The sequence below is a fragment of the Schistocerca serialis genome, chromosome 6 (assembly GCF_023864345.2).
Source record: "Schistocerca serialis cubense isolate TAMUIC-IGC-003099 chromosome 6, iqSchSeri2.2, whole genome shotgun sequence".
Classification (NCBI taxonomy): domain Eukaryota; kingdom Metazoa; phylum Arthropoda; class Insecta; order Orthoptera; family Acrididae; genus Schistocerca; species Schistocerca serialis.
The window spans coordinates 652,985,679-653,274,036 of NC_064643.1; the positions used below are offsets into that span (position 1 = coordinate 652,985,679).

General features: G+C 41.1%; 3 protein-coding genes across 7 annotated transcripts in view; 2 read left to right on the plus strand and 1 right to left on the minus strand.

Moving 5' to 3' along the window:
• The first annotated feature begins 1,117 nt into the window (after positions 1-1,117).
• On the plus strand, positions 1,118-142,781 carry LOC126484409 (G1/S-specific cyclin-E). 5 transcript variants are annotated; one of them, XM_050107911.1, is made up of 11 exons: positions 1,118-1,253; positions 105,692-105,763; positions 108,735-108,795; positions 108,877-108,927; positions 110,221-110,342; positions 112,354-112,555; positions 112,690-112,801; positions 123,417-123,547; positions 124,651-124,930; positions 141,251-141,420; positions 141,554-142,781. In XM_050107911.1, the coding sequence occupies exons 2-11, from the start codon at positions 105,759-105,761 to the stop codon at positions 141,680-141,682; spliced, it is 1,263 nt and encodes a 420-aa protein (XP_049963868.1). In that variant the 5' UTR covers positions 1,118-1,253; positions 105,692-105,758; the 3' UTR covers positions 141,683-142,781. The 5 variants fall into 5 exon arrangements, with proteins under 5 accessions (XP_049963868.1, XP_049963869.1, XP_049963871.1 ...); XM_050107912.1 differs by lacking the exon at positions 1,118-1,253 and adding an exon at positions 98,954-99,010; XM_050107910.1 differs by lacking the exon at positions 1,118-1,253 and adding an exon at positions 99,019-99,191.
• Positions 142,782-188,358: 45,577 nt separating this feature from the next.
• On the minus strand, positions 188,359-229,795 carry LOC126484006 (unconventional prefoldin RPB5 interactor-like protein). Its single transcript, XM_050107325.1, has 6 exons — positions 229,545-229,795; positions 217,975-218,224; positions 198,572-198,721; positions 198,307-198,454; positions 188,659-189,262; positions 188,359-188,563 (listed from the first exon to the last, which is right to left on the minus strand). Exons 1-6 carry the CDS (start codon positions 229,626-229,628, stop codon positions 188,450-188,452), a joined length of 1,350 nt encoding a protein of 449 aa, XP_049963282.1. The 5' UTR covers positions 229,629-229,795; the 3' UTR covers positions 188,359-188,449.
• Positions 229,796-229,919: 124 nt separating this feature from the next.
• Positions 229,920-288,358, plus strand: part of LOC126484007 (uncharacterized) — an 88,916-nt gene continuing 30,477 nt past the window's right edge. Inside the window, exons 1-2 of the mRNA XM_050107326.1 lie at positions 229,920-230,288; positions 275,237-275,365. Of these exons, the coding sequence (XP_049963283.1) occupies positions 230,172-230,288; positions 275,237-275,365 (246 nt within the window). The 5' untranslated portion in view covers positions 229,920-230,171. The remainder of the gene's footprint in view (positions 230,289-275,236; positions 275,366-288,358) is intronic.

Sequence of the window (288,358 nt, forward strand, 5' to 3'; positions counted from 1 at the left end):
AAGTAAAAGGTAAGCGTAGAAAAAGTTTCGGAATTTTTCGAGTAGACCTCGGATACAGAGAATTAGAGCGGTACTATCGCACTTCCCTGGGCCACTCCTGATAATACCCCTATGTCTGGTGAACACTCGACGTCCAAGACAATGTACTAGATTCTATTGAAATGGAAAAGAAGTCCCATGCTTCTTTACAGAGCGTAGGGGAACGATGCGGGAGACCCACACCGCTTTACTAGGCAACGTCCTAGTGGAGGTGGTTTGCCATTGCCTTCCTCCGACCGTAATGGGGATGAATGATGATGATGAAGACGACACAACAACACCCAGTCATCTCGAGGCAGGAAAAATCCCTGACCCCGCCGGGGATGGAACCCAGGACCCCGTGCTCGGGAAGTGAGAACGCTACCGCGGGACCACGAGCAGCGGACGCTAGGTTCTGTTCCAGGTACTTAAAAATCCTCGAGCCACTCATATAGCGCAGACTCTATTCCGTATACTGGGGGCTTTGTTAACAGTCTGCAGTGCTGCATTACGGCAAAACGCTTTATGGAATCTGCCTGTTGTCCTTCATCCATAATTTGCACGGTATCGTCCAAAAGGACAAAAGCTTTTCAGTCGAAGGAAGTTTATTACATTCGAACTTCTAATATGCCTAAGAATTCTGCATAAAATCGACATTAACCGAATTGGGTGGAAAAAAATTAGTGCAATAGTATAGAACTAGAGGGTCTTTGTTTCACCGTTCTGTCTTTAATGATGTACTGCATGCTTTGTGAGATACATGTGACGCTAAATCGGTGTACAGCCTAGATGGCTTTTCCTGTGCTTTACTGTGCCATCTATGCAGTACTTCCTTCGAATGGAAGCAAGGAAGAAAGGCTGCAGCATAGACGATTCGTCTAGTCAAACTTACCCTTTGAGTTCCGGCTTATCGTTGCAGATATTCACTCTGTTGTGAGGTCCTTCTCGTGTGTGCACAGTCGCTAGGAGAGGAGGCCTTAGCGGTTTTCTTGTCGCGGACCCCTGCGATAAGAACCGAGCGCTGATATTCGAGCGGACGAGCTGGCAGACGACGGGCTATAAGTTCCTGCTGCGTTCTCGCTACACTGTTACAGCAGCGCTTCAGCGCTAAGCTGGCGCCTCATGAAAACACTCCACTATGTGCTGTACCTGAGATCATACGGGGACGCAGCATACTCCTCGTTTCATAGGATGTTCTCCTTGCGACTGGAAAGCATCTCCAGTGCATCATCCAGGTATGTAGCCAAAGCGCTTGTTTTGTCCTGAGGCGTTTGCGTCAATGAATCATCTGACGGCGGTCGAGAGCGACAATTCGAGATATTCCAGCAATTTCACACTTTCCAGTTTGGTCTCTGTGTAAATGTTCAACTAGAAGTGAAGAAAACGTGAAGAACCGTAATGAAACTCTCGTGACAAATAAGAAAGTCTGCTAGACTGCATCCCCCGCTCTTCGTAGCCGTCGCCTCCTCTATTGGGCTATCTGATCCCAAATGCCTAACGCTTTCACTGTCACTGCTGTTTCCTCCTATTACTTCCGAACACCACGCCCAGAGGTTCTCCCACAGGGTGTGTGGGAATAGCGCGACTGGGGGAATAGATTATGTGGGGATGATATGATAAAACTGGTCTGAAATACCGAGTCTGTAATTTATTGAAATAATCAGCAACCAGACGACAAAAAAAAAAAAATTATTTCCTTGCCCGGTTTCAGGCATTTAGTGCTCTTCTTCAGAAGGATACACAGGAAAGTATACCACAAATAAGTAGAAGTTGGATAAGAATATTAAAATTTAGGAACGAAAAGTTTAAAAATTCTAAACATTTAAAGATAAAAAATTGTATATACTTATACACATCACATCATTTGCGAGTGTCATAAATAAGATGCATGCAATATACTGCTGTGGTCCTAAAAAATACAAGAACCACATGTAATACAATAATGAATCCCTTAATGCAAATAGAGCTCGTAAATGCTTACATGTAGTTCATAGTGCCTGTACAAAAATGGTATAAGGAAGCCAAAGTACAAGTGCAGACATCGTGGACTCCGAGTGGGAGTAAAAGTACGACAAAATAATCAAACAAAACCTTACACAACCATAGTCGTCATAAAGCATAAACGAAAATGTAAGGGCGCATAAGCAACATAATAAGTAATACATTAAAACCTAATGATAAATAATGATGTCTGCATTTGTTGTTTGGCTTCCATTTTTGTTCAGACACTATACACCACACGTAATCATTTACGAGCTCTTTTTGTATTAATGGATTCATTACTGTATTTCATGCAGTACTTGTATTTTTTAAGGACCGCAGCAATACACAGCACGTTTCTTATTTTTGACACTCGCAAATAATGCTATAGTTACAAGTGTGTACCATTTTTGTTCTAAATTTAAAAAATTAAGTATTTCGTTCCTATTAAGTATTTCGTTCCTAAGTTTTAATATTGTTGGCTACCTTCTACTTATTTGTGGCATATATTTCTGTACAGCCTTCTGAAGAAGGGCACTAATTGCCTGAAACCGGTTAAGGAAATAAAATTTCTTTTGTGCAACTGGTTGTTGATTATTTCAATGAATACAACTACAGTTGTGGAAGATGGATAAAATACTGAACCGGTAGTGTAACGAACATTTAGTGACAAATGAAAACTTGTGCCAGACTCCATTCACTTCATTAAAATTAATTTAATTCAACCTTAAATTGTATCTGTCGATCTTTGTCCTCTCTCTTCATTGCGTTTTCTGTTTGCGTAATTCATTTGAACAGTATAACATATGTCATAAATTCTGTAGGTCTACTGATCTAGGTATCTAGAGAAGTGGCACGTTGGTGATACACAGGATTCGCAGTGGGGTGGTCTACTACGGTTCAAATCTTCGTCCGGCCATTAGGATTAAAGTTTACCGTAATTTCCCCAAATTATTTTAGAGCGATGTCGGGACTGCTCTTTTCTTATCGTTCATCAGTCCGAGCGTAAGCTCCGTCTCAAGTTACCTGGTCGTCGAAGAGACGTTAGATTTTAATCTTCCTTTCCGAACGTTGTCGTGGAGTGTTTACGATATTACATTCACATTCAGGATCTCGTGGAGTTTAAATCCACGTAGAAGTACAGAGTTTTTTCTTTTCTTGTAGCCTTCCTAATTGCCTACCTTCCTATTAAGCTCCTATGACCTGCTCGCTGACGAGACGTTAAACCGTAATTTCCTATTTCCTTTCGAAATCCAGTCCAGAACTTCAGATGCTGCGAGATATGCAGTCTGGACCTAAGTCATAATTACGAAATTAAGTGTTTTAAGAAAATAATTATTGTACCGTTTCATACAAACATTTTCCGCTCTCGGCTCCAAGGTTTTTATGTACAATACTTCTGTATTCCGCAAAACACTTTCAAACATTTTCTGGAGGTCGTGAAATGTTAAGTCATAATTACGAAATTAAGTGTTTTAAGAAAATAATTATTGTACCGTTTCATACAAACATTTTCCGCTCTCGGCTCCAAGGTTTTTATGTACAATACTTCTGTATTCCGCAAAACACTTTCAAACATTTTCTGGAGGTCGTGAAATGTTTGGTAAAGAAACATTGGAATTACTGTCCTGTTGCACAGAACAATATAGAGGAGAAAGTGCAAATATGGGCTACTTATTTTGTTTCTGACTCAGAGACACTTTCTTTCGGAAAAATTCCAGCTTTTTGATTTTCATTAACAACTATAACAAGTTTACTAAAAGATACGAGATAATTAATATCAGTTATTTATATTTGAAAAAGAAGTTTCGCAAAAGACTCGCAAAATAGCATTAAAAGAATGATGTGCAAATGTGGACCCTCCCCAAAAGTCACAAAAATCTTTTTAAATGTGTTAATAAAACTGAATAAGGCGATAAAAACGGTATACTAATTTACAGAGAGCATCTTGCATATAAATATTTTTTAATGAACGTCAAATCAAAAATTATTTACAGAAACTTCAAACGTAAACTGCTCTTTCAGCCCCGGTGCATTGTTTAGTGTTCTCACATACTTAACCTGCATTTCTCCGCATCTTGAGAGAATTTTTCATCACTAAACATACAAGTTGCATGCCTCGTGTCTGGTGTGCCCACATCGTTGGTATCCAGGTCATTATTACTGGCTACACGAAGAGGGTCGTGGGAGACTGATGAAGAATCTTATCTTTCCGTGCGTTGAATTTTTCTTTTTCTGAAGGCCTTTGATTTTCCCAATCCTGCCCTTAGCGGGCCTCCAACCACGGGAAGACTCATCTGTCAGTTGAGGCCTCTATTTGAATGCGCTTTTGTCAAGCGGCTTGTTCAACTTACGGCGTTACCGTGATGATGCTTTGGATCCTCAAGTGTTTCTCTTCTTAATATTAGGGACAGCAGAAACGTCGAACGGAGAAACTGCATCTCAAGTCCCCAGGGAATACTGCGCTGTTTAAATAGTGGCCCATATTTACACCAGCCCCACCTAAGCAAGATGACTACCATCACATGTAACATAACGAAGTCCGTGACTGAAACCGTGTTTCTAAAAGTACCTTAGGATTCTAATTTCCTGGTGCCGCAATGTAATTACTTTAAATGAACACTAAGGAAATTGCAAGAAGACGATTTCACATACCCGCCAAAGGTTAGCAGTCGAGAACGAACACCATTTCGCATTATAACCGAAACTGCATCCACACTACTTGAAAGAAAGATGCCAACTGCTCGCTGCTGTATTCAGTCTACAAGCGGCACAGTCCTAGAGTCCTAGACGTCGGTCACCGCCGTCTCCCAGCAGCCCTGGGGACGGCTGTCCCACATGTACAGCTGTGTCCGTTTGTGCACCCCTCTCTCTAATTGTTGATAGCTGTGTCCGTTTGTGCACCCCTCTCTCTAATTGTTGATATGTATATACAGTGTGGTCCATTGATACTGACCGGGCCAAATATCTCATGAAATAAGCGTCAAACGAAAAAATTACAAAGAACGAAACTTGTCTAGCTTGAAGGGGGAAACCAGATGGCGCTATGGTTGGCCCGCTAGATGGCGCTGCCATAGGTCAAACGGATATCAACTGCGTGTTTTTTTTTTAATAGGGATCCACATTTTTATTACATATTCGTGTAGTACATAACGAAATATGAATGTTTTAGTTGGGCAACTTTTTTCGCTTTGTGATAGATGGCGTTGTAATAGTCATCTATATGTCGCTCACAATTTTAGACGAACAGTTGGTAACAGTTAGCTTTTTTAAATTAAAATACAAAACGTAGGTACGTTTGAACATTTTATTTCAGTTGTTCCAATGTGATACATGTATCTTTGTATACTTATCATTTCTGAGAGCGCATTCTGTTACAGCGTGATTACCTGTAAATACCATTAATGCAATAAATGCTCAAAATGAAGTACGTCAACCTCAATGCATTTGGCAATACGTGTAACGACATTCCTCTCAACAGCGAGTAGTTCGCCTTCCGTAATGTTCGCACATGCATTGACAATGCGCTGACGCAGGCTGTCAGGCGTTGTCGGTGGATCACGATAGCTAATATCCTTCAAATTTCCCCACAGAAAGATATCCAGGGACGCCATATCCGATGAACGTGCGGGCCATTATATGGTGCTTCGACGACCAATCCACCTGTCCTGAAAGATGCAATTCAGTACAGCTTCAATCCCACGCGAGCCATGTGCTGAACATCCATCATGTTGGAAGTACATCGCATTCTGTAATGCAGTGAAAAATCTTGTAGTAACATCGGTAGAACAATACGTAGGAAATCAGCATACATGGCACCATTTAGATTGCCATCGATAAAATGGGGGCCAATTATCCTTCCTCCCATAATGCCGCACCATACATTAACCAGCTAAGGTCGCTGATGTTCCACTTGTCGCAGCCATCGTGGATTTTCCGTCGCTGCTGTTGGTGAATGACGCTTCGTTGCTAAATAGAACGCGTGAAAAAAACATCGTCCCGTAATTTCTCTTGTACCCAGTGGCAGAACAGTACGCCATTCAAAGTCGTCGCCATGCAATTCCTGGTGCATAGAAATATGGTACGGGTGCAATCGATATTGATGTAGCATTCTCAACACCGACGTTTTTGAGATTCCCGATTCTCGCGCATTTTGTCTGTTACTGATGTGCGCATTAGCCGCGACAGCAGCTAAAACACCTACTTGGGCATCATCATTTGTTGCAGGTCGTGGTTGACGTTTCACGTGTGGCTGAACCCTTCCTGTTTCCTTAAATAACGTAACTATCCGGCGAACGGTCCGGACACTGGATGATGTCGTCCAGGATACCGAGCAGCATACATAGCACATGCCCGTTGCGCATTTTGATCACAATAGCCATACATCAACAAGATATCGACCTTTTCCGCAATTGGTAAACGGTCTATTTTGACACGGGTAATGTATCACGAAGCAAATACCGCCCGCACTGGCGGAATGTTACGTGATACCACGTACTTATATAGACGTTTGTGACTATTACAGCGACATCTATCACAAAGCGAAAAAAGTGGTCCAACTAAAACATTCATATTTCTTTACGTACTACACGAATCTGTAATAAAAAATGGGAGTTCCTATTTAGAAAAAACGCAGATGATATCCGTTTGACCTACGGCAGCGCCATCTAGCGGGCCAACCATAGCGCCATCTGGTTTCCCCCTTCAAGCTAGACGAGTTTCGTTCTTTGTAGTTTTTACGTTTGATGCTTATTTCGTGAGATATTTTTCCCGGTCACTATCAATGGACCACCCTATGAAAATTGATTGACTCTGACAACCTTTACATGGTAGTTCGTATGTAACTAACAATCATTAGCAGCAGTTTCATGTAAGGAAAAACTGAAGTCTGTTTGTTGTGCTAAATTTTTGCAGCGTTAACGACGGATATCAGTAAGCTCTACCGTTGTTATTTATTGTTATTATATTACTATCGAAGCCGGCAATGCTTCGCAATTGCTAAATACGTATGGGAATTAGATATGCGTCCTAATCTCCTTCTCGCCTTATAACATTTCTAAATGTTCGGATAATAAGTTGCCGTCTCTTTACCTAAGTATAGATGATGAATGCAGCTGGCCGCTATCTCTGTGTAATGTCTTGTCTGTATAGACGTGTATCTGTTGCCTTTAAGATCACTTCACCTTCACACATAAATCTATACAGTAAAGTAAGGCCCTCCCAGTTCTTGGCTGATCCGTGATAAGACAGGCGGAAAATTAGACTAATGGAGGATTATTAGTATTATCTCTATTTTCATTCGCTCTCTCTCTTTCTCTCCTTTATCTATGTACAGTTTTTAATATAATATTTCATTACGTGAAATCAGTCAAATAGGATCTTTGGTGGAGTCCTTCGTCTTGGTAATCAGCGGCTGGCTTGCTGTAAGACATCTTTACATTTATTATTACTGTTAAACACTGCAGTCAGTCGGGATAATCAATCGTTTGGACAATTTGTTCCTTTTACGAAAGATTGCGAATTCCGGATGTGTACGAAGCCTTTTTGGACGATTTAACACAGACTCAGTGATTGCAGGCTCTCTTCGACACAGCTGAAACTTCCCCACTAATTACAGGGCCAACGTGATCATCAAATGATTCAGAAAAAACTCATTCGTTCATTCACTCCAGAACAAAAAAGTCACAAACCTTATTTATGGAGGAAATCGTGTATTAAATCCGTCTCCATTACATGTCCAGATCTCCGGTGATTCCATGCCTTAATTATTTTCCGTTTACAGTCTCTTTCTCTTCAAACAAACCGCTAGCGGCACAAATGTTAATTGGCTCGCTTTAGCGAGAAGAAAAGCAGAATATCTATCTTTCAGAAACACGTCAATCCCTCAACAGATACTCCAGAAGCTGTCCTAGTTACCACTCTTAACAACCATGGAGAATGTATATATGCATCTCTGTTATTTCAAAGAATAAACGCACTAGAAAATACTTTGGCGTCGTCGAGCTGTCGCCGCATATATTACGAGAAAATCAGATCAGATAACTTTTCCAAAGTGAATGAATGTGGATGGTTTGATTGAAAATGATTAATTGGTGCGTGGTAGAGGGTATTTTCTGTGGGGACATTACAGCTTCTCTGTCTACCCATCTCCGCGTCCTCCTTCTCTATGTCCATCTCGTCATCCTACCCCTCTCTCTGTCCATCACCCCCCTCCTTCCCTCTCACATTCCATCACGTCCTTCCCTCTTCTCCCTCTCTCCATCTCGCCCTTCCCCATATCTACGTCCACACCATCTTCATCCATCTCCTCTCCCCCCCCCCCCCTCTTTCTCTCTCTCTCTCTCTCTCTCTCGCCGGCCTGTGGGCCGTGCGGTTCTAGGCGCTACAGTCTTGAACTGCGAGACCGCTACGGTCGCAGGTTCGAATCCTGCCTCGGCCATGGATGTGTGTGTGTCCTTAGGTTAGTTAGGTTTAAGTAGTTCTAAGTTCTAGGGGACTGATGACCTCAGATGTTAAGTGCCATAGTGCTCAGAGCCATTTGAACCCCCCTCTCTCTGAAATTGGCCCTTGTCTATAGTCATTGCGAACGAAACCTTGATTGCTAATCTAAGTCGCATGGAATGAATGCTTAAATCGGTTGCAGGGTATGAGAGAGAGCTCTCCACCTGCTGGATCTGTGAGGATAGTGGCTTCAGTGATATTTTCCGCATAGTTTTAATCTGCGAAGGCGTAGGATTATAAACTTTCGGAGGATCCAGATTCCATAGTAACAGCATTTTAATTAAATCTCGGTAATCCATAAACACAACGTTTCTGTATTCTGTTAAAACCGAATACCAGGAGGAAAACAAAACACCACATTCTTGAATGTACAATTTTTGTTTAAAATTATGTATAAGGAAAACGAATAGATACAAGGGAGAAACGATTTGTCTAATGGTTTAAACGGCCTGCTGTCATGGTGAAAACTGCGGAAATGAAAACGAAAACGCTCATTTTCACAGCACAGCATTTTGTTTCTCTCAGTTGGTTTTAACAGAAATCTAATACATTTTTGCTCAAAAATGTATGGTCTGTGTCAGTCTGATTGTTTTTAGAGTATCGTGTAAAAACTTGAAGTAAATCGATCAAAAACTTTTCAAGAGTTAGGGTACGTCAGCCCGAGCGTTTATTAGAGCATTGTGTATGTACTTGAAGTAAAGCAGGTAGGAACATTTTCGAGATTTTGACTAACAATGTTTCCCTATTATATATACATTATATACGTCCAACTGACGGCGCTTTAGTAGGTATGTAAAACACGCGTGTATTTGAATGCAATATTGTGTCAAAATTTCAACGCAATCGGTGAAGAGCTTTGAAGATTTAAGATTTTCAAGAAACAAACGTTTGAATTCTTATTTATAGACCGTAAGATTACGATCCGTATATTAACAAGTAAGAACTGGCGGGTAATAATTATAATCTGTTCTTGTTAAATGTTAGCCTTCCTTACGGTGACCTCTCGTCGACAAATGGGGCACGAGGACGTAGGCTAGCTTTGGCTGCAGACTTCCGCATTGCTTTCGTGAATGAGGACACACAAAGGAAAGCGAATCAAGATCTCAGGACCCATTTCAGCGACTGTTTAATATTCCGTTCCATATACCAATTCTGATATGCTTATCTTATTGATACATGTAACATACATGTAAGATTTAGCAATGATTCGTATCAACACATTAAACATCTATAGGATAGAAGGATTTGTCAGCAAACAAAACCAGTTCAGTTCTTTTAAATAAATTTTGTATTTATCACATATCCGTTTATCTTCAAAAGTGACACGATATCAGGAATAAATGATAACAGTTCGTAGCAAGTTCAACAATACATTCGTGCCAGTTTTGCTAGGATTTTCGTGTACCACAAAACACTGCTTACAAAGACTTAATGGGTTTTATATTTGACATCAGGAATCTCAACGATTAGTAAGCGTATGGGTTTCATTTTTTTCGTTGTTGAGAGGGGGAGGGAGAGGCAGAAACCCAATTAGTAATTTAATTTAATTAAATAAGTGTCGCCTCTCGTGACAGGTGTCTGTAAAAGAGGCACAATGGAATTTGAATTAGGTGCGCACTTTCTTTCTCCAGATCACAGCCTCTTTCGCTCAAATGAATCTGGCGCGTTAAGATCTCGACCTATCATTAAGTTTCCATCTCCTCAGACAGATCCCAGAGAACTGGGACTGGGACAGGAAAGGTCTCACGTGGAAATATCTGGCAGAGGATTTCAATTTGCGATAACCTGCCGTACAACAAAGGGAAACTTTCTGAAAACCTTATGCGGAATTGGGGGACTGGAGCGATTTTTATCTAATAAAAGGGGTGTGGGTAGCTTAAAGTTTTAACAGAGTGGTTTGTTGCACGATTGAGAGTATGAAGTTGGTGATATGGTCGACATGTACCGAACTGCTCTTGCGAGTGGCTGTTGTTGAGGTTCGTACATGACAACTCCATCCGCACTGAAGCGCACTGCAAGAGAACTAGTCACGTGCCACATGTAAGAGAAAGAAATGTTCAGTACGAAAGTGACTGGATAAATTAAACTTAATCATGAAAGACAACCATTATGTTTCTTCAGGTACTATCATAGGAACATTTGGTAGACTATTCCTCAAGTGAACAAATAGAAGTAGTGTTTGTCTGACAACAGCAGATGCGAGGTGGAGCATTCTGCTTGCTCTGGAGATTCCTGTTTGTGTCTTTCCATTCCTTGCGAGAAGTGCCGCGTGTAGATGCGATTCGGAATCCAGCCTGTGACCACCGGAAGACAGCGCCACAGGTTGGCCAGTAAACCACGCTCACAGAATGAACAACTGTACTACGTTATTTTTTATTTTCTTCGTGAATCCGCCAGATTCCGCGGGCCCATGCGAACCATAGTTACTTACTTGATTATGAAATCACGAATAGTTTACAGAAAGCTAATTATAAAATTCATAAAGAGCAAAATTAAAGAATTAATGAAACAGAAAAGAAGTGTGAGAAAGTATATGAATAAATAACACATTACAGGGAAAAATTCTTATCTGCTACGACGAACTACTTAAGAGAATAGGAGTGTGCCACAATGAAACATTTTAGCTTCGATTTGAATAGTTGTGGTTTAACAATCACTTTTTAAGTTCTTCTGGAAGGCTATTCAAAGTTAAACCTGCTGAAGAGTTCCCACTTTTCTTATAATGCTTAAGTAAGTGTTATCCAAGTGCGAATGGTATTTCCGTCTCGTGTTTACAATAAACGATTCAATTTGTTCCGAAACTATTAATATTTGAAAGAAGAGTAATGAGGAACATATGGGGACCAGTTTTAGATAACGGTGAATGGAGGAGGAGGAAAAACGATGAAATCTACCTTCTGATGCGACAACCAACTATCCTACAGAAGATAAAGAGCAAAAGAATACAATGGGTGGGCCATGTAGCCCGTATGCCAGATGGAAGACAGGCGAAGATAGCACTGGAGGGGAAGCCAAACACCAAACGCCCCATTGGACGACCAAGAGAGCGCTGGATGGACGACCTGGCGAAGGACCTAGCAGCCCTGGGAACTGAAGACACCTGGAAGAACCGGGCAAAAAACAGGAAGGAATGGAGGCAGTTTGTGGAAGCAGCAAGTGGTCTGCAGGGCCTGTGATCACTGGATATCTATCTATTTGTTCTGAATGACTTAAATTTATCGATTTATGTTGGAGAACGATTTGTCTGGAACACAATGGCTAGTTCCGATTTTTGTATATTTCTACTGATTTCCACCCACATTATGACAGAAATGTTTCGGAATGCCATTTTGATTTGTTGCCATGCAGTTTGATAACTAGGATTCATTTAAACGGTCAGAGTGTAGTGACATAATTTGAGTTATATCTGCTTGCAAGTTGTGAAAGAAGTCATAAGACAGAAAGGAGTTACCATTTTGTCCGCGAATTATAAATTTTGAGAAAGCTTTTGGCTCAATTTCAACGAAGTCAGTACTGACAGCCCACGGGAGACAAGGCACTGATTCAACCTATGTTCATACACCAAAAAATACTTACGTTAATGTTACAGCTTCCATTATGAAACAGGACACAGACAGGGAACAATCGTGCCGCCAAAACTATTCTCGTTAGTCCTCAAGGAGGATCTGTGACCTTAAACTGCGAAACGGAGAAAGAAAACGTGTTAATGAAACATGCTTGTATCACCCTTGTTTTGCTATTCACTTTGTTTGCTTAACCCTAGAGCAGATAAACTCGGACAACGACTTAAGAGTTAATAGAGCAAGACTGAGAAGAGTCCTGAAAATCTATTATAATAAGACTAAAATAATGTATCTGAACTTATCAGAAAAGAAAATAGCACAAATTAAGAAGTTAGAGAACCAGGAGGATGAGTTTTTACATTTAGGGCAACTGAAAAAGGTGAGTGGATGGGTAGGAAACGAAATAAACGGAAGAGTAAAAATGACTTTGAGTAGTTTCGGTAAAACAAATAGGATTTTCAGATTTAAGGTACCAATGTGTATGAAAAAGAAAGGATATAACCGTTAAGTATTACCAGTTTTGAATTATGTGAGACAGGGGTTTAGGATCTGAAAAATATTGGAAAACGGGGTAACTTAGATAGCTATGAAGCGATTCTTGTTAAGAGCGACAGTAAAGAAAACGTGTGGTTCATAGAACAGTTTGGAGTGAAAGGCGTAATTTTGACAGTAATGAGATTCATGTACCCAGGACAGTGTGCGTTGGATGGACCGAGGATGTGTTTTGCTGGGTTCCAACAAATAATACAAGACAGAGGCGACGTCCTAAAGGGAGATGGGAAGGTGGCATAAGAAAACACGCAAGAGCGACATGAACTACGTGTAGCTGATTACTGTACTGCATGGAAAAGTCTAGCGGAAGGGCGTTCAAATGGTTCCAATGGCTCTGAGCACTATGGGACTCGACTTCTGAGGTCATCAGTCCCCTAGAACTTAGAACTACTTAAACCTAACTAACCTAAGGACACACACACATCGATGCGCGAGGCAGGATTCGAACCAGCGACCGTAGCGGTCTCGCGGTTCCAGACTGTAGCGCCTAGAACCGCACGGCCACTCCGGCCGGCAGCGGAAGAGCGTGAAAGGGTTAATGACGATTATTTATTTGTGTCAGGCGAGATCATTCATGCAGCGGACGATGGCAGCGCACCCGGCAGCAATTCGCGTATCGCCCGAACATCCAGAATTCTGTGGTAACGGCGCAGGCGGGCGAGGGAGGACCAAGGAGCCGCGGCGGCTGTGTAGCGGGCGAAGGGAAAGTTGCTTGTCCGGTTTGTCCCGTACCCGGGTCCCTCTGCCCCTACCTGCTTAGGATTCTGCACTGCAGCCAAATGATGCCCGCCTCCCATCTATTTCTGCTACAGACAAACACCAAGCTTGTGTATATCGACCGGAGTAGTCTCGGCTACAATTGTTTGCTGAAACAATTTCCGTGTAAAAATTCTGATTTTAAAAGTTTCTGGCAGATTAAAACTGAGTGGCGATCTGGGATTCGAACCCGGATTCGTGGTACCAATGTGTGCGAGTCCAGCTTTGCTACCAAGTTTCAAAACAGTTTGCACTCCGCTACAGGGTGAGAGACTCATTCTGAAAAATTCTGATATACGGTCTGATTATAACTACAGTTAAACTTTCAAAACGCTGTAGAAATAACACCAGTGGACAGAATGACGTCAAAGTGCAACGGAATATTATCGGAGGAGGGGGAAAACGTATGGCAGAAAAAAATAATTAGTTACAAAATGTAGCAATAGATAGCGTTGTAAGCGTCATAATTTAATAGTTGTCGACTACAAATGACAAATGAATCACACAACAATGCCTAATAGAGATGGGCAAACTGTTTCGAAACAAATGAAACAGTACAATATAACGTTTCTATACGCTGTTTCGAAACAGTGAAACAGTTTGTGTTTTGTAATCTAATAAACCTACGCATTTTATCATCTTGAATGTCTACTGTTTAAGTATGTCCATATAAACACAAATGAGGTGCAAGAGGGCTAATCATATCGCAGAAAGCATGAAACTATCACTTAGGCGTCTTGGCAGTTTCGCATTCCCTGCAGCAAATACGCTGCTTTCGTGTCGTGTGACTTTCATACTTTTCAATTTGTTGAGGACAGCCATAGCTTAAGACAGAAGAACCACCACGAACGGAACTGGAGGTGGGAGCAAACTGCAGAAACAACGGATATGCTACTGGGATTCCCACATTCTGTTAGTATGGGTAAAATACCCATCCTGTTAATTTCCATTCACACAAAGGGGATCATTGTGGATAATAGGCAGAGTCACTATAGACTCACAAATAACGCCAAATAATTCGAATAAACAACAAAATATAACAGAAAAAAATTTTGTCTTTCAAGGTGTTTCGAACCGTTACTATAAATTCACCATGCTTCCCAGCCCTTCCCGTTCACCATTACACTATTTTTTTTTTTAAATCTCATTTTGTTCGTATTCGTCATTTTGTTCGATATAGTTCGTTGCGTTTGGTCGGGGCGGACGTCACAAGACATCCGTTCAAATTGATCGTTGGTTCCTTGACTCAGTTTTTTTTTTATTACAGAGAGCACGCAGCCCTCTGACCGAACACGCTGAGCTACCGTGCCGGCTATCAGTGATAGGTCAAACAGATTGCTTGCAATTATACCTACATCAAATTTGTGTAGATGTCTAATAACTGTCACTCTACGCCTTTTTTTTTATTCGAAAGGTTGTAGGCTTACTTGCGTTTCATAATATGATTACTGTACATGAACCGGAGAAGCGTATGTTATAAAAAAGTGTAATTTAACTGAATGATTTTCACATATTTATTATTTGGAATGTGAGTAGTATGCGTTGTTTTATTGTTTGGTTAGTGTTTATAAAGCAGATGTTACGCCATTTCGTAATAGGACAGTCAGCTAGAAACGAAGCTTTATTTTCGGATATCTTAAGCTTCATGCTATTGCTTGTCAAAAAGATTTCGACACTCTTGAAAGTGTTTCATGAAGTGTTATGTTGTGTTTCAGTACCTGTGCCGAGCCCGAATCTCGTCCGACACAAAGCGGAATGAAACATCACTGTTTCGATACAATTAATCCGTTCCAAGCACAGGTGGACTGAAACAGCCTTATTTTGAAACAACGATACAGTTTCTATGTCTGGCTCGAGATCGAATCTGGTCCGGTTATCCGAGACAGGGGCGGAATGAAACACCACTGTTTCGAAACAGTGAACCACAGCCGTTCCGAAACACTGAAACAGTTCCACGTATCGATACATTCTATCGAAACATAGAAACAGTGGCCAAGTCTAATGCCTAAGGTGTACGTTTGACGTTAAACAAATTGTACTACACAGTGTGCGTGGGTGTACAGTTGCGATACTGTTAGTTACGTAAGCCCATCCACCACGACAAGGTCATATGATACCGGATGGGAAAATCGGTGAGACCGAAAAACGCATAAAATCCATCTCTCACGACGATTTTTTACTCTTCTGAGGCCAAAAACCACATAAAAGCATAAGTCACATCCGATTTTAATGGTCCTGAGGCCAAAAACCGCATAAAAAGCGTCAATCAAAATCAAATCGGATTACTAATTTCCGTCTGACTGGCCCAAAACATGTTCAGTATGCTGATCACCGTTTTCTGCAACAAGTTGAAATCGAGAAACAGCATGTTCCACAACTGATCGAGGTCTTTCTGGGATCATGTTCAGAATGTGTTGCGCAATTAGTGCCTTCAATACAGCTAAGTTTGCAATCGGAACACTGAATACAACATCTTTCAGATATAGTCCAGTGAAACTGTCAGAGAAAAAGCGTGTACCTTGCAAAAGGTGGGGTAGAAGATTTTATTTTTTTAACTCGTTCATATTGTTGGAAAGGTTAGAAAACCAAGTTTTGCCAAAAAAAATTCTCTTGGGAAAACTTTCTGCAGTCAAAAAACTTCGAAAATTTCGGACTTTTTTCAGTTTTTTCAAAATATCTCAGTTCAATTTGCTCCTATCGCTTTGACGTCTACTTTCTTATTTAAAGAGCACAAAATTCTCTACAAATTTGATTCTTACCATTTTTTTCTACTCCCAGTATCTAAGGCGCTACAGCGCGTCAAAAAATACCAATTTTTCAAATTTCGAGCAAAGAATAGTTGGTGACAATTTCCACGATGTAAAGTTCCGTATAAAAGATAAAGTTGTGACTCTCCTTTCTGCGTTCAATTCTGTAAAAGCTGGGAGCACTAAAATTACTCCTGTTGATCCTTTAACTCTTTTCCAAAGGATTTGTTTAATGAAACAAAGTGAAGAAGAGTTAAAAAGCCTTTATGAAATATGAACTTGCTCCTTACCCAATGTCCCTATTCTCAGAAAAAGGCATGTGAAAAGGAACAAAATCTTCATTCTACAATGCCTTCGTTCCACTGGAAGATGTGAAGTCAGGTGGACCGAGTAAATTTTTTGTCATTGATGGAGGGTACCTTATCCACAAAGTGACTTGGACTCGAAATGTTTGCTTCAAGTCAATAGCCCAAAGCTATGTTTCTTACCTGCAAAGTCATTTTGGATCTCAATTTGCTATTGTATTTTATGGGTATCCATGTGGTGGAGACAAATGTAGCACAAAGTGTGCTGAGAGGATTCGTAGGTCCAAACAACATTCTTCGGTTGACGTTGTGGTTGAATCAGAGATGGTGAACCAAGTCCCTCAGGACAAGTTCTTGTACAACGAACGAAACAAGATGCGTTTGATCACACTTCTTAAAATGGAATTTCTGGAGTGTAGCATTGAAGTGCACCAGGTACAAGAAGATGCTGACGTTATAATTTTAACATCTGCCATTTCAAGAACCAAAGATTTTGGAAGTGTCATTGTAGGAGAAGATGTTGACCTGCTTGTGCTCATGACCGGTTTGGGGCAAGGCATTGAAAACTTATTTTTATTAAAGCCAGGAAGAGGAAATACAGAAGACAAGTGGTTTTCCTCTGTATCTTACAAGTTTGACAGTGAATATATTCTGTTCACTTACGCCTTTAGCGGATGTGATACATCTGATTTTTTTGGTCAAGGAAAAATTAAGTGCTGCAGTATTGTTGCGAAAAATGAACACCTAACCTCAGCACTTTGCACGTTCAATAAACCACATGCTACCCGTGAAGAAATAATAACTGCAGGAGAACAGGTTACTATCGCATTGTATAGTGGAGGTGTCAGCAGTTCCCACACACCAGACCATTTGCGGTACCAGCTATTCGCCAAGTCTGCCACAAAAAGCAAACTGAATCTTGCACAGTTGCCACCTACACAAGATGCTGCACAACATCATTCGTTGCGGACTTACCAACAAGTCCAAAGTTGGATGGGAAACTGGGAACCTCCTGAGAAATGGGGCTGGAATCACAGTGACCACGGTCCAATACCCGTTACAATGAGCCAAGATCCAGCACCTGAAGCACTTCTTCACATTGTTTCATGCTCATGCAAGCTGAACTGTGGCGGAGCGTGCTCCTGCAGAAAAGTGGGTTTGAAATGTTCTTCAATTTGCAAGAAATGTATTGGGGTCAACTGTGAAAACGTGCCAAAATTTTTATATGAAGACAGTGAAGAAGATGTTATGGAGAATCTACATCTACTACATCTACATTGATACTCCGCAAGCCACCCAACGGTGTGTGGCGGAGGGCACTTTACGTGCCACTGTCATTACCTCCCTTTCCTGTTCCAGTCGCGTATGGTTGGCGGGAAGAACGACTGTCTAAAAGCCTCCGTGCGCGCTCTAATCTCTCTAATTTTACATTCGTGATCTCCTCGGGAAGTATAAGTAGGGGGAAGCAATATATTCGATACCTCATCCAGAAACGCACCCTCTCGAAACCTGGCGAGCAAGCTACACCGCGATGCAGAGCGCCTCTCTTGCAGAGTCTGCCACTTGAGTTTATTAAACATCTCCGTAACGCTATCACGGTTACCAAATAACCCAGTGACGAAACGCGCCGCTCTTCTTTGGATCTTCTCTATCTCCTCCGTCAACCCGACCTGGTACGGATCCCACACTGATGAGCAATACTCAAGTATAGGTCGAACGAGTGTTTTGTAAGCCACCTCCTTTGTTGATGGACTACATTTTCTAAGCACTCTCCCAATGAATCTCAACCTGGTACCCGCCTTACCAACAATTAGTTTTATATGATCATTCCACTTCAAATCGTTCCGTACGCATACTCCCAGATATTTTACAGAAGTAACTGCTACCAGTGTTTGTTCCGCTATCATATAATCATACAATAAAGGATCCTTCTTTCTGTTGAGGAAACCGCTGACGAAACCAACGAACTTGCTGAGGCTGACTCGCTGTTTAAAGAAGAGGTCAATCTGGGATCAACTGTATGTACAGACCCTGAATCCGTAACTCAAGGTATTTCTGGTGACACTGAGGAACCTGGCCCATCAAAACGTTCGAAGTGATGCTCATATCTGTCTCAAGTGCACTTAAGTGCAATATAACAAATATTACACACCCAGAACTGTCAACATTTTTTAGTAACTGACAATGCATTTTAATTGTAATAAAGCTACTTATTTTTAATGTCAGCTGTGTGGCTTTTATACACAAGAACAATTACCTACCTAATTAGGTTGCCTATTGCAGCTAATAATAGTCCAGTTTCCTGACACAATTTATTTTGTGTGCGTGTGTACGTGTGTGTGTGTGTGTGTGTGTGTGTGTGTGTGTGTGTGTGTGTGTGGTGTGTGTTTATGTCTCTTAATGATGTATTTTTATATTTATAGTTTTACAAATACCAGGGCTGAGGTGGCCCATAGTGAACTTCAGGTAGTGATGTAAGAATCATAATAGTTGGGTGCCCAGCAATCCTCATGTTGCATACAGACAAATTGGATACCTGAAAGTGAGGTGGTAAATTCCAACTTATAACATGATGTATAATGTATTTATACTACACAAACAGAAACTGAAAAAATAGTGTTCAAAAATAAGGTATCTTGCCACTATGCTCAAAATTTGAAAAATTGGTATTTTTTGAGGCGCTGTAGCGCCTTAGATATTGGGAGTAGAAAAAAATGGCAAGAATCAAATTTGTAGAGAATTTTGTGCTCTTTAAAAAAGAAAATAGACGTTAAAGCGATAGGAACAAATGAAACTGAGATATTTTGGAAAAACTGAAAAACATCCGAAATTTTCGAAGTTTTTTGACTGCAGAAAGTTTTCCCAAGCGAAATTTTGTTGGCAAAACTCGGTTTTCTAATCTTTCCAACCATATGAATGAGTTGAAAAAATAAACTCTTCTACCCCACCTTTTGCAAGGTATATCTACTATTTGACCGGACTAATAGCCCCACAGCCCCACAGCCAGAAGTCACACGGGTTAAGATCAGGTGATCGGGACGGCCAGGCTGTAGGTAAATGGCGGCTGATAATTCTAGCATTTCCGAAATGGCGCTTCAGCACCTGCTTCATTGGATTTGCAATGTGCAGAGGTGCGCCATCTTGCATAGAAATGTTCCCATCCACACATCCACGTTGTTGGAGAGCTGGAATGACGTGGTTGCTCAAAAGACACTCACTCATAGCGCTTACCAGTGACGGTACAGGTAACAGGACCGGAAGCACCTGTCTCTTCGAAAAAATATTGCACTATGATAAATGATGCCGTAAACCCGCGCCACACAGTGAGCTTTTCAGGATGAGGTAGTACTGGATTTGCGAGAGGATTTTCCGTTGCCCATATTCGACAATTCTGTGTATTGACATATGCTGTCAGATGGAAGTGGACTTCGTCTGTCCACAAAATCTTCCACGGCCAATCATTGTCCACTTCCACGCGAGCAAGAAATTCTAAAGCAAAAGTCTCTCTTGCTGGCAGGTCAACAGGAAGCAAGTCATGCACATGGCTAATTTTGAATAGATATCAAATGAGGATATTTCGTAGGATTTTACGCACCGTGCTCGCACGTATGTCCAATGTCTGAGCAATTCTCCGTGCACTACACGTTTGCACACCACCACTCGTCTCCTGCACTGCTGTGGCCACTGCTTCCACTGACGTTGAATCAATTCGTTTCCTGCCTCTACCAGGTTGCACACCAAAAGAACCCGTCTTTTCGAATTTCCGAATCATTTTCTCCAGACCCACGGCAGTCATCGGACCAACGCCTTTTTTCAAAGCCTTCAGTGTCCGGAACTTCTGCAGAGTGACGTGTGCACAGTCATCATTCTTGTAATACAACTTTACAGAGCGCGATCCTGTATTGAGACAGTCATGGCGAACGTCGCAGACGCGAAAGGAGGAAAAGCCGTGTACCCGGCGCGTTTATACCAACTTCAATGGGTTGTGCGCATGACGGGTGTTTTCATTTGCGTATTCTGACACATACAGCGCCATCTGTTGATCAATTTTCACACTATTTTTTCTTCTGCCATACGTTTTCGCCCTTCTCCGATAATATGCCGTTGAAATTTGACGTCATTCTGAGCAGTGGTGTTATTTCTACAGCGTTTTGAAAGTTTAACTTTAATTACAATCACCCGGTATATCGACCTTAGTTGTTTCGGGTACAACTGTTTGTTGAAACAATTCCGGTACAAAAAATCTGATTTGAAAACTTTCTGGCAGATTAAAATTGTGTGGCGATTTGGGATTCGAACCCGGGTTCGTGCTGGAGCCCCAGACCACTTCACGGTTCTGATCTGCCAGGAATTTTCAAAGCAGTGCGCACATCGCTACAGAGTGACAGATTCAGTCTGAAAAATTCTGATATTGCTAGTGGAATGATGGTAGCGGGAGCTCTTGGAGCAAGAAACTGGATCAAATGAGAAAGAATATTTAATTATAAAAAAACAGTAGAAGAGTTATGCAGTGTAGAAAGTGCAATAAGGAATAGAATTCTCTTGAATTAAACGCCACTGTCAAATAACTGACAATGAATAGACTGTTCAGCTGACAACAGAAGCAATTGAATCGATTACCTCTCAATATGAAGTTTCCATACGAACAATTTTATGGCACAACTGAACTGGAGTCACTGAATGAAATTAATAAATCGAGGGGGGTGTAATCAGTGAAGGTCCAGTGACATAAAATGATTTCGTTGAAAATCGTTTGGAAATGTTGAACGCGCTACGCAATGAATATGTCTAGAATACAGCGTGACAAATGCAAATTAGTTCCAGATTTCACTCCAACTAACTCCAGTTTACACTCATGTTCAGAGAAAACAGAACACCTTGAACGACTAGAGGCAGGATGGTCATATTCACAGGACATGTACATTAGTACGTTGTGCAGAAAATATTTGGATTTCAGTCACCTCAGTTCAGCATGTGTCCTATTACCTAGTACGCACAGGGTCGGCCACGGCCCCTGAGAACTTGTTCTATGCATGATGGCATCGTTGCGTATAAGGCGCGAATGGTGTCCTGAGGTAGAACCACCCATGCTGCATTCACCTGGTTCCAAAGCTCATCTGTGTTGGGTGGCACTGGGTCACAGCGCTGCACCTGTCGTTTTACCACATCCCACACATTTTCAATTGCCGACAAGTCTGGTGATCTAGCAGGCCAGTGCAAAAGGCTGACATCCTGTGACAACAGGAAGACACGTGTTCGCGCAACAATATGTGGTCGCGCAGTGTCTTTCTGAAAAATTGCGACTGGGATGTTGTTCAGAAAGGGTATGGCTACGGGTCGCAGGAGGTCATTCACGTAGGTCACGCTGGTGACAGCGTTCTGTTCACGCACCAGTTGTGATTTATGGTTGTACCCAATAGCAGCCCACACTATAAGACCTTGACTTGGCCCTGTATGTCTTGTGCGAATGCAATCACTCTTATGTCGCTCCCACTGTCTGCGGCGTACCAAAACGCGACCATCATTTTCTAACAAACAGAACCTACATCCGTCCGAAAACACTGTTTGATGGCATTCCTGTTCCCAGCGATGGCGCCGGCCGCTGTGGCGGAGCGGTTCTAGGCGCTTCAGTCCGGAGCCGCGCTGCTGCTACGATCGCAGGTTCGAATCCTGCCTCGAGCATGGATGTGTGTGATGTTCTTATGTTAGTTAGGTTTAAGCAGTTCTAAGCTCTAGGCGACTGATGACCTCAGAAGTTAAGTCCCATAGTGCTCAGAGCCATTTCAACCATTTTAACACAGCGATGGCATTCCATACACCATTGCCGTCTAGCATATATTTTTGCACATTCTTCAAAGGTAGACGGAGAAGTGGACAATGCTCTTGTAACCCTGCCCTAACAGCGACGCACTGTCATTCCTGATAGTGTACGATGTGTTACACTGTTCCGTCTCAGGCGCTGCAGTCAGGGACTGTGAAGCTGGTCCCGGCGGAGGTTCGAGTCCTCCCTCGGGCATGGGTGTGTGTGTTTGTCCTTAGGATAATTTAGGTTAAGTAGTGCGTAAGCTAAGGGACTGATGACCTTAGGAGTTAAGTCCCGTAAGATTTCACACACATGTTACACTGTTCCACTGCTGCGCCAGAGCCGAGGAGGACGCAGATCTGCCCTGCAATGCCATTCAGATGAAGTGTAGGTCTTCTCGATGGGTGGTCTGGGTGGTGCGACGTAAGCCATCTCGTCCTGTTCTATGGCCTTCTGTGAACCATTCTGTACACACCCGTTGCACTGCCACAACACTTCGTCCCACACGAGCAGCAATTTCACGGAAGGATGCGTGACATTTTCGCCTGCCAATAATGCACCCTCTTTCAAACTCATTGATTCCACGGTACAGTTCGCGCATACGCTTGCGAGGCATCCTGCACGTCTGCGCAAGTCGCACTGGTCCATTAACTTTGGTTTATAGCGGCAATGAGAGCTGCAGGCACGCTTTACCGGTAGGTGGTGTTGTGCCGCTATATCGATGTTGATCCTGAATCCGCGGGCCGACATAGTTCAAATGCTAATCATTTCTGTAGAACATACTAATGTCCATGTCCTGTGAAGAGGAACGGTCGTCCAAGGGTTTCGGTTTTTTTTCTGTATATCCCAACATTAGTGGAAGCCATACTCATCCACAAAATCTGATCTCCCACCCTACCTACGCCGTGGGAGAAGCTCTGACTGCGCCGGCCGAGGTGGCCGAGCGGTTCTAGGTGCTACAGTCTGGCACCGCGCGACCGCTACGGTCGCAGGTTCGAATCCTGCCTCGGGCATGGGTGAGTGTGATCTCCTTAGGTTAGGTTTAAGTAGTTAAGTCCCATAGTGCTCAGAGCCATTTCAACCATTTGAAGCTCTCACTGCAGTGTTCGGATAACATAGGAGGATACGTCAGCAAAAATTAAAGTCTGAGTGAGACCTGAAGGCATACATGGTTAAGGCTACTGGTCACGATCAGCAGGGGGCCAGGTTCTAATCCCAGTCTGGCACCAATTTTTCACTGTCACGACATTTTCAGTACAATTTTACAGTTGCCTTACTTCGGGAATTATACAGGAAGGTCCATTGATCGTGACCAGGGCAAGTACCTCACGAAATAAGCGTCAAACGGAAAAGCTACAAAGAACGAAACTTGTCTAGCTTGAAGGGGGAAACCGGATGGCGCTATGGGTGGCCCGCTAGATGGCGCTGCCATAGGTCAAACGGATATCAAATGCGTTTTTTTCTATATAGGAACCCCATTTTATTACATATTCGTGTAGTACGTAAAGAAATATGAATGTTTTAGTTGGACCACTTCTTTCGCTTTGTGATACATGGCGCTGTAATAGTCACAAACATACGGATCACAATTTTAGACGAACAGTTGGTAACCCGTAGGTTTTTTAAATTAAAATACAGAACGTAGGTACGTTTGAACATTTTATTTCGGTTGTTCCAATGTGATACATGTAACTTTGTGAACTTCTCGTTTCTGAGAACGCATGCTGTTTCAGCGTGATTACCTGTAAATACCACATTAATGCAATAAATGTTCACCGAGCGCAGTGGTTAGACACTGGACTCCCATTCGGGAGGACGACGGTTCAATCCCGCGTCCGGCCATCTTGATTTAGGTTTTCCGTGATTTCCCTAAATCGCTCCAGGCAAATGCCGGGATGGTTCCTTTCAAAGGGCACGGCCGATTTCCTTCCCCGTCCTTCCCTAATCCGATGAGACCGATGACCCCGCTGTCTGGTCTCCTTCCTCGAAACAACCAACCAACCAATAAATGTTCAAAATGATGTCCGTCAACCTCAATGCCTTTGCAAATACGTGTAACGACATTCCTCGCAACAGCGAGTAGTTCGCCTTCCGTAGTGTTCGCACATGCATTGACAATGCGCTGACGCATGTTGTCAGGCGTTGTCGGTGGATCACGATAGCAAATATCCTTCAACTTTCCCCACAAAAAGAAATCCGGGGACGTCAGATCCGGCCAACGTGCGGGCCGTGTAAATGTGCTTCGACGACCAATCCACCTGTCATGACATATACTATTCAATACCGCTTCAACCGCACGCGAGCTATGTGCCGGACATCCATTGTGTTGGAAGTACATCGCCATTCTGTCATGCAGTGAAACATCTTGTATTAACATCGGTAGAACATTACGTAGGAAATCAGCATACATTGCAACATTTAGATTGCCATCGATAAAATGGGGGCCAATTATCCTTCCTCCCATAATGCCGCACCATACATTAACCCGCCAAGGTCGCTTATGTTCCACTTGTCGCAGCCATCGTGGATTTTCCGTTGCCCAATAGTGCATATTATGCCGGTTTACGTTACCGCGGTTGGTGAATGACGCTTCGTCGCTAAATAGAACGCGTGCAAAAAATTTATCATCGTCCCGTAATTTCTCTTGTGCCCAGTGGCAGAACTGTACCGACGTTCAAAGTCGTCGCCACGCAATTCCTGGTGCATAGAAATATGGAACGGGTGCAATCGATGTTGATGTAGCAATCTCAACACCGACGTTTTTGAGATTCCCGATTCTCGCGCAATTTGCCTGCTACTAATGTGCAGATTAGCCTCGACAGCAGCTAAAACACCTACTTGGGCATCATCATTTGTTGCAGGTCGTGGTTGACATTTCACATGTGGCTGAACACTTCCTGTTTCCTTAAATAACGTAACTATCCGGCAAACGCTCCGGACACTTGGATGACGTCGTCCAGTATACCGAGCAGCATACATAGCACACACCCGTTTGGCATTTTGATCACAATAGCCATACATCAACAAGATATCGACCTTTTCCGCAATTGGTAAACGGTCTATTTTGACACGGGTAATGTATCACGAAGCAAATACCGTCCGCACTGGCGGAATGTTACGTGATACCACGTACTTATACGTTTGTGACTATTACAGCGCCATCTATCACAAAGTGAAAAAAATGGCCCAACTTATTCATTCATATTTCTTTACGTACTACACGAATATATAATAAAAAATGGGGGTTCCTACTAAAAAAAACGCAGTTGATATCCGTTTGACCTTTGGTAGCGCCATTTAGCGGGCCATCCATAGCGCCATCTGGTTTTCCCCTTCAAGCTAGACAAGTTTCGCTCTTTGTAGTTTTTTCGTTTGACTCTTCTTTCGTGAGACATTTGGCCCGGTCACTATCAATGAACCACCCTGTATATCCCTACATTAGGGGAAGCAATAGTCATCCACAAAATCTGAGCTCCCAGTGATGCTAATCCTACCTACGCCGTGGGAGAAGCTCCGATTGCAGTGTTCAGATAACATAGGAGGATACATCAGTGAATATAAAAGTCTGAGTGAGGTCTGAAGGCATACATGGTTAAGGCAGGGAGTAAGGCACCAATTTCTCACTGTCACGACATTTTCAGTACAATTTTACAGTTGCCTTACTTCGGGGATTACGTATGAACAAGAGATCTGCCCCAGCTTCGCACGGGTAGCATCACTTACGTACGGCCAGACGACTTGTCTGGCATAGTGTTAGTAAATTATGCAGGGTGAACATTAATAATACCGACAAACTGCAGGGACGGAGTCCTGCCTGGAATTGGAGGAAAAAAGGCCATATGAAAATGTGTCCGGAAATGGACGGCGTGCGTGCAACGACAGCAAATCGTCCCAGAGCACAGTAAGGAGCTGCATGGCATCCACGTCACAACAGATGCCGAAAGTGGCCCCAGTGGAACTGCAGGTGACAGGGACAGTGGCAGCTGTCATGCAGCATACAAATAATCGTACTTTGGCTTACACCACGTTGGCGGCCACTTGCCTGGAGCTTGTACTTGGATTCGGCTCAATATCCTGTAGAAGCCGGTCCCCCACATCTGGCGTACGCACAGTCAGCCACTTCCCTGCGCATTCGTCTGTCTGGAAGGACCCATGATCACACAAACGCCCAAAAAGGGCTTGAAATGTTGTGCGATGTAGTTGGTGTCTGTTAGGACACCTGTTTTGGTACAGCCGCGTTGCCTCTCGACCGTTTCCATCTACTTGGCCGTACACATACACCATCCCGGCTTGTTCCCGACTTGAATACCGGACCGTTCCGCTGCTTACAGTACGCTGTGTCAATCACACAGCCTGCAGCACACAAGGGACACACGACACGTGGTCAGAGGAACTTCCATTCGTCAGCCCTATTTACCGTGGTACGTGTTTCTGGACACGTCTTCCTACGACCCTTTTTCCCCCACTTCCAGTCATGAGTCCGTCCTTGCAGTTTGTCGTTTTCATTTATGTTCACCCTGTAAACACAAACCCTCATTCTACATCTACATCTACATCCATACTCCGCAAGCCACCTGACGGTGTGTGGCGGAGGGTACCTTGAGTACCTCTACCGGTTCTCCCTTCTATTCCAGTCTCGTATTGCTCGTGGAAAGAAGGATTGACGGTATGCCTCTGTGTGGGCTCTAATCTCTCTGATTTTATCCGCATGGTCTCTTCGCGAGATATACGTAGGAGGGAGCAATATATTGCTTGACTCCTCGGTGAAGGTTTGTTCTCGAAACTTCAACAAAAGCCCGTACCGAACTACTGAGCGTCTCTCTTGCAGAGTCTTCCACTGGAGTTTATCTATCATCTCCGTAACGCTTTCGCGATTACTAAATGATCCTGTAACGAAGCGCGCTGCTCTCCGTTGGATCTTCTCTATCTCTTCTATCAACCCTGTCTGGTACGGATCCCACACTGCTGAGTAGTATTCAAGCAGTGGGCGAACAAGCGTACTGTAACCTACTTCCTTTGTTTTCGGATTGCATTTCCTTAGGATTCTTCCAATGAATCTCAGTCTGGCATCTGCTTTACCGACGATCAACTTTATATTATCATTCCATTTTAAATCACTCCTAATGCGTACACCCAGATAATTTATGGAATTAACTGCTTCCCATTGCTGACCTGCTATATTGTAGCTAAATGATAAAGGATCTTTCTTTCTATGTATTCGTAGCACATTACACTTGTCTACATTGAGATTCAATTGGCATTCCCTGCACCATGCGTCAATTCGATGCAGATCCTCCTGCATTTCAGCACAATTTGCCATTGTTACAACCTCTCGATATACCACAGCATCATCCGCAAAAAGCCTCAGTGAACTTCCGATGTCATCCACAAGGTCATTTATGTATATTGTGAATAGCAAAGGTCCTACGACACTCCCCTGCGGCACACCTGAAATAACTCTTACTTCTGAAGACTTCTCTCCATTGAGAATGACATGCTGCGTTCTGTTATCTAGGAACTCTTCAATCCAATCACACAATTGGTCTGATAGTTCATATGCTCTTACTTTGTTCATTAAATGACTGTGGGGAACTATATCGAACGCCTTGCGGAAGTCAAGAAACACGGCATCTACCTGGGAATCCGTGTCTATGGCCCTCTGAGTCTCGTGGACGAATAGCGCGAGCTGGGTTTCACACGATCGTCTTTTTCGAAACCCATGCTGATTCCTACAGAGTAGATTTCTAGTTTCCAGAAAAATCATTATACTCGAACTCCTACTGGGCTTCCTCGTGAAGCATTCTGTTTGTGACAACCGTGTCAAAATCCCTTCAGTAATTTCTGAGAAGTAGCCTTCACATACAGACAGAAAGAGCCGCGTAGGGTTTATCTTATGTACAGATGGCAAGAAGAATAGGCCATGTCAAAAGTCAATAGGAAAAGACATTAGGTGCACGTGTAAGTTACAGTCCCAGCTAACTCCTGGTTTAAAGGCTGTCGCCTATCGAGGGGAACCATAACTACGTTTTGCAGAATAAGATTTGGTCAAGGCTGTTTCTCTCTCAAGCCTGTATAGACTTAGCATATAGGAAACGCCATTCTGTGATAATGTGCCGATCGAGGATATACGTCAGCGTTCTCATGTAGCAAACATAAAGCTGCTAGGAGACGTTCTTGCGACAACTGAGAGTATTACACGTTCAGTTGCCCCAAAGCGTCGATTTAATATTCAACCAGGGCAATTCCAAAGTTTTAACAGCATTTACTGGGCACCCATCAATAGTTGTGTTTATGTATAGTTTCAAATCCTTGTGTGACGTAGTCAGGAAAAATTAAAATGTATTATTTAAATATGTGTTACCATTTGCTTCGAATTTTAGTTGGCCTGTTGAGTAAAGTTTAATCGTAATGTAAATCTTAAAACATATTACGTAATCGTTGGAAACAGGAGAAATTTGCACAAGGAAGTAAAGTTCCAAGAGAGAAAAAAAAATACTTTTTCAGGTGTGGCAATGAAGTTGTAATTCTGTCAAAGACGGCAAAAGATCTGGAAAAGCAGTTGAACGAAATTGATAATGTCTTGAAAAGAGCTTAGAAGGTGAACATGGAGTAAAACGGGGGTAATCGATTGTAGTCGGAATAAGTTAGCTGAGTGTAGCAGGATTAGATCGGGAAGAAGAGTAGGAGAGTTGTGTTACTCTTGCAACGAAGTAACTGACGCCGATAGAAGAGGATCTAAAATGCAGGCTTAGAATAGCAAGAAAAGGTTTTCTGAAAACGAGAGTTTCTTTGAAAGTACGACTGTCAGCCTGGAGTGTCGCTTTATATGAAGTGAAACAAGTACGACAATAAACTGTACATACAAAAGAGTGAGCTTTCGAAAAGTAGTTTTATAAAAGAACTGTAAAGATTATGAGGGTACACCACATAGCTAATGAAGGGATGCTGAATCGAATAGGGGAGAAAATGAATTAATGGCACAATTGACTAAAAGAACAGATGAGTTGATAGGACATATCCTGAGGCGTGAAGTAACAGTTACTTTGTTAATGGAGAGAAGTGTGGAGGACAAAGATTTTTTGGGGTAGACCAAGTCTTGAATGCAAGAAGCAGGTTCAAAGTGACGTATGTTGCCATTACTATGCAGAGTTTAAAAGTATTGTGCAGGGCAGACTAGAATAAAGAAATGCATCAAAATTGTCTGTGGACTGAAGACCACAACGGCAATAGGATGACTGCAAGGTAATCTAATTAATAAAAAAAATGTAAAGTCATAAATTTAAATATATATATATAAAATGATCGTATGGCATTGTTGGCCGGGAGGACCCATGCGGGGAAGTTCGGCCGCCGTATCGCACGTCCTTTTTAGTTGACGCCACTTCGGCGACTTGCAAGTCAGTGATGATGAAATGATGATGAACACACAACACCCAGTCATCACGAGGTAGAGAAAATCCCTGACCCGCCGGGAATCGAACCCGGGAACCCGTGCGCAGGAAGCGAGAACGCTACCGCAAGACATGCGCTAGGCGCCATGAATTTTTGCGTCCAGACGCTTCGATATGAAACTGTTCCTTCTCTCTGAGCTGTGGAAATTAACTAATCTCGCCGTCACAATAAAGCTCTTCCTAATTTGAGTTTCCGCACCATATCCTGCTCAGGCTGTGAGTACTGTTAGCAGTTCCTTAATTGTGACTGAATGGAAATGCATAGACGTTTGAAAAGCTCCACAGTAACCGTTCACACAGGCTTATGTGCATGCGAGCGTCCTACGGCCCTTACCTCTTCCCACATTTAACCCTCCACCTCTTCTATCCTTCCAGACGCCATCCTTTAAACGTCTGTTTTTCATGACAAAGCCCTTTTCTAACATTTTGGTAGTCGTCGTCTTTTTCTTTCTCTGTTGAAACATGCGTTATTTCACTCTCATCAGGAGGCACAACAGCTGAAGGCTGTGATCCACAGGGAGAATCTTAAGGAAAGAAGTGGCTTACGAAACACTTGTTCGAGCGATTCTCAAGTACTGATCATCAGTCTGGGACCATTACCAATTCGGACTATAAGAAGCGGTAGAGCAGACCCGACGAAAAGTAAGGTGTTTCTTCACGGGATCATTTAGAGCTCGCGAGAGTGTAGATTGTTTGCGGATGATGCTGTCATTTACCGTCTTCTAAAGCCATCAGATGATCAAAACGAATTACAAAATGATTTAGATAAGATATCTGTATGGTGCGAAAAGTGGCAATTGACCCTAAATAAGGAGAAGTGTGAAGTTATTCACATGAGTACTAAAAGAAATCAGCTAAATTTCGATTACGCGATAAGTCACACAAATCTGAAGGCTGTAAATTCAACTAAATACTTAGGCATTACAATTACAAATAACCTAAACTGGAACGATCACATAGATAATATTGCGGGTAGAGCAAATCAAAGTCTGCAATTTATTGGCAGAACACTAAGAAGGTGCAACAGGTCTACTAAAGAGACTGCTTACACCACGCTTGTCCGCTCTATTCTGGAGTATTGCTGTGCGGTGTGGGATCCGCATCAGGTGGGACTGACGGATGATATCGAAAAGGTACAAAGAAGGGCAGCTCGTTTTGTATTATCTCGAAATAGGGGAGATAGTGTCACAGACATGATACGTAAATTGGAGTGGCAATCATTAAAACAAAGGCGTTTTTCGTTGCGACGGGATCTTCTCATGAAATTTCAATCACCAGTTTTTTCCTCCGATTGCGAAACATTCTGTTGGCACCCGCCTACACAGGAAGAAATGATCATCACGATAAAATAAGAGAAATCAGGGATTGCACGGAAAATTTAAGTGCTCGTTTTTCCCGTGTGCCGTTCGAGAGTGGAACGGTAGAGAGACAGCGTGAAGGTGGTTCATTGAACCCTCTGCCAGGCACTTTATTGTGAATAGCACAGTAATCACGTAGACGTAGATGTAGATGAGTTTGAAGAGTCGGACAAATATCACTTTCTTCCAAATACGTCTCACTAGATAAGACGAGAAATAAGATAAATTTTGGCTGGTAAGGAGATTCAGTTGTAGCTGTTTTCCCTCCTCCCCATCCTCAAACACAGCAAGATGGTTTGCAGGGGGGGGGGGGGGAGGAGAGGGGGAGAGAGGAGGGTTAGAAATAGTATTTACTCTCCTCCATGCGCCGTGGGGAGACATGCGAATTCCATATGTAGAGAAGATGGACAAAAACACGGAAACACGACAGACACAACACGTAGCTATGTTTAACACGGCGTAGGAAAACCTTTGGCATTCAAAACATCTTCCAGTCGCCTCAGAATGGATAAATACAGGCCCTCTACGGTTTTCAAAGGAATCTGATACTGTTCTTCCTGCAAAATGGTGGCAACGATGATGGAGGTGGATTGCGATCACGCACCCCTCTCTCCAAAGTAGACCACACAACCTCAATAGTTTTATCTGGAGACTTTGGTAGCCATGGGGGATGCGACATGTCATTCTCGTGCTCACAAATCCAGTCCTGGGCGATGCAAGCTGTGTGACTGGGGGGCCTGTCGTGTTAGAACACAGCATTACCGTTCGGGAACAAACATTCTATCATGGGATGGACCTGATCAGCCAAAATTATCACTTAATATTTGGCAGTAATGCGAATTTGCAGGGTAACCATGGGGCCCATACAGTACCACGGTACGACAGCCCAAATCATCACCGAACAGCTGCCATATTTCACTCTTGGGACGTGAACTCGCCCAGAAGTTGGAAACAGTGTGAGAAAGGTTCATTCGATCAAATAGCTTCCTTCCATTACTCCTTAGTCTAGATTTTATGGCTTAGGCACCACGCTCTTCTGTTACGGGATTTTGCATCAGTGATAAGTGATTTGGAATTCCAGCATGAACTGCATTACCCTCTTTCTGGAACCCCCTTCTTCTTGTTTTCGTGTTGAGAGGATTCGCGAATGCGACATTCAATTCTGCAATGACTTTTGCAGTTGCTGTTCCCTTGTTTTTCGTTACAATCCTCTTCAATGACCGTTCGTCACGTTCACTCAACGCATATTTTCGTCCGCGTTGTGGCTTGTCGGATGATGTTTTTCCGGTTTCCCTGTATGTGGTATAAATCTTCGATACGGTGCCTCTTGAAATACGTTAGGCTCTGGCTCCTTTGATTACGGAAGCACCCACCACATGAAACGGCTCCCTGTTTCCGAGCGGTCTAAGGCGCTGCAGTCACGGACTGTGCGGCTGTTCCCGGCGGAGGTTCGAGTCCTCCCTTGGGCATGGGTGTGTGTGTTTGTCCTTAGGATAATTTAGGTTAAGTAGTGTGTAAGCTTAGGGACTGATGACCATAGCAGTTAAGTCCCATAAGATTTCACACACATTTGAACATTTTTTTGGCTCCCTGTGTGCCTAAATGAATAAACGAACGTAATATTTGTTTCTTCCACTCGACTTCACTGGGTTCTCAGGGTACAGTGTGTATTGCTATAGCATACATTATTCGCTAACTAGGTAGTTAAACGCACAGTTCTGCAGTCAGTCAGTTTCCGTTTAAAGTGTTGTCTCGAAAAGTTCTTGCATTCACACTAAATAACTTGCATAGGCTTGTTTCGTAATTATTTACCAATGTTTATGTCAGTGGTCAGAGAAATTATTCCCTTGCAGTCGCTGCGAGTCAGTTCTCAAGAATGCATGATACGCATCTGAATTTTCGTTGCGAATTATTATTCAGAACAAAAACTTAATGATTTGAAACTGTCTTTATCTTTTGCTTTAGTTCTTTTAGCACTGTATTTTGTTGAATTAATTCAATTTTGTAATTAAGCGCTTATTTGGGCAGAGACACTGCCTTCAAAGATTAAGTTTTCAAATTACTCAGAACACGAAAACACCACGAAATACTTTTCTGCAACATATTTGCACGAACTTCACTTCCAGTGATGTAAATTGCTCACACGAGCACGTGCATTTGACAAACGGCAGTACTAGCAATCGTACCAGTAACCGTAGTAGTAATAGTAGTCGAACACAATAACGTTAATAACGGTAGAAGCTTAACAATACGCTAACATAGGTTTATATGGTCCTCCAAAGAGTTTTATATTCAATATTCGGTTACTTTGAGCTTTATCATTTTTGTTAGTTAAGTTATTACTAAAATATTACTAAAGTCGCCCAAAAATTTAAAATAATTATAAAGAAAATGTACGTAAAAACTACACAGTAGCCCCCAATCACATAAAGTGTGGTTACACATGACCACCATCGATGTTCAGACTCACTCAGCTGTGCCATAATGCACTCACAACACAGAACGCTGTTCCGTCCACGAGTGACACCTGCAACGTATTGGGGGCATTACACAGGTGTCATTCGTGGTCAGACACAACAATGCAACCTGTAGGCTTGTCTAGCATCTGCATTTATGTTCAAGCATGCCGTTCTCGCGGTCTTTCCCTATTGGGCGTTGGGACTTGTGCACTCACACTGCCAAACTTACCTAGCACCTTGTGTAGAGGAAGTGGTTATCATTTACATTTTAAGATGTAACTCGAGTTCTGGTGAACATGAATTAGTGAATGATGCACTAAACAATACTTCGGAGTGACCTGCTCTTCAGACCAACGTTGTGAACTGCAACATATTCTCACTTTTTGTTTCTTATTTAGGATTTAAGATAACAGTGGGAAATTGAAACAACTTAGAGGTGCGCTCTAAATTTGCGCTAGTCGTATAAACATTTAGATATTAAAGAAAAAATTCAGTAAAATTAACGAAAAACAATGAATTTACAAAAAACCTGAAAAATAATATGAGATATTTTTATTTTTAAATCGCTGTGGTTTGTCAAAAAATGTGGTCACGTAATGTAAACTATTCTATTCTCTTGTCTAAAGTCATAAAAATAATTTGTAATCAGTTCCTACACAAGCACTGTATGCTCACAGATCACGCATGATGCACACAACCCACATCTCTCTTTGCACGTCACCAAAAAACTTTGCTTCACAAAAAATGTGCTGTGCTTCGTCAGTGTTTGGCTTTTTTTCCCAAAAAGGGAAGCCTATATCATTCGTCATCAATGAGTGGCGAAACAGATTCATCTATCTCTGACTCATTTGAACTATCTTCTTGTTTTTTCGTCTATTTCCATTTGTATTTTTTTCTCAATCTTAACTTTTTCTTGGGTTCGATTTCAAGTTCTTATTCAAACTTTATATTTCGCGAGGTTCGTTTCGTAGGATTAATAGACAGTTTTTTTTTCAGGAGGACTCTTTTCAACATTGTTTTGTAAGGAGTGCCAGTCATCAGGACGGATCGAACGCCTTTACGCCCTATGTTGCATTTTATTTTGTTTGTTTAGAAACGGTAGCAACGATGTAAGGCTTAACAGCCGATGAAGTAGACTTGTTTGGCAAAGGTTAATGAATTAAAGGAGTTGATACGTTAGATATTCCCAGCATAGGACTATGCGAAGTGGACGGATTATCTTGAGAAAGTTTTCCCCATCCCTATCTCTGGATACACGAATCGCCTTTGTCACTATCTGTTTCATTAAATTACTTCCTCTTTCACTGCGGGATATACCGGGTGTACATAAATTCCGGGAACACTTTCAATTATTTATTGCACAAGAACTAAACATTGTACAGATGTCATACATATTGCATTTTGAAGAGGAACTCTGAAAGTTTTTTTTTTTTTTTTTTTTACAAACATTCGATATGCGAACCATGAGTGACCCGGCAAATGTCAATACGGTAATCGAATTCTTGCCACACCCGTCCCAGCATGGCATCGTCGACTGTGGCAGTCGCTACCCGTATTGTCTCCCGGAGCTCTGCTGCATCACGTGGTAGAGACGGTACATACACCAGATCTTTAATGTGTCCGCACAGAAGAATGTCACACGGAGTGAGATCTGGTGATCGTGGAGGCCATTTCATGAAACACCTGTCCCCTTCTGTAGCATGCCAATGTTTGCGACTAGTGCTGAATATCGGCAAATTACCACACCTGTCCCCTTCTGTAGCATGCCAATGTTTGCGACTAGTGCTGAATATCGGCAAATTACCACACCTGTCCCCTTCTGTAGCATGCCAATGTTTGCGACTAGTGCTGAATATCGGCAAATTACCAAACTACTCTGTGGAAGTATACATGAAAAAAAACTTTCAGGGTTTGTCTTCTAAATGACATACGTATGATATATGTACAATGTTTGGTTCTTGTGCAATAAATAATTGAAAGTGTTTCCCGACTTTTTGTACACCCTGTATTTCGGCTTTGTTCTCTGCACTCTAGCACGAAAACGGCACAGGATAGACATATTGACAAAATGGTTCAAAATGTGGCACAAGCCCAAACGTAGACCATACGCAATAGCCTGAATTTAGACCATTAACACAAAGTAACTTTTAGGTTAGTTACAAAATAACTAAAAATATTAAAGATTTAAACTAAAGATATTCTAAAAACTAAGATTACTCTTAACACGAATTACTATAGAGAAGACTATTCGCAAACACAGAGACTTAAGAAAAACTATGAATGAATATCTGCAAAAGTTTTAAGATATTCGAAATTGAGTTTGTATCGATTGCAATCGCAAGCGACAATGAACTGTCGTAGTGGATTTACAGAATAACTGGCGGAACCTGAAGTGCTGTTTTACAGTGTTTCCGCTGGGATGCAACACCTCCCACTACGAAATGGCTAGTTAGCCCAAATTTAGGCCCTATCCGAAATCTGGACCACTTCCTCTAATATCCTAAGTGAAATAACTACAGATGACCTGAAACGGGTTAATCTAGCGAGGTGGCGCACTGGTAAGGCATTCGTCTCCCCTTCGAAAGGTCATCAGTTCAAATATCCTTTTGATCATCCAGCTTTAGGCTTTTTGTCGTATCCCTAAATCGATTAAACGCCAATGCTCGGATGATACCATTGAAAATGACATTGCCGCACGGGGTTAGCCGAGCGGTCTCAGGCGCTGCAGTCATGGACTGTGCGGCTGGTCCCGGCGGAGGTTCGAGTCCTCCCTCGGGCATAGGTGTGTGTATTTGTCCTTAGGATAATTTAGGTTAAGTTGTGTGTAAGCTTAGGGACTGATGACCTTGGCAGTTAAGTCCCATAAGATTTCACACACATTTTTTTTTTAAATGGCATTTCCGATTTCCTTCCATATTTCTTCGCCCATTCCGAGTTTGCGCTTTGTTCCTTATGATCTCGTCGACAGCTCCATCCTTCGGTCTTCAAAAGGTACACTATTATTGGAACGTCGAATGAAATACGATGCGAGATTTATAAGAATTTAATTTATTCAGGTGAAAGTTAGCTAAGTGTTAATAAGTACATGCGCCACTGAGTCATTTATGCCTTTTTATTTTCTGAATGTTATTTGTGAATTAACGACCAAGGAAACCCGGCGTTGTCCAGGATTTATTTATATACGTGTCTCCACACAGCGTTTGGTCTTGTGTTCAACGTTTATGACCCCATATTTCCTGACCTATGTGTCGTACAAAGATATAATTTTGTGAGTACACTCAGTGTCGTATGTGGATACTGTCTGCAAAATTTCTTGCGAATGGAGTCAGTAGCAACGAAGTAATAAATTTAAACGTCATGCATGATGCAGCAGTTTTTCACTCATCTCAGTAATAAGACTAAAAACAGCCGACCAGTTGCAATGGATAAAGTAATCTTTACCTAGGTTTCGACAGATTTAAACCTGTCTTCTTCAGAAGGCGGCAGTATTACATTAATATGGAATGATGTATCATTGTCGTTTTTATGAGCTCTGCTACATCCATGTACTAATTTTTATTTACATGACAAACCCTATTTTCAGGGCTATATTTTATTTTGGACTAATGGATCTATGCAGATATTTGTAAAAACGACAATGATACATCATTCCATATTAAAGTAATACTGCCGCCTTCTGAAGAAGACAGGTTTAAATCTGTCGAAACCTAGGTAAAGATTACTTTATCCATTGCAACTGGTCGGCTGTTTTTAGTCTTATTACGTGGAACCGTTGCTGTTGCGCAGCTATGTTTAAAATACTCATCTCAGTGTTTATGACGTCATATCTCCAGAACTATGTGTCGTACAATGATGTGATGTTGTAGGAACATTCAGCGGCGTATGTGGATACTGTACGCGAAATTTATTGCGAGTAGGTAGCAAAGGAATAATAAATTTTACTGCCATGCGTGACGTGGCAGTCACTCAGGCATCTCATTGTTTATAACGTCATATCTTCTGAACAATGTGTCTTCAAATGATAGCGTCGTGCAACATGCGGTGCTTTTACTGCAGGAACAGTGGAAAAGTAGTAAGCGATGAACTTTTTACCTTTCGTCATTTTGTAGGGGTTGTCAGTCAGAAAAAAATTCATAAAGGTTTGAGATAATGTGTAAAATTTGTTGCAAGACGCGAAGTGCTCTCATTCTTGAATAGTGGATGATTAAAGTCTCTGAATTCAGCTTTTCCACTCGCACCCCAACCCCTTTGATAGGTAGATGGTTCTAACCCCCTCAGCGATTGTTGCCTGACAATAAAGTATGTGTGTACCAAGTTTGATTGATATCGGTCCAGTGGTTTAGGAGGAGATGTGGAACACATAAAAACAAACATGCATTTTTGTAATGCGTGCGGATTTATCAGAAGTGCGTAATTGTAAGAACGCCACTAGAGGGCCTACCAGAGAGAAACTACCAGTTTTACCACATGCTCAAATGTCGTCTCTTTGTGCTGGAACACGTTGTTTACTGAGTTAGGTTGTGGATGGAAAGTACATCATCACAGCGGTCCTTTTCTGCAGACTAATCACTTGTGTCAACAGACGAGAGCGCTGCTAAACCAGCGAAATGCGTCCCTTGTCAATGGGGAAAATCCCAACATTAGGAGTAGAGAATGAAAACCAGACAGCCTCCCTAATGTCCTGTCGGCGGGATCTATGAGGTTAACTGGTGAACTGGGCCGTTAGGCCTTAGGCCGGCTCCCTGGAAACCTGGCTGGGAAATCCTGACAAACAACACAACTATTCGCACCACGTGAATGCAGTATTTCTTGATTTCAGAAAAGCATTTGGCACGGCGCCACACAAACATTTATTAAGAGAGCTACGTTGATGCAAGGAATAAAACAAAATCTGTAACTAGGTTCTGGATGCAACATGTTATGTTGAAAGATGATTCATCGGCAAATGTAGCAGTAACTTTAGACGGGTCCCAGAGAAGTGTACTGTTCATGGTGTATATTAATAACGTTGCAAACAATGTTAACAGTAACCTCGGACTTTTCGCAGGTGATGCTTTTATTATAACGTCTGATAAAAGAACTGCACAAATGTTGTCAGGTTTTTATAACATTTTAATGTGGTGCATAGATTGCCTACTTCCTTTAAATTTTCAGATATTTAGAACTACACACATCACAAAAATTAAAAAAAAAAAAAAAACAACTTAGTATGCTATGGCTGATTGAGCTGACTGATTCGAATCAGTGATGAGTTGACTGATTCGAATCAGTCAACTCATCACAAATACCTGTTATAACATGTTGTATGTACTGGGTTGGTGCATAAGTTCGTAGCTTCTTGCCATAAGTTTAATAAACACAAAAGATTCACATAACAGAGACTTTAGTCATGAATAATATATTCTCCTTCACTATTTACTACAGTGTGCCAACGCTGGGGTAAATTACCCATTCCGCGATTGTAGAAATCCCGTGGTTTTGAGGCGATGAACTCGTCGAGCCAAGTTCGGAGCGCATTTTCATCCGGAACGAAAGTTCATTGAAGGTTGCTCGATAGAGAACGAAAAAAGTGGAAATTTGAGGGCGCAAGATCAGGTGAATAAGGTGGGGGAGGAATGAATTCGCAACTCAAGTCCTGTATAGCGTTTTTTGTCAGTCTAGCAGAATGCGGGCGCGTGTTATCGTGTAGTAGTATCAGTGGTCGTTGTTCTTGGACTGTGTCTGCAAGACGTCTCAGTTGTTGACAGCAAATGTCAGCAGTGATCGTTACACCTCGGGGAAGCACTTCATAGTACATCACATCGTCACTATTCTACCAGATGCACGCAGGTCTTCGTAAGGGAAGTTGCAGCTCTGTTTGGGCTCAGGCATTCCTTTCTCTCCATTTCGTTAGCATAAAGACACCATTTCTCGACACCAGTAACGATTCTGGATAGAAATGGTCGGTGTCATTCACGAGCCAATTGATGACGAGCAAACAGAGCTGCACATATGGTCACCAGCTGATATTTGTGATTTTGACTTAGAGGATACAGCATCAATACATCCGAGTTTTGAATCTGCCCCACTGGGTGCAAATTTCGCACGCTGGTGGAAGGATCACAGTTCATCACATTTGCCAGTGCTCGAGTACACCGACGTCGATCGTTGTTGATTAAGGCGTTTAAACGATCTTCATCAAACCCCGAAAATCTCTCTGAACGTGGAGAGTCGCTAATAACAAAGCGACACTCCTTAAAATGAGGAAACTATTTTTTTGCCGTGCTCTGTCCAGTGGCATAATCCTCACGCACGGCGCAAATGCTTCAGGCTGCCTCCACTCCTGTCACCCCTCTATTGAAATCAAACACAAGAATATCTCGGAAATGTACCGATTTCTCCACTTGGCACGCCATTTTCTGGCAGCCACAGCCCTACTCACTATCTCCAAATGACAAAATGACAATAGTTAAACTCAGATAGCAACAATGAACTACAGGTAAAAACGATAATAGATAAATACGCCCGTAGCAGCCAGAATACCAATTATGCAAAATAAAAACGCTACGAACTTACGCACCAGCCTAATAAGAGAAATGGAATATTCGCGTAGGTTCACTCATAGATGGAACAGGTGGCAGAATTCGGTTCAGTGGCAGGATACTGGGAAAATGTAATCAGTCTATAAAGGAGACTGCTTACCCATCATTTGTAAGTCCCATTTTAGAATATTACTCAGACGTGTGGGACTAACACGAGAAAGGAGTAACGTGGGGTATCGAAAGAATGCAAGGAAGGGCGGCACGAATGCTCACAGATTTATTTCACTCACGGTATAGCGTCACTGCGCTTTTGGAAAACTTGAATTTGCAGATACTTGAAGATGTATGCCAACTGCCCGGCAGCAGCCTACTTACAATGTTTCAAGAACGAGTATCACTCGAAGAATCTAGAAATATACTTCATCCTGCTACGTATCGCTTGTGTACGAACCGCGGAAACAAGAACAGACTAATCACAGCACCCATGGGATATTTAAGCAGTCATTCTTCCCGCGCTCCATGTGTGATGGGAACGGAAAGAAAAAAAATGGCTCTGAGCACTATGGGACTCAACTGCTGTGATCATAAGTCCCCTAGAACTTAGAACTACTTAAACCTAACTAACCTAAGGACAGCACACAACACCCAGCCATCACGAGGCAGAGAAAATCCCTGACCCCGCCGGGAATCGAACCCGGGAACCCGGGCGTGGGAAGCGAGAACGCTACCGCACGACCACGAGATGCGGGCGGAACGGAAAGAAACCCTAATATATGATGCAATTCTGAAAACCATTTGCCATTCACTTGACAGTGATTTGCAGAGTATGTTTGTAGGTGCAAAACAAGAAGTTTGTTTGATTGATTTTCGGATTAATCACACCTATGTCTTCCCAACTTCATGAAAACTGCCGATAACTGCACCTGACACATTTGGAGAATGTACGTCTGTTCGAATACGTTTAACAACAGCTATCAACACATCAGAAAATACGGTCAACTCAACAGCGACGAAAAGACTGGAAAAGTTCAATATTAATCCCCATTACAAAAAAAGGGATTTCGAAAGATTGTTCGAATCATGGCACAATCGCACTTATCTCACATGTCATGCTTAAAATTTTACAAAATAGGATTCGCCAGTATATAGGCCGAGAGCTATGCGAACAACAAGCTGTATTTCGTAAATGAAGAGGGGCCAGAGGTCAAACTGCGAACATACGATGAATTATGGAGGTGGCAAGAGAATTCCAGAAAGATATCTATCTCTTCTTTACTCACTGCGTCTGTGGTCCAAATAGAACCGCATTTTTCGGATAACTTGGGTGATTTTAACAGCCACCAAGAACAATGGAAATACCAAGACTGTGGTTCTAGTGGTGGTATCTTGCGTAAAATGGGCTGAAGATGAAGATCGTAAGATCGCTGTACTTTCAGATCTGCGGCATGAAGGCGTGAATATAATCCTGATCTATGCTTTAACTCAAGTCGGCCTCTGCGACTTTCCTTTCCTCACAACCAGCACTGTCCTGTTATTATAGACAGGTAGCCGAATTCCACTTGTGTCGTTTATACCTCGCCCTAGGTGGAATTTCAAAAAGGCAAACTGGCAGAAGTTCTCTAGAGATCTTGACAAATGCCGACGTTGGAGAGCACAAATCAGCAAAAACTATGGTAGATTTCTCGAAGCAGTTACAAGCACCACTAAGAAGCGCATTCCCAGGGGATACCGAAGGGAATATATGCCAGGATGGTCCGAAAACAGCGAAAGTTACCATAGTTCCTTGAGTTGGGTGATCAACAAGCGGCAGACAAGCTTCTCCACAGCCTTGATGCTGCGAGACAACAGAAATTGCTGGAAACGGTGGAAAGTCTGAACTTTTAGACATCAAGCCGTCAGACATGGACTTTGCTAAGAAAATTAGGAAGCAGAACACCTACTCAACGGCAAAAACCAAACATCTAGCCAAATTTAAAAGAACGCAAAATCCCCAAGATTGGCAAAGTTTTATAGAAGTTCGAAATATGGCTCGTACTTCAATGCGAGATGCTTTCAATAATTTCCACAATGAAATTCAGTCTCAAAATCTGGCAGAAAACCCTAAGAGATTCTGGTCATACATGAAGCACACCAGTGGCAAGACACAATCAATACCTTCACTGCGCGATAACAATGGTGAAGTCACTGATTATAGTGCCACTAAAGCAGAGTCATTAAACACGGTTTTCCGAAACTTCTTCATCAAAGAAGACGAAGAAAATATTCCTGAATTCCAATCAAGAACAACTGCCAAGATGAGAAACATTGAAGCCGATATCCTCGGTGTCGCAAAGCAGCTTAAATCACTTAATAAAGGCAAGGCCTCCGGTCCAGATTGTATACCAGTCAGGTTCCTCTCAGAGTATGCTGATAAAATAGCTCCATATTTAGCAATTATATACAACCACTCGTTCACAGAAACATCTGTACCTAAAGACTGGAAAATTACTGAAGTCACACCAATTCCCAAAAAAGGGAAGTAGGAGTAATCCGCTGAATTACAGGCCTACATCACTAAAGTCGATTTGCAGTAGTGTTTTGGAACATATACTGTATTCGAACATTATGAAGTACCCTGAAGAAAACGATTTACTGATACATAGTCAGCACGGATTCAGAAAATATCGTTCTTTCGAAGCACAACTAGCTCTTTATATTCATGAAGTAATACGTGTTATCGACAGGAGAAGTCAAACTGATTCCATATTTTTAGATTTCCAGAAGGCTCTCGACACCGTTCCTCACAAGCGTCTTCTAACCAAACAGCGTGCCTACGGAGTATCGCCTCTGTTGTGCGACTGGATTTGTGATTTCCTGTGAGAAAGGTCACAGTTCGTAGTAATAGACGGAAAGTCATCGAGTAAAACAGAAGTAATATCCGGCGTTCCCGAAGGAAGTGTTATGGGTCCTCTATTGTTCCTGATCTATATTAACGACATAGGAGTCAATCTGAGTAGCCGTCTTAGATTGTTTGCAGATGATGCTGTCTTTGTAAAGTCATCAGATGATCAAAACGACTTGCAAAATGATTTAAATAAGATATCTGTACGGTGCGAAAAGTGGCAATTGACCCTGAATAAGGAAAAATGTGAAATTATTCACATGAGTACTAAAAGAAATCAGCTAAATTTCGATTACGCGATAAGTCACACAAATCTGAAGGCTGTAATTTCAAATAAATACTCAGGGACTACAATTACACATAACCTAAATTGGAATGATCACATAGATAATATTGTGGGTAGAGCAAACCAATGACTGCGATTCATTGGCAGAACGCTTAGAAGGTGCAACAGGTCTACTAAAGAGACTGCATATATCACGCTTGTCCGCCCTGTTCTGGAGTATTGCTGTGCGGTGTGGGATCCGCATCAGGTGGGACTGACGGATGACATCGAAAAAGTACGAGGAAGGACAGTTAGTTTCGTATTATCGCGAAATAGGGGAGATAGTGTCACAGGCATGATACGTGAATTGGAGTGGCAATCATTAAAACAAAGGCGTTTTTCGTTGCGACGGGATCTTCTCAGAAATCACCAGTTTTCTCCTCCGATTGCGTAAACATTCTGTTGACACCCACCTACATAGGGAGAAAAGATCATCACGATAAAATAAGAGAAATCAGGGCTCGCACAGAAAAATTTAAGTGCTCGTTTTTCCCGCGTGCCGTTCGAGAGTGGAACGGCAGACAGACAGCTTGAAGGTGGTTCATTGAACGCTCTGCCAGGCACTTTATTGTGAATAGCAGAGTAATCACGTAGATGTAGATGTAGATGAAATACCTTAACCTCCCACTTAGTAGCAAAATCCAGAAAACCAAGAGACAAAGCACACACGGTAGAAATAAAACGTGAACTCAGAAATATGTGGAATCAGGCGACGGAGACTTAACATGCTCGCCCTTTCACACTTGAAGAAATCGGATCAGCGCTCAAGAATTTCACGCCGGGGAAAGCACCAAGATTTGACGACATCAACCCCGAATTCCTAATAAACAAAGCTCTGGCTGGTCAGGCTCTTCACCGACATCATCCGAATTGCTAATCTATCCAGAGAGTTCAACCGAACAAAGGGAATAGACATCCTAAAACCAGGGAAAGCAGCAAGCTTACCTGAGAGCTACAGCACTATTGTATTATTATCAGTAACATACAAGTTGTTACTTGAAAGGCTCATCTACAACAGAATTTCTCCGGAAATATTTGATGTAACACCAACCGAACAGGCAGGTTACAGACCAAAATGAAGCTATGTTGACTAAGTTCTCTCGCTTAAAACTTATATTGAAGCGGGATTTCAAAGAAAGCTTAAAACCTCTGCTGCTTTCATTGATTTATCAGCCGCCTACGACACTGCCTGGCGAGAAGGCATGACCTATAGATTACTTCGTGTGATCCGGTGCAAACCAAGAGCTCGTTTGCTGACTGACGTGCTCAGTGAAAGGACATTTCAGTTATCATGGGGTCCAACGAAAGCTCACCACGAAAACTCACGGCTGCCACAAGGATCGGTACTTGCATCACTCCTATTCCGCCTACATATCGCATACATTCCAGAGACGAGGTCTAAAAAGCACGGGTACGCTGGTGACTGGGTACTTGCAACCAGATGTGGCTCATTTGAAGAATCAGAGGAGGTCTTTACAGCTACCTGGAGAAGTTGGGACAGGTACTTCTGAAAATGGCACCTTCAACCAAACGCCAGCAAAACAGCTTTACATACATAATATTTGTAATACGCTGTTCTGCACAATCAACGCTTTTTACCTTGGGTACATTTCCACAGAGGATTGTGAAATAAGGCAGTATCGAAAGAAAGGAAACAAAGTGTGTTAGAAACGCAGTAGGTAAATGCACTGAGAGAGATTTGGAAGTACGGGAGTTACCCAAAGTAATGAACGATCGGTCGTGAAATGGAAACTACAGTGACAATCCGATGAAGCTTTGTAGAGATGTGTTGGACAGTGTCTCTAGTACGTCCGTAGATAGCGTCAGGTCGTTCTTCTCAGTTCAGAGCGCACAGTGAACGACGCATTAAGATGACTAGAAAATAGTGTCTCCCGCCAAGTATGGGAGGTTTCGCCTGATTTCATGCAACTCTGCATAACGTAAATGTCATGCAATTCCTTCGTCATGGCAGTTCTCGCCCGTACACTGCAGGAGTAATGAGGACGCTGCTGCAGCGGTATTGACACGAAGTATTTGATCACTCATCATAGAGCCCCAACCTGGCTCCCTCTGATTTTCATTTCTGCTCAAATGAAGGCAATATTTGGCACAGAGAACGAATGGCAATCCAGCGTAGAAAATTGTCGAAAAGCACAGGAGCTTGCCTTGTATGATGAGGGTAACGGAAAATCGGTACAAGGCTACCAAATATGTCTAAGTCGGAGCAGCGACTATGTGCAGAATTAGCTGGAAGGTGTAACTAACTGTTGCAAATACACTGAAGCGCCAAAGAAACTGGTATAGGCATGCGTATTCAAATACAGAGATACGTAAACAGGTAGAATACGGCGCTGCGGTCGGCAACGCTTATGCAAGACGAAACATGTCTGGTGCACTTGTTAGGTCGTGACAGAAGTGCAACCCTTCCGTAAATTGCTGCAGATATCAGTGCTGGGCCACCAACAAGTGTCAGTGTGCGAACCATTCAACGAAACATCATCGATATGGGCCTTCGGAGCTGAAGGCTCACCCATGTACCCTTGATGACTGCCAACACAAAGGTTTATGCCTCGCCTGGGTCCGTCAACACCGACATTGGACTGTTGATGACTGGAAACATGTTGCCTGGTCGAACGGGCCTCGTTTCAAATTGTACCGAGCAGATGGACGCGTACGGGTATGGAGACAACCTTATGAATCCATGGACCCTGCATGCCAGCAGGGGATTGTTCAAGCTGGTGGAGGCTCTCTGTAATGGGGCGTGTGCAGTAGGAGTGATATAGACTCTGGCAGGTGACACATATGTGAGCATCCTGTCTGATCACCTGCAGTCATCCATGTCCATTGTGCACTCCGACCTACTTGGGCAATTTCAGCAGGACAATGCGACACCCCACACGTCCGGAATTGCTACAGAGTGGCTCCAGGAACACTCTTCTGAGTTTAAACACTTCCGCCGGCCACCAAACTCCCCAGGTATGAACATTATTGAGCATATCCGGAATGCCTTGCAACGTGCTGTTCAGAAGAGGTCTCCACCCCCTCGTACTCTTACGGGTTTATGGACAGCCCTGCAGGATTCATGGTGTCAGTTCAGACATTAGTCGAGTGCATGCCACGCCGTGTTGCGGCACTTCTGCGTGCTCGCGGGGACATTGCACGATATCTACTTATCTACATATATACTCCGCTAGCCACCAAGTGGTGTGTGGCGGAGGGCACAATTTGAACCAAAGTCATATTCCCCCCCTCATGTTCCATTCGCGGACCGCGCGAGGAAAAAACGACTGTCTGAACGCCTCAGTACGAGCTCTAATTTCCCTTATCTCTGAATGGTGATCATTGCGCGATTTGAAAGTTGGTAGTAATAATTGTTGTGGACTGGCAAGACAGCCAATCCACAGTGACGGGTAACCGAAAGGCACGCGCTTATACTCACGCAGGCTGGCGTGAGGTCTGAAACAGGATACGTAATGAATGAATGCTATAAAGAAAAGTACGTAGCTGCTGGAGTACTTAACTTTAATCCACAATTGGTGAACATTGGTCTTGTTGATACAGTATATGCGTCATTAGATACATAGCAAAGAATAAATGGCGCCTTGCTAGGTCGTAGCAATTGACTTAGCTGAAGGCTAGGCTAACTATCGTCTCGGCAATTGAGAGCGTAATTGTCAGTCATCCATCTCTGGAAAAGTCGGCTGTACAACTGGGGCGAGCAGACCTGCCGTGTGGTGGCGCTCGGTCTGCGATCACTGGCAGTGGCGACACGCGGGTCCGACGTATACTACCGGACCGCGGCCGATTTAAAAGGCTACCATCTAGCAAGTGTGGTGTCTGGCGGTGACGCCACAATAATATATGCTCTACATCCACGGTGAAGATCGGATTTCGGAATTTAGGGAGTAGCGCCTTCCGTTTAGCGCGCCCTCTATCTGCAAGTGTGTCCCAAAAAATCAAATCGCTCTGAGCACTATGGGACTTAACGTCTGAGGTCATTAGTCCCCTAGAACTTAGAACTACATAAACCTAACTAACCTAAGGACATCACACACAGCCATGCCCGGGGCAGGATTCGAACCTGCGACCGTATCGGTCGCACAGTTCCAGACTGAAGTACCTAGAGCCGCTCGGCCACAGCGACCGGCAAATGTGTCCCACTTCAAACTTTTTATGAGATTTGTAACGCTCTCGCGGTGGCTAAATATACCAGTCACGAATCTTGCCGCTCTTCTTTGGACCTTCTCAATCTCTTGAATCAGACCCCTGGTAAGGGTCCCATACAGACGAACAATACTCCAAGATTGGACGAACTAACGTATTGTAGGCTATTTCCTTTGTTGAAAGACTGCATCGCTTCAGGATTGTACCAGTAAACCGCAATCTAAAGTTCGCCTAACCCGTTACTTGTGTAATCTGACCATTCCATTTGAGATCATTTCGAATAGTTACACCCAGATACTTGAGGGATGTTACCACTTCCAAAGACCGGGCATTTATTTTGTACTCGTACATTAATGGGGATTTTCGCCTTGTTACACGCAGTAGGTTACGCTTACTAATATTGAGAGATAACTGCCGGTCATTACACCACGTACTTATTTTCTCCAAATTCTCATTGATTTGTTCACAATTTTCCTGTAGACTAAAGCATCATCGGCAAACAGTCTAATGCCGCTGTCAATACCATCAACCAGATCGTTTATGTAAATGGTAAAAAGCAGCGGACCTATTACGCTGCCCTGGGGCACACCTGAAGTTACGCTTGTTTCTGCTGAGGGCACCCCGAATACTGCTCCCTGTCTGTTAGAAAACTTTCTATCCAACCGCGTATGTCAAAGGATAGACCGTAAGCGCGCACTTTTTGGAGCAAGCGACAGTGCGGAACTGAGTCAAACGCCTTTCGAAAGTCGAGAAATATGGCATCAACCTGGGAGCCGGTATCTAGAGTCTGTTGTATATCATGCACAAAGAGGGCCAGCTGTGTCTAGCATGACCGCTGTTTCCTAAAACCGTGCTGATTTCTGTAGATGAGCTTCTCAGAGTCTAGAAAGGTGATTATGTCGGAACAAAATATGTTCCATGATTCTACAAGAAATCGATATCAGTGAAATTGGCCGGTAATTATGTGCATCCGGTTTTCTACTCTTTTTATAGATTGCTATGACCTGGGCCTTCTTCCAGTCCCGTGGATACACTAAACAATATGTCAGCCATCCTTGCGTTTGTTCGATAGTTGAGAAGAGGAATGGTGCTGCAGTCCTCAACCGTAAACGAGTTTTTGAAAGTTAGGTTTAGAATTTCGGCCTTCAGTTTATCATCATCAGTTATATTACCCGTACTGTCAGCAAGAGAAGGTATTGAATTATTTGTAGCGTTCATAGATTTTACGTACGACCAAAATTTTTTGGGGTTATTTTTATAATCTGCAGATAAAATATTGCTTTCAAATTCGTTAAAAGAATCTCTCATTGTCCTTCTGACAGCTGCTTTCATTTTGCATAATTTCTGTTTGTCAGCGGGGCTGTGACTACGTTTAAAACGACTGTGCATAATTCTCTGCTTTCTCAGCTACTTCTTAATATGTTTGATGTACCAACGTGGATCCTTTCCCTCCCCTCCATTTTTGCTAGGCACATATTTCTCTAGCACATGGTGGCCTATTTAGATTCCGACCAAAGATGATCAATATCTTTGTGTCCCGTGGTGTTTCAGTTTCTTTGGCTCTTCAGTGTAAAACAGTTTTGATTTTCAGCGTGGTTTCCATTTCGCGACCGATCGTTGCTTACTGTTCGTATAGCCCTCGTACAAAGCAGGCAGGACTGAGTTTTTCGGCAATTTATCCAGACGCTGGTGCCATCTCAGTTTGTCATCCATTGGGATGCCTAGAAGTTTCACACATGGAATTTCATTTACGATTGTTCTGAGCTTAAGACAGTCTATTCTATCATCAACAGGGGAAAGGCTCACAGAGTAGACGCGCCCTTGCTCGGTTATCTGTAACGGGATCTGTCGCAGCTCAGCATCCCTCTCCAGTGTGAAGAAGGGTCTTACAACACGTAGAGTCGCAGTGAGTCAGGCCTTTAACACGCTGCCTGCGACGACCGTTAAATGTCCGTACATGTCACGCTAATGACCTGAGAAGTCCGCACCACCACCAACACGTGGGGGGTAGCTGCAGCGAGCATGCCTGCGGAGGCTGTGGGAGAATTTTGAAAACGAAGTTTCAACTGGTGACTGGTGCTTTATCATTTGCTCTGATCACTGATCACTCACTTGGCTGCAGTGTGCTCGTGTGCCCTTGCGACCGGCGATTGAAAAACTAAGGAACTTTTATTTTCTTTAAATTGTAATTTTTCTGTAATCCAGTATTTAGTATTTCCAAGAATACGCCGTACAGCAGAAGAGCTGGCTATATGGCACGCAGACGAATATTACGTTGTTGTACACCTACTGCCAGAAAACTGCCGTTCCCTATGACCCAAGCAGAGGAGGAAAGCGAGTGGTTACCTAATCGTGATTACCTTATCCAGACTCGTGTACCAATTAATTTACTATGCTGTGATTGAGTCCTGGATGCATTCAGCTACTGTGAAAAGGGGGCTTCCTTAGGCCTCATTTTCTGTTACTGAAGCAGAAACTACAGTAATTGACAGAGTCGGTTTTGGGGAAGTTATGACTACTGTCTCTATAACAATGTATTGTACCTAACAAATTAGAATGTTGTCTCTGTTTACCTTAAGTACACTTGATACACTACCCCACCGTAGCTCCGTATAGGAACATTTGGAACGAAGTTAATTATACGCTATTATATATGGATCTCGTTGACCAACCATGATTCTACTGCTTGCTACGAGACAAAATCTTGGCGAAATTAAAACAATTACTTTCACAATCGGTGGACCATCTTGGCAGTATAAATACTGCGATTCCCCAAGGGCGCCTGCCTAAATGTTGACTGTTTACGTGAGTTTCTGTAAGCTATATTCACATAGTACTTGTATGTTTATAGTGATTAAGTTAAACACACCCAAACACAACATAACATATCCAAAAAATATTGTTCAGGATAATACGAGGGGGAGGGGGTTGGTAAGTTTGTAAAAAAGCAAGAAAATATGTACACTTCGTAAACAACTCACCTTACTTCTCGACATCGCGTCCTTAGAGTGATATATGTCTGGTCCAGCAATCCTCCTGCTTTTTCATCCCATCGGAAAAATAGGTTCTGCCAAACTCTGCAAAATATGCTTTCAGTGCAGCTGCCATTTCATTTGATGAAAATTTCTTCCTAGCAAGGCAAAGTTTCAAGTTAGGGAACAGGAAAAAGTCCCTTAGGCTAAATCTGGTGAATTGGATAGATGAAGAACCAATTCAATGCCCAGTTCATAGGCTTTTGCCATTGTTATCGCCGATGTGTGAGATGGTGCGTTATCCTGGTGAAATAGCACCTTTCTGCGTGTCAACCTCGGTCATTTTTCAGCCAATGGAAGTTTCAAACGACCCAACAATGAAGCATAATAAAGTCCAGTTATGGTACTGCCTTTTTCCAAGTAATCTATTAGCAGGGGCAGTGAAAAGGGGGATGGCGTCATAGGGGCTATACCCCCCCCCTCCCCAATGGAGCATAATATTACACTTCAGAAATCAGAGAATATATTACTCAACAGATTCATTCATTTTTTTATAATTATGTAGTAATATAGGTTGCAATGTATTTCAAACACATTTTAACAAAATGATAAGAGCAGCAAATAGCTTACTATCTAAACCAATAAATATCATTTAACTTAAAATGGGTGTGTTATTATTTATTAATACACATTTTTTACCCTGAACTTCAAAACAGTTACCAGAAACTACTTCAAGTAAACCAAATTTTACCAGTTTGTCGGTGGGGGACCCCAAACTCCCCTTTTTTAAAGCGATATTCCATTCCCCCAAACTCCCCTTCCCCCCGACTTCTAGAATCGCCCCTGTCTATGAGGATTATTCCTTGGGAATCCCAAAAAAGGTGACCATCACCTTACAACTTACAAAATGGTCTGTCTTCTTCGGTGCATTTTCAACAGTCTTTGTCCGTTGTTTTGACCGAAATATTGACTCTGATGGGTAACGATGGAGCCAGGTTTCATCAACAATCACAAATCCGTGCTGAAAGTAATTGCCAGACATTATACTGAAATATTGTGCCGAATGCACTTTTGGTCGACTGTAAGCAATTGCGGCACTCATCTCGCACACAGTTTCTTCATACCCAACTCTCTGTGCAGGACATTGAACAGTCGCTCAGTTGAGATGCCTACAGTGTCAGCAACCTCACGACATTTTATTCGACGATCTTGCATTACCATATCATCGATTTTGTCAACTGGACGGCCCGAGCGCGCTTCGTCTTTGGTGCTTGTCCGACCACATTTAAATTCCTTAGTAAAAAAAATAAAAAATAAAAAAAAAATCTTCAACGATGATGCAGACTTCGCGTGAAATTCATCCAATCCCGTTTTGACACGTGCGGCGCTTCAACCCTTCAAATGAGAGCAGCACGAAACTCGGTTTTCTCCATTTTCAATCGCCGTCCACACACTGCCGACTTAAGACGGCTGCCAACAATGAAATGTACGCCGTACACTGTTGAAATTCTTTGTACGATTCTTGGAATAATGAAGCTTACCAACCACGAAGGCACAATAAAAATGTTCCGCTCTTTCATGGAAATTTACCCGACTTATCAAACCACCCTCGCATGTATCAAGGAACAATTACTGTAACATTTTTAAACTTTCTATTACTGTCTGTAAAAAGACTTTAATTCATTAATAAGGAGTGATATATTTGTATGACTACGATGTGCCCCTTTCTATGTGAGATACATTGATTCACGATAAGCTGGGGTAATTTCTATTCCGAATTTTGTACTTATTAAAGGTGTTCTGATTTTCAAATGCTGTCTTGTTTGTAACGACTAACTTTATAAGAATGTAAATGTGTTGCGAAGTTGCTGTCACTACGCCTAGTTGTTTTAATAAATGTCTACATGTTAATGATCCGTAGGATGCCTAGCTTTACTAGCGGCCCGTCCCGAGCGGCCGACTTGTCTGGAGTAGCGGTAATACATTATGTACATAATCATTCCTCGTGAATTAGTCTGTCAGTGAAAACTGTATCGAAGTCCCTACAGTAGTTCCTGAGATCATCTCTCACATACAGCCAGCCGGAGTGGCCGAGCGGTTCTAGGCGCTACAGTCTGGAACCGCGAGACCGCTACATCTACATCTACATCTATACTCCGCGAGCCACCTTACGGTGTGTGGCGGAGGGTACTTATTGTACCATTATCTGATCCCTCCTTCCCTGTTCCATTCACGAATTGTGCGTGGGAAGAACGACTGCTTGTAAGTCTCCGTATTTGCTCTAATTTCTCGGATCTTTTCGTTGTGATCATTACGCGAGATATATGTGGGCGGTAGTAATATGTTGCCCATCTCTTCCCGGAATGTGCTCTCTCGTAATTTCGATAATAAACCTCTCCGTATTGCGTAACGCCTTTCTTGAAGTGTCCGCCACTGGAGCTTGTTCAGCATCTCCGTAACGCTCTCGCGCTGACTAAATGTCCCCATGACGAATCGCGCTGCTTTTCGCTGGATCATGTCTATCTCTTCTATTAATCCAACCTGGTAAGGGTCCCATACTGATGAGCAATACTCAAGAATCGGACGAACAAGCGTTTTGTAAGCTACTTCTTTCGTCGATGAGTCACATTTTCTTAGAATTCTTCCTATGAATCTCAACCTGGCGCCTGCTTTTCCCACTATTTGTTTTATGTGATCATTCCACTTCAGATCGCTCCGGATAGTAACTCCTAAGTATTTTACGGTCGTTACCGCTTCCAATGATTTACCACCTACGGCATAATCGTACTGGAATGGATTTCTGCCCCTATGTATGCGCATTATATTACATTTATCTACGTTTAGGGAAAGCTGCCAGCTGTCGCACCATGCATTAATCCTCTGCAGGTCCTCCTGGAGTACGTACGAGTCTTCTGATGTTGCTACTTTCTTGTAGACAACCGTGTCATCTGCAAATAGCCTCACGGAGCTACCGATGTTGTCAACTAAGTCATTTATGTATATTGTAAACAATAAAGGTCCTATCACGCTTCCCTGCGGTACTCCCGAAATTACCTCTACATCTGCAGATTTTGAACCGTTAAGAATGACATGTTGTGTTCTTTCTTCTAGGAAATCCTGAATCCAATCACAAACCTGGTCCGATATTCCGTAAGCTCGTATTTTTTTCACTAAACGTAAGTGCGGAACCGTATCAAATGCCTTCCTGAAGTCCAGGAATACGGCATCAATCTGCTCGCCAGTGTCTACGGCACTGTGAATTTCTTGGGCAAATAGGGCGAGCTGAGTTTCACATGATCTCTGTTTGCGGAATCCATGTTGGTTATGATGAAGGAGATTTGTATTATCTAAGAACGTCATAATACGAGAACACAAAACATGTTCCATTATTCTACAACAGATTGACGTAAGCGAAATAGGCCTATAATTATTCGCATCTGATTTATGACCCTTCTTGAAAATGGGAACGACCTGCGCTTTCTTCCAGTCGCTAGGTACTTTACGTTCTTCCAGCGATCTACGATAAATTGCTGATAGAAAGGGGGCAAGTTCTTTAGCATAATCACTGTAGAATCTTAAGGGTATCTCGTCTGGTCCGGATGCTTTTCCGCTACTAAGTGATAGCAGTTGTTTTTCAATTCCGATATCGTTTATTTCAATATTTTCCATTTTGGCGTCCGTGCGACGGCTGAAGTCAGGGACCGTGTTACGATTTTCCGCAGTGAAACAGTTTCGGAACACTGAATTCAGTATTTCTGCCTTTCTTCGGTCGTCCTCTGTTTCGGTGCCATCGTGGTCAACGAGTGACTGAATAGGGGATTTAGATCCGCTTACCGATTTTACATATGACCAAAACTTTTTAGGGTTCTTGTTTAGATTGTTTGCCAATGTTTTATGTTCGAATTCGTTGAATGCTTCTCTCATTGCTCTCTTTACGCTCTTTTTCGCTTCGTTCAGCTTTTCCTTATCAGCTATAATTCGACTACTCTTAAACCTATGATGAAGCTTTCTTTGTTTCCGTAGTACCTTTCGTACATGATTGTTATACCACGGTGGATCTTTCCCCTCGCTTTGGACCTTAGTCGGTACGAACTTATCTAAGGCGTACGGTCGCAGGTTCGATTCCTGCCTCGGGCTTGGATGTGTGTGATGTCCTAAGGTTAGTTAGGTTTAAGTAGTTCTAAGTTCTAGGGGACTGATGACCTCAGAAGTTAAGTCCCATAGTGCTCAGAACCATTTGAACCAACCCTCACATACAGACAGAAAAACGCGACGTTGGACTTTTAATTTACTCAACAAAGTTCAGTCAATTTGCATGAAATATTTGCAGTAGACTCAGTATGGAAGAAAACGACAGGTATGGATTCTTGTAATAATAATTTCGTGTGAGTCAGTGACCTGCGCAAATCTTTCAATTAGGTGCCACTTCGGCAACTTGCGTGTCCTTAACCTACCCCCGTTATACGACCGGTGAAAGGGGAACTCGCACCGTAAGGCGGGTTCCGAAACACGTGTTGTTTCTCTTCATCGAAAGGTGAGTCCGATCGGGACGTGACACTCCGAAGCTTCGATTTCCAAGCACATGCTTTGCTACAAGTCTACGTTTTATTCTTTTTCTTACGTTCTATCTCTCTGCTTCTTTGTCATTTCTCTTCATCTGTTATGTACGCCTGTTGCATGTGAGACCCTCACAAATACTATCGATACAAACTTCACTCTGGTTTTTTTTTTTTCGATACAATATATATCTGAGCTACCGTGCAGCCTGTCCACCAGACTCGACGAAGATAATGATCAAGTTTTGCTGCCCTCTGGATTTGGCGGCAGCTGTTTGCTTACTTTACTGCTTCTCACGCCAGATATCGCCTCCTTTGTAGCTGACCAGCTCACTGCTACGATATGTCGCATCAAACGCCTATTAAATATGGAACACGTAACGATACGTCTATTATACATTGATAGTTACTTAAAATGGCTCTGAGCACTATGGGACTCAACTTCTGAGGTCATTAGTCCTCTAGAACTTAGAACTAGTTAAACCTAACTAACCTAAGGACACCACACACATCCATGCCCGAGGCAGGATTCGAACCTGCGACCGTAGCGGTCTCGCGGTGCCAGACTGCAGCGCCTAGAACCGCACGGCCACTTCAGCCGGCGATAGTTACTTAGCTATAATATAGACATAAACCTTCCTGGAGAATATCATATCTGTTAATGAAAACCGCATCAAAATCCCCACATTAATTGCTGAGATTAGCCGTGAACGTACAGACAGAAACAGAGGCGGATGACTTTAACACTTTGGAGACGGAGTCGAGTCTCCCAAGCACGATGTTTTCATTTGTTAATTCTTTACTACTCGCTCTGTTAGCGCCGAGTTGTGCAGGCAGTATCCACATATACCACCGAACGCACCTGCAAAACTATATCATTGTACGACGCATAGTTCATGAGATATGGGTGAGACTCGGGCCCGACCCGAAAGTGTTAATTTTATATGTGTAGGCGTCCAATGAATACCTTTGTGTGAACGCAGAATTTCTGCGGAATAATATTCCGCATAACGTTCATGAATGAGACTATTCAAAGCAAACTGTGTATCCACAGAAATGACAGCAAGTCCCAAGAGTTAATAACAGATTGCAAGCTTCACGAGCATAACAAGGGAAAAGTTACCACAGCACAACAGGCTTACAAAAAGTGTCACATGCTTGACGTCACGTGGAAAGAATCTTACCAGCCGGTGGTGCAGAGGGATGTCAGCCACGCGTAAGAAATAACATTGTAAACCGTAAATATTATTCAAAGCAAGAGTAAGAGGGGGATGAGGGTGACTATCTGAAAAGGAAGGGACACATTACGTCATGAAGAGTCTATAGCAAGTCCAGGACACGAATTTACAACAGATGCCTCCCTCCATCCACTCGGCTTCTTGAAAAAGGGTGCATAACTAGAGCCAAAGAGATAACAAGAGTCTTTGAACACTATGCCAAGTCAGAGACTGGCGAGGGCGAAGGATAAATTGATTAAAACTTGGGTGCAGGCGCTCCGAAGAGAGAGGGAAGAGAGTCATGGCAGTTAGCGTCGACAGAAGCAGAGGACAGCTAGAACAGGGAGGTTCTAGTAGAAGTGGAAAGATAGCAGTATTGGCAGAAAGAGCCGAAGTTACTAGTCGAGCAGGGCTGTGCGGAGTTGTCTGCAGTAGTTCGGGACAGTAGATGGATTTCTAGCTGGGTAGCTGAGGACTCGTGCTAGTTGTGTCGTAGGTGCAGACACGATTAGTACTGACAGGTTCTTTGACTAGACGAAACGGTGCTCTGTGTAAAGACTTGGTCTTTCGTGGATACAACTCATTTAGAACAGATGTATACTACGTTGAGTGTGTTCTCTGAATGAAGTCGTAAGTTGTAAAATACTCAGTGTTCGTCATTCAGCACTAATTCCAATCCTTACCTATCGTAATAAGGAAATTTTAAGAACATAGTGAGGTCAAAACTGTCTCGCTAAGGCCAACCGACTATCCCCCATTCTCCCCGATCCCTGTCGCCTAATCCCAAGCATCACTCACGTTTGGGACGAGACAAAATCTGGACATTTTAATCATCAAAATGAGCAACGACAAGCAGAGCTTAAGTTGCTGAACGTAAGCGTGTACATTTTAGCTCTAACGCTGTTACTTCAACATCGGAGTCTTCCGTGGCATTAGCCACTCTGCCTTTATCGAAATGACGCCGCTTGAATACCGAGAAGGTTTTATTCTGCATGTTCCTTTCTCGTGCGAAGCAGCAAGGAGTTGAAACTATTTAAACACATTACTTCAAATGAAATAAAACTCGATGCAGACATCAGTTTTTGATGCGCAACAAGAATTCTGACATTTAGATTTCGGGCACCGGCTCCGTGGACTTTATAACGGTGGCGTTTCCGGTCCTTTTGTTGGTGCTGTGGCACTTCCAAGCAACCAGTTTTGCACAGTGGTATTTCCGACCAGATCTTCCCCCACTGTTGTGGCTTCCTTTTACGGTAGGAAGAGCCACGGCTAAAATATTTGTGGTCAGAAACACCACACTGACGTCACGGATCACAAAGTACACTGTCGGAAAGCCCACGACGTTGTGGTACCTGTGGACAACTTAGCGGTGTTAAAGTAGATCTGATATATTTGACAATTTACAGGTGTGGTAGCACAGTGGCTTTCGGCATTAGAGGATGTGTGGAGAATCCTCCGCCACACACCGTAAGATGGCTTGCAGACTGCAAATGTTTAGATTAGATACACTGCTCTTTGCAGTGCATTTCACATTTATAAATTAATGAATTTTTATAAAAATATATTTGACTGTAGCAGACCCTCCAGGCTCCTCTTAAAACGTACTTTGTTAGTAGGTAACTGTTTATGATTTCTGGCAAGCTGTTGAAAACAATTGTTCTTGAGAAATACACACCTTTCTGGACCAAAGTGATTGACCCTAAGTCTGCACCTAGATTGTTTTTGATCCTGGCTTGAGCCCTTTGACTGAGCTGTTGGTTCGAAAGACTGCTATATTTCTTACCACAAAATTAGTTACGAAAAAAAGTACTGAGAAACGATAGTTGCTATTCTGAGTTCTTCTAAAAGTCTTGTGCATGACAAATAATTCGTGTTATATAGATTAGACCAGGAAAACCTTAACCTAGCTTAATTTGTTATCGAAACTCGTTCAGACCTGAATTTTTTCTGCACGAAAGAAAATTTTTATTTATATTATAATGCTCTTATGTGATTCTTTAATGATCCTAGTTGCAAGATTTATACAGAAATGAGTACCTGTTTTCAGAATATACTTTTTACAAGTGGCTTCTTTTTAAAGATTAAAATAACCAATTTTGAACCATTTGCTGTTGAAATAAATACACTGATCATTCAGTGATTAATAAGCAAAGTAACAACTATAATATTGAGCTATACAGTGGAATGTAACTAACCAACGGCTTCCGTGTATTCTGGCGGTCACAAGATGCTGCGCATTGCTACATTGACTACTCGATATTTTTATAATGATGTCCAACTGTTGGCAGCACTTGTGCATGATGAAAAGGTTGAACATTCAGAAATGTGTACGAGGTTTCTACTGGAGAAAAATATTTCTGTTGCAGCTAAGACATAGTGAACATTAATATACACGATTGTAGCCCGTACATCTGAAACGGTTAATATACCGTCTGACGTTACGGAATGTATACCTTACGGAATCGTCTTCTAAACGTCCCCCAAAGCCGAAGTATACGCGTGGCAGCACGCCTTTTACACTCCCTGCAGCGAGTAAATTCTGTATTAAATCTTCCTGAGAGTCGTACAGCAGAATTTAGGGTTGCGTATCACAATCGCTAAAAACGGAGCCCTTGTAGGATCACTTTGTTGGTTGTCTCCCTATCTGTATGTTAAGACGCCTTTTTCCAGGAACGGGAAGAGGTATCAAGCTGAAATTTACGAGTATATCAAATACTAAGGTGTAAATACTTGGCGATGTAATAATTTAAGCTTCAGATTCAGTGCAGTCAAAAGATACAGCCGCATAACGTCACATATTTTCGTACTCGCAAGCTAACTCGTCAAAACCTACAGATGAACTGGGTATTTTGCATGCTGGGCTTGGTGGTCTAGCGGTGAAGCACGTTGCCGGATAGAATCTTGGTCAAACCATGGATTATCCAGTCTTCGTTCTAACCTGGCCTTCACCTCTTAAAGATGTGAGGAGTCGCCGGAAACAACACGTGGCTCGGATTCCACGTTAAACCGTAGCTCTCTTTTGCCAGGTTGGGTGAGTCAGGTTAGGGACATGCTAGTCGCAGAAACTGTGTCAAATAAAAAGACTTGCATCAGGCCATTGAACCACATGAAATTATATTATTATCTACGAGTATATGTTCGTACGGAACTCTCAGAGTGCGAGTCTGTTTTTTTTATATATATATATTTACTTACGTATGTACACGCATAACTTTCCTGTTGAACCTGTTACAATACAATATTGGCAAAGAATTGAGAGAGTAAAACGAGGAACATGGCCGCCGGGTGTGTGGAGTGGAGCGCAGCATTCCGGTGGCGGGAAGACTGGGACTGATGGTAGGGGAGAGTAGGGTGTTTTCGCGCGCGTCCAACCAGCCGTGCGGCTCTGTGCGCGCCAAAGCTGCTATGTAACGGCGTGGCGCGCGGAAAGCAGCAGGAGACACTGCCGTGCCCTGGCCGCGTCGACGCCTTTTGGCGGGCTCTGGTCTGCTGGCGCCGTACATCGGTCGTCGATTCCTGAGAGACTGAGCAATACTTTCACACCGTTCTAGGGACTATACGCGTCCTCAAGGGGGGTGCAGGATTCCCACATAGTCAGCTAAACGGAAATATAATAATGGAATTTAAGCTACATTCCCGCGTTTGCAGAAAACAATAATGAATTAAATGCAAGAATGCACACCTTTAATTTATTATTGAACTAGCTTAGCGCCCGCTGTTTCGCTCGCGAAAATCTATGCCTGCATAGATTTTTTGTTTTTTGTTTTTATTTAATCGAATCTTTGTGTTGTTCACAAATTGCAGCACCTTCTAAACTTTTAATATAAGCATGGCCTTTTCCGAATGTACTTCTGACCGAAACACGATTACGATAGCTGGATTTCAAAGTTTTTTTTTTTTTTTTTAAATCATGCCTTTATGCGTTCTTGGGAGATATTTCCATATAAACTTTTATCCTCTAACAAACATTTCTTTAGCTCTAACCGAGAAGTGAAATACCTGTGTCATAGATTTAGTTTAAAATTAATTTTTAATGATACGTAATATTTTCTTAAAAATTTTCATCTCCTATTTCATCCCCTTGGCGGTTGAATTTCCATAAACACTGAAACACAGATTTTTTAAAAACATTTTTAACTGAGAAGTCAAATACCAGTTTTCGTAGATGTAGCTTCAAAAATGCTTTAGTGGTTCTTTTTTTCAGAAATACTTCCCACCTACTATTTTGCCCCCTTAGTTGTTGAATTTCCAAAAAATGCTCACTGAAGAAAACAAATATCAGTTTTCTTAGTTCTAGCTAAAAAATTGTGTTAATAGCGACGTACTTTCAAAAAGCTTTTCACTCCCTTAGGAGTGGAATTTCGGACGATACATTCTTAAGCCATGTATAAGATCTACAGCCTCTCAAAATTTCAAGTTTCTATCCCTGGCGGTTTGGGCTGTGCCGTAATGAGCCAGTGAGTGATGATGATGATGATGATATTTGGTTTGTGGAGCGCTCAACCGCATGGTTACCAGCGCCGGTATAAAGTCCCAATCTTTTCACTGTCCAGTCTCGCAACTTTCCCGAATGATGATGAAATGATGGCGGCAACATAAACACACAGTCAGTGAGTGAGTCAGTCTGTCGGGACATCTCGTTTTACATATATATATACAGATAAGACTGAACAGTTGAATGGTATGGTCTTTTGTTGATACACTTGTTATGCTGTACCTCAGCCGTTGCTGCTGTTTTTGTTATTGTGGTTGATGGTGGTGGTGGTGGTGGTAGTAGTAGTAGTCGTTGTTTTTGTTGTCATGCTCTTCAGTCCGAAGAATGGTTTCATGCATCTCTCCAGGCTAGTCTATCCTCTACAAGCCTTTCGTTTGTTTATTAGTGCTGCAACCCACCTGAACATCCATTTGACCGTGCTTATAAACTTCCCCCCCCTCCCCCCTTCCCCCCCTCCACACACAAACGCACTTTCCTTCATTAACAAACTGACAATTCTTTGATGCGCCAGGAAGTGTCCTAGCAACTGATCCCTTCTTTTTCAGCAAATTGTGCTGTAAATTTTTTTCTCTAACTAGATTCAGTATCTCTTCAGAAATAATCCAATCTATCCAACTAATTTTCAGAATTCTTCTGTAGTACCATATTTCAGAAGCTTCATTTCCTTTCTTCTTCATTTTTCTGACTAGTATTGTATTTGTTTGGCCTCTAGCTGGCCGACTCTGTAGCCAATGGCATTGTTATTTAAAGCACAGTCGATATTCATTTGTTGCTTTAACAGTAAAGTTTCGATACATCTCACTACTTCTTAATTACATATACGAGTATACAAATATAACACGGCAATACAAACTTCGTTTTTCTTAGCATGAGAATGTTAATAATTTGCAATCAAGTTTCACTCGAACATGTTTTATGGGGTTGATCATTGGAAATAAGTAACTAATCGGGCAATCCATCAACACTATAAACAAGTGACCATTTATGAAATTACTGCAGATGACTTCTTCTTGTTCTTGTATCAAATTGCTGGTATACACCCCTGAAATCAAACAAGTATTGCCGGCTGGAGTGGCTGAACGGTTCTAGGCGCTACAGTCAGGAACCGCGCAACCGCTGCGGTCGCAGGTTCGAATCCTGCCTCGGGCATGGATGTGTGTGATGTCCTTAGGTTAGTTAGGTTTAAGTAGTTCTAAGTTATAGGGGACTGATGACCTCAGAAGTTAAGTCCCATAGTGCTCAGAGCCATTTGAACCAAACAAGTATTGAGGGTAATGTGAATCGTTGTCTTCACTTAGAATTTAGGGTTGAATGTTTGTCTCTTGAAAGTATCTTGCAGTACTTACATAGATTCTTTGCTGTCGGGTTAAGCTGGTGGCACTGGTGGCTAGTGTAATTCCCAGTCCGACGACTGCCCTAAATCGATTCATCTGCTGATGCGTAGTGGGAACAGATGAATAACGTGATTTGGATCTCCCGGTTCTCACATGTGTTCTTCGCGATATGGAGAGATTAGAACACTGATTCTGTAGATCAAAGTTTCAACCTCTCCGTACTTCTGAAATCACAACTCAGAACTGCCTGATTTAAATCACCTATTACTTGGCTGTTTCAGCAGGCCAAGGCAATCGTCAAACTGGGAATTCTATTCTCTTCCTTTCTGAACTTTTATCGTCCACTTTTCACCTTCGTACAAGGTAATCTTCAGAAAACACATCTTAACAGTTGCAGCAGTACTTAATAACAAATTCCTCCTCTTCAGAAACGTTTTTCTTGCTATTGTCAGTTTGCATTTTATGTCCTCGACCAGCGTCAGTTTCTTGCCGCTCAAGTAACAAAACTCTCCAACTGCTCTTAACATACAGGCTACTCCTCTGATGTGTGTTTGCAGAAAAACAACGTGGGAATTATGGCTCAGCCTTGATGCAAACTCTTTGTTGGTTATCCCCGAACAACTTTCAGCGGAAGTTCGCCATCATTACATTGACATAAAAAAAATAGGTTCAAATGGCTCTGAGCACTATGGGACTTTACATCTTTGGTCATCAGTCCCCTAGAACTTATAACTACTTAAACCTAACTAACCTAAGGACAGCACACATCACCCAGTCATCACGAGGCAGAGAATTACATTGACATTCCCTACGTTAATAACGTGGGTTTACTGATGTCCTGTGTAATGTCCTTAGGTTAGTTAGGTTTAAGTAGTTCTAAGTTCTAGGGGACCGATGACCTCAGAAGTTAAGTCCCATAGTGCTCAGAGCCATTCGACACTTTCAAACGCCTCAAATACATCCACAAAAATTACAATATAACGTATGTCACAATTTTTGTGAGTTTATATGAGGTGCTTGAAGCTGACCCACGGTCCAACTTAGCTAACAGCAAAGACACTAAATAGATAACAGCCTGCTTGTACCACGTTTTCGATCTTTCTAGAAACCCATAGTGATTTGATAACATCTGTCTGTGGCGCAGAGACGGATGACAGTGCCATCTGCGAAGATCCTACCGATAGTATTTTCCTATAGTAGGCGGCAGTTGCCATTACCCAGTCTCACGCTGCGTATGCCTTGCCAGTGTCATCACATTCTGACCCGTTTCCCACATCTGTGCGGAGCACCATATGGCTATTAATACAAGCACTAATGTAGGTATTAAAATCCATGGAGAAGAAATAAAAACTTTGGGTTCGCCGATGACATCCTAATTCTGTCAGAGACAGCAAAGGACTTGGAAGAACAGTTGAACGGAATGGACAGTGTTTTGAAAGGAGGGTATAAGATGAACATCAACAAAAGCAAAACGAGGATCATGGAATGTAGTCGAATTAAGTCGGGTGATGCTGAGGGAATTAGATTAGGAAATGAGACACTTAAAGTAGTAAAGGAATATTGCTATTTGGGGAGCAAAATAACTGATGGTGGTCGAAGTAGAGAGGATATAAAATGTAGACTGGCAATGGCAAGAAAAACGTTTCTGAAGAAGAAAAATTTGTTAACATCGAGTATATATTTAAATGTCAGGAAGTCGTTTCTGAAAGTATTTGTATGGAGTGTAGCCATGTATGAAAGTGAAACATGGACGATAAATAGTTTGGACAAGAAGAGAATAGAAGCTTTCGAAATGTGGTGCTACAGAAGAATGCTGAAGATTAGATGGGTAGATCACATAACTAATGAGGAAATATTGAATAGAATTGGAGAGAAGAGAAATTTGTTGCGCAACTTGACTAGAAGAAGGGATCGGTTGGTAGGACATGTTCTGAGGCATCAAGGGATCACCAATTTAGCATTGGAGGGCAGCGTGAAGGATAAAAATCGTAGAGGGCGACCAAGAGATGAATACACTAAGCAGATTCAGAAGGATGTAGTTGCAGTAGGTACTTGGAGATGAACAGACTTGCACAGGATAGAGTAGCATGGAGAGCTGCATTAAACCAGTCTCTGGACTGAAGACCACAACAACAATGTAATTTTTATGTAATTTTGGTAACTGGGGCATGTATTTTGTTATTTCTTGACGTTTAAAACCGCCTGTAACTTTTATTGTTGTTTTACCATTCTGTCCCTTTTTAATGTTCTATGGGGCAAAATGAGCTAGTCGCAAAATGATTGAAGTGTTTCTCTATAAAAACAAATCTGACAGAGAATTGCGTCGATAAATCACACTAGCATTCTCGTTCACAAATCTGCAAATCGTAGAATGATGTTTAGGGGTATTTGAACTAAATGTAGCACAGAGGAGGATGGGATGCCTGGGACGTCTCTTTCGCAAAAATTTCAAGATTTTACAGTTCGCCAGCCGGTGTGGCCGAGCCGTTCTAGGCGCTACAGTCTGAAACCGCGCGACCGCTATGGTCGCAGGTTCGAATCCTGCCTCGGACATGGATGTGTGTGATGTCCTTAGGTTAGTTAGGTTTAAGTAGTTCTAAGTTCTAGGGGACTGATGACCTCAGAAGTTAAGTTCCATAGTGCTCAGAGCCATTTGAGCCATTTTTACAGTTCGTAGAACATCTAGCAGAAGTATGCAGGTAGACAATCAAGAGAGCAAGAAGTTAAAGGAGCTGTCGAAGGAACCAGTACTTCAGATTTTCTTTCCAATAGTTCTTCGAAAAAGGATTTTCGCTAGTTGGTAACAGCGAGTGTGACAACGACGCTGCACTCCGTTTGCAACACTTCCCCCCTACTACCGGTTACGGCGACCGCAGGGGAGCATGGTGCCCGTCTAACGTCCATGACGCCAGCAGGGACGCGGTGCCGTTATGTAAAGTCCGTAGCGGTGTGTGAGTCCCCCGTTGGAGATTCTCTTGAACCTTTCTGACCGATGTGGAGCAATCGATACGCTACGCTCAAGAAAGAAGTCTAAATACACTCCTGGAAATTGAAATAAGAACACCGTGAATTCATTGACCCAGGAAGGGGAAACTTTATTGACACATTCCTGGGGTCAGATACATCACATGATCACACTGACAGAACCACAGGCACATAGACACAGGCAACAGAGCATGCACAATGTCGGCACTAGTACAGTGTATATCCACCTTTCGCAGCAATGCAGGCTGCTATTCTCCCATGGAGACGATCGTAGAGATGCTGGATGTAGTCCTGTGGAACGGCTTGCCATGCCATTTCCACCTGGCGCCTCAGTTGGACCAGCGTTTGTGCTGGACGTGCAGACCGCGTGAGACGACGCTTCATCCAGTCCCAAACATGCTCAATGGGGGACAGATCCGGAGATCTTGCTGGCCAGGGTAGTTGACTTACACCTTCTAGAGCACGTTGGGTGGCACGGGATACATGCGGACGTGCATTGTCCTGTTGGAACAGCAAGTTCCCTTGCCGGTCTAGGAATGGTAGAACGATGGGTTCGACGACGGTTTGGATGTACCGTGCACTATTCAGTGTCCCCTCGACGATCACCAGTGGTGTACGGCCAGTGTAGGAGATCGCTCCCCACACCATGATGCCGGGTGTTGGCCCTGTGTGCCTCGGTCGTATGCAGTCCTGATTGTGGCGCTCACCTGCACGGCGCCAGACACACATACGACCATCATTGGCACCAAGGCAGAAGCGACTCTCATCGCTGAAGACGACACGTCTCCATTCGTCCCTTCATTCACGCCTGTCGCGACACCAGTGGAGGCGGGCTGCACGATGTTGGGGCGTGAGCGGCAGACGGCCTAACGGTGTGCGGGACCGTAGCCCAGCTTCATGGAGACGGTTGCGAATGGTCCTCGCCGATACCCCAGGAGCAACAGTGTCCCTAATTTGCTGGGAAGTGGCGGTGCGGTCCCCTACGGCACTGCGTAGGATCCTACGGTTTTGGCGTGCATCCGTGCGTCGCTGCGGTCCGGTCCCAGGTCGACGGGCACGTGCACCTTCCGCCGACCACTGGCGACAACATCGATGTACTGTGGAGACCTCACGCCCCACGTGTTGAGCAATTCGGCGGTACGTCCACCCGGCCTCCCGCATGCCCACTATACGCCCTCGCTCAAAGTCCGTCAGCTGCACATACGGTTCACGTCCACGCTGTCGCGGCATGCTACTAGTGTTAAAGACTGCGATGGAGCTCCGTATGCCACGGCAAACTGGCTGACACTGACGGTGGCGGTGCACAAATGCTGCGCAGCTAGCGCCATTCGACGGCCAACACCGCGGTTCCTGGTGTGTCCGCTGTGCCGTGCGTGTGATCATTGCTTGTACAGCCCTCTCGCAGTGTCCGGAGCAAGTATGGTGGGTCTGACACACCGGTGTCAATGTGTTCTTTTTTCCATTTCCAGGAGTGTATTATCACTTCGTCACTGAATCGCATGGAGTGCTTTATCGTTTTTGCCTAACGCACGCAGTTAGTCTCATAGGGAATATCTTCCTACGAGCCGTTGAAGACCGAGGTTTTTTGAGTTTTCATAGACATTCGTTCATTCGCAATCGTATTCGCTAAGTCCCTTCATGGAGGAGAGGCTTCAGGAATGTGGAACGAGCTATACATGAACAGGCCGAAGGAGCCATGGCAAGCTACTTCTTTAAGGTAGTCAACAACAAATTTGACTAAGCCCAGTCACACAAAAATGGCGAGGAATGGATGTATGGCTGGGACGTTGCGCTGTATCGCGCCAACCTCCGTATTAACAAATGAAGCAACTGACGCAGAGATGGCATGGCGGGAACGCGTCGCTTCGAGTTTCGCCCCACGTCCGTTTGTCGACACGAGTTGCGCACGAAAGGGACGCGTGGCAGAGGCGTCCAAGTTGTGCTCAGCTGTTTTCATTAATTTGAAGTCACCCAGTGTGCCAAAAAAAAATTGTACGGAATGACTTCCCAACCCAACCTCTGTATAGAGTTTTTTGTCAGTCTAGCATTATGCGGGCGGGCGTTATCATCACTTCACGGGATGTTCTTGCTCGTTATTATTGGATTGCGTCTGCAAGACGTCTCAGTTGTTAACAATAAATATCAGCAGTGATGATTACACCCCGGGGAAGCAATTCGTAGTACACTACATCGTCGCTGTTCCACCAGATGCATAACATTATCTTTTGTGGATGCGCGCAGATGCTTGTAAGGGGCGTTACTGCTTTGTTGGGCTCAACCACTCCTTTTTTTCGTTATTTAGCATAAAGACACCATTTCTCGTTACCAGTAACGACATGGGATAGGAATGGTCGGTGTTGTTCACGAGCCAATTGATGACGAGCAAGGAAAGATGCACATTCGGCCACCCGCTGATATTTGTGATTTTGGTTTAGAGCATGCAGTAGTCACACACCCGATTGTTGAACCCGTCCTCATTTCATGCAAATGTCACACGATGGTGTAGTGATCACAGTTGATCACATTTGCCAGTTCTCGAGTACACGGACTTCGATCATTGTGGATTAAACGATCTTCATCAAACCGGGAAGGCCTTCCTGAACGTGGAGAGTCACTAATGTCAAAACGATCCTCCTTAAACCGAGATAACCTTTTTCTTACAGTGCTCTGTCCAGTGGCATTATCCCCATACAGGGCGCAAATGTTTCGGCTGCTTGTGCTGCTATTACTGCTCTTTAGAATTCGGACAGAAGGTTATGTCGGAGATGTTTCAGTTTCTCCACTTGGTACTCCATTTTCTAGCATCCACAGCTCCACTCACTACCTATAAATGGCAAAATGACAATATCTAAACTGAAATAGCAACAGTAAACTACAAGTACAAAAATGAGAATCGATAAATAAACCCATAGCAGCCAGAATACCTATATGCAAAACAAAAACGGTGGGAGGTAACGCACCAACCTAATATATGCTTGCCATTTTATGCTTACATATTTGGGCTTTCTTGACGCAGACAGTGTGTATGAGGTATAACGCCATTTGCATATTCTGTAACAGTTACTACACAATTACTTATGTTATCTTCGAAAAAATTACACTACTTTTTTTTCTTTTCCTATGTGAACAATGTTAAGTTGGTGCAGTCACAACGCTGTGCTGCTGAAACACACTGGTTTTTCTGTTTACTCATTAAAGAAATAGAAACCTTATTTTTAGAAAGTGCAACATAGATTAAAATACATAATGTTTACCGCAGTTCAAATCTGCACAAGCACCATCAGAAGATACTATAAATGTAATACCATTCGTGTTGCAATTACGCTAATCATGTACAGTCAGCATTACATTTTTTGTCTTCAATCAGTGGGTTCTGCCAGATAGACGTGCAGATCCACTATTACTGATAGAAATACAATTTTTCAGGTGGGATATTCTGTCATATATCAAGTAAGGTGTTCTTATTAGCACTTTTTACTGGCAGAATTTTATCACACAAGACGGAGAAAACTGTAATGTTACGTAGCGGAGGATTTCTTTTCCCAGCACCTCTCGGCTTCTTTACAATGCTTTGAAAAATCCATCGTTATGGCTGTTATGACTTTTCTTTCCCCTTATTGTAGTAGGGTTGTCGGACGAAATGTGTGCCAGACACACTCAGTTATTTTGAATGAGCCTCTGTGTAATCTGTGGGCTAGGTCGCTGAGGTCCCTGAAATCCTCTGGTTCCATCTTGCACACAAGGAATCTACTGTCCTTGGCATTGGCAATGACTGGAATCGATTTTCCTGGGTGAAAGGATATTTTGTTGCTCCCTATAAGGGCAAAATATCTATCGCATGGTAGGAACCTATGCCCTGTAACGAGGCATTTCTGGTCTACAGCAGTAAAATAATCACGGATGATCAGATTTTGGAAAAGTATCGTAAATGTTTTGAACAGCTCTCACAAAATCAGCCATTTTTAGGCTTACGTTCATATGGAAATCATATGAGAAATAGGAATTGGGATCAAAACATTCCAGTTTCGTTGCTTTTCTCTGAATGCTTTCCTTCACTTTGTCTAACGCAACAGACATCTACATGTACATGGATATTCGGCAGATCACACGTAAGTGCGTGGCAGAGAGTTGGTCGAACCACCTTCACAATACATCTCTATTGTTTCACTCTGGAACAGCGCGCGGAAATAATGTTTCCGTCCGAGCTCTGATTTCCCTTCTTTATTGAGATGATCGTTTCTCCTATGTAGGTCGGCGCATTCGGAGGAGAAAGTTGGTGAATGACATTTCGTGACAAGATTCCGTCGCAACGAAAAACAGAGGACGGACAAGCGTAGTGTAGGCAGTCTCCTTAGTAGGTCTGTTACATTTTCTAAGTGTCCTGGCAATACAACGCAGTCTTTGGTTTGCTTTCCCCGCAACATTTTGTATGTGTTCTTCCCAATTTACGTTGTTCGTAATTGTAATTCCTAGGTATTTAGTTGAATTGACGGCCTTTAGATTTGACTGATTTATCGTGTAACCGAAGTTCAACGGATTCCTTTTGACACTCGTGCGGATTGCCTCACACTTTTCATTATTTAATGTCAATTGCCAAAATACAGATATCGTTTCTAAATGGTTTTGCAAGATGTACTTTTGAGATATTCTGCAAAAATGCTGGAAACTTTCGGGATACATTTTTTCAGTTCTTTTTATTATACGTCAAATGTGCCCCATTTCATCCTTTTCTTCAACCCTTCGCTGCTCAACATTTTACGAGTTACAAAAAAAAAAATGGTTCAAATGGCTCTGAGCACTACGGGACTTAACTTCTGAGGTTATCAGTCCCGTAGAACTTAGAACTACTGAAACCTAACTAACCCAAGGACATCACACACATCCATGCCCGAGGCAGGATTCGAACCGGCGACCGTAGCGGTCGCGCGGTTCCAGACTGCAGCGCCTAGAACCGCTCGGCCACCACGGCCAGCTACGAGTTACAAAAGATGCAGTTTATCGATATCTTCGTCTGACGAAGACGGTGTATTCAGATACATTCGTAACACGACGGTCGAACTGCTAACGTCCCGTCCGTGCCACGACCCTGACTCGCCGCCGCCAGGCGTCCGTGCCACGCCGTTCCTGTGTCAACTGGGCCTACGAGAAACCCTGTCCGCCTGCTTAGTTAGGGAGCACATTTTCAAAGTTCAGTTCGATTCCTTAACCTAATCTTCGCCCAAAGGTGGCCTAAACCTCATTAAGGTACACAAAAAATGTGTCACCCTGCTCCTAAATCGCATCAGGAAGGAGTTTCGTACCCGGAGGACCAGTATCATCACAAAACTCATTCAGCGGTGGAAGCCTCATAGCCGTGACCCACCCGTTAATATCGCCGGCATTCCACTTTCTTACCGACATGTGCGACTGTACTACATGGAAATGAGCTACATTCGACACAACATCGTCGATAACGGAAGCCTGACGAACAGGAAGCTTTATGACCTTCTCATGACAACAAACCACAGGAATCGTCTCGAAAAAAAACATCCACATACACATTGGAGTATAGTATGGCGAAATGTGCACAGCGACATGTTACCATCACGCGTCATAGCCGACTGGTATCTAACAGTCAACGATAAAGTAGCAACGAATGAAAAGCTACATAAAATAGGCCTTCATCCAACGCCCAACTGTGACGCATGCGGAAGAGTCGATACGCTTATTCATAGGTTCACGTGCGGACATGCAGAAGAAATTACAACATTTCTTCGTCAACGATTGTCGGTGATTGACCGTACGACGCCCAGTGGTGTAGACCTTTTAGAGATCATTCAGCCACAAAAACTGAGATATCCCCGAGCAAAAACAACGCGGATCATGGGCCACACAGCATCGTTTATTATGCAGAATAGGCATGCTACTTTCCTAGACTATTATTCTTACATAGAAATTGAACACTTTAAAATGAGCCAACATTGTGACTAGAGGAGGATATTTGGAAATATGCTGAAAATAATAATTAACGGTTAAATGCTTCAAATACAATATTTCGGATAGCAAAGGTTGCCAGTGATCTGTACGTATGAATCCTATTTGCTTCCTGGGACTTAAGTTCTTGTCGGAATTTTAAGATACTATCCAGACGGTCACCAATGCAGAAGGCATTTTTTCTTTCCCATTTTCGTTTTAACATTTTCCTTCTCTCGCAGAGCAGCGGAGCAACTTTCCTTCAACAATGAAGTGATAGTCTTTTGTGTACCATAAAATTTTCTGTTTACTACTTGGCAAAAAAAAAGAAAAAAAAAGCTGGGTGGTAACGTGCTTGCCTCCCATGCAAACGGTCCCGGGTTCGATTCCCGGCCGGCTTGGAGATTTTCTCCGCTCGTGGACTGGGTGTTGTCATCGTTTCATCCTCATTTAGGCGCGCAAGTCGCCTAATGTGGCGTCGAATGAAATAAGACTTGCACCTGGCGACCGAACTTCCCCGAATGGGGCCTCCCGGCCGACGATGCCATACGCTCATTTCCATTTTACGAGAAACCCTGAAGGAGAAACATCAGCCCGAAAAAATAACAGACTATGCCACGAAGCTCTTTACCAGAGTGGATCACTTAAAGGACGAGACACCCCCAGCTCCGATTAATAGGAACCATTCAACCCCGGCGCTGGCATAAGTACGAAGTGCCATTGGCCTTGGTCCGCTGGCACACGCCTTAACTTTGTTCTCAAATGGTTCAAATGGTTCTAAGCATTATGGGACTTAACATCTGTGGTCATCAGTCCCCTAGACTTAGAACTACTTAAACCTCACTAACCTAAGGACATCACACACAGCGATGGCCGAGGCAGAATTCGAACCTGCGACCGTAGCAGCAACGCGGTTCCGAACTGAAGCGCCTAGAACCGCTCGGCGACAACGGCCGGCTAACTTTGTGCACCAGTCATCGAAAAGCTGCGAGTGCCACTGCTCGTGGAACGAATTAAAGAAAGGTCCCTACAATACTCAATACCCACATCGCAAGAAAAATGTTACCTAACTAGAGGAACGAAGTAGCCAATGAGCTCCCAGTTACCTCACGAATAGATAATAAATTGTTAAATAAAGAGAGATAAAATGTGTGTACCTTTCACCCTCCAAGAATAAACTCCCAAAGGGAGTCACTCTTGTGGCCCCACTACCCGCAAAGAGAGAAAGAAAGAAGAAAAGGAACTAGGAAGATGGCGAGCCCTGGAGGAAGAGAGGCTCGCGGTGGTACCATGTGAAATTTTTCCGCGGAGATGTGAGCGACGCGCGGGCCGCCGTGTGCGGTCGGTATAGAGGACGTCGATATCACAGGTTAAATGCTTCGTCTGCAGTACTTTTCTTTAAGTGTATGAAAGATAGACTTTAAGAATAGAGAAAGAGACAAAATTGAAGTATTCGAGATGTGGGTTTGTAGGAGAATAGAGAAAATAGTATGGGTGGATAAAGTGGAGAACAGTGAAGTTCCCGAATCGGTAAAGGGACAAAGAACTCGCCTAAACCTAGTCAACAAAACGAAGACGGGCTGGGTGGGATACACTACTGGCCATTAAAATTGCTACACCACGAAGATGTGCTACAGACGCGAAATTTAACCGACAGGAAGAAGATGCTGTGATGTGCAAATGATTCTGTCTTCAGAGCATTCACACAAGGTTGGCGCCGGTGGCGACACCTACAACGTGGTGACATGAGGAAAGTTTCCAACCAATTTCTCATACACAAACAGCAGTTGACTGGCGTTGCCTGGTGAAACGTTGTTGTGATGCCTCTTGTGAGGAGGAGAAATGCGTACCATCACGTTTCCGACTTTGATAAAGCTCGGATTGTACCCTATCACGATTGCGGTTTATCGTATTGCGACATTGCTGCTCGCGTTGGTCAAGATCCAATGACTGTTAGCAGAATATGGAATCGGTGGGTTCAGGACGGTAATACGGAACGCCGTGCTGGATCCCAACGGCCTCGTATCACTACCAGTCGAGATGTCAGGCATCTTATCCGCATGGCTGTAACGGATCGTGCAGCCACGTCACGATCCCTGAGTCAAGAGATGGGGACGTTTGCAAGACAACAACCATCTGCACGAACGGTTCGACGACGTTTGCAGCAGCATGGACTATCAGCTCGGAGACCGTGGCTGCGGTTACCCTTGGCGCTGCATCACAGACAGGAGCGCCTGCAATCGTGTACTCAACGACGAACCTGGGTGCACGAATGGCAAGATGCCGTTTTTTTCGGATGAATCCAGGTTCTGTTTACAGCATCATGATGGTCGCATCCGTGTTTGGCGACGTCGCGGTGAACGCACAATTGAAGCGTGTATTCGTCACGCCCTGCTGGCGTACCACCCGGCGTGATGATATGGGGTTCCATTGGTTACACGTCTCGGTCACCTCTTGTTCGCATTGACGGCACTTTGAACAGTGGACGTTACATTTCAGATGTGTTACGACCTGTGGCTCTACCCTTCATTCGATCCCTGCGAAACCCTACATTTCAGCAGGATAATGCACGACCGCATGTTGCAGGTCCTGTACGGGCCTTCCTGGATACAGAAAATGTTCGGCTGCTGCTCTGGCCAGTACATTCTCCAGATCTCTCACCAATTGAAAACGTGTGCCCAATGGTGGCCGAGCAACTGGCTTGTCACAATACGCCAGTCACTACTCTTGATGAACTGTGTTATCATGTTGAAATGCATGGGCAGCTGAACCTGTACACGCCATCCAAGCTCTGTTTGACCCAATGCCGAGGCGTATCAAGGCCGTTATTACGACCAGAGGTGGTTGTTCTGGGTACCGATTTCTCAGGATCTGTGCACCCAAAATTCGTGAAAATCTAATCACATGTCAGTTCTAGTATAATATATTTGTCCAATGAATACCCGTTTACCATCTGCATCTCTTCTTGATGTAGAAATTTTAATGGCCAGTAGTGTACTTACTTCGATGAAAAGGATTTCTGACAACAGCTATCGAAGGTACACTGGAAGGGGAGAAGAAAATAGGGAAGGAAGGATAAAAATCCTAGATGAAATGGATAGAGGAAGATGTCAGTTTATGAAGCAGTTGGCTTGCAACAGGAGCGGATTGAGTCAGCAAAGGTGCCAGGAAACTGCCAATGGGCACAACATGTACTGATAATGAGTATGAGAAAAGTAGCTACTCTGAAACCAGTAACTACTGTTCCTCTTACACTGTCCAGTTGCTGTTTTTATTTACTACTCCATTTCAGCCCAAGTTTTTATGCGTCTTTTTCTGATTTCAGAGGCCACTACTATCTATCAGTATTCTGCAAAGTTAAAAATCCATATTTTGAGAACATCAATGGTAACTAGTATTTACGAGGAGCGTTCAATAAGTAATGCAACACTTCTTTTCTGGACTTTTATTGAGGATTCCAACGCACCCAATTATTCTCCACTATTTTGGCTACAAAAGTCTATTTTTCAGCATAACGTCCGTTCATCAGTACAATGAAGTCTTGAGAGCTCCTTTCACATGTGCAGACTTGTGTGAGCCCTTGCGTCGGAGAAGGAGAAGTTCGTTTGCATTTTTGTGACGGCGAACACACTGAACTCGATTTTTCAATTTCCTGAGAGTAATACAGGAAAGCTGATCGTTGCATCATGGCGGAGTACATCAAACAGAATAACAACTCTAGAGTCGCAGAAAACCGTCTCCAAGACTTTAGCGGCTGTGGGTGCGGCTTTGCACTTCTTCTTCGGAGGGGAGGCGGTGCGGAGCCTCTCCATGGATTGCCGTTTTGTTTCAGGTAATGAGCCCAAGTTTCATCGTCTGTCTCAACGTTCGACGCTCTGCCTTGTAACGCGCAACCAGTTCCTCACGCATGACCCTTCCTTGCTCTTTATGGCATTGTTAGGCGGCGAGGAAACTAGACGGCACACACCTTTGTCTACCCCTCTGGAGGACGAGCGTCGGCATACTTCCTGTCTATGCTGAAATACACCCAACTCTTCGCAGAAAGAGAGTTGTTGTTATAAATCCCGTTTACAAAATATCGTTAGACGTGCATGTTTAACTAATTCACCATTAATATCAAAAAAATCGATCCAGGTATTTAGGTTCTATACACTGACTGAGCCTTTTGCGTTAACTTCTTGATATATTGGCCGGAGGTATACGTTCTGGGTTTTTTGCTGACGCGTGTTCGATTGGTTGTCTGACGTTTCGCCAACACGAGTGGATGGCGAAGCGTTAATTCACCAATATGTCAGCCTTTGGCCGAAGATGGTGGATTTCTTTGCAACTGAAATTCAGTACCCCTCAAAAACGGTAGCGCAGTAAATATTAGTATGTGCCAGGGGCGCTTTCAGGTTGTAGGGTTAGCAGCAATGGTGATATGAAGGCATTTGTGTCGCCAGGAGTGCCCCACGGAAGTGTGGCAGGACCGGTATTATTCTCTGTATGCATAAATAGTCTGACGGTCCGCCCCTGGTAGCTGAGTGGTCAGCGCGACGGAATGTCATACCTAACGGCCCGGGTTCGATTCCCGGCTGGGCCGGAGATTTTCTCCGCTCAGGGACTGGGTGTTGTGTTGTACTTATCATCATCGTTTCATCCCCATCGACACGCAAGTCGCCGAAGTGGCGTCATATCGAAAGACTTGCACCAGGCGAACGGTCTACCGGACGGGAGGCCCTATCCACAAGGCATTTCCATTTCCAATAGTCTGACGGACATTTGCGGCGGTTTGTTGATGACGCTGAGGTGTACGGGAAGATGTTGTCGTTGATTGACGGCAGGAGGATAGTAGATGACTTAACCAAGTTTCTAGTTGGCGTGATGAACGGCTGCTTGCTCTAAACGTAGAAAAATGTTAATAGTGTGCTGCTTGACACAGTCATGCAGTTTGAATATCTCGACGTTGCAAAACGATATAAAATGGTACGAACACGGAACGACCATAATGGAAAGGCGAATGGTCGGCTTCGGTTTACTGGGAGAATTTTAGGAAAGTGATGTTCATCTATGATGGAGGCTGCATATAGAATACTAGTGCGACCCATTCTTGAGTAGTGTTGGAGTGTTTGGAATCCCCCCCCAGAAGATTAAACAAAGAAATAGAATCAATTCAGAGGCGTGGTGCAAGATTTGTTACCGACAGGATCGATCGACACGCGAGTATTATGGAAATACTCTGTGAACTCAAATGGATATTGCTGGAGGGAAGAAGACATTCTTTTCGCGAAACTTTATTCTACTGAGAAAACTGGCATTTGAAGCTGACTGCAGGATTATTCTACTGCCGCCAACGTACATTTCATGTAAGCGTCACGAAAACAAGATAAGAGAAATTAGGGCTCCTATGGAGGCAGTCGTTTCTCCCTAGCTCTATTTGCAGATGGAACAGGAAAGGGGATGACTAGTGATGGTAGAAGGTAGCCTCTGCCATGCACCGTGCGACGACTTGCGGGGCATACAGGGTGTCCCTAAGAGCATGCAAAAGTTTAACAGGACCCAAAGGACGCTCCACTAACAATTTGAGGCAGGAAACCTGGGGTCAGAGAAGCCACCTTAAGGGGATAACAGGAATAAAACCACGTTACTGTGTACTTTTTTACATACATTAGTTACAGTTAACTGCAAATACTATCACTGACACAATGAACGTACCATTTGTACTGTATCTTACAGAATGTGCTGAAACTGACGGCCATCAACCTCAATGCAAGCATGAATTCGGCGAACAAGATTCTGACGCATCCTGACAAATATCCCTGGTGTGTTTCGAATCACTTCACAGGCAGCTACAATTCTCGCTACTAATTCCATCTCCATATCCACTGGGGTCTCATACAGAAGTGACTCTAGATAGCCCCATAGGAAATAATCAAGGGGATTCGATTCAGATCAGGTGATCTCCCCTTTCGCCGGCCGGTTTGGCCGTGCGGTTCTAGGCGCTTCAGTCTGGAACCGCGTGACCGCTACGGTCGCAGGTTCGAATCCTGCCTCGGGCATGGATGTGTGTGATGTCCTTAGGTTGGTTAGGTTTAAGTAGTTCTAAGTTCTAGGGGACTGATGACCACAGATGTTAAGTCCCATAGTTCTCAGAGCCATTTGAACCATTTGGACTAATGACCACAGATGTTAAGTCCCATAGTGCTCAGAGCCATTTGAACCATTTGAACCTCCCCTTTCGATCCAGCGACCAGGAAGTACAGCACTCAGATGGTTGCGGAAATTCACACTGAAGTGAGGCGGTGCGCCGTCATGTTGTACCCACATCCTCTCACGAACAGCCAAGGATGCGTTCTCCACCAACTCAAGTGGAACTCTTTGCACGAACCTCGGAAGTACAGGCGGTCATTAGACGGCCAGTTAGAAGATATGGCCCAATGAGATTGCCGCCTACAGTGCCGCCCCAGATCTTCACAGCAATATGTATTTGATTGTGTGACTCTCCTACAGCTTGAGGGTTTTCCTCGTCCTGCCACATATGGCTATTCCTGCTGTTCACGATCAAATGAGGCCTCGTCAGTGAACAGCACGATTTGGAGGAAATGTGGTCGATCAGTCCATTGTTGGAGCAACCACTGACACAATGCGGCCGTTGGTGCAAAGTCAGTCACAAGCACTGCATGGAGTCGTTGTAGGTAATACGGGTGTAATTGTTGTTCGTAGAGTACTCGCCTCACGCTAGTTATGTGCAGTACGACGAATGCTTGTAATGGGGTCCGCTGCAAACGTTCCAGCACCTCCTCTTCAAAACCGGGTGTGCGACTGGTCCTCTTGTTGCCATGTCCATCGTTTCTCCTTTCCAATGAACCAGTCTCCCGCATTCGTCGATCGTTAGGAATAAGCACACGTCGTGACGGATAATGCCTGTTGGGAAATCGTTCCCCGTACAGTCTATCAGCAGCGAGAGCACTGCAACGTACTTCGTCATACGCAGGGTGCACGTCAGTGAGTTCTGCGAAACTGTTTACCGGCACTGCTCCACCGTATTGTACTGTGCGTCCCTGAATATCACTGGGTAATGACGGGATCTATCGTTGGTTCGTAGCACGTTCTGTCGTGGGATAATGTAAATACAAAAGAGCCACCTCATGGACAAGTAAAGTAAACAAGTAAACGGATTTAAAGCTGTGAGGACGGGGCGTGAGTCGTGCTTGGGTAGCTCTGTTGGTAGCGCACTTGCCTCCGGAAGTAAAGGTCCCGAGTTCGAGTCTCGGTCCGGCACACAGTTTTAATCTGCCAGGAATTTGAAAATTAAACAAAACCCGTATCATGACTTCCTAGTAATCAGGCTCGTCGTCCTCGTTTCCTTGCAGGAAATAAAGAATGTCCATGTAAATAAACAGCACAAAACCTGTAAACTTGAACGCATGTTAGTTGTGGTTCAAATGGCTCTGAGCACTATGGGACTTAACATCTATGGTCATCAGTCCCTAGAACTTAGAACTACTTAAACCTAACTAACCTAAGGACAGCACACAACACCCAGTCATCACGAGGCAGAGAAAATCCCTGACCCCGCCGGGAATCGAACCCGGGAACCCGGGCGCTTGTTAGTTGTGAATAAGCTGGAAAACAAGAACGCTGGACAAAGCGGTAGACAAGTTTACTTCCACATCTCCTCCAGCTGGTTTCTCCGACCCCAGGTTCCCTACCTGAAATTGTCCAATGGAGCATTCTCCATGTCCTGTTACATTTTTGCACGCTCTTACGGAAACGACCTGTATACAATACGTAAATGTAGATGCGTATTTTTGAACATGGATGACCCATACTGTCCGCTTCAGTAGTTGAGAGGTCAGCGCGTCTGACTGTTGTGTGAAGGACGCGGGTTCAGTTCGCGGTACAGCCACGGATTTCTCCTCGGTGAGAGGTCTGGAACAGGGTGTACCTTTCCTCGTGAGGCCAGTCGAGGAGGTACCTGAGTCAGAAGCACGTGATCCAAGGCGGGCAGGCTGACAACAGCCGGGAGAGCGTGGTCACAGGCCCCAGCACACCACATCCAAATGATGTCATGTAGCAGAGGATGGCACGGCGGCATTGCTTGCTCCTCTGGGCCTCACCGTTGAGTCATTTCTATACGGTTAGCCTCCGTATCGTAGCGGTAGCGTTTCCGCCTACCATGCACCAGAAAAACAGTCAGTCGACCCTCCACCTCCGTCGCACACACACCAGTCACAACACACAATAGGTACGATATAATAGACGAGCAAAACGCAGAGACAGCGGCACCAGACGCAACACCAACCAACAACACAAAAACAACAGAGGAAGAGGTGACAAAATATAGAATTCCCCCACTCGTAGTTCATTACGATCAGTCGTATAAAATTATCTACGACCTGATTAAACAAACCGTAGGAGACAGCAAATTTACGGTAAAAACTACAGGGGAATATAAAATAAAAGTAACGGTAAAAACAGTTGACGAATACAAAAACGTCAAACAAATGCTACAAAACCACAAAGTCCACTACTATACGTTTCCAATAGCGGCTAAGAAACCCATTAAGGTAGTGTTCCGCGGCATGCCGCATAAAACTAACACAGCCGACATCAAAACATTCCTCGAGGAACAAGGCTTCGAGGTAAGCACGGTGGTAAAAACCCACCCAAAAAGGCCATGGCCCCTACACACAGTCACCCTCCCAGACTCAGCTCAGAACAGAAAGATCTGGGAGGTGGAGAGAATCCTGGCAGTGGAAGTAACTCCCGAAAAACTGAAGAAGAAATCAGGGCCAGGTAGATGCTTCAACTGCCAGGAAATAGGACACCTAGCAAGGGACTGTGGCATGCCAATGAGATGCGTCAGATGCGGAGATGCCCACACATACGACGAATGCAGGGTGCCTAGGGGGGAAGGCAAGGAATCGTGCTGCAACTGCAGAGGAGCACACCCTGCCAGCTACCTAGGGTGCCCTGCATATCGGCACGCCAGGGATCGCCACAGGGGAAAACAAACCTACGGTGACCGCTCTCAAAGACCGGCAAATAAAACGGCACCCCAACAACCGCCCCCTTACCGACAATTTAGACAGCCAACAACCAGAGTGTACGCATCGCGTACATACTCAGCAACCGTAGGCGATCCCAACAAACCACCCGACCCAAACCACGTTCCTGGAAACGGAGAACTGCCTAGGGAAGCCCCTCAGCGCCCCCCCCCCCCCCCCCCCAAGCCCAGTCTGCATCAATCAACCGAGGACGCCACTATTCAGGGACTCGCCTCGTCGATCAAAATGCTGCAAGAACAGATGACCCACTTGGTCAACGTTCTTGCCAGCATCACGCGCCTTCCAGCCGAACTCGCTTCGGCAGCCGAGCAGTCGCAGCACACAGCGACTACCACCGGAAAGCCCACTCCCCACCATGGATAGACGACCTAATATACAAGGTCTCAAAGTCTGCGTCTTCAACGCTGACGGTCTATTCAATCAAGTCCTCGAATTTAGAGAATTCATAAAAGAGGAAAACATTGACGTATGCCTAGTAGCCGAAACACACCTTAAACCAGGGGTAAGGGCATCTGTACCAAATTACAATTGTTACAGACGCGATCGGCCCACTGCAGGAGGCGGGGTCGCAGTATACGTCAAACGAGGCATAGAACACCATCGGGTGTACCCACCAGCAACCCAACAGATAGAAACGGTCGCAATACAAATAGCCACCGTAACAGGACCCCTCACAGTCGTTGCAGCCTACCGCCCCCCTTCCCCAACGCTTGAAGAGGACGATATAGCTGCGCTAAGCCAAATAAGAGGCAAGCTCCTAATAGGAGGAGACCTCAACGCCAAACACGCAGACTGGCACTCAAGAGTAAGTAATAGAGCTGGTCGACAACTGCAACGACTCGCGCGCACGCATCAGTTCCAAGTGTGGGGCCCAGAGGAACCCACCCACTTCCCGAAAAACGGGAACAGGGTGGACGTCCTCGACATTGCCCTCACAAAACACATCATGGGTTTTGTGTCCGCAAGTTCAATGAACAGAATGTCGTCGGACCACAACCCTGTCATTCTTGAGGTCGATATGGGAGAATGGCTCTCTATCCCACAGCTAAGAACCTCACACAAACACACAAATTGGGAACAGTTCCGCGCCAATACAGCTACAGAACTGACCCAAGCCCCGCCTCCAACAGCAGACACTGTCGAGCAAACGCTGGAAGACCTCACGAAAGCGATCCTGCAAGCAGCTGAGGAAGCCACGCCTGCGCCAGCGGGTCTCCCCCGCCCCAGCCAACTTCCCCAGCACCTGCTTGCACAAATAAGGCACAAAAACAGGATCGCCAAAGAGTGGAAACTCACAGGCAACAGAAACACAAGGAGGCTGCTCAACAGACTACAAAGAGAGTTGGAAGTTGCGCTCACTGAGCACCGCAACCAGCAATGGTCCGAAAGACTATCAACTCTCAACTTAGAAGACCACAGTCTATGGCAAGCCACAAAACAGTTCACGAAAAGACGCGCAAAAATGCCGCCTCTCCACGGCGAACGTGGACTGCAGTTCAGCGCCGTAGACAAAGCAAACGCGCTAGCCGACGTGTTCGAGAAACAATTCACGCCAGCAGAGGCACAGGACAGGGAACACGTCGAAACAGTTCGCAGACAACTGGTCACCTTTTTAGCAGCAGAAGACGAAGATGAATACACGCCACTATTCAGCCCTGAAGACGTGGCAGGAGCCATCAAGTCACTGCCAATAAAAAAGGCACCAGGTCACGACCAGCTCATCAACGAACTCCTCAAACATATCCCGCCACTGGCAATAACCCACTTAGCTGATATCTTCAATGAAATTACGCGATCACAAAAATTCCCGACCCAGTGGAAACACGCAGAAGTAGTCGCGATCGCAAAACCAGGGAAAGACCCGGTGTTCCCGCAGCACTACAGACCAATTAGTCTCCTGCCCACCCTCAGCAAACTGTACGAGCGCCTCCTCTTAACGCCGATTCAAGATCACATCAGAAGAGAGCAAATTATGCCAAAATTTCAATTCTAGCAACAACACTCAGCCCCCCAACAAATAATGAGGGTAGTTGAAGCAGCTACAGAAAGCTTCAACCGAAAGGGCTACTGCGGGATTGTCTTATTAGACGTCGCCAAGGCTTTTGATTCAGTCTGGCACACCGGAATCTTGCACAAAATGTACACCCAAGGCTTCCCAGGGACGATAGTAAAACTTATACAGAGCTATCTAACCGGTAGGACATTCTCCGTTAAGATCGATAGATCACAGTCGAGCAGGAGAAGAATACGCGCTGGAGTGCCCCAAGGGTCGGTACTGGGTCCTACCCTGTACAACCTCTACACAGCCGACATCCCTGTCACGCAGCACGTCCATACAGCACAATATGCAGACGACACCGCCTTCTTCTCCTGCTCCACGAACAGGAACCTGGCAACGAGAAGACTACAAACAGCACTAAATAGGACTGACTCATGGGCCAAGAAATGGCGCATCTCATTGAATACTGAAAAGACCCAGGCACTAATGATAACAAGACGCATCGGGAAACGCCGCCCCCTAAGAAGACCCATCCAACTGCTGCAGCTACAAGGGCAAAATCTCCCCTGGAGAAACACGGCGAGATACCTCGGTGTGACACTGGACAAGCGACTAACTTGGAAGTGCCACATCGAGGAACTCCGCAAGAAAGCCCTTGGCAGGATGCAAGTCCTCTATCCTATATTGAATGAACGCAGTTCACTAGACCCCAGCACCGGAGTAGCGGTCTATAGAAGCCTTATTAGGCCGATACTGGAATACGCATGCCCCGTATGGGGATATGCAGCCAGATCGACAATAGGCCGCCTACAAAAAATTCAAAACAGAGCTCTCCGGAGAGCCCTACACGTACCTCCACGATTCCCCACAGCAGATCTAAATGCTGCTGCGGATATCGAAACACTTCACACACGGTTCCGACACCTGGCAGAACAGTTTTATGCCACAGCCGGCACCGCACAAAACCAGCTCATCAATACACTAGGTCAATACGACCAAAGAAATGACAAATACAAGAGACCAAGATCAATACTCTCCTGAGTAAAAAAAGAGACTCACACACCTCTCACCAAAACAGCAAATCAAAAGTACAGTATATACCAACACACCAAGTCAAAGTGAAGGAAATGTCCCCTAGGGACAACAACCTTCCCCGCAACACTTCCAATAGGAGGAAGAAATTAGAGAGGAATGTGTGCGCGCCTACCATGCAGGGGGAAGAGCTCAAACCAGCTTGCACACAAATTTAAACTCAAAATCAGTGTGTCGATGCTACATATAAACTATTCTGCCTGTCCTGCAATGTCCGCCCCCCCTCCCCCACCCAAAAAAGACGACAAATAGCCATGTAAAAGGGTTCAAGGAACAACAATAAGAGAAAAACGAAAAAAAAAGAACATACAAACGAAAACCTATAAAACGACAGTAATGTTAACCAACTCTAAAAATATAATAGGTTAATAGAAAGAAAAGTTTATTAAAAATGTATCGTTGTTAATAATCTAAATAAATATATAAGGTTACAAAGAAAAAAGGTTCGATTCCCGGCAGGGGAGTGGGTGTTGTGTGTTCTTCATCATTTTCAACATCATTGACCCGCAAGTCGCAGAAGTGGCGTCAAATATAAAGAACTTGCAATACGGCGACCGAACTCCCCCGCCTGGGGCCTCCAAGCCAACAATGAGATACGCTCATTTCAATTTTTTTTTTTATACGATCCGTATTATACTGTAACAGATCTGTATTAAAGATGTTAGGTTGGCGCGTGCGTTAGTGGCGTTTTTGTTTTGCATGTTGGTATTCGCTCGCTATGGGTTTATTTATCGATTGTCATTTTTTATTTGTAGTTCACTGCCCCCCCCCCCTTTTCCCCATGAACCATGGACCTTGCCGTTGGTGGGGAAGCTTGCGTGCCTCAACGATACAGATAGCCGTACCGTAGGTGCAACCACAACGGAGGGGTATCTGTTGAGAGGCCAGACAAACGTGTGGTTCCTGAAGAGGGGCAGCAGCCTTTTCAGTAGTTGCAGGAGTAACAGTCTGGATGATTGACTGATCTGGCCTTGTAACACTAACCAAAACGGCCTTGCTGTGCTGGTACTGCGAACGGCTGAAAGCAAGGGGAAACTACAGCCGTAATTTTTCCCGAGGGCATGCAGCTTTACTGTATGGCTAAATGATGATGGCGTCCTCTTGGGTAAAATATTCCGGAGGTAAAATAGTCCCCCATTCGGATCTCCGGGCGGGGACTACTCAAGAGGACGTCGTTATCAGGAGAAAGAAAACTGGCGTTCTACGGATCGGGCCGTGGAATGTCAGATCCCTTAATCGGGCAGGTAGCTTAGAAAATTTAAAAAGGGAATTCAGAAGGATGTAGGTAGCAGTAGGTACTGGGAGATGAAGAAACTCGCACAGGATAGAGTAGCATGGAGAGCTACATCAAACCAGTCTCAGGACTGAAAACACAACAACAACAACAACAACAACAGTTCACTGTTGCTGATTGAGTTTACATATTGTCATTTTGTCATCTGAAGATACAGAGTGGAGCTGTCGACGCTAGAAAATGAATTACCAAGTGGAGAAATCGGTACATTTTCGACATATTGGTTCAAATGGTTCAAATGGCTCTGGGCACTATGGGACTTAACATCTGTGGTCATCAGTCCCCTAGAACTTAGAACTACTTAAACCTAACTAACCTAAGGACATCACACACATCCATGCCCAAGGCAGGATTCGAACCTGCGACCGTAGCAGTCGCGCGGTTCCGGACTGAGCGCCTAGAACCGCTAGACCACCGCGGCCGGCCTTTCGACATATTCTTCGAGTTAAGTAGAGGAGTGACAGTATCGGAGGCAGCCGGAAGCATTTGCGGCGTTTACGGGGGATAATACCGCTGGAAAGAGCACGGCAAGAAAATAGTCTTCGCGTTTTAAGGAGGACTGTTTTGACAATTGTGACTCTCCACGTTCAGGAATACCACCGCGTTTGAAGAAGATCGTTTAGACTCATAAATCCGCGATGATCCGCGTCAGTGTACTCGAGAACTGGCAAATGTGATGAAATGTGATCATCCCACCATCGTGAGATTTGCATGCAATGAGAAAGGTTCGAAAATCGGGTGTATGTGTACCGCATGGTCTAAGCCAAAATGACAAAAACCAGCGGGTGGCCATTCCTATACTGTATCGTTAGTGTTTTCCATGATTTCCCTAAATCGCTTAAGACAAATGCCAGGATTGTTCCTTCGAAAGGGCAGCACATCCCTATTCCTTCTCCATCCTTCCCTAATCCGAGCTTGTGCTCCGTCTCTAATGACCTCGTTGTCGACGGCAAGATAAACGCTAATCTCCACCTCTGTCTCCTCCTCCTTTCTGGTGACGAGGAATGGTGTCTTTGTTCTAATATAAGGAAAAGAAAGGAATGGCTGACCCCAAACAAAGCAGCAACTCCCTGTAGACAGACCAGCACCCATTCCCCAAAAGATGATGTTACGCATCTGGTGGAGCAGCGGTGGTGTGGTGTCGTACGAATTGCTTCCCCGAGGTGTAACCGTCATTGCTGACATCTAGAGTCAACAACTGAGACGTCTTGCAGATGCAATGCGAGAATGACAACCAGGAAGACTGCGTGAAGTGATGTCACTCCATGACAACGCCCACCCGCATTGTGCTAGACTGACAATAAACATTATACTCAAGTTGAGTTGGGTAGTCATTCCGCATCCGCCTTATTCACCTCATCTTGCACCCTCTGATTTTCACCTTTTTCGCTCTCTGGCGAACAACCTCCAAGGAACTTCCTTTCCGGATAAAAATACACTCAGGACATGGTTCGACAAGTTCTTCGCCTCAAAACCATGTTATTTCCACAGTCGCGGAATCGAAAAGTTACCCCAGCGTTGGCAGGCTCTTGTAAATAGTGAAGGAGGATGTATTATTGATGACTTAAGTCTATATTATATGTATCTGTCGAGTTTATTAAATTTACGGAAAAACGCTACTAACTTATGTACCAACCCAGTATTTACGAAGCATTTGATAAAATGTTTGGAGCTGTATTGGGGTACTTTTAGGACATGTTTTATGGAAGGTGGAGTGTGCTTGTTACCTTAAATAAAGTTTGTCAAAGGTCTCCGACTGTGTAATTAGGAGACAAGAAAATATCAGGAAATCTAGATTGCTAAACAAGTATCGTCATTGGTTTGGTAAGCGGCGTGTGGCTGAGAAAAAAGTGAGAAAGGGTGTAGGTAATAAAAATAAGTTCGACTTTTGAACTGTCAGGACTAAGTACCTGGCACTGCGTCGCCATCAGAATTCCATATTCAGATGTGGGCATCCCCCTTCGATTTCTCCCAAAACAGTTTCCAGCGCTGACGCCGTGGGTAATCAAATGATCGACAGGCTGGTGGGGTAAAGAAACCGGGCCCTCATGGAGTGGAAAAAACTGACCGGCTATGAGAAGGACCCGCTCACTGAGGGTTCCACACAAACTTAACGTCAATGAAAATATGCGTTTGGCTGGGGCGTGAGCTCTCCCCTGGTGCAAGTCTTTTTACTTGACGCCCTTTCGGCGACTTGCCCGTCGATGAGGATTAAAATGATGATGAAGACGGCACAGTACCCAGTCCACCAGACGAGAAAATCTCCGACCCGGCCGGGAATCGAAAACGGGTCCGTCAAGTGGAATTATGCCGCGCCGATCACTCAACCATGGAGGAGGACTGCAAATTTAATTATGTATGTAGACAGTTTATCCTTTCGGGTAATCGAGGATAATGAAGACTTTTGCCTGTTATCGATGCTGATACTGGCAAAATATGGTCCTAGGGATTTCAAGATTTTCGAGACTGTTTTAATTTCAAGTCTGGAGTCGGACAATAAATGAGAAAAGAAATATTTTTTTCGTATGAGGTAATTACAAATTAAGAATTTTCGGATTTTTTCCCCTCACTTGTACAGTGGAACCTTTCTTCTTGTCAACTTTCACGATTCTAGGTCAACGGGAAGCATCCTATAAGTTTTGATGAGTGAGTTTTCGAGTATCAAAATATGTATCATAAATGACCGTATCTTTTTACTGCACTGACTTAGACGCTTAAAATTTTTACACCACCAGGGAACCATAGACCTTTTTATGTGACATAAGTTTGAACTTAATACGCCAAACTGTTCCCGAGAAAAAGGGTCAAAACATCGGACAGACAAACAGACAGAGGGATAAAAAATGACAATATTTTTTCGTGTTATACAATTACAAAATAAGAATTCTCGGATTTCCTTCCTTTACTTTTACAGTGAAATCTTTCTTCTCGTCTAACTTCGTGATTACAGGACAACAAGAAGTACACTATAGGTTTTGATGAATCAGTTTTCGAGTATCAAAATATGTGTCATAACTCGCCGCATCTTTTGACTGCATTGACTTACAAGTTTAAAATTCTTACATCGCCAAGAGACTCAATATTTTAACACGAATTTGAACTCGATACGTCTACTCGTTCCTGAGAAAAAGGGTTTTTAACAGTCGTGCAGGCACGCAGAAAGACAAAAAGACGGACAACAAAGCGAATCTGTAAGGGTTCCGCTGTTACAGATTCAGCCACGGAACTCTAGAAAGGAATGAAAGTTGGGGTTGAACCTCCAGTCAGCGCCAGAAATACACAGCCTCGCCTGGGACACGACGGGCAAAGAAAATTTGCCGTCACTTGGTTGAATTCTGGCATTCGCCGTAAGCATTCGCGAGGTTCTCACCTGTAAACCTAATTAAAATTAGTCCAGCTCATTTCATCAACTCCTGCCTGCCTTTACTCGATAACAAGCCATCCTTCACGGACTGCGCAACTGCGGGGGGAACCTAAGCGAGCAATGTACTCGTATGTTGCTGTTCTCGACGCATACAAAGTGATACGGTCCATGACGCCCGAATCGCCGGGATCCTGTCTGCGGATGATGCTGTTGTGCATAGCAAGGTAGCAACGCTAGAAAAGGCATCGAAATGCATCAAGACCTGCACTGGGTCGGCGATCGATTGCAGCGCAGGGCACCATCAACGTGTAATGAGAATAATTTGGCGGGGCGATCCATTACTCTTCGATTCCCACTACTTGCGATAAGTCAACGGAAACAACCGTAAAATATCTAGGGGTATTCATCCAGAGCATTCTAAAGTGAAACGACCACGTAAAACTAGTGGTGGGGAAGGCCAAGCTGATACCCTAAGGAAATGAAACTCTTGCCTGATAAAACTCTTGTTAGACCGGCTTCTGAGTATTGCTCGTCAGTCTGGGGTCGTACCAAGATTTGGACTAATAGAGGAAACAGAGAAGAGCTAAAGAAGAGTGGAGCGTTTTGAGATGAGTTCCTTTCGTAAGCGCGAGAGCGTTGTGAGATGTTCGTCACCTTTCTGTAGCAGACGCTACAAAAGAGGTATAGTGCATCATGGAGAGGATTACCGCTAAACCGATAGCGAACGCTGAAAGAAGAGTCCGGGAACTTATTATTTCTACCCATATACACTACTGGCCATTAAAATTGCTACACTAAAAGAAATGCAGATGATAAACGGGTATTCATTGGACAAATGTATTATACTAGAACTGACATGTGATTAGATTTTCACGCAATTTGGGTGCACAGATCCTGAGATACCGGTACCCAGAACAACCACCTCTGGCCGTAATAACGGCCTTGATACGCCTCGGCATTGAGTCAAACAGAGCTTGGATGGCGCGTACAGGTACAGCTGCCCACGCAGCTTTAATACGATACCACAGTTCATCAAGAGTAGTGACTGGCGTATTGTGACGAGCCAGTTGCTCGGCCACCATTGCCCAGACGTTTTCAATTGGTGAAAGATCTGGAGAATGTGCTGGCCAGGGCAGCAGTCGAACATTTTCTGTATCCAGAAAGGCCCGTACAGGACCTGCAACATGCGGTCGTGCATTATTCTGCTGAAATGTAGGGTTTCGCAGGGATCGAATGAAAGGTAGAGCCACGGGTCGCAACACATCTGAAATGTACTGTTCAAAGTGCCGTCAATGCGAACAAGAGGTGACCGAGATGTGTAACCAATGGCACCCCATACCATCACGCCGGGTGATACGCCAGTATGGCAATGACAAATACACGCTTCCAGTGTGCGTTCACCGCGATGTCGCCAAACACGGATGCGACCATCATGATGCTGTAAACGGAACCTGAATTCATCCGAAAAAATGACGTTTTGCCATTCGTGCACCCAGGTTCGTCGTTGAGTACACCATTGCAGGCGCTCCTGTCTGTGATGCAGCGTCAAGGGTAACCGCAGCAATGGTCTCTGAGCTGATAGTCCGTGCTGCTGCAAACGTCGTCGAACTGTTGGTGTAGATGCCTGTTGTCTTGCAATCGTCCCCATTTGTTGACTCAGGGATCGAGACGTGGCTGCACTATCCGTTACAGGCATGCGGATAAGATGCCTGTCATCTCGACTGCTAGTGATACGAGGCTGTTGGGATCCGGCACGGCGTTCCGTATTACCCTCCTGAACCCACCGATTCCATATTCTGCTAACAGTCATTGGATCTCGACCAACGCGAGCAGCAATGTCGCGATACGATAAACCGCAATCGCGATAGGCTACACTCGGAAACGTGATGGTATGCATTTCTCCTCCTTACACGAGGCATCCCTACAACGTTTCACCAGGCAACGCCGATCAACTGCTGTTTGTGTCTGACAAGGGAACCTCCCCATCGCACCCCCCTCAGATTTAGTTATAAGTTGGCACAGTGGATAGGCCTTGATAAACTGAACACAGATGAATTGAGAAAACAGGAAGAAGTTGTGTGTAACTGTGAAAAAATAAGCAAAATATACAAACTGAGTAGTTCATGGGCGACATAGGCAACATCATGGACACAGTCAACTCAGGAGCGCCGTGGTCTCGTGTTAGCGTGAGCAGTTGCAGAAGGAGAGGTCCTTGGTTCAAGTCTTCCCTCGAGTGAAAATTTTACTTTCTTTGTTTTTGCATAGTTATTATCTGTCCGTTCGTTCATTGACGTCTCTGTTCACTGTAATAAGTTTAGTGTCTGTGTTTTGCGACCGCATCGCAAAACCGTGCGATTAGTAGACGAAAGGACGTGCCTCTCCAATGGGAACCGACAAAATTTGATCGCAAGGTCATAGGTCAACCGATTCCTCCACGGAAAACACATCTGATATATTCTATACGACACTGGTGACGGCATGTGCGTCACATGACAGGAATATGTTGTCGACCCACCTATCTTGTACAGTTGGCGAATGGGTAAAAAGATTCTTCTACCTTGCCCGATTTAGGTTTTCTTGTGAATGTGATAATCACTCCCAAAAAGTGATGAAAACATAAGAGTTTGTCACATAAAGTGAAAATAAAAAATTAAACTTTTCACTCGATGGAAGATTTTAATCAAGGACCTTCCGTTCCGCAGCTGATTACGTTACCACGAGACCACGGCGCTCCTGCGTTTTCAGTGTCCTTGATGTTGCCTATCTTGCCATGAACTACTCAGTTTGTATATTTTGCTTATTTTTTCACAGTTCCACACAACTTCTTCCTGTTTTCTCAATTGATCTGTGTTCAGTTTATCAAGACCTATCCACTGTGGCAACTTACAACTAAATCTTAGGGGGTGCGATGGGGAGGTTCCCTTGTGAGAAATCGCTTGGAAACTTTCCTCATGTCACCACGTTGTAGGTGTCGCCACTGGCGCCAACCTTGTGTGATTGCTCTGAAAAGCCAATCATTTGCAATACACGAAACAGATTTAGAAGGATGAAGGTTGCAGTAGGTACTGGAAGATGAAGAAGCTTGCACAGGAAAGAGTAGCACGGAGAACTGCATCTCTGGACTGAAGAATACAACAACAACAACAAGCGTAAACAGTCGTTCCAAAACTTTCTTATTTGCACTTTACCTCAACATTGAGAGTCATTCCACATTGTATTACTTTATGTTCGGAAAAGCAACTTACACAAAGTTGAGGAGCACAAGCTTGACAAAGCCACATGTACACACCCCAGTCAAGAAAACTGTAAATAGTCAAAGGGGAAATGTTATCTAATTTGTTGGTGAAATCTTTTCTTTGCTTTTATTTTCTTTATTTTAAATCCACGCGCAACATTCATTTGAATATTAAATGAAGAAATCCACTTCATGAATGTGATATCCTCCGCATACTATGATGCACTCAAGCCGGGACAAAGGATCTTTCAGTGAAGATAAACAGAGAAACCCAAACTCGGGAGACAAGAGTGTGGATACATATCTGAGACGAAAGGAAAAACCAAGAAAGTATCCTTCGCGGAAACCAACTTGAAGGTGGGATTTCTCACGCAGCAAAGGCGAGCGTAGGCGGCTGCGGCTACACCCCATGCGGGAACAATACCCACCTGATCGACGACTGTCCCCCGTAAGAAGAAGCCTGGAGATGTACATCTCCTGCAGCGATTACGATCGTACAATTAAATAATAGAGTAATGGAATGAATAAGAAAGTCATGTACGTCTTTAAAAGTGTAGTCAGTCTGCTGTTGGCCACTCTAGAACGACTGACTTTCACTTGAATGGTATGAGTTGTAACATTTTTAACGTGGTCAGGCTCTGTAATACCGTTGGTGTGAATAAGCCAACTTATATATAAGTTGGAAGAGTGCCAGATTGTCGTGCGAAAGGCCGGCCTGAGTGTCCGAGCGGTTGTAGGCGCTACAGTCTGGAACCGCGCGACCGCTACGGTCGCAGGTTCGAATCCTGCCTCGGGCATGGATGTATGTGATGTCCTTAGGTTAGTTAGGTTTAATTAGTTCTAAGTTTTAGGGGACTGATGACCTCAGATGTTAAGTCCCAAAGTGCTCAGAGCCATTTGAACCTTTTTTTTTTTTTTTGTCGTGCTAAAGATCCCGAGTTTGAAACCCACTGATAGTGATTTTTTTAACATATTGCAAGCGAAATTGTTACATCGGAGGACATTTTTCTGCAATGTAAAGGGACGTTTCGGAGTTTGTAGCAATGTTCTTTTGGCAGTCTGCTTTCGCTTCGTTAGCTGAAAGAAGCAAACCTATAGCGTACATTTGTACATATAACACCACACCTATCTATACAAATGTACTCTGTAGGAACTCACAAAGACGGTTATCCGCTACTTCATAGTTTCTGGTGTTACTTTTAACTATCGTTTACGCATCTCCTATTGGACGACAGCACACAGCACGAACTAAATCGGTGTTGTATCGACACACAACGTTTAGTACCGATCTGGAGGTTTGTTAGCAACGACTGTACCAGTACGTATATTCCACCGTCAGAGGTATCGGAAAGGTTTGTGCTTATAACTTTCGACTCGTTCGTTTCCGTCACAGGGACCCTTACCTTAAATTTATACATTTATTCTTCTCCATCGCCCTAGAAAGGCTGTTGCATAATCACGGGATCACTCTGTATATATACAACATTCACAGGGCGGCGCCTGTAATTTTGAAGCTCTGTAGTGTCGTTGGACGACATTTCGGGCATGGGTTTCTATTCAAAATATCATGTACTCACTCCCCTCTACAATTCCTACAAGTTTGTAACGGGAATTTCCGAACACCCTGTACACTGTAGATATAGATGAAATAGGCAGGACTGAAACGCGGAGTGGCAGCATATCGCCCGACTGTTAGGCAACCCTGCACAGTACCGTACACCGCACATCAATTGTGACTACCCGTTTGATTTACTTTTTCCCCGCTACAGCAATAGTTTTGGGTCTGTGTCGAGCACTATGCCTGCGTTAGGGTACTTTTTCGCCATATTTGTTTAGTGCACCGGCGCACAATAGATGTCAGCGAGTGCTGTAATTAGCGGCACCCCGTCTTTCCTCCAGCGACAGCAGTAACGAGTATTGTGTACGTGGTTGGAAACTGCACGGTCGTCACAGTCACTGACACAGGGCATCTTGGAGCAGACGGCTGAAGGGGCAGGAGGATGGGAAGGGGAGAGGGCGCCGGCGGAACCAGACGTCGTCCTCCGGGCCAAATGAATGAACTCTAAATTTACCGCCGCGCCGCGCTGCAGTTGACGCAGTCTGCAGGAGGCAGACAGCCGAGCACGCGCATGCGCACAAAAAACGGGAGCCGCCAGGCCCAGGAATGCTGCCGTTGGCTGAGCACCGCGCCTCTGCTACGCACGTGCCAGGCGTCGGCCCCACCTGACCGCGCGGGAGTGACGTGACGTGGGGCTGACGTCGTCGTGACGGCGCTGCTGTACTGCTGTTGTACTTCGCAAGATGCAGACCGCTCGCACTTCCTTGGCTTGTGTTTGAACGCGGTGTGTCACACCTCCGCGCTCACCCTTGGGGCTACATTTACTTGCGACACAACTTTCGGGTGGTTAAACTCGAATTTCGCCAAGCGATTTTCGCTCTCGTGTTTACACGTTGAATCGATTTTGCTAACACTGTCACATATCGGTTTTCCGAACGTCAGTTGTTTTACACGAATGCTGTCTCTACATTCCTACTTGGTCAGCACGGTGAAGTGAGGTTATCAGTTACTTCTCATTTTTGTTTTATTTAATAAAGTGATACTACAATTTCTCTATGAATGTCACTGAATTCGTAAGGAAGAGGAGCAAGAGGGCGCTCAGAAAGAGATATTTAACAATTTTATCCGCGCCATTTAATTGCGCGCGAAACTACTTTGTCAGTCCCGCGTAGACCACGGACATTGTAGGAAAATGTGAGAAGCAACCGCTGATCGTACCCTAAACATATTGGAGACTAGCATTGGGTAGTAAACTTCCGAATGAGTGAAGACACACGCCATCTACACAGAATTAGCAAATGTTTGGTCAGCAGCCTTTGATTGTGTGCGAAAGCCTCGCCCACTAAAAAAGAATGGCTTTACAAATGCAAGGTTTTTGCCAAGCTGTTCAAGTGAGCTAATTCGGTAAAATATGCGTTAGCAAAAGAACTGGCAGAGAAACTGAGAAAATTTTTGTACTATGTAAAATCGCTAAGTGGGCCTAAGTCTTCCATCCAGTCACTTGTTAACCAGTCTGGTGTGGCAGTTGAAGGTAGCAAAACGAAAGCCAAAGTTTTAAAATTCACGTTCGCGACATCGTTTACGCAGGAAATCGTGCAAAAATTCCGTAGCTTGACTATCGACCGGACTATCGTATGGACGACGTAGCAATAAGCATACCTGGCGTAGAGAAACATCTGGAGTTGAAAACAAATAAGTCACATATCCGGATGGAATCCCAATTCGGTTTTTCAAAAAGCACTCTACGGCATTGGCCCCTTACTTAGCTTGTATTTATCGCGAATCTGTCGCCCAGTGCTAAGTCCCAAGCGACGGGAAAAGAAGCGTAGGTGACTTCTGTATATCAAAAGGGCAAAAGAACAGGCCCGCAAAATTACAGATCAATGTCCCTAACATCGGTTTGCTACAGAATCCTTGAGTATATTCTCAGTTCGAATATAATAAACTTTCTTGAGACTGAGAAGCTTATGTCCACGAATCAGTATGGTTTTAGAAGCCATCGATCCTGTGAAAAACAGCTTGCTTTTTACGCACATGATGTACTGCGAACAATGAATGAAGGGCAACTGGCAGATTCCAGATTTCCGGAAAGCGGTGCCTCATTGCAGGTTGTTAAAGAAGATGTGATCATATGGAATAGGTTTACAGATACGTGAGTGGCTCGAAGGCTTCTTAAGTTATAGAGTCCAGTAGGCTGTCCTCGACGCGCGAGTGTTCATCAGAGACAAGGGTATCGTTAGAAGTGCCCCAGCGAAGGGCGATAGGACCGCTATTATCCTCCATGTACATAAATGATTTGGCAGACGGGATGGGCAGCAATCTGTGCTTGTTCTCTGATGATGTTGTGGTGTACGGTAAGGTGTCGAAGTTGGCTGACTTTAGGAGGATACAAGATGACTTAGACAAAATTTATAGTTGGTATCATGAACGGCAGCTAGCTCTAAATGTAGTAAAATGTAAATTAATGCGGATGAGTAGCAAAAAAACAGTAATGTTCGAATATAGCATTAATAGTGTCATGCTTGACAACAGTCGCGTCGTTTAAATATCTGGACGTAACGTTTCAAAGCGATATGAAATGGAACGAGCATATTACTGTAGGAAAGGCGAATGGTCGACTCCTGTTTATTGGAAGAATTCTAATGAAATGTGGTTCATATGTAAAGGAGACAACATACAGGATGTTAGTGCGACCTATTCTTGATTACTGCTCCATTGTTTGGGATCCGCACCAGGTCGGATTAAAGGGAAACATCGAGGCAATTCAGAGGCGGGCTGCCCGTTTTGTAACTTGGAGCCGGTCGGAGTGGCCGAGCGGTTCTAGGCGCTTCAGTCCGGAACCGCGCGACCGCTGCGGTCGCAGGTTCGAATCCTGCCTCAGGCATGGATGTGTGTGATGTCCTTAGGTTAGTTAGGTTTAAGTAGTTCTAAGTTCTAGGAGAATGATGACCTCCGATGTTAAGTCCCATAGTGCTCAGAGCCATTTGAACCATTTTTTTTTTTCGTGTTACTTGGTGGGTTCAAACAACAGCAAGTAGCGGTCGCTCGGTTCCAGACTGTAGTGCCTAAAACCGCATGGCCACTCCGGCCGGCAACAGCAAGTACTACGGAGATTCTTCGGGAACTCAAATGGGAGTCCTTCCTTTCGAGGAACACCATTGAGAAAGTTTAGGAGAACCGGCATTTGCAGCTGACTGCAGAACGATTCTGTTGCCTCCAACACACATTGCGCTAAAGATTCGAGAAATGAGGCCTCTTACGGGGGCATGTAGACTGTCGTTTTTCCCTCGTTCTATTTGCGAGAGAAACAGGAAAGGAATCGGTACGGGATACCCTCCGCCATGCGCCGCAAGGTGGATTGCGGAGTATCGATGCAGATGTAGATTAACAACATAATGTACAATATGTTTCTCTTCAGCTGGATAAAGGAAGTGAATAACTTCCTGGTCAGAGCAATAGTCTTATTTTCCTACAGTCCGTACACACTCACTTCCGCCACATGACCAACATTTTAAAAATCAAGTAGCAAGCTGACACAGCTCAATAAAAATTGAAATGCAGCAGATCGTTTACATGGAGCGAAAATCAACTGTGGGATCTGAAACTATATTCGGAGAATTGATTATCCAATGTTTATATTGTGCAACCAGAAGCGGTTTTCAGAAATCGATTTACGGAAAACCGAATTTTACAGTCAATCTAAACATAGTATCAGACACTGCAGCGAACTTTGCCTATGCTAGTTATAACGGTGTGTGTGTGTGTGTGTGTGTGTGTGTGTGTGTGTGTGTCCAGTGGGACGGGGTGGGGAGTAAGGAGTCGTTTCAGCTATCTCCTCGTGACTCATCTGAACGTGCTTCTGAGTCATTTCTGTACTTTTCACCATCTGCATGTTATTTTTCCCAGGTGGAAACGAGAAATCACCCAGCCACAATGAAAGTGTGTGACTGGTAAACAGACGAAGCAGCCTAGCGGTTGTAGAATATGATTACGTGAAGGTAGGGAAGAGGGGACTGGTGTCCGAAAATTCCAGCGGGGACGTACGAGCTGATAAAGATGTGTTAGCTCGCTCAAAGACAGCATATAGAAACCTTGAGACCCATTTTTGAGCTTCGCCGGAACAAGTGGGTGCGTAACACTATCAGAGCGAAAAAAAACCCTAAAAGGGTTTAATGTGATTCACGACGGTTGTTTGGTTGGTTTGGGGGAAGAGACCAAACAGCGAGGTCATCGGTCTCATCGGATTTGGGAAGGACGGAGAAGGAAGTCGGCCGTGCCCTTTCAAAGGAACCATTCCGGCATTTGCCTGGAGTGATTTAGGAAAATCACGGAAAACCTAAATCAGGATGGCCGGACGCGGGATTGAACCGTCGTCCTCCCGAATGCGAGTCCAGTGTGCTAGCCACTGCGCTACCTCGCTCGGTTTCACGACGGTGACGCCACTTTCCTACGGTCTGCTGATTCGAGCGGTTTACCCTAGAAGGAAGCTGTGAAATTTCTCGCGAAAAATTGCTTCAAATCCTGGTGGACTCAGCTGGAATAAATAGTTTTTAAATGATGCTGTTCCATCGTTGGTGAATATAGCCATAACTAATGCGTAATGTACGTGACATTATTACAAGAATTTGGGAGCAGAAACTGTATCCTTACAATTTGTTGCCAACCGTATATTTCGAAATAACTTTGGACATTATTTTCACTTTCCCGGAACAGACGAGATACGTCAGAAAAGCATGAGAAGTAACGATGAAGACTCCGCACACAGCCTGCTCACAAGACTTGTGAGATGGACAGGTTTACAGTACAAGACTAAAATTCCAGTTTTCGACAAAAATAAAGAAAAAAATCGTGGAATGTTTTAAGAAAGCGTAGAGAATCTCGTTCCTACTCGTAGAGGAAGACAATTATGATCTCCTATAATCTCGATTTTTACAGGAGCTGTGGTACGAAGGTACAGAGGTTGTGCTAGCGCCATAAGTGCGTCGGAAAAATTGTTGAGTTTAAATTGACAAAACAGTTATTCCACCGAAACAAGCACTGCTAATAACTGAAAATAGCTCTGTGGTCTTATTCATCTTTTGAAATGCTTAGTCTTGGGTCCCTGTACATCTACTCTGCTTATGCAAAACAATAAACATAAATATATGCCGACAAAGAAAATGCTCTGTCATGACACGGCATTGTAGGAACACATAGGAGTCCAATATTCGGATAAAAAACGTATGCAATTAACACAGAAGATAGAAGCAAATTTAAAAATAAGTTAAATGTATTAGTTATTAGGCTCTTTTTCTACGTGTTATCTGAGTTTCTGCTGTCACAAATGACTGTTAATAACGTATGCGAGAAAAAGGGATATGAAACAAAGACGCTGTAGCAAGGGTTGAGCAAGGCAAAATGACTTTCTATAAAAATAAACAGCTACTAACCTCCAAAAATATATATGAAAACCTATGTCTGGAGCTCAGCTAAAAACTTTAATTCAAGGGATGATGGAATGGATAATGCAGAGGTACGCCTAGATGAGACCGCTACGGTCGCAGGTTCGAATCCTGCCTCGGGCATGGATTCGTGTGATGTCCTTAGGTTAGTTAGGCTTAAGTAGTTCTAAGTTCTAGGGGACTGATGACCTCAGCAGTTAAGTCTCATAGTGCTCAGAGTCATTTGAACCTGCGTAACTGTATTGCGGATGTCGTTGGCTGGGAAGCATTATATTCGCAATGGGTTATTTGCTCTCTTTCATTCGTTGTTTATTTTTGGGTATGTATCTATTCCCTTTCGATAGAAGTGCACAGCAGAACATAACTTGGCTGAAAAGAGCCGAGCTCCGTAATAGGCCGGATTTTAAACAGCTCGATTTTCACCTTTTTGCAAGAAATTTCAGCTTTGTCCCATTCTGTGCTCCACGTTTTATTTCATATAGATCCAGCGGATGTTCATAAAAAGTGAAGAGATCTGTGTCATTTTAAACGAACTAGGAAGAAATTCAGGGAGTACAACAAGGTACAGAACATATGAAATGCAAATAAATTATAAATAAACGTCTAATTCTGCTTACAAGAATGGAACGATGTAAATGGCTGTAGCGATTTCGGACAAAACTCCGTGAGTATCCAGAGACGAGTTAGCATTTCGCGCGTTAAGCTGAAGCAGAGACTCATTTTATGCGCTTTATCGCAGAATTCACTGTCTAGCCTAGGCACAACATTCTATCGATGAACTTCTAACATTGTCCCGGCTCATTTCTTTTGTCATTTAGGATCAGTAATTTTATTCGTTCCCAAATTTAATGGAAAGCTTTATCCCGCTGTTAACGTTTGTCGGCCAGTAGCAGACTTTCCCGCCTGAGCTTAAAAACAAATGCGAACGATCAGCTGAGCGCCAGCTGACGAACTTACGCCGCGCTACGTTTCCACCAATCAGATACTGCACAGCTTCAAAATACATCCCCGTCTCTTTCTCTCCCCACCACAGCACTCGCCAGTGCCATAGCATTCTAACACAGCGCTGGTACGGCGTGGAGGTGAGGAGTGTGCTTGTATTTTCGTGTATGTTTGGTTGGGGTAAGGTTTTGTACCTTTTTTATTCAAATGTGGCTCAGTAAATAACACGACGGAAGTAAGACTAACTACTTTATTAAAAATGGGATTATACTTTCATCGTTTGCATCATTACAAAAGTTACTAACGGTCGGCGTCTGCCGTGTAAGTATTTGTTTGGGAAATTATTAACACATTATTTTTTCTGTTATGCTTACGATGAGGTAGCTGGCTATAAACTAAGATTTTTGTAAATGTTATGTTTAAGAGTGCTTCTATATTAGTTCGTTTAGGCCCTTAATGCTTTCGTTGACTGTGTGTTTCTTCGTTGACAGTATTCAGGTTATTCATTAACACAGATAATCCTTCATGTAAGTTTCCAACCGTAATTGGACATTCTTTGTAAAATTAAGCAGCAGAACACTATTCATGGGTGTGAACATGTATAGTGTTTTCGCGCGCGATCCACGTATGGAGGGAAGACTTCCATTCTATCTGTGGTGCAATTTACAGGCTAATTAAGCTTTGAAATAAGTCATAGTTGGACCGGTTGTTATTTCAAGAACTTATTTTCTTTGAATATTGGCGAATATGTGATTTAACTACAAAAGTGGCTAACATTGCTTAACTTCGTCACGACAAATGGCGTTGAGCACTTGGCGCCAGAATGTGGAATGTTTATGTTAAAATTTGCTGTATGTTGAGGAGGTTGATGGGTTTTACCATATAATTCGTTAGTAAAGACAACGTATTTCTAAATGTATCGTTAATGAATGTACAAACGAATTTGGAAGCACATTTTGGCGCCCATTTTTACGGTTCGCTACTTGGGGAATTCGTGGAGGAGGATAGCTTTTTATAGCGGTAATTGGGCCTAAATAAACAAGTAAGCTTTTGTTCCGGCACAATTGTTTTTTAGAGGTATACGCTTTAGTTTGTGCTAATTCAGAAATAAAACCAGACAGTAATACGCTGTAAATGTACACCGGTAGGTAGGTGCTGCCTTAGTCGTTACAAATTGCTTTATTGGCGGTTTGATTCGTATCAATGTGTAAAAATGCATGGTATCTAGCCAGTAAGAAGAGTGCATTTTAGACCTGTAATGTCAAATATCTGCTTTTTTTATGGTAGTGATATTTGTTCTGGTTCATTCCATTCAGAAGGAACATAACACCAGTTCTCACCCAAAATCCTTAGAGGCACTTTTTCTTATTCTTTCAAGCTTTAAGAAACAACGTATGAGAATGTTATTGTTACAATATGTGGTGGTGGTGGTGGTGTATAAACTGTTGAAGACAGACTTGTAGGACTTCTGTACTGACAAATGTTAAAGCAGAATTTTTCTCAAAAATTGGTTTACACTACTGGTTTGTTAAAGACAGTTGTGTAAACTGGTTTGTATGATGCCAATGCCCAGCACTTAGTATAGGAAAACTCACTTCTTCATATTTTGACTGAATTGCAGATAGTGGAAGCCAATCTGTCCAGCTGCATCAATGAAATTGTGCTTGTTCTAAGATTAGATGGTATGTTCTGTTGGCCAACTTACTGGTGGCTCTATCCCATATGACTGTGAAAGTGTAGCTTGTGATGTGGTTTGTATGTAGGATGATTCACAAACTTCATGGTTCAAGAAAGACGGGGAAAGTAATGCTTTTGTTCTATAATAGTAATAAATTTCAGTATGTTGTGGGTGTTTTTAGTAGTAATCCACTACATGTTCCTGAAAGATTTTACAGTTTGTAAATGACACTAGTCTTAATGACAAAATTTTGTAAGTATGAGAGGAAATAGTAAATTGCCACTATCTACAAGACTAATTAACTTTACTAAGATTCTTCAGTGTGTAATGAAGTTTACCATCAATAAGTTGCTTGTCAGTAGCAAATTGTGCATTCTGTCTATGAATTGACTCTTACAATATTTTTAGTTTTTTGATAGTTGTCTTATTTCCCATCACTGCTGGAAACTCTGAATCTGTAAAAACATTTGTCCTTTCTTCAAGGGTCTTAATGATTAATAGGCTGTAAACCAATAAAATCAGGGCTGTATAGGATGCCAGAGAACCATGAAGCCTACTGCAGTTACTGCAAAACTTTCAGTGAAATACTGATCTCTTGTAATAAGAAGAAACTCATTCTTTTTTATGGTTATATGATTTAGAAATATGAAATCAGTTTTAGACTAACATTGTTGTGCAAACCAGTACAGTGTCTTTATTAATAGAGAACCACACCTAAAAACCTTGTGATGAAGACAGACCAGGACTTTACATCAGTAACATATGAAGGAATTGGCAAAAGTATGTGGTAACCCTCAGTTTTGTGAGGTTGTTTGATTTCACAGTCTGTTGTTGAGAGCATCACATGCTAGTTTGTAACAATCTGTTAGATTTATGCCACCAATGAAAACTACCAACAGTACAAATTTATCTTATTGCAGCTATGTTCTCGTCTTTAAAATTAAGCAGATACAGTGTGCAGTAACTCAAACTGCTGTTGTGGGTTAGGACTCGGTCTTCATATATAGGGTGTGGGCAAAAATTTGGAAACACAAAAGACAACACATTATCATGCTTAATATGATGGAAGAAAAGCATTGCCATTAGTTTCCACATAAATACATACTCTCTATGGCTTTCAAATGTCTTATACCATTCTTCCTGCAAAATAGTTGCAATTTTAAGTAACAATAATAGAAGTGGACAGCTGTCGCACACCCTTCTCTGCATAGACCACAAAGGTTCAGTAATATTGAGATCTGATGAGTGGTGGTAAGGGAAGATACAAAAATTCATCCTTGTGCTCACGAAGTCAGTCCTGGAGGATGCAAGCTGCGTGAACAAGGGGCAATTTTTACAACAAACATTATACCATGGGATGGGCCTGATCAGCCAGAGTGGCAACGTGATCCTTGGCAGTGACGCCATCTTGCAGACTAACCAATGTTGCCCCTGGAATACCATGATCTGGCTGCCTAAATCATCACTGAACCCGCACCGTGTTTCACTCGTGGGGCATAAACTCGGCCAGGAGTTGAAAACAGTATGAAACGAGATTCATCAAACCAAATGATAGTCTTCCCTTGCTCCATAGTCCAGGTTTTATGGCTTCAGATCAATGTTTTTGGGCATTTGCATCACTGATTAGTGGTTTTGGAATTCCAATGTGTCCTGCAACTTCCTGCATAGGGGGCTTCCTTTTTATTACCTTGGTGCTGACAGGGTTTGCAAGTGAGCCATTCAGTTTTGCAGTGACTTTTGCAGCTGACTTCTTATTTAACATCACAATCCTCTTCAATGACTGTCTTTCATGGCCACTCAACATACACTTTCATCTGTGTAGCAACTTAGCAGATGATGTTTTCTGCTTTCCCTGTGTGTGGTGGAAGTCTTTGACACAGTTCCTTGTGAATCATCAAACACTTTGGCTACATTGCTGACAAAAGCAACCACCATATGAGCACCAGAAATTTTGTACATCTTCTTAGTTCTCTTCTTTCATTGCCAGTTTCCTTATTTCACTTGCTGATGCATTTCTTTGTGTGGTGTCACCGCCAGACACCACACTTGCTAGGTGGTAGCCTTGAAATCGGCCGCGGTCCGTTAGTATATGTCGGACCCGCATGTCGCCACTATCAGTGATTGCAGACCGAGCGCAGCCACACGGCAGGTCTAGAGAGACTTCCTAGCACTCGCCCCAGTTGTATAACCACTTTGCTAGCAATGGTTCACTGACAAAATACGCTCTCATTTGCTGAGACGATAGTTAGCATAACCTTCAGCTACGTCATTTGCTACGACTTAGCATGGCGCCATTACCAGTTACTATTGATGCTGTAAAACATGTGCCGTCAAGAGCAATGTTCACCAATTATGGATTAAAGTTAAGTATTCCAGCAGCTACGTACGTTTTTTGTTAGTCTCATTTCCTTGACCTGTTCCAGACCTCACGCCAGCCTGTGAGAGCTAAAACGCGTGCCTTTCGGCTTCCTCTCATAGTGGGTTGGCTCTCTTGCCAATCCACAACACTTTGGACCATGAGAAATGGAATGATTATATGACATTGGTTGGGAGAGCATGTCTGGGGTTGTATGGCCACCTGATAAGTCTATTTTGACACTACTGTGGCAACTTGCATTTGTGAAAGTGGGATGAAATGATTAGGGCAACACACACCCAGTCCCTGAGTGAAGAAAATCTCTGGGCCGTCTGGGAATTGATGCCAGTTCTCTGCACCTTCTGCAGAATGATGGGAACTAAACATATAGATGGGCATGAAGATATCTTTGTAGTGCTGTACACTTTGCAATTACATCAATATTGTGAATTGGACACTCCAGGCACAGGAGAAATTTGTGATACATTGATCCATTGTTGGCCTCTGAAGAACAGTTTTACAGGAATGTTGAGAGAATTTTTACAGATTGTTAGTCATTGTTGTACAAACTGTTAGTCTGTTCTGCCACACTTGGTGGAACACACATAATTAACATGGCACAATTTACAATAGTAGATGGCATATAGACAGATACATACATACATACACAGAAGAGTTAACTACAGCTTTTCAGTCTTTTTTTTTTTTTTTAACTAGAAATACCTACATCAACCATGGGACAGGTGCCCTTCTTCCACAAACAAAGCAGTATCTGGGTATTGCAAATGTCATCTTAAGCCAAAATTGTGGAAATCCATGTAAGCCTTTTTATGAATATCACATTATCATGTGAATTTGTTATCCTTGTTTGCGTGGAGGGTACTTGCCTCTTCACTATCCGATTTATTTCTTGGTTTGTTTACCCCTTGTTTCAAAAATATCAACAGGATCAAGCCTATGATGCGCTGTAATTCACTCAGTAATTTCATCTTTTTCTTTTTTTCTGGACTAATGAAAACAACATTTTTCTTGTTGCCGTCTTCAGTCTACTTCGATAGAGCTCACCGCATTACTCATCCTATGCAAGTCTCTTAATCTCTGCATAACTACCAAACCACTTGAACCTGCTTGCTGTAGTGAAAAATTGGTCTTCCTCTACAGTTTCTGCCTTTCCCCTGCCCCCCCCCCCTCCCTCGTCCCCACACTTCTCTCCATAACAAATATCTATTCTTTGATGTCTCATGATTTCAAGATAGTACCCCCTCCACTGAGTAGTCTCTGCGTGGAGATCCAAAGAAGGGACTATTTTACCTCTGGAATGTTTCTCCAGCAAGGATGCTGTCATTAAGCCATCTGTAGAACTGTATGTCCTTGCAAAATATAAGAGCTGCATATAAGCTCGCTTCAGACTGTACGGTAGTACCCATACTGTAAGGCCCTGTTGACTGATGTTGCAAGACCAGATAAGTCGTCCAGACTTGACACTCTATGAAGTTTCACCAAAAGATGCTGCTGCTTTTTTTTGTACCTGGCCTCTCAGGTACCCATCGGATGTGATGGGGTCAATGGAACTTTCACATACCAGGTATCAGTTTCGACCTGTTGTGTAATTATTTATTTGAATGTAGGTTCTGATGAGAGATTGATCTGTAATGTACTGAGAGTTCTGTGTTGGGTTGAACAGTGACACCTTGTGAATTCCAGTGTGATTGCAGCTATGGTGTGATTTTTCTATAATGTTGTGCAAGCCATACTGCTGTCATGAGTCTCACGGTTATTTCACTTAAAATTAACATGGAATTGAAATATGGTGGGAATGACAGTTTCCTCACTTTTTCGATCTGTTTAAGTGTGGTCGTGTAAATTTCAGTATTCATAGCTTTAGTGGAGATGCTTTCTTCTAAAATGTTTTTGATAATAATCCGTAATGCGTACAGGGAGAAGTACCAAGAATGCAGACGAGACAATATTGAGTAATAACACTTTATTAAGACAGAGCAGAATGCAGCACAGCATGAGGTCCTAGACCAAACTGTCTATGTGGTGTCACTTGGAGGTTCTTCACTCTCCTGCAGAGCCTCAATAGTCAGCGATATCGCTAATGCTGATGTCTCCAGAAATATGTCTGTATTTTCTTCATTAGGCTAATCTGAAAAAATTTTGTTGTATTGTGCTTAATAGCTTATTAATACAAAACAGAACTAGACTATGAATTCGTAATTCATAAGTAAAATTATCTCTGGTATTTGAAATTATTATAGTTAGCTTTCTGTGCCCATGATAGAGAAGTTTAATTTCGCGTTGCAGAGTTTATTCTGTATGATTTCATTACTTAGTTTAGAAGAGGCATTTAACACTTAGTATGTGGTCCTTGCAATAACAGAAGTTTCCCTCTGTTTTTTTCTTCAGGCCAAAAATAGAATACTAACGAAGTATGAAGTTGTATATTGAATTCATAAGCTTTATTGCATGCATTCACATTTTCCGTTATGCCTGTATGTGTTTTTATATTTTTGGCCTCGTAATAAATATGCTGTCTTGTGCAGTGCAATTATAAGAGCACATACTCCATTGTGCCCTTTGATCTGTTTTCAAATAGAGATTTGAAATGTTGGTTTTTGATTTCACAAAGTATCGGCATGCTCTTGCAGTTTAGTTTGTGCCTAATTATCATTTTAACTGCTGGAAAAAGTTAGAGGCTGCTTATATTAGAGTTTTAAATGTGTCATTGTGGTGTTACGTAGCACATAAATTTCTAATTTATGATTTTTGAATTTTTTATTGCAGGAATGCTCGACTGTCCATGATAGTTCCTTTCGTAGGACCATAAAAATTAGCAACAAACTAATCCAGAATGAGGTATGTGATAACTACATTCTGTGAAACATGCTACAATTGACAGAACTACTTTGATGGAAATTAGTAATGAAGGGGACAATGATAATCACCTGTTTTACATGTGGAAGTACAAAAAAAGTTGCTAATTTGTATTTAAGTGTAGTTGAAATGGGACAAAAACCCAATGTAGTGACAGTTACATATATATTCCATAGATAGTCTCAAGCAAACACCTCTCCTACTTGCCACAGTTCATCCAGTTAACTTGATGCTTTCTCAGTTACCAAATCAAATTTTGCTTTTGCAGTTAACCTGTACAGGCTTCAGCTGCCCTAAGACGTGTTAGATCAAAATTTAACACGCCTTTTTATATAAGTCATAAATAATACCTCAGTTATTCACCCACTGCGTGTTTAAAATAAAAGAAGAAACATTAGAATTATTAGCCAGGAATTCAAATTCGCAAACCAGATCTGTCCAAACAAAATGCAAAAAAAAAGTGTAATCTTAGTTCCTCTAACGTAGTTCCTGTGAAGTATTATAGGTATGTTTGTCAAAACAGAACTAGCATTCTGTTTACTGTGGTATAATCTTTAATACAACAAGGAAAAAAGTATAAGTAAAATATTGGTTATAACTTGACCGATGTGTTATATTTAATTCTTGACTTATAATATAAATTTTTCTGATGTAGTTTATTGGAGCCTTCTGTTCTGTTGTCATACTTTTCTCCTACCTCTAGGGGGTGTTATTAAAATCAGTCCAGATGATGTTTCTGTCCAACACAATTGATGTGATTTATTTTTGTCTGTTGAGCACATTTGTTTTACAAAGTCTGTAATGAAACTTCGCAGAAAAGTGATTGAGACTGTGTGATATTGCAAATTGTACTCAATACCACGTGTCACTGAAAGAGTATGAACCTTCAATGCTCACCATTGAAACTGAAACACCATGAAGGTGTCATGCAAAAAAGTCAGATTAGTATAATGTTCACTACATGTTTGGATATAAAAATGATTGACATTTTAGTGCAGCCAGGCAAAGCAGGTAGGATTAGCTCCATCTGAATTCTGTGTATGAAGAAATATTGTATAGTGGGTTCCTTATTCAGAAATTACATTTGCATGTTTGTTGTCTGTGAGAAGACCATGTTTGCGAATATGTTGTCGAAGTGTCCAGGAGGGCGTGTGTGACCAGTGCCCAAAACAGCAGCTGTTGTACACTCAGCTGAACAGTATTGTACGGCCATATCAAATACTTTGAGTCAGGAAATGGGATTGTCTGTAGCAAGATAAGTATCTGCATGAACAGTGCGGTGATATGTGCAGCACTGTGCACTGCAACCATTGTTGTGGCATCATGATATCTTTTCGCGCAGTTTCAGCTCTCCAGTCACCATGGTTGTATCCTCGTGTGGGGACTGACAGACCAAAAGTTTTCAGATTTTGTCAGTTGTAGGAGCTCTGCACTGAGCACAATGCTGTGGGGTGCCACTGGGTGTAAACTAAAACCACCTCTAACGTAACCTGTAATTTGGCCAACGAATGTTAAAATTCTGATTTGTGAAGGATGGTGGCTGTTCACATCTTAGAATTCTCTGTGAGATAATGTGTCTAAAAGATTGCATGTTGCCCTACCTTGATACAGATGGTGTTAGTGTAGGTGTGGCCAGCATATTGGTCAGAAGCACTTTGAAGTGATTCTGTTTAAGTGTGTGCATGTACAGAGGACAGATTACCTGATGCTCTCTGGGATATTCAATTTTGAGAATCTAGGTAGTTGTTAATCTGTTAAAGACAAATACCAAATATTTTGAACTCTAAATTATTGATCATTCCATAGTTTTGATCATTCCATAGTTAACTGTAAATTACTGGTTACTTTATTGGATTTTGAGCTGGTCTTGTGCAGTGGAAACAAATCTTAATGTTCAGTGCAGGCTTGTGGTTATTATGCACAGGAAAGAGGTTCTAATGTATTGTTCAGCATATCATTGGAGTAAATTTGTTTACTTAGCTTATATCCTGAGAAGAATTCATCAATAACAGTGTTATTCTGTATTTGAGAAAGTACTAAGGCATTGTTACATTGTTTCCTACTTCTTGTGATAATTTTTAATTTACAGATGTTGTGATTGTGGGAGTTGATAAAACTGTGAATATAGTGTGTGTGTGTGTGTGTGTGTGTGTGTGTGTGTGTGTGTGTGTGTGTGTGTGCCATACTTAATGGAATAGCATGTCTATAAATGAGTGACTCCCTTGAAAACATTTCCCACTGGCAATTAAGCTCTAGATGTGTCCTAGTATGATAGGGCAAGCTGCAAAATAAATGTTTCCTGGGCCAGGTCATTATAAAAGGCAATGCTTATTTGTTTATACTCTTTAATATTGTGAAATGTTGCTTTTACAAAGCACAGCAACCACTGTAAATGAAAGATGATAAATAGTCAGCTTTTGGAATCAGGTATTCTTACACTTGATGAAAGAACATTACTATAGATAATGAGTCTCGCTTCATTATGTTTTTTGATCATATCTCAAAGCTGAGAAAGGTATCAGAGCTTGATGAAAGCAACAAAAGTGCTTGTTTGACTGTCTTCTTTCTTAATGGGATTCTGTGTGATTACACATAATCAGTTTTTGTACTTTTGGTTTCATGGCTGATAAGAGCTTATTAAAACAGAGGTCCTAATTATTGGCACAACTCTTAATTGATGCTCTGTTTACAATTAGAAGATACATGCTTTTTCCTATTTAGTAAGATTGTATTAGATTATATATTTGACATCATCTTGGTTTTGCCATTCCTCTCATTAATGAAATTGTGAAAGTGGATGTGCATGTGGAGGTAAGTTAACTAGTTTTTGGGTAATAGGCTGGGATATACTATATTTAGGCAGGTGACTGAAATTGCGGAGAAGTCAAAATATTAGGTTTTGTAATACACTAATGTAGTTAAGCAACTGTAGAAATGTCAAATTATTTTGCAGCTGCCACTCCACACGTCGCCCATCGTTACTGAAACGGAAGAGGACTCGTTCAGAAGATGAGGTAAATTTCTGGTATATCTTTCCTGTCAGTAACAAAGCGAATTGACTTCTTATGAACATTGTATTTCTCTTCTTTTCCCAGGATGTGGATAATGCAAAACCACTTTCATCAGGAACTAGTTTGGTGGAAGAGGTAAATACATAATGTCTGTTCAGGCATAATACGTATTAAGTTAACAAAGAATGTAGCATGCTCTTTATAGTAAGTAGAGTACAAAATAGGCAAAGTTCTTTAAAATAAATTTTTTGAAAGTGAAAAGGTTCTTATTTTGAAGGCAGAAGAGTGTGAAAACTGATAAGGGTGTTATTCTTTATTCTTAGTGATATTTTTTTTCCCCTGTGGTGAAAGTATTGTCAGTCAAAACATTTTCATGATACATACCAACCAAAATTGCATTCATTTAAACGATAAGTTATCCTTTACCATAACAAGGTTATATGATCTCAGATCCAATAAATGGTTATAATACTATATTTAAGTATGAGCCACAATAACTTCAGTGCTTCCTTGAAAAAGTTGTGTGATGATTACCTTTATCACAAAAGTAACAACTCAATTTAGTGAAGTGCTTTGCTGTTTGAAGGCACTATACTCATATGTGTGCAACTGCATTAACATTGTGCCAGTAACAATTATTAATGACCTCAGAGATATATGTTGCGAAATAGTGCATGTGAATTTATACATCTGAGAACCAAAACACAAGTATTAAGAAAAAAAAAAGTAAGATGCTGGGTGAAATGAGCTAACGAAAATGGAATGTTGTCATTAACAGAAAATATTGCCAGTTGAGGCAGAATTTTATCCTTTACTGTATTTATAACTTTTTAATTTGTTGTGATTTATGCAGATCCTATTTTGTGAATTTTATGTAAATTTTACAAGCGTAATAGTCCATTCGTATTTCACTTGAAAGACTGGAATAAACAACCTGTTGGATTTTCAGCAAGGCCTGAACCATTGATTCGAATAGTTTGATAAACTTTATCGTCAAGAGTAAGAAATTTTAAACATTTTTAAATTCTCTTGTTACCTTAACAAATAGGAATTCATTCTTGTCAAGTGTGTGAAAGTCGACTAGGTTTTGAGTTAGCCTAAGATTTGATAAAAGCTGGATATCACAGTAATTTATACAGATTTGGGTGTTGTGTAGTCCTAGTGTACATTTTCTGTGCACTTTATTAAAATTCCTCTTCATATTGCTTCCTGTAATCCATGATTGTGCTATAGTTAGTAATAAATTGGTGTTAGATTTTATGGGGAATGTTGGGAAACTGTTCTGAATTTGTGGAAAACATAGCTGTACACCTTTTGGCTTCCAAATGTAATTTGTGAATTATTAGTTGGAGTTCATACTTTTCCTTATAAATAAAATTTATCATTGAAATCGTACACATGGAATTAAATGGTACATTCTTTCCACAGAAATGCAAGACGCCAGAAGAGAACTACTTACTGAGCCCTGAAAGTATTGATACGTGCCCTGGATCGGTGCTGAGCAATCAGCGTACGCCCTTAAGTGGCCATGAAACAGATCCAGAGCATAAGTGAGTAATTATGGATTTACGTAAACAATTTAAATGTTATCCATGTATGAATTCATCATATTTATGTATGTTGTGCATGATAATGATCAGTTGTTAGGAAAGAAAATTTGGCAACTTCATGTGTAATTTGAGATTCTTGTTTGTAAATATTTTTGCATTACTTTGAGAGATTCTGTGCTTGCTTTTTCACTATTCATGCTTGATACCTTTTGAGGTATCGGGAGGCATACATGTTAAATATGTTTAAGATTGTATTACAGTGTGTGTGTGTGTGTGTGTGTGTGTGTGTGTGTGTGTGGTTACAAGTCATTAAACACTTTGTTATATTGTGGGAGTGTCACAGTTAATGTGTGAAAGGACAACTGAATAATGCTTAACAAAGTAAAGCTGCTCACTATAAACTGACAGAACACAGGATAGAGAGGAGGCTGGTTAAATTTTAGTGATCGTACTCTGATTGTTTTCAACATTTTCTCTGAATCTCACTAGTTATTAACTGTAGCATAGTAAATTGCCTGTGTACTATTACCAATCCTTGTCATGCTCAGTTAATGGACTCGTGCCCTGAACCCTTTAAAGAATAACTTTAAGCTACAACAATCAAGTTTTGAATTTTGCATGCAATTTTACTTAAACAGAATTTGGAGAGTTTGATAGTATTTAGTAGTCGTAATAGTTGATGGTATGTTACACTGCCTGTCTTAGCTAAACATGTTTGTCCTTAACTGACTCGAGAATCTTTCTCTCTTCAACTTTGTTTTTGTTTGTTGGATTGTGGAAAAGTGTTTGAACAACTCACTCAAATGTCTGAACTGTGGTGAACAAAAAGTTTTACTGAGGTAATATCCAGAACATTTATTACAGCAATATGATGCAAATGGCTGAACTGTACACATTTCATACTAATTACATCCATTAAGAATGAGCTTCCGTACTGGCAAGCCGTGGTCTCCCTCTAAAATATTCTCCTCCCTCCCCACTTTATTACCAAGTTGACTATTCTCTGATGATGGCTCAGGATGCGATCTCTTCTGGTAAAGTTGGGAAAAATTTCTTTTTGTCCAGTATGACTCAGTAAGTCCTAACCGTAGTCTTTTGCATCCTTCTATACCACCACAGTCCCAAAGCTTCTATTCTCATCTTATCTGAAATGCTTGTTGTCCATGTGTTAGTTCTGCACTGAGTATGCACTTCAGACAAGTCTTTCAGAAAAGAGTTTAGAAGACTTAAATTTCAATCAGAAGTTAACTTTTTTCCTCCAAGAAAGTTTTCCTCACTGTTTCAAGTGGGTGTTGGTTGCTCTCTTTACTTCAACATATACATGGATACTCTGCAATTCACATTTAAGTTCCTGGCAGATGTTATCAGTTATTTTGCCCCTCTCACTATCCTCCCTCCAACTCTTGTACTACTTTCAGTTTGTAATTATTTAATCTAATACCTTAACCATCGCCAGATTGTACTACATTCCATTTGATTCCAGTACCATGTATGTATGTATTGAAGTGGGGACCTAGAAATGGTGGAGAGGCTTTGTCCCCACTGTAACCCTCAGCAATACACCACCACACAACAGTTTACAGCGGCCCACTCAACCCCACTGCCACCCCATACCGAACCCAGGGTTATTGTGCAATTTGGCCCCCAATGTACACGTACATGGAGACAGTTTTTGCGCAGCAAATGCCGACATAGTGTAACTGATGCTGGAATAAGGGGAACCAGCCTGCATTTGTCGAGGCAGATGGAAAACTGCCTTAAATTTCTGAATCTATAGCTTGTTTCCAGGTTGTCAGTAAAGAAATAGTTTGGGAAGTAGGTGAGGGGTTGGGGGATGCGTGGTAAGAGGAACAGGGACTGAAATGGATGTGAGTTGCATGGAGGAAGGGATGTTAAGAGTTACCTGCATCTGAGATAAATGTTAAAAGTTAAGATACGAATCTACATTTTTAGTGTGCTGCTAATGTACGCCTAGTTTACTTGTATTTAAACATTATATACTGCTTTTCAGTTATGAAGCATCTTTCCTGTCACCAATATCAGAAAGACTCACACCTTTGCCAATGTTAAGTTGGGCTGACCATAAAGTAGTTTGGGACCTCCTCTGCCACAAAGACGTGGCTTCCAAAAGTGATCGGGATGCGGAAATGTTTTCAAGGCACCCATGTCTCCAGTCAAGAATGAGATCAATTCTTCTGGATTGGTTAATAGAGGTTGGTATTTGATAGTTTCATGTTTCAGGTGTTACATGTAACAGATAGAAATGATAAATACATATGTTAATTATGCAGGTTACAAAATGATTTAACAATGTTAAATTTTATTGTGGTTTGTCCATATTTTTCAGGTCTGTGAAGTCTATAATTTGCACAGAGAAACATACCATCTGACAATGGATTTCATTGACCGATACTTGTCGATCCAGAGCAATATCCCCAAACAACAGTTACAGTTAATAGGTGAGTTGAGAATCTTGAGGTAATATTATTAAAATGCATTAAAGTTTTTTAATGCATTTTATTACGTCTGCATTGCAAATATGGCAGTTTGTTTGGGAATTGTCAAGAGTTTGTTCAAAAGTGGTTGCTCTGTTATATCTTGTTTTCAGTTTTTCTCCCGTCTATTTCCCCATAAATGTTATACTTCATCCCCAGAAAACTGTTTCATCATTTCAAAGAAATTGTATTTCTTCTGGACTTGTTGCCTCAAATATTTATATTTAATGCATTAACTTCAACCCATTTAAGTCTGCTTGCATTTTGTGTAAAGTCTGATGTAGGGTTTATTATTCCAAGGCTTTATCTTCCCTCACTTCTCTAGTTAAGTTTTTTCCCCTTTGCAGCATTGTTGGTGTGGTTATTGAAAAAGCTTCCACTAATGTAAGAAATATTTATCTAAAAGAACATAACTTGTTGACTGAGAGAGAAGAAACAATGTCAGGCTTAAGAATTGCTTGAAAAGTGACGGATAATGGGACTTCGGAAAAGAGGCATTAGTTTTAGCTGTCGACGAGTTGTTAATATTATTATTTTGAAGATAGGTTGATCGTATAAATTAAGAAAATTTGACATTGACACTATGTGAAACAAAGCGAAAGAAAACTAGGAAAATTAATCTTAGCCTGGGCTGTAGATGGTTAAGGTCTGCAAATGCCTATAATGGAGGGAAGGAACCTGATAGTGGTAGATTGTAAGAACAGTGGAGTTTCTGGAACATGCTGCATTGTTCTGGGAAACAGCAGTACATCTGGAAAGGAAACTGTTAGAGACTAATTTGGCCAATTCTAGAGTTCTACTCCGTCGTTATCAAGTGGGCATAATGGATATTAAAAGAATTGAAAACAATTTGCTAGAATTGTAAACATATTGTTACAGTCCATATGAAAATGTAAGAGAAATCATTGCTGATGTGGGATACTTTGGAAGAAAGACTGTGCCAGTGAAACCCTGTTTGATGGGATGTAGAGAATTAGTATCGCAGGTGGAGATAAATTACTGCTGCTTCCATCACACATTATTGCTTAAAGATAATGACAGTAAGGTAAGGATTAGGATGTGTTCAGAGGATATGGGCAGTAATTCCACCAGGTTTCTAAGAATATAATAGCAAAGTATCACTAAAATTTGTAGGAGTACCCTTTGCCTTCACCCATACAGTGGCTTGGAGAGTATATGCAGATTTAGCTGTAAATACCAGGTCTACCAGTATGAAATGAAATGAGTGTTAGGATACAAATGTGTCGTTAGGGAACATTTGTTGTGAACGAGCCCTTTTTTTTTGGTATGACATCTGTCAAAGATATTTAGTATACATCAAGCCATGGAACAAACATCGTATGTTTTCATCGTGTTAACAATGTCAAATTTTGTACCACAAAGTGATGATTTGCGGAAAGCATTAATTTCTTGTTTTCATTTGAAAAAAAGTGCTGCAGAGTGGCAACGAATGCTTGTCGAGGCATATGGTGATCATGCTCTATCAGAAGCAACATGCGAAAGATGGTTTCAGAGGTTCAGAAATAATGATTTTGATGTAAGAAATGAAGAACCTGGAAGACCACCAAAAAAGTTCGAAGACACCGAATCGCAAGCAATATTGAATGAGTCAGAGGCAAATGGCAGCAATGCTAAATGTTGCACACAATCAATTTATGACTGTTTGAAAGCTATGGGAAAGATCCAAAAGTTTGGAAAATGGGTGCCACATGAATTGAATGAAAGACAGACGGAAAACCGAAAAACCATTTGTGAAATCTTGCCTGAAAAACATTAAAAAAAATTAATTTTGCCTCGAATTGTTACTGGTGATGAAACATGGATTTATCTTAAGAATCCTAAATGGGAAAAATCATGGGTTAATCCGGGACAACCATCAGCATCGATTGCAAAACCAGAGCGATTCGGCAAGAAGACAATGCTCTGTGTTTGGTGGGATCAGAAAGGTGTGGTGTATCATGAGCTTCTAAAACCTGGTGAAACTGTGAATACTAATAGCTCCAGACAACAAATCGTCTATTTGAACTTTGCATTGATTGAAAAAGACCAGAATGGGCCAGAAGACATGGCAAAGTAATTTTTTTATACGACAATGCACCTGTGCACAAAGCAAAACTGGTTCAGGATACAATCAAAACACTTAGCTGGAAGGTGCTACCCCACCCGCCGTATTCACCAGACTTGGCCCTTTCAGACTACCATTTGTTTTCATAATGGGACACACATTGGCTGAGGAACACTTAGATTCATACAAGGAAGTCGAAAATTGGGTGTCTGATTAGTTTGCTACAAAAGACGAACATTTCTATTGGCGTTGTCCACAAATTGCCAGAAAGGTGGTCAAAATGTATAGAAAGCAATGGTCAGTACTTTGAATAAAATGTTTTACTTTTCAATTCAAAATTAGTGTTTCATTTTCTCAAAAAAAAAAAACAGCTCATTTCATACCGGTACACCTGGTATAAGAAACAAAGTAGGATTGAAGACTATAGTGGGAGTTAAATTCCACAGAGATATTGTAGTGGTGCCATGTTTGTGTTGACCACTGCAGACACAAGAGTGGACATTTTTGCTCCCAGAATGGCATGTGTGGGAGGCTGTATGTGATTATCCAGTACTGCAGTGAGTGTGGAACAAAATCTGCTGACTTGTTAACAGTTTTTATTATTGAATGGTTCTCATACAGGGGGTTGATGGCTGTGTCGCAGATGCTGACTGGTTGGTGGTACTGAGTTAAGTGAGGCAGTGGAATGCTGAGATACTGCAAGAACAAGCTGGTGACTACAGAATATGACGTTCCCCTTACCTGTTGAGGCATTCGGTTCCACTTATCTTGGAGTCACGTACCTTGTGTTATGAAATAATGTGCTGAAAACTGACCTTAAAAAGAATAGTGCCAAATTACACGTGCCACACAGTAGTTAAAAGTAATTGGTAGTGGTTCTTTCCCACTTTATTTGCACTATGAAGAATGATGGCCATTTCCAGTTGTACAGTACACAGTATTTACAGGTAAAGTGTTTAAACTCTCCTTCTATAATGTTGTCCACACTATAACTCAGTTATAATGCAACAGAAGTGTTCGTTGAACATTACATTGGCAACTTGACACAGTGGCAATACATCATCATAAACACAGTGCACATGTTGTCATGTAGAAAGTTGACAATATAATAAAAACATCCAATAAGTAGGTTTCATGAAAGTCAAACTTAGATTTGCGTGTTTACTATTGTGGCCAAGATTTTAAGATACATAGAAGTTTATACAGTTACTTCCTGCTCGCAGACTTTTGCGAGTGAGTGAAACAAAGATGTTAAGTAGTAGGTATCATGGCCCAGATTTTTGCAGATGTGTTAATATGAAGAATGGACCCTGCAGGCTTTTCTCATACAGACACAGTTGTTTGTTGTATGAATGCTGGCAGAAGATGGGTGATTTTGGGGTGTAGTGGGCTATTAAGACTGGCTATAGATATTTATTTTAATTTTAATTTTAATGCTATAAGTGGGCTGTACGGCAGGTTCTTAAACTGCTCCTACTTGGACTTGGTCATTGCTGTTTGTGTGACCTTGGAGATTTGTAAATGCGTTATCTTAAAAGCAGAATCACTCCCTCTGCGAGTAGCCCAGACTCGTGATGTGGATAGTCAACCTTTTTTACCTACTGCCCACTTTTGCATTTCTGTTAGTAGTAGTTTCAATCTGCTCACTGGTTACACAGTAATGGTGATTTATAAAGTAGGGAAACAACTTCATAAAACTTATACAGCAGAGTAACAGCAGGTTAGAACATCTAAAAATAATTACTCGCTATATCCTTTGTCAAAATTTTGAGAACCTAACGAAAATATTTTTAAACTCGCATCACCCGCCATGCCAGTTGGAATGCCCACTGGTGGATGGTAGGACCAGGTAGGCCACCATTGCTCTTGATTGACTTGTATAGACTAAGACTTCTCTCACAGTACACATTACTGATAATGGTTTTTTCATGCCTGAAAAACTGCGTATCAGTCCTTGGGCATCGAAAAAGAAAGCGATTGTCGCCTTGCCTACTGAAGACACAGCTTTGAATTTTTTATGTGGAGGTGACGCCACTACATTTCCGCGCCTAGATGTCACACTGTTGTTCCACAGTGGCATATGCAAAATTCAGCCAGTCTAATTGTTACAATGTTTTGTACCTTTTCATTTGAACACTGCTTATAATTTTACATTATGAAAAATTATCCACAATCTTAATTAGTAGCCTAATTAAGTAGTGAGGGTGTCATTATTTGGAGAATTAACAACAAAAGTAATGTTAAAGTTTAAAATCTAAATAGCATCTAGGCAGAATCTGGTGTGGAAGGTGTAGCTGCTTTCGGACTTAAATATTAATTATCTTGGGAGCTAATTAGTTTCATGCAAAATAAGTTTACTGTTAAGTTGTGGTACCAGTCTTTATAACAGTGCCATGTTATTGAAATATTCTAATTAGGTCAGAGTTTTCCTGTTGTGTATTGTAGTATGACTTTGTTGGCACACAATTTTGTCTGCCATAACTTTAATTAATTGAGTGTGTGGTAAAATTAATTGCATTGCTGAAATCATTTCCTTCAGTGCAATCAACGGGATTGTAAATTTAAACAGGACATTGCCTCAACAACATTTTGTACTGTTCATGTACATGTTTCATATTTCCTGCCAAAGTTTATTGAAAACAGTGAAAAAATGGGAAAAATATTTGATTATTGATGGGAGTAGAGGACTTACCACATAGCGTGTTGGAAATGTGCTATGTCTCGGGTGGCCTCGCTGACTTGACATGGGTGATTGCACCGCACTATACCCCACCACAGTGAGGAGACTGCTGGAGTGGCGTATTCTACCTCTAGCCTGAGGTGGTCGGCAGGGGCACACAGTCATGTTTGAACCTGCAATTTTCTAAGGCCGGCCAAAGTGTCAGATGGCAGCAGTTGGAGTGCTCACCTTGGCAGTTCCTGTTTCTGGCCAACAGATTCGCCTAATCAGGGCTGCTGCTTGACAGAGCTGTTCAGCTGCCTCTCTGACAGACATGTGGTATGAAGAGTGTGCCGGACAAATGTGTGGTACTGATAGAATGAAGCTACCAACTGAGAACGTATATACTGGCTCTGGCTGGGTGTGTTGTGACAGATTTTGGTTCTTGTTACATAGATGGCTGTGGAACATTGCTTTACGCTGCAGAATATAGAAACCCAGCCCACTGCTTTTGTAGACTGCCGCATTGCAGAACGAAGAACAAGCATTAGTGCAATGCCCAGTTTCAAAAAGTATGCAGGTGGCTGGTCCTTGTATCCTTCGGATGGCTACTGTATTCTGCTAGATGCTGATGGTGCAACAACATAGGAGATTCCAAAAAGGTTTACAGTCTGACACGGCAGTTCGGGCATACAAGTATCAATAATCGCCTAGGAACAGGGCTCGCAAACACCACAAGAGGGTGCTGTAGCCACAAGAGGGTGTCACTATACAAACATGGGTGGAGCAAGCGGAGACAGTTGCCATTAAGGCAGTGGAAGCATTGGAAATAACATGGCAAGCTACACGTACCACGAAATGACTAGGTGCATTCGCTTTGTCGCAGCTAACTGCAGTGAATGAGAAGCTGTAAGATTGTATTGTGGGAAATATCCGGATAGAAAGGTGTTGTCACTTTTTATTCGCCATCCTGCTCGCCAAATGTACGAAACTGGCATGTTCTGTGTACACCAACCAGTTGCTGGCCGCCGACTAATGACATGGACAGTTGTGGTGGAAGAAAGCATTCTCGGAAGGACATAGTGCACACTGTGAGTGAGTGAGTGAGTGAGTGAGTACAGGTGTAGTATCGCTCACCACTGGTATCCCCCGAACCTCTACCTGGCACTTTGCACTCAATGAAGGGCGGCATCCCTTTCATTTCTTTTGCATCTGGGCACCAGAACTAGAGGATCACAACAAGTGTATGGGATTTGTATGGTGGTTTCTCCAGAAATTTGCTGCAGACCAAAGCTTCACAGTGAGTGCCTTCATTGGTGAGGCTGCATTCTCACTAGAGTGAGATGAACATTTACAACCTTCATATGTGGGTGGATGTGAACCTACAAGCTACATGTCCACATGCTATACAACACAAATATACCCTTAGCATGTGGGCTAGCATGTCGGAGGCTGTTTCATTGGACTGTACATTCTCCCGGGCGCACTTGGTCATGCGTATCTTGTATTCCTGCAAGAGGTTTGTTGTCCATCCTTATTCGTCACTACATCAGATTGCACCAAGATGGAGCCCCTGTGCATTTCAGCAGACCCTGTCTGCTTCCAATGTGTGTTTTCCTGTGAGGGTATCTGAAGGGTCTTCTGTATGAAGCAGCTATTAGATCGCCAGAGGACCTAATGGGCAAAATTGTTGCGATAGCAGGATATTTTAAGAGATACACCAGTTATCTTTAAGAGGGTATGCTGTTGACTGTGCCTTAGATGTCGGGCATGTCTCGATGCATCTGGACAAAACTTGAGAATCTCCTGTAGTGGGCATCTATTTGTAGCACGTGACTAAATAACTGCAACACCATTTAACCTTTGTGGTCCCAAATTCTTATGTGATTACTGATTCTTGTTGCAGGTGGACGTGCCGTGTCAGATAGTAAACATTTCTTTAAAAATTATATAGTTGCTTAAAGAGTTCTCGATCTTAGGAACTGATGTCGGTTCTCTGTTTTTAGTTCTTGCTTTACTAGAAAATTGTTGACACGTACGTTTATATTCCTACTGCTGGCACAATCACTAGTAAAGTGACATTAGCTACATTTTGATCAATATAGTGAAGCTGATATTTGTATCCAGAGTGGTTGCATAATATAGACTATTAAAGCATATTTGTGGCATGCTGAAATCTGAGGGTTAAAATCCTGTCAAGTACTTAAAAATTGGTTTATTCTCTCTTCATTGAAGTGACTTCGATCATTATTTTTATTCAGTTATATGGCCTAAATGTATGTTTTTTAAATTCTGAGTATTTTACTGTCTCATTTTAATCGCCAATTTAACTTTTTTGTTTCTTCTCATTCTTTTTTCATTTGGAATTTCTGTGCGAGTGATGACATGTATTTATATATATAAACTTAGTTTCAGTTTCTTCTGTATTTTCATCCATTTTATAGCATTCTTTATTTTGGTTGCTCATTTTCAGGGTTGCCACTGGGGAAATAGGGGAATATCAGGGAATTTCAAACATGTTAGGGAAATATCAGGGAAATTTGAAGAAAAACAAACTATATTTTTCCAGTTTTTTCTTTCAGTAGATGAAATGGTTTGTTTACTGAGGTGTTGTGCATAAACACTGGCTAGGTGCAGCTGAGTGTGTGCACCGTTTCCCTACTCCCTCATTCCTATTGCTTCTTCCCTTCCTATTACCCCCCTCAGCTTGCAGTCAGTGCTGTCACCACTTCTTGCTGCTAGCCTAGCAGCTGTAGACCAGAGGCAGGGAGGCATGAGGAATTTTTTATTTGGCTCTGATTTCTCAGACTGTGGACACAGTGGCTGGAGATGGTGGTCGTGTGTGCAGAAGTTGTTTCTGAGTACCATGTGAATGTGCGTGTGTATGCGTGTGAGCTCTGTCGTTTTCTGACAAAAGCTATGGCTGAAAAGTTAGTCGAGAGAATGTGATCGTCTTTATTATGTGCCTGTCCATGCAGTTCAGCCATCATCTTTATGGTGAGTTGCTGCCTGTCTTCATTATTATCGATTCTCAGAGTATTTGAACAAATTATGTGTTGCATGGATTGATCACTGTGGTCTCATTTCATCAACATGCTGTCTGTGGCTTGAGAGTAGCTGGCCACACGAGTGGATTTCTGTGATGGGCTAAAACTGGAGGCTGTTTCTGAGGATATCTGTAGTGGATCAGGCCTGCGGATCTGAAGCCATTCAGTTCCCACTAATATCCAGGCCCTGTCCATCAGATCTAGTCTCACTGATCTGCATGCAGGCCAGCTGTGCTTGTGTGTGGCGTAAATGGGCGATGGATTTCACGAATTGTGACTGTCTCGCCACAAGTACATTGTACAGTGTGGTGTTTTATAGGCATTCTCTTTGTTCTAGTACTTTTTGGCACTTCAAAATTAGTTTATATGTTAGAAAGTAGGGATAATAAGAAGGAAATTTTCAGTAGCTGGCAGTTGTACGCTACATACTCATATATTTCTTGAAAGAAAAATTACACAAAACCTGTAAAATAATAGATGTAACACAGTGAATAATAACCAGCAGTAACAAACATAGTAAAACCAAAATTTTATTGGTGGTCACCTACAGTGTAGGTTTACACAATTCTTCCTCGCCTAGTACACTTCTTTCAAGTGGCCTACTTTTAACTGAGGTTATTTCTGAAATTAGTGAAGGTATTTTAAAACTGTCTTGCAACTCCAAGGAAATGCGTATTTTTGTCACCAAATGTTTCATTTTATTGAAATAAAATAACATCAGTGGTCTTAACGAAACGTGTATATCATTTGGCTTGCTTTCTGCATCTAAAAACAGTTCATTGCAAAATATGTTGTTAGTTCTTGAGATTTTTGCTCACATCAGGAAATGCTATGTGCTTGCAAGCCTTTTTTAGATATTTCCTTGTTTGCACTGTTCTTTCTTGTACCATAGCTAAAAAGCCAGATTGTCAACTTACATCTTAACTAATCTTTGAGATCTCAAAATTTGTCAGGGAAAATTGATAAAATTTGTCTGGAAATCGGGGAATTTCATTTGGGAAACTTGTGGCAACCCTGATGTTGCTTATTTTGGTAAGTCTTCATCTGCATTACTTCGTCCTTAGTGCAACAAGAATTTGTGTTAAATGTTTGACTACCACCATCCAGAAGTTCTCGATTGTTAAGTTTCTTCATTTGTTAAACAAATTTGATTGTTGAATTGAAATATGTAATAAAACATAACATATATTTGCCGAATCAGTCATAGAATTGTAGAATGAAGTGCTCCCATTAACTTTCGAAAATGGTTGTGAAAATGGAATTGGGGTAAAAATTTTGCAGGCAAGTTGTGATGAAAATAATAAAGTTGTTTAAATCAATGGAAAATCCAGGATGGAATGTAATAGTATTATGTTGTTTAAGGACTAATTATATAGGAAGTGGCAACAATCTCTGTGGGTGCCCTGAAAATACACATAAAACTGCTGGGAAATGTCATGATGGTTGGGTTGCTGTCTGTCCAGGTGCCAAAATAGTCAGCTGTGTCGAACAGTGTAGTTTCTGGATAGTGTCAGCAACTCGTGTAGTGGAAGTTGTGGTTAGAGTACAGCTTGGGTTTATATTTTAATATGTAACATTGCTGAGCATATTCTCTGCTTGGATCAGATGATAGTGTCAGCTGTCAGATTTCTGGATATGTGTTTTTGCAAATGAGAACCATTTCAGACATGTATTGTGTAACATTTCAATAATGGGCAAATTCAAATGAATCTTTGGAAGTACATTTCTGTGTATCTCTGGTGGGCTTGCAGTAGTTATAACCAACCTCCATATCATGAGAACAGAAGTGCTAAAAGATTGCCCTCAGACAGTGTGAGGATGGCTTTGGGAAAAGGCTGATATGTATTGAAAACATATTGATGTCACCTCCATAATTTTCATGGTCTTTAGTCTGATAAAATGCTAGAGTTTTCTAGAAATATTTAGAAAACAACAGTATTCTTTACAGTCTTCTATAAGGAACTAAAATGCAAGACATTTTTTATCCCCTTATGTTCTGGCACACTTCATAATTTTGATGATGAAGCTGCAGTACAAATACACAATTTTTGAACATTAAATATACACTGCCAATAAGTTACACATCATTGTAACTTTATGTGCATGTAGCGATGAAAGTGAGTGGATTACTAAAACAGTTGGAGAGGGGTAGACTTCTCATTTCTTGTGTTAGATTCCTTGAAGTTCTTGGTTGTGCCCATTTCTACTCCATAGGACACTGTACTTTCTCTCCAGTGTTTCCTAGGAAACACACAAAGGGATAAAATGAGGAACAGAGAAACAGGTGATGCTAGTGTCTGTGAGAAGCCTGCTGCAGATCCTTCAAGTAAAATTGTTATGGATATGGTCATATAAAGAGAATATTTATCCACAGGACTCCCCATTTCTGGGATCAGAACAAGATGAACTTGAAGGTGCGAAAACATAGATTTTAAAGGACCCCAAACTATAACTCCAACTTCTTGGACGTGTGGACAAGATCTGTGGGTGGATGAAACAACGCATTTTTCATATAATAAACTTGAGCTTTTGCTATTGAAATTCTGAGACAAGGGTAGTGCAGTCTTAGTGTAACATGTTTGTTTACTTATACTGAATTTGAATCTGGCTTGTTTGAGTCTGTTTTCCAATATTATCCCCACTATCTTAGGGAATTATCATTTCTTGATATCTGGCTTTAAAATGTACAGTGCTCTCAACATTTCAAATTAGACAAAAAGTCCCATGCATTCCCAGGTTGTTTCACCTTTCTGTAGTTTAATTATTTGTCATGCAAAAAAGGAATTGGCACTTTTTGTACTCTTACAGGTATCACCTGCTTATTTATTGCTGCAAAAGTTGAGGAAATATATCCTCCAAAACTTACAGAATTCGCATATGTCACTGATGGGGCCTGTACAGAATCAGAGATTCTGGAAAAAGAACTGGCTATTTTGAAGGTATGTTCTGTAAAACAGTTCAGGTTTCTTCTTGTGTTTGCTGTGTTACATCCTGCTAAGATATTGGGGAAGTACTTGTGATGTAGAAATAGAGCATTAAGTACTGTTAAATAATATGTAGACTCTTTCCCAGGGTAATGTGGACATTTGATATTTCATAAATTCTTTAAGGGGAAATATTGAACAAGCTGATATATAACCAGTGTGCTGCTTAATTGTCATAAAAATGGTGGACATATATTAGTCACTGAATCAAATATGTGTAAAATGTTTACCACAATAAGAACTCTGGGTACTTTCTTGATACCACATTACTTAACTTCACAAATGCAACTTAATTCTTTTTCCAAGCTAACATTGACCTCGGGTTATGCCAAAGGTCATTCTAATGCAAGTCAAAAATATAGGAACAAAATATATATTGTCAGCGTTCGTTCTATGTATGTTTGCGCGATAGTCATTAAATCACTGGGATCAGAGCTGATATCCAGTATCAGTAAGTAAAACTTGTTGTTTCTTGTATGAGTACACTGTTTCCAAGAAATTACAGCATGGTGGTTAGTACTTGCTTCAACATCTTAGTAGATAAGAAAGGTATTTTCATGTAGAACTGCAGTGTTGTTAATGGTAAAACTGAAAAAGGAATACATTGGTAAAAAAATTATTCAGTGTTTCAGAAATGTTTTTCTCAAAAATCGGCAGATAAAACCTAAGTGAAGGCAGTGAATGTCACCACCACTGTCCTAGGTTTCTGTGTGGAAATGGGCACCTTTATTTGTGCATGGCTTGAGCACTGATAATACATACTCTTGTTCAGTGGCGCTCTCACACTGGATGAATGAAAATAATTAGTACATGTGGAGTCCCTTCTGTGACTTAGTGATTGTTTCTTGTAATTTGTTGTGGGACCCATATGTTAATTTTTTTTTTTTACTTCTGATGCACATTATTCTTTTAAAATATTTCACCTGAATGCTGTATGGAATTGTTTGGATCTAGCTGTTTCCTTTGCATGCTTTTGTAAATGACTCAAAAGAAAAAAACAATTTTCAGAAGTTGTTTGTCCATATTTTTTCCTCACATTTCTCTCACTTGTTTTTCAGACTTTAAATTGGAACCTTAATCCGGTGACTGCCAACAACTGGCTGAATATGTACCTGCAGTTATGTAGTGATCTAATGAAGAAGAGTATAATAGACAAAGCAGACAATTCATGTTATGGATTTTTGTTTCCTCGATATTCCGGACTGTCCTTCGTGCAAATTGCAAAATTGGTAGATTTCTGTATGCTGGATGAAGGGTCTCTGAGGTTTCCATATAGTGTAATAGCTGCATCTGCCCTGTATCATTTAGGAAGCAAGGAAGTAGCACTTCGTGTTTCTGGTAAGTTGCTTTAAATATTACCTTGTGAAGATTTTCTAGATTTTTAATAAAAAGCTAGAATGAGTAGAAAGAATGGTATGTTGGGGGGACAAATTGTGGCTGTTTGGTTTTTCTCAAAACTGTCTTTGGATTTGTATCTTCCTAGTTTCTAATTATCATGAAACACAAATTTATAATAAGAAAAACTTGAAATTACATACCCTCTCCTCTGCTAATGTAGGTGTCCTCCCTCTCCTCCTTGTTATATGTGAGCACAGCCATTTGATCTGTCAATAAGATTTGCATAGAAAATGAGCAGTATGTACAGCTTATACTTTTAATCATGTTCTATCTATTCTGCCTGTGAAGTCAGAAATACGTTGCACTTAAGTGTTGAACACTGACATTGGCTAGAAAAATAGGGAGCTTGAAGAATACATGTGCAAAGCCTGTCACTGTATAGTTTGTTTGGTCAAATAACAATGAAATTCATCTTTAACGAATTCTTGGGACTCAGATATTTTTATTAAATTTTAGTTTCTTAGTTAATGAATAAAGTAACTCAGTTACACTGCAGTACTGACCCAGAATCTGAATTGGAACATTCACGTGCTATACAAGTATTGTATAATTTAATCTCATATGTCTTATTTTTTCTGGCATTGTGAGGTAATGTTACAGGGTGGCATGTTAATCTAGATTTGACAATGTTAGTGGTGGAGGGTGGCCAGGTGCCTTTAGTGTCGGCACCCCTTTACCCCACCACCTCCTGTCCTGCCTTGAATTTGGGTATCCTAGATGTCTGTGACTAGTGTTATATACCACGTGAAAGTGAGAACAGTTCTGAATGTTTGTGACTTGGGTAATGGAGATGGGAGGAGAGTTCTGGCCCAGTGTTCATGTAGTTGGATGTGGGAAACTGCTAACAACCACATCCAGGCTGGCCAACACACTGGACCTCTTTGTTAATTCGCTGTGCAGATTCAGTCCAGGGCTGATGTGCATCCTTGCATCCCAGAAGAGATGTGCTAATGTGTGCAGCTATCTGGGCAAGTTGAATGTCACCTAAGAAATTAAAATACTGCTGGGTGTGAACTTACGAAGTTGCACTTCTAAGCCATGTGTAAAGTAACTAACTGGTGTCAACATCCAAATCAGGACTTTTTATTCAACTAATGACAAAGTATGTACACAACAGATGTTAAGGAAACTTCCTATATTTGTCCTTTCTTTTGTGTTTATTGTAAAAAGTAGCTTGTTGCTTCCTGCCAGGATAATTTACTGACAGGAACTGTTGGTCCAGTTGATTGAACTGTGGAGAAATAGTTCCAAAGAACATAAATTCTTGCCCAACTGTAGGAATTCTCTTAATTGTAGTCAGTGCTGTGTCACTGAAGCTGTAACACAGTTAGCACTTACAAAACCACTAGTCCGTTGTGTTTACCATTTCATGCAACAAAAACCATGCGCATAGGTTTTGTAGAGGTAATTATGCCCATTTTCAGACATACAGGCAACTTGTGTGGTGTTATAGCCCTTGAGAAATAATTTTACTTTTGGATACGGAGGGAATGATTAGTAACAATAATCTTTCCCCCACTACTCTGGTATTGGCATCTACACTTAATTCTTTCCAGTCATCTGTGCATTATTATTAAAGTGCTAAGCTGTTTTTTAAATTTTCAGTTTTTTCATTTTCCTCAGTGTTGATAGAAAAATCAAATTTTTGTCGTTCCCTGCTTGCTTCAGGCATATGTTCTTCCTAATAGATAAATTTCTTCTTCATTGGCACTACAGCCCGCGATAGGCCTCGGCTTCTTCAACAATCTGCCTTCATACATCTCTACTGTCTACTTCTTTCATCCTCTGAGCTCCATCTTGGTAAGACGAGCCAACATATTCAACCAGCCAGCTCTTAGCTGTCTATCCCTTCTGGTAGAATGCAATCCTTCTTTCATTATTCTTTTCAGGCTTCTGTGATCTGCCATAATGTCCTACCCAGTATATTCTTCGGGATTTATTAAACCTTTTCCTTGTATAAGCCGTTGTTTTTCATTGTTGTACCTTACTCTCCAACCATCTGCCTCTGAGGCCCATAAACTTTTCATAGTATTTTTCTTTCAAATGCCCTTAAGTCCTTCACACCTGCATCTGTCATTGTCCACATTTCTGACTCATATGTAACAACCAGTTGTACAACGGAATAGCATACTATTATGATGTTATTGTAACCAGATAATTCTTACGTACCTGTAAGTTCACGCAATAGATTATATTTACTGCATGTCATGTCCATTCTCTAATATCATTAGTCAGTTCACTCATTACTGATTGCTGTGACCTCATTTCTTCATTAATTTCTTAAGTTGCTGTATGTATGGTGAGAAGTCTTCCTCCACAGCCATCGTCAGCTCTTCTTAATAAAATTTGAAGAGGCTGGCGGGTAATCTTCACTGTATTCAACCGTTTACTTACTGTTCTTCCTTGTGGTCCTCTGTTTGATTTTGCCCTATCAAATTGACTTTCCTAAATTATTCCCTTGTCCTCTCAAACTGTGCCCGACTGGGAAGTATAGTTGACTGACAGAGGGAGGTAAACTTGTTATGCTAAGTTCTTCATAATTGGAAGCATTGGTTCTTCTTTCTGTCCTTGGTGTGCGTAATATCATCCACCAACACTAAATCTAGAAGGCATCAATTTGGTTAATGTCACTAGCTTTCCTGGTCCAGGCCTCACAATTGTACAAGAACACAAGGAGTACCAATGATTACACCAAGAGCATCTTCATTCTTTTGGATAGTCCTGGTTCTGCGAGTTCCTAGCAGAATTTAACCATTGCAGCTCTGCCAAGGAGGATTCTTCTTTCTATTTCTTTCGCACTTTCCTGTGTAACTGATCAGAAATCCTATATATACAATACTATTCACTACTTCTAGATCCTTCAAGCAAACTGTCAGTAATTGGATTTGATCTAAACCTTGGTGATCAGTAACCATTCCCTAATATATTCTCATTATCTCTGGTTAAAGGGATCCTTAGATATTGGAAGCAGCTGATACTTTTCAAACATTTTTTAGAGGCTTTGAAGTCGTGTGTTGTTCTTCCAGCTTTAGAATTGTTCAATAGTGTTGTTTTGTTTTGTTTTTTGTTTATAGTAAGTGCAATTTTTTTGCCCCTCCTGCTTATTTTGTAAATTTCCTTAAGGCTGTTTAACTTCTTGCAGTGTCGCCTGCATATGCATATACCTGACTGTATTTCATTATTGTGATTGCTTTGTATCAGACTATGAAGTGCTAAGTTAAAAAGAATTGCAGAGAGACCAATACTTTGTTTCGCTCCACCTGGAAAAATAAAGCTCTTGGTCATTTTGTATACTTTTGCTTTTGGCTTTGTGTCCTACATTGGTAACTCAACTAACATCTAGTTAGTGATAAATGTCCAATTCTTTAAGGGTGTTATACAGTGGTCTTATCAGTATCAAAAACTTGTTTAAAATCAACAAATAGGAAGTAGTGAAGGCATACATCACATTCACAAGAGTTTTGCTTTATTTACCTAATAACAAACATCTGGTTGGGAGTGCCACTCTTTGGCCCAATACCACGTGAGTATTCTCAGAGGATATTTTCGGTCCACTTTTTTTATCCTTTAATTTTCATCCTTTTTGTCCTTTCATTTGACACCCCATGAAAATCTTGTAGATTGTGTTCAACAAAGAAATGCCTTTATAATGTCCACAGGCTGACTCTTCTTGTTTCTTATACAAAGGAATATTATTCCAAATTTCCAGTCCTTTGGCAAGCTTTTGCTTTCCCATATTTTATTTATTAGTGCATGTATTTCATGTATTAAGATTGACCACCAAATTTTATAAGTTCTGACGCAGTCCCATCTTCACCAGGTATAGGGTTATTTTTCAGTTTGTCACTGATTCCACCTTTTACATTGTTGGTCCCTTTCCTCTTCTTCCTCCATATTCTCCTCTTGTTATTACAGATATCTTGATAGCTGGTCTGAGTAGGTACTGAAAACTTCTTAATGTATGAGGGAAGTAAAACATTTAGGTGCTTTCATTCTCAAACCCTGAAATTTCAGTGCGATTACCTGCACATTCTCTTACAGTTAATTTTCACTTATTGGTGTGTTTCCGCTCTTGACACTGTTGAACCATGTTAGAAAGATGATTGAAATCTTTTTATTATGTGTAATTTTGTAAACCCTCGTAGCCAGTTTTGTAAAGGCCTCGTCGCTATTGCTGTGGAGTCTGAGTTGCCACTGTAGTTACGGTAGGCTGAGTTTGAGAGTTCACAAAACGGCTTCTGGTGCTGTACACAGGGTGTATATGACCCAGGACAACTGGGAAATCTGGGAAAAACCTGCAAATTTTTTAGAATTTGGGAATTTTTCATTGTTCTTGTTTTCAGTTAAATTTTTGTAATTTTGACTGATAAGAACTGATACTGTAACAAAGGATATTAAGGTATCCTGCTACTGCAGAATAATACTGCAGCAATAAAACATGAACAAGAGAAAAAACAAAAATAAAACTAAAATTGCAAAGGAAATGTGCCATATACAGCAACAAAACTGCTCATACAAGCGTTTGCCAACAGCAAAATGTGTTAAAGGATTTAGGAAGAATATGCAATGCTTAATAACAAAAAATTGCCTCTGATGTGAGGCCCAAGAGAAAGACAGGCCGCAGCGCGCACATCACAAAGGTAGGCCTGAAATCGCTCCCTCAGCTCAGCAGAAAAAATGTTTCTAGACCTGTTAACTCGCAGTGGGCTGTGTCTGTTCTAACAATAATTGCATCTTCTACTGGAATCTGCTTCTACGAAGCCGTACTGATTAACAATACAACAACAAAATTTAATTTAAGATCAATGCTCGATATAAATGGTAGCGGCTTCTTTATAGCATTTAGTCTCTTCTGCTTAACAGTCCTAATTTCAAGCAAGAAGTGGTGCCGTACGCAAATGATAATCATTTTGGCATGATTTTAATTTTAATATACCCCAGTACAGCCGTAACAAAATATAAGCAGGCCTGTGGACTTCAGATGATTGTAGGACTAATAACAGTAAGACTCCATAATAGCGGATTCCAGTAGAAGCCACAATTTTCGTTTGTACGTACATGCCCAGCTGCGAGTTAACGGGTTTAGAAATGTAGTTTGTCTTCTGAACTGAGTTCACTCACTTGCTCAGGCCTACCTTTGTAACGTACATGCCGTGGCCTGTCTTTCTCGTAGGCCTCACTCCGATGAGCATGACATCACAACTATTTACATTAATTTGTTTTAGCAGTCATGAGCAGGATCATGCGCATGCGCAGCTGAGTAGTACCTTCTCCTTCTCATGCTTCTGGCTACAGAAATGTGGCTGTTGGCCGTGTAAGCAGTCACAGAAAGCTGGGAAGAATTTTACTGGAGTGCCCAAGCTGCCAGATTCATGCATGCGCAGCAAGCCTAGATCTAGGAGGGGGCAGGGGGCAAATCCATATTCTTGAGGGGGAAAAACCTTGTTTCACAAAGCGCCTAGCATCCAGCGCACGTTAGTCTATAGATTATTCAAATAACTTTTGAAACAGTTTTTGAACACATTCTAAGTTGATTTCTGAATGAATCTTAAGTTGATTTGTGAATGCGTGCATAGTGTTCATGATTTCTGTCAGGGGAATCCTCATTGCATGTAAAAACAAATTTTCCTACAGACAGAATGGGCTATATGAGCTGAGCGGAGTAAGGCCGAATGGATCAATGCCAACCACTGTCTGATTGTGTGGAGCACTATCTAGTATTGCCTCAGTTCAGAAATACCGTAGATCCAGGGCTGATGTGCAGAGCAGTCTGAGTTGTTATAGTGGGGAAGTGAGTAGTCTCCATGTGACACGTGTTTCCATTTAGTGATTCTGCTGTTTCTTCTTCGTTTACTGCTCTCACGTCAAATGAAAACAAAACCCGATTTCTATGGCCGGGAACTATCAAGTGAAGTAAAATACATTCACATAATTACGGAAGGCTAAAAGGTGTTATTAGTTTCAGATTTTATTTTATTCCCACCTTTCTGACAGTCGAGCATTAATTGCCTTGCAGAACTATGAAGTTATTTTTGTCTGTTTGCTAAAGAAATTTGCTTTTATTAATCTTTTCTGCTAAGGAAGAAAATATATTTGAAAAAAAGTGTTTAATTCCACACAATGTTCGCTGCATTTCAAGTGCACATTTTCAACTTCTAGCATGTATGGCATTATGCCATAATAAAGAACCAAGCATGAGACAACACAGTACTGGTACTCAAAGAAAATTTACATTCCGAAAACCACATTGAAAAGCTTAATATCAGGTCGTGGTCTACTTCATTGGGAATCTGGACATACAGGTGCGCACTTTAAATGTGCACATTTTAGTATGGGTCACAGAATTCCAATGCTCTTCGAGTATCCTCTGATGTCTTGTTTCTTTTATGACATAATGTAAGGCCTTTTAATCTTTTACATGTACGAACATACGGGCTTCCTACGATATCGTAGCTGTGCAAGCACAGCGACACCAGTCATCTGGCGCTCTCTGGCAACTACAGAAATAAACCTATTTCTAACAGGTCGTGGGAAAGTATTCCGAATGGTGGTTTGAAAAGCGTTGCTATTAAAGTAAATTTCCTTTTACGCAAGTTGAACTATGTGGAAGAAAGTATGACGAATTTCTTAAATCACAGTGTGTTTGACTCTCATTTAAAAATAAACTCTTTAATGATGAGCCATTTAGATGAATTTCGAACCCAGAAGATCAGACATTTATGTCGTTATTAAAAATTTTACTGGCACATTTGTGCGATGCATCTTAAATTGTAATACGCGCATAAAAGACCAACATTATATGTGAAAGGTTAGCTTCTCTTGCAGCATATTAATCTTAAGACCAATATTATATGTGAAAGCTTTACTTTTCGTGTAACAACACTATATATATTAATTTAAACCATTAACTTTTCTGTTTGTGTGTTTGCACTACGTAACAGTGATGTTGCTATTCGCTGACTGCATCACGTGTCCTAAGCTGTGAATACCCGCTATCATCGACTGGCGAGATCGCGTGACATGAGCTATGATTGGCTTACAAAAGTGCATTGCGATCTCGATTTCAATGCTTCGGAAAGTAACATGCAGTATTTGGTGGAATTCGAATTTATACTTCTGTAATACGAAAATATGCAGTGTACATGTTGCTGCACATCAAAGATCTTTCCAAAACATGTTTTTTCCCTGGATTCTATTCCTGTGTATAAAACCATAACCATTCAAAGTACTGGTAAGTTATACAGTTCTGAGAGAAAATTTACTGTCAGTTAATAGGAAAAAAGTATGTTTTCACCTGGGAGAAAATCTATTTTTAACTGTGAAATCTGGGAGAAAATTTATTTTTAACTGGGAAATGTGGGAGAAATCCAGGATTTTTTTTTCCTTGTCCATGTATACATCCTGTGTATACTGCTAAGACAATTTCTCCCTGCCACTATTACACAGCTATGCTCCAGATTCAGATAACAGGATAGGAGAAGGGAGGTTCTAGAACACTCAAACAAATTAGTAACAATCATACAAATGAGTTCAAAGTTTACTTACCTTTGCGACTAATTGAATATACAAGTCTGCAACACTGCTTGTAATATAACACAAAAAAGGCCCTCAGTGGCTAAGTGTAAATAATTGTAGGTAAAATTCACAGTACATAGCAAATGTAACTACAACTGTCTGTTCACTTCTAAGAGTTTATTAAATAATGTTCCCTGTCGGTCAGCCCTGAATGATGATCCGTGACCAAGCGGGTGCGAGCTGCTTTTCTATCTTCAGAGTAGGCTTCTGTCTGTTGTTGTCCGGTCATTGGTGGGTTGTACTCGGCTGGTAATTGACAGAGGCAGAGTAGATATCTTCATCCTCAGCACCGCAGGTGGAATTCGCGCAAGTGGTGAGTGTCTATGGCACTAGCACCAGCTTGCGTCTTTGCTCCTGTGGTGTTTTTGGTTTGGCTGTCTCTTGTTTGGATGGCACAGAACTGTAGTCATTTGAATGGCCTAAGTAATTCCCAGTATACAGTGCAAAGGGTGTGGTGCCAAATGGTATTTCTTTGCTGTGTCAGTTTAAAGTTACATCCGTCAAACCCATGGCCATCTCACTATCAAATACTACCACCTTCAATGTCCTTGAGACCCCAAAGCAACATCATCATACACCATACTTGCATACTGCATCTCCTATGGGGGAACGTATGTAAACAAATCTGACACAGCCCTGGGCACCTGCATGTGACCCTTATATGCTCACCTTTTTATAGGTCATTTAGAGGAAACATTCCAAACTTCCCAAACCTCTTGTCTGTTTCAGGTTGATTGATTGTATCATAGTGATCTGGATTTGGGGCCAAGATGCCATATCCTCATTCCTACACCACCTGAACACCTTTCCTCCCAACCCCTTCACCTGCTTCTCCTCCACACAAATTGCAACCTTCCTAAATATTGAACTCCACTTCTGATGGCTTCGCCCACATCTGTCCACATTAAGCCCACCAACCACCTGGATTTTGACAACTGTTGCCCCTCCTACACCAAGAGTCATTCCCATAGTGTCTGGGTGCCCATGGATGACGTATCTGCAATGATGGGTTCTCGTGCCCAGTATGCTGAAGGTCTCATGAGGTCCCTCAGACAAGCACTATCCCCTCCCCCTACACATCCCTAAATCCCCCCATCACCTACCAAGAATTAGCTACAAAGGAGTGCAACCCCCCTCCCCCAAAATCCTCCACTATCCTCCAGTATCACGCTGGACAAGACCAACTGAACCATATCCTTCACCAGGGCTTTGATCATCTATGATCTTGCCTGGAAATGAGACATGGTACCTAACCAGGGTGTAGATGACCCGGGACAACTGGGAGATCCGGGAAAAACACGGGAATTTTTTCCTCCAGGAGAAAACTGGGAAAAACCCGGGATATTTTTAGAATTCCGGGAATTTTTCGTTGTTTTAGTTTTCAGTTAGATTTTTGTAATTTTGACTGGTAAGAACTGATACTCTAACAAAGGATATTACTTATCCCACTACTGCAGAATAATACGTCAACAATACAACATAAACGAGAGAAAAAAACGAAAATAACTCAAATTGCAAAGGAAATGTGCCATATACGACGACGACGACACACAGTGCTCATGCAAGTGTCTGCCAATTGAAAATGTGTCAAAGGCTTTAGGAAGACTATGCAGTGCTTCATAACAACAAATTGCCTCCAATCTACTGGGAAAAGGGGCGCCAAATTCATTTTCTTGAGGAAAAAAATTTGTTTCACGAAGCGCTTAGCACCCAGCGAACATTTCTGTCGATTATTCATATGATTTTGAAACACTTCCCTGTTAGTTTTTGAATATTTTTGAACACATTTTAAGTTGATTTCTGAATGAATCATTAGTTGACTTATGAATGCATGCATAGTGTACGTGATGTGTCTGTCAGGAGAATCCTTGTCGCATCTAGAAATAAACTTTCCGCAGACAAAAGGGGACAGGGCTATACGAGCCGAGGGAGTAAAGCTGAATGGATGAATGCCAATCGCTGTCTGATTATGCGGTTGTTTGGGTTTGCGAATGATCGGCATTGTTATAATTACTAGCAAAATCCATATATTCAGACTACCAGAATGGAAATAAACGACTGACAGGAATAAAAGGTGAGAAAGATTACGTACTATCTTCTCGGTGTATCCAAGAAAATGATATTTTGACAGAAAACTTTTGGCCAGATCGCTATACTAGTAAGGACCAGTAGTACAGTCCCCGGCTAGCAGCCGCGTAAGTTCTATTCTGGAAGTAATGCGGAAAACGTGTCGTTCGAACACGTAATAACGCCTAACCGGAAAATAATCGCAGGATAACTAAACCTGTGATTCTGGCAGGGTTAGTGAAGTTAATCGGCGAACAAATTTTGACAGTGGCAGCAATAGCTACAGAACTGGTGACAAGATTGTTCGTTAGAACAAGGAAGGAGAAGAAACGGGGACATCACACAAATTATGGAAGAATAAGACGATTCCAAATTTATATAAAAATTTCGTAGTACTACTTTTCAATCTCGTGCTTGAGAAGCTGGTGCGTATGAATGAAATGTGAAACTATTTCCTAACACAAAGCTTTTTGCTTGTAGTAGGCCTAATAGGCATTTGATATTGGTACTTCGTGGATTATATTCTGTCACGTTATAAAAATGGCCATTTATGCCAAAACAGTCTCGTTTATTTGGTGTGTTATAAAATTGCTGCCATATTAGAAAGGCCTATTTCGTTTTATCTAGCAGACAGTGACAAAATAGACGCAATCAGATCGAGAAGCCACACCAGTCTTGGGGTATTATCTGTATTAACAGCATTTTCAGTATTGGATAATGACATTTCGATTTTTCATGTAGCAAAACGTTTGACGAACTTTGAGGTAATAGATTCGTTCGCAGAAAGGAAAGCATGCCATGTAAAGCTGTAGCAAGGTTAGAGAGAAAAAAATTCTAGGAGCTAAGGTTTGAAGAAATGTGTAATTTCTTGCTTAACTCTTGTCAGTATTGGTTTTATATATCCGATATTTAATTTTATGTCACACAAAACAAATAATCCTGTCCGCTATTAATTATGAGATTTTTTTAAAGAGGGGCAGGCTGTCAAACGGACCGACTGGGAGAAGGAGAGCCACCACAGGACATTTCAATTTCCACTCTCCTGAATATAGTTTGGACGTGCAGTAGAAAAATGCTATATGGAGAGTCGTGGCACTGCACTTTGGCATACTTAAGACCAAATAATATGTCTTACATTTCCTCGAATACATATGTTTTATGTTTCAGATTTTTCAGAAAGATGTGCGCTACAAGATGAACATATTTCGAAAATTCGATTTTTTTTTAGTATTGACCCGGTTCTCAAATGTTGTAGATCCGGGGCTGATCGCAGAGCAGTCTGAGGTATAGTGGGCAGTCTCCATGTGACCCGTGTTTACATTTAGTGATTTTGCTGTTTCCCCTTCGTTTACTCTCATGTCAAATGAAAACAAAACGAATATCTGTGGCCGGGAGCTCTCAAGTGAATTAAAACACATTCACATAATTACGGAAGGCTGAAATATGTCATTAGTTTAAAAAAATGGTTCAAATGGCTTTGAGCATTATGGGACTTAACATCTATGGTCATCAGTCCCCTAGAACTTAGAACTACTTAAACCTAACTAACCTAAGGACATCACACAACACCCAGTCATCACGAGGCAGAGAAAATCCCTGACCCCGCCGGGAATCGAACCCGGGCGCGGGAAGTGAGAACACTACCGCACGACCACGAGCTGTGGACATTAGTTTCAGATTTTATTTTATTTTCATTTTTCTGATAGTCAAACATTAATCACCTTGCGGAACAATGAAATTATTTTTGTCTGTTTGCCAAATAAATTTGAGTTTTGTTAATCATTTCCGCAGAGGCAGTCAATGTATTTGAAATGAAATGTTTAAGTCCACAATACTGGCTAGTTTCAACTGTTTGCTGCATTTCAAGTGCACGTTTTCATTTTCTAACACGTATGGCATTATGCCATAATAAAGAACCAACCATGATATAATACATTACTGGTGCTCCAAGAAAATTTACATACAGAATACCACACTGAGAAGCTTAATATCAGGTCGAGGTCTACTTCATTGGGAGTAGGGACGTACGAATGTGCCCTTTGAGTATGCACTTTGAATGTGCACATTTTAAAATGGTTCACGAAATTCCGATGCTCTTGCAGTATCCCCTGATGTCTTGTTTCTTTTATGACATAATGTATGATCTTTCAATGTTTTACACGTACGTACATACGGGCTTTCTACGTCGTGATAGCCACCCAAGCGCGTGTCGCCTGTTATCTGCGCTCTCTGGCAACTGCTGAAACAAACCTATTTCTAACAGGTCGCGTGAAAATATTGCGAATGGTGGTTTGAAAAGCGTTACTTTAAAAGTAAATATCCTTTTATGTAAGTTGAACTATGTGCAACAATGTAGTGTGAATTTATTAAATCACAGAGCGCTTGACTCTCATTTAAAAATCAACTCTTTGATGACGAGCCATTTAGAATAATTTCGAACCCTGAAGATCAGACATTCATGTCATTAAAAATTTTACTGGCACATTTGTGTGATAAATCTTGAAGTGTGTAGTCGAATTAAGCCGGGTGATGCTGAGGGAATTAGATTAGGAAATGAGACACCTAAAGTAGTAAAGGAGTTTTTCTATTTGTGGAGCAAAATAACTGATGATGGTCGAAGTGGAGAGGATATAAAATGTAGACTGGCAATGGCAAGGAAAGTGTTTCTGAAGAAGAGAAATTTGTTAACATAGAGTATAGATTTAAGTGTCAGGAGGTCGTTTCTGAAAGTATTTGTATGGAGTGTAGCCATGTATGGAAGTGAAACATGGACGATAACTAGTTTGGACAAGAAAAGAATAGAAGCTTTCGAAATGTGGTGCTACAGAAGAATGCTGAAGATTAGATGGGTAGATCAACTAACTAATGAGGAAATATTGAATAGAATTGGAGAGAAGAGAAATTTGTGGCACAACTTGACTAGAAGAAGGGATCGGTTGGTAGGACATGTTCTGAGGCATCAAGGGATCACCAATTTAGCATTGGAAGGCAGCGTGGAGAGTAAAAATCGTAGAGGGCGACCAAGAGATGAATACACTAAGCAGATTCAGAAGGATGTAGGTTGCAGTAGGTACTGGGAGATGAAGCAGCTTGCACAGGATAGAGTAACATGGAGAGCCTCATCAAACCAGTCTCAGGACTGAAGTTGACGACGACGACGACGACGACTTGAAGTGTAACACGCGCAGAAAAGATCAACAGCTTCTCTTGGAGCTTGAGACCAATATTATATGTGAAAGCTTTTCTTTTCTTGTAGTAACACTATGTATATTAATTTAAACTATCAACTTTCCCTGTTTGTGTTCATGCTACTTAAGTGATGTTGCTGTTGGCTGACTACGTCGCGTGTCCTATGCTCTGAGTATCCGCTGTCATCGGCTGGTGAGAGCACGTGACATGAGCTACAAACAGCTTACAAAAGTGCATTGAAATCTTGATTTCAAAGATTCGGAAAGTAACATGCGGTGTTTGGTGGAATTCCAATGTATACTTTCGTAATACGAAAATACACAGCGTACATGTTGCTGCACATCAAAGATATTTCCAAAACGTATCTTTTTCCCCGAGTTTCATTTTCTGAAGTGCCAGGAAATTGTACGCCTGTGTATAAAACCATAACCATTCAAAGGACTGATAAGGGAGAATATACTGTCACCTGGGAGAAAGTGTATTTTTAACTAGGAAATTCGGGAAAAATCCAGGATTTTTTTTCCTTGTCCACGTATACACCCTGCTAACACACTTCTCACCCCACTTAGTCATATTGTCACCCACTGAATGTCCTGGTCCATCCCTATGCCACTCCTTCTCCCAACCCATTGGAAAGGGTGTCAATCCTTTGGAAGATCACTTGTAAAAGAAGCTATGTCATCAACCAACTCTATTGCCTTCACTGCTTAGCTTTTGATGTCTGTGTGATATCCAACCATCTAGCTGTTCACCGTAATGAATAGCCACTACCCAATTGTGGCCAAGAACAAAGGTGACCACCTAGTGAATCGACATGCAGCTAAGCACAATATGCTAGAGTTCTGAACTATACAGATAGGAGTCACCCATGCAACACAGTCTTTGCTTTCTGAACCCTCCTGGCCCCAATCTCTGCTAAACCTCTCCCCCCCACACCCACCACTTAATGTTTTCCCCTTCCTCTTCCTGTCACCCCCTCCCAATCCAAGCCTCCACATCTTCAAGCACTGCACCTTGCTGGCTCTGTTACCCATGTGTCACATGCCTAAACTGTGCACCTGCTATCCTTTCCTCCTGCATATCCAGCCAGCAACATTCTGCCTCACTCGAAGCTGCTAGCTACACATTCCCAACCCATCTTCTTGCCTCTCACCTTCTTTCTTTCTTTCTTCCTCACCCTCCCCATGTGACACAATCCTGACCCTGGTCCACCCTTCTCCAGTGGATGGTGGGTGATGCAAAAGAGATTTTACCTTAGCCTGTAGAAAGTGTCTTTAATATATATCACCACTATTGGTGTGATGACATTTCCTCAGTGTTACAAATTCCCAAACAGCAGTCCTCACATTTAACATACCAGTCTTATGATAAAGCCAGTTGGAGATGGGTATTGTCTCATGAAACATGTTCCTCGCAAAATAATGTAAACAGAGATTGTGACTGGTAACAGCTAATCTTTTGACTTTAAAAATGACAACAGATCTTACAACCCTAACTCTAACAACCATTTTATAGCGAATAAAATAGAAACAATGAAGATTTTGTTGACCCGGATTTCTTGACAACTTCTGTGAAATCACTGAATTTCATGCAGGCATCCCTTCTCTTTGATATATAAGGGGTATCATATTCACTAAGATAAGCAGCTGACTAAAAACTTTCTGTAATTTGAAACGAATTATGATCAAACATACCATGTATCCTGTTTTAGAATGGCACAGCACGCAAATATTCAAATATCTCATGAAAGTACTTGGTGCAATAAATGTGTGTAACAATACTAAAATTGTGTATTTATCATTGACAATCATTTTTGAATGTGTCACATATAAATATCTCTCTCTCTTCCCTGTGTATATGTGAACCACACAATAAAAAATGATGTATGGGACAAGTTTTTATAGTGTGGTTCTAGATTTTGTTTTTAGCAGTTGTGATTAAAATTGAACCCTATAAATTAATACTAGCAGTTGGATAACAAAATAATATCAATAATAAGTATGTAATGTTGAACTAACAAAACAAAAAAACAGCCAAAAAATCAGTCCTTTTACATGTCAGAAAAATTTTCTGTAAAACTGTTTCACGTGTAAACAGTTAAAAGAAAAATTGTCATTAGTGGGGTTTGAGTGTGTGACCTAGGGTATGATGACCGCATTACCCATGAGAGATTTGTGATACAATCACTGACAGGTATGGTTTTCTGTGCTCCATAGTTCTGGTGTTAATTAAAAGTAACGTATAAGCATGTTCTGCTGGACAACTGCACATAGCAAGAACTAAATTGTTTTGGTTGATACTTTAACGTACAACGTTTGGTATCGATCTGAGTGCCTGACATGTGGAGGTTACGGTGTTAGCTGTAAATAGCTGAGACCAACAATGTGTCAAGTCTGGTTGGAGTCCAGGCAGTGAGTAAGAGGGAATATTGTGCATAAAATGGAATAAACAACTCAGGAGAACCCCAGGAAGCATACTATCGATGGTGTGGTGGCATTATTTGAGAACACTGAATCACCAGTTTGAAGTTTCAAACTTTGAATGGAAAACAGATCTGTTTGTTTATTAAAAGAATCAATTGAGTTACTGACACTTGTTGTATTATCATTTAACAGCACAAACTGCTTTAAAATGAAAGTAATTGCTCCAAATGGCTTGAAATGTTAAGAATGTCTTCAAAGCTGGAGTAATTGGAAAACTCTTTATTTCTTCAAACTAACTTTTCCTTAAAGGGGCTTTGTTAAAAATGGAGTGCAATATAGTTGTTTTTAATGACAGGTTCTGTGGGATTGATAGAAATATTTGATAAAAACTGGAATTTCTTGGAAGTGGGTTTGTTAAAATAGGGTTCTGCTGCAGTTCAAAATTTCCCGAAACTAAGTTCTTATTTGTCGTGCATTGCCTTAGTCATCACATGTGATTTACACTATCTTTATTAGTGCAGTCTCCTTTTTTAAATTTGAGTTTTATTGTAAGCTCTGTACTCTCACACTGGGAGGGAAAGCATTACATGCCATAACTTGTGAAACTCATTGCCACTCTGACTTGCTGTATTTGCCCCAATTGCTCGGGTACGCCATTTATGTGTGTGGGGCCGTTGTAACTGTAGTTGCTGTATAAATGCTTTAATTCTGTGATTTTTTTGTATGGGGAACAGTAATTTTTCAGACAGGAACTAAGGTTTTAACAGTATAAAATAACTTTTTTCCACAAATGTTAGGCTTTGTCTTTACATCATGTAGAACATGTGTAATATCCTAAAATTTTTTTAATGCTATTGATATAAGCTGATAAATTTAAATTTACCACGTACAGTGTAAGCTGTAAAATTATTGTTGCGTGTGCATGTGTAAAACTGTTCATCAGGGTGATAGATGTTAAACATTTTTTATTTCTGTGCACCAATGGAAGAAATTCATTCTGTTCCAGGAATGAAATGGAAAGATATAGACAGGTGTGTCCATTGGATGTCACCATTTGCCTTAACCCTCCGTGAAGAAGGTGTTTTACAGTCCGGCATGTGGAATGATCCAGCAGCATGTGTTATTGTTGGTGACACTCATCATACGCAAACACATTCAGTTGATGTCAAGATGCTTGTAAGTATTCCTGAATTTGTGCTGTAAGTATGTATCCAGGCACATCTCTATATTTCTCATCTCCTCCTTGTCTAAGGTGTTTGTTAATCTGATGGTATGAAATGTTTGGTTGATGAGTGCATTTCACATTTAGGAGGCCGCCCAGCAGCGTTTACTCCAGATGGATATAGAAGCTCTTCCAGTGTCTACTTGCCTTTTGACGCCTCCGGCTAGCAGTAAGAAAACTTCAAAATATACAAAAGACGCAGGAAATTTTACATAGTTTTTTAAAACTGTGAGGACATGAAGTCCAAGAAGTTACGAAGCTGCAAGAATTCTGTGATCAGAGGTGTTTCTATTTTACCTGTGGCCAGGAAAAAGTTTCTCACTGTAGCTCGGCTGACGAATTTTATGGAATGATGACTTATATCTTTGTCAGACGATTCATTTGTACAACAGTATGAAGTTATAGAATACTCAGTCTTTTAGGATATGAGAGATATGTTCAGAAATGTAATTTTATACATCTTTATAATGTTCGGTATTCTTTATGTTAATGAATTGTTTGGTTTTTTTTTTTTTTTTTGAAGTTTACTTGAATGTAACAAACACTAATTATCAATTAATCCTGAAGTACAATGAATTAAGACGGTGAGAAGCCATGGTGATGATTTCATGTCTAAACCTTAAAAGTTTTAACATTTCTTTCCATTATTAATAGCAGCAGGCATGTTGGTCATTTAAATATATCTTTACGCTTTGCTATTCTAGTCTGAAGACTTCGCTATTTAGCGTAAGAATGAAATGGTGTACCAGTTAAAGGAGCTTTTTTCCTTGTTAGGAATGCTCCTTCCCCACTCCCCCACCTCCTACATTTTTTTATTGAATACAGCTTATATTCATTGCTGTATTTATTCAGAATTTTTTTAAAAATTATCAGTGTAGCAGTATTTTCATCTGCGTTGATCAAATAAGACTGATCATTTTACTCATGAGTCATACTGCCATTTTTCATTACTGCATTGTGTGTCATAAATATAGTTGACTTTGTAAAAAAAAGAAAGTGCATATTGCTTCCAGTTCACTGCCAAAAGTCTTGATTGGAGGCTGTACTAATATACGCTCTGGTAGTGTGGATTTCAAACATTTGCCAACAGAGAGTTACAGAATGACATTATCTTGTTATGGGTGTGTAAATAAGTGGAAATCATGATTTTGTCCAAATTAAGATAGTCAGGCACAGTTGGAGTTTGAGGTGTTTGGCCATTAGATAAGTTTTTGTTAAACTACTGGTATTTTTGTTCTTAAATTTTAAGTCTGAAAGTTATTGTGTGAAAATGTACATTTGCTGTTGATGTAAAATAAAGTACAGGTGACCCAAATTTAATTTGTTTGTATGTGAAAATTTCATATATTTCCATATGAAACGATAAATTTTCATACTGTTTCAGACCTTGTGTTCATTACTGACACATGGTGATAATTAGATAGCGGAGAGATTTAAACATGTTAGTTTTAGATGCACGTAAGATACTAGCAGAGGTGGTGCCTGTACTACTTTGTTTACAATGCTATCAACTCCAGTAAGCAGTTGTGCAGTTATTTCTCTCTCTCTCTCTCTCTCTCTCTCTCTCTCTCTCTCTCTCTCTCTCTCCCCCTCTCCTTCTCCTCCCCCCCCCCATCTCCTTCTGTCCCTATCTTCCCACCCCACCCCCTCTTTTGAAATGAATGCTGAGCTAAATCCTAGTCCATCATTGAGTTGGAGGAAGACTTAAATGACACCAGAAATGACCTGATATTGGTTAGGCTTTTGCAAAGATGCAACTTGGGTGTAGGCTGCCAGCCCTGCAAGAGGGAGGTGGGCTTGTCCCACTGTAGCTCTGCTCTCTTCATGGTCTCGGTTCTCAATAAAGTTGTTCGTGGACTCTGAAGTATTCCATACTGATATTGCATTATTTGGTTACATACAGGGTGACAATTATTTAAACTATACAAAAAACTTAAATTTGTTACGAACTACAGGGTGCGCACACTTTATTCAACATGTAAACATAACTACAGATATTTGGATGTAGATTATGATTTGTTCTGTATGCCTGCTATCGTAGGTGATGTGGCACAGACAAATAGTGAAATTCTGCCTGACCCACTGCAGTGTCTGAAAATCAATGCTGTCGATGACCTCCTGAATGGCTGTTCTCATCTCGGCAGTGGTTTTGCAGTTATTGCTATACACTTTCTCTAATATGGTCCCGCAAAAAAAGTTGCAGGTGTACAGATCTGGAGAATGTGGCAGCCAATCGAGGCACTTGACAATGGCCTCTGGGTACCCCAGAGCCAGAATGTGGTCCCCAAAGTGCTCCTCCAGGACATCATGCACTTTCCTGTTTCATGGGGGTTGAACTCCGTCTTGCATGAACCACATATTTTGAAAATCGGGATCACTTTGGGTAATGGGAATGAAATCTTCCAAAACCTTCACATACTGTTCGGTAGTCACCGTGTCGTCGAAGAATTTCACACAGATTATTCCGTGACTGCACACCCCAATCACACGTTGAGGGTGAAGAGACTTCTTGATTGCGAAATGGGGATTCTCAGTCCCCCAATGCGCCAGTTTTGCTTATTGACAAACCCTTCCAAATGAAAGTGAGCTTTGTTGCTGATCCATACCGTGTTCACATCAAAGTCCTGTTCCTCAATTCTGTGGACAAATGTTGGCAAAAACACAACTGCTGTTCCATGGCCCTTGGTGCTTAATGGCTGATGTTTGAATTTTGTATGGGAAGAGATACAGGTCGTAAACAATAATTTGTCACAGTGCCTCTTCGTTGATTTCCACCTGTTGTGCTGCTCATCCAATCAATTTCCTGGGGCTGGTTTGAAACCCAGAGCGTGTCTTCTCTATGTTTTCAGGCGTTTTCACCCTTTTTGGATGACCGACAATGACAACACAGTCATCACGAACACTACCTGTTCCTTCAAACTTGCAAATCAAATTCTTGATTGTTAGCACACTTGGACCAGTTGTCTTCAGATTGAACTCTGTTGCAAACGTCCTTTGAGCTGCAGTGGGGTTGTTATTGCTCACATAGTATGCCTTCACAGATGCTGTATGCTCAGACAAGCTGTAACGTGAAATTTTCACGTGCAAATGGCCGACAAGGTGCATGTGCATACTAATTCCAATCATGCCACATGGCCAACTGTGCAGTTTGAATGTTCTAACGCAGACAATACAGAAATTATGACTTTTATTTCATGTAGTTCAGTAAATGTCCCTTTTTTTTAAAAAAAAAAATCTAAGCCTCCTTACTGCAGCATGTACAGTCATGTGTTAAATTATACTATCATTCATTAATTTACTCTTTTCTTTATTAGTTTAATGTAGATCGCATCCATCCCATCTTTCTTCTCTTCCCCCTCCATCTACTTTCGTGGTTTAAGTGGACTGTTTATCTGACTTCATTTCTCACTCTGCCCTTTGCATTCCTGGACTAAAGCCGGCAGTGCTTACCCATGTATTATCTCTGATTATGTTGTCAGACATCTCCCCCCTACATCTTTGTTTCCTGTTGTCAACACACCCGGTGTGGGCTACAGTTCAGTGATTAAAAGTTCATAACATCTTTTAGCTTTGGTTTGTACATAATTTTACATCTGGCTATCAAAACATGAACATTTGTTGTGTGTAATTTGGGCTCTGAGATTGTCACACATGCACAAAAACAGGAGAAATATCATCTTAGGTGTACAGTATTCTACAGAAATTTCATGAAATTGGAATGGTATTACACATTTGCTGAATACACATTTCAGTACAAAAGTGTGCTACATAAGATGCAAACATTTTTAATTTTTCAATGCATGCTAATGAGGTGAGTACTAGAAAGGAACATTAACTTCAGACCTATAAAACTACAGACACACTGAATAGCCAGACATCTACAACCAGGAGGAACAGGTGGTTCTGTCATCTTGGGGTCAGAATGACCTGCCACTTCTTTCTAAACTTGCCCCATCCATTCCTCTTACTTCCCCGAGAAACAAATGAGTGCCAAAAGCTAGGATTAGTGTTTCGTGTATACTGGCGTAACTGGAACTTTGCTTCAGAAGGTAAATACTGGCAGCCATTTTGACCTGCAAATTTCATAACTCATTTAAAACAAAAGATTACAGCAAAGTTTTGATTACTGAGACATTTTTCATGGGTGCAAATAAAAAGAAACTGAAATAGAGGACAATATTATGGAAAGGGAAGAAGCAGAGAATATGGGAGGAGATAAACGGAGAGAATAACGTGATGGTACTAAACGACCAATGTTGAAACAAGACACCTGGAGTAGATGATACTAACTTCAGTTCTTCAGATGAGCATAACATGACGAGCTATTGTAAATGGTATACAAAATAGGAGGCAGGTGAAATAATCTCAGGTTTAATGAAGAATGTAATAGTTCCTACTAGAAAGAAGGTAGGTTCTGACAGATAAAAGAATAATGACCTGTCACTTTCGTAATCAATAACTGAAAATTACTGACATGAATTGTATGAAGTGCAATGGATAAAGTGGTAGAAACTAATGTGATGAGTCAGTTGTAGAAAGGCAAACCTACATTCATAGCAGTGTAAATTTAGAGAAAGTGAGTGATAGTTGACTGGAAGCCCTCTTTGAGATTGTGTAGCAGGGACAAAATGCAAGGGGTGATAGGTTGACGACAACTTGTACAGCAAACTGCAGAAAGATGTGAAAGTGAAGTGATAGGTGAGAAGGGAGTTAGATAAGGTAGCCTATCCCCAGTGTTGTTCAATCTGTGTGAAGCAAAATGTCGAATTTCTTGGTGGTTTCCTCCACAAGTGGGTTAAAGTACAAGGTGAAGAAAAAGATTTTAAGATTTGCTAATGAAATTGTAATTTAGAGATGGCAAAGGATTTGGAAAAGCAGTTGAACAGGATGGAAAGTGTCTTGAAGGTTATAAGAACATCTACAGAAGTAAAATGAGGGTAATTGAATGTAGTTACATCACGGGATACTGGAAGAGTTCATTCGGGAGGACGACGGTTCAATCCCGCGTCCGGCCATCCTGATTTAGGTTTTCCGTGATTTCCCTAAATCGCTCTAGGCAAATGCCGGGATGGTTCCTTTCAAAGGGCACAGCCGACTTCCTTTCCCGTCCTTCCCTAATCCGATGAGCCCGATGACCTCGCTGTCTGGTCTCCTTCCCCAAACCAACCAACCAACTGGAAGAGTTACATTAGGAAATAAAACTAATAGTAATAGACGACTTTTGCTGTTTAGGCAGCAAAATAACTTACAATGGCTGAAGTATAGAAGATATAAAATTCAGAATGGCTATGGTAACAAATGTATTTCTGAAAAAGATAAAATTATTAACACAGACTATAAAACTGTTTCTTTCTTGAAGGAAGTGAAATAGGACAATACACAGTTTGTATAATAGATTAGAGCTTTTTAAATCTGGGGCTGAAGGAGGATTGGTGAAGATTAGATGGGTGGATTGTATAACCAGTGGAGAGTTACTCAGTCTGGAGGCATCACGGAATTGTCAATTTGCTACTGGATGTGAAGTGGGGAAGTTTCGTTGGAGACCAAAGCTTGGCTATAGTATGCTGGTGCAAATTAATGTAGGCTTTAGTAGTTATGCAGAGATAAAAAGGCACGTGCTAGATAGACTGGTCCGGAGAGCTGCATCAAAGCCAGTTGTCGGGCTGAAGAAAACAATGTGGGTGCAAGAACGCCAAAATTCAGGCAACAAATGTTAGTTGTTGATTGGCAGATGATAAAATTATGTACAAACAAAGGACACTTATCTTCATAAATATAATTAAGCAGACATATGTCTTGCCACATTGGTATAGGGTCAGATAGATCCCCAAGTTCCGTATTCGGAGGTCTTCTTTGACACTATAAAGCAGTGGCTGTGTTGTTGTCTTCAATCTGACAACTGGCTTTGATGCAGCTATCTACACTAGTCTATCCTGCATGAGCCTCTTCACCTCTCCATAACTACTACAACCTACAAAACAGCACTTTTGTTGCTCCAAAGTTTCAGTTGATATGATCTGCAATGTAAATGAAAAATAATTCAAGAATAAGCCATCTATGGTTGAATAACATTACAGAAGTCGTTATGCTTACAGACACTATACTCTGTTCATTTAAAGTGAACCCTCATGTAAACAAACTTGTGCTCTGAAGCTAGTCATCTACAGCATTGCTGAAGCATCTGGCATTTACACCACTGGAAGAAGGCTTTACTTAGAGATCATTGGTTGGAATTGTACTCCCCTAGCAAAATATTTATTCACCTTATGACCTACATCCATTTGAACCAACTTACAAGAGTCATGCTTTGGTCTCCTGCAAGTCTCCCCCCACTTCCCCTCTATTAGCAAACTGACGATTCCTTGATGCCTCCAAATGTGGCCTATGATTGAGTAACTCTCCACTGGATAGCCAATCCACCCATCTAATTTTCAGCAATTCTCCTTCATCCTCAGATTAAAAAAGCCATTAATCTCTTAGACAAACTGAGTGTTGTCCTGTTTCACTTCTGTTCAAGTCTCGCTAACAGTTTTGCTTCCATGTTAATACATTTTTCTCTTTCAGAAATACATTTCTTACCATTGCCAGTCTGAATTTTATATCTTCTCTGTTTTAGCCATTGTCAGTTATTTTGCTGCCCAAATAGCAAAATTCATCTACTACTTTTAGTTTTATTTCCTAATGTAACTTAACCTGTATTGCCTGATTTAATTACATTGTTAGCCTTGTTTTACTTTTTGCAATCCAGTCCACTCCTTGAGTACTTTCTTCATCCAGCTGGTTTCACAGGAAAATCTATTTTTGCAACCTAGAAAACATTGATCATAGCCTCTCAGCAAATGATGTCTATTTTATGCTCTTAGGTGCAGGACCCCCAATTTCTACCTATAGTGCATACTTTGATAGATCATTGCTGAGAACACCAACTGAGTACCAGATAGCAGCAGCCTAGCATATCGGTTGTGGAAACATGATTGACTGGGAAAGGTGGATGGTGGCTATTTGATAATTAGAAACCTTTCAAGAAAGAAACTCATATGGCACAGGGGGAAAAAAATAAATCAAGTCTATACACTCAGCAACAAAGAGACTTCAAGATGTTGCCTAGTTGAGATGCACTTAACTATGGTTAAGTTGTAAAGATATACACTTTCACCCTCCTGATATACAGACTCTAGTTGCATTGTAAGATGAACCACTCAAAAATGATGGGAATATGATCTTCACTTACTGAAGCACATGTCAATATTCCAAGCAACTACTGAAGTTCTAGAGTGAAGGCATTATTATTTTCTAAATGTCCTGCTTTCCTTTTGTAGTTGACCTTGAGCATAAGAAATTATCAAATAATGATACATAAGATGGTAGATAGATAGAAAAAATTGTTAGAGAACTCAATAGGAAAAAGGGTTGCTAGATTTGTCTTATTGCCTCATGATTAGAATACTTTGCAATCCTAGAAGTCCACTGATCCAATTCATTTTAAGTGATTTTGCTTCCCAGTCAAGGTTTACAGAATTTTTTTTTTTTTAGAGAACTGAGGGGGGGAAAAAAATCGACAAAATTAAATATGGGTGGATGATCTGAACCCTTCTTTGTACTCAGGGCGGGGCAATCTGTTTCACGGGGATAGGAGGCTGAAACGTCCATGGTATAAATAAAAAGAAAAATAGACAAGAAATGTAGATCTGTGTTGTTTCGTTTTGGAAATGGAGGCAATACACTGTTGGTTTCGGCTGTTCCAGAAACTGATTTACTTAGTCTGCTATGATGTTATGGGGAGTGGGGAAATAAAATTTGACATGAAAACTGAACTGGACTGTGGTTCAGTTTCCCACACCACAGACCACTATCAGAGGGTACAACTCATCTCATGTCCCAGAAGTAATTGTAGAATCTGTTGGGATTACACCCTGAAACTTTGGATTTCCACTCTGACATTTAACAACTGAGCCACCAAGTGAATCATGGTTTGTCTTTTTTCTGGATTTGGCAATGTTAATGGTAGAGGGTGGAGAGATGCCCTTTCCTGCTGGGACAGAATCTGTGTACCTCATCTATGTGCACCTTGTGAAAGTGTGAGAACATTTTTCAAAATATTTGTCAATCATGTAACTGAGGTGGGATTTGGGTACCAGCCCAGTATTCACAATGTTGGTGGTGGGAAACCACCTAAAAACCTCATCCAGGCTGGCTGGCACACTGGCCCTTAGTGTTAATCTGCCAGACAGATTCGGTTCAGGACTGGTGCAGCTCTCTGAATCCGGGAAGTAGTGTGCTAATGCACACAGCTATTAGATTGTGTAAGCTAATTGTAGTTTATATTCTCATGTATTCCAGAGGAGAGTGTCCCAAACCAGTGCCGCCCCACCCATTTCCCTGGGGGGGGGGGGATCATTTGTTACAGGTTACAGTTCAATTCCATATTGCCACAAAGTAAATAAAGTGTGTTGTTATTGAATATCAATATAAATACTGAATACCCCCCCCCCCCCCCCAAATGTCATTTTCAGTGGGAGATGTAATCTGAATGAAGTATTAGCATAAGGTTTATAAACTAGTTGCAATATTCTGAAAGCCCTACAGATGATCTATGATGGGTACAAAGATTGGTAGCTTTCCCTAACTTAAGAAAAAGTAATGTATGTAGAAAGGTATTTATTAAAAAGGTTCACTTTGTTCTTTGCCACTGTGATTGGTTGTACAGATAACTTACTTTGTAAAACCACAAATTTTGCACATTACACTGATTTTTATTTCACTTGGTAACATTATGAATATCTGTGTACATTAATTCTGAAAGAATGTGTTAAGCATCTGAAGGTGGGTCTTTTGGGATCAAACTGAATTGTGCTTTCTAATTAAAAAAAGAAAAAGCATTATGGTGGCTGAAGACAGATGCTTCTCTTCTGTATTTTAAAAATGTAAATCAGTTGCAGCTCGAAAAATAGTCTTATTAATAAGAAGTAGATAAAAGAAATCTGACTTTGTTTGACTGCACTATTGCAAGTGAAGAAATGAGTCAGTCACATATGTGTAACTATCCAGATTGGTTTAATGTGGAATGCCAAAATAAAAATAGTTGTAGAATACGCAGATACCAGACTGAGTTTCAGTAGAAAAATCAAGTTTTATGCTGGAGTAGCACAGTTAGAAATTTTTAAAAATTGATTCTGGGTATTTTCAGTCACACTGGGGACCTTTATAAAGCTGGATTAACAGAAATCATTAAGGAAAAAGACCTTATCATAAAGAAGACACATTAAGTTGCAGACAGACACAATTAAGAGACATACATAAAGCTTCAACTGAGCAAGGTGGCTCCGTGGTTAGCACATTGGACTCACATTCAGGAGGACAACGGTTCAAACCCATGTCTGGTCATTACGATTTAGGTTTTCTGTGATTTGCCAAAATTGCTTCAGACAAGTGCTGAAATAGTTCCCCCATCATTTCCTAATTTGATTTGACTGTTGACCTCACTGTTTGGGTCCCCAACCACAGCCTTCATCAGCAAAAGAGAAACGTGTACCATTCATAAACACAAGCAAGCACATCTCGTGCACACGTGACCGCCAACTCCAATATTTTGGCTGGAGATGTGCGCATGAGGTGTGCTTGCTTATGTGTGCGAATAGTGTGACCGAAAGCATTTTGTGTCTTAATTGTGCCTGTCTGCAACTTCATGTGTCTTTTTTATGGTAAGTATCAATATGCCTTTTCCTACATTGTTGATATTTCTAACTGGAGTTTCCATTGTTAGAAATCATAGAGATTTAGAGAGAAGCCGAATACTTTGTCAAGCATTTCTGTGACAGTATTATGCTGAATGAACTTCAATGGAAAATACTCAAATATATGGCATTGCAAGGAAAAGTTAACTTCTGAAATTTCAAGACTGGACTTTCCATGACGAATCGAGAAACATGTTACTTCTTTCCACATATGTCCAATGTAATAACCACAATAGTACAAATACAGGTTCAAGCTTATAAAGAGAACCTGCTAATTGAATGTTATGTGTAGCAAATAATATGGTACACTACGTACCTTCCACCAAGCACTGGAAAATCATCATCCTGACATGTCTCAGCCCTGGAAAGACTGTTACTGTATAGTGTAAAATTAAAGTTTCTCTTCCATCTCTTCATAGGAAGTCTCAAAACACTTCTGCTGTTTGTTCTGTAGTTTAGAATTGCTTGTGCAAATCTTGTGTTGCACATCCAATTGACATTATAGCCATTTTCTTGATATGGTGTATATACCCCAAGATTAGTTACGGTTCTAGCTTATTGAGAATCTCCCTCTTTCTTTTTCTCTACCATTTCATACAGCCTTCCTATTGTTTGCTACATGAACTGTGTTTCATTGGCGTTGTTATGCTCTCATTCCTTTCACGTAAAATACTAACAATGTAGAGGTTTTGTATAGATGGATAGGGGTGTGTTTTTCTACAATATTTGGTTTGAATCTCTCTGGCAGATTAAAACTGTGTGACAGACTGGGACTCGAATCTGGTACCTTTGCCTTTTGTGAGCAAGTGCTCTAGTGACTGAGCTATCCAAGCATGATCATGACCTGTGCTTACAGCTTTGATTCTGTCAATACTTCATCTTCTATCTTCCAATCTTCACAGAAACAGGCTGTGGTTAAGCCATTTTTTCACAATATCTTTTATTCGAGAAGTTGGAAGATAAGAGGTGAGGTACTGCCTGAAGTAAAACTGTGAGGGCATGTCATCAGTTGAGCAGGGATAGCTCAATCAGAAGAGCACATGCCCACAAAAGGCACAGGTCCCAGGTTCGAGTCCCAGTCAGGTACTGAGTTTAAATCTGCCAGCAAGTTTTAAGTTAGTGCACACTGCTGCAGACTGAAAAATTCATTTACTTTCATTACCTTGTTTATTATTTCCAGAGAACTTTTAAATTTAATATTTTTTGTAGTTAAAATCAAACAATGAAACTCCAGGTAGAAATATCAACAATATAGGAAACAATAGACTGCTGCTTGTTGCAAAGATAACATGTTTCAAATACTGTGCACAGATGACAATTTGATCTAGCTGAAGATACAACAAGAATTTGATCGGGATGGAAACTGTTGGGTGGAGGGTGTGGGGACAGTATGTTACCATAGGTTGAAGCCGGAACAATTACAGAAACGGAGAATGTGTTGTAAGAATAACTCTCCCATCCGCACATTTCAGAAAAGCTGGTGGTGGAAGGAGGGATCCGGATAGCTCGGGTAGTGAAGCAGCCATTGAAATCAAGCGTATTATGTTCAGCTCCATGTTGTGGCACAGGGTGGTCTACTGTGCTCTTGGCCACTGTTTGGCAGTGGCTGTTCACGCTAGTTGACAGCTGGTTCGTAATCATACCAATATAAAAAGTTGTGCAATGATTGTAGCAGAGCTGGTAAATGACATAGCTGCTTTCACAAGTGGCCCAACACCTGATAGCATAGGATAAACCTGTGACAGGTCTCTGTTTGCCGCCCTCTTCCAGTGCGCCTTCCCATGTTTCCCCGCGTTTCTCCTTTTTCTCTACCTCACTGCCCCACAACCTCCTGATGCCGTGCCGGTTGGCATTCTAGTCCTTGCACACTTTGTCAGATAGCGCTCCTATCCCTTCTCACCCATACACTTCTATTCCTTCCTCCCCCCCCCCCCCCCCCCCCGACCCCTCCTTCCATATATTGCTGCTGCCATCTGACCTGATAGCTGAATTCTGATCCGAGGTGCGAGGTGCCAGAGTTTGTTGTGCACGTGCATGTGTGTGTATGAAGGCTCTGGCCAAAAGCTATGTGCATGTCTCATAATTGTGCCTGTCTGCAACTTCAGTGTAATTTTTTTCCGTCGGTAGCAGTCTAGCTTTTCCTACATTCTTGATATTTTTTGTTGTTGTTGTTAAGAAATGATTGTTTAAAAACCAAAATATTTAAATTCTTTCACTCTTTCAAACATCTTATTTTATCAGGTTTTTACTACAGAGGCCATGTTTTGGTTTTGTCAATCGACATTTTTAAGGTTACACATAGATCTTCGTAAATTACCTATGGTTCTTGCTTTTAGATTGTCAGCAAAAATTCTGTGCAACTAGGTGTAGCTTTCAAGTAACTGTGTTGTAGCTACATTTTGTTGATGATAAATATATTCTTATAAATTCCATCCTGAATTGTTCATTAGTAACACCTCTACTAAAATAGGTTGGAGAATCAGAGACATCATCAACATCAGTTATGCTGTTTCTGAACAACTTGGGCCTGCTTCAGTATCCATATTATGTCTTTTTTTTTAGCACTGCTGGACAATGACTTGTGTAACTGCTAAATCATCATTTGGGACACTGAATGGCCTGGTGTAGGGTCTGTTCTAGCACATCACGTGAGATGGCCTTCTGGGACAATGAAAAGCCTACCTCTAGCCACTGTCAAACCATCAAAGACTATCCAATCTAGTTGTAAAAGAAAATTCCTGAGTCAATGCTGCAAGGTGCCATAAGGCACTTTGGTATTTGCCATTGCCAGTATTTCAGAATTATCTTCGTCTGCTTTGTGACAAATTCTTTGGAATGCATTTGGTGTTTTAGTAACACTGCCACAGTGATCTGTGTGCTGCTACCATGTCGAGCATTTGTATGCTTCTTGTGGCGAACTATACAATTATTTGGGCTGTGTTTGGTTTGTTATTCAGATTTTGCCTGTCTCCCCTGCTGTTGAACTCTTGCTTGGTTTATTTCATGTTTTGTACTGATTTTTATAAGTCGATAAACAATGAGCACTGTACAAAAGATTTCCCTGCCAGTGTCTGAGTTTGAACTGTTGCATTGAAAAAAGTCTATCTGACACACATGGAGAAATATCAAGAAGTGTACTTGGGCATCATCAAAGAAAGTTAGAAGGGACCAGATATACCATCTGATTATAGATAAATGTCACACACCAGATGTAATGAGAGTTAGTAGCTGTAGAGAGACAGTTCCATACTTATATGGGTCAGGTATAGACAGAAGGTAGGTATGCTAAGAAACAAAAAGAGTAAGGGAAGATCAAAGCACAATATATAAAGTCACCAAATCAGTGAAAAACAGAAAGAGTTCAAAAGATTACTGAGGCAAGAAAGAACACATGGAAGGAAGGGGGCGTGGAAACTAATTGGGGGATACTGAAAACAGACCTCAGTGTAGCCACACAATTAGTACTGGGGAGGGGACAGTAAAATGGTTCAATGAGGAGTAATCACTAGCAATCCAAAAGAGATAAGAAGTGAGACAAAGAATGTTGCAGACTTGTGGTGGAAGACTTAAGAGAGAAAAGAGCGGTTAAGTTATGCAGGAGAAAGACAGTGCAGTTGGGCAAAATGAGGGATAATAATGAGATACAAAAGTTTTGTTAAAGATAAAGAGAAAAGAAAGGAGTCCAGCTGAGAGTGGTCTTCTGTAAGGATAATGATAGAAGCAAAGCTTCGGGATGATGGCAAGAGTATTTTCCTGAGTATGGAAAGGAGGGAGGGAGGGAACAGAGGGAAAAACTTGAATGAGGAAGAGGAGGAACTGAATTTGGAATTAGCATCGGAAGCAGAGGTGCAAGAGGTTGAACCACTGGACTTGGAGGAAGTGAAGAATGAAATTAAAAATTTAAAGAATAATAAAGCAATAGAAGACAGCATAGAGACTGAGTTACTAAAATTTAGGGGGAAATGAGATGGAGACAGCTGTTAATGAACAGTGCCACTAAAGGAGAGTTATTAAACATGGTTTCCCGAAACTCCTTCACCAAACAAGACGAAGTAAATATACCTGAATTCCAATCAAGAACAACTGCGAAGATGAGAAACATAGAAGTAGATATCCTTGGTGTAGCAAAGCAGCTTAAATCATTCAATAAAGGCAAGGCCTCTGTTCCAGATTGTATTACCAGTCAGGTTCCTTTCAGAGTATGGTGATGCAATAGCTCCATATTTAGCAAATATATACAACCGCTCGCTCACAGAAAGTTTCGTACCTAAAGACTGGAAAATTGCTGAAGTCACACCAATACCCAAAAAGGGAAATAGGAGTAACCTGCTGAATTACAGGCGCATATCACTAACGTTGATTTGCAGTAGGGTTTTGGAACACGTACTGTGTTCGAACATTATGAAGTACCTCGAAGAAAACTATTTATTGACACACAGTCAGCACAGATTCAGGAAATGTCATTCTTGTGAAACACAATTAGCTCTTTATACTCATGAAGTAATGAGTGCTATCGACAGGGGATGTCAAATTGATTTAACATTTTTAGATTTCCAGAAGGCTTTCAACACTGTTCCTCACAAGCGTCTTCTAACCAAACTGCGTGCCTATGGAATATCGCCTCAGTTGTGCGATTGGATTTGTGATTTCCTGTCAGAAAGGTCACAGTTTGTAGTAATAGACAGAAAGTCATTGGATAAAACAGAAGTAATATCTGGCGTTCCCCAAGGAAGTGTTATAGGCCCTCTATTGTTCCTGATCTATATTAACGACATAGGAGACAATCTGAGTAGCCCTCTTAGATTACACAAGCCAATGAAAAATTTTTATTAAAAAAACTTTTTCTTTTACTTTGATAGGTGATCCTTATAGATTTTTATGAGCTGAATCCAAATCTAGCCTTAGTTTTTTGTATCACCCATATTACATAGCATAAGAATCCTATGCTATACAGTAAATTCGGAGATTAATGAAACGCTTTGTTACAACAGAAGTATGGTTTGTATTTACAATAACCTACTTAAAACAATGATGTGTGTTAATAGAGGTTTCACTTGTCAGCTGGAATTGGTTTGTGTTTTCTTTCTCTTTTTTCTTTGAAGCTTCTTGTGTAGCTTTTTCTATGATGAGTCGCTTGCTGAACTTCTCAGTGAAGCGACCAACAGTAGTCCCCCATCATGCTGGTGTTCCAGCGGCCTTGGTAGCGTTTTTCCATTACTTGAATGTCCTGGTGAAAACACTCTCCTTGCTCCTCACCAACGTCTCCCATATTGTCCGGGAAGTAATCAAGGTGACTGTTCAAAAAGTGAACTTTCAGGCTCAATAAACATCCTAAAGTTTTAAACTTCTTTAACATTGTAACTCTAATAGAAACATATTCTGGGTCGTTTTGATGTTCTAAGAACTTTGTAACAACTTGCTTGAATGATACCCATGCTTCTTTCTTGCTTAAGGTCATTGTGGATTCAAAGTTAACATCAATTTTCTAACTTCAGGTCCAACAAAGATGCCTTCTTTTAGTTTAGCTTCTGCAAGGTGTGGAAACTTTTGGCAGAGATACTTAAAACATGGCCCATCTTTAGGCAAAGCCACCTTGAAGACCAAGGAGCATGCATGTTACTTTTAGATCGCCTCATATCATCCAACCATGAGCAGAACAGCCTATTTTATTTAGCACTATTTCTAGGTTTTCATAGCTTTCTTTCATATGTATAGAATGTCCAACAGGTATAGATGCATACATATTACCATTGTGTAATAAAACAGCCTTAAAACTAGTTTTGGAAGAATCAATAAACAGCCTCCAGTCTTCCTTTTTGTATTCAGTACCTATCTCATTCATCAGACCGGGAATGTCTGAGCAGTACACTAACTCACCTTCTTGTTGAAAAAACTTGGAAAATTGCTGCTCTCTCTCTTTCTATACATGTATATGCTGGTTCTTTCTCTTTTTTCTTTGAAGCTTCTTGTGTAGCCAATAAGTTTGTGGCTATAGCAACGGACCACGCACAGAAAACTCCAACTTATTACGATAGGACACTTTTATTAAGTTTCATGTAATTACGGAAAACACAAGAAAAAAAATGCAGAAATTCACGACACGTGTATCACTCAGTCAAGTCGTAGATGGGACTACCCTTGACTCTTGAGTCTCCACAGACCATATACTCTGCACTTTGCCGGTGATGTTACTGGCGGTCGACTGTTGTCACAAGTTCTTTTCTTTTAATCTGTTGTCCAATGTACATGTCGGAAGCGGCCTTTCGGGATGTCAAATTTACCTAGACTGGGTTGTGCGTGCCTGCCGACTTTGCTGCGCTGGCACTGTAAACAAGCACCAGCCCAAGTACGACAATCCCTTTTCACACCTGGCCACACAAAGCGTTTTGTAACCAGGATGTGTCAGGTTATGTAAAGTAATGAACACTTGACGACACAGTGCAAGGGGAACAATAGGCCGGGCGGTGTCCATGGCTGTATCATGCCACAGTGGCCTGGCCGAGCCTGGTAGGTTGCACGAAACGATCTGAAGGGAAGTATCTGGGTCCTGTCGGAGGTTGTGCAATTCGGTGTCACTGTCCTGTAAGTGGGCAAATTCGTCGAAATTAATGGGGGACGAAATTGCAGTGATAGGTGATAGGTAGTCAGCCACCACATTTTCTGAACCTCGAATGTAACGGATGTCTGTTGTGTATTTGCAAATTAAGTCCATTTTCCGGAACCTACATGGGGGAGGAAAGTCAGCAGCAGCGTTACGGATAGCCTCCGTGAGGGGGCGATGGTCTGTGAAAATTGTTATAGTCCTTCCTTCGATGTCTGTGCAGAAATATTTTACAGCTTCATAAACTGCAAGCAATTCTCTGTCAAATGCTGACCATTTACATTGAGCTGTAGATAGTTTTTTGGAAACAAACTGGAGTGGTTGTGTCGTGTCATTGACATGCTGTTGGAGGACTGCACCGATTGCAAAATCACTTGCATGCACTGTAATAGAGATGCAGGCATCTGGCAAAGAGGCTGTTGCCGACCCGCTGGCGGTTCCAGGTCTTGGCCGCTAGATGGCTGCTGTTCCGTGTGCTGTCCATGATACGCATGCACCCGACCTGTACCGCCCGACGGTGGAAGTATAATCACAGGATTACCAACCTCGGCGGTATTAGGCACTGTGCTGCGTGGAGGGAGGTGGCTTTGCCAAATAATGCCGTATGCCTGGTCTGCCAGCCATAGTTAATCCTCGAGTGATGCTGCGGTATGTGGAAGCAGATGTAACTGTAGTTCTTGCGGCAGCTTCACCAACCACAACGCCCAGAGCGCTAAGTTCAGCAAGATCTCGGTACCGACCTGCGCACGCAAGCATCGCCACAGCTGTGAGGGTGTTCTGTCACCTAAAGTCTCATCGTAAATTATTTTCTGAATCGTATCGGCTGGCAGACGAGAGAAGCGTTCGATGAGTAATGCACAAGCAGAGGCATATTTGTTGCTCTTGGGGTGGGTTCAGCAACAAGTCACTGATGAGATCAGGTTGATCGTGCAGGTGGTTCACTAAACACACAAAACGAGTGTTGTCGTCCGCAGTACCGTGTATGTCCAACATGTTGTCCACCAAGGTAAACCACGTCACTGGGTTGTCCGGTTGTAACGGCGGCAGCTTCGGAAAACGACCGGGGACCAGTGCTTGCGAGGCTGTACGAAAGGAACGAAACGTACAAGGATTTTGCACGGTGTTCACTGGTGTGAACTGTGCCTCAGTGACGGGCGATGTATTGCGTTGAACGTCCGTTAGCTGTGTAGGCGAAACGTAGTATCCAGTCCTTGTAGGCACGGAGTCTGTACGGCCACACAACGAGCATGGCGTGGCAGGCGGGAAAGGATCAATCGCCGATGCAGCCGAAATCTCAAGCAGAGGCGTGAGATTGTGATTGAGCGCCGAGTGACGGGGCGGAACCAAGGCAAGTGCGTCGCCCGAGGTGTGCACGGGGCGGCAGGATGGACAGGTGTATAAATGGCCCGGTGCGGTTGGCGCGAGTGTCCCTTCGACCGGCGCTGAGGGGACACGTTAAATGGAGGGCCGCTCTGAGGAGCGGGCAGCCGTGCGTGTGGACCCCGTAACTGGACAGCTGCGTGGTCCATGTTGTGCAGTAGAAACTCGAGCGGGGGTCTCCGGGGTCTTGTGCTGGAGGAGCATTCTGTGGAACATAGAGTGCCATAGAAGGTGTCCGCGACGATGTGTACAGCGCCCGGTGTGGTATGCCGGCAGAGGTTAGAGTCGTCCGGCCAAGCGAGACAAACACCGGAGATATGAACATTCCCGGTGTATTAGTAGCACACGGGGTAAAGCGTTGCGCTTCACAGTCGAATGTCCATTCTGCTGGAAAAACTGGAGGCTGCAACATTGTCTATTGGCACGAAACCGGTGATACACAGTGAGCTACTGCAACGTATTTTCACAACTCGGGGTCACCAATCTGTGTTTTTTGGCTATAGCGACGGACCATGCACAGAAAACTCCAACTTATTACGATAAGACACTTTTATTAAGGTTCGTATGATTACAGAAAACACAAGAAAAACAATGCAGATATTCACGACATGCGTATCACTCAGTCAAGTCGTAGACGAGACTACCAAAGACTCTCGAGTCTCCAAAGACCATTTACTCTGCAATTCGCCGGTGAAGTTACTGGTGGTCGACTGTCGCCACAAGCTCTTTTCTTTTAATCTAGAGCCAAGCAATTCAGCTTTTTCTTTCGTTGTGCCCAGATCCCTTACCAAATTGTTAAGCTCAGTCTGAGTACACAATTTGGGCTCTAGACTTTCTGTATTACAATGGAATTCATCATCATCTGGTTCATCTAAATCAGATTGTACATCAGAAAACACTTCTGTTGGAATAGAATTTAAGGAATTTCAGGAACTGGCAAATCTATACCATGCCCTCCTGGTCAGATGGTGGACGGAAGGCTAGGGTAGCTTATTACCTTCTTGTTTTTCGAATTATGACCAGTAATATCAACACTGCAAAAGGAGCAATCATCGGAATGATTTCTTGGCTCCCTCCATATCATAGGAACAGCAAATCTAAAGGCTTTTTTCTCCTTTTTGGACCATTTTCTCGGATCTTCAACACACACTTAACATACCGTATGTGGTCTCAAAGATTTATCTTGATTACAAGTTTAGATCCAAAGTATGATAGTTAAACCTTTTTCACAAACTCTGTAATGCTTCTTCTTCTTTTGTGTTTTTTAATCACAAATTCGCCACAGATGTAACAAAAACTGTCAGCAGAGTTTTTACAATCACGATTACACATTGTACTGAGCACATGTACAGGAAACGGGAAAGTGAGGTTAGGTTGACAGTAAACAACACACCATCTGCTAACACAAAAATAGAATTGACCTTTTTTGCCAGCAGATGTTTTTCAGCAGTGCTATCAATGTCATCTACATTCATTACACCTCCTTTTTAAATTGTTTTAACTCTATAAAAGCTGTTAAATTCTTTAAAAATCGCTTAATTTAATAAATTTAACTGTAAAATGTGAAGAAATGGTGGGTGATACATTATTTTAAGTATCATATTTGGATTACCCACCCTAAAAAAACGTAAGAATAGGTATTTTCAGCAAAAATGTTTTTCCATCATTGGCCTGTGTTATTTGCAGATGATGCTGTCATTTACTGTCGTGTTAAGTCATCAGATGACCAAAATGAATTGCAAAATGATTTAGATAGGATATCTGGGTGGTGCAGAAAGTGGCACTGACCCTGGATAAAGAAAAGTACACGAGTACTAAAAGAAATCTGCTAAATTTCGATTATGTGATAAGTCACACAAATCTGAAGGCTGTAAAGTCAACTAAATACTTGGGATTACAATTACAAATAATCTAAATTGGAACGATCACATAGATAACGTTGTGGGTAGAGCAAATCAAAGACTGCGATTCATTGGCAGAACACTTATAAGGTGCAACAGATCTACTGAAGAGACTGCTTACACCACACTTGTCCACCCTATACTGGAGTATAGCTGTGTGGTGTGGGATCCGCATCAGGTGGGACTGACGGATGACATTGAAAAAGTTCAAAGAAGGGTGGCTCATTTTTTTTTTGCATTATCACAAAATAGGGGAGATAGTGCCACAGACATGATAACGTGAGTTGCAGTGGCAATGATTAAAACAAAGGTGTTTTTCGTTAACAACAGGATATTCTCATGAAATTTCAACCACCAGTTTTCTCTTCCAATTGGAAAAACATTATGTTGGCACCCACCTACATAGGGAGAAATGATCTTCATGAAAAAAATACGAGAAATTAGGGCTTGCACAGAAAAATTTAACTGTTCATTTAAATACGAGAAATTAGGGCTTGCACAGAAAAATTTAACAGTTCATTTTCCCCGCGCACTGTTCAAGAGTGGAACGGTAGAGAGACAGCTTGAAGGTGGTTCATTGAGTGCTCTGCCAGGCACTTAATTGTGAATAGCAGAGTAATCACATAGATGTAGAATAAAGTAAATTAGATAAAGGAAGAAATGCCTTAGGGTCTGAGCTTGGGAATAATCTGCCCAGTACATAAGAAAGGTGATAGGGCAATGCTGTGGTCTTATTCTCTTAGGTATAACGTATAAAAGCAAAACGAGGATATTGGAATGTAGTCGAATAAAGTCGGGTGATGCTGAAATTAGATTAGGAAATGAGACAGTTAAAGTAGTAAAGGAGTTTTGCTATTTGGGGAGCAAAATAGCTGATGATGGTCGAAGTAGAGAGGATATAAAATGTAGACTGGCAATGGCAAGGAAAGTGTTTTGAGGAAGAGAAATTTGTTAACATCGAGCATAGATTTAAGTGTCAGGAAGTCGTTTCTGAAAGTATTTGTTTGGAGTGTAGCCATGTATGGAAGTGAAACGTGGACGATAAATAGTTTAGACAAAAAGAGGATAGAAGCTTTCGAAACGTGGTGCTACAGAAGAATGCTGAAGGTCAGATGGGTAGAGCACATAACTAATGAGGAGGTATTGAACAGAATTGGGGAGAAGAGAAATTTGTGGCACAACTTGACTAGAAGAAGGGATCGACTGGGAGGACATATTCTGAGGCATCAAGGGATCACCAATTTAGTACTGGGGGGCATAGAGGGAGACCAAGAGATGAGTACACTAAACAGATTCAGCAGGATGTAGGTTGCAGTAGGTACTGGGAGATGAAGAAGCTTGCACAGGATAAGAGTAGCTTGGAGAGCTGCATCAAACCAGTCTCTGGACTGAAGACCACCACCACAACAACAACAACAACAACAGTAAGATTTCAGCCTCTCGACTAGTATACTTGGTGGAAATGACACTAGGGGATCATCGGGCTGGATTTAGGAGAAATAAGTCCACAGTGGACCAGATATTTTTATTGAGACAAGTGATAGAGAAATGTTACAAATATGACAAGCAACTGCATTTGATTTTAAACAAGCATACAATAGCCTAGACAGGAATAAGATTCTCCAAAGTATGAAAGATTTTAGATTGCTGCTAAAATTAGTGAGTCTGATGGAAATGATAGTGAGAGCAACAATTTGGAAGGTCAAAATAGAGCAAGAGTTGTCACGAGATTTCCATGTAGGAAGGGAGCTGTGGCAGGAAGATGTGGCCTCAGCACTAATATTTAACTAAGCACTAGAGAAGGTAATCAAATCCAGGGGCAGTAATATTTAATTGTCAGGTCCAGATGGTTGCATACACTTATGATGCAGCATGGAAGTTAGGAAAGGAATTGATAAAGCGAAAAAAACAAAGTCTATGATGAAAGGATATGTTGGTGGGGATAGAGAAGAGACTTCAGTAAAAATAAATGGGAAAGAGTACCAACGAGAGGAAAAATTTAAATATGTAGGTTCGATAATTACAGAAGATAAACAGTACAGTAGCAGAAATTCAAGAAAGGACAGCATGTTGGAAACCAATGTTGTTATTCCTTGCAGAATATATTCAAGTCCAGAAACATTAGTGGGAATACAAAAACCAAATGACTATATTAAGACCTATAGGCTGGGTGATGACTACAAAGGAAGAAGGTGGTTATTGTCATGGGAAAGGAAGGTTTTGAGAAAAATATTTGGGGCAGTGAGAGGGGAAGAAAGACGGAAAGTAAGGGTAAAAATCAGTACTACAGACACTTTTTGGACATATTAATAATATAATTAAAATCAAGCAAGAAAGAAAGAAAGAATAAGATGGGCTGGTCATGTACGGAGAATGCCAGAAACTCAAAATATTAAGGAAGTATTTATAAGAAAGTCCCAGGGGAGAAGGAGAAGAGGAAGATGCAGGGAAAGGTGTCTTGAAGATGTGGAGGAGGATTTGAAAGGAATGGACAGAGAAGAATGGGGGCAGGTGACAAAGAAGGCAAATGTTCTATGAGGACGGTAGTGCCAAGCAGTAAGTACCTTTTGTGATGACTGACATCTGTATGTCTCTTGTGACAAACTACACAATTGTTTGGGCTATATTTGGTTTGTTATTTGGACTCTTGCTTGGATTTGGATTGTGGTAGATTTTCTTCTCATGAATTGTCTGTTTCCAGGTTTATGATGCCACAATTATATCATGTGCTTATACTGAGTTTCATATGGAAATAAATGCTGAATGCTGATGCAAAAGATTTCCCCACCAGTATCTGTGCCTTTGAACTGTTGCATTGATAAAAGAATGCCTGAAGCATTATGAGTCCAAGCCATTCATATAAATCAATGTAAATCTCATTATCATTTCCTCTTTGCAATACCAATTTACAAACTACATTTCCTTCACACCAGTCACTGTTTTCAGTATTTATTTAACACAGTGATTGTTGAATGCATAGTGATGGATGTTTCACTGCTAAGCCTGGTTAGTCCACAGAGTCAGGTGTGAGGCTCCACCGTGGCCACCTGTGGGCACATGGCATCAGGTATAAGGCACTTCTGTGGCTGCTGGTGACTTCATGGCGGTCAATATGTTAATTTCTACTTCTCCTGTGCTCACATCAATCTTTTTGTGTGTATTAAGATCTGATTGTATTTTCTGCCACCCTAACTTATATTTTGCATGCTTCTCTGTAGGTAACTGTCTAAACAGGTTTGAAGCAAAGCCACAGCTGTTTCCTTTCTATAGCCTCTCTAGCTGAAATTGTTTTTTCCTTAATGACTTTGATGAGATCCTTCATTTTTTGCCTTTTTTTTCTCATTTCCCAGCTCATTATTAATACAACTGTGGAGCAATGTTACTTACGAGGACATTTCGACTGTAACAGGATGCTGTAAAAAAATAGAAGAGAACTGACTTTTGCAGCATCACATTTCAATTGTTTTTACATAAACCATAATGCTTGCCATACATATTTACTGAATTATCAAACTCTTGCCCATGTATATTCTCAATATTTAATTCAAATTCTGGTAAGAGTATATTCAGAAGCTAGCTACCTACTGTCTGAAACTTGATAAAAACCAAGAAAAAATTCTTAAACTGAGACTTCAGAATTTTCAATACTTGCAGCTGCGAATACAGACACGCGACCGCTCAGTCCAATTGTTGTCTGGCAAGCAAATAAGGGACACAGGAAAATTTTCTGCCTTTAACAGATTCTTTGATTTATGATCAGTTATTAACATAGACATAATTTAATTTTGGAAATGTCTTACACGATGAGACGTGTCTTTCACGGCAGCCTGGGACCTCTTGCCTCTGATATGCTGTGAAATAATGAGGTCAAATCTACTAATATTCCTGTCATTTACTTCATCTAATTTACAACTGCTACTTATGAGAATTGTTATCTGTGAGTCAAAAGGAAGCTCAGAAGATGGGAAAGAATGCATACTGCCAGAGAACGAGGTGCTGGGCAAGACTACACAACCTTTGTAGCTGCAGCAGGGATCTCTCACTTATTGCGGGTCAGCAGGCCAGCTATGTTCCACACTGGACAACCCCAAGCTCTGTTTAAAGGAGTATAAAATAGTGAGACCCTATGGAAGATGCAAGGCTGGTTTCAGGTTGCATGGGGTCAATAGCAGTGGTGACCGTGGGTGGCCTATTAGCAATATGCACTCACAGCATATCTATAGTTGTTACTGCAGAATACTTCCATGGTAATTTAGAACAGCCGACAGACCCCTGAATGAAATTTTCAGTTATTTATGAGAAATCTGCATGCATTATTCTGTTAGCTGTCAGAAAAGCAGAAACAGTAATTTGTGGATAGTTCACTACAGACTTCTTAAAAGGACAGACAGGAAAAATGAACTGGAATCATTATCTGAGTGTTTCAATCTTGTGTACAGCAAGCTGGCGATTGATAACATGTTTATAGACAGTGTTCAGTCTGAAACAATTCAGTGGGTAACCAACTGTTAATGGACACTCTGATCATGATGCACAATTAATGGAACTAAACACTATAGCACTTTACAGTCCTTAGGCGGCTCATACAAAGCAGTGAGGCTTATTAATGAGAATAGTGTACAATGTTTTAAGAGTGAGTTAAAAGTGGTGACATGAGGTGAGGTATATATAGAAAGATATGCCAATGTCAAATGTAGTTTACTCCACAGTAAATTTGTATTGTAGTTTCAAGTTTATTGAGAACATCCATTAACAAAAAACTGAACTTGATTATTCAAGGGAAAATGAAGAGAGAAATATACACAAAGGCCAGAATAAGTAAAGATCTGACATTACTTGAATATTACAAAAAAATACAGTAATATTTTAAGGAAAGTCATTAAAATGTCAAGAAGTCTGTACATCCTGATAGAAATTGATAATGCATGTAATAAGATTAAAACTATATGGGATGTTGTCAAATGGGAGACAGGACAGCCAGCCAATGTAGACGATATCATAACAATTAAACTAAAGGACAGTATTGTGATTCATAATTCTCAAATTGCAGGTACTTTTAACAGTAGCTTTCTAAATGTGGCACAAAAAAGGATTAAATGGTTCATTTGAAGAAGCAAGAGAATACAGTCATTAAAAATCAAACAATGGAAACGCCATGTTGGAATATCAACAATATAAGAGAAATAGGTTGCTACTTACCATAAAGATGGCATGTTATGTTGCAGACACTTACATAAAAGCTTTTGTCCACTGCCTTCATCAGAAAAAGGAAGAGAAATACACACCATTCATTCACACAAGCAAGCACACCTCACGCACTCTCCAGAATGTCATGTCATTCAGATCCAAGCTGCTGGAGCTGGCAGTCGAGTATACTTGCTTGTGTGAATGAATGATGAATGATTCTTTCTTTTTTTCTGGTGACGGCTGAAAGCTTATGTGTGTCTTAATTGTATGAACTTGCAGTATGCTCCAGGTGAAAAATGGGTCCCCAACTTGTTTTATAATAGAAATAAATGGTTGTAGGTTCGTCATGTTGTATTGGGAAATACCTTTTTTTTATTTCTCCAAGGTGACTAGTTTTGGACAACTGCGCCTATTTGCAAACCATCAGTATCATAAGTGTCACAGTCCAGGTGATAGCCTATGTACAAAAACTGCCCCTGCAGTGACACAACTGCAACTTATGCTGGAGCTAAGGCCATTTATTCCTTTTAATTGTGTGTCTGCAATTTAAAGTGTAATCTTTAGGGTAAGTAGCAATCCATCTTTTCCTACATTGTTAATTATTAAAAATGTCATTCTACAAAACTTTAAGCAATTAGAAGTATTGCCACCATTCTTCAGTAAAATTAACAGAATTGGAAAAACCCTAAAAAACAAAAGCTCGTACATAAGTGATGGAATTTCAAATAGAATTATGAAAAAGCTTCTAAGTTAAATAGTAATGTCCTTACTGATCAGGGACCAATGACCGTAGCAGTCTGGTCCCTTTAATCCCCCAAACCAACCAACCTTACTGATCTATCATTGGTATAGAGAATTCTTCCACATGGATTAAAATAAGTAACACATTTTTTAAAAAATATTTGAAAAGTAAAATATTTAAGAGTAGGTTCACATTTAAGTGGAAACAATTTGCTCAGCATATCACTGTTTGGATTCCAGAAGGGTTGATGACTGAGAATGCCATTTAGACATCTTCTCATCAAATATTACAAGCCGTAAGTAATAAAATATCACCAGTTCAATGTTTTTGTGGTCCTTCCATAGCATTTAATTGTGTGAATCATACTACGCTCTTAGAAAAACTCAAGTTTTATGGAATCGACTACCTTACACACAACTGTTTTGAATTGCTGGTAAGCTGATAGCCCCAAAAAACACCTGGCATGGTTAAGACAAAAATATGATGTTAACACCCATCATGAATACATATCCTGTAAACTGACTCAGTCCATGATAAAAGAATCATTCAAATGATCTATGGAACATACAACTAACATATTATTTTACTGACAGAAAATACAGGGTGTATAAAAAAGAATCATCTGATTTGGCACGTCTATGTTTCTGAAACTACTAAACATCTACAATGAATTTTGTTTTTTGATGAACGGGGAACTCAAAAAGTTTTTTTTTTTCCCAAAGCTTTTAATAGGTGTTAAATATGCCCCCCCCCCCCTCCCACTCCCACTTGAGGTACGTGGATACATGGCATACATCAAAGCGGTATTCAACTTGTCCCGAGCATGTCTTGAGTTACTGCTGCTGTTACGTGATTATTTATTGTTGTTGTCAACAGAGACACATAAACAGTGTTTTATAAACCCCCACTAGAAATAATCACATGCAGTCAGGTCGGGTGAACTTTGAGGTCGGTAATGTAAGGCTCAATCACTTGGTCCAGTGTAAATGATGCATCAGTCAGTAAGCCTTTGATTTAAAAATTCCTGCACTTCTGGATGACAGTGTGGCGGTGCCCTACGTAAAACTCAAGAGATTGCTCTTTCCAACACTATGTTGTTATGAAAAGAAAAGTTGCTACTCACCATACAGCGGAGATGCTGAGTCAAAGATAGGCACAACAAAAAGACATCAAAATACAAGCTTTCCGTCATCAAGGTCACTGTCAAAAATAGATGACAGACACACACTCATGAACACAACTGCAAAAGCAGCTTATATTGTGACAGTCTTTTCGATGTGCCTATCTGCGACTCAGCATCTCCACTATATGGTGAGTAGCAACTTTCCTTTTCATAACATTGTTACATTCCTTCCTGGATTTTCCGTTGTCTGATTTTCAACAGTATAATAGTTATGATTTTTTTAAAATCAGAAGATTTTTTTTTGATACACCCTGTATTTAAAGGTAACATCTAATAATACTGTAAGTAACTGTTTTTGATGCTATCTGATGCTATGCATTTAAGTCATGTGACTTAGTGCTCTCATAAAGAATTTGCTTTACCCCACATGCAATACCATTTTCTGCTGCCATTCTCCAGATCCCTTCCTGAATTCAATGTTTACATTATAAAGACACATGCTGGACATGCTTCTACATGTTGTTGTTGTTGTGGTCTTCAGCCCTGAGACTGGTTTGATGCAGCTCTCCATGCCACTCTATCCTGTGCAAGCTTTTTCATCTCCCAGTACCTACTGCAACCTACATCCTTCTGAATCTGCTTAGTGTATTCATCTCTTGGTCTCCCTCTATGATTTTTACCCTCCACGCTGCCCTCCAATACTAAATTGGTGATCCCTTGATGCCTCAGAACATGTCCTACCAACCAATCCCTTCTTCTGGTCAAGTTGTGCCACAAACTTCTCTTCTCCCCAATCCTATTCAATACTTCCTCATTAGTTATGTGATCTACCCATCTAATCTTCAGCATTCTTCTGTAGCACCACATTTCGAAAGCTTCTATTCTCTTCTTGTCCAAACTATTTATCGTCCATGTTTCACTTCCATACATGGCTACACTCCATACGAATACTTTCAGAAATGACTTCCTGACACTTAAATCAATACTGGATGTTAACAAATTTCTCTTCTTCAGAAACGCTTTCCTTGCCATTGCCAGCCTACATTTTATATCCTCTCTACTTCGACCATCATCAGTTATTTTGCTCCCCAAATAGCAAAACTCCTTTACTACTTTAAGTGCCTCATTTCCTAATCTAATTCCCTCAGCATCACCCGACTTAATTAGACTACATTCCATTATCCTTGTTTTGCTTTTGTTGATGTTCATCTTATATCCTCCTTTCAAGACACTGTCCATTCCATTCAACTGCTCTTCCAAGTCCTTTGCTGTCTCTGACAGAATTACAATGTCATCGGCGAACCTCAAAGTTTTTATTTCTTCTCCATGAATTTTAATACCTACCCCGAATTTATCTTTTGTTTCCTTTACTGCTTGCTCAATATACAGATTGAACAACATCGGGGAGAGGCTACAACCTTGTCTTACTCCCTTCCCAACCACTGCTTCCCTTTCATGTCCCTCGACTCTTATAACTGCCATCTGGTTTCTGTACAAATTGTAAATAGCCTTTCGCTCCCTGTGTTTTACCCCTGCCACCTTCAGAATTTGAAAGAGAGTATTCCAGTCAACATTGTCAAAAGCTTTCTCTAAGTCTACAAATGCTAGAAACGTAGGTTTGCCTTTCCTTAATCTTTCTTCTAAGATAAGTCGTAAGGTCAGTATTGCCTCACGTGTTCCAGTGTTTCTACGGAATCCAAACTGATCTTCCCCGAGGTTGGCTTCTACTAGTTTTTCCATTCGTCTGTAAAGAATTCGTGTTAGCATTTTGCAGCTGTGACTTATTAAGCTGATAGTTCGGTAATTTTCACATCTGTCAACACCTGCTTTCTTTGGGATTGGAATTATTATATTCTTCTTGAAGTCTGAGGGTATTTCGCCTGTTTCATACATCTTGCTCACCAGATGGTAGAGTTTTGTCAGGACTGGCTCTCCCACGGCCGTCAGTAGTTCCAATGGAATATTGTCTACTCCGGGGGCCTTGTTTCGACTCAGGTCTTTCAGTGCTCTGTCAAACTCTTCACGCAGTATCGTATCTCCCATTTCATCTTCATCTACATCCTCTTCCATTTCCATAATATTGTCCTCAAGTACATCGCCCTTGTATAGACCCTCTATATACTCCTTCCACCTTTCTGCTTTCCCTTCTTTGCTTAGAACTGGGTTTCCATCTGAGCTCTTGATATTCATACCAGTCGTTCTCTTATCTCCAAAGGTCTCTTTAATTTTCCTATAGGCGGTATCTATCTTACCCCTAGTGAGATAGGCCTCTACATCCTTACATTTGTCCTCTAGCCATCCCTGCTTAGCCATTTTGCACTTCCTGTCGATCTCATTTTTGATACGTTTGTACTCCTTTTTGCCTGTTTCACTTACTGCATTTTTATATTTTCTCCTTTCATCAATTAAATTCAATATTTCTTCTGTTACCCAAGGGTTTCTACTAGCCCTCTTCTTTTTACCTATTTGATCCTCTGCTGCCTTCACTATTTCATCCCTCAAAGCTACCCATTCTTCTTCTACTGTATTTATTTCCCCCATTCCTGTCAATTGCTCCCTTATGCTCTCCCTGAATCTCTGTACAACCTCTGGTTCTTTCAGTTTATCCAGGTCCCATCTCCTTAAATTCCCACCTTTTTGCAGTTTCTTCAGTTTTAATCTACAGGTCATAACCAATAGATTGTGGTCAGAGTCCACATCTGCCCCTGGAAATGTCTTACAATTTAAAACCTGGTTCCTAAATCTCTGTCTTACCATTATATAATCTATCTGATACCTTTTAGTATCTCCAGGGTTCTTCCATGTATACAACCTTCTTTCATGATTTTTAAACCAAGTGTTAGTTATGATTATGTTGTGCTCTGTGCAAAATTCTACAAGGCGGCTTCCTCTTTCATTTCTGTCCCCCAATCCATATTCACCTACTATGTTTCCTTCTCTCCCTTTTCCTACACTCGAATTCCAGTCACCCATGACTATTAAATTTTCGTCTCCCTTCACAATCTGAATAATTTCTTTTATTTCATCATACATTTCTTCAATTTCTTCGTCATCTGCAGAGCTAGTTGGCATATAAACTTGTACTACTGTAGTAGGTGTGGGCTTCGTATCTATCTTGGCCACAATAATGCGTTCACTATGCTGTTTGTAGTAGCTTACCCGCTTTCCTATTTTCCTATTCATTATTAAACCTACTCCTGCGTTCCCCCTATTTGATTTTGTGTTTATAACCCTGTAGTCACCTGACCAGAAGTCTTGTTCCTCCTGCCACCGAACTTCACTAATTCCCACTATATCTAACTTCAACCTATCCATTTCCCTTTTTAAATTTTCTAACCTACCTGCCCGATTAAGGGATCTGACATTCCACGCTCCGATCTGTAGAACGCCAGTTTTCTTTCTCCTGATAACGACATCCTCTTGAGTAGTCCCCGCCCGGAGATCCGAATGGGGGACTATTTTACCTCCGGAATATTTTACCCAAGAGGACGCCATCATCATGTAATCATACAGTAAAGCTGCATGCCCTCGGGAAAAATTACGGCTGTAGTTTCCCCTTGCTTTCAGCCGTTCGCAGTACCAGCACAGCAAGGCCGTTTTGGTTATTGTTACAAGGCCAGATCAGTCAATCATCCAGACTGTTGCCCTTGCAACTACTGAAAAGGCTGCTGCCCCTCTTCAGGAACCACATGTTTGTCTGGCCTCTCAACAGATACCCCTCCGTTGTGGTTGCACCTACGGTACGGCTATCTGTATCGCTGAGGCACGCAAGCCTCCCCACCAACGGCAAGGTCCATGGTTCATGGGGGGGGTGCTTCTACATGGGTTGGACAAAATATGGAAGCACCAAGAACATAACACATTACCATGTCTAAAACGATTGGCATTCAAAACAGCTTCCAGTCATCTTGGAATGTATAAATACAGAACCCGCATGGTTATTAAGGGAATCTTGCACCATTCCTCCTGCAAAATGGGTCAAGTTCAGGTATTGGTGATGAAGGTGAATAAGCGATAGGACATACAACTCTCCCGGGTAGACCACAAAGGCTCAATAATATTGAGATCTGGTGACTATAGTGGCCAGGGGAAATGCAACAATTCATACTTGTGCTCAGAAAGCCAGTCATGGACAATGAGTTGTGTGAACAGGGATCCTGTCAACTTGAAAGTCAGCATTACCATTGGCGAACAGACATTGTACCACGGGATAGACATGATCAGCCAAAATGGTCACATAATCCTTGGCAGTAATGTGATCTTGCAGAGTAATCATGGAATACCATTTTATGGCTACCCAAATCATCATTGAACTCCCAAGTTTCACTCTTGAGACATAAGCTTGGCCAGAAGTTTGAAACGGTGTGAAAGAAGGCTCATCTGACCCAGTGGCTAGTTAGTTAGTTGGTTGTGTGTTCCATTGATCAATCGCACGGTATATTACAATACAGAGTTAAGGATTAATATTTATATTATTTACCCAATTCCCTTAAATGGCCCAAAATGCATAGACTATATTTATTTATTTATTCCTATTCAAGAATTCATCTATGGTATAGAAGGAGTTGTCAAGGAGATATGATTTCAATTTATTTATTGAAGCTCTTACTGCTGTCTGTCGGACATTTTATTTCATCAAGTAACTTGTTGAAAATTTTTATAGAAGCATGTTTCACCCTTTTCTGTGCCAAAGATAGGTTGAGCAAAGGATAGTGTAAGTCTTTCTTTTTTCTGGTATTATAATCATGAATGTCATTGTTGTTTTTAAACTGGTCCATGTTGCTGAGAACAAATTTCATTAGTGAGTAGATGTATTGTGAGGCTACTGTAAGAATTCCCAATCTTTTAAAAAGATGCCTACAAGATGTGTGACTATGAACCCCACACATTATTCTAACCACTTTCTTTTGAGCAGTGAATACCTTTTTGTCTAAATGTTGAGTTACCCCAAAATATTATTCCCTATGACATCAGAGAGTGAAAGTATGCAAAGTATGTTAGCTTACTGATTTCTATATCCTCACAATTGGCAATTATTCTGATCACAAAAGTTGATGAACCTAGTTGCTTTAGGAGAGCCAAAATGTGAATTTTCCAATTAAGATTCTCATGTATATGTACACCCAAAAACTTAGTATGCTCTACCCTGACTAGTGACTTCTGTTGATGTGTTATATTTATTGAAGGGACTGTACTTTTTGCAACAGAAAATTGGATGTACTGTATTTTTTCAAAGTTTAGAGCAAGCCCATTTGCAGAAAACCAATTAATGACTTTTCCAAAGACCTTATTTGTACCATTTTCAATTGGACTTTCTTTTACTGGGTTAATAATGATGCCTGTATCATCAGCAAACAGTGTCAGTTCAGCTTCCTGTTTCAGATAGGAAGGGAGGTCGTTCACACATATCAAGAACAGAAGGGGAGCCATGATTGAACCCTGTGGAGCACCTAATGTAATTTCACCCCAGTTAGATGACGTGGCAAACTTATTTAAATGACTTGACCCATATAAGGAAATTTTTTGCTTCCTGTTCTGTAGGTATGACTTAAACCACTCATATGCTATTCCATTTATACCATAGAATTGTAATTTCCATAACATAATGTCATGGTTCATACAATCAAATGCTTTGGCCAAGTCACAGAAAATTGTTATTGGTGACATTTTGCTATTTAAAGACTCTATTATGTGAACAGTGAAATTGTATATTGCTGTCTCAGTGGAACAGCATTTCTGAAATCCCAACTGTGATTCACTAAGTATCCCATTACTGTTGAGATGGCTAACCACTCTTGAGTACATTACTTTGTCAAAGATTTTTGAGAATGCTGTAAGCAAGGATACTGGCCGATAATTATTGACATCTTGTGGTGTCCCCCTTTTTACGGAGAGGCCTGACAATGGCATATTTTAACCTGTCTGGGAAAATACCTTGAGTTAGTGATGCATTACATATGTGACTCAGAACATCAGCTGTAATTGCTCCACACTGTTTTAATACCTTATTAGAGATGTCATCTACTCGAACAGAACATTTATTTTTCAGAGATGTCATAATTTTACTTATTTCACAAGAGGTTTTTAGGTGAAACTTAATCTGACTAAATTGCTCCATGATGCAGGTTTTATGGCTTTGGCACCATACTTTCCTGTTAAGGGCTTTTGCATCACTGATGAGTAGTTTTACAATTCCAGCTCACCCTGTGATTTCCAGCTTGTGGAACTCCCATCATGTTTTGGTGCTGACAGGGTTTGCAAGTGCAACATTTAATTTTGCAGTGACTTTTGTAGCTGTCATCCTCATTTTTTTGTCACAATCCTCTTAAATGACCACCTGTCATGAAAACCCAACAAGCACTGTTGTCCACATTGACACTTAGCACATGATGTTTTTCCTGGCTTATCCGTATGCGATATAAATCTTCAATGCGGTGCCTCTTGAAACACCGAACACCTCTTACAACAATGGATATTAAGTGGAAAATTATGACGACTTAGATAAAATCTGTTACCAGTTTCTTAGACATAGAGTGTAAACAGATCTACATTAATACACTAGTGGGCACAGTCTTCTAAACAGAAACATTATGTTAAACAGCATCACAGATGAGGGTTAGGAATCTTTCACACTGGCCTAAAAACAGAAATTGAAAAAGTTATCTAATATAATTATTGGGATTCTCTATCTGGTGTGGTCCACACAGACTTCTCAGTCTGTGGTCAACAGGGGACAGTAGTAAGACTATCGCCTTGCATTCAAGAAGACAGTGGTTCAAATGTCAACTGACCATCCAGATTTAGGTTTTCTGTGGTTTCCCTAGATTTTGTAAGGAAAATCCCAGGATGATTACTTTGAAGAGGATATGGCCAATCTCCTTTTCTTCCTGTCCAATCTGATCAAGTGCCCTTCCTGTATTTACCTGTCACTTTTGGGACATCAAACAGCAATGTTCCTTCTTTCCTTTCTTCCTTGCTCAATAGCTGGTCCTGTGAATTACATTCGAAGTGCAACATGTTGCCAGAAACAGAAATGCATTTTACTAGAACTTGAAGTGTATTTCTTGTGTGACTCGGAAAGGTGCTCAAAAGTTTATTTGGCACAACTGACAAATTTCGTAAAACAACTTCCGATATAGTGCATATGGACTTCTATTTATGTACATCACTACCCGACATAAAAGCATATTCTGAATGCCGTACCTTACTGATGTAGTCGATTAACACTGAAAGTGCTTGATGGTTGCAATGTGTCCAGCAAAAATTTGTGCCAGATGTGGGATTTACACATGGATCTCCAGCTTTTCACAACTGCTTGCCTTTACTAATAAGACCATCCAAGCACACTTCCCTGATCAACTCCAATTCTCAGTGTCACATTTCTTTGCTTCCAGTAACTCCGAATGAATGCTCAGCTCTCCAATACTTTAGAAATAGCACAATAGAGGAAATGGTTGGTAACAGGACAGGGTGTACTGCTGTTAAAGTGAACTTAATGTTCAAATTGAAGAATACTTCACATAAATTCAAAAAAAAGTTGAGGCAGACACATGGGATATCAAAACTGGAGTCAGTCATTATGTTGCTCAAAAATGAAACAAAATTTTTGGAGCATTACCTACTGGTGCCTTGATACACTGAAACTGACCATGTGGTGCTGATGCTCTTACTACTATTTTCACTAAGAAGGCAGAGCGAGGTAACAAGTTTTCCAGGTTTTTACCATTGTTTGAGATAATGTCACACAGGCACTAACTAGTATAGACTACTTCAAAACTGATTATAAATGATTACACCTCACATTAAAAAGTAGGATATGACATACTATAAACTTATAACATTTAGAACCAGGACGGGACAAAATTTTATGACACATTATATAGTGTTATGCCATAGAGCCTAGAACATCAAATAAGGAAGAGTCGGAGCTTCCTAGAACTTCTCACATACAGCCTAAAGAGAAACATCTGCTAGGCACATTGAACATCAACACTTTATAAAGACTGGTAAACGTAAACAATTAACAGATGTGTTAAACAGACACAACATACTCATACTAGCACCTCAGGAAACCACATATGGTGATGAGAACGCATTGGAATCAGAGGGCTACAGGACCTATAAAGGAAAACCGACCCTAAAGAAGAAACACAAAGTCACTTTGTTTGGAACAGCTTTCATGATCAAACAGAAACCATAACAAATTTTGGGATTACAGAAGCATCCGATTCCACCTGTCTGCTTTGACCCATGACGTCACCAATATGGCAGAAACGACCATTCACCATGACTCCAATATGGCTCCTATGACGCCATTAAGTAAACATGACAGCAAACACAAAAATAGATCGAAAAACCAACACACGTATCTTCCTCCAAAAATATAATCAAACTAATGGGACAAGCGTGGGAAATTGGGGTTTTTTGGGTGGGGACAAACTAAATACAAACACATATAAGCACACACCACCATCCCAAACCACACAAAACAACAACCTAAATCGACAACACAAAATTCCCAAATTCTAGTACACTCTCAATATCCCCACGCATCGGTCACTTCCCTTCACCTATATAGATCAACTGCAATTGTTGATACCACAGTATAGAACTCCAAAAATTACACCACCACCGCAACTACTGGTACCACAAAACCAAAACCTAAACAAACAAAATTGGAATTGACCACTTCCCTTGACCTACATAGGTCAACAGCAGCTCACGATACCAAAACACACATAGCTACAATGATGCAATGGAATTGGTCACTTTCCTTCACCTATAGAGGTCAACAGCAGCTCATGATACGAAACCACACATAGCTATCACAAAAGAGTTCGAGCAGTACACACAAGGTCAGACACCACAATCTCACACTCGCAGTCACACACACACACACACACACACACACACACACACACACACACACACACACACAAAAAAAAAAAAACCACAACCAAAACAAACTCCCAACCCACACACAACCTACCATCCCCTCCCCCCAAAATCAAAGATCCATCAACAAATAAAAACCAAAAAATAAACAAATCTCAATCACACACTACAACTCAAAAACAACTGCAACAAAACAGATCTACCTCCACAAACATTATTAACGACTACACCCCCCCTCCACCCCCACCCCTCCCCCGGCTTGAGCCACAGCCCTTCACCCTCACAACATATCCTTAACCAACCACCTTCAGCCTATACATTTTACTACTAGCCCTTAAAAAACGTGATAATGCTCTTCCGACTGAATGTTAGAGCAGCGCCTCTTCCCCCTCCCAATAACTGACCTAACTGCCCCCAAACCCCCTCTATCATATTTCTACATGCCCCAGGCTCATAATTCTTGAATTCTAAACTATAGTCAACAACTAAATGATTATACCTCATCTGGCCCAACCCCCTGTAAGATGAAAAGGCATTGGAAACTATTGTGTTACCCTCCTCTATAAACTCCTCAATTAATCCCACCAATTCCCTTTTCTTGTGCCCCTCCAAAACCCTAAAAATACACTCTGAAAAACAACCCCCAGATACAACAGGCCCCCCCACACCCATACCGAGCGAGATGGCGCAGTGGTTAGCACAGTGGACTCGCATTCGGGAGGACGACGGTTCAATCCCGTCTCCGGCCATCCTGATTTAGGTTTTCCGTGATTTCCCTACATCACTCCAGGCAAATGCCGGGATGGTTCCTCTGAAAGTGCACGGCCGGCTTCCTTCCCCATCCTTCCCTAATCCGATGAGACCGATGACCATGCTGTCTGGTCTCCTTCCCCAAACAACCAACCAACCACACCCATAAACCAATGGGAGACTTACCCCTCCCATACTCCCTCTTCCCAAGCTGTGACTTGTCAACCTCCACCACCACCCCAGGCCCACCCAACTTACTGCTGTACTTAATATGTTCAGAACAAACTTCCCTACAAAACGAAAACCAGTCAAAAACCGTCCTCTCACTCACACCAGTCTCATGTGCACAAAAACTATGGGAGGATCTATAACAAAAACAATACATCATCAACACTATCTCTGTCATGCCCAACCTAGACCTCTTGAACCAGGTATTACACCTTATGGAGCATGGCACCACCACATATAGCACTCCCTGGTCTGAGACGCCGGAACTCTGGCCAACCGCATGTTCTGGCAACACATACCGCACTTCACCACTTCAGCCAACAGCCCAAATAATTGTAAGAATTTTATCTGGGACAACATATTGTCCCCCATTTCCACCCGCAAACAAGCACTATTATATTTATCCATCATATCCATACCTGTCAAAAGCAGCCACAAATTAAACAACTCATCACGTGACATCCAGCAAACAGCTCTACAATAACTTAGACACAACAAAAACTTAATTCTTAACTCAATGAAACAAATTTCTGTCAAAGAACAGTCACAAACAACATCTGAATAGATTAAGCAACAACACCAAAATGAACCCAAAACATCATCACATAACATGTAAACCTTGAACACACCACTGACCGCAACAAAATGACATCTACCAACACAACACACTCAAACTAAACTCCACGCTGTTGTGACGTCACACCACAACACACTTAAGTGACAGGTCAAAGCTGACAGGTGGGATCGGACGCCTCCATTGACCCCAATTTTTGCGTCCCCATCAGAGCAAATATATCTCATTTAGATCAGCAAACAAGGGCTATACCATCAGAAATGCACCTGCATATACCAACAGCGACAACAGAAAAAATTAAAAATACCAAAGCACTAAGTAAAACTACTCGTAGGAGACTTCAACGCACAGATCAGCAGAGAAGAGAAATACTAGGCAATAGTAGGAAATTTTCCTACACACAATCATACCAATAACTATCAAGAAAGGCTCATCAACTTCTGCAGGCAATTTGACTTAATGTCAACCTTTTTCAGGAAATTACCACAGAGAAAGAAGAGCTGGTCCCTCCTAATGCACATTTAGGCTCATATAAACTGGATCATATGGCAACAACCAAACAGAACCATAGAGAAATCATGAACATATGGGTCAGAAGTCTAGGCACAGATTCAGACTACTTTCAACAGAAATCAAAGCCAATTTTCAATCTAGAAGACCAAACCCCAAAATTAAAAAAGTCCATAGAAATGACACAAAATTTTTGTCAGAGAACAGGAAGGAATTCATTAAAAAGCTTCACACAAAGAAGACGAGAAACTGGAATGGAATCAGAGAAGCAATTATAGAAATGGTGACAGAACTAGAACAACCACAGAGAAGAAGGAAACATAGGTGGTGGACTAAGAAATGTAACAAAGCAATAGAGCATAGACTAACTGCTTGGAAACAATGGAACACCTGCAAAAAGGAAAGAAACTGGAACACATTCATTGAGATCAGAAAACAGACAGCAAAAATTATTTGAACAGGGAAACAGAAATATGATGACAAAATTACAGGAAATAGATACAAATTTCAGACAGTACAACACTAGGGAGTTCTACAAAGTTTTCAAAGAAGAAATAACAGGTTACAAGCCAATGAGCTTACACTTCAAAGATTCAACAGGCAAACTGATTACCAACGATGAAGACAATTGTGAGTCACTAGCAAAATATTTTAAAAATCTTCTAAGCTGTGAGGAACCAACACAATGACTAATTTTCAGTCAGCCTCAAAAGGAAAACCCACCTTCAGAACCACCATCACTGCATCAAACTGAACAATACATTGGCCAGCTGAAAAACAACAGTGGGGCAGGTGAAGATGGGATATTAGCTGAGGTGTGGAAACTGGAAGGGAAGCAGGCAGCTGAAACCACTTACGAGGTTATTAAAGATTTCTGGGAGAAAAGAAGTACCGAATGACTGCAAACAAGCCATAATCCATCTGCTACAGGAAAAGGGTGACAGGACAGACACCAACAATTACTGACACATACCTCTACTTCCAGTCACCTACAAAATTTAGTTCAGAGCACTACGGAATAAGATAGAATATAAGCAGAACACACAACTGGCAAGTACTAGGTAGAGTTCAGAAAAAAAAAGATCGTGCCTAGCACAAATTTTTAACTTGAAAAATACCCTCAGGATCAGAACAATGTTAAATCTTAATACAGTTTTCCTTTTGAGGCTGACTGAAAATTAGTCATTGTGTTGGTTCCTCACAGTTTAGTAGATTTTTAAAGTATTTTGCTAGTAACTCAAAATTGATTGATTTCAAGAAAGCATACAGTTCTGTAGAATGATAGACACACAGACAGTGTTCCTAACAATTAGTCAAACAGACACTCACAGACACAACTTCAAAAATTAAATTTCTAGGAGAAGTTTCTGAACCCTTTAGAAGTAACACAGGTGTTCGACAGGGTGATGGGCTCTCATCGATTATCTTCAGTCTTGTATTAGACTAGGTCATGAGGAGTGGGATAAGGAACTATAAGACAAAAACATCGAAAGAATCCATCTAGGACAAGGAAGAGGAAGATTTGAGGTGAAACGTCTCATGTTTGCAGTAATTTCTAAGGACAAAACAAATGCAAAGATAACGATAGAAACACTTCACAAAACTGCAGCGAAAACCGGATTACTAATATCATATGAGAAAATAGAATAAATTGGAGATAAACACACAGAGAAAAATATATACAAACTCAACACAGAAATGCCAAAAGAGTTGATAAGTTTAAGTATTTGGGAGAATGGATACAATAAAATGGGTTAGATAAAATCACGGGTAAGGAAAGATTGAAGAAAATGGAATTAGCATACAAACTCACCCAAAACCGATATAATAAAAGATCCCTACCATTCTGGGAAAAAGATTAAATACAACCCAATAGTAACGGAAACAGAAGCACTTTACAGATCTGAATGCCTGAAAAGCCCATAAGACCCAACAGTAGCGACCGGCTGCCGTGCCATCCTCAGCCCACAAGTGTCTTCGGGTGGGGATATGGTGGGACATGTGGTCAACACAGCACTCTCCTGGCTGTACGTCAGTTTACAAGACCGGAGCCGCTATTTCTCAATCAAGTAGCTCCTCAGTTTGCCTCACAAGGCCTGAGTGCACCCCACTTGCCAACAGTGTTCAGCAGACCGAATGGTCACCCATCCAAGTGCTAGCCCAGCCCGACAGTGCTTAACTTCAGTGATCTGATGGGAATCGGTGTTACAACTGCGGCAAGGTCATTGGCATCTGAATGCTTAACACTGAATAAAAGAGGTGAACAAGAAGAACTGGAAAAGAAAGAAAGGAAAATACTCAGAAAACTTTTAGGACCACAAAAGGTCAATGATAACAACTGGGTGGAGAGGAGAAATGAATATCTATACGGAAACAATGACAGACACAAGAAGAAAGAGGAGATTGAAATGTTATGGTCATATGTACAGAATGAATGTCAACAGGCTAATGAAGAAAGTTTTTAACTTCATTTCCAAATCAAAAAACACCACGGGATGGCTGGAAGAGACAAGAAAGGACTTGAGAAAACTTAACTTGGCACGAAAGACCATACAACCCAGGGAAAGTTTCAAGCTACTGATCAAAACTGCATTTCCTGCCCAACAACGAAGTTAACAATCTCAGAGGATGATGTCAAATGAATAGAAGCAACCCATCAGCCAATGGATGAAGTTCTGGTAAGATAAAAAGAAAAAGACTGTACCTTTGTCTTGGGTCCTAAGCAATCTACAACTGATCATATTTTGTAATGAAAGAAGTGTCATACCATGCAGTATAATATCATGACACAAAAGCTGAGAAAGGCTGATCTGTATGGTATTTATCGGTGGAAGCTGGAAATCTAAAACTGCGTCATTTCGTGGGGGAAACTGAGGACATCAATGAGTCTGAATGGGTTCAACTTTGAAACGTGAACACTTCTGAGAAATGCTTCTAAAGTTGGTAGACTCAGATGATATAAAGGCACACTGCAACTGAATTTACAATTAGTTAAAAGGTGACAAAAACATGTGAATCACTATCAGACTTTGGGAAAATTCTAGTTGTTATCAGTTTTGCTTAGTGACCAGAATCATGTGCACATAGTCCTAAGCAGTATAATTACCTTCAGTTCAAGGCTATCAGGGTTTAATTTCCCTGGAAAATCTGGACTGTGAAGTTGTGGGATTCATAATATTTGCTGTTTGGATAAACAGTCTCAGGGAATATGGAGTCTGTTGATTCTGTGAGAGATACTGGGAATGCTTTATCCTCCTTTTTTCTGTCGCAATAGTGTGTTTTTTAGGATGGGAAAAAGAGGGCATCACTCATCAGCAATGAAAGCTGCTACCAAATAATTCAGTTGGAGCGAAGTAAAATATGAACTGTCCAATAAAAAGTAAGGACATAACCAGAGCATATATTTTTTAGGATACCAGGAGAGAGAAAATAATTCAGCATATTACTACTGCTATGATTGGTGAGAGATTTTTCAGCATCTGCTGGATGGTGGTTCAAGACTTTGACTGCAAGTGTAAACAATGGTACTCAAGAGTGACACAGCTGCCAGACACCTGGCCCACTGAGGACTTACCATAGACTGCACCCAAATGGTGCGGTCTCATGGTGTGTGTAGAGCATGAGTTACTCAATACAGCACCTTGTAATCATATGCACTAAAGAACCCCAGTGTAACACTACAACCTGCTGGTATTCTGTTCATCTCAAAGTCATTGATAAGTAACACCCAGGAAAGAGCCACTATAAGTATCATTAATAAAATTAGCATTTTATTGTTCTTAAATATTAGTTTGTGACTGAAATATTTTAGTTGTTCTGGTTTGAACAATTCAGTGTAAAGTATTAAGAAATTTTGTAAATGTAAACTATCATTAATTTAGCTTTACTCGACAATGGATGGAATGATTCCACAGCTGACTGGTGAGTGTGACTACCTCCCATATGGACGACCCAGGTTCGATTCTCACTATTTGTCACGGACTTTTCCTTTTTGGGAGAAATGGAATGTGGTGCACTCAGCCTCATGATACCAATTGAAAAACTACATACATAAGGATATAGCTAACTGTGAAAATAATCAATTATTGATACTATAATATAAATGGATAGATAACAAATGTTCTCACCCAGTGGCAGCAGGGAAACATACACAAGGACTTAACTTTTACAAGCTTTTGGAGCCAGTGGCTCCTTTTTCTGGCAGAAGAGTTGAAGGGGAAGGAAGAGGGGTGAAGGAAAAGGACTGGAGATGTTTAGGGGAAGGAGTACAGTTAAGAAAAGTCACCCAGAACCACCGGTGAGAGGAGACTTTCCTTCTCATCCTGTCCGGTCAGTCTCCCCTGACGCGGGGTTCTGGGTGACTTTTCTGATCTGAACTCCTTCCCCTAAACGTCTCCAGTCCTTTTCCTTCACCCCTCTTCCTTCCCCTTCAACTCTTCTGCCAGAAGGAGGTGCCACTGGTTCCAAAAGCTTGTAAAAGTTATATCCTTTCGTGTGTGTGTTCCCCTGCCAACACCTGGTGAATAATTATTTTATCTCTCCATTTATATTATAATATAAGTAACTGAATGTATGAAAAATCTACTTACCAAGCGGCAGCAGAGAACACACAAAAGGTATTACAGTTTGCTAACTTTCAAAACCAGTGACTCCTTCTGGCAGAAGTGTTAAAGGGGAAGGAAGAGCGGTGAAGGAAAAGGCCTGGTGAGGTTTAGGAAAAGGGGTAGAGTCGGAAAAGTCAACAGAACCCTGTGTTGGGGAGACTTATCCATATTATCCAAGTCTTTCCTTCTCATCCATCTGGTATGTCTTCCCTGACCAGGGGTTCTGGGCGATTTTTCCGAACTATACCCCTCTTCGTAAAACTCACCAGACCTTTTCCTTCACCCCACTTCCTTCTCCTTCAACCTTCTGCCAGTAGAAGAAGCTGCTGGCACCAAAAGCTAGAAAATTATACGTTTTATTTGTGTGGTGTCCTGCTGCCGCTTGGTGGTTAGGTTTTTTAAGCTATCCAATGTGGCTCTCATCATTCTTTTTGAAAACATGCTTTTACACTACCAAAACTAAGGTCTCACATTCTGTTTCTTGAACCCTGCTTGTCCCTTGGAGTTACTCTCAAAGGCCTAACAGTGAAAGTCTCCGTTTCTGGATGTAATCCCACTCTACACCAACCTCTTTTACAATTTCAAATGCAGAAACCTCTTGCACTTACTTGGCTAATATGTGACCTATATGCCTCATCCATAAATTTCACTCCACCAGATTTCTCTCCTTTTCCAAAGTCCTGCAGTTATTCCCTTCCTGTTTCCTTGCAGGTCCCTAAACAGCCACACCATCAACCATCACTCTTCTCCTACAAACTGAGCTTGGTCACTGTCCTTAACATCTCCGAGTCTTAATAACTGCCTTCCAGAGCAATAACAACTCAATCACAAGAATCAGTCACAACAGTACAGTATTCTCAAGCTCTTGTCTAAAGCATTCCGCCCTCCCGAATTATCTCTCTTATCCATGGGTCTTACCAAAAAGGGTATTTCCTTCTCATCCCATCCAGTTAGTCCCACCCAGGGTTCTGGGTGACTTTTCCAAACTCTATCCTTTTTCCTAAACCTAACCAGTCATTTTCCTTCACCCCTCTTCCTTCCCCTCCAACCCTTCTGCCTGAAGAAGGGGCCACTGGCTGCAAAAGGTAACAAACTGTAATACCTTTTATTTGTGTGTTCTCCTGCTGACACTTGGTGAGTAAATTTTTTATCTACCCAATTATTTATATTTTCAAAAATTGATTATTTTCATTGACATACTTACATAAGAATTAGCAGCTCCAAGGTCTCAAAAGCAGACAATAGCTGGGAAAGGAGTGAGCTGACTGCATCTGCATCCACATCTACATCTACATACATACCCTGCGATCCCTCATACAGTGCATGGTGGAAGGTACCTTGCAGCACAATTACTAGTCATTACCTTTCCTGTTCCAATCACAAATGGAACAAGGAAAAAAATGACTATCTATATGCATCTGTACCAGCCCTAATTTCTCTTATCTTGTATTCACAGTCCTTACGAAATGTACAATGGTGGCAGATCATTCTGACATCAGCCACAAATGCCGGTTTTCTAAATTACCTCAACAGTATTCCAGAAAAATATCATCATCATCATCGTCTCTCCATGGATTCCTGTTTGAGTTTATGAAGCATTTCCATAATAATCATGTGTTGATTGCCCTACAGTAACATACCAACCCCCCCCCCCCCTCCCCCGACAGCACAGTCCACAGTCAAATTAGGGCAATGACATGACGGCCAGCCACTGTTGAGTGGTCATCAGGACCTGATCACAGAATTCCTTTTCTTTCAAAACTTATAATTCATGTGAATATGAAAGCAAGTATGATGTTTATACTATAATTACTTTTTAAATTTACTGACTGCATTACTCTAATTGGTCTGTTTCACTGCAATCTGCCTCACTTAAGTGCACTATTTGTACAACCCAAACGACACAATAAGTCTGTCAATGCACAAATGGCTTGCCCAAAGACTGCATAACAAAGGATACTACAAAACTAAACATTTCCCTGCGAGTAAACTGTATAATTGCAACGATAAGTTCAATAACGGCTCACACTAGTTTACTTTCAGATTCAATGTACTATGTCAATTGTATACCTGTTGTCAAGGTGTGTTTTCAATCCATACAACTTCTACAGTTTTGCAGATCTTGTACTCCTGGTTTGTGGCCCAATAAATAAGTAGATAAATGTCACAAATCTGAAAACCAGTTATTACTTTTTCATTTGTTTTCTTTTAAAATAAACAACTTGCAACAAAACAGAACAACAGAATTTTGAAGAGTAGTTCAACGAAGATTTTCTAAACTTTTTCATATACAGTGATCTGAGAAAAATCGTCCACTGTCATTTTTAGGAAGTCACAAATTTTGAGACATTAGCAGGTTGAAATTGTTATGGAGAAACAATACTTACAAGTTTCTAACTTTACTATTCGCTATTGTATTGCTGACTAGTCCAGTAGGAGAAAAGTAAAGTAATATTTACATTTTTCTCTGTCTAGGAACTGGGTTGCCTGCATTTATTTGTGTGTGCATTGTAGTGTTGCTGGAACCAGTCATGGCATAAGACATTGTCAATGATTATTTGTCCATATGTGGGGATGATAAGCTTGTCAGCTTCCTTTCTGCTGACTATTTGGTGGCACTCTCCTCTCCTATTTTCTTTGATAATGACACAAAATTCAAATTAAGTAGTTTCTGGATTTCTTGAAAGCTTTTGACACTTTTTTTCACAAGCGACTTCTAATCAAGCTGCGGGCCTATGGGGTATCGTCTCAGTTGTGCGACTGGATTCGTGATTTCCTGTCAGGAAGGTCGCAGTTCGTAGTAATAGACGGCAAATCATCGAGTAAAACTGAAGTGATATCAGGTGTTCCCGAGGGAAGCGTCCTGGGACCTCTGCTGTTCCTGATCTATATAAATGACCTGGGTGACAATCTGAACAGTTCTCTTAGGTTGTTCGCAGATGATGCTGTAATTTACCGTCTAGTAAGGTCATCCGAAGACCAGTATCAGCTGCAAAGCGATTTAGAATAGATTGCTATATGGTGTGGCAGGTGGCAGTTGACGCTAAATAACAAAAAGTGTGAGGTGATCCAAATGAGTTACAAAAGAAATCTGATTACTCGATAAATAGTACAATTCTCAAGGCTGTCAATTCAACTAAGTACCTGGGTGTTAAAATCACTAACAACTTCAGTTGGAAAGACCACATAGATAATATTGCGGGGAAGGCGAGCCAAAGGTTGCGTTTCATTGGCAGGACACTTAGAAGATGCAACAAGTCCACTAAAGAGACAGCTTACACTACACTCGTTCGTCCTCTGTTAGAATATTGCTGCGCAGTGTGGGATCCTTACCAGGTGGGATTGACGGAGGACATCGAAAGGGTGCAAAAAAGGGCAGCTCGTTTTGTATTATCACGTAATAGGGGAGAGAGTGTGGCAGATATGATACGCGACTTGGGATGGAAGTCATTAAAGCAAAGACGTTTTTCGTCGCGGCGAGATCTATTTACGAAATTTCAGTCACCAACTTTCTCTTCTGAATGTGAAAATATTTTGTTGAGCCCAACCTACATAGGTAGGAATGATCATCAAAATAAAATAAGAGAAATCAGAGCTCGAACAGGAAGGTTTAGGTGTTCGTTTTTCCCACGTGCTGTTCGGGAGTGGAATGGTAGAGAGATAGTATGATTGTGGTTCGATGAACCCTCTGCCAAGCACTTAAATGTGAATTGCAGAGTAGTCATGTAGATATAGATGTAGATGTGTGAAACATGATACTAATATTTATCTTGAAATTTTCCTGGCATAATGAGTATTTCATAAAATTTTGAGACTGGAATCAGGTGATGTACAATTTTGGTCTCAATATTCTGGCTGATAACCAGGCAGCCACATTCAGGTGAACATTTAATGGTGTTATGCATGCATGCGCTCTGTCAAATTGCAAGCCTGCGGAGTTAACGCTCAAATTGCTAAAACTGAAAGTATATGAATGTGGCAATATGCACATAATTTTGTCTTTGTGAACAAATCAAAGAAATGACCAGGTCATACACCTTATGTTGAAAACCACCATCCCGAATAACCAGAAGCCAACAGTCAGCAATCCTGGCAGTATTTTTAAGTTATGAAAGTGCACCAATCTCCATCTACCACTAATGGTCTTCACTTGTTAGGCTGAAGAACATAACTTTACATTTGGTGTTTAGTCGTTCTGTGTGTGTAGGTCTGCATCACATAAGCATGATAGTGTTGGGGCACCTACTTTTTACAAAATCAAACCTGCAAATGTTTAAGCTATTCTTTACTCTTGAGAATTATATTATTATTATTATTAGTCACAGAAGTATGCTAACATCATAAAAGAATTTATGTGCTTTTCACCCAAGTGAGCCTTTTTAATATTCCTACTTTTTAATACTTCTTCCAAGCAAAATAGCAAATTTTCTGCTGTATCCCAAAACTTTAATGGGTCTGTTGTCAGTTAGGAAAGTGCTTACTACAAAGCCTGTTACATCTAGAAGTAAATATATTAATTTTTGTCTCCTCTGTAACCTCACTGCTTTAGGTGCTACACACTAAACAGCTTGCATAATGTACTTCTTACAAATTTAAGGTTGGCCAATATTCCACAAATTCTTGTTAAGAAGTTACATATCTTGAAAGTGATACTACAAACAGCTACAATGAAAAATGAAGTTTTATTGAAAATAATTTCTGCATAAAATTTCTTTATTAAAAACATATACAGTAAAATAGTCAATTCACTATATTTATCTTTTTTGGGATCTTGCAGCTCGGAACTTACTGACTGGTCTGGTCGTTTGGATATGTAAATCTTTAGGTGGCTCTGAGGCACAGCCACGTTCCACCACATCTATATGTACCTAGGCAGATAAAACAAAGAATTTAAAACATACAGATACTTACATTTATCACTGATATTGTGAAAAGAGGAATATATTTTCATATAGGATCTTACCGCTACTGGCAGCTCCCTTGCGCTTTGTTTGGGTCCATTAAAGTTAACATTCAGAATATCTAACTTATCAGATTCATTGTGAAAAGCCACTTTATTACTGATATCTGAATTTGAATTTGTTCGTTTTAATATGGATTTTGGGCCAGATGATTGCTTACAGCTTTTGACATACTGATCATATATGTCTGCAGGATTCTCTACTACAATTTCTTCATTTTGCTTCTGAGATTTCACTGGTTCAATGGGACTGTGTTTGAATTCAATGTGAAGTGGCTCCTCAGCCTCACTGTCAGAGAAATTGTGATGTTCTAAAATAAGGTCACTCTTGAAAGAAACTCTCCTTGCAGTAGACTTGGAATTTTCATGGCTGGAATCTTCTTTCAATAGTGATTCACAGGGAGTGTCACTAACTGTGGTTTTATTGTCGGTGTCTTTCTGCTCTTTATAATCAACCAGCCGCTCCTTTTGTGGGTTGGCGTTATCATGAGAATTTCCTTCAGTCAGCAATCCATTGGAAATATCAGCAGTCACTGTATTGTCTTCGAACTCCTCATCACTTTCTTCGTATTCATAATCTTCTTCTTCAGAATCATCTGCATGTAACCTTAGAAAAAGTAAAAGGAATTGCAACAGTAAAATACTGATTGTGTTTCGAGATGTTAACATAGAAGATTATAGGTAGCTCTTATTTCAACATTATGTGCCTAGCGTAATTGTGGTTTTCACATTATTGCTAGTCTATAAACAGAAACTATTTCAATGTTTGTATGTTAAAATACCAGTTTTACTCTATAAAATAGTTAACAACATGAACAACAAAATGTGTAATAGAATACAAGGAACCCCCCCCCCCCCCCCGCACACACACACACACACACAATGGTGCAACATCACCAAAACATGTGTAAGAGAGAAAAACAATAACTCTGATTTTCCTCATGTTGGAATCCTCGAAATATTTGTTTTGTTCAAACAAACATAGACACATATAACGATCTTTCCAGGTAGAAAAGAACCCTCAGACTAAGTATCTGTGAGAATAAAAATAATGAAGCTAAAACTACACAGTATAATGCTGTGATTTGCTGTAACACTGGAGCCTGCTAGACAGAGAGCTCAAATTATAGGATTAAGACATTTTTCGAAAATCAACGGTATGAGAATTTAGTTTAATACAACTGACTCCGTTTATGGAAACTTCATGGATCAGAAGTTTGTCACCAATATTTATTATTTATTTACCATATGGCTTTTTGACATACTGCGGAGAAAGAGCATGTACTGCATAATGTTTACAACATAAAATCTTATAAACATACATCTAGAACATTTATGTAATATGCTGACTTTGAAATCGCCAGCACGAAGTGACTGTAACAGCCACCACAAGAAACTGGAATACAGAGAGAACAACAACGATGAGAACACGACAGTAAAATGGGCAGAAGATGAATTAACAATACATCCCTGGCTGGTCCCAAAACATTGAGGAGTGTTACCAAACCTTCTTCAAAAAACAGTAGATGAACTATGATCCAGTCTAGACCTGGTGAGACGGCAAAAGTGGGGCAACAGTTGAAAGCCAGACATCGAGTACGGAAGCACGAAGACTATTTGGGAAATGAGGAACAAGGGTCTCCACGTGAAGGAGTAAGACAACATAAAGGTTTTCAGTACAACATGTCTTGAGTTCTCAAATATGAAGAAAACATGTTTTTAATTATTTATATCAAAGCTTTGGTGTAAATAATTAGAAGTGTCATTTCTTCAATGAGACAACAATTGCCATTGCTTTGTATCTAGTAGCAACATTCAGAGCACCAAAAGACAAAGCATATACAATCAAAGTGAAGCAAGAATTTTGAATCCCAAAAGCTGAAACCACAGAAACCAAATATTCCTGGTCCTTCACTTGTGAAGAAATCTTGACAGCACTTACATGTGTTCAGCCAGGAAAAGCTCTCACGTGTGAAAATATCCACCATGAATTCCTAGAATTCCTAATAAACTGTGGCAAATAAACAAGAGTATGGATGGCTCATTTCTTCACAAACATTATACAAACTGGCAATATATCATTAGTATTGAAACACTACAATTGCCATAATAAAACCTGACAAACCAGCTGTTATTCCTAAGAGCTACAGAGCAATAGCCCTACTATCCAAGACCTATCAGCTATTAGAACAGCTTATCCATAATAGAGTACATGTAAGATTATTTAACATAACCCCCTTCAAACAAGAAGGCTTCCAGCCAAAATGAAGCTGTACAGATCAAGTTCTGTCACTTGCCATCTACACTGAGACAGGATTTATAAGAAAACTTAAAACCACAACTGCATTCACTGACTTATCAGAGGGCTATGAAGGAAAATTAGGGTTTGACATACCGTCGACAATGAGGTCGTTAGAGATGGAACACAAGTTTGGAAGGTTTCAAAGATGAGATATGTAATTGGCCTTGCCCTTTCAAAGGAACCATTCTGGCATTTGCCTGGAGCAATTTTGAGAAACCACAAAAAACCTAAATGTTGAGGCCGGGGGTGGATTTGAACCACCATCGTCCTAATGCAAGTCCTGTGCACCAACAACTACGCCACCTCACTTGGTAAATAAAGTGTGGAAAGAAGGCATGATATACAAGCTTCTTCATGCAATTTCTTGCAAACCAATTGCTCACATAACAAATAACATGCTAAACAAATGACCGTTCACAAAAGTCATGGGATCCAACATTTGCTCCCAAAGAAAATTGAAAAAAATGTCTGTCATAGGGATCAGTCCTTGCTCCACTTCTCTTCAGCAGGTACAATGCAGACATCCCAAAAACAAAATCAAGGGAGTTAGGTAGTGTCAACCACTGGGTATATCAACAAGTTGTACTATATCTGAACAGTCAGAAGAATAGATGAGCTAGATGTAGTAGGAAAGTACTTTTGTAAATGAAAACTACAATCAAAGCCACCAAAATAGAGGTTCCCTGATTCCAGATAAATAATAAATTCACTGGAAGAAAACTCAACATGTAACACAACAGTCACTCTTAATAAAACACCAAAATATATGAGAGTAACCTTTGACAGAGCCCTTATCTTTCAGAGGTCATTTAACAAAAACAGCCAAAAAACTGAAAACAAGAAACATCATCATTCTAAAGCTATGTGGTACAACCTGGGGAGAAGCAGTATCCACCCCACATTGTTCCGCTCTGAGTCTTGTCATCTCAGCGGCTAAATATTGTAATCAAGAACTTTTATTACATAACTTGTAAGAATAGATTATCTGTTCCCAATTCTTCATCATTCCATACATACGACTTTATGAAAAATGATTTTCTTACTTTTGAATTTAAGATGGTGAATTTACATATCCACATACCCAAAAGAGTTACTTAAAAAGTTTCAGTATATATACATGGTCCAGTCACGGTAATGGGACCACCTGTCAAAACCCTGAACAATGACCTTTTGCAGCTTGGAGGTGCAGGAAGAGTGTCTGGAAGATCCTGACAGGAATGTGGAGCCACTGCAACTCCAATGCAGTGGCCAGCTGCACTAGGATTCCCTGATGAGAATCCATGGTGTGACCAACTGTATCAAGATGGTCCCACAATTCTTGTGTGGGTTTAAATGTAGGGTGTTTGGTGGCTTGGGGAGTATGGTAAACTTACCTTGGTGCTCTTCAAACCACGGACGTACCCTGCAAGCTGTGTGACGCATTGTACTGGCCTGCTGGTATATGCCATCAAGCTGAGGAAAAAACAAACTGCATGTAGGGTCACCTGCCCGATGGAGCCTCAAACATTCATCTTAAACGGTCACTTGTCACTACTCAGTGGATGTCCAGTTGTGGAACCGTCATGCAAATTCCAGCCTTCATTGTCAATGAACAGCAGTCAACATGGATGCATGAACCAGGTGTCAGCTGTGGAGACCCATATGCAGCAATTTCACCTCTAAACATATTCACAACTATCCTTCACCCCTTGACATTTATGATCCATGGAGCACCACATTTGCCTTGATGCCATGCACAGTATACTTTAACCACTACAGCGTACAAACAGTTAACAAACATAGGCATTTAGGAAATGCTTCCACCCTTGGCCCGAAAACCAATGAACATGTCGTTTTTGGACATCAGATGAAACACTCCATTTCTGCATTACAACAATGACTGCACTGTTATCCACATCCTCCTGACTAGCTTTGCATACCCTCCGCTACTAGTGCTGCCACCTGCCATCTGCAAGTGGTTATTGCATGCTGATGTCAAAAACAGGCTGTGGTCACATTAATGTGACTGGACCATGCTTACATATGGACAATGCTTATTTCAAGTACACATGCCAGGCAGAGATTCAGTAGAAGAATCTTATGAAGCACAATTCATATCCAAAGGTCACTACTAAGAAGACTCTAGCATCATCAATTCCTTAGCATTGTTCCTCACTCTAGGGTGCTTGTCAAGTTGGATTTATGAAAAGGTGAGAGAAAACAAAGAAGCTTTGTAACATTCTTCACGTGTTTCTTTACTGAGATCAGAATAGCCAAGAAATCTCAAGACTCTGCAATGGGAGACACTACAGTAAAGATACTGCATGTTCAAACAACTTACTGGACTGCAACTAGGAGACATCTTTGACAACTGCCGATATTTCAGAAGTTGAATACCCTACCTTTTTCAAGGCACAGACACTATGAGAGAGCACTGTGCAGGGAAATTTAAACACTTGGCAGATGGAGTTACACCAACCAAGAACCATAATATAGTATATTCGGAAAAAAAAGAAAACCACACACACTTTAAACAACTTGCACCACTAAACAACCACCAAATATGACCAGCATCAGAAGTTATCAATAGTGAATGATTATGGTGAAAAATGGATCAGATGGGGATGTGTTATTGGCCAACAGTGAATAAGGCAGGTGACGTGAATAATGAGGTGCCAACAAAGTTTACAGACTTTGTCTTATTCTGGTAGCATTTCCAACATGACTGGTCATATTCTGCAAAAACATGGTGTGAAATGTGCTTTTCAACCACTGTGTAGGATAAGAACCCTTTTAGGATCTGTAAGGGATGATCTTGGTTTGTAAAAGGCAAGTGTCTACTGAATCCCATGCAGTTGTGTCATGTCAAACATCAGTCAGACAACTGGGTCCTTTAAGGACCAGTGCGTACTGCTAAAGAGTCACTCACTTAAGCAGTTCAGCTATTGTAGAACACTTCCCTGGTAGCAGTAATCCTACGCAGTGCAATAATTTATTTATTTATTCCATGTGATCTGATGGTACACAGTGTGTTGCAGATGTCAGAAAATATCATTTAACATTGTTAACATGTATTAACGTAAGCCTATAGTTCCTAATGTATTATATTGCTCAATGTTTTCAATTTAACATAAACAGCAAGATTACTGTTCTAAGTATTCATTTACTGACTAAAAACAGTGACACAACAAATATGACTTCACGGCTTTGCTAAATTTTATGTCGTCTTCGATGGACTTAATACTAGTGGGAAGATTGTTGAACAGTTGGAGGCCCATGTGGAAAACTCCCTTTTTACACAGTTGAGTGTTTGTACGTATAGCATGCAGGTTTGCATTTTTCCTGGTGTTGTGTTCATGTATTTCATTATTTTTTACGACTCTGGGGTCAGTTGGCACTATGTGTTTTCTGAAGAATTTTAGAGTCTCAAGAATGTAGAGGCAAGGCAGTGTAAGGATTTCCAACTTTCTGAAGATGGGTTTGCAGGAGTCTCTGGGTTTGCTCCCAGTAATAATCCTCATTGCTCTCTTCTGGATTCTGAATGTGCTCAGAGCAGTTGGAGCATTTCCCCAGAATATTACACCATATTTTAGGTGGGCTTGTATATAAGCGTAGTATGCACTGATTAATGTTTTCAGGCTAGCACATGTTTTCAGTACACTCAATGCATAACAGCTAGTACAAATCCTGGCATTTACCTTTCCTGTATGTGTATTCCATTTCAGGTTATCTTGAACCCACAGACCTAGGAATTTGAAAACAGTGTCGGTATCTATTGACTGGTTATTTATAGTGACAGACGGCTGAGAGGAATTTGCATTTTGTGTTGTGTGGAAGTTCATGGAAGCTGTCTATTTGGTGTTGATAGTTAATCTGTTGATTTTTGCCCAGTTGCTGAGTTGATCAGTAGCCAAGTTCACAGCTTTTTGCATAGCCTATGTATTCTCCCCTTTGAGGAGTACAGTTGTGTCATCAGCAAATATTACTGTTTTGTGTGCATCAACATTCAGGCTCAAGTCATTAATATACAGGAGGAAAAGTAGGGGTCCCAATACTGAGCCCTGTGGAACACCTTGCTTTACAGTTTTATTACTTGATAGTATTTTGGTTATTGAGTTACTTTGTCTATTAGTATATTTCATGCTGACTCTCTGCATCCGATTGGTTAGGAATGTGGCAATCCAGTTGTTTGCAATTCCTCCGATACCGTAATGTTCTAATGTTTCCAGTAATATTTTGTGGTCAACAGTGTCAAAAGCCTTTGACAGATCCAGAAATATGCCTGTTATGGGTTGTTTTCTATATAACAGTTCTAAAAGCGTATTTATGCAATCATATACTGCAGTTTCAGTAGATTTGTTGCTTCTGAACCCATGTTGAGCTACACTTAGTAAATCTTTTTTTTCAATGAAGTCCATCATTTTTTTGGACATTATTTTTTTAAAAACTTTAGAATAACATCATTCTGGTGTTCACTTTCAGCTATTGGAATAGTGTTGTTATGGAAACAGTAGAGATTAAATTGGCAAGTGACCTCGTAAACAGAGATGGAGGTTTCTGCTTAAATTCTGCTTGGAATCCTGCTCTCTCCCTGGTTAAAGAGGAACAGAGTTAATTACAATTCACTGTCTATGACTTCTGATGTTGGTTGTGCTTAGTAGTGTGCAAGCCCTATTTCTTTGTGTGTGTGTTTTCTTACAGCATAAGCCACATTATGGTTCTAGGCAGGCACAGCCCCAACTACTGAGAGTTTAAGGCGAGAAGTGTGATGATCCTATGCCCTTATACACCACACCTAAAGGACACCTTAACGCAGTGGTCACATGGGTGCCAGTCAGTGCTGGTCAGATTGGAATGCAGAGCTGGTATGTTCCAAGATGAGCCAAGAAACTTTTAACTTACTCACACATAGTTCTCCACTATGGACAGTGTTGTGTATGACTTCATACATGATAGTAAGGAGAGGTGGGCTACAGAGTGGTATGGCAACTGGCGACATAGGAAAGCTGGACAGGAGAAGAAACGATAAGCGAAGAAATTGACACAGTTAACAGAATATTTGCTTAACTTGTACTTTTCTGAGCTTATAAGGCTCGTTACAAATAATGCGACAAGAAACACAGTCTAGCTCTCAGTGTCAACAAGGAAGAGGCTTGCTGTACTAAGCACAAACTACGATGTTGGAGCCATGACTAGAGGATGCCTGCATACCATCATGTAATGATGTGGCTCGAGGTGCAAATGGGTCTGAGTGGCTGCTGTTGATCATCCTACATTGTGGTGACAGAAAGCAGTTGTAGCCCAGAGCTGCTGGAGACATGGCTCAGTACATGTGTTCCATTGGGTCTGCCGTATCCCACATGATCACTATCGGCATCTTACGGAAACTTGCAATTCTGTTGCTATGATGTCCATATAGTGGTATTGATAAATGATAACACAATGTACAAATATATTCCACAAGCCACTGTACAGTGTGTGGTATCATGTATCGCTATTACCCCATGGGCATCAAAGTTGGCATCGGAATTGCAGGTTTCTGTCAGACACTGACAGTGGTCATCTGGGATCTGATGGACCCTATGGAGCACACCCACTAAGCTATGCCTCCAGTGGCTCCGTACCATGAACGCCTTCTGTTGCCAAAATATAGGACAGGCTGGTGGCAGCCACTCAGCCCACTCAGACTTGGAGCCTATTCATTGTGTGAGTCTATGGAGACACTGCCTAGTCACAGCTCTGACGCCATCGTTACTCCCTTAGTGCAGGGAGCCTTGTCCTTGTTGACACTGAGAGCTGGACACTCTTCCTGCATAATTTGTAGGTTGGTGTATGAAGTCATACGCAACATACATATTAAATATTACAGCAAAATTTGCCTTGCAATCTGTGAAGTGTTTAGAATGAGATTTGCCTTAAGAGAATCAAAACTGGTGATGAGATGTGGGCCTACGGTTATTATGTTCAGACCCAGGTTCAATCTTCACAATGGGTCAGAAAAGACTCTCCAAGATCAGGTCAAGTCAAATATCAAAGCCATGCTGATACTTTTCTTTGACCTTGAAGGATTAGTTCATCATGAATTCGAGCCACAGGGAGAAACTGTTAATCGATGTACTACAAGGATGTGCTGCAATGCCTGGGAGAAAATGTGAGAAGGAAACGGCCTGAAACATGGCGAGACATTTCACGGCTCTTGCATCACAATAATGCACCCACATATTCATCCCTGTTAGTGTTTAACTATTGCAAAAAAAATGAAATCACTGTGCTGCCTCACCCTCTATACTCTCCAGACCTGGTCCCTGCAGACTTTTTTGATTTCCGAAGTTAAAAACTGCATTGAAAGGACAAATATTTGCAATGATGGACGAGATAAAAGAAAATTCGCATGTGGCGCTTCGAGCGATCCAGCAAGAGGCGCTCCAAGACTGCTTCCGGAAGTTGAAACGACATTGGGAGCAGTGTATCAATTGTGGAGGACAGCATTTTGAAGAAGACCATAAGGAAAAGGTAAGTGCAGAAAAATTTTGTGGACAATGTTGCGGAATTTTTTGAACATACCTCTTATGTTTGGGCAGGGAAATTACCTCTTCATCACAAAAGGCTACGAGCAGATTTGGTTTGTCAGTTACAAAAGAGGCTCACAGTTTTAAACATGCAATTTATGGCTTTGTAACAACTGGACAAACACACACATCGTGAACAATGAGAAAAAATCTTTATAAAAAGTTTTTATATTTACAATACATAGATCTTGTCTTGGTAGGTTTCATCAGCCTTAAATGTTTCACACCTGTTTACAAGTGAGTCGATTAGCACATACTTCAAAATTTTTTTAAGTGGATGTGGAGCATAGAACACAGTACTCTAAACAAGAGTGGACAGGTGAACTGAGGACTTCTACAACCCATTTCTTTAATTATCACGTATCATGATAATGCTTATATGAAAAGACCTTTTTGCTGACTAGAGATCTAGCAGCTTCATTCGTAAAAATGTCTAGCCAGTGTAACAGTGGACCCATACATTTTGTAGGCTCAGATAGTTGTCAGTAGTAACAAAAGATGCTGTATTTTATTCAGAAATACTTCTCCTGAAGTGTTGCAAACCACAGTTTAAGTGGGAATCTTAAAGCTGGTACCTACACTGTATACATTATCCCAATAACAACATTTCTGGAAGTTGCATTGCATACAAAAGAAATACCGATAATGTTCTTCCAAGTTAAGTGGTGAACAAAAAAATTAGTGTAAAAATAATGCTCAGCACTTCTTGTCACAGCAGTTCACGAAGTAAATTTAACTACTTTCTGATGGTGCATAAAGTAATAATTCACATGATTAATAAACACAAACACAAAAAATTACCTGTCTAGTTCTTCTTCTAATTCCTCTTGTAGTTCTAGGTCATCCAGCCTTTTCCACAAATCTTCTTCACTCTTTACTTCAGTCTTTTCTTTTCTGCGCAGCTCAGCCAGTTTCTTGCGATATTCTCGCTCCTTTTGGCGGTGCTGAACTACAAAAATCACATACTTTTTTGTAGGACTGATATGTTCTTGGGAACAACAAAGTACTGACTTTTAAATGAACTGAAAACAATGAAGACAGAATTCCGACAGCTAATGAGAATTACCTCTCCATTCAGCTTCCTTTTCTTCATCAAAAGGTTCTAAGATTTCTTTTCCTTCTTTATTTCCAAAGGCTTCCTCCGCAAATGGAAGTTCTTTTCTGGATGTGAGCAAAGTTCTTTCATCATCTAACTTTGCCAGCATTTCATCACACACTGAAACAGCATTATACATTGTCAATGAATGGAAAATATAAAAGAATGCAACAGGGAAACCGCACAGCAATAAATGTGAAAGTTCATTGTACATCAATGAGTTACCATAATTATTAAATACTTGTGAGAATGATTTGCTAACTGAGCTAAAATGGCATAATTATAACAAACATGCAAGTTAAGCTAGGCAACACCAAAAAATTTGACTTAACTGTGAAAAACAAAAACCACAATGTAAATATAATGTGACTGGATGGATAAAAATTTACGTGTCCAACTACATTATATTTTCTAAAATTGATTACTTTTGTGGATATATTAAACCCACAATGCAAGTAATAGGAAGGGTGATGTGAATAGTGCAAGTAACACAGCACTCTGTTGAGTTTAGACAGTTACAGTCTGTTGTGTTTAGCCATACTCCCTTTTATATCTTGGTTTTGGCTGCACAGTTTTTTTTACAATGCCTAGAAGGTAGATGGTCTTACACCTGCTTTCTGACAATACAATTTTGAATCAATTTTTTTTTTTTTTTTTGTCTGTAAGTTAAGCACCATGCTAGTACCAGAGGCTACAAACCAGATGTTATATATTTTAGCATACAGTTGAAGTACAATGAGGCTATAAACTTTAAATATATTTAAAAGGTGTGCAGTAGCTTCTTTGTTTCCGAATGTACGGTAACTATTTGAAGTTTTCTGTAAATAATAAAGTAAACTTTAACAAAAGGCAATAATAATTATTGTTACTGTTGATACATGTGGCTTGGTGCTTCAATAGTACAGAGCCTGACTATACAGATCTTCCGTTCTAGCCTTGATCAGTCCTGAGATTTTTATATGTCAGTTGTCACTTCTGGCAATGTTTGCCAATGTGAAAATGCTGAATTGCAGTGTTGTTTGGTGTCCCCCTATAAATGGCTATGTGAGCCAATTCAAAGATCAGAGGAAGGTAACTGCATACTCCCTCCAATAGGATTATGTCTAGTAAACCACTGTGGTGTTTACACCAAACTTCCAGTTGATAACAGCTTCACTTCTTTATTAGGCAAATAAATGTACTTATGTGTAATCCAAGAGGCAAACAATGGAAGTAAATAAAGAAAGGGCCAAGAACTTACTTAATTAGAGTAAAGGTAGTGTCTATGTAAATATAGTTACAAAGCAATGGTATCATAGTAATTATGGAAGTAGCACAAAGCAAGAACCTAGGTTTGAGTCGTCTTCTGGCACCATTTTTTAATGGCTGCTATGTATTTGTTACAATGAATGTTTAGCATATCTGAACATCTGGCACTGATACCGTTTCATGTCAGTGCATCTTCACTAATTTGATATCCACTGATCCATTCATTTCATCTTCATTTCATACTTATAAGATGTTGTTTGCTTTTGAAAGATTCTTATTTTTTCACCACTAGGACAGCAATGCTGTCAATGGATTGAGCAGAACCTCTTGAACCTGCACTGGAAGTGATTAAGAAGATTCATATGAAATGGAAATCAATCGTGGATTCTACGATATTTCCCACACATCTGCTGAGGATCACACTACAGGTAGCTAGCTCATGGCAAAGTATGTTCATCATTGGTTTCAGGGAAGCTGCTAAGAGAGCCTCATCCAGGAGACAGCAAAGTCTCCAGCTAGTCAAAGAATTTCTTTTGCAGATTTTTAAAGTTCCATAAAATGCTTTAATGGTGTAGATCCTTACAGTCTCTCAGGTCTCAGACAATGTGGGTCAATCACCTTCCTGATATAGGGGAATTGCATTCCTAGGTGTTGTTGGATTAGAAATTCCAGAAATGCACGACAGCAGTGCAAAGGTGGGTCCTATGTTTTAATGTCAAGAATCAAATTGAGATACTCTTACATTACCTAGGTTGATGTCTCCATGTGCTGTTAGGAAACACCATTGCTTCCATGTACAGCTGTTGTTGGTGATAAGTCATGTCTGCCACAAATGAAAACCATATTACTGCTTTCTATAGCTTTACAGAGCTACTGGAAAAGACTGGGCCTAGAAACACTTGCTGTAAACTGCAATTCAAAGGGCAGCAAAGTTTCAGCAGATGGCATTTGAGCTGTATCAGAGCTGCACACTTGTACTTATCGATAAGCAATACAAGCTGTTCCCTCATATAACACAATGATGATTTTGGGATAGATCTGCCAACAGCATGGTGGAACATGCTTTTAATGTGATGAACTCAAATTTGGACAATGCCTTGGTGTAAAAAAAAGTCAGCTTTTGTACAGTCACAGTTTGGTATGACAAATGTCTATCATAGGGTGTTCATTTTGGGGTTATTCTACCTCAGAGGTGGAAGGGAATAGCTGTTGTAGAAAGAACATTACTGTTTAATGTTTCACGAACAACAAAGGCATTAAAGATGGAGCACGAGCTCAGATTAGTGAAGGACAGGAAAGGAAACTGGTCATGCCCTTCGAAAGGAACCAACCCAGAATTTGCCTGGAGCTATTAAGGGAAATCACAGAAAACCTAAATCAGGATGCAAAAATGTGGATTTGAACTGTTGTTCTCTCAAATGCGAGTCCAGTGTGCTAACCACTCCATCTCCTAGCTCAGTATGTTACAAGAGGGACAAGTATGGAGTAGAATGGAAAACTTGAGTCATACAGATGACAACTCCACCTTAAGCTCTGCCCCAATGATTTGTCCTTATTGGGGGAGCCTCTACCTCCAGAGTAGAGCACTGTTAATATGTTTAAAAAGTATCTGCTGCAGGGCACAGTAACTTTTTGCCCGATCTGCATGTCATTCACGCAGCTACCATGTGCGAAAGAGTGTGTGAATGCACTTCCTGTACTATGGCAGAAGTTATCTCAGATTACAGATTCTGCCTTGCAGGACAATGAATGCTTGCACAGCCAGGCGGTTGTAGCAGGCGAATAAGTGCTTGTTCATGGCCTACAGATTTCATGCAACTGCATTCACTTGCACTAGGTAGAGTGTAAATGTGTGATGTGCTTCACTTACCACCAGAGTTGAGCAACATTTATTCAAATGATGACTAACAAACATTATTCATTTATACAAATAAAAACATTTATTTGTCATGTGTGAATAAAAGGTGTTACGAATAACAGACAAATTTGAAATCCATTGAAATTTATTACTCCTATTAAATGAATATACTTTTCACTGCTTTTACATTAATCTTCAGAACAACTCTTTTTTTCAAACATCTCATGAGGAACTTAATTTTCAAAGATTTATGACTGTGATACTAAAGAAAATATGTTCCACACATGGGAAGAGGATACCAGTGTGTTATATCTTCTGAAATTGTCTTTCTTTCATTATACCATATATGACTCTCTTCGACAAAAACTGAGAAATCATTCATTTTAAGTCTCCTCTGGTCTTGGACAACATTACAGGTGAACTATTTGTTTTTAAGTCATGGGCAAGATATTGCTGCAAAGATTGCAATTGGTATAGAAAAGTGAAAAAATCTTTCTATTGTCTCTGGACACTTTCTTAATAAAGAAAGTCAACATGCTATTATGAACTCTTGTATACTCAAACCCAGTGTCTTTTCTGAAATCTTTGAACCTCAAAGCTTTATGCGACTGCATGGATGTAAGTCAGATCAAACAACTACCCCACATTCTAACATAAAGCTTACTCAGAGTTAATCTTAAAACACTTTTGGATGACTTTGGGATGCCCTGCAGCATTCCACAGATGATTTATTTCTTTATACTCGTATTTAGTCTGTTGATAGTCAATGGCAGCCACTGAGTTCTTACTTTGGACATTCATTTTGTTGCACAATAAATATGAGTGAACTGTTTAATTCCATTAACAAGGCACCCATATCTGACAGTGTTAGCAATCTTGGTACAACGGAAAAAGGTGGTGCAGATTAAGAGTTTCTGTTGGCTGTGTTCTCATGTTTTTCTACTTACGTAGAGTACTTCTGCATGTTAGCGGGGATAGGGGGGAAGCACTGGCAACTGAAGAGTCAGTTGAAATAGGCCACATTGGTTCACCTTTGAAGGTTTTTTTAAGGTACATTTGTTGTGCCATAAAGCAAATGAAGCTGTGCTCAGCCTGATGGTTGGTTTGGACAATGCAGTACTTTACTAGGAATGGTGGTGTGACCTTGACTTCCTCCCACTTCTGACCAAGTTATACAGTCATTAGACGGGAACCTATTGACTCAATGTTTTTCTCATTGTTAGGTATGACAGATATTATAAGTAACAGATAAAAAACAATACGACTAACAGGGGATGAAACCAAAACCTTTAGCTTTGCACTGTGGAACTTAACCCACTGAGTCACATTTACGTACAATTCATTAATAATATGAGAGAAGGGAAGTTGCTATTTACCATATAGCAGAGATGCTGAGCCGCGATAGGAACAATAAAAAGATTCACACAATCATAGCTTTCGGCCATTTAGGCCTTTGTCAGCAGTAGAAACACATACACACACTCATGCAAGCACAACTTGCACACACATCAATTCATTAATAAGTTATTTATCAAACAGGAACTGTACCAAGCCAAAGGAGCAAACACTAGTCATACAAGTTGGTACATGATTAGAAGTAAACAAAGAAAATAGAGTGGCATTCTACTTTATCTGTTATTTAAGTTACAAATATCTCATTCCTGAATAAATTTATCTGAATGACCTACTTACTTGAATAATTATCTAGATAGAAATTTATTTGAATAATGCCCATCTCTGCTTGCCACTACACCATGCATTTAATTCCTCTGTCTGTTCATTGCAGTTAATATTATCAACTGTAATGAATCCTATTACTTCATTTACTCAACTTTGGCATGAGAGCCTACAGCGTAGCTTGGTTGAAGTTTTTTTGTTAATTATAAACAAAGCTTACAATTATAATCTGTTGCCACACTCCTCAACATAAATCTTTTTAATTTGTTCTGTCCAAAATATGTCTCAAAATCAGTGTAATTTTAGCAGCAGACCAAATGTGACCATTATTACATCAACTATTCTTTCATGCAAATTTACAGCTCCACATCTAAATCAATGACCTTCAATAACATTCAGTTTTCATTTATCATTTTAATTTTTGTCACACATGATCATACTCAATTGCTTTGGTAATATCTGGTGAATCTCGGGTATATAGCATACACTTCCTCCATAGAAAATCAACAGCTAAAAAGAAATTCTCCAACACTTGCCGGGCCCATTAATGCAGCTATGTAGTGATGAAGTTGTACAGAGTCTTATGTTCCCTTAGCTACATAGCAGGGCCATTTGCATGTTGCCCAGTAATCAGTGAAAGCATGCTGTGTGATACCATGTGAGGAAACTGCCAGCTGTGTGCTTCTGCAACATGCACAAAGCGAGTGATGGGCAACGAGTACTACTCATGCAGTTCCACCATGCAAATGCAGTGCTCTGGTCAGGTGTAGATACAAGCACAGGGAGGATTTCCCTATGCTAGCAATTTCAATGACAACATGTTCTGGACCCATTCACATTCCACTTTTATCGGTGTACTTTATGTCACTCTTTTCCTTTGAGAGAGTAGTTCCCAAAAAGAGTCAAGCAATATATTGCTTCGTCCTGCCACATGTCTTCAAAAGAATATGGCATTAAAAACAGAGGAATCTGAAATCACAAGGAAGCTTGCTGACAATCATTTATACTGCACACCATTTGAAAATGGGCCAGGAAAGTGGGAAACGGTAGTGGTACACAAAATACTCCATCATCACGCACTGATAAGTGATGGTGGTGGTAAGTTCCTATGGGAGCAAACTGCTGAGGTCATTGGTCACACTGGAAAGTGACTTGCAGAGCATACAGACAGGTATTGTAGGTATTGTTACATCCATTTGTCTGTTGGCTTAAAAAAAATAAATTAGTATGTTTTCTTTTACATCAAATTAATTAAGTTTTGAGGGCACACAGTTGTCTGCAAGAGGCTCCATGGATGGATGTACAAAGTCTCATGGGAGCACTATGAAAGCTAGGAACTGTGCCAATATTATTGTTGATCTGTTGCATACCTGCATGGCCAGTAACCTGATTAAAAATGACATTTTCTAGTAGAACAGTTATAACTACACTACAAGATCTGGCAGAATGAATGGCAGGATAGAGAAAGCACAGGGCCTGGAAACAAAGTGAGACATTGATTGAAACACGCATTGAAAACAAAGAACAAATATGCCATTACACATCATATTTGCCTTTTATTTGGTTCTGAATATAACACCACACAGATGGTTGCCATCACTTTCCATGCTTTCCTCCTGCCACAAATGGAAGCTTCCATTAACAGATTCAGCATGTTCAATGGGATCACCTACACAGCTGCATGCATCATTTACTCATGTTCAGCCATGGCATGAGGATGTGTGACATATCCTTCACTCTTCTAGTATAACCATAAGAAGAACTCAATATTATGAGAAGGAAAGTTGCCACTCACCATATAGCAGAGATGCCGAGTCGCAGACAGGCACACCAAAAAGACTGTCACAATTACAGCTTGCAAGATCCCATCGCTTCTAAACTGATGCTGTTATTACTCAGCTTAGCCGCGAGCCTGTAGAGGGTGGTATATGTGAGGTACAGTATAACTGGTCAGCATTTCCACACGGAATTTGCAAGTGTACATCGGACCTTCCTTGATCGTCAAGTTTGTACTTACTAAGATATGCATTTGTTAATGAACGGGTGAGAATTTTAACGAGGCAAAACTATGATAAATAGTTTTAAACATCCAGATGCTCCTCCTAGTATTCATGTTGTCATAAATGACTTTAATTATTAAATATAAATAGACAAAATCGGTGACTTTGGAGCCAAGATGACGGTACTTCCCGCCACGTATATTTCCCAGGCTGACGCTTGTTGCTACGGTCCAGCGCCGAGCCCCACCCCACTACGCACAACATATGGTCGCTTCATCACCTAGCCAGCCAGTGTGGGAAATGCTCTCCGACTCATGGCCGGCTACGGACTACAGTACTTCCTAACTATCGTGAATACATCAACAAGAGACAATAATTTATTAAAACTGGTAAAAATGCCTTCCTCACGTAACAGGCACCTTACAAGCTTAAGGTCTTCATCAACAATATATACAGAGACACACACACACACACACACACACACACACACACACACACACACACACACACACATGCAAATGCAACTCACACTCACAACTGCATAGCTTTTGATCTTTGATCTTTGCATAGCTTTCAGCCATTAAGGCCTTCATCAACACTAGACACACACACACACACACACACACACACACACACACACACACACACACACAAATGCAACTCGCATACAACTGCATAGCTTTTGGCCATTAAGGCCTTCGTCAACAATAGACATACATACGCAAACACACACAACGCAAATGCAACTCACACACAACAACTGCGGTCTCTCGTGCATGCGTGCGTGTGTGTGTGTTTTTTGATGAAGGCCTTAATGGGTGAAAGCTATAATTGTGAGAGTCTTTTTGTTGTGTCTATCTGCAACTCAGCATCTCCACTATATGGTGAGTGGCAACTTTCCTTCTCATAATATTGTTACATTCCATTCTGGATTTTCCATTGTTTCATAAGAAGACATCAGGAAGCCTAAGGTGGAGATTTGTTGGGCAACTTTATCCTGTACATTTAGTTTCTGTACAATATGCATTTTACATGGACAGATATGCAGATCATAACAGATGATGCGCCAAGGAAACAATATGTCACTGTTAGTTGTAGCGGGACTTTGAATTTCGCCGCACTACACTCGTTCCCTCATATATAAATTATACCGTCACAGCTGTATGAGCGCTCGACAGCAGAGAAAATATTTATAACAAAATGAAGGTACAAAAATTGTAACCCTTTTTGTTTTCTACCCGCTCTTGTCTCTTGAGAGGGGAAGCTAAACTTAATTATTTGCTAGTCTTGGTATGATTCAGACGTAAAAACTTATTGATGTGCAGACATATAGTATTGTGAAAGCTTGTATGAAATTTGGAGGATGGAAGCAGCCGTAAAATACATTGCATTCAATACCAAGATGGTAGTCATTCGTAGACATTAGTAATTCCTGGACGATGAAATTTACTGCAAGATTTTGGAGCAGCTACAACTTTTTCATGCAGAAATGAAGCAGGAGACTGTTGGAGAACAAGACCTGGACGCCGTACGAGAGAAGACATATTAACATGGTGATGAATGTACTCTTATCTACGCCATTTCCCCTGTTAATCACATTTTGTTGTTCTCTGTCCTCTTTCAAATGATTTTTGTAGTGGAAATTGGTTTGACTTTTGCTCAGAAACGCCACAAGGACCACCCCAACAATAGCTTTTCCGAATCACGAAGTCCGCTAGCTTTTCTGTAATACGAAGTCCGATTTGCATTTCATTCTTTCCCTTTTTCACGGTCATTAATGATTTTAAAACCCCCTTTTTATTCACCATTTCTTCCCACATTTTCAACCTTTCCTTTTCTTTTCTTCTCTTTTTCTTTTTTATTAACCACTACAACTGGCGACCGTGACAGGACTCGAACCTGCAATCTCGCATACGCACACGCACACAAACGCACGCACGCAAACACATATACACTCATGCAAATGCAACACACACACACACACACACACACACACACACACACACACAACTGCATAGCTTTCGATCATTGCATAGCTTTCAGCCATTAAGGCCTTCATCAACAATAGACACACACAGACACACACACACACACACACACACACACACACACACACACACACACACACACTGCTCTGAACTCCACAAGGCCGTAATTGCAAACAGCAGTCACTCCTCAATGCAGCATAAAACACTCATGCAAATGCAACTCACACACAACTGCATAGCTTTTGGCCATTAAGGCCTTCGTCAGCAATAGACACAATAGACATACATACGCAAACACACACAACGCAAATGCAATTCACACACAACAACTGCGGTCTCTCGTGTGTGTGTGTGTGTGTGTGTGTGTGTGTGTGTGTGTGTGTGAGGTGTTGATGAAGGCCTTAATGGGTGAAAGCTATAATTGTGAGAGTCTTTTTGTTGTGTCTATCTGCAACTCAGCATCTCTGCTATATGGTGAGTGGCCACTTTCCTTCTCATAATATTGTTACATTCCATCCTGGGTTTTCCATTGTTTCATCAGGAGAAATCAGGAAGCCTAAGGTGGAGGTTTGTTGGACAACTTTATCCTGTACATTTAGTTTCTGTACAATCTGAATTTTACATGGACAGATATGCAGATAAACACAGATGATGCGCCAAGGGAACAATCTGTCACTGTTAGTGGCAAGGTATGTCTGGCAGCAGAATGGTGAGGACTTCGGCTGCATGCCTGATGCACCTCCTGCACTCACTCCGTGGTTCGTTTCATCCTTCTTCAGCCTGTACTTTTCTTCTTTGCACAAGATGCAGTGCTCTGAATTGTTGCAATCATCATACAATTTTCTAATGATCCAGGGCTTTGTCATGTTGAAACAATTCCAAATGGGGATGGGACACTCACTGAACTGTGATGGGAGACTTGTTATTTTTTTAAATATGTCTTTATGGCAAATGCCCGATGCTCTGAACTCCACAAGGCCGTAATTGCAAACAGCAGTCACTCCTCAATGCAGCATACACATACTTATTTTGAGCAGGTGTAACAGCAATGCTATACTATATGACTTAAATCCTACTATTCATTTTGCCAAACATTGTACAAAGGCACAACTGAGATGGTTAGCGCAACAGTCTCTATGGATATGTACACATGTTTGGAAGAAGAATGCAAGTTAAAAAACTGAGCAATGATCTTAAAACTTCTTTCTTTATGTGCCTATCACCTGCTCCATATCTGTTTAAGGCATGTGGTTGTCTTTACTCATTAAATTGTTTGTAAGGCTTTGAAAGTGATTATATATGAAAGATCTTTTACAATCAATGATACTGGATAGCTACCAGAAGATACTACGAAAATAACTTGATAAGCAGTTTGTAAGGATTATGGGTAAGAGTTATGTTGCAACCCCCCCCCCCCCCCCCCCCCCCTTTCCCCTTGAATTTTTTGTAGCTTATGACCAATATATTTACATATTAACCCACACATCCCCAGCATACATTAATGGTACATGCGACAGGACTGGAATTTTACTGATTTTCTTGGATAACAATGAACTCCTATAATCTTGTTATGCTTGTTTAAGGATTGCCGGACATCTGCTCTTTCAGTCTTGTTTTAGTAGTTTTGAGAAGCAGTCCACTACTGGGAACAGCTGACAACAGAATTTAAATCTCTTTTATGTAGCCAGAATTTCATCACACCATGAACTTAGACTAAATATAAAAATTAAAGTACTTCATCTTTCAAGTTCAAAAACTGAAATAGTTTCTTAATAAAACAACATTCACATGTCATTTATTGAAACTGATGAAACATTATTTGTATCACAGGGACATATGCAGCATTTTTGGCATTAAACATAAAAGTAACACTAAGCACTAACGAGAGAATTTTAATCATTTTTCAAGTTTTAATTTGTTAATTTTTCTTGGTGAACAAGGTTTTGGGGCCACTGTGGGAAAAAATCGTCTCACTCAAAACTGACCTCTTACAAAGAAGAAGGAAACAGCAAAGGATGAACGAGGTACTGTTCATTCTACCATGCATAACTAAAATGGTCTACTTCTGGGTAAATGGTGTGGCAACTCCGTTGTTTCTGCAGCATCAAATAGACTGGTGTGAACCCAGTAACCAGTGTTACAAGATATTTTCTTAAGTCAAGGAAACACGAAGAAATTCCTCAACCCTCCTTCCTGACAGAACAAAACAAGAAAACGGGTGCAACTGATCAAAAATGTGAAGTAGCAGAAAATAAATATTCATAACAGGAAATAGTACAGAGCTCTTTTCAGTTGGTTGTTGAATGTCACTGTATACAATGCAAAATTGGAAATACAATCTCTCATGATAAAACCCTCTCAAGCTTCCAGTTACATCAAGTCTTAAAATTCATGAGTTTTCCGCCGGGTACTACTCGGCCATTGTCAAGTGGTGACTGCCTCTTGGTTGCTGCTACAATCCTTATATAATGATGCTGCTCTCTCCAGAACTATATAATGAAATGTTTTTGTTGCGCGCCTGCTTCAACCTTCTGATGGCCGGATCTCAAGCTGTCCTTAATTGCAAGCTGCCATCTTTACTGAAGAAATGTCACAAATTTTCATCTCAGTCACTTCTTTTATTATGGTATCCCAGAAACTCTTGGTCCGTGTCATAACAGAGGTCTCATCAAATGCAAAATGATATCCATTTTATAGAGCATGCTCTGCTACCACGGATTTCTCAGGGTACTGAAGGTGAAACCGTCTCTTCCACACAGCACTGTTCAGCTGTATGCTCAGTTCAATAGTATGCACAGTCTATTTGATATGGTGCATACAGTGCCCAACATGCAGAATAAGGAGGCTAGGCAGATGTTTTGTGAGTCTGTAAATTGGCAATCCATGATGGAATGCAGAGTTCTTTTTCTGAACTTTTGGAAGGCCATACAATGTAGGTGACTGAGATGCCAGAAGTAGTACATTTTTCATGAATTTCTCTTCCAGTGAAGACCTCTTGAGAAGCTCTGATTATTACTTTAGATGTTGGACCCCTTGATAATTTTTACTCCTGGTGTTCTGAGGCCTACATCGTATTTCACAGGTCTCATGAGTTGCTGAATTTTTGCTGGAGCCCCAACGGCCGAATCTGTTTCATGCCTTTCTTGGAGCTGTCTAATCATTCCTGTTATTGAGCCACAGAATGGCAAAAATTCAAGCTTCCTCAAGTCCTCCTTGGGATACTTCTGTTCATGTGTTTTTAGAAAGATGGCTTGTGAAATCTGGCAGTTCTTGTAGCCCTCGTTCCTGCATACTTTCCATAAGTGGCTTAGCTCCTTTGGCAAGTTTTCAGTGCCTAAGATCACTTTCATTTGATGCACCAAGGTCCTCAAAACAGAAAGTTTCTGTGATGACTGCTGATAGCTGTTAGTGTGCAGATATTGGTCCGTGTGGGTGGGATTCTTGTAAGCAGTGTGGCAGAGACACCCATTTGCTTTACAATGGACGAGGACATCAAGGAACGGCAAGGCAACATCTGTCTGTACCTCCTTCATGAATGTGATGTTGTCATGGATATTGTTGATGGGGTCCAAGAATTCTCCCAGCTTTTTGCGTCCATGAGCCAGAAAGTGAACGTGTTGTTGACATAACGATAAAAGCAACTAGGCTTTGCAGGAGTGTGATGTCCTCAAATCAGTCATAAACAGGTTGGCTGTAATTGGAGCTAATGTGCTCCTCATCACAATACTGTCTGTCTCTTTGAAATATTCTCCTTCATACAAAAAATATGATGAGCTCAGGGTGAGCTTAAATACGTCCACAATGTCATCAAATAACTGGGAGAGCAGAGCTACAGAATCTTTGATGGGAACAAGTGTGAATAATGGCATCAAATGAAAGTTGACCACGGTATCTCCTTCTCCAAGATGCAGACATTTAATGTGACTGATGAAGTCAGTTTAATTCTTGATGTGGTGCACAGTGACCAACATGCAGCGGAAGGAGGCTGGCCAGATGATTCACGAATCTCTAAGTCGGCGATCCAGTGGTGCTCTTGATGGAATGTACAGGTGTATTCTCCTGTGAACTTTTGGAAGTCTAGGTGGTCGAGATGCCTGAGGGAGGAGCTTTTTAATGACATTCTCTTCAAGTGAAGGCCTCTTGATAAGCTCTGACATCTTTCTGTTTATTCTGGATGTTGGATCCCTTGATAATTCTTTTATATGTCTCCTCATACAGCATCGACCGAATCTTCACATCACAGTCATCTCATTCAATAGTGACAGCTGTGCAGCTTCTGTGTGCTGGCAGGACTATGAGGAGGGGATCGTTGCAAAGTTAGTTAAGACCATAATGCTCATCTCTTGTCACGTTTGAGGTTGGCAGCTCAGATTTTGAAAAAAATGCGGCTTGTTTCTTGGTGAATTTCTTCTTCAGTTTCACTAGGCATCTTGCGAATGAATTGTTCAGCATCACTTATTATATCATCAAAAGGAATACCCCATGGCGATGGTGCAAAATTACATCTCCTCTTAAGAGTTGACATGTCAACCCAGCCTATGCTTCTTGTCATCATGCTGATAAAAGCATTTTCTGTTGTTTACTGTTCTGCTCAATGCTGTTGCTGTGGAAGACAACTAAATTTCCCCATCTGCCATTCCATGGTTGTCCTCTGTGATGAAATTTGTTGTTCTACTGTAGCTGTGTCAATCTATTCCCAATCCAAAGCTGAAAGTAAATGACAAGAGTAATGCAGCTGTCATTATGGAATGAGCTGACTACGATGCAAAGTTCAGTTGATGCTGGAGGAGGAGAAATACCAAAAATTATAAAGTGGTTCAACATCTAGAATAATAAGTAACACGCAAAACATCTGGCTAGCTGCCTTATTCTGCATGTTGGGCACCATTGCAACACATCAAGAATATAACTGACTTCATCATTTAAATTAAGTGCCTGCATCTTGGAGAGGGATATTTCATAGTCCGCTTTGATGTGCATCATTATTCACACTCATTCCCATCTTCAATGAAGATTCAACAGATATGTGCTCCAAATTATTCGACGACACTGTTGTGCATTTATTTAAGCACATTCTGACATTGTACTTTTTGTATGATGTAGAATATTTTAACCAGATGGACAGCATCACAATGGGTAGGACATTAGCTCCAGTTACAGCCAATATGCTAATGGAGCACTTCGAGGACATCAGCCAGGGCATGGCTCCTGCAAAGCTTTTATTGTTATGTGGATGACACTTTTGCTGTCTGGTCTAATGGACATGAAAAGCTGGGAAACTTCTTGAACCATTTTAAGAATATCCATGACAACACCACGTTCATGATGGAGGCAGAGACAGATGTTGCCTTGCTGGCCCTTGATGTCCTAGCCCACCATAAAGCAAATGGGTGTCTCAGACAGTGTTTACCTGAACCCCACCCATATGGACTGATAACTGCATGTTAACAGTTATCACCATCCATCACAGAAACGTTCTGTCTAAGGATATTGGTCGATCAAGAAAAAGTTATCTCAGACGCTGCAATCGAGCAAAGGAATTGAGCAACTTACAGAAAGTATTCAGGGACATGGGCTACAAGAAATCCCAGATATTGAAAGCAATTTTTCTGAAAACACGTACGCAGAAGGACTCCGAGGACATCTCAAGAAAGCTTGCATTTTTACCATTCTGTGGCTCAGTAACAAGAAAGATTAGATAGTTCCTAAGGAGGCATAAAATTAATTTGGTCTTCAGGGCTCCAATGAAAATCAACAACTCATGGGGCCTGCGAAAGATGCTGTAGGTCTCAGAACACCAGGAATATATAAAATGCTGTGTGGGTGTGGACAGTTTTATGTCAGACTGTGTGCAATACTGAACTGTGCATACTATTGAATAGTGGTGTCTAGAACATGAGAGATGCTTCTGCTTCTGGTACCCTGAGAAATCAGCAGTAACTAAGCATGCTCTAGAAAACTGACACGTATTGAATTCAACAAGACAGCTGTCATTATATGGACTAACAGTTTCTGGAACAGCGAAATAAAAGGAGCAATTGAGATAAAAGACAAGCGCTGGCACGAAGACGAAGAAAGGAAAAGCAGAAAAGGCGGTGATACGACATAAGCCAATAGCCCGCTGACGAGGACTGCACCGTGACAGGAGTGCCCTCTAGCTGAAGAGAATATAAGCAATGCTCTTGCTAGCCTCGGCTGGACAAGATTAGCACAGCACTAGGGGAGCACCACGGTAGCAGTGACGTGTGATCCATACCAATTGCTTACATGGACATTATATACAGTAAAGGACTTTTGTTGTTTGCATGTCACCCATCACTTGCAACACCATTGTAAAGTCAAAGTTAAATACTGTCAATCTTCTTTATTGAAATAAAACTATTATTGTAATTTGCTTGAAATGTTGTACAGAATTCTGAGAATGCAGCATCCTTTAGGCACACTATATGAGACGAGTGGGCAGGACCCCACATTGGTGACAAGTATCTGCAAACCCAGTGCCGGACAGCCATGGAATTTTGTATGCTGCTGGCGCCTTAATTCTCTCGTCTCTACTTTGCAGGGGCATTTCTTTGCATTAACAGTTTCTTGTCTTTTTGCTAATCAGTGTTTTCAGATGGACATTGCAGAAATTGTCTTTGCTTTTTTTGCTTGCTTGTCTTGTCTGTTTGTTACATTTGTGTCTTCCAACATGCCCACCCCACCTGTCCCACCCCCTGCTCAGGCACCACAGCCACAAGCATTAGATGCCACTCAGCACGGTGCAGCAGTTACTGACCAATGCTGCATGCCCAAAAGAACAAGCACCACCCACCACAGCTGCTATCCACCTTTTCGACAGTTTCATGAATAAGAAGAGGAATGGCTTGAGGGGATGTCCCAGTTTGAAGCGCACCTCGTCGCTCACAATGTACCAGGTACTGTAAAAAAACCATTATTCCTCATCCACGGTACCAGGTACTGTAAAAAACCATTATTTCTTATCCACAGTAGGAAATGCAATGTTCCGCCTCATCACAAAATTTTTTCCTAACGCCATTCCAAGTGTACTTGTTTACAACCAAGTGGTTGACAAACTAACTAGCTATTATGACCAACAAGTGAATGTGGTAGCAGCTCAGTATCAACTCTTTAATTGCAAAAAACAGTCAGGACCAACTTATCGCTAGTGGGTAACAGATTTGCAGGTTATGACAAGGAAATGCAAATTCAAATGTGCTTGTGGTGCTTTATATTCAGATGTTATGTTGCTTGATGTGATTGTGTACAATGTAGCTGATGTCAAACGCAGAGAACAGATTTTGAAACAGCCCGATCCATCATTTTAGCATGTAGTGCAAATACTAGAACAGTACGATTCAGGTGCCTTGTTGGCTCATAAAATTGAGCAGCCAGCTATTTGTTGAGTTGAGTCCCTCAGTTGTGACTGGTCCATTCGGCGGCAGCGGCAGCAGCTCGACACACCGAGTAAACAACCTTCCACGCTGCGTATGCAGTTTGCTACACAGACGGTGACACATGCAAACAGAATTAAGTCTTGTCCTTGGTGTTACTCATGGCACAAATGCAAAGACTGCCCCTCCTAACAAGCTCAGTGCTACGCTTGTGGTAGGAAAGGACATGTACAGTCTGTATGTTTACAACGGAACAAACATAAGAATTTTGCCCACTCATAGAAATCTAGTCACAAGGCCCATGTCATTAATGCAGTATGTTCCAAGTCTGCAACAGGCATTAGCTAAACTAGCAAGTGTGCAGTTTCTTCAGTAATATGCCAGTCGAACTTTCTGTTCAATTACTTCTTTATGGGAAAGGTGCGAAATTTCAGTTGGGCACAGGTGCCTATGTCACATTGCTAAATTGTCACACATATGAACTTATGGCTCCCCGCGTCTGTCTAAAACTAACACACAACTGACAGCTTATAATGGATAAGACATTCCCATTCTCGGAACATGTACTTTGCCTGCCATGTATCACTCACATACACGAACAGTGACTTTTACAGTGGTACAATCATGTGAATGTGAGAACATATTTGATCTTGATTAATTTGATTTGTTTGTCTTTAACATTCAGGACAATGTGTTGTCAGCGTCTGCTTTCAATGGAAAAGACAGTGTAGCTAGCTTACAAAAAGAATTCCCGGAACCCTTTTCTGAATGTTTACACAAAGCTAACAATTCTGTTGCTCATATTACTATGAAAAACAATGTTCAGCCAAAATTTTGCCAGGCCAGAACTGTTCCCATTGCATTACAGGTCAAAATCACGTCTGAACTTAAAGAATTGCAGGACAGCGTGGCCACAGCATCCAGCAGAGGGTGTCCTCATGACACCGCAGGACGACCCCATGGAGATGGAGCCTTTGCCTCCCCCCGCCTCCTCTCGTCCTACCGATGGAGCTGGACCCACCCACACCACGGCAGTCGCCGCCTTGTCCATCTGGTTCACAGCAGCAGGAGGTGGACGTGTACCCCTCTGGTCGTTTTCCGGGGGCCATTTCCGCCACAACGAAGGCTGAGTGGCAGGATACGCCCAGAAGCCTGACGTCCCCTGCAGCCTCAGCTTCCGGGCTGGCAATGTGCCCACACTCCTGCCTCCTATGCCACAGTCGCACTTACTGCATGACAATGGTCCGTCGCTTTGCGGGGGAGGGGGGAAGGGGAGAAATGTTCCGGCGTCACCACAAGTGCCGGCACAAAGACGAAGAAAGGAAGGGCAGAAAAGCCAGTGATACGTCGTCAGCCAATAGCCTGCTGATGAGGACTGCACGATGACAGGAGTGCCATCTAGCCGAAGACAATATAAGCACTGCTCTTGTCAGCCTCAGCTGGACAAGATTAGTACAGCACTAGGAGAGCACTACGGTAGCAGTGACGTGTGATCCATACCAACTGCTTACATGGACATTATACACAGTAAAGGACTTTGATTGTTTCCATGTCGTCCATTGCTTGTGACACCACTGTAAAGTCAAAGTTAAGTACTGTCAATCTTCTTTGTTGAAATAAAACTGTTAATGTGACTTGCTTGAATTATTGTATAGCACTCCAAGAATGCAGCATCCTTTAGGAACCCTTTACGAGACGAGTGGGCAGGACCCCACATATGGTATGGTATGCTATTTTAATACTAGAAAGATAAAAATTGCTTTCTCACTTTAAATGATTTTATTTTTCAGTGTGACAAACAAGGTGAAAGTCATAAATGTAAAAAATAATAACAAAAAATTAATTTGGGCATTAATGGGTTTAGATGAAAGGAGATTATCACTAAACTTAATGTCAAAATAGGGAACCACAAAGTAGTTGAAGGGAAGGAATTATGCTACCTTGGAAGCAAAATAGGGTACGATGAATGAAGTACGGGATAGTATAAAAAGCAGTCTATGTACAGACGGCATTCCTTCCCATAAGAAGCTTGCTAGTGTCAAATATAGAATAAATTTCTGAGAACGAATGTTTTGAGCATAGCATTGTATGTCAGTGAATCATGGACTATGGGAAAACCAGGAAAGAAGTTAATTGAAGCATCTGAGCTGTGGTTGCTATAGATGGATGTTGAAGAGTATGTGGACTGATAAGATAATAAATAAGGAAGTTCTCTGAAGAATCGGCAAGGAAAGCAATATGAGGGAAACACTGACGAGAAGATGTGACCGGACGACAGGACATGTTTTAAGACATGAAGAAATAACTTCCACGTTACTAGAAGGATCTGCAGAGGGGAAAAAACTGTAGGAGAAGACACACTGGAATATCTCCAATAGATGACTGAAGATGCTGAGTGTAAGTACTACTCTGAGACGAAGAGAGGGTTGTGGCAAGTAGTCAAAAGACTAGTAGGGAAAGAAAGTGTACATAATATGCACAAATATGTACTTTGGAATTCTCTAATGTAATACAGAGTTTCCACATTTATCTTGTGGTTTCAGTTATTCATACAGAAAAGTATGTGAAACACGGAGCAAAAATTGGCTAGGTCGACTTCATACTGAAATTACAAATGGCTGAAGCAATCACAAAGCACAAGTCACACATCATTACAATATCTGCTTTAAATATGAAGGAAGGTTGCCATTATGAATGTAGACTTCAGCTTATGCTACAGATCAATCTGATTGGGCACAGAATTTTGCTAGTCTGAAACTTTGGAATTTTTCCATGAAAACTAAACGCACATGGATTTCTGTGTATTGACTTCATATAAATGAACAACTAGTATTAGATTGAGGAGTAAGAAAACATAAAGAATTAACAGTAAACATATTTGTTTTATCAATCTTGTTTTTAACATGTATGTTCTTCTATCACATTTACCTGAAGAATTTGAGAAAACTGTGGTAACCCAAGCAAAATAACATTTTAATCACAGATGTAACTACCTGTTCTCCTGAGTTCAGTTTGTTGCCAAAAACAAAGATTCCATGGGCTAAAGGAATACTAGAGATATTCAGTGGCCAAAGTAAAGAATGCTAAGTGGCTCTATGTTCAACAGCTTGACAGTAAAATGCTAGATTCAAAACATGCAAGAACAAGCCTTAAATACAGTTTTCACTTTTTCAGTATTTACTTCTATGACTGTACACTATAAACTTACTATTCATCCTTCTCTGACATATTTCTGCAGCTTGTTTCGCACTTTGTTTAACAAACCATCCATCACCAAGACAGACAAGAATTTCATTGGTATGGACCATTTTTCCTTTCATAAGGGCTTTTGTGCCAACTGGCACCATGACATCTTTTGAGATATCATTTGGAAGCACCTCCAGGTGAGACTGCAGTGTCTTGTATTCCTCTTTAACTTTATTCCAGTAATTTGTATTTAGTTCATTTCTAGTAAGTGCCTGTAAATAGTTGAAAACAATATAAACCAATATTCCCAAAGAAAATGTATGTATGGAAAGAATAATATTTTGATAAGGGAATAAGTATTTTACATGGAACAGTTAGGTTCAGCTACTTATGCTATTCGCATCATATTTTGGGGTAATTCATCACTAAGAGGAAAAGAACTCATTGCGTGTAATCAGAATAATAGCTAGAGCCCCCCCTCCCCAAGATCACAAGATCACCTTGCAGAATTTATTTAAGGAATTCAGGATATTCACAGTATCTTTGCAATACATATATTCTCTTATGAAATTTGTTAATAACTCATCCCAATTCCAAAATAATAGCAGAGCTGATAGCTACAACACTAAAAGAAAGGATGATCTTTGCTATTATGGGTTTGGCACAGAAATGGGTGAATTTATTTCCACAAAAATCTTTGGTCATTTACCAAATAGCATTAAAAGTCTGAAAGACAGCAAACCAACATTTAAAAACAAACTACAAGAATTTCTGAATGAAAACTCCTACTCAGTAGATGAATTTTTAGATTAGCAACAAAAAACCTAATTAATTAATTATACTGTGTAATGAAAACTTATGTTGAACTGACACATTCCACACCATTACGAAACATCATATTCATGATCTATGGAACAAGTATCAATGTAATGTACCTAGAGTCTACCAAATGCCAGTCAAATACATCAATGATTTAAAAAACCAAGTTGTTACTGCCACAGCCATAGCTGAAGCGGATATGTTGTGCTGAGTGTGAATACAGCTTGAATACAGACTGGGTGATGTGCTTGCCATCAAAGGCGCATATGATGAAACTGGCTGAATGGATAAAAACTTAGTGAGATAGTGTGTTATACAAGTCGAACATGGTGTGAATATTTCAATTAGTTTGGATAGTATAACACAATATTGTTGTACTGTATGTTTTGAGCCACCCTACATATAATGCACTCCACTGTTATACATTCACACCCCCTATCAAAACTTCTGCTTTCCCAATAACCTAATATTTTCAAGTTTTAGTAAATTTGATGTTGTTGATAATAAGATCACAAAACTTCCTATTTCTGGGCCATTCCTGTTAGTTTGCTGAAGTTTATTCTACTAATGTTTTAATGCTGTTTGTGACAACAGCCACTGGTTGTTTCTTGAGGTGCATAGCTTTGTCATGTTAAGAATGTAACTGGTCTACTGACACGGTATCATGTATTCCTGCACATTTATAAATGCTCTCTCTTATTAGGTCTACTAAATGCAGCTACAAACAGTTACTGAAAGTTGCAATTCCATCCAAGTGCCTTGACCTGTGACATCATTCAGACGGTGGTCACCACTAGTTTACGCGTATGTAATATGGCAACCAAGACACAACTCATTATACCCGCAAACAAACGTATGTGAAATATTTAACTCCAGCAATAAAATGAAACTAACAGGACAACCATGGGGTGTAGGGGTTTTTGGACAGTGACAAATATATGAGATTAAGAATAATGCCAATTTCAAAACAGATATTAACTTTAAAAAATCAAGCACACAAAATTCTCAACATTCAACACAAACCAAAAGTACATTGGTATTGTTAATTTCATTTGACCTATACAGCTTAAACAAGGCCCTCCTTATTCACACGCAACTCCAAAACCCTGTATTACAAATTTCGCTTGACTTGTGTAGCGCTCTCTCTCTCTCTCTCTTTCTCTCTCTCTCTTCCCCCCCCCCCCCCCCCCCCCGTCTCCCTCTCCCTCTTGCGCGCGCGTGCACACACACACACACACACACACACACACACACACACACACACACACACACACACACTCACACAAATATCCTTAAAGAGGAGGAGTCCTATATACATATTACCTGAATTTATTGTAAATTAACTTGGCTTTCGAGTTTGCTAACAACTATAACTGACATCAAAACTTTTTAGGAAACAAGTAATTTTTCACACAGGATTTTGTGCTGCCTTAACTGGAATCTCGTTTTGTATATCTGCTTCAATTCTTACAAGGAATTAGCAAATTTTTAGCTCAACAGATTAAAAGGTAATCAACAGGTTTAATTTAAAGTCATTTGTTCACTGCCTTGTAATACAGTGTACCAGATAAAATGCAGCCCCACAGTGAGTGCCGTTCTCAGACATGGGAAGAGTAGGTTGACATTCATAAGCAGCTGGAAACCGCCCTGACTACTGTCAAACAATTGGTAGCAGCTGCAGATCAGTGTGTTGGAAGAGCTCCTGAAACTCGTGTAACTGTGGTACCTGTACCAGAGATATCTCAAGTACTATCCTCTTCTCTGGATCCTGTCTCCTCTGCACAAAGTACAGGATCTGTCATTAACTGTCCACTTGACTGTGAGTGGCATGTCAATGGTAGATGTAGGCAGGGTGGATGGGACCAGGGAGAACTCAGGGTGTTGTACAGATCCCCCTAACAACAAGTTTGACATGTTGTCTTTCACTGAAACTGAGCCAGTGGGACTCACTTCACCTGTTTTGGGGAAAACTTTTTGGTCTGGTGTCAGGAGGTGGCAAACACAAATAGATAGGGGTCTATTAATTGTCAGCAGTTCAAATGTACTGCGAATGATGGTACCCTTAGGGAACTGGCAGCAAGTGACAGGAAAGAACATCAGGTGCATTCAGTGCCTATGCCTGAGGGCCTCAAATCAATATGTTGAAGAGGCTATTCCAGCAGCCACTGAGGGAACAAGGTGTAACCAGTGCAGATTGTACTGCTTGTTGGAACAAATGATCCCTGTTGTCTAGGCTCCAAGGTCATTATTGGATCATTACAACTGGCAGAGGAGGTTGAGATGACCAGCCTTGTGTGTAGAGTTTCAACAAGGCTCACAATTTGCAGCACTGTCCCCAGAACTGATTGTGGCCCTTTGGTTCTGAGTCGAGTGAAAGGTCTGAACCAGAGACTTCAAAGTTTCTGTGAGAAGCTAGGCTGCAGTTTCCTGAACTTGCGCCAAGAGTTGAGAACTTAAGGGTTCCCCTAAATACGTCAGGTGGGCACTACACATCAGAGGTTGCTATTAAGGTAGCTGACTGAGTGTGGGGTGCGCACAAGGGTTTTTTAGATTAGACAACTCTCCATCCAATCCAGATAACGAAAGCTGTAGGAAACCCAGAAGTATCATTTACAATTGAAAGAAATGCTTCCCACTGGTGAGAGTACTAAAATCAAAATTCTATAGGTAAACTGCCAAAGCATTCATAACAAAGAGTTTGAAGCACTCATGAAAAGTAGTGAAGCTCACATAATAATAGGTACAGAAAGCTGGTTGAAACCTGAAATTGGCAGTAGTGAGATTTTGGCGGGAAATTTAAGTGTATATTGAAAGGATAGGCAAATTGAGATGGTGTATTTGCTGCAGTAGACAAAAGATTCAGTATCAGTGAAGGGCATAAAACGACAACTGGATCCTTCTATCGCACACCAGACTCATCTCCTGATGTAATGAAAAATTTCAGAGAAAACCTCAGATTGCTTGTACATAAGTTCCCTAATCATACTGTAATCATCGGTGGAGACTTTAATCATCCAACAATTAAATGGGAAAATTAGTTTTGTTAATGGTGGACGTGATAAGACATTCTGTGAAACTTTACTAAATGCTTCTCTGAGAAACTATCTAGAACAGATAGTTAGGAACTCCACTCATGATGGAAATATATTGGATCTAATGGCAACAAACAGACCCAACCTCTTCGAGGATGTTCACATTGAAACTGGTATCAGTGACAAATTTCAGTAATGTCATTTCTCAATGACGAACCTGAAACTTTCAGCCCTACTCACAAGGGAACCTCCCCATCGCACCCCCCTCAGATTTAGTTATAAGTTGGCACAGTGGATACGCCTTGAAAAACTGAACACAGATCAATCGAGAAAACAGGAAGAAGTTGTGTGGAGGTATGAAAAAATAAGCAAAATATACAAACTGAGTAGTCCATGGGCAAGATAGGCAACATCAAGGACAATGTAAGCTCAGGAACATCGTGGTCCAGTGGTTAGTGTGAGCAACTGCGGAACGAGAGGTCCTTGGTTCAAATCTTCCCTCGAGTGAAAAGTTTAATTTTTTTTTTATTATCAGACAATTGTCAAAGTTCAAGCACTCACACATAATCAACTTCGTTCTCCAAAATTCCAGGACATATTCAGACTTGCTTGGATATATGCAGGATTTGATGGTCTACACACGGAAAAATTTGAAAATGTTAAAACTTATGTTTTGACAGAGCACAGGGAAAACTGTGCGACTCTGAAACTATTGCATTCATTTGTTGCACTCTTATGTTTTCATCACTGTTTTGGGAGTGATTATCACATCCACAAGAAAACCTAAATCGGGCAAGGTAGAAGAATCTTTTTACCCATTCGTCAAGTGTGCAAGTTAGGTGGGTCGACAACATATTCCTGTCATGTGACGCACATGCCATCACCAGTGTCGTATAGAATATATCAGACGTGTTTTCCTGTGGAGGAATCGGTTGACCTATGACCTTGCAATCAAATGTTTTCGGTTCCCATTGGAGAGGCACGTCCTTTCGTCTAATAATCGCACGGTTTTGCGGTGCGCTCGCAAAACACAGACTCTAAACTTATTACAGTGAACTGAGACGTCAATGAACGAACGGACAGATCATAACTTGGCGAAAATAAAGAAAGTACACTTTTCACCTGAGGGAAGATTTGAACCAAGGACCTCTCGTTCCGAAGCTGCTCACGCTAACCACGAGACCACGGCACTCCTGAGCTGACACTCTCCTCGATGTTGCCTATCTTGCTCATGAACTACTCAGTTTGTGTATTTTGCTTATTTTTTTCATAGTTCCACACAATTTCTTCCTGTTTTCTCGACTGATCTGTGTTCAGTTTTTCAAGGCCTATCCATTGTGCCAACTTATAACTAAATCTGAGGGGGGTGCGATGGGGAGATTCCCTTGTCAGGAGCATGTAGAGGAATTCTGGCTCAAGTTTAAAATAATAGTTGACTATGCACCTGATAGATACATACCCAGTAGAACAGTTCATAATGGATGGGAACCTCCATGGTATACAGTCACTGTAGGGAAACTTCTAAAGAAACAGAAATTAATGGATAATAGATGTAAAACAAAGCATAGGGCTATAGACAGACAGAAGCTGAATGAAATGCATTTGGCTGTCAAGAGAACAATGTGTGATGCCTTCAATGACTACTGTAGCATGATGTTGTCAAATGTCATTTCACAAAAGCCAAAGAAATTCTGGTTGGATGTAGAGGTTGTTAGAGGCACCAAAGTTAGTGTCCAGTCCCTAGCAAATGATACAGGAATTCATATTGAGGGTTACAAAGTAAAAGCTGAAATGCTTAATTCCATTTTCAAATGTTCCTTTACAAAGAGAAACCCAGTAGAGTTGCCCCAATTTAATCCTTGTACTATCAAAAAGATGAATGAAATAAGTATTAGTGTCAGTGGTGTTAAGAAACAACTGAAATATTTGAAACTGAACGAAGCTCCAGGACATCACGGAATCCATGTCAGATTCTATACCGAATTTGTGGCCGAGTTAATCCCTTTCCGAACTATAATCTATTGTACATGCACCAAAGAAAAAAACTGCCACATTCTTGGAAAAAGGCACAGGTCACACCCATCTACAATATGGGTAGTAGAACTGATCCACAAAACTACTATCCAATATCCTTGACATCGAGAGGTATTTTGAACAGAATGACCTCATCAATGCCAACCAGCACAGATTTTGAAAACATTGCTCATGTGAAACCCAACTCACACTTTTCTCACATGAGGTACTGAAAGCTTTGGATCAAGGCAACCAGGTAGATGCAATGTTTCTTGATTTGCAAAAAGCATTTGACTCAGTACCACACCTAAGCTAATTGTTAAAAGTATGATCATATGGGGTTCCAAGTGAAATTTGTGACTGACTGGTTGGTTTGTTGATTGGGGTTGAAGGGACCAAATAGCAAGGGCATCAGTCCCTTGTTTCAAAGGTGGTCCATTCGGATGGATTTACATCTCAGAAGAGTCATAACAATAAAAGGGAAAAGGTTAAAATACATAGAAGTGCAGTTGTGTGGTCAATGGTGAAAACAAAAGGAGGGAAGTCAGCAAGTAGGCAACCCCAAGCCTACGCTAGAGGCAGGAAACAGCCCACCTATGATGCAGTACAGGCAAGACCACCTGCTATTCAAAAGCGTTCAACTGCTAGAATGTAAAAGTGTGTATTGAAAAAGGAGACTAGCCAAATCTAAAAAACAATAAAAACAGAGTAAAGGGGAGAGAAAAGAGGATCTTGGCCAGGGAGGGGAGACAGGAATCTCCAAACACAGCTTACATCTACATCTACATCCATACTCCGCAAGCCACCTGACGGTGTGTGGCGGAGGGTACCTTGAGTACCTCTTATCGGTTCTCCCTTCTATTCCAGTCTCGTATTGTTCGTGGAAAGAAGGATTGTCGGTATGCCTCTGTGTGGGCTCTAATCTCTCTGATTTTATCCTCATGGTCTCTTCGCGAGATATACGTAGGAGGGAGCAATATACTGCTTGACTCTTCGGTGAAGGTATGTTCTCGAAACTTTGACAAAAGCCCGTACCGAGCTACTGAGCGTCTCTCCTGCAGATTCTTCCACTGGAGTTTATCTATCATCTCCGTAACGCTGTCGCGATTACTAAATGATCCTGTAACGAAGCGCGCTGCTCTCCGTTGGATCTTCTCTATATCTTCTATGAACACTATCTGGTATGGATCCCACACTGCTGAGCAGTATTCAAGCAGTGGGCGAACAAGCGTACTGTAACCTACTTCCTTTGTTTTCAAATTGCATTTCCTTAGGATTCTTCCAATGAATCTCAGTCTGGCATCTGCTTTACCGACGATCAACATTATATGATCATTCCATTTTAAATCACTCCTAATGCGTACTCCCAGATAATTTATGGTATTAACGGCTTCCAGTTGCTGACCTGCTATTTTGTAGCTAAATGATAAAGGATCTATCTTTCTGTGTATTCGCAGCACATTACACTTGTATACATTGAGATTCAATTGCCATTCCCTGCTCCATGCGTCAATTTGCTGCAGATCCTCCTGCATTAAGGGATCACAAATTTAGCATTGGAGGGCAGTGTGGAGGGTAAAAATCGTAGAGGGAGACCAAGAGATCAATATACTAAGCAGATTCAGAAGGATGTAGGTTGCAGTAGGTACTGGGAGATGAAGAAGCTTGCACAGGATAGAGTAGCATGGAGAGCTGCATCAAACCAGCCTCAGGACTGAAGACCACAACAACAACAACCTCCTGCATTTCAGTACAATTTTCCATTGTTACAACCTCTCGATACACCACAGCATCATCTGCAAAAAGCCTCAGTGAACTTCCCATGTCATCCACAAGGTCATTTATGTATATTGTGAATAGCAACGGTCCTATGACACTCCCCTGCGGCACACCTGAAATCACTCTTACTTCGGAAGACTTCTCTCCATTGAGAATGACATGCTGCGTCCTGTTATCTAGGAACTCCTCAATCCAATCACACAATTGGTCTGATAGTCCATGTTCATTAAACGACTGTGGGGAACTGTATCGAACGCCTTGCGGAAGTCAAGAAACACGGCATCTACCTGTGAACCCGTGTCTATGGCCCTTTGAGTCTCGTGGACGAATAGCGCGAGCTGGGTTTCACATGACCGTCTTTTTCGAAACCCATGCTGATTCCTACACAGTAGATTTCTAGTCTCCAGAAAAGTCATTATACTCGAACACAATACGTGTTCCAAAATTCTACAACTGATCGACGTTAGAGATATAGGTCTATAGTTCTGCACATCTGCTCAACGTCCCTTCTTGAAAACGGGGATGACCTGTGCCCTTTTCCAATCCTTTGGAACGCTACGCTCTTCTAGAGACCTACGGTACACCGCTGCAAGAAGGGGGGCAAGTTCCTTCACATACTCTGTGTAAAATTGAACTGGTATCCCATCAGGTCCAGAGGCCTTTCCTCTTTTGAGCGATTTTAATTGTTTCTCTATCCCTCTGTTGTCTATTTCGATATCTACCATTTTGTCATCTGTGCAACAATCTAGAGAAGGAACTACAGTGCAATCTTCCTCTGTGAAACAACTTTGGAAAAAGACATTTAGTATTTCGGCCTTTAGTCTGTCATCCTCTGTTTCAGTACCATTTTGGTCACAGAGTGTCTGGACATTTTGTTTTGATCCACCTACCACTTTGACTTAAGACCAAAATTTCTTAGGATTTTCTGCCAAGTCAGTACATAGAACTTTACTTTCGAATTCATTGAACGCCTCTCGCATAGCCCTCCTCACACTACATTTCGCTTCGCGTAATTTTTGTTTGTCTGCAAGGCTTTGGCTATGTTTATGTTTGCTGTGAAGTTCCCTTTGCTTCCGCAGCAGTTTTCTAACTCGGTTGTTGTACCATGGTGGCTCTTTTCCATCTCTAATGATCTTGCTTGGCACATACTCATCTAACGCATTACGTACGACGGTTTTGAACTTTGTCCACCGATCCTCAACACTATCTGTACTTGAGACAAAACTTTTGTGTTGAGCCAACAGGTACTCTGAAATCTGCTTTTTGTCACTTTTTCTAAACAGAAAAATCTTCCTACCCTTTTTAATATTCCTATTTACGGCTGAAATCATCGATGCAGTAACCGCTTTATGATCGCTGATTCCCTGTTCTGCGTTAACTTTTTCGAATAGTTCGGGTCTGTTTGTCACCAGAAGGTCTAATATGTTATCGCCACGAGTCGGTTCTCTGTTTAACTGCTCAAGGTAGTTTTCAGATAAAGCACTTCAGAAAATTTCACTGGATTCTTTGTCCCTGCCACCCGTTATGAACGTCTGAGTCTCCCAGTCTATATCCGGCAAATTAAAATCTCCACCCAGAACTATAACATGGTGGGGAAATCTACTCGAAATATTTTCCAAATTATCCTTCAGGTGCTCAGCCACAACAGCTGCTGAACCAGGGGGCCTATAGAGACGTCCAATTACCATATCTGAGCCTGCTTTAACCGTGACCTTCACCCAAATCATTTCACATTTCGGATCTCCGTCAATTTCCTTCGATACTATTGCACTTCTTATCGCTATAAACACGCCTCCCCCTTCACTGTCCAGCCTGTCTCTGCGGTATACATTCCAATCTGAGTTTAGAATTTCATTACTATTTACGTCTGGTTTCAGCCAACTTTCTGTCCCTAGTACTATATGAGCGTTGTGACCGTTTATTAATGAGAGCAGTTCTGGGACCTTTGTGTAGACGCTCCTGCAGTTTACTATTAGCACATTAATATTGTTATTCCCTGTTGCATTTTGCCTACTCCTACCTTGCTGCGTCTCAGGAGGCGTCTTGTCGGGCCTAGGCAGGGGAACCTAAAAAACCCCCATGTGCACTCCACACGTACTCCGCTACCCTTGTGGCCGCTTCCGGCATGTAGTGCATGCCTGACCTATTCAGGGGGACCTACATTTCTCCACCCGATAGCGGAGGTCGAGAAATTTGCACCCCAGATCTCCGCAGAATCGTCTGAGCCTCTGGTTTAAGCCTTCCACTCGGCTCCAAACCAGAGGACCGCGATCGGTTCTGGGAACGATACTACAAATAGTTAGCTCTGATTTCACCCCGCGAGCGAGGCTTTCTGCCTTCACCAATTCCGCCAACCGCCTGTACGAACTGAGGATGACCTCTGAACCCAGACGGCAGGAGTCATTGGTGCCGACATGAGCAACAATTTGCAGTCGGATGCACCCAGTGCTCTCTATCGCCGCCGGTAGGGCCTCCTCCACAACTCGGATGAGACCCCCCGGCAAGCAGACAGAGTGAACACTGGCCTTCTTCCCCGACCTTCCCGCTATTTCCCTAAGGGGCTCCATCACCCGCCTATCGATGGAGCTCCCAATAACTAATAAACCCCTCTCCCCGTGTGCCTGCTAGGACCTTGCTGAAGGAGCAGCCACATGTCCACTCACAGGCAGAGCGAGCAATGCCACACGGCCAGCCTCCACATTGACCCTCCGCCTCATGCACCGCGAACGCCGCTGAACCCGCCACTCCCCTTGGGGAGAGGTGGCCCAACCGCGCCCAGTACACGCGAAGATGTCTCGACAGCAGGGACAATGGGTGAAGCATGTAACACCTGGGGTGTACCTTGCGACGCACCAGACTCCCCACTGCCGCTACACTCCGAGGCAGCAGCCTGAAGACGGCTGACTGCGGCCATCAACACGCTCAGCTGTTCGCGAACAGTGGCCAGCTCCTCCTGCGTCCGTACACAGCAGTCACACATCCTATCCATCCTAAGGAACCAATTTACTGAAGAGAGTTAATCAACCTTTAAATAGACTGCTAATTCACTAAAGGCGGCTGTTTATTCACTAAACTGTGGTTGCTAGGCACTTCTTGTAGAAAACAATGAAAATAGCACTACCTGTCTCTGGACTGTATTGAAAACAAACACTAGGACTACTGGCACTATGGTTGACTAAAGGGACTCTCTCTGACTGTATTCAAAACAAACACGAAATCTATGGAACTATTAATAGCACTCGACAATTAAAGCTTCCTAAAAGCAAATACACACGGAAGAAGAAGTGACCACCCTGCCCCTACTCCAGAGGGAGATTAAAAACCTTAGAACTGAAAATAAAAACCACTTTCACAGAGGAAGCTGAGAACCAGTTCAACCATCCAGGAATCGTCTGCCAATATTAAAGGTAAAGTGCACCGAAGTATGTACTCAGTACGCAGAGCCAAAAGAAGGGGGCATTCCACCAAAATGTGGGCTACTGACTGGAAGACTCCACAACCACAAAGTGGGGGGAGCTTATTACACACAAGAAAACCGTGGGTCAGCCTGGTATGGCAGACGCGGGGATGACACGGGGCGGTCGAGTCCTATCGGGAGAGGTGGAAGGAAGAACGCCACGGGACAGGTGTCACCTTAATCGCACGAAGTTTATTAGACAGGGAGGTAGCCTCCCAAGAGTTGGCCCATGATTGTGTGAAGGATGATACATCTATGACATCCACATATCATTGCCTGATTCTGTTGGAGGACTACTAAAGCTATTCATTTACATTTTCTTGGGGCCTTTCATTAGTGTTGTTGAATATCATATCTCTCTCTCTCTCTCTCTCTCTCACACACACACACACACACACACACACACACACACACACACACACACCAGTATTCATATTGGTTGTTCACTCCCATCAAAGGGCAGAACTGCAAAGTTTAGAAATCTTATTTTACCTCATCGTACGTCTGTTGCAACAACGAAGTGTACGTCGAAGTAGCTACTTCTTGTGGAGGTATTACCACGTTCTCCTCTGCCATTGCAAGATTTAAATAACGATGTCAGGTTGTAGCATCAGCGTAGTGATGTGTTCACAACATGAAGATATTTCATTATAGCGTTGTAACGCCTTCACGTGCCTCACAGACTCACACCGTCACACGACTTCGTTTGAAACATCCAACACAATCCCCCCACCTTACTGCCATCAAAACAAACCAACGATGTTAAGCAATTTCGCCAAAGTTCCTCTGCAAATTACTTTGGCAGACGCTTCACTACAGTTTAAGAGCTTGTTTATTTTTCGTTTCTACCTTTTAGAATTGGAAGAAATGTTATTCTGGTGTATATACGTGATCATTCAGTTTTGTACGTAGGCGCTAGTCGTGTTGTATTGAAATATTGATATAATATTTTAGATTTTGTAAAATAACATCTATGAAATGAAGACAGGGCACAGTGACGGATGTAGTTGTACATAAACAATGGAGCAGAAGTAATATATTCGTTTTTGCCGGTGTTAGTAAATGCTTGTAGCCTTGAATTATTTTATTCTATTCAGGGGGTGAGATGTACCTATAAAAATGTCGGTGAATACGTCACAACCGATTGTGTCACATTCTCCAAAAAATAACAGTAAGCTGTGTAGTGCAACGAACGTGCAATCAGTGGATATACCGGGAGAAGATTTCGAGTATAGTGTAAGTAAACAAAACGTGTTACTTTTTCGGAAGTATTTTGTTTTGAGTAGTACAGTATCATGTTTTCAATTTGCGTTAAGGGGTACAATACATCGAATAAACCTATCACACTCAGTCTTGTATTAAGCGGATACTTAATTTCCGAGGCATGGGAAACATATTTCGGACTCTGTTTTAAGAATGTTTAACAAATGGAAGATCTGTATCAACTTCACAGATCCCACTGCAGCAGACCTGTGACTTTTTTTGCCAAGAGCTACATTACACAGCCACTCCCCCTTTCACTGATATTTTTCATTACTTAGCCGAAAATAATTTCGATATTGCGTGATCTACTTGTATGACTGTTCTTCTAATTCTGTATTTCCCACTGTCCTTATGAAGTCTAATGGAAGCTGAACCATTGGCAGCCTCTGTTCTGAAGCGTACTGTTGTAGGTTGAGTAAATCATTCTGTAGTGTTGGTTCCTTGCCCTTTGATTTGACACCGCTTTGGTGGTAAACATGTCAGTTTCATTACTTATCTATTCAAGCAACAACTTTGGCCGCACAAAGCAGAGAGGAGCCTGTTCCAGACCTCCCCACCACACAAAAATTTCAGATGATCATCAAGATACAAAAACACAGATCACGGTATTACAAGCCTTCTATGCCACTTATTATTAGAGTTATCATTATTTGAAAGGAACCAATAGACACAGAGTCAGTCTGTATATGATGCTAAAAAGAGGCCAAGACCGGAATGCGATCGAAAAGCTATTCCACATATAACTTCAATACCTACTTGTTATGATATACTCATTCCACTCATGTATCCTTCTTAACTACAAGGAAAAAAAAAACAAAAAAAACACATCTAGTTAAAATTTAAAGCTAGTTCCCACAATGAATCTTGCACAATGCAATGTCAAGAAGTAAAATCTATGTGGTTGAAGCAGAACATGATGAAAGGCAGTTGGAAAACACCCAGCAGAAAAATATCTAAGCAATATAAATATTGGCAAAATTGTAGAGGTAGAAAAACTACCTTGTCAGCATTATAAATTGCATTTCCGTTAGTCACATGGAAATTAGTACTTTTGTTTACCTGTGTGCCAGATAAAAAATCAGTATTTCCAATAAACAACTGCATGACATTATTAATATACATGAAAAATGCTTACATATTGGAAAATATAAGTAAGAAATGCAATTCATAAACAGTGTGTGATGACAGTGGTAATGTTACTGATGACAGCACCACTGAAAGAGAGTTACCAGACATGATTTTCAGAATTTCCTTCACCAAAGAAGAAACACTAAATATTACTGAATTCAGATTGAGAACATATGCCAACATGAGTAATGTGCGACGGGAATGGAAAGAGAGCCTATCATGTGGTACAATACTAAGGGCCCTCTGGCATGTATTTCACGGAGGTTTGCAGAGTGTGTATGCAGATGCAGATGCACATCATCTTAAAGTATCCAAGCATCTTAAGATGCAGCGTGACCTATGGTTCAGATTTGGTATTCATTCATTCATGTATACTGTTCTATTAATCACATCATGGAGGACAGACTTCAGGGATGTGAAATAAGAATCTTGAATCCTTATTTGCTATTTATCGTTTTCCAGAGAAAGAAACTAGTGACTGGTACTGTTCATAATATTGTATACAAGTCTTGTATTAACGTATTCAATTAAAGCAAAGGAAAGTTCATAACTATTTTAAAATTTTTAAATGTTGCTGTCATTTATAAAGTATGTATTGATGTAGGTTCAAAATGTTAATGATGTGAGAAGGAATTTCTCCATGCCATCAGGTCATAAGATATACTTGACTAGAAGAGTCCAAAGTGAGTCACTTGAAGATCATGACTGTTAATCATATTTCTTAGAGTCGGCATGAGAAAAATTACTCAGGATGTCTTTTCAAGAAGTGGTTATGTGTTCCTCCCAGTGAAGCTTTGAATCGATATTGGCACCTAAAAATTTCATGGATTTAGTTTCTAAATCCTTTGTCACTCCCAAAGACAAGTGTTGAGTTTTGTCTGGGTGGCAACTATAGCTACATGATTACTTTGCAATTCACACTTAAGTGTTTGGTAGACAGTTCATAGCACTACTTTCACGCTATTTCTTGACCATTTCTCTCTCAAATATCACATTGGAAAAATGAACATCTAAATCTTTCCACGTGAGCTCTGATTTCTCTTATTTTATTACAATGGCTATTTCTCACTATCTAGGTGAATGTCATCAAAATATTTTTGCATTCAAATGAGAAAGTTGGTGACTGAAATTTCACAAAAAGATCTTGCCACAATGAGATACACCTTCGTTTTAGTGATTGCCACCCTAACTCGCTTAATATATCTGTGTCACAATCCCATGTTTTGCAATAATGCAAAATGAGCTGCCCTTCTATATAAACTTTTTCGAATGTCCTCCATCAATTCTATCTGGTAAGGATCCTATATAATGCAGCAGTACTACAGAAGTGTAGGTAGTCTTTTTAGTAGATTTGTTGCAATTTCTAAGTGTTCTTCCAATAAAACGCAGTCTTTGGTTTGTCTTTCCAACCATGTTTGCTATATGATGGTTGTTCTTAGTTTAATTGACAACCTTAAAAATTAGGGTAGTCTAACATGTAACTAAAAATTAATAATTTTTTTTTTTTTTTTTTTTTTTTTTACGTAAACGTGGACGATTTCACACTTTTTATTGCCTAGGGTATGAGGAATTTATTGACATTAAGCCATTTCAGTGCAGAATAAAGTGATCCATAGTAGTAATGCTGTGATGTGTGGGAAGCAATGTTCAGTCAGTAGCATAGCATAGAACAGACTAAGCTAAACAATGAGGCAGTCAGCTAATTGTAACAATGAGAAAGAAAAGTCAGGTTTACTGGAGACTGGGGTACCACCTGTCTGCTTTGGCCAATGACATCACCATGGTGAAGAACCCTATTTCGAGTATATCCAACATGGCATCCAAAACATCAATCATGGCAAATGCAAAAATATTACATGAAGTGATGCACTCAATAAAATTAGTGGGGCAGCTGTGGCAAAAGTGGGGTTTTGGATGGGAACAAACTAAAAATTCAACAAAAAAAAACACTGTTCAAGATGCATCATTTGGGGGAGGGAGGGGGGAGATCGCTCAAAACTGCTAAAAAGTAAAATAAAAAAACCATGTAAAACACACTGTAGGATCATGGTATCCCAGTCTCCAGTTAATCTATATTGCTCGACAATAGATCAGGATATCAATACCCCCCCCCCCCCCCCCCCCTTCCTCCCCCACTACAAAAGCCAATATACCAATCTTCAGTTGACTTACATAGCTCAGCCCAAGACCGGGATACCAATAAACCCTCCCCATAACTACAAAAGCTAGTATCCCATTCTCCAGTTCACTTATATGGCTCAACTGTAGAAGAGGACACCAATAACCCCCCTCCCACCACAAGTACACTAACCGGTATCCCAGTCTCCAGTTCACATATATATATACCTCAACACCTGAGGAAAAGTGCACTTACAGTGTCCTCAGATTTTCTGTTGCGGGTTGTGGTTGGTAATTGCATGCATGGTAAATAATAGGAAATGAACATGCTGAATGATGAGTCGGATAGGACAAGACAGCAGAACTCATGAGAAAATAGTTTTCTATAAACTTCATGAATGGATAATTGTTTTTTTATTGAGTCATGAAGGGAAGGTAGGTGAATCAATGCTTTTTAATGAAATCATGGGAGAAGGTAGGTGGATCAAGTTTTTAATTAAATCATGGAAGGAGGTAGATGGATCTATGTTCATTAATACTAGAGTTGCATGTTCAATATATTAATAAATGTTGAGCAACCTACCTTCTCTCGTGATTTACTGAAAAAAATTGATCCACTTACTCAGTGGTTATACAGGCACCTAAGAGTACAGTTTAAATTTTACAAAATATTCTGTTTCATTTGAGAACGTTCTACATTCCACTGTGCCATCATGTAATTTCGTACACTCCACGTAATGACAACTGTAGCACACCAGATGACGCAATAATGTACCTCACAAACACATCGCCACCGCATAATTAAATCAATAGAGCACACCACCTCTTCATACACCATGCCTCTACATTTTACTCCTCTTCCTTTCTAAAACAAACATGCCGCTGCTCGATGATATTACACAACACCTCGCGGTACAGTGGAACTATGTCATGGGTCAGAGAAGCAGGGAGATATCCTATGACAAAGTATCCCCAAAATGTCAGAGGATAGAACCCTGTAGATTTAGAACTGCAGTGCTAATTTCAACAGATAATTAATATATATTTCTGATTGAGACAAACTGCCTTACATTACCCAAATAGGAAACAGTGAATGGCAGTGCAGGATTCCATACACCATAGAATTAGAGCTTTGCTAGTCAAATGCAGTCAAAAGCTCTACTTAGATCACACACATTAAGTGGACTTTATATAATTCTTACTCTCTAAAGCTGTTTAACAGAAGCAGCCACTGCAGACATCCTCACAATCCTTTTTGCATGCAAGGGCAAAGGCATCAAAAGTATATGGGGGCCGTTATTAAACGTTTAGTTTTCATCACATAGTTTTTAATTTATGGATGTATTTCAGTTAAAAATAAAAAAAAATGTTCGTTGTCATGTATGAATTTTAATTAAAAGGCCAAAGTAATATAGTCATTGGCTTCATCACCTGTTAGGTCTGGAGGGCTTTGGCAAATGTGTCAGGTTGTCAATAGCTGATGAACTGCCGCATTCTGATGGGAATGAGAGATATTATAAACAATAGTCTTGAGATCTTTTGGCAGTCCATGGCAGAATATTGAAGTTTGCTGGAGTTTATGTCTGCATAATCTGACTCTGAGTGGACTACAGAAGGTAATGATAGATTCCAGCACCCATTGGTACAGAACATAATAATAATAATAATAATAATAATAATAGTAGTAATAATAATAATAATAATAATAATAATAATAATAATAATTCCCGTGGAGGCCCGGGAAAAGAATAGGCCTCCGGTATGTTCTGCCAGTCGCAAAAGGTGACAAAAAGAACAAACCACTAATAGGGCTAACCCCCCTTTTAGTGTGATTAGTTGGTTCAGGACAGAACTAAAGAAGCCTCGGGCAAGCACCGTCATGGTCGGGGATGACGCTTGAACCCTATGCCTGCCCACAATGGTAACGACACTGCTAGCCAACTGGAAAATGATTTAAATCCAAATAGAGGTGTTTTGCAGGATATGCTTCCTGCAACCACCCTAGAAGGAAAACAAAGACAGAGGATGAGATGGTCAGATGAAGTTAACCGACACCTCATCTTCTGTTATTACCAAGCAACAAACCTAGGAACCAACTCAACTGGATACAGATCACAAGTATACACAGCATTTATTACCAGATACCCAGAATTAAAATTTTTAACAGAACAACGACTAGCTGATCAGATCCGTGTAATAATCAAAAATAACAGGATACCCCAGTCAGAATTAGAACACATCAAACAACAAGTACAACAAATACTGGAACAAAATAATGTGCAATCAGAAGAAGAAGAAGAAAATACAGTAATGGACTCAAACATCCCAGAGCAAACAAACAAAGAACAACACGCATCAATTAAACAATCAGAGGAAAACAAAATCTTAAGACAGCCACTAGAACAAGCACAAATAGAACACGAAGTGACACACGTTGGATATAGAAGAAAAATTTCAGCTGACATATATAGAATACAAAGACACAAATACAGACATTAGACCGTTCTTGCATAGACCGCCAAATAACACACAAGTCGAAACAACAATAACAACTATCAACACAATCATACACAACGAAATAAATGAAAACACAACTATGGAAGAGTTACAACTACTGGTTTATATAGGAGCACTCACTACACTAAATATACACACTAGGCAGAGATCAGAACCAACCAACACACAGAAGAAACCCACAAAACCAGCATGGCAACACAGGCTACAGATCAGAATAGAAAAACTGAGAAAAGACATTGGACAGCTAACACAATTTATAAGAAATCAAATATCAGACAAAAAATGAAAAAGGTTAGCTAAAATCGCACAACAAGAAGCGATAGAGCAATTAGATGAAAAGAAGCAGAAATTACAGGCATTGGCCAAACGACTAAGAAGGTACAAAAAAAGTGAAAATAGAAAGAAACAAAACCAAACATTCAACACAAACCAAAAGAAATTTTACCAGGCAATAGATAACACACACATTAAAATAGACAATCAACCAAACATAACAGACATGGAACACTTCTGGAGCAACATATGGTCAAACCCGGTACAACATAACAGGCATGCACGGTGGATACAAGCAGAAACAGACACATACAAGATGATACCACAAATGCCTGAGGTGATAATATTGCAACATGAAGTCACCCGAGCAATTAATTCCACGCACAATTGGAAAGCCCCTGGAAAAGATAAAATAGCAAATTTCTGGCTAAAGAAGTTCACCTCAACACATTCACATCTAACTAAATTATTTAACAATGTCAATATAATGGAAGGAAACATTCCACGTGGGAAAAACACCTTCAGCCCCACTCCCAGATTCAACCAAACAGCCCTCGTCAAAGATTTACTGTCCTACACCCGTACTCTCTGCTGGAAGTATCACTTTGCCACGAAGAAAAATGATCCTAATCCTACTCCTAATGATCCGACTCCTCAAGACACCATCCAAATTGAACCCTGCCTGGAACAGTTCCGTCCTCCGTCACAGCGGGACCCACCTCCTCTTCCTCAAAATCACCCTCTCCAAACCTTCCAGGAATTTCTGACTTCCAGCCTTGCATCTCAATCCTTCTTAAAAAACCTTAATCCTACACCCAACATCACCACTGCTGAAGCCCAGGCTATCCGTGATCTGAAGGCTGACCGATCCATCGTCATTCTTCCGGCGGACAAGGGTTCCACGACCGTGGTACTTGATCGTCGGGAGTATGTGGCTGAGGGACTGCGTCAGCTTTCAGACAACACCACATACAAAGTTTGCCAAGGTAACCCCATTCCCGATGTCCAGGCGGAGCTTCAAGGAATTCTCAGAACCTTAGGCCCCCTGCAAAACCTTTCACCTGACTCCATCAACCTCCTGACACCACCGACACCCCGCACCCCTACCTTCTACCTTCTTCCTAAAATCCACAAACCCAATCATCCCGGCCGCCCCATTGTAGCTGGTTACCAAGCCCCCACAGAACGTATCTCCGCCTACGTAGATCAACACCTTCAACCCATTACATGCAGTCTCCCATCCTTCATCAAGGACACCAACCACTTCCTTGAACGCCTGGAATCCTTACCCAATCCGTTACCCCCGGAAACCATCCTTGTAACCATTGATGCCACGTCCTTATACACTAATATTCCGCACGTCCAGGGCCTCGCTGCGATGGAGCATTTCCTTTCACGCCGATCACCTTCCACCCTACCTAAAACCTCTTTCCTCATCACCTTAGCCAGCTTCATCCTGACCCACAACTTCTTCACTTTTGAGGGCCAGACATACCAACAATTAAAGGGAACAGCCATGGGCACCAGGATGGCCCCCCCGTACGCCAACCTATTCATGGGTCGCTTAGAGGAAGCCTTCTTGGTTACCCAAGTCTGCCAACCCAAAGTTTGGTACAGATTTATTGATGACATCTTCATGATCTGGACTCACAGTGAAGAAGAACTCCAGAATTTCCTCTCCAACCTCAACTCCTTTGGTTCCATCAGTTTCACCTGGTCCTACTCCAAATCCCATGCCACTTTCCTTGACGTTGACCTCCACCTGTCCAATAGCCAACTTCACACGTCCGTCCACATCAAACCCACCAACAAGCAACAGTACCTCCATTATGACAGCTGCCACCCATTCCACATCAAACGGTCCCTTCCCTACAGCCTGGGTCTTCGTGGCAAACGAATCTGCTCCAGTCCGGAATCCCTGAATCATTACACCAACAACCTGAAAACAGCTTTCGCATCCCGCAACTACCCTCCCGACCTGGTACAGAAGCAAATAACCAGAGTCACTTCCTCGTCCCCTCAAACCCAGAATCCCCCACAGAAGAACCACAAAAGTGCCCCACTTGTGACAGGATACTTTCCGGGACTGGACCAGACTCTGAATGTGGCTCTCCAGCAGGGATACGACTTCCTCAAATCCTGCCCTGAAATGAGATCCATCCTTCATGAAATCCTCCCCACTCCGCCAAGAGTGTCTTTCCACCGTCCACCTAACCTTCGTAACCTGTTAGTTCATCCCTATGAAATCCCCAAACCACCTTCCCTACCCTCTGGCTCCTATCCTTGTAACCGCCCCCGATGCAAAACCTGTCCCATGCACCCTCCCACCACCACCTACTCCAGTCCTGTAACCCGGAAGGTGTACACGATCAGAGGCAGAGCCACGTGTGAAAGCACCCACGTGATTTACCAACTGACCTGCCTACACTGTGATGCATTCTATGTGGGAATGACCAGCAACAAACTGTCCATTCGCATGAATGGACACAGGCAGACAGTGTTTGTTGGTAATGAGGATCACCCTGTGGCTAAACATGCCTTGGTGCACAGCCAGCACATCTTGGCCCAGTGTTACACCGTCCGGGTTATCTGGATACTTCCCACCAACACCAACCTATCCGAACTCCGGAGATGGGAACTTGCCCTTCAGTATATCCTCTCTTCTCGTCATCCGCCAGGCCTCAATCTCCGCTAATTTCAAGTTGCCGCCACTCATACCTCACCTGTCTTTCAACAACTTCTTTGCCTCTACACTTCTGCCTCGACTGACATCTCTGCCCAAACTCTTTGTCTTTAAATATGTCTGCTTGTGTCTGTATGTGTGGATGGATATGTGCGTGTGTGCTAGTGTATACCTGTCCTTTTTTCCCCCTAAGGTAAGTCTTTCCGCTCCCGGGATTGGAATGACTCCTTGCCCTCTCCCTTAAAACCCACTTCCTTTCGTCTTCCCCTCTCCTTCCCTCTTTCCTGATGAGGCAACAGTTTGTTGCGAAAGCTTGAATTTTGTGTGTGTGTTTGTGTTTGTTTGTGTGTCTATCGACCTGCCAGCGCTTTTGTTCGGTAAGTCACCTCATCTTTATATAAATTATTTAACAGTTACATTGCAGACCCATACACATATCCTGATACACTTACACATGGAATAACTTATTTGAAACCTAAAGATCATGCAGACACAGCAAACCCAGCTAATTACACAGAAATTAATGACACATACAACACAGAACAAAATTATAAATGAAGTACAAAAAGGCTGTTGCAAAGGAGCATGAGGATGTAAAGAATAACTGATAATAAATGCAGAAGTGACATATGAAGCTAAAACTAAACAAAGGTCGCTACACTACGCATACATTGATTACCGAAAGGCTTTTGATAGTGTACCCCACTCCTGGTTACTACAAATATTGGAAATATACAAAGTAGATCCTAAATTGATACAGTTCCTTAACATAGTAATGAAAAATTGGAAAACCACACTTAATATCCCAACAAATTCAAATAATATCACATCACAGCCAATACAGATTAAGTGTGGAATATACCAAGGAGACTCATGAAGTCCTTTCTGGTTCTGCCTTGCTCTGAACCCACTGTCCAACATCCTAAATAATACAAATTATGGATACAATATTACTGGAACATACCAACACAAAATCACACATTTGCTATACATGGATGACCTAAAACTACTGGCGGCAACAAATCAACGACTCAACCAATTACTAAAGATAACAGAGGTATTCAGCAATGATATAAATATGGCTTTTGGAACAGACAAATGTAAGAAAAATAGCATAGTCAAGGGAAAACACACTAAACAAAAACATTACATATTGGATAACCACAGCGACTGCATAGAAGCAATGGAAAAAACAGATGCCTATAAATATCTAGGATACAGACAGAAAATAGGAATAGATAATACAAATATTAAAGAAGAACTAAAAGAAAAATACAGACAAAGACTAACAAAAATACTGAAAACAGAATTGACAGCAAGAAACAAGACAAAAGCTATAAATACCTATGCTATACCAATATTGACCTACTCATTTGGAGTAGTGAAATGGAGTAACACAGACCTAGAAGCACTCAATACACTTACACGATCACAGTGCCACAAATATAGAATGCATCACATACATTCAGCAACAGAAAGATTCACATTAAGCAGAAAGGAAGGAGGAAGAGGATTTATCGACATAAAAAACCTACATTATGAACAGGTAGACAATTTATGAAAATTCTTTCTAGAACGAGCAGAAACTAGCAAAATACACAAAGCAATCACTCATATAAATACATCGGCTACACCATTGCAATTTCATAACCACTTCTACAACCCTCTAGATCACATAACATCAACAGATACGAAGAAAGTAAATTGGAAAAAGAAAACACTATATGGCAAGCACCCGTATCATCTAACACAGCCACACATCGATCAAGACGCATCCAACACATGGCTAAGAAAAGGCAATATATACAGTGAGACGGAAGGATTCATGATTGCAATACAGGATCAAACAATAAACACCAGATATTACAGCAAGCATATTATTAAAGATCCCAATACCACAACAGATAAATGCAGACTTTGCGAACAACAAATAGAAACAGTAGATCACATCACAAGTGGATGTACAATACTAGCAAATACAGAATACCCCAGAAGACATGACAATGTAGCAAAAATAATACATCAAAAACTTGCCATACAACATAAACTAATAAAACAACACGTTCCCACATTCAAATATGCACCACAAAATGTACTGGAGAATGATGAATACAATACTGGAACGGAACCATTATAACAGATAAAACAACACCTCATAACAAACCTGACATCATACTCACCAATAAAAAGAAGAAATTAACACAACTAATCGAAATATCCATACCCAATACAACAAATATACAAAAGAAAACAGGAGAGAAAATTGAAAAATACATCCAACTGGCTGAGGAAGTCAAGGACATGTGGCATCAGGATAAAGTTGACATTATACCAATTATACTATCAACTACAGGAGTCATACCACACAATATCCACCAGTACATCAACGCAATACAGCTACATCCAAACTTATATATACAACTACAGAAATCTGTAATTATTGATACATGTTCAATTACCCGAAAGATCCTAAATGCAATGTGACATATAACGTACAGTTAAAAGGAAGTTACGCTTGATCAAGGTCCGTGTCGCTTTCCATTTTTAACCAGACATAACATCTGAGAAAGAAAATAATAATAATAATAATAATAAAAATAATAATAATTAATAATAATAGTAAAGATTGTTGCTACCCAAGAGACACAGTTTGTAAAAGGAAACCATTTTAACTCAGAAAACAACAGAATCTACGATGGAAAACTTGCAGTGAAATCAACAAGAAAGGACACAGTGTGACACAGGCTTTGCAGTCTCCAGCCAGTGTGGCTGGAGACAGTGTGTGTGTGTGTGTGTGTGTGTGTGTGGTGATTCTTCTTCAGAAGAAGGCCTTTTGGCCGAATGCTCAGATGTATAGCAGTCTTTTTGTTGTGCCTGACTGCATCTCAACATCTCTTCAATATGGTAACATTCTATCATTTTTATAATACTGCTGTTATTCTGTCCTGCTTTTTTTTTTGTTTGATTTCAATCTCTAAACCTGTCAGACTGTCAGTAACTGACGTTAACCCTACCACAGCTTGTTTTTCGACACTCTTGTTTAAACTGAGCTACAAGGCTTTTACCCTGATTAATACATATGCAATTGCAAATGACTGCTAGAAGAAAAATACTCAGAAAAATGGAGCAACTATAAGAAAGACCACAAACATAAACCCCAACATCTTGTGAAAATCTTATTCGCTAACTGAGCTAAGGGAAAAAACCAGAGCAATACATAAAAACCACAAGAGAATGAAGGTGAACAGTGAACGACTGGTAAATTTGTTAGCCAGCTGCAGCCTCAAAACACACCAGATTGATCATATGGCCATTCTAACAGAAACATGGCAGAAATTCTGGTTCTAAAAGTAAGGAAAGACTTTTTCGAATTGCATCACTGTCTCCTACAGATCAATCTATAGCGCAACACGAAAAAGCTGCAATGAAACAAAATCTTTAGGTTATCCCCCAAATATCTGCAACTCAGTAAGGAAATAGTCATGCAGGAAACCAACCAACAACTTAAAATTAGACAGAACTTGTAAACACCTTCAAATCCACTATGAAATTGGGTTATTATTGTCCAGGAAGGAGAAAACACTGGTGGTGGACCACATGTGACAAGGCAGTAGGGGAAAGGATAAAATTCTGGAAAAATTTTAGCACTAGCAGAATGTAAGAGAGGTGAAAATCATTTCTTGAGTTATAAAAACAATCAGTAAAGCTGATTCAAAGGAAAAAAAATGTGCTTGTAATACAAACTGATTAAATAAAATGCAACAGGACTTCACCAAAAATAATACTAGGAAGTTATACACGATGCTTAAAGAAAATCTCACAGATTATCAGGTATCCAGTCTGTGCTTCAAAAGACAAGATGACTCACTAAAAACCAACACAAAAAATAACTGCAGAATTCTTTCATACTATTTCAACAAACTTCTCAACTTCAAATCTCTCATGGAGGAAATGCATTTTCAAAGCTGACGCCTGTCCCAGCTCAGAACCACCAACCATCTAGGAAACATCATATATGGTATGTTATTAAATCACCGAACAACAACAGAGTCTCGGGAGTATATGGAGATACTGCAAAACTGAAAGCTAAATGACAAAAATACAAGGAATCCACACGATCATTGCAGAAATCTGGAAGAACCAATGAATACCCTCTGAATGAAGATTTGAGCTTGTTCATCCACTTCACAAGAAGAGGGACACAACATACCCTAACTATAACAGAGGAATTTCTCTCTTGCTGGTCATCTACAAAATTCTCTTGAAATCCCTTGTAAAATGTAGTAACAGACTCCAACAATGACATGGAGCTGTCATAACTGTCCGAGATCGATCTCTACCTCCAGCCCCCACTGCCAATGGTGCCACAGTGTACAAGCTGTCTGGAAAGAAGCCATACCACCAGAGCTCATGTCATGTCACTCAGCAGGACCCCATGACCTCTGGTCGGTGATAACTTTGTGCCTGACATGCCAAGCACTCATTCGCTTTTGTTCTAGCTCAATGGAATGTTTTTTGTATTGACTGCTATCTGCTGATGACTTTAGCTGTGATCTTGGACTATGTATGAACTTGAGTATTGGCCGGTTATCTTCAGTTTGTGTGACATCAAACTTGTTCCGTTTTGTCTCTACAGTTTGTTTCTACTGCATCAGTCTAGTAAGTCAAATAAATTGTGCTGATAAGTACAGACTTCTACACACATAAACAGACTCAAAAAAAAGAAAAGCCGACTCACAGGTAGAAGAGTGCCAAGCAGGTTTTCAGTAGGGGTGCTCCTGTATAGAACAGATCTGGAATCTTAGGACTATTCTTCAAATCAGAAACTCCAGAAATAGAGTGATCACTTTTGTGGACTTCAAGAAGGCTTACGAACCCATAATCAAACACATGTTAGACATCATAAAAGAAAATTAAGAATTGGCAAAAAATCCAAGAGCAGTAATTTGGGATACACTATCTAACACAACCTCTAAAGGCAAATTTGGGAGCCATTTGAGATCAAAGGTGGATTGCCTTCACCAAAACACTAACATCATTGTTAAAGAAATTATGACGACAGGGAGAAAAGAATCTAAAGGATTCCAAATGTCCATTAAAGAAAAAAAAAAAGGAAAAAAAAAGACCACCAGTTTCAACATGAAATGCATTTGTGGACAATTTCACGCTTCTCATGTGTAACAGAGAAAAGGTCAAAAACACAATAGAAAAATGCACAAAAAAAAGATTTGCAAATTTAGTATGAATAAATGCAGTACACTTTGAGATTGCCATGGGACAATGATTGCAAAGTAACAACCCATGATAACAGCACAAGTGCTTCATTCCAAATATGTAGGAGTAATTGCTCAATCATTAAGGGTTAACTTAGAGGCCAACCAAGAAATAATCATAAACCTCCAAGAGCATATATGCCTACAAGGAATCACTAGAAGAAATTATCCATATCCACAACACAAAACACGGCGACGTCATACTTCCAGAGCACTATACTGAGGCAGATGGATCAGGGTGATGTGATTGGAGGTGGAGCACTGGGTTGTGTGTGGCTGAGAATGGGTTGTGTTAAAATCGTCTTTCACTCTTATTATTCATCAATTTCATAAACAAGTAGTTTTCACCCTTCCAGATCAGATGCTGATTTGGAATACCTGACATCCTAGGAGTGAATGCCGCTCCAGACATCAGAATTTGACCCAGTTTGAGCAGTAAAGTGTCGGTAGCAATGACAGCGTGAAGCTCAGAAATGCTGAGGGTGGAAGACAGTAGGAAGTAGGAAGCGAGTGTCTTCTGAAATAGAGACGTGAATAACCATTATGCTCTACTGAATGTTTTCAATTCCTTCTGACTTCGAACTAACAGCACCCCTGGCTGAGAAGGTTCAAAACACCAAATAAAAACTTGAAATCAATGAATAAGTTAAATATTTGACCAGCAGTATAAATCAAACAATGGAAAATCCAGGATGGAATGTAACAATACCAGAAAAGGAAAGTTACTACTTACCATATAGCGGAGATGCTGAGTTGCGATAGGCACAATGTAGCTTTCTAAGACTCCATATGTGTGAGCAAGTTGTGTTTGCATGAGTGTGTGTGTGTGTGTGTGTGTGTGTGTGTGTGTGTGTGTGTGTGTGTGTGTGTGTGTATCTACTGCTGACAAAGGCCTTAATGGCTGAAAGCTATGTGTGTGTGAATCTTTTTATTGTGCCTATCAATACTCAGCATCTCCGCCATATGGTGAGTACCAGCTTTCCTTCTCTGGTATTGACCAGCAGTGTATTCACAGATGTCACTTGAATGAACGTTTCAGAGAAGTGAAATTATGGTCTCCAAAAACATTAATTATTAAGGCAACAATGTACTTCACATGGTTATCATAAGCAAATGAAATTCATAATGGGGTTAGTTACCCAAAGAACACAGATATTACCTGTACCTGGTTAGCAGTGATGTTTACTGCGAGTCACTAGACACACTAGTGGCCACTTACTAATCTAGACCCAAGCTTCTCTTAACTAAGAGAGCACCAAATTTTCTTAGTTTTAATGACAATATCATCACTTACAACCAATGCAGTAGTCGTTTATCATAAGGCACCACTTACAACTATCAGGCAATAATCCACTCACGCTAAATGGTACTAGCTGTAACTTAATCTAGATTGTCAATTTAGACCAGGTAATTGGCCCTATATAATTAAACAGCCATTAGCCTTATTGGCACAGAAGAAGAACACAAGCATACAGTGATGGCCTTGCCAGTAGTCAGTCCATTAAAACTGATTTACCACAGACAGAATTGGAACAACCCTCGTCGTAAGGTTTTAGTGGTAATAGCTCAAGACACTCACTGAGCAAAGTGCATTTCAATTTTTGTTCTTTAGAGCAAATCGTAAACACTTGACACTGCTCAACATGTAATTCCAAAACACACAACAACAATACTCAAGTGAAACACCAATCAATACATGGCAACAACTTGAAATAAATATGCAGATGTGCGTTCATTACACAAGCAATACCCCAGACACAACGAGAATACTCAAGGCAGACAATGATCAAGACAAAGTAACAATTTAACTAGATATGCACATGTGTATGTAATACATATAAAGCCAACAAGATTAAAACCAGTTCATAAAGGACAGGCAGTCAAACTCAGTGCTCACTTGGACATGTCTCTTGCAAACCACCCTTCCTTGGATGACCCAAACAGGGACACACCTGACTGAGTGATGATTCAAACGACAGTGGCGTTATTATGGCAACCACATTCAACTATAGTCACTCATGATTCACACATAAAACAACTGAGATTTACTGGGCATTCCCCCCAAATGAGGTGAAAAATTCATTTCTCCCATCAATAAAATCACTAATTTTATTGAGTCATCCTGATATGTGGAATCAGTACAAGATTTCAGTCAGATGTGATTAAGTCAGAGATCTCGAAAACACAGTAGTTAGTACAAAACACCAGACAAACCATTAGTAACTGATCCTCCTCCTGGTTTGCAAGCGAGAAAAACAACAACACATAACGCTCATGAATCACCAACACCACCTTGTTGCAGAAACACTTGCAAGTGAGCTAAAACCGATTTCCAAGATGTGAGACGTGATTGACTGGTAGTGCATACACCCACTATACTTGCTGAGCCTCTTGGAAGTCAGCTTGTCAGTGCTTGCAGCAGAAAACAAACACTAACTTGCTTCTGTTAGAACATGACTGACTTCAGCCAGTACTTTGACAGTTCAGGTGTGAGTTACCAAGACACGTGACAATCAAGAGAAACAGCTCAAAAACATTTCCACTTCTCCAGGAGCATACTGCAGAGTATCTAATTCTGTGCAGATTTCATTGCACATCACCAAACTAACAATACATTGATATAAGGGATCAGTACAAGAATTCATTGAATTCCACCATGTCAAACATCCTAAACTATTGATGGTACAAAACACCAGACAAATAAACCATTGGTCCTCGATCTTCTAGAGATTTTGCACAGGAGGAGGACATAAATGTCCCTTTTAGCAAACAAACATCACTGTAGAAACCTCGTAAATGAGACAGAACCAACTGTTTTAACACTAAACCCTCACTACACTACTTAATATTGTTTGTGTTTAGTCCAGTTAAGTGCAGTGTGTAAATTAGAAGGAAAGCCACTTCAGTTAAGTGCAGTGTAGTAAATTAGAAGGAAAGCCACTCATCATCATCATCATTTAAGACTGATTATGCCTTTCAGCGTTCAGTCTGGAGCATAGTCCCCCTTATCATATTCCTCCATGATCCCCTATTCAGTGCTAACATTGGTGCCTCTTCTGATGTTAAGCCTTTTACTTCAAAATCATTCTTAACCGAATCCAGGTAACTTCTCCTTGGTCTACCCCAACTCCTCCTACCCTCTACTGCTGAACCCATGAGTCTCTTGGGTAGCCTTGCTTCTCCCATGCGTGTAACATGACCCCACCATCTAAGCATGTTCGCCCTGACTGCTACATCTATAGAGTTCATTCCCAGTTTTTCTTTGATTTCCCCATTGTGCACACCCTCCTGCCATTGTTCCCATCTACTAGTACCTGCAATCATCCTAGCTACTTTCATATCCATAACCTCAACCTTATTGATAAGGTAACCTGAATCCACCCAGCTTTCGCTCCCATACAACAAAGTTGGTCGAAAGATTGAACGGTGCACAGATAACTTAGTCTTGGTACTGACTTCCTTCTTGCAGAAGAGAGTAGATTGTAGCTGAGCGCTCACTGCATTAGCTTTGCTACATCTCGCTTCCAGTTCTTTCACTATGTTGCCATCCTGTGAGAATATGCATCCTAAGTACTTGAAACTGTCCACCTGTTCTAACTTTGTTCCTCCTACTTGGCACTCAATCCGTTTGTATCTCTTTCCCGCTGACATCACTTTTGTTTTGGAGATGCTAATCTTCATACCATAGTCCTTACATTTCTGATCTAGCTCTGAAATATTACTTTGCAAACTTTCAATAGAATCTGCCATCACAACTAAGTCATCCGCATATGCGAGACTGCTTATTTTGTGTTCACCTATCTTAATCTCACTCAGCCAGTCTATTGTTTTCAACATATGATCCATAAATAATATGAACAACAGTGGAGACTGGTTGGAGCCTTGTCTTACCCGTGAAACTACTCTGAACCATGGACTCAATTTACCGTCAACAATAACTGCTGCCTGACTATCTATGTAAAGACCTTTAATTGCTTGCAAAAGTTTGCCTCCTATTCCATAATCACGTAGAACAGACAATAACGTCCTCCTAGGAACCCGGTCATATGCCTTTTCTAGATCTATAAAACTTAGATACAATTCCCTGTTCCACTCGTAACACTTCTCCATTATTTGCCGTAAGCTAAAGATCTGGTCCTGACAACCTCTAAGAGGCCTAAACCCACACTGATTTTCATCCAATTTGTCCTCAACTAATACTCGCACTTTCCTTTCAACAATACCTGAGAAGATTTTACCCGCAACGCTGATCAAAGAGATACCTCTGTAGTTGTTACAATCTTTTCTGTTTCCATGTTTAAAGATTGGTGTGATTACTGCTTTTGTCCAGTCTGATGGAACCTGTCCCGACTCCCACGCCATTTCAATTATCCTGTGTAGCCATTTAAGACCTGACATTCCACTGTATTTGATGAGTTCTGACTTAATTTCATCCACCCCAGCCGCTTTATTGCACTGCAATCTATTGACCATTTTTTCCACTTCCTCAAATGTGATCCTATTTCCATCATCATTCCTGTCCCATTGTACATTGAAATCTGAAACATTACTGATCGTATTTTCACCTACATTGAGCAACTCTTCAAAATATTCCCTCCATCTGCCCAAGGCATCAACAGGATTCACTAGCAATTTTCCTGACCTGTCCAAAATACTTGTCATTTCCTTCTTACCTCCCTTTCGAAGACTTCCCAAGATTTCTTCTTGGATGCTGTAATTATCTGTTTGGCATTGTTTCTTTCTTTAACATAACTTTCTCTGTCTACCTGAGTTCTAGTATGTAGCCATTTTTGATATGCCTTCTTTTTCCTTTTACAGGCTGCCTTGACTGTGTCATTCCACCAAGCTGCTTGCTTCATCCTACCTTTACACACTACTGTTCCAAGACATTCTTTGGCCACTTCTAATACTGTGTCCCTGTACCTTGTCCATTCCTTTTCCAGTGACTGCAATTGACTACATTCAACTAACTGGTACCTTTCTGAGATCACTGTTATATACTTGTGTCTGATTTCCTTATCCTGAAGTTTCTCCACTCTTATCCTCCTACACATGGACCTGACCTCCTGCACTTTCGGCCTCACAATACCAATTTCACTGCGGATTAAATAGTGATCAGTGTCATCAAAGAATCCACTGAATACATGTGTGTCCCTCACAGCCTTCCTGAATTCCTGATCTGTTATTATATAGTCAATGACAGATCTGGTTCCCCTGCCTTCCCAAGTATACCGGTGAATGTTCGTATGTTTATTTTATTTATTTTTATTTATTTATTTATTTATTTTTTGTTCCATGGGACCAAATTAAGGAGAAGTCTCCATGGTCATGGAACGAGTCAGTACGTGAAATTATAACATATTAGAAACAGATAAAATGAAATATAAGAAAATATATTCAGGTGACAAGTCGTAAGTTTAAATGAAGAAAATCAACAATGTAACACTGGAATTTGCTTAATTTTTTAGCTCTTCCAGGAGCTCCTTGACAGAATAGGAGGAGTGAGCCATGAGGAAACTCTTCAGTTTAGACTTAAAAGAGTTTGGGCTACTGCTAAGATTTTTGAGTTCTTGTGGTAGCTTATTGAAAATGGATGCAGCAGAATACTGCACTCCTTTCTGAACAAGAGTCAAGGAAGTGCATTCCACATGCAGATTGGATTTCTGCCTAGTATTAACAGAGTGAAAGCTGCTAACTCTTGGGAATAGGCTAATATTGCTAACAACAAACGACATTAAAGAAAATATATACTGTGAGGGCAATGTCAGAATTCCCAGACTATTGAACAGGGGTCGACAAGAGGTCCTCGAACTTACACCACATATAGCTCGAACAGCCTGTTTTTGAGCCAAAAATACCCTTTTTGAATCAGAAGAATTACCCCAAAAAATAATACCATACGACATAAGCGTATGAAAATATGCGAAGTAGACTACTTTTCGTGTTGAAATGTCACTTATTTCAGATACTGTTCTAATGGTAAATAAAGCAGCATTTAGTTTCTGGACAAGATCCTGGACATGGGCTTTCCACAACAGCTCACTATCTATCCAAACGCCTAGGAAATTGAATTGTTCCGTCTTGCTTATAATATGCTCATTATGTCTGATCAAAATATCGGTTCTTGTTGAATTGTGAGTTTTAAGAAACTGTAAAAACTGAGTCTTACTGTGATTTAGCATCAAATTATTTTCCACAGGCCACGAACTTATTTCATGAACTACATTATTTGATACTGTTTCAATATTACACACAAGATCCTTCACTACCAAGCTGGTGTCATCAGCAAATAGAAATATTTTTGAATCACCTGTAATACTAGAAGGCATATCATTTATATAAATAAGAAACAGCAGTAGCCCCAGCACCGACCCTTGGGGAACGCCCCACTTAACTTTGGGGCTGAACATCACTACCACTTTCAATATTGCGGAGAATTACCTTCTGCTTTCTGTTCTTAAAGTAAGAGGCGAACCAATTGTAAGCTACTTCCCTTACTCCATAATGGTCCAACTTCTGCAGTAATATTTTGTGGTCAACACAGTCAAAAGCCTTCGTTAAATCAAAGAAAACACCTAGCGTTTGCAACCTTTTATTTAATCCGTCCAAAACCTCACAGAGAAAAGAGAATATAGCATTTTCAGTTGGTTAAACCATTTCTAAAACCAAACTGAACATTTGACAGCAAATTATGTGAATTTAAATGCTCCAGTAACCTTGTATATACAACCTTCTTGATAACTTTAGCAAACACCGATGGCATAGAAATAGGTCTATAATTGTCAATATTATCCCTGTCTCCCTTTTTATAAAGTGGCTTCACTACCGAGTACTTTAATCGCTCAGGAAACCGACCACTCCTAAAGGAAAAGTTACAGATATGGCTAAGTACTGGGCTAACATACATAGAACAATACTTCAGTATTCTGCTAGATGCCCCGTCATATCCATGAGAGTTCTTGGTCTTTAGTGATTTAATTATTAACTCAATCTCCCTCTTGTCAGTATCATGGAGGAGCATTTCAGGTAACAGTCTCGGAACACTTTTTTCTAAGAGCGCTATATGATTCCCTGTTGGGACTAGGTTTCTATTTAGTTCACCTGCTATATTCAGAAAGTGATTATTAAATACTGCACATAAATGCGACTTATCAGTAACACGGACATTCCCACTACGCACTGATTCTATATTCTCGACCTGTCTCTGCAGACCAGCCACTTCCTTTATGACTGACCATATGGTTTTAATTTTATCCTGAGACTTAGCTATTCTATCTGCATACCACATACTTTTTGCCTTCCTAATAACATTTTTAAGCACCTTGCAATACTGTTTGTAATGGGCTGCTGCATTTAGATTCTGACTGTTTCTAACGTTTTGATATAATTGCCACTTTGTTCTACAAGATATTCTTATCCCTCTAGTCAGCCACCCAGGCTGCCTGTTTGTGCTAGTACCCTGTTTTGAACGTTCTAACGGAAAGCAACTTTCAAAGAGCACGAGAAAAGTCTTGAGAAAAGCATTATATTTATCGTCTACTGTATCAGCGCTATAAACATCTTGCCACTCTTGTTCCTTGATAAGGTTTACAAAGGTCTCTACAGCAACTGGATCAGCTTTCCTACCAGCTGATAACTATATTTAACATGTGTTGCAGCGCAAAAATCTTTTAGAGTTAAAATTTGTGCATCATGATCTGAAAGGCCATTCACCCTTTTGCTAACAGAATGCCCTTCTACATCTACATCTACATCTACATCTATACTCCGCGAGCCACCTTACGGTGTGTGGCGGAGGGTACTTATTGTACCACTATCTGATCCCCCCTTCCCTGTTCCATTCACGAATTGTGCGTGGGAAGAACGACTGCTTGTAAGTCTCCGTATTTGCTCTAATTTCTCGGATCTTTTCGTTGTGATCATTACACGAGATATATGTGGGCGGTAGTAATATGTTGCCCATCTCTTCCCGGAATGTGCTCTCTCGTAATTTCGATAATAAACCTCTCCGTATTGCGTAACGCCTTTCTTGAAGTGTCCGCCACTGGAGCTTGTTCAGCATCTCCGTAACGCTCTCGCGCTGACTAAATGTCCCCATGACGAATCGCGCTGCTTTTCGCTGGATCATGTCTATCTCTTCTATTAATCCAACCTGGTAAGGGTCCCATACTGATGAGCAATACTCAAGAATCGGACGAACAAGCGTTTTGTAAGCTACTTCTTTCGTCGATGAGTCACATTTTCTTAGAATTCTTCCTATGAATCTCAACCTGGCGCCTGCTTTTCCCACTATTTGTTTTATGTGATCATTCCACTTCAGATCGCTCCGGATAGTAACTCCTAAGTATTTTACGGTCGTTACCGCTTCCAATGATTTACCACCTATGGCATAATCGTACTGGAATGGATTTCTGCCCCTATGTATGCGCATTATATTACATTTATCTACGTTTAGGGAAAGCTGCCAGCTGTCGCACCATGCATTAATCCTCTGCAGGTCCTCCTGGAGTACGTACGAGTCTTCTGATGTTGCTACTTTCTTGTAGACAACCGTGTCATCTGCAAATAGCCTCACGGAGCTACCGATGTTGTCAACTAAGTCATTTATGTATATTGTAAACAATAAAGGTCCTATCACGCTTCCCTGCGGTACTCCCGAAATTACCTCTACATCTGCAGATTTTGAACCGTTAAGAATGACATGTTGTGTTCTTTCTTCTAGGAAATCCTGAATCCAATCACAAACCTGGTCCGATATTCCGTAAGCTCGTATTTTTTTCACTAAACGTAAGTGCGGAACCGTATCAAATGCCTTCCTGAAGTCCAGGAATACGGCATCAATCTGCTCGCCAGTGTCTACGGCACTGTGAATTTCTTGGGCAAATAGGGCGAGCTGAGTTTCACATGATCTCTGTTTGCGGAATCCATGTTGGTTATGATGAAGGAGATTTGTATTATCTAAGAACGTCATAATACGAGAACACAAAACATGTTCCATTATTCTACAACAGATTGACGTAAGCGAAATAGGCCTATAATTATTCGCATCTGATTTATGACCCTTCTTGAAAATGGGAACGACCTGCGCTTTCTTCCAGTCGCTAGGTACTTTACGTTCTTCCAGCGATCTACGATAAATTGCTGATAGAAAGGGGGCAAGTTCTTTAGCATAATCACTGTAGAATCTTAAGGGTATCTCGTCTGGTCCAGATGCTTTTCCGCTACTAAGTGATAGCAGTTGTTTTTCAATTCCGATATCGTTTATTTCAATATTTTCCATTTTGGCGTCCGTGCGACGGCTGAAGTCAGGGACCGTGTTATGATTTTCCGCAGTGAAACAGTTTCGGAACACTGAATTCAGTATTTCTGCCTTTCTTCGGTCGTCCTCTGTTTCGGTGCCATCGTGGTCAACGAGTGACTGAATAGGGGATTTAGATACGCTTACCGATTTTACATATGACCAAAACTTTTTAGGGTTCTTGTTTAGATTGTTTGCCAATGTTTTATGTTCGAATTCGTTGAATGCTTCTCTCATTGCTCTCTTTACGCTCTTTTTCGCTTCGTTCAGCTTTTCCTTATCAGCTATGATTCGACTACTCTTAAACCTATGATGAAGCTTTCTTTGTTTCCGTAGTACCTTTCGTACATGATTGTTATACCGCGGTGGATCTTTCCCCTCGCTTTGGACCTTAGTCGGTACGAACTTATCTAAGGCGTACTGGACGATGTTTCTGAATTTTTTCCATTTTTGTTCCACATCCTCTTCCTCAGAAATGAACGTTTGATGGTGGTCACTCAGATATTCTGCGATTTGTGCCCTATCACTCTTGTTAAGCAAATATATTTTCCTTCCTTTCTTGGCATTTCTTATTTACACTTGTAGTCATTGATGCAACCACTGACTTATGATCACTGATACCCTCTTCTACATTCACGGAGTCGAAAAGTTCCGGTCTATTTGTTGCTATGAGGTCTAAAACGTTAGCTTCACGAGTTGGTTCTCTAACTATCTGCTCGAAGTAATTCTCGGACAAGGCAGTCAGGATAATGTCACAAGTGTCTCTGTCCCTGGCTCCAGTTCTGATTGTGTGACTATCCCATTCTATACCTGGTAGATTGAAGTCTCCCCCTATTACAATAGTATGATCACGAAACTTCTTCACGACGTTCTGCAGGTTCTCTCTGAGGCGCTCAACTACTACGGTTGCTGATGCAGGTGGTCTATAGAAGCATCCGACTATCATATCTGACCCACCTTTGATACTTAACTTAACCCAGATTATTTCACATTCGCATTCGCTAATAACTTCACTGGATATTATTGAATTCTTTACTGCTATAAATACTCCTCCACCATTGGCGTTTATCCTATCCTTGCAGTATATATTCCATTCTGTGTCTAGGATTTCGTTACTGTTCACTTCCGGTTTTAACCAACTTTCCGTTCCTAATACTATATGCGCACTATTTCCTTCAATAAGAGATACTAATTCAGGAACCTTGCCCTGGATACTCCTGCAGTTTACCAATATTACGTTGACTTTTCCTGTTTTTGGTCTCTGAGGACGGACGTTCTTTATCAACGATGATAATGTCCTCTCTGGTAAGCCGTCAGGTATTTTATCGTTTCGCCCAAGGGGGGGTCCCTCTAACCTAAAAAACCCCCGTGTGCACGCCACACGTACTCTGCTACCCTAGTAGCTGCTTCCGGTGTGTAGTGCACGCCTGACCTGTCTAGGGGGGCCCTACAGTTCTCCACCCAATAACGGAGGTCGATGAATTTGCAACCATTATAGTCGCAGAGTCGTCTGAGCCTCTGGTTTAGACCCTCCACACGGCTCCAAACCAGAGGACCGCGATCGACTCTGGGCACTATGCTGCAGATATTAAGCTCAGCTTGCACTCCGCGTGCGATGCTGGTTGTCTTCACCAAATCAGCCAGCCGCCGGAAGGAACCAAGGATGGCCTCAGAACCCAAGCGGCAGGCGTCATTCGTTCCGACATGTGCTACTATCTGCAGCCGGTCACACCCAGTGCGTTCAATAGCTGCCGGAAGGGCCTCCTCCACATTACGGACGAGACCCCCCGGCAAGCACACCGAGTGCACACTGGCATTCTTCCCCAACCTAACCGCTATTTTCCTAAGAGGCTCCATAACCCGCCTAACGTTGGAGCTCCCTATAACTAATAGGCCCGCCCTCTGTGACTGTCGGGACCTTGCCGGAGAATCGGCCACTGGCCCAACAGGCGAGGCATCCTGTGGTGGCTCGGAAACGATGTCATCACCACTAGGAAGCACCCCGTACCTGTTGGAAAGGGGTAAGGCAGCTGCCACGCGGCCAGATCCCACCTTCGCCTTTCGGCCAGGCACGCGCGAGCCCACCACTGTCCGCCATTCACCCTGGAGTGATGGCTGACCGGTAAGATGCTCACTGCCGGAAGACGCAGCGACATCAGGGGTTCCATGCGATTCCAAGGCCACCGAAGTAGGCATAGGTCTCACCACAGTTGCCCCAACGCCACTACGAGCCGACGCCTGCGCCTCGAGCTCGATGAGCCTAACAGACAAAGCCTCCACCTGCCCCCGAAGAGTGGCCAATTCTCCTTGCGTCCGCTCACAACAACCACAGTCCCTACACATGACTATGTTTACCCTACAAGCGAACAGTGTACTCGCCTTATTAGCAGCAGGAAATCGAAGTGCTCTCTCACTGACGGTCTAACCGACACTGAGCTGTTCTAACCAAACAAACAAAAGCCTGTACGATACGAGGGTCAGTAGCAACGGCGATACTGTACACTACACTGTTATTAAAATAAACGGTTGTGTCTAGTAGGCACTCAAACACGCAAGAAATTACAAAAATAAAATAGTAACTACCCAGATAACTGAAAATAAGTTGTACCTGTTTGAAGCTCGTAAAAATGTGTAACAAGCGAACGGTGTACTCGCCTTATTAGCAGCAGGAAATCGAAGTGCTCTCTCACTGACGGTCTAACCGACACTGAGCTGTTCTAACCAAACAAACAAAAGCCTGTACGATACGAGGGTCAGTAGCAACGGCGATACTGTAATGAGGAATGAACAAAAATGTTGTCTATGGTTGTTCTACTGTTCCCTTGCACTCTCGTTGGAAAAAATACAGTTTGCATAAGATTATATGAATTAAGGAGGTCTACCAGCATCCTCTTCCTTGCACAATCACTTATACAATTTATATTGAAGTCACCACATATAACTAACTTTTTGAATTTCCTATTAAGTGAACCAAGAACCTCCTCTAGCTTTAGCAAAAATTTTGTGAAATCGGAGTCTGGGGATCTATAAATAACAACAGTTATAAGTTTAGCTCTGTTAAATTGAACTACACCTGCACAACATTCAAACACCTTTTCAGTGCAGTACTTTGAAACATCAATTGACTCAAATGAGATGCCGTTTTTCACATACATGGCTACTCCCCCACACCGTAAAGAGCTCCTCGAAAAGCTGCCAGCCAACCTGTATCCTGGTAAAGGAAGCCTCTGAATTATCTCCTTATTTAAGAAGTGTTCAGATATACCAATAATTTCAGAGTCAACATCTATCAGCAGTTCACTAACTTTATCTCTAATACCTTGTATATTTTGATGAAATATACTAATTCCCTGATTACTCGGATACCTAAGCTTTGTCAAAAGTGGTTCCTTTGTTAGAGAGACTTCCCTTAAGCAGGAATACCTATCAGCTGACTTCAATCTAAAAAAGGTGCAGCTCTAACACCCACTACTGCAGGAATTTTCCCATGAGTGATCCCACCAACCCCACCTATGCTGTCACCTATAAGCTTTGCTAACCTTCCCTTCCCATACTTGTTGAGGTGCAGGCCATGTCTAGTGAAACCCGTCCTGCTGATAGACTCCACCGACACCACTGAAATGTGCTTGCTGTCATCAGCGCACCCCCAAGTCTCCTGTTATTACGCCTGATGGCTGTATTAAGATGATGCCGATCGTGACGCTGAAACAGTTCCACGAAATGCACATTCGTGTTGCCAGTCTGAGTGGCTATCTTTTCCAGGTCACCATCTATGTTATACTCCCCATCCCTATCAATGCTATTACCAGCCCCACCCACAATCACTACCTGATCCTCTTTAGTAAAATCCCTACATAACCTCCCTCCTGAGCCAATCCTGCATTAGGCTTCACAATGCTGGTGACCCAGTACTCACTCCTCAGCACTTCCTGCAACTGCTGGCCTACACCTCTGCCATGAGAACTACCTAACAGCAGAACCTTCTTCTTCCTCTTTGACTTTGCAACTGTTCTAGCCACCGTAACTACTGAGGCCTGCTGCATACTTCCCACATATACAGCTACTAGAGATTCCTCTCCACTAGACTCTGACAGTTGGTCATATCTATTGTAAACACCAATAGTAAAACTATCTGAAAATCTTCTTCTCCTAGCAGATCTCTTGCCAACAGCCAGCTCCCATAGCCGTAGTTTTAAAAAAGGAGTTTGTGATTACTAAGCCCATACTGGCACAGAAATCCAAGAGTTGTTTCCCGTTCCTGTTGGCCTCCATATCCTCTCCAAATTTACCCATAACCTTTTCATACCCTTCTGTTTGATTTCCAATCCTGCCATTAAAATCTCCCATGAGCAGAACACTGTCCTTGTCCTTTACTCTAACAACTACATCACTGAGTGCCTCATAAAATCTATCCATCTTATCTTGATCTGTCCCTTCACAATACGATTATACTGACACAATCCTAATTTTCTTGCTAGACACTGTCAAATCTATCCACATCAGTCGTTCGTTTACATACCTTATTGCAACTACGCTGGGTTCTGTTTCTTTCCTGATGAAAAGCCCTACACCCCATTGTGCTATTCCTGCTTTGACTCCTGACAGGTAGACCTTGTATTCTCCCACTTCCTCTTCTTTCTCACCCCTTACCCGAATGTCACTAACAGCTAAAACGTCCAACCCCATCTTACTTGCAGCCTCTGCCAGCTCTACCTTCTTACCAGAGTAGCCCCCATTGATATTAATAGCTCCCCATCTCGTTACCATTCGTTTGCCGAGTCGTATCTTGGGAGTCCCTGGTTTGTCAATTAGAAGTGGGACTCCGTCACCTCCAAAGGTTCGAGGCATTTTGCTCTGATTGTTGCCAGCATCATATTTATAGTACCAGGGAAGCAGGTTGCTAGCCTTACTTGCCCTGGGTCCCATTGAGTTTTACCCCTAACGGTTGAGGGACTAACCGGTGGATTTGGTAGTCTTTGCCGTCTGAGCACAAAGGTGGCCACGACTCGGAATATGTCCGAGATGCCCAGCCTTATTCCAAAGTAACTGGTCTCCCGACTGTCAGGACCACTTACTTGGCCACTCATACGTTGCCCGTGGTTCATGAACTAGGACATGATACCAGGAACCCACACCATGAACTACAAGGAAAGCCACTTCTTTGAGGAAAAAAAAACCGCTTCTTTTACAGTTAAATTAATAGTCTAACATCTGCTTGAATACTCATTATATTTCAAAGAAAATGCTTAGTTACAGCTATAAAAACATAGACCTGTTTATTATGCACTACTGATTCTTGTGTGGCTAAAAACAATTTTCAGTCATTGACTGTAGACAGTAGATAATTTGTAGAATGTTTGGTTAGTGAGGTAATGTTTTAATTCTCTTTTAAACTGAAAGGGATTTGCAGTTTTCTGCATTGTATTATCTGGGAACTTGTTGAATACCTTTGCACTTACATATGTACATAACTACGCTCTAAATAAGGAGATTAAAGGCTCTATAAAAATTATTTTTGTGCCTTGTATTGTGATTGTTCAAATCCTGAAGTTTTGTACACAAAAACGTGTTTGTTAATGTGTATGAAATGAAGATTAACCTGACACGTTCCACATAATTACGAAGTGTCGTTTTCGTGATCTGCAGTATGTAAGAAAATCGTTTTCATTTTCAACAACAAAAATCATTAAGCAGTAAGTGTATTGGGAGGTGAATTTAAGGATCCCAACATGTTTGAAAAGGCCTTTGCAAATGTTTCATTATCTACTTCACACAATATTCTTACAGCTCATGTATGCTGTATAATTACTTTATTTAGTTTAGATGCATTGGCCCAAATGATATTCCATAAGACAACAGGGACTGAAAATATCCAAGATAAGCCAAACCCTTGTCTTCATCTCAGTGCAATAAGACTTAACTTCTGAGAACAAAATATGCTGATTACACGATAAAATGTATAAATCTGAAGGCTCTCAGTTCAACTAAACATCTAAAGATAACAATTACGAGCAACTTAGACTGGAACAATGACATAGATAATGTTGTGTGGAAGGCAAACCAAAGACTGTGTTTTATTGGCAAAACACTTAAGATACAAGAAATCCATTGATGGCCAAAACAACACTTGTCTGTCCTCTGCTAATGTCTTGCTGTATGGTATGTGACCCTTACCAGATAGGATTGGTGAAGGACATCTAAAAGTTGGGCGGCAGTCATTAAAACAAAGGTGACTTTCATTGAGGTGAGATCTTTTTATGATATTTTAAACACCAACTTTTTCCTCCAAATGCAAGAATATTTTGTTGATGCTCCCCCTTCATAGTGAGAAACGACCATCACAATAAAAGAATAGAAATCAGAGCTTGCACGGAAAGACGCAATTGTTCATTTTTCCCGTTTGCTGTTTGAGAGTGGAATGGTAGAGGAATAGTGTGAAAATGTTTCGATGAACAATCTGCCAGGCACCCAAGGAGCTGACTTGCATTGATTGTTGTCCCTGGCAAATAAGGAATACACCATTCTTCCCCCAGAGACAGAAGCCATTTGTTTAACGATTGCTTGAACTTTTCTTTATTGTTAGACACATTTGTCAGGAGTGGTGTTCAATCTCAAATGTGGCCATCCACTTTTAGGTTTTCCACAATTTTGCCTAAATCAATTAAGGAAAATATTGGGTTGGCTTCTTTGGAGAGGATATGGCGGAATTCCTTCCCAGTTCTTCTCCTGTCTGAGTGTGTGCCCCATTTCTAATGAGCTAGTTATTGGTGGGGCATTAAACTCAAAATTTCCTTCCTTTTTTTCTGCTTGTTTGGAAAGTGTGTATATGGCCAGGGTTTGACTGCTGGTTTGTTTCTGGATTATTAAAAGAACTGTATTTCATTGCCTGTTACAGTTTTGTCAAGGAAATCCATGTCTCCCTTCTTGTAGGCCTAAGACAAAATATATATTATCATCAACTCTATTCGCTGAGTCTTCTGGTTGTCATTTATCTTTTTCAATACTCACTGTCCACATTGTACTTAGTATTTCTGTACCAAATCTGTAGAGTACTGGCCTGGAAATTTTCTGAAAGTCATTCATAAGTTCAGATATCATTACCCAAGCATGCCTCAAAGAACTGGATCCACTCACACACTTCCATTGCTGACCGCCTTGGCCTTCCGTAAATTTCTTGCAGCTTTCTTGCACCAAACACTACTCGTAAGGTTGTAGCCATTACTGTTCTTATCCTGTGGCAAAAATGCTGCTGTATTTTGCCCCTCCAGTTCCAAAAATCTAAAAACGCTGCGCATTTGCCCTCGGCAAGAGAGTTGGTGCTATGTGCCATGTTTGCATATTAACTCCTGCTAAAGGATTGGTTGCACCTCGGTAAACAATAATACACTCTACCACATCATTTGTGAGATAGTGGAAGGGGATCACCACCTATGTCTTGTAGCTGATTTGATAATGGAGACTGCTTTAGAACAAGTGGAAAGCTAAGAAGAAGCACAAAACTTATTTCATATTGAGATTTATAAAGTAGTTGTCCTGGTGTAGATTTATAGATTACAGTTAATGATACCACTGTATTAAAGATGAATGTTTCTCACGCATACATTTTTTGCTGACTTCTCTTCAAGCATCCTTTGTAAAAAGACTCTGTGACACACGCCATGCACACATCATTTTTGTTCTCTTGAGTGACGATGTCATTTTTGGAAAAAGCTCTCTTCCAACAATTTATATCATCAATAACAGAACTTTTTGTCACTTGTGTAATGTTAACTTCACTCTTCTAAATTATGTGTGTTTAAATAGTTGAAGTGACCTTGTATCCTTCTTAATGACAGTCACTAGTGTCAGCTGCACCAAACGATCTGATTTTTTATAACCACCAGGAGTCTAAAAACAACATGTACAATATAACTACGAGATAAAGGAATGAAGATTGGTAGCTGTATAACACAAGACATCGGCTTGTCTCACTAGCAGATAGTTGGTTGCAGATTAGTTAGTTATTTGTGTGTTTCGTGGATCATAATTGTGACCCTCCACATTGACTTGGAATCTGTCAGTTATAATTCTTCAGGCTTTCCCAGCAATCTGTTGACGTAATGAGGTGTTGGGTATTCTGCCAGATACCAGTATTGTCCACGCGCAGTGTTTCGACAGCATGATTCATTTTCTTCATCAGGTGCTACCTGAGACTGTTAATCAAGTCGAACAGTTCCAATATTTATGCCTACTGTCTCCCCTGCCCATTATCTGTTCTGGATGTTCCACCTGTGATCTGTTTCCACTAGAAGCATCCTGAGACATTCCATCTTCAGCCCACGTCTGTGGCTGGTTCTAGATGTTCCGTCTGCTCTCCATTCACACTAGAACTGATTGAACTCAACAAAAAGAAGAACTGAGAAGTGAGTGTGCGGAATGAACTGTAGATGGAGCACCAAGTGCGTGGCACTGAGAACAGAATGCCAGATCTCTGTGAGGTGCACCAGCTCACAACCAGGTGCACCAGAGAACATCTCAGGACACTTCTAGTGGAAACAGATCACAGATGGAAAGCCCAGAACAAACTATGGCCGGAGGAGGTAGCAGACATTTTTAACTTCAAGGTCTGTTATTACCTGTAATGCCAAAGTTGCAGATCTTAGATGTTTACATTCTACAGTGTTGACTTCCAGTTCAGGTTCTTATCAATATAAACACTGAAGAATATTGAATATTTTGCTTCATTTACATATTTTCCCTTATCCATTATTTCTGGTGATTTGACCAGGCCTTGTGGAGTATCTTCTTAGCTTGAGTGTCATTTCATGTTTTCAAGCAGTCTTTGCAACTTCTACTATATGCTTCAGGTACTTGTGTCAAATTTTGTATTAGATTGGAACTGTTTTACGCCATTGAGTATGTTGAATAAAATGGCTAAGGCTCTTTCACAAGTCATCTCTCAGAAATTAAAGGCATATTCATTGCGGTCTTCTTCAGGTCTACCTGCACTGGTGCTGAATTTGAAGATGGTGACTGGTGGACTGGAGCTTTGTTCAGCAAGCATTGCTTGGCTTGAAATTGGTGAACATGTTGCTCCATAAATCAGCACTTCATACTGCTTACTGCTATATAAAATTTGATCTTGGTGAGTCAGATACAAGCATGTAAAGATGGCCTATTCAATCCAGTTTAGTGGCTAGCCTCTTTGGAAAAATACTCTGGTTGCACATATAATACAGTTTTCTCACTTTAGCACCAGTTGAGTCATTTGCAAAACAAGATCACTTGTGAAAATCACTGGAGATAAGTGTTTGGGCAGTGATCATGTTGAGTTGCTCTCTGTGGAAAAAGACCATCAAAGTGTTTTTTCAGAAAGGAAGAAGCTAGTTTCTGGGGAAAAACTCTTGATTCCCCCCCCCCCCCCCCCCCCCCCTCTCACCCCCTCTTTCCTCCATCTGATGACAACAATGCTTACATTACAGTTGAGTGTGATAATCTCAAGTATTAACTACATTGTCAATAAAGTTTCATATGTTGTTTTTAGTGTTGTAATCCACAACTGCAAGTCTATTCCTTACTTGCCCCATGAAACGTACAGTTTAATTCCATTTAACATTATCATTTTTAATCGGCTGCTTGTGTGTTTCCTCAATTGAGTTCCTCCAGCTAGTATTTTAAACATTTTCTTCTTCTTATCCACAGTTTTTTTAGTAACTGGTTCTTCTATTTTATGTATGCTGTGGGATCTGTTGTACTGTAGTGTTTCGACACAGTTGCTTTTGTGTTCAACATATCTTAATGGAGTTTGGTGTAATTGGTTAATCCTTGCCCTTGCTGTCTTGGTTACCTTTCCAAAAGTTGTTTGTTTCAAATTATGTCAAATGAAGTCATCTCCATTTTCAACACCGTTATGAAATAAAGATCCATAACCCAGCATTCCTATTTTCTTTTACTGAATATGTCAAATATATAGACACATTTATCTCTGAGATCTGTCCAATAACTTCTTGACGACAGGAACTAATTCTTTACCTAAATACAAGTACTATTTTTTAGTATCAAGAACATAATTTATCTTGTTGATTAATTATTGTACTAAACATGAGGATAGGTAACTAGTGGTGTACCTGCAGTTCATGTACATCATTAGCAGTGCAGATAATGCTAAGCACTGTATTGAAATGTTCATTCATTTTAACATCATGAGATGTATGTAAGTTATGGGATGCTGAATCAAGGAACTATGCTTATATTCTTTGTTTGCAATGTGTTTACTAAATATTTATCATTTTTAGAAATGCTGGGATGGTTCCTTTGAAAGAGCATGGCTGATTTTCTTCCTCATCCTTAAAACATACCGATCTTGTGCTCAGTATCTGATGACCGTGATGTTGATGGGACATTGAGCCCTGCTCTTTCTTCTTACATTATTAGAAAATGGAATTTGTTTTACTTTTATTAAAAATAACTAATAGACTTGACTAACAACAGTTTGAAAACTTCACTGTTTTACATGCTTGGACAGGTCCAGAGCAAATCTACCATTTGTTCTGTTCTGAAATATCAAAAAATGAATGTGTGTTATTTTATTATTATCATTATTTTTTTGTTTATTTGGCCTTTGAGTGTGTACTCAATTTAGCCATCAGCAATACTTAGTGACAATGTACACGTAATTGAATAAACAAATACAGAAATGCATATTTACAAGAATAAAAAGCTTAAGTGTTACAGTTTTGTACATAATGTTTTTAAAAATTGAATTGAATTGAATTGGAAAATAATTAAAAGTGTCTTGGCTTACAATTCACACCAATTCTGAAATACCTTCATCAGCAAGACATATCTATAATTTACGTACACCATTAAAACCTACAGATTGTAACCAGTACTCTTGATGAAGTTAACTATCACTTTGTATAGATGAACGTCTTTAGTACACAAAAGAGAAGAAGCTGATTGAGGAAGATGGTAGCCCATACTCAGCAATGTCTTCAGAAAGACCAACCGTTCACGGTCAAATTTGGGGCACATAAATAAGATGTGGTTGATATCAGCTTCCGACTCAGGATCACACTCACATGCTGGTGAACTGTAAACGTTGATCCGATGTAGATGTTGTGGGAAAGAGGCATGATTGAAGCGGAGTCTTATGATGGTAGAAATCGTGGATCGGTCCAGATGTGTCATGAACGACGGCTGTGAAGGAATCTGAGGTTGTAGCACTGTGCAATAACCGCCTTTTGTCTGTTGAGAAACGTTCCACATTTCCTGCCATTGTTGTCTTGCGTGATCCTTGACTTCACGTAAGTAGTCTGTATAAGGAAGGTGCAGATCCAGGACGGTGCCTAAGGTTGCCGCTTGTTTGCCTAATGCATCAACTTCATCATTATAGAGGATACCAGAGTGGGAAAGTACCCACAACAAATGGATCGTCCGGCCCGTGCGTGTGCTGCGAATATATTCAGATATCACATCCAAGATATAACTGTTGGTTGTTTTGTTCCATTGACTGTACTGAATGTTTTTAAGAATGCTTTGCCAGTCAGATACTATCAATATCTTGGGGAAGGAAGTGCTACAGACAAACTTAAGTGCTTCCAAAACTGCCACTGTCTCCGCCATAAAAATAGAAGTGCTCATAGGCACTTTCCAGGTTTTGCGGATCTGGATCTGAGGGCAGAAAAAGGCACATCCTGTACATTCTTCTTGCGGAATTTTGGAGCCATTGGTATATACACAGAGAAAACCCGGCCATTGTGCTTGAACGAGACGATTGAAGCCAACATTGACATTAGTACTGTCCATCCAGCTCGTACTTAAATAATGGACTGGGATCTGAGAGCAGAGCGTTTGAAGATCAAATTCAAAAACAGAAAAAACATTCTGATCATTGTTGTAACTTTAGTTGTCAGTAATACATTGTTGTATAAATGTAAGATTTCTTGAAAGTGAGCTGAGTTGAGAGGGAGGGCAGTATTGAAAACAATGTGTCGTAACTTTAGTTGTCAGTAATACATTGTTGTATAAATGTAAGATTTCTTGAAAGTGAGCTGAGTTGAGAGGGAGGACAGTATTTAAACAATGTGTCCAGTATCAAAACACACTTGATTGGTTACTGAGTAAATGGAGTAAGGCAATAATAGATGAAGAAGGTTGCAATTATGCAGAAATAACAAAGAGCTTGGGTGGAGGTGCTACAAAGTTGGGTGTGATGAAGGTTTGCAAATGGTAATGAGAAACTGGGTCAGCCAAGAACTGGTAGAAAGCTAGTATTGACTGATCATGACTGTCATAGAATCTGCCATCTTCCTCTCCAAGATTGTCAACCTACTGAAAAAAATGTAAATGTCATCATCAAGAATTCAGTGGTTGAAGTTTATGATCAAACTGTGAGACAGAAATTTTATGAAAATGGTTCGCAAGTGAGGACTCCAAGAAAGAAACCTTATCTGAACAAAGCAGAGAGACAGAAACATATGCCGTGTGAACCAAAGCGATGTTGTTCGGACATGGAGGAGATACAGAGAGACAGGAACTGTCGATGACATGCCTCGCTCAGGCTGTCCAAGGGCTACTACTGCAGTTGGTGACTGCTACCTATGGATTATATCTCGGAGGAACCCTGACAGCAAAGCCACCATGTTCAGTAATGCTTTTCGTGCAGCCACAGGGCATCATGTTACCACTCAAACTGTGTGTAATAGGTTGCATGATGCGAAACTTCACTCCTGACGTTCATGGCAAGGCCCATCTTTGCAACCGCGACACCATGCAGCGCGTTACAGATGGACCCAACAATAAGCTGAATGGACCGCTCAGAATTGGCATCATGTTCTCTTCAACGATGAGTGTTGCGTATGCCTTCAACCAGACAATCGTCGGAGACGTGTTTGGAGGCAACCCAGTCGGGCTGAACGCCTTGGACACACTGTGCAGTGAGTGCAGCAAGGTGGAGGTTCCCTGCTGTTTTGCGGTGGCATTATGTGGGGCCGATGTACACCGCTGGTGGTCCTGGAAGGCACTGTAATGGCTGTACGATACGTGAATGCCATCCTCTGGCTGTGTAGCCATATTGGCAGCATATTGGCGAGGCATTCGTCTTCATAGACGACAATTTGTGCCCCCATTGTGCACATTTGTGATTGACTTGCTTCGGGATAATGACTCACTCGACTAGAGTGGGCTGCATGTTCTCCAGACATGAACCCTATCAAACATGCCTGGGATAGATTGAAAAGGGCTGTTTATGGACGATGTGTCCCACCAAACACTCTGGGGGATCCACGCCGAATCGCCATTGAGGAGTGGGACAATCTTGACCAACAGTGCCTTGATGAACTTGTGGATAGTATGTCATGATGAATACAGGCATGCATCAATGCAAGAGGACGTACTACTGGGTATTAGAGGTACCAGTGTGTACAGCAATATGGACTACCACCTCTGAAGGTCTCGCTGTTTGGCAGTACAACACGCAGTGTGTGTTTTTTGTGAGTAATAAAAAGGACGGGAATGCTGTTTATGTTGATCTCTATTTCAATTTTCTGTACAGGTTCCAGAACTCTCGGAACCGAGGTGATGCAAGACTTTTTTTTTTTTTATATGTATATAACCATTTCCGTCTTTATTAGTACAGAGAAAGGGACCCCCAAGATCAATAAATAATTTATCTATTAGGCATTGTTCACATTCGGAATGTAAGAGCCCCTAGCATGAGTTGGTGTTAAGCGTACTGACTTTACACAATTCGCACTTGCTGGCTAAATGATGAATATCTTTATATAATGAAGGGAATGTGAGGTGGCAGCACACCTTAGCAAGAGTTTATAAGACCTAAGTGGCCACCCAACAATGAATCATGAAAATAATGAAAGACAGAAGGCACAAGTTCTGTAAGTAAACAAATTTTAGTTTCAGCTAATTTACCAACCTCACAATACAGTTTATGTTTTCTCAACAAATAATTGGGAACCATCTCCCCAGCAGACAGACACTTCCTGAATAGGCCAAAATAAGGATCCTGATCGTGTTTAACCTTGAGATCAGTAAAGAGCTGGAGTATCTTGGTTAAGACATTATAAACAGGAGAACTCACCAGTAGTGGACACCCTTCACTTTCCTGAGTTCCCTCATCAAACATGTGACAGCAACCTGATTATTGGAACCTTATTATGACAGACTTGGAAACAAAAGGTGTATATAAGAATGGGCCACCTAGCAATTCTACTGGTTTTCCTAGGATGTGCCAAAACCCAACTCAAGGCTTGGATGTTGGTCTCCAAATCAGATTCGCTGTGCTCGAGATAAAATTTAAATTTCTCAAGAGAAAATGAGACAGCCAGTGCCTCACATTCATAAACTGAGTATTTCAACTTGGGATGTACTAACCTCCTTGAGGTAAAAGCTAGAGTGCGCCTTTCACCTGACTCCTCCTGTAAAAGTACAGCGGAAACTCCACCATTTGAAGCATTAGTCTGAACTGTAAACCTCTTCCCAAAATCTGGAATAGCCAATACTGGAGGGTTACAAAGGGCAGTTTTGGTGGCTTCAGAGGTGGATTGCTGACTCTCTCCTCAAACAGAATTTCCCCCTTTTTTACAGAGATTATTAAGGCGGGCAGCAAGCGGAGCAAAATTAGGGATGAACTTCCTAAAACAGTTGCCATACCGGTGAATCTGGCCACCCCTTTCTTATTCTACAGGGAGCAAATTTTCTTAAATCAGAAGTATGTTCTTGGTCAGTCCTAATACTGTCCCTGGAAACCAGGTGACCCAAGAAAGAAACCTGCTGCATAGTGAGTGGAACTTTTGATGGCTTAAACATTAACCCTGCAGAACGGAGCCCCAGTCAAACCTGCTGAACATGAGAAAGATGTTCTCCAAGGAATGACTATAAACGATGACATCATCAAGATAATTATGTACACAACCAGATTTAAGGTCGCCCAATTCATGATCTACAAGTCGTGAAAGGACAGCAGACCCAATAACCAAGCAAGGGGCAAAGGGGTACCGGATTCAGATCAAGTACAGTAAAATAGCTACCTGCTAAAATAGCACCAGCAAGCGAAGTGAAACAGTTATGGAGATCAAGGAGGGGATCTGTCTCCCAAGATAACCTTCTCATTAAGGACTGTATCATCAACAACAGGCCTATAATTCTTGTCTTGTCCCTTAGACACCAGAAATATGAGAGATGCATACAGAGAAGTTGAAGTTCTAATAATGCCAATCCGCAGCATATTGTCAGTCTTTTGCCTCGGTATTCTCATATTAGCCCCCCTAAGTGACAATAAGGGGCATTATGCACCAGAGAATCATTGACCAAATGGATTCTGTATTGAATTTGATTGGATACACCCCATTTTTTATTAGTAAGTACATTGGGAAACTGGTCTAAAACAATTATTAATTGTCTAGTCTGACTGCCATTAAGGTGATTAAGGTCGAATTCCAACTGTCCTCTTTATACAGAATTGATATTATTAACGAAATGACGAGAATAGACAACTATTTTCACAGAGCGACAAAATTTAAAAAAGGTGCTACTCACAAAGTCAAGAACCAACCCCATTCATTGAATGAAATCACACTCAAGCAAGGAGGTCACTGACAGTTTATTAACTACAGTTAGTTTACAAAATTGTTAAGGCTTTCGTGGTCACTTGTTGAGCCTGTTGGCTTCTGTCTCGGGTTCTCCGGTCGACATTTGTCTGAAGATTTTTCTGACGTTTCGCCACCATGAGTGGCTGGGGCATTGTCACAGTTTCACTGTCCATTGCCAGTGGTGGACTGGAGCCAAGCTCGTGCCCACAGACTATTTGTACCTTGCACGCCAAAGTCCAAGGGCTTCTCCATGGTCATTTCCGATGTGGTTCTCCTCCTGCTACCTGCAGCTGTCATTTGCTGCAGCACAGGAAGCCAGGATCCCTTTACCTAGAGGCTTTCTTCTTTCTTGTTGAAGCAATTCTCATTTTTGTGTATTTCTATAGCTTCTCTGAACAAGTGGATGTAATAGCTCTTCTCTACAGTCAGAACTTCAGTGCCAGTGAATTTTACTACGTGGTCAGTCTCACACAGCACCTGCTGTGCCATGGCCGATTTCTCCACCTGCCTCAACCTGCAATTCTGTGATCCTGGTGTTGATTGATCATCCATTCATTCCAACATAAACTTTTCCACATGTGCGTGGTATGCAGTATATTTCCAGCATTGCAAAGTGACTCCTTTTTATCCTTTGCCGATTCAAGACATTCTTTGATCTTCTTTATTTGTTTTTAAATAGTCTTTACACGATGTTTGTGCAATATATGGCCGATTCTGTCTGTCGTTCTGGGAATGTATGGTAGAAAGGCCATAACTGACATTTCTTTTTCTGATCTGTCACTTTGCTGAGTGCTTGACTCTGCTATACTTCTAACATAACTTGTGGTGTACCAATTGCTTCTCAGAACACTTTTTGCGCTTTGCATTTCACGCCTGAGGTGCTGTGGCTCACATATTTGTCTTGCTCACATTACAAGCGTGTTGATCTGCGTCAGTTGGTAATCTGATAGTTTGTGCAGGTATAGGTCTGTGTTTTTCAGTTTTCGATACATGCTGTGTCCCAGGTTTTCACCATCCCTAGATATTGTAGTTTTTTTTTTACCTTTTCTACTTCCATGGTAAATTTTATGTTCGCATTGAGGCTGTTCAAGTGTCTTAGGAAGTCACCAAGTTGTTCCTCACCATGGCTTCACACAATGAAGGTATCATCAACATATTTATATCACACCTTAGTTTTACAAAGCACTAAGTCCAGTGCCTGTGCTTCGAAATGTTCCATGAAGATGATGGCCACCACTGGTCTTAGAGGACTACCTGTGGCGATACCTTCCAGCTGTTTGTGGAAGTTTTCATTCAACATGAAATAGTTCACGGTGAGACATGTATGAAAGAGCATTGTTATGTCTTGCGGGAAAATGGAACTGATGTGCTCTGAAGAGTCACTGAGTGGCACTTTCGTAAGCAACGAAACAACATCAAAGCTGACCAGGATGTCATGTGGTGCAAGTTTTAGTTTCTTCAACCTCTCAGTGAAACGTCCTGAGTGCTTTATGTATTTGTCAGTCTTCCCCACATGCAGCTGGAGCAGAGAGGCCAAGTGTTTTGTCAGTTTATATGTCGATAAGCCAGGAGTGCTAACTATCGGTCTTATTGGAACATTATTCATGTAGATCTTTGGTAATTCGTACAGTCGAGGTGGTAGAGCTCCTGTGTTGCACAGGTTGTGACTCGTATTCCGTACGATACTCTGTGTCAGATCTGCACTTAATTTTTGGTATGTCATCAGATCTAATAGGTCCCAGATCTTCTGCTCATACATTTCAGTCTTCATTACGATGGTCGTATTTCTCTTATCGGCAGGCAGTACCAATATACTCTTGTTGGCATTAGGATTCTTAATAGCTTGTACGTCTTCTTTCTTCAGGTTGCAAGCTGGTGGTTTTGCCCAGTGCAGTATCCTGACTGTTTTGGTGCATGTTTTGTCTGCTCTTTCACAAGGAAGGGTCTGAATGGCTGCTACGCTATTAGCAATGATGTCCTCCACAGGTATAGTTCTTGGGATGATAGTGAAATTCCCTCGCCATGTCAGTCTGCTTCCGCCACCTTGCAAACTTTTTCTTCTGTTGCTCAGTGCAGCGCTCGAGTTTGTTCTGCATGCTCCTGTGAGTGATGCTGTTGATCTTTTCCCATTTGATTCGATAAATTCTGCTACTTAGTTGATAGAAAATGTCCAAAAGTTCCTCATCCGTTCTTGCCAAGTATCTCCGTGTTGTGTGAATTCACTCATGAAGACAGGCTCGTTCCATTCTGTTGTAGATCCGATGTGCTTGGGTGGTGGTGAATAGGAACATTTAACAGGCGCTTGACTTGGCACCTTGTAAACAGATACATTGATGATACCTTCGTTGTGTGGCACCATGGTGAGGAACAGCTCGATGACTTCCTAAGACACTTGAACAGACTCAGTGCCAACATAAAATTTACCATTGGAAGTAGAAAAGGGACAAAAAACTACTGTATCTAGATGTGCTGGTCACAAGGGATGGGAAAAACCTGAGACACAGCATGTATTGCAAACCGAAAAACATGGACCGATACCTGCACAAACTATCAGATTACCACCTGAGCCAGAAAAGAGGCATGATTAATGCTCTTGTAATGTAGGCAAGACAAATATGTGACCCACAGCACCTCAGACGTGAAATGCAATGCATGGAAAGTGTTCTGATGAGCAATGGATACTCCACAAGTTATATTAGAAGTATAACATAGTCAAGCACGCAGCAGAGTGACATATCAGAAAAAGAAATGTCAGTTATGGCCTTTCTGCCATACATTCCCAGAGTGACGAGCAGAATCGGCCATATATTGCACAAACACTGTGTAAAGACTATTTACAAACCAACAAAGAAGGTCAAAGAATGTCTCAGATCAGCAAAGGATAAAAAGGACTCTCTTGCAATGTTGGGAATATACTGCATACCATGCACATGGAAAAGTTTATGTTGGAATGAGTGGATGATCATTCAACACCAGGATCACAGAATTGCAGGTTGAGGCAGGTGGAGAAATCGGCCATGGCACAGCAGGCGCTGTGTGAGACTGACCACGTTGTAAAATTTACTGGCACTGAAGTTCTGACTGCAGAGAAGAGCTATCACACCCACTTGTTCAGAGAATCTATAGAAATACACAAACACGAGATTTGCTTCAACAAGAAAGAAGAAATCCTCAAGGTAATGGATCCTGGCTTCCTGTGCTGCAGCGAACGGCCGTTGCAGGTAGCAGGAGGAGAACCTCACTAGGAAATGACCAAGGAGAATCCCTTGGATGTTAGTGTACCAGGTACATATATTCTGCAGCTGTGAGCTTGGCTCCAGTCCACCACCAGCAATGGAGGGTGAAACTTTGACAATGCTAACCGCTCATGCTGGCAAAACATCAGAAAAATCATCAGACGAATGTTGGCCGAAGAACCTGAGACAGACAGAAGCCAACAGGCAGTACAGTGAGTTTAAATGCCAAAGAAAAATTGCAAACTGATAAACTCCCCTGCATCTCACCCACCAGAGGAAACTCCTGGCCATTGGCTACATGACCTACATGACATCCCTGGGAGGAGAGGCTTATTGGAGAGAGCTTACATGAATTTTGAAACTTGAGATACCAACTATAGTCAAGCAATGAAACTGAACTTCCAAAATCCAAGAGGCCGCAAACAGATGTTTGATTGAGGTGGCAGCAAACATACTGAAGTGCAAGTTTATTGAGAGCACAAATACCCGTGCAATGAGCGGGAGGCTTACAAAAGGAGTTTTAGACCATGTCAGGCAGCATCAGCTGTTACGTTTAAGGTCTACACCTAACTGGGCATTCATGTGCTAAATGGCTATGGAAAAAACACCAAAAACGTTTGCCTCCTAATGAATTAGTAGATGACTGACAATAGTTGTTACTTTGGGTAGGGCAGACTTGTTGAAAGCCCTTACACTGATCGCTTTGCCATCTGTGAATCTAAGTGCTTCTGTAGAAGTAACTAATTCATTCAACTCAGAAAAGATAGTAGGTTTTCAGGCTAAAACAAGACGTGACCAGTCTTCCAGTCTCGTACATTCCAAAATGTTTGAAATGCTATCTTGTTCAGTAGTTTTCATTTCCAAGATAGAGACAGTAATACGAACACCCTCGATATGTGGAAACAAGGTTTTGGTAGATGCTTGCACCTGGCAATAATGTACACACTCGAGCTCATTCCAGATGCATGGGAATCTTCTCTCTATTATATGAGCTCTGACGTGCCTTGAAGTTGGCTGATCCTGAACTATCTCTTACAACAATATACTTAACAAGCCCTTCAACAAAGGGTAAAGTAAAGAAAGTATAACAGAATGTGATATTTGCAATGCATAAGCATGAAGTTCAAATCGGACAGTCAACCACAATACTTCATAAACTTGATTCAGTTGATCAAACAAAGGAAAATCCAGGAAGGAGGGTAACAATACCAGAGAAGGAAAGTTGCTACTCACCATATAGCGGAGATGCTGAGTCACGATAGGCCTAATAAAAAGATTCACACAATTAAAGCTTCCAGCCATTAAGGCCTTTGTCAACAGTAGACACACGGTGCCCTACTCGTCACTATTGTTGCCACCTCCCTGTACACTAACATTCCTAATGCCCATGGCCTTACTGCTGTTGAACACTACCTTTCCAGACACCCTATGGATTCCAAACCAACAACCTCCTTCCTAATCTCCATGATCAACTATATCCTCACCCACAATTACTTCTCCTTTGAAAGCATAACCTACAAACAAATCCACGGTACAGCTATGGGCACCCACATGGCACCATCCTATGCTAACCTATTCATGGGCCATCTAGTCGAATCCTTCCTAAAATCCCAGAATCCTAAACCCATCACCTGGTTCAGATTAATTGATGACACCTTTTTTGCTATCTGGATTGAAGGTGAGGATACCTTATTCACATTCCTCCAGAACCTCAACAACTTCTCCCCCATTTGCTGCACCTGGTCCTACTCAACCCAACAAGCCACCTTCCTAGATGTTGATCTTCACCTCAGAGATGGCTACATCAGTACTTCCATCCATATTAAACCTACTAACGACCAGCAAGACCTCCACTTGGTTAAACACTAATCTCCTCCAATACTGACCGCAAAATTTTCCAGTAATGGTCCTTGCGTACGCAGAAATAATGAGGACAAACTGGAAGAGTCTAGGTTCGCACAGCATGAATAAACAGGGAAGTGCAAATCCACTGAAGTTAATGGGAGGGCTCTTTCAATACAGCAGTGTGATTAGCACTACCAAAAGTAGTGAGAAGTCAACCTTCGATCTCAGCACAAACCGAACTAATGGCTGAAGGAACCATTGTGCAAAAACCTATACGTTACCCTCATGCTGTGCCCCTCCCATCTGTTCTCAACTCACAACCCACTGCCAGCCTATTTCCAACTCTCTGAGCCAGCTTTCATCTGTGAAAACTGCAAGTTAAATTTGTGCTGTGTATTGGAGTGCCAGTGGAAGAAGGCACCAGGAAGAAAGAGATAAAATGAACTGGAGCTCACCATCTGTATTGCTGCCTGCATTCGACGTGACACCATTGCAGTCTGTCCAAGTGGCTAGAGATATTGATTATATGTCCATGAGGTGTGCTTTCTTGTGTGAATGTGTATGTGTTTTCTTTTCTGAAGAAGGCACTAGCCGAGAGCCAGATATGTAACAGTCTTTTCATTTGTGCCTGTCTGCAACTCATCACAGTGAGTAGCAACGTACCGTTTTCAGAATATTATTGATGTTCCTACCTGGACTTTCAATTTTTCAGTGAATGTTGTGTGTTTTATAAATAAAATGTGGAATTTGCAGCCTTGGTCACAATTTGGTTTATTTCAACCAATAAACTATTTTAGCTTTACAATCAAGCATTGTTGATTGTTGTAAAGTCAAAATCATTTATGTGTTCAAATAAGCTAGAGTCTGCAGATTCTACAGTTCATTTAGGTGTCTAGCTCGATGATCTTCTCCAAAGGTCAAAGCATCTGTAGTTAATGGATGTGGTTTCTTTTTTTGTTTCAGTGTCTGTCCTGCTATCTGTGCAATGGTTATTATGGTCCATGCTTTGGTGAACCAGTCTGTGCTACATGCCACGCTTTTGTTTTTCCAGAGGACTTGTATTACACCGTAGCAGTTGCAGTACTCAGTGAGGTATATGACTGGCTGTTGATAATATGTAGCAGTACTGTCAGCATCTCCAAAAGCACACTGTTCTTTTGCTGGTAATTTTAGGAAGCAGACTAGGAAGAGTTCAGTTGACAGTAGTTAATGGCAAATCGCACATCGTATGAGCTTTTTATTGAAATTGCTATTTGTTCCATACTGGTGCCACCTAAATGCACATTTAGCAATGTACCATATGCCACAATACAATATTACTCGCTTGACTCTCAAACTTTTAAGACCATGAAAATGCTGGACGAATAGTGAGACTGAATATGTTATGTCTGGACATACATGTCTCGGGCATGTGCACTTAATGAGCATGGCTGACCAACAACTCCCAACTTGTAACTTCCCACTGACTACGTGACTTAATATACCAAGTGTCCACTGAACATAACAGCAACAATAATAATTCAAAATACACTGTCAGTGAGCAAAGATTAATTATAATTGCTGCGGATGACTTAACTACCTGTAGCTAGATCAATATACAGGGTGTGGCAGTCAAACCCGCATTTTTTAAATGAGTGTAAAATAAACATGGGTAAAGATATCAAAATTGTTTCATACTATCTTATTCTACATTAAAAAGCATTTAAGAAACATCAACACATTTTTTTTTTCATTGTTTGAAAATAACATCAGCAAGATGGTCCATCATGGCATTCTTGTAGGCAATTTACAAAGCTGTCCATCACATGATGGAGCATACCCTGAGGAATTCTCTCGGTTTCCAGCCAGATTCTTGCTTTGAGATCATCAACATTATGAGGTCTTTCTTCGTACACTTTGCTCTTAATGTAACCCCCATAAGAAAAAGTCAAAAGTTGTAAGGTCGGGTGAACGGGGGACCAAGCAATCGCTCCATTCTTGGAAATCATCCGGTTAGGCAAAACTTCATTCAGAACATTAATGCTCACGCGGGCTGTGTGTCTTTTTGCTCCATCTTGTTGAAATAATGTTTCATCATTCACTGCATATTGACGAAGCTGAGGTATGAAGGTGTCCTTAACGTTGTTGAATAGTGCTCAGCATTCACGGTAACAGATTGCCCTCTTTCGTTCTCAAAAAAAATAAGGGCTTATTATTCCTGATGAGGACATTGCACACCGAAATGTTACCTTGGTTGAGTGCAGGGGTTTTTCATGGGGTTGGTGAGGGTTCTGATCACTCCAATATCTAAAGTTCTGTTTGTTCACACATCCACTGAGGTGAAAATTTGCCTTGTCACTCATCCAGAGGTTGTGAACAAGTTCCTCGTTTTCTTCAGTCATTTGCAAAAGACTATCTTAAGTTCTGTTTGTTCACATATCCACTGAGGTGAAAATTTGCATCGTCACTCATCCAGAGGTTGTGAACAAGCTCCTCATTTTCTTCAGTCATTTGCAAAAGACTTACACAGAAATGCTGTCGGACCACAAAGTCATCATTATTAAAAGCGTTAACCACTAGGTTTTGAATGGGTGGTGATGTAAGTCCAACCTCAAAACCCTTTGGACAGTCCTATCAGAAATTTTTTTTTTGACCCAAATTTTTATTTCATTAACCAAAGGCACTGGCCTATTAAAATTAACTTGAAAATGCGCCTGGAAATGACGCTGAGCGGCTACATAGCTACCACTTTGGTAGAATGCTTTCACTGCAAACGACTGTTGTTGCTTAGTCCACTGCTCCATGGATACTGAAATGCTTTGTTTTGAGGAACACATTGGTGACCTTGGTTACTCCCCCCCCCCCCCCCCCCCCCCCTGCACTACTTCTAATGCTTTCGTGCACTAACAATAAATGCAGGTTTGACTGCCGCAACCTGTAATAATCAGTGTACAGCAATGCTAAGGAATACAGAAAATGTCAAAAAACAGCAAATATTCAGATTTCAGGATATAGTATCCTCCCACATCCCCATTTCAAAAAATAATTTTCACTTGGAAGTTTATGGAAACTTAGAAGTTTCAGTGTGAAATTAACTAAAATATGACCCCAGTACATAGGAATGATAAGTTAAGAGTGTGTGCGAGTGTATACCTGTCCTTTTTTCCCCCTAAGGTAAGTCTTTCCGCTCCCGTGATTGGAATGACTCCTTACCCTCTCCCTTAAAACCCACTTCCTTTCGTCTTCCCCTCTCCTTCCCTCTTTCCTGATGAGGCAACAGTTTGTTGCGAAAGCTTGAATTTTGTGTGTATGTTTGTGTGTCTATCGACCTGCCAGCGCTTTTGTTCGGTAAGTCACCTCATCTTTGTTTTTATATATAATTTTTCCCACGTGGAATGTTTCCTTCCATTATATTGATACACATAAAATTATGTACACTTAACAGACACTGCTCTGTGCAAACAGAACTTCAGAAGACAAGTACAGTACAATGTCCAAGAAAAACATAAGTGGAGGAAAGTAAAAAATGCAGTTGTTTACAGAACTTGTTTATCATAGACAAGAGCTACCCTGAAAGTAACAGACGTTTTGGCCTGTTATTGTCATAGTTGTGGGTGGGGCTACAGCCATCTTCTCATTACCATAACATTCCTACACTCAGTACGCATCCAGCAGTGGCAGCGTATGATATGTGTCCCTGCTACTTTGCTTTCTGTATCGTGTCAAAATGTGTGCTGCAATAGAAAATCTTGCCACTTGTGAGATGTGTTCTGTGAGTAGGTTAGTGTTAGCAATAAAATGCAAACAAACTGAAATTTATCATGACATTTGTGATGTGTGTGAAAAAGAGACAATGAGTGAAAACTGTGTGAGGCAATGGTGCATTGATTTTTAAAAATGGCCATACCAGTGTTGATGATGATGAGGACTGTGGTGGTAAGCATAATCTTGTGACTCATGAACTGGTGATGGAAGTCAATGACAAAATTTGTGAAAATCGTAGTTTCACAATTATGGAATTTTTGCAACATTTTTCCCAAAGTTTCACAGAGTTTACTGCATGAAATTGTGGCGGAGAAGCTTGGTTAGCACAAATTTTGTGCTAGATGGGTTCCCAAAATTCTAACAGAAGACCACACAAAGCAGAGACTGGCTGCAGCACTTACCTTCCTTGAATATTCTGCCAAAAATGGTAACAAAGTTATTGATTGTATCCTAACTGGGGACAAGACTTGGATGAAGCATGTCATTTGTGAAGCAAAAGAAAAATTCTCCCAAGAAATCAAGGAAGTGTTTGCAAATGCTTTCAGCAAGAGAGGTCATGACTACTGTGTTGTAGGACTCTAAGGGAGTGGTTCCTGTCTATTTTCGTGAACTGCTCAACAGTTAACTCAAAGAGATACCATTATACAGTGACAAAGTTAAGGTGGGTGGCACAAAATAAACACCGGGGAAAACTTAGTACAAAAGTTTTGTTTTTCCATGACAATGCATGTCCACTCAAGGCCTGTTGTACCTGAGAGCTTCTACTGGGTTTTGAGTGGGAGTGTTTGATCATGCGCCATACAGCTCGGATTTGGTGCCAAGCGACTACCACCTCTTCCCAGCAATAAAGACATGGCTCACCATACACAGCAATTGATACTGACACCAAACTGCGTGCTAGTGTAAACCAGCAGTTGAAATCGCAGGGGGCAGATTTCTACAGAGATGGAACTGAAAAAACATGACTGTAGTATGATAAGTGCCTCAATTTGAATGGTGGTTATGTAGAAAAATAGCTTAAGAGTGTACCTTTAAAATCTCTGTAATGAAGTTTGTTTTTTTCATATCGTTTAATTTTTATTGCAAAACATTTATTACTTTCTGGGTAGCACTCGTAGTAATTAACATGAGGGTAGCTCTTAAATGATAGACACATTTTAGTGTGAAAATCTTTAACTATCGTTCTATAAAAACAAATACATGTACATAATTAGACATTTAAGAAATATTGTTATTAACATAATGTAATTAACAAAATGACTACAAATGTATGTGAAGTTAATCTTCTATCTACCAATTCCAATGTAGCATAGAATTGTTTTTCCATCTACTCTTCAAATGCCTCTTCACAAAGAAAGTAATAAACTTAAAATCATGAAATTATTGTCCCTCTTATGAAACAACCTTATTATGTTCTGAAGTGCGTACTTAAAGAAGATCATCATCAAATACTTATCATGTGAACAAAAATCAGATTCTTACATAGCCGTGTACCAAGATTAATTATGTACTGTATGAAATGTACAAGCAAGATGAATTATTTTTTTAAATTATTCACATAAATATTAAAAAATAATAAAGAAGAAAGAAAGTAGAAGGGGATGAGACAAGTTTGTGGCAGACAGTTCACGTGAGTGAACACACATTTGTACATGAATACTGCAGAGTTTTGAGTATCCAGGCATGAACACATTTTACATTGCACTATTTTATTTTAACTATTCACTTTACTCAAAGATGTTTTACTTTGTAAAGAACTTAACAGGCACTTGGTTTGTCACATGCAACTGAAATCTTTACGGCATCACGCAGCCATCGTGGATATGTTTACCAACACACTGACTTCCCTGCATCCTTTAGTGGATAGATCAGTGTGCAACATATTCCCCGCAGTCATGAGTGGCATTGCCGTGTAATGGGGGCATGTCAGTTCATGGTATCACATAAGTCAATGTCACATCTCTCCCATGAGTCCTTGCACTGAATGAGAAAGCAGTAACATAGTGCCATGCATCAGTACTTATGAATAATAAAAAAAGAAAAACAGGCAGTCATATAATATTAAAACAAAACCTGCACTACCCATGCCATCGAATATGTGAGTACTAATAACACACAAAATAGCTTGAAACAGTACAAAGATTGATTTTAATACACGGTCACAGGGAGGGTTCTCAACAAGTCTATTACACACTACCACTTATAGTATAATAAAATAATGGAATAGATGATAATAAAATGCGTGGCTTTTTAAAATGTATTGAATTAATGAGATTACTTTTTCGGCGTGAATGACAAGCACAATAAGCTGAGCTATGCCTGGAAATAAGTCCGTATTAGTTCATATTATTTTGCAGGGCGGAGTAGTTTCTTTCTCCGCTGTAGATTTGTGCTTACCATTCTTTATAATACTGCGTTTGGTCGCCGCGTTCACCTTTGAAGTCTTGACCGTGTTCCTATTAAGCTTATCGGATCTTCGTAATTTTCCAAAGTACACAGGTGGGCTTCAGTTATTGTAATTATTGTACTATTTGAAATAACAACTCACACGACCTTTCTGTTAATAAAACAATACTGTATTTTTCTAAACGATGCACATATGAAATCCACACTCCTCACTTATTCATAGCGACCCCAAAATGGCGGTCTACAATTACTCGCTAAAAAATTGACGTGCTTCTCACTCTTTCACTAGCTGAGCGCGAATCCCTCCTTCCTCCTACCGGTACCAGAAAAAATCCTCCTGTTTATTAACAACTGAAAGTCAAAAAATACATGACGGTAGGCATAGGCTCTATGATGGGCTACCGCTTCATCTTGTCTCTTTGCCTTTAAGGAAGACGAAAACATAAAGGAAATGCAAAAGGTTTATCACACACTGGGAGGATTCTCGAGCAGTCTTATTACACTCTCATTTATGAGAACATTAAACATAAAGAGATTCACCACAAATTTTAAAATGTTCTCACAAGTTTTTCTTGTTCTTCGATAAACGAAATTGTTTTATATTTTGTGCATGATGGATTGTGAAACACTTCTCTCCATTCAGATATTCTAATAACACTGTATTTGGGTGAATAACACTTGCAATATGAAATGGTCCCAGATAATAATGGCAGAATTTCTTTATTTCATACCTTACTTTCGATGAGTTTGTGTGATACCTAATCAGTACATAGTCATTTGATTTGTAGATAGTTGGCCAAACTAATTTATCACGTACTAGATTCCTAACCAATACTTTATTCTTCATTTACCCTAATGCCATTTGACTTTCTTCTTATGATATCTGTTGGCGATCATGGCAATTAATAATTTCTCCAAAAATGTTGTCGAGCTTATTGCCGAGTAAAACAGTACACGGTGGAGCTCCAATGCTTTCGTGAGTGAAACTATTAATGGCACCTTCAAAGCTCATTGGTTTTTGTATTCAGTTTTGATGACTGATGATGCTGAATGATAGGTTGAAATTAAGGTATGTTGAACTTGTTCTTGGATGAACACATTCCGATTGTTTAATCAAAATCATGATATGTTGTTTATGAGAAGGCATTCTTCCTTGGACTTCTTAGTGACAAATTTGTTATTTGCCTTTTGTAGTGGAAAGAATCGAATGAACTTGAAGAACGGTTCTACAAAAATCAGAATCTATGAAAAGTTCACTTTAGAGTCTGGAAGTGGTCCAAACGATTCCAGTGCTACAATTTCATCTGTTGACTGAGGAACTGTGCATTAGCCCTGTGTGCTGTGTCATAGATATTTTTGTGCACTTGCAGAAATCACATTTTTTTAAGATCTCCCAGACTTTTTGTGTTTAAACAACCTGTTCTCGTAATTTTTATATGCACTTCTTTGGAACAAAATGTTGGTATGACCGAAGTGGATAAACTTGATTAAATTTTCCGCTTGATGGTTAGGGAGATATATTTCCAGTGATTGTGCATTGAGTTTAGAACCTTAACACAAAATATCATTATGAACAAGGTAATAACTTCTAATCTTTTCTTCATTTTTATCTTGGCATTTTGACTTGATCTGTAATTTGCCTTCTACTCCTTTTATGAAGTTAATTGCAACTTGGGCTTTCTGTGTAGATGTCCTCCAGGTTGGATGGAAGAGGGGTACTACATCTGGCACATGATTAGACTTGACAGTAAATATTTAATTTCAGAGTCGAACTTTTGCAGTGCTAGTGCCCATTTAGAAATGTGGTTGTGCGTAAGATTTTATTTCTGCACAAATGCCAAGGTCTTATGATCTCTCCTAGACTTGAAATCTCTCAAAACCCCTCATTTTGCTAATTCTTCTGTTTCTGTTATGCTGTACTCCCTCTTCCATGAAATAACTACTCGACTTGCAAAAGCACTTGCATGCTGTTCTTTCTTTCTGTTTATGATGGTTAACTGGTATAGATGAGCTCTGATGCTGTATTCAGTGGAGTCAGTTCCAAGATAAAAGTGTTTATACATATTGAGATGTAATAATGATTTGGTTAATAATTGCTCTTAGATCTCACCAAATTCTTTCTGCTGAGGAATTGCCACATCCAAGTTAACAAGCTGTAATCATGCTGATGGTATTAAACTATGTTCTTAGACAAATCAGTGATAAAAATTGCAGAATCTGAGAAATGCCTGCAGTCGTTCTGTACATGTGGGTGCTGGAAGATCTCTAAAAGCTGCTAATTTTTTCAGATGCAACTTGACTCCTTATGGTGATATATAGTGTAAATATTGAATACTTGTCTTTGCAGATTCCACCTTTTTCAGATCAAGAGTGATTCTTGAATTTTACATATTTCCTCCTAAGTATCCAGTTGCTCTTCCCATGACTTTGAGGCTGTTAAAATGTTGTCCAAGTAACACACCATCTGCTGCAACAGATGATCTCTAAAACATTATCTGAGGTATGTGGGAAGGCTACGTTAGAAATGTTGAGTGCAAAACACATGTGCTTGAAGTGATAGCACTATCTTCTGTGGGGAAATGATGTGTTTTCTCTGCTAGTATTTTCTGAGACTGCTAAGGTGCTTTGTACTGTTGAACTGTTGTAAAATCTCTTCAGTACTTTTAGGTTTGTAACATTGTGGTATAACAACTTATTAATTACTTGTGCATCCAGTCTAACAGAACCACCTATCATGGTCGCTGCATGTATGGTATTACTATACTCATTATCCAGCTGCTCAATTATATCTTTATGTAACAACCTCTGAATTTCTTTTTCGCAACTCCTGTTTTGGAAAGCAGAACAGGATATAATTTCATCCAAAAAGGTTCATGAGGTTTTGACTGTCATCTGACATTTGCGTCTCTTGGTTAATCTAGGCTTCTCTAAGAAGAAATTGGTGTACATTTGCAAAACTTCATATTGCTCTTCCATTTGAGATTCCAGCAAGCCAGTTAAGCAGCCTATCTTCTCCTGGACATGTTCTGAACATCACTTTTCCTTACTTCATCCACATGTGTAGATAGTGGATTTTCTACATAAAGTGGTTCCTTGATGTCATAATCAATGGTCTTTTTAATGATTCATAGTGTAGCATCAGCAGCTTCATCATTACTATTAATAAATCCACTAAAACTAACTCACAGATCCGCTATACTTTGTACTATTAAACATTCCTCTCAGAATCTATTTCACACTTTCTCTCAGCCAACCAAAATACATTCTTACATAAGAAGTCAATGGTTAAGCCACTTGCCTCAAAATATTCACTAGGCAATTGAAATTGGAGAAGAGAATGTCTCACTATAGCATGGCTCTGGTTTCCAATAATAGTAACTATATGCACACTGTTTACAGAGAAAACCAATATTTTGGTAATTACTTTAAGTTGCTCAAAACGATTCTTCACTTAGCTGCCATTTTGCCCTCAGAATTGAGTAAAGCTGGAATCTACTTACCACAAACATTAACTTCAACAACAGACAGTAATGTTTTGTCAGTATGATAACCCAATCCATAATGTTGTTCTGTAGTATTGGAATTATTCCCTTCTGAAATGTAAGTTTAGCTTACCAATGTGTGCTGATTTTGTCGATGCCTGTTATCTCTATCTGGGAGAGGCGAATGTCCTGAAATCTTCTATCTTGCACTGCCTGTTGGTTCTGACTTTCAAAATCAGTTTCCCTCCTCTTGTTGTTTGTAAAATGATCATTATTACACACATAATTCTGTGAGTGGTAATTTCTTCATGTTTCATTGTATCTCAGTCAATTACTGCTTTGATGATTCTACGGCAATTGCACCAAATTATCTTGCTGAAGTGCATCATGTTATTGAAAATGTTCATTGCGACAAGTTGTGTTTTGTTCAGACTCATTTAGCGCTCCCTCAATGTCAGTCTCTTTTAAATGGTCAACAACTCATAATAGTGTGATGAAATTGTCAAATATTTGTGAAGCTGTCTGTCTTTATACTTTCCGTGGCAAATGTTTTATCAAAATTATAATCAGATCATCATTGCTGATGGGGTTATCCAGATAACTATTTCAGTCCTAGTATTTCTGAAGGAATTTGACCCTTCATTGCAATTGTAGTTGTGCATTCAAAATAATTTTTCTTTGATCTCCCACTGTTTTTCTCGTTACCGATATCTGTGCAAGAAAGCATTTTCGGAGTCTGCAAATACAGTGTATTCATCAGCCATACAGTTTCCCCACTTTCTAGCAGCTGCACTGTTGTGCCATGCATAAAAACCAATTTTTTCCGACTCATTCTGAATTCATAAGAAGGCAAATCAAAATTGTTTCATGAAATCAACTGGATGTAATTGTTTGTGTGAGTTGAATTCTTTAAATTGCCTTTGACTGAGCTTGTTATCAATGATAGTTTCATGCAACAGCCCACATCACAATTTTATTGCATTAACGTTTCTGCTTTTCGTCGAATTAAGTACATATCAAATGGCGTGTTGTAATTTTTTACATTTTTTGTTATTTTTTCTTCCAATTCCTTTACTTTTGATTGTAAATCAAAGTAGTGTTGTTGCACACAAGATATGCTTGAATGACAGAATTTTTATTTTGTTCGCACACATTTTGTGCACAAACTACTTCGTTATTCACTACCACCCTGTCCATTAGAGCTTGTTTCGCAGTTTTATGTTGTGAGTTTACTTGGGCCTGTGTTTGGTCACATTCTGTGATATTGTTCCTTAACCTCACACTTGCATCAGATTATTGCATGTTGAATGATTCGCTGTATTCCATCCTACATTTATTGAACTGATTTTTCATGTCATTAAAAATGTCAATTCCCTTTTGGTCCAACATTTTGTGAATTTCACCCTTGAGCTACTTTATCTCCACCCTCAGTTTTCAATCATTATTATTTAACTTTTGAATATCTGCCTTCAGGTCTCGATTCAACTTGAAGTGTACTCAAGCTAGTGTACGGTGTTTATGTGTAACATTTAGTGCTACACACAAGTGAAGGATTCCATGCAATAACATCTCTGAGACATCCTATGATCTGTGTTTATTCTTTGTTTTCCAACTGTATTATTTATTCTGTTGTTTGTTTGCTCTGTCACTCAAATGTCATTTTGTTTTACGGGTTATTCTTAAAATAATAAAAAGAGTTTTGCTAACCTGCAACAGTTGGTGACCTCGGCATGATGTTTGACGGTCACCGGAGTTCGATTTGACACACATTTGCGCCCTGTACCGTGCCGCATTGCAAAAAGTATAGTCACGTCAACCGCGTCGCGCATCTTCTGCACTCCACGGCAGCCGCGTCGCGCATCTATTGCCTACTGATTCTGCAATGTTACTATGATGGTAGATCAAGTTCTTGCACCACTAGCAGATGCACCTGCTGATGCAATTATAAACCATGTCACAGTAAAACCACTGCCGTTCTGAGAGCAAATTTGTATGCTATGGTTTGCGCAGTTGGAAAGCCAATTTTTCCTAGCACAAGTCACTGGAGACCATACAAAATATAATTATGTTGTGGCAGCACTCAGCGAAGAAATGGCACTGGGGGTGCAGGATATTCTACCTTCACCACCAAGTGTGGACCAATATTCGGCAATTAAGAGCGCCCTAATCACACGACTTTTGCAGTCTGAGGAGAAAAGGCTGGAAAAACGCCTTCATATTGAAGAGTTGGGCCATCGCCTGCCGATAGAATATCTGAAATGTATCCATCTGTTTGCGTTGCAACAGCTGGTCCACAACTGCAGACGGACAGCAGTTTTGCTGCACTACAAGCTCAGGTCACTGAACTTTCCACACAAGACACTGCACTGTGAACTCAGAACAACAGTCGCTGGTCTCGTCGCTGCCACTCTCCCAGCAAATGCAGTCACTCACCTTCGGCTACGAAAGTATGTTGGTACTACTGATGATTTGGGTCTGAGGCATGAAAGTGTAGCCCACCTTGTGAGCAGGGAAATGCAACAGGAGCTCAGTGATGATGGCCACTGATGCCCCGAACGGCAGCCGTCGATTGTGTATCACAGACCAAGGTACGAAATTACAGTTCCTAGTAGACACAGGTGCAGATGTATCGCTTTACCCATCTGCCCGTTTGCCACCTCATAGGTGTGATGGTTACCACTTTTTTGCAGCCAATGGTTCTACAATGGCTACTTATGGTTGTACCACATTAGTGTTAGACCTAGGCCTATGACGCATGCTTGAGTGGCAGTTTGTTGTGGCAGACACCGCACTTCCTATACTGGGGGCTGATTTACAATCTTCTTATGGACTTGTGCCTGACCTCTGGCATTGACACCTGCTGGACACTGCTAGCATCAGAGTGATAATTGGAAATTCTCTGTTTATTGAACTTCTGAAACAGTTTCCCAAGATCACGTGTCAAGCTCCCACGCTAGCTCCCTTGCAGCACTCCACAGTGCACTACATTTTGACCACGTCGTTTAACATCACAGAAATTGAAAGTGGTTAAACAGGAATTCGTATCCATGCTCACACAGGGATCTGTTGTCTGTCAAGTAGTAGTTGGCCATCCCCCCTCCATGTGATACCAAAAAAGAACAATGGATGGCGTCCTTGCGGAGACGATAGACAGCTGAATGCAAGAACGATTCCAGACCGGTACCCTATGCCAGTGGCACCAGACGGTGTTTCTGAGACTGCTCTATGCACATCTTTTGGGTTGTTTGAGTTTACTCCCGTGCCTTTCATGCTATGTAATGCTGGGCAGACATTACAGAGATTTATGGATGAGGTCTCACGTGACTTGGATTATTGCTATGTATACATAGACGATGTTTTGGCCATGTTGTGCTCAGAAGCTGAACATCTGTCACACCTACGACAACTCTTTACTCGTCTACATGACCATGGCCTCATTATTAATCCGTCCAAATGCATATTTGGGGCTGCAGAAGTTCAATTTCTTGGCAGTATCATTAATGCTCAAGGGATTTGGCCATCAAAAGAGATGGTAGACACAATACTTGGTTTTCCAGGACCTACTACAATCAAGGAACTTCTATCATTGTTTCGTCCTTAACCACGCCCACCTAGCTGCACCACTGAACAAATTAATATGAGGCAAGCTGAGACCAAAGGATAAACTTCAGTGGAGTCTAGAATCTGAAACGGCATTTCCTGATTTGAAGACTGCCATTGCTGAAGCAGCACTCTTGGCGCACCCAGTGCCTCAGGTGCAACTTGGTCTGAAGGTTGATGCATCCACCTCCTCAATCGGTGCTGCACTACAACAATGCATGGATGGACACTGGCACTCATTAGCCTACTTCAGCAAAAAGTTGTCACTTTCACAGCAAAATTGGTCAACATATGACCGTGAGCTGTATGCTGCCTATGCATCAGTCAAGAAGTTCTGACACATGTTAGAGGGACAGTAGTTTGGTATGTTTTGGTAACGGATCACAAGCCACTAATATATGCTTTCTGACAGCACCCAGCTAAAGCTTCACCACAACAGCTTCAACATCTTGATTTCATTGATCGATTTACTATTAGCATCATTCAGGTCGAAGGCGAACTGAATATGCTAGCTGACATGCTCTTGCTTTATTTCTGAAGCAATTGACTTTGAAGCTCTCGCGTCGGCACAACAATTGGACGATGAATTACGTGATTTGTTGACGCAGCCGTCGGGCATACAACTCCGCTACATCATGCTACCGTCAGCTGTTGAGCAATTTTGTGACGTTGTCAATTACAGACCCTGGCCATTCGTTACTGCAAACTTCCGGCAACAGGCTATTTTCTCATTGTACGACATGTGGAACCCAGGTGTTAGAACCACAGCAAACATGGTGAAGTGAGTGTTCGTCTGGCTGCATATGGGTAGAGATTGTAAGCAATTTGTACGACAGTGCATGGCTTGTCAATG

Coding starts and splice junctions, on each gene's coding strand:
- LOC126484409 (XM_050107911.1), top strand. Junction 123,548..124,650: donor AAGAACTGGCTATTTTGAAG/GTATGTTCTGTA, acceptor CTTGTTTTTCAG/ACTTTAAATTGGAACCTTAA. Junction 124,931..141,250: donor AGTAGCACTTCGTGTTTCTG/GTAAGTTGCTTT, acceptor ATTCTGTTCCAG/GAATGAAATGGAAAGATATA.
- LOC126484006 (XM_050107325.1), bottom strand. CDS start 229,628: ATGGCAGAGGAGAACGTGGTAATACCTCCACAAGAAGTAGCTACTTCG. Junction 198,455..198,571: donor AAAGGAAGCTGAATGGAGAG/GTAATTCTCATT, acceptor TGATTTTTGTAG/TTCAGCACCGCCAAAAGGAG. Junction 189,263..198,306: donor TTAGAAGAAGAACTAGACAG/GTAATTTTTTGT, acceptor ACTTTTTCTAAG/GTTACATGCAGATGATTCTG.